Raw genomic sequence first — 288358 nt, 5'->3', positions numbered from 1 at the left:
TGTTTAACCTGAGATGGATACAAAATTACCTAAACCTAAAATTAATCAAACTGCAGTTTTCCTTCCTTTCTTCATTCATTCATTCATTCAATCAGACGCACCTGATTCAACTGCTATAATCTCCCCATCAGTAATCTGTTTTAACCACTTAAACGTTGGCTTTATCCACGTTTGTTAGCTCGCGATAGCTTAGCTTTTGTTAGCTACTTGGTTGAGGTTAGGAAAAGGTTTGTGGTGATGGTGATGTTTAGGAAACGGTGACGGTTAAGGTTCGCAAACTTAATCTAACATTAGATAGCAAAAAACGAATGTGGTTCTTGCTTGAGTCAGGACTGGATCCCGGGTCTCTGGAGGGAAGGTCCGTGTGATTGGTTCATCCACCCCCCAACCACCTCCTTCTCCACCCCATCTGATTGGTTGAGACAGATTGTTAATAGGAATAGATGCTAACAGCTGCTGAGGTGCTTGAAGGTGCAGCAGGGACCCAAAGCTGTGGGGGGCGGGGTTCACACCCATCCATTTAAATAGTGTGATAACGTTTGAAGCCGTTTCTCTTTTTCCTTCTTGTTCCCAGCAGTTTCTCATTACCAAGGAAACAGATGTGTTCAGTCCACAGCTGGCTTGTCCTGGTTAGAAGAATCTGACCACTGCTGGAACCACAGACCTTTGAAGTCTATTAAAAACACCGTGTTGGAACCAGTCTTGCTAGTCCTTCACACTTAAAGACACATGTAGTACCAATAACTTGCAGGAACCTGAATGGACAGAACCGACCGTCCCTGCTGACGCCCCAGGAATTTTCTTCTACTTTTGCTCTTTTTCTCCTCAGACGGTGTCGGTCTTGTTGTTTGTTGTTGTGTTTTCCACAGAGAACATGATGAACATCCCTCACACTCACTGTGCCTGAGTCTGTAACTCCACATGGTCCTACATACTAAAAGACACATGTAGTACCAAAAGCAGGCCACTAGATGTCGCCAAAACCCCGTGTCACACTGATTAGAATTGACCACATTTCTCCAACTTGAACACACACTCCTGTAGTTCTTCTGGCTGTGTGTCTCCACACGGGTTTGGTCTCTGCAGTTTTTTCTGGATCAATACTTTGTCCACATATTGACCAGTTTCTACTCCATATTTGTGAGATACAGGATGAACTATGTTGCTGCCTTTCATGAGGGAAATCCTTTTCTCAGTTTAGTTTGTTATTTTTGTTTTACAAGTTGGCTTTAATTAAATTTCAGGTCACATTTCAAATGTTCTAAAAGTTTGAATGAGTTGGTCATTAATATAAAATTTTTGATTGAGCAGCTCTCCTGCCTGGTGCTACACAAACCATAAAATTAATTAGTATGAAGAGTCAACGCATGTTGGTAAATTCCTTCTGAACATGTAGCAGTTTACATATATATATATATATACATATATATATATATATATATTTACAGTATTTTAAATTCCTGCAAGAATGGCAAAAGCACCACCTGCTGGTCATAATGCTATTCCTCGTGCGCATTGTTCTGCTTGAACAGTTTTTTTTTCATGTCACTCTCTAATCTTGGTAGTAATCCTGCTACCTGAGGAATGGTTGCTTGTTTTTCCTTTACACTTCCTGCAAGTCAGTCTGGATCAAAGTATCTAGTAAATGCCCGTGTTGTGAATTGTAACTTTTCTGTCTTGTTTGCAAGCAGTGAAAGCAAATACATTTCACCAACATCACATACCAAATTCACAGTAAAATGAGTTGGAAATACAATATTTATTTTATAAACTTAAACTTTTAAACTTGTAAATTTACAAAAGCAGCTTACATATAAAATGTATACAAGGCAAACTTGTTGACATATTTTACAGTCACACCTGAGCAGCTTCAGTGCATTCAGTCTTGTCACAGACGTTCCCCCTAAACTGACAAACAGTCACATCAGGATAACTGATACAGACAAGATCTGTACTTGTTCCTGTTCAAAGTCAAACACACTGACACCTAAGAGCAGTTTAGAGTCTAAAGACATAAAGACCATACGGCACAAAGTAAATATCAGTTTATAAGTAAAAACAAAAGTTGTTCACCACAACTGTACAATATATGGACACACACACACACACACACACACACACACACACACACAGAGAGAGAGAGAGGCACTACCATGCAAGGTGCTAGCCGTCCATCAGCAGCAGTTCAGTGTGCTGACACTTAGACACTGTACATAAAAAAACAATAAAGCCACAAAAGGCTGAGAGGACATATAAAACAATAACAGCTTAAAAGCCACAACAGCATCACTTGAAAAAACACCGACAGTCAGGACACACTGGTTAGGAAAAGGTGTAAAATGACTGGGGGATAATAGGATTAGCATTGGATTTCTGGTCCACTTATATGGATCATAACATTTAAAGTCAGGTTTCTCAGTCTGAGTTCTGAGATGATAATTGCTGAGGCTGAGTGTTTTTTGGACCTGGTGCTGCAGGCTGTGAAGAGTTAAAATATTAACCAAATAAATACAGTTTATTGTTATTAAGTTTGATCTTTCAGTTTACATATCATGTTTTCCTCCAACCTCTTCAAATCTGTTTTCACTGCGTTTTTGTTGGTAGATGTCATTAATTGTGTAACATCAACTCACAAAGCAGTTTGGGATGACAAAGTTTCTCCTTGCTGATTGCTGTCTGAGCTAGAAACGCTCTCCAGGTCATCTTCCTGATGGTGCCGACCTGAACATGAGGTAATAACAAGTGTCATAACACTATCAATAACAAAAAATAAGCATGAATCACACATTATATTTCTAAAAATGTCACAAACTTGGAAAAGCCAGCATACCTTGTTTTTCTTCTGGGCAATGGTCTGATACTGTTAGACGTTTTACAGCTGTGTGAATTACAGCTACAAAAGCCACACCAGTAACTACTAATGTTGATACAACTACCACAGCTCCTCTCACACGCTTTACAAAGTCTTCATCTCCTTTCTCCTCTGGAGCCTCTGCTAGGTGGCAGTCTGCAGCTGAATGGAGAAAATAGGCCAGAGTTTGTATGAGATATATAGCATTTCCACAACAAGAGCATTTACACCACTTCTAGAGAAAATTAAAAAGTAAAAAGTGCATTCCATTTGTGATGGAAAATTAAACAAAACTATCCTGATCACACTGAACATGTTTCTGGCAGCAGGGGGCGGCTTTTCTCTATCTGTGCGAGTGAAATATTTGTTTGTTTTTTGTTTTTTTTTGTGCTGCTCAGAGCTTTGTGTTTTTGGCTTTACGGTTGACTGTTTTTTGAGCACTTTGAACAAAAAAATAAAACAATACAGCACTGCCACTTTTCTCTGCTGTCCAACTGGATCAACAGAGAAGTGAGAACATGGAGGAGAATTTATTTGTTTCTAAAGATCAGTGATTTTCAGATTGCAGGTCCTGGGAAAGCTGCATTAATGCATGATGCCTTCCTAGCTGACTGACACATTTTGAAAACCAAAAGTAGCGTAAAGTCCGTAAGGATCACACTCAGAAAACAAAAAGTTTGGGCAGCCCAGCTGATCACCTGAGGCTGCAGGACTTCAAACCAAATTGCAACTTCAACAGAAAACAGAGAGAAGTTTGTGCTGCACTTGGCTTTTATTAAGAATTTCTTTGTTTAGCAGTTAACGTTTAGGTAAAGATAGCTTTAATGTAGCTCATTCTGTTTTACTGTTGTCATGGTAACACACCTCACTAACTTTGTTAATGCATACTTGTGTGCACGGTACTGACCACAGAACTTGAAACGAATAAAATGGTCATTAAAGAGTTTTCTTAGGTCTACTACCAACTGGAATACAGAAGTTAGATCAGTGCAACACAGCCACAGCTCGCTGCAACGCCAACTTCACATAAAAATGATCGTCCTGCTATGTTGATCTGAATAGGAAAGTCCAGTCTCCTCCAAATCAGGTTCTGTGCTAAAGCCAGGTGTGGCTGACGCTCCCTCCAGGGTCTAACATCCCTGCTTTATGCTGCTCACGTGAAAATAGTGAGGAAAGTTCTACAGGGTTCTACTGAGTCAACTTACCAGTGATGTTGAGGAAGAACTCACTGAAACCCCCATCACCTTCAGTGAACACTTCACATCGGTAAATGCCGGAGTCGTTGATTCTGAGTCTGGACAGGTGGAGTCTGACGAGTCCTTTTCCCAGGTCCTCCCTGTCCCATCGAGCTCGTCCTGCAAACTGCTCATCTTGAGACTCTGGGTGTTCAACGCCGCCTTGTAGATGATATAAAGTCTTAGAAGTCCTACGATCGGGCAACCAAAACCAACAATAGACGATCAGGTTGGTGAGGGGTATGATGGGCGTGAAGGTCCACTCCATGGTGATGCTGCTGTTCTCCTCGGCTTGGTAGGAAATCTGGCTCACACTCATAACAAGTGTTTCTGATGGAAAGAGAGAAAAACATGAGGCTCAGACAGACTGAATGTTTTTAAAATCACACAAATAATCCAGTCAACCTGACTGAGGCAACACTGCATGTGTAATTGGTGTGTTTTCCTCTAGTGTTCATTGCCCAAATACCTGTCCAAATGTGCACCACCAGTGTAAAGTCCATATATGAGTATATGATATACTGTATGAGTCCATATATGCATAATGTTGACCTGCTGACCTGACATTATTTTAAGAGCAAACTCAGCTTTTTAAGGTATTCCAAGATTAAACATCAAGAGCAGATGAAAGACATTTTTGGATGTTTCCTAGTATTGCATGCAACTCTGCACAATCAGGTTGTTCTAGATGCATTTGATTTACAGATGTGTTTGTGTGAGAGAGAGAAAGACACTGTGGACAATGAGGTGAGACACTCTCTTGCTTTGACAGAAACTTGTATTTCAGTGTGATGAGCAAAAGGTGTGAGCTCACCGCAGACAGAGGGGGTCAGGACCAGCAGCAGCAGGATGCTGGAGAACATCTTCTCCCTGTGGAAGGACATGAACACGTCTGAGGGACAGTGAAGGCATCACAGGCAGAAGGTCTAGTTGCACCTGTGGACACAGCGAGGTGTCATCAGCGTAGGTGAGTTGTCATATTTGAAGTTTTCCTGGTGGAACCTGCTCTTGTGCAGCAGGTGTGATTATTTCCTATCGACCTCTCTCTCACCATCGCCTCATTATTCACAGAGAAACCAAAGAGGCTCCAAACACCAGACTTGCTGTTATTGGATGATCTTCTCTGATATGGTAATGGCATTACTTGCCACACTGCAACAAGCTAGTCTAGTTTGTCTTAGCGTAATTCAGTGCCTCACTGGAGCCACTGGAGTGTTTTTCTTTGGGGGTGGGAGGGGCCGACAGCTCGCTGCCTGTCTCGTCGCCTCGGCTGTCTTGTTGGGACAGTGGCTCTCATCTCTTTATACATCCAATAGAGAACTTTAAAAAAGTGGCATTGACAACATTATTTTGGTTTGTGATACAAATCAAAAGCCGTGTACCAAATGGTTCTACACATGTACATGTGTTGTTACACCCAAAATAAACAGTATTACTGATCTTCCTCTAACGGGGTATTTCAGTTGGGCGACTGATTGGTGCTAAACAAACTAATTTGAGAGCTGCGTACTTACTAACCCTTACTGTACACCTCTGTCTCTCCCACTGAAATATAAACCCTGACATCATTTTTATTGTTTTATTTGCTGAAAATGATTTGTTGCATCTGTAAATTAACAGGGACAGCAGCAGGTTCAACAGGAGGTAAGCAGGGAGAGGCCGTGGTGCATCGCCATGGTTGAGTTTTCTTTCACCTTAACTAGGGATATCTGAAAAACTACAGCCTTTCTGAGGATTTCTGCCTGTACCAACTGTGTCCCCCATGTTTGAAATCAAAACCCCGCTCCTAGAACAACAATCTGAAAGAAAATGTGGAAGGAAGACCAAAAACCGCAAGGGGCTTTTCATGTGGCCTTCCTGGTTAAATGAAGATGAAATATTGCAAAAGGTGGAAATTAAGAACATGAATATAAATTATTCAAACCAGAAACATATCAATAATGTTATTTAATTTAACACATTTATTACAAAAGCAAATGGACAGCAAAAAACTGTGGAAATTATTACAAAATGAGGTGTGGATATTGAAGTTTTTTTTGGCCTCATTTAATACACCTCTATATGGGGAACATTAGTTGCATGAAGCGCATCAAGACGATACTCCGTTTCTTGCTGTGTTTGCTGCAGCAGAACCTCATCAGTGGTGGCAACGGCATCAGTGATCTTTTGCTTCAGGTCATTGATGTCCCGTATCTTTGTTCCATACACCATATCTTTAACAGAACCCTATAGTTTCATGGAGTCTGCGTATCCAATTTTGTTTCAATAAACCACGATACACATTGTGCCTTTTCTTGAGGTGTAGCCATTTTTTTAGGGCTTTATTTAACAGAACCTATTTCATCAACAGGGTACCTGAAATACACAAATGTGATTAAAAACTTTGATAACCACTGAGTACAGAGAACAAATCTGATTAACATATCTCATCAGCTGCTTTTGTAGTAGATTTTTTAAATTGTAAAGAGACTTTATGGACACCCTGTAGATTAATGTTTTCAGTAAGGCTGGACCAAGTCTGGTAGTCTTTATACTAACAATTATACGTTATCAGTCTACATCTTTTTATATGTATATTCCCCTGCTCAGAGTTCAAACAAAAACAGGGGAGACCAGACAGATTACTATGGTTTTAAATAAATATGTAAATCAAGATAAATCTAACAGAATACCAAACCATCCTGGCAGGGAGGAGGGAGAGAGAGAGAGAGAGAGAGAGAGAGAGAGAGAGAGGTCAGCCCTCTCCTTTCAGGTGTGGCTCATCCACCTGGCCCACCTCTGCCAGTCACAGGGAAAAGGAAAGACACCCAGCACCCAGAGGCCAGCAGAGTTGTGTGATAGTCGTGGGACTTTGCTCCACTCAGACTCCTCACATATCACATGAATGATTTATGATGTTTATGTGAGGTCACAATACAGAGCTCAGAGTCTAACTCACTGCACTCACAGTACCAAACCAATTATTATTATTATCGATTCTCAGTATTCATCATGAGATATTCACACGAGAGTTCATGTGTCAAAAAGTCAAAACATGACATATTATGCACACACACACACACACACACATACATTTATATGGTGTGTAAATATATATATATATGTAAATATACTGTATACATACACATTTAGCCTTTAAACCAAACTCTTACCTGGTGTCCAGTTCTCCACATGCAGCAGGTTTTAGAGATTTCAGGCCTCTGTCCTCACACACCTCAGATGACTCTGACTTTAAGAAACTCGCATATCCAAAAGTGGTTGGACGGTGTGTTGGACGATGGGAAGTAAACTCATCAAAGAGGAATATCCTACACACTGAACTGTTGTAGTACAAAGGACGTCTTTTTAGTTTCCATCCCAGATCAGACTGTCCAATCCAAACACCTTTGCTCCGCCTCATCACTGGGCGTCACGTGACGTTTTCAGGAGAGGAGAGGGAGGGCTCTGTTAGAATGGCTAGTTTATGAATGAAAGGCTATTTAGTAAGGGGTGATAAGAAAATAAAAGATAAGATGAACTCCTTTCAATTTGTTATCAGTGAGGGGGAAAACAGAGGACACAGAGTCATAAACCTGCTGATCTTGAGGACTGCCAACCCTGGCGCTGATTTTGGTTCAGTTTTTGGTTCACCCTCCTTTCTCCATCTGTCAAATAAACTGCTGTGATTCTTGACAGATGTGTATGTTAAGGCAACGATGTCAATGTCCTTGCGTATTGAAATGTTTTTGTGGTTTCCTTTGGTCCTTTTTGTGAGCCCTGATGTCTACTTTTATTGTTCTACTGTGATTCTAGTCACCTCATCCTGAATGTCAAGTAGACACAGGAGAGAGTCTGACCCTGCAGCTGACACTCACCCACCTTACATTGTGTGTGTGTGTGTTTGTGTGTGTGCGTGTGTGTGTGTGTGTGTGTGTGTGTGTGTGTGTGTGTGTGCGTGTGTGTGTGTGTGTGTGTGTGTGAGTGTGTGTGTGTGTGTGTGTGTGTGTGAGTGTGTGTGTGTGTGTGTCTGTCGCCCTACCTACATGATGATATGTATTTATATTGAGGCTATGTGTTCTTGTCTCCACGTACATGTTGTATCTGTATCTGCTGGTAGCAGCACCTCACTGAAGCTTGTGACCTTCCGTTTTACTGACATTTTTTATTTCATTTTTCATTGGAGTTGAAGAGTATAAAGTTCACTCAATCATCATATAATTTTATTGCCATGACTGGAGTACCATGAGTTTAATTATGACTCTGATAGTTTTATCAAGATAAAACATGTCACTCTCTGGCTGCTGATTAAAAAAAAAAAAAAAAAAAACAGCTTCATATCTCTTTCAGCATTTCCATGTGGCCTGGTGCCCTGGGGCCTGATTCTGAGTGGCAGAGACCATGGGTGCAGCGTTAACACCCATCCATTTAAATGGTGTGATAACGTTTGAAGCCGTTTCTCTTTTTCCTTCTTGTTCCCAGCAGTGTCTCATTACCAAGGAAACAGATGTGTTCAGTCCACAGCCGGCTCATCCTGGATAGATAGCTTTATTGAACTGATTGGTGAGAAACTCATTTACCACCAAATCAATGCATACAGACAACAAAATAGTTAACAACAAGAACAGACAGTGCATTCACAGTGCTGAACAAAAGTAACAGCGAAAAAATCCATTTGAGACATGACTAACAGCTGGACGATGCTGTGGATCGAGGCCACATCTAGAAATGTTCCCTGAAGAATCTGATCACTGCTGGAACCACAGACCTTTGAAGTCTGTTAAAAACACCGTGCTGGAACCAGTCTTGCTAGTCCTTCACACTTAAAGACACATGTAGTACCAATAACTTGCAGGAACCTGAACGGACAGAACCGACCGTCCCTGCTGACGCACCAGGAATCTTCTTCTGCTTTTGTTCTTTTTCTCTTCAGACGGTGTCGGTCTTGTTGTTTGTTGTTGTGTTTTCCACAGAGAACACAATGAACATCCCTCACACTCACTGTGTCTGAGTCTGTAACTCCAGCTCATACTGACCACCAACTCCACTACTACACACTTAAAGACACATGTAGTACCAATATTTGGCCACTAGATGTCGCCAAAACGCCGTGTCACTCTGATCAGAATTGACCACATTTCTCCAACTTGAACACACACTCCTGTAGTTGTTCTGGCTGTGTGTCTCCACACGGGTCTGGTCTCTGCAGTTTGTTCTTTTCAAACGCGTGAAAACATTCAGCCGATCAGACTGCAGAGCAATTTGATCAATACTTTCACACATATTGACCAGTTTCTACTCCATTTTTGTGAGATACAGGATGAGCTATGTTGCTGCCTTTCATGAGGGAAATCCTTTTCTCAGTTTAGTTTTGTTATTTTTGTTTTACAAGTTGGCTTTAATTAAATTTCAGGTCACATTTCAAATGTTTTAAAAGTTTGAATGAGTTGGTCATTAATATAATTGATTGAGCAGCTCTCCTGCCTGGTGCTACACAAACCATAAAATTTATTACAATGAAGAGTCAACGCATGTTGGTAAAATCCTTCTGAACATGTAGCAGTCTAAATATATATACAGTATTTTAAATTCCTGCAAGAATGACAACACCACCACCTGCTGGTCATAATGCTATTCCTTGTGCACTTTGTTCTGCATGAGGAGTTTTTTTTTTTTTTTTTTTTGTTCTCTAATCGTAGTAATCCTGCTGATACTTGACGAATGTTTGCTTGTTTTTCCTTTACACTGCCTGTAAGTCGGTCTGGTTCAAAGTGCCTCTGTTGTGAATTGTAACTTTTCCGTCTTGTTTGCAAGCAGTGAAAGCAAATAAATTTCACCAATATCACATGCCAAATTCACAGTAAAATGAGTGGAAAATAAAATCTTTATTTTAGAAACTGTATTTACAAAAGCAGCTTACATATAAAATGTATACAAGGCAAACCTGCTGCCATATTTTACAGTCACACCTGAGCAGCTTCAGGACATTCAGTCTTGTCACAGACGTTTCCCCTCAACTGATAAAGTCACATCTCGTTCAGAATAACTGATACAGATTGTTCCTGTACTTCTTCCTGAACAATGTCAAACAAATTGACACCTAGGAGCAGTTTAGAGTCTCAAGACACAAAGACCATAAGGCACAATGTAACTATCAGTTTATAAGTAAAAACAAAAAGTTGCATATAACAACACACACAGAGGCACTACAATGCAAGGTGCCAGCTGTCCATCAGCAGCAGTTCAGTATCTTAAAAGTCACAACAGCATCCATTGAAAAAACACTGACAGGATGTCGAGTCAGGACACACCCTGACCACAGAGCTGTAACATGACTGGATGATAACAGGATTAGCACTGGATTACTGGTCCACTTATATGGATCATAACATTTAAAGGCAGGTTTCTCAGTCTCAGTTCTGAGATGATAATGGCTGAGGCTGAATGTTCTTGGGACCTGGTGCTGCAGGCTGTGAAGAGTTAAAACATTAACCAAATAAATACAGTTTAGTATTAATAAGACTGATCTTTCAGTTTAAGCATCATGTTTTCCTCTAAACCTCTTCAAATCTGTTTTCACTGCATTTTTGTTTGTGAATGTCATTACTCATTTGGCATTGATTCACACAGAGAGCAGCTCGGGACGACACAGTTTCTTGATTTCTGTCTGAGTTAGGAACGCTCTCCAGGTCATCCCCATGATGGTGCCGATCTGAACATGAAAATAGCAAGTGTCACAACACTAAGCGATGACAACAAAAAAGCATGGTATATATGAAAAAAATTACACATTATATTTGTAAAAATGTCAAAAAATTGGAAAAGCCAGTATACCTTGTTTTTCTTTTGGGTGACAGGCTGATGCTGCTAGAGATTTTAGAGCTACGAGAGGTAGAGCAACAAAAGCCACAACAGCAACTGCTATTACTGGGACTGCTGCAGCTGCTGGCACATGATTTACAAATCCTCCATCTCCCTTCTCCTCTGGAGCCTCTGCTAGGTGGCGGTCTGCAGCTGTATGGAGAAAACAGGCTGGAGTTTTTTTCAGATATATAGCGTGTCCACCACAAGAGCATTTACACCACTTCTAGAGAAAATTAAAAAGTAAAGTAAAAACTGCATTCCATTTATGATGGAAAATTTAACAAAACTATCCTGATCACACAGAGCATGTTTCTGTCAGCAGGGGGAAGCCTTTCCTTTTCTGTGCGAGTGAAATGTTTGTTCGTTTTTTTGTTGTTGTTTTTTTTTCTGCTCAGAGTTTCATGTTTTTGGCTTGACAGTTGACTGCTTTTTTCAGCATGAAGTCAGTCAGGATCAAACTCAGAAAACAAAAGTTTGGGCAGTCCAGCTGATCACCTGAGGCTGCAGGACTTCAAACCAAAGTGCAACTTTAACAGAAAACAGAGAGAAGTTTGTGCTGCACTTGGCTTTTATTAAAAATTTTTTTTTGTCTAGCAGTTAAGGTTTAGGTAAAGATAACTTTAATGTACCTTGACCTCTTTTGCTGTCATGGTAACGCACCTCACTAACTTTGTTAATGTATACTATGATCTACAGAAGTTAGACCAGTGCAACACAGCCACAGCTTGCTGCAACAGCAACTATTCACATAAAAATGACCATCCTGCTATGTTGATCGGAATAGGAAAGTCTAGTCTACTCCAATTCAAGTTCTATGCCACAGACAAAAGGTCGGGACATCCCGGTGGATCAGTGGTTTTGGGGGCACTACTGTTAAAAAAATAAGAAATTAAACAAGTGAGAAGACTTTTTTTTCTGAGTCAACTGAGTCAACTTACCAGTGACATTGAGCAAGCACTCACTGATGGCCTCATCGTCACCATCATTGAATACATGACACTGGTAAACGCCGGAGTCATTGGTACTGAGTCTGGACAGGTGGAACCTGATGAGTCCTTTTCTCAGGTCATCTTTGGCCAAAAACACTCGTCCTGTAAAGTGCTCATCTTGAGACTCTGGGTGTTCAACACCGTCTTGTAGATGACATAAAATCTTGGAAGTCCTGTGATCGGACAACCAAAACAAGCAATAGATGTTCAGTTTGGTGAGGGGTATGATGGGCATGAAGGTCCACTCCAAGGTGATGTTATTGTTCTCCTTGGCCTGGTAGGACGTCTGGCTCACATTCATAACAAGTTTTCCTGTTTGGGAAGAGAGAGGAACAATATTTACCTGCTCTCCAAAGAGCTGAGCTGAACCTGGTTAAGGGAACACTCTGTGGTTGGTGAAGAAAAGTGAGGCTCAGAGAGTCTGTGAATGTTTTTAGAAGCACACAAATAATCCAGTCAACCTGACTGAGGCAACACTGCACGTGTAATTGGTGTGTTTTCCTCTAATGTTAACTGACAAAATATATATACGTGTCCAAATGTGCACCACCAGTGTGGCGTATAAGTGAGTATATGATATATATGAGTCCATATATGCATGATGTTGACCTGCTGACGTGACATGTTTTAAAAGCAAACCCAGCTTTTTAAAAGACATTTTTGGATGTTTCTTAGCATTGCATGCAACTCTGCACAATCAGGTTGTTCTGGAAGCATTTGATATATATACAGATGTGTTTGTGAGAGAGAGAAAGAGACACTGTGGACAATGAGGTGAGACACTCTCTTGCTTTGACTGAAACTTGTGTTTCAGTGTGATGAACAGAAGGTGTGAGCTCACCGCAGACAGAGGGGGTCAGGACCAGCAGCAGCAGGATGCTGGAGATCATCTTCTCCCTGTGGAAGCAGAGGACATGAAGACGTCTGAGGGACAGTGAAGGCATCACAGGCAGAAGTTCAACCTGTGGACACAGCAGGGTGTCATCAGCGTAGATGACACCCCACAGCCATCAGCACCAGCAAACACCCTCATGCTCCAAAGAAGGCAGTCCCCTTCATCAGAGCTGGAGGGAAACCCCGAACACATCCACTAACAGGCCTCCTCCACACAGCCTCTGACTGGCAGCTGCAGGTTGACCTTGGAAAGCAGCTGAGGTTCCCCCTTCACATCACAACAACAACACTCCGCCCAGATATGATCATCAGCTCTGAGGCTTCAAAACACCTGCTCATTCTGGAGCTCACAGTGCCCTGGGTAGAGCGGGTTAAGGAAGCTAAAGAGAGGAAATGCTCTAAGTACCAGGAGCTGGTGTAGGAGTACAGGGAGAGAGGCTGGAGGACTTCCTATAAGCCCATAGAAGTCGGCTGTAGAGGCTTTGCAGGATGTTCATTTTGCAAAGTCCTCAGCCATTTGGGTTTTTCTTTGGGGGTGAGAGGGGCTGACAGCTCACTGGTTCTCTTCTTTTTATACATCCAAAAGAGAACTTAAAAAAAGTGGCATTGACAACATTTTTTTGGTTTGCGATATAAACTGAAAGCCGTGTACCAAATGGTTCTATATAGCTTAGCTCAATATATCACAACAATCGTTCATTTTGTGATAAAAGCATAAAATTTAGTAGATGTGTTGGTGGATATATTTCAAGCAAATCTGGGTATTGGGCCATCACAAAATCGCCCCCTAGTGGCCATAGCAGGCATTTGATTTGTTAAAATGAATACAAATATTAAAATGATTCATTAAAATATTTTAAAAATGTAAATACACATTAAATTAAGAAAAAATACAGTTATTCACACTCAGTATCTCAAACACTTTCTGCCCCCACCACCACAACCACCACTGCAAGCCAGCTAGCCAACGAGCTAGCTAGCATATATATATATAGTCAGGACCGAAAATTGAAAAAGCCCCTTAGAAAACAACACGGTAGGCATTTTTGAGGAAAAGCACTTTATCTGTTGTTTCTGTATGATTATTTAATGCTGAATGCATTTCTGCCATATGCCAAACTGTAAAAGTTACCGTTTAGTCATAATTATTGATTAATTAGCATAGCTATTGATTAGTCACATTTGTATTAGTAATAATATCATTATATCTACAGTAAACAATTGGTGAGGTCGTTTTTACGTAATGCTGGAGAATGAATGGAGGTGAATGGGCCTGAGTCAGTTACTGCTATTTTAAAGGCTGAATTATGCTTCCGCGTTGGAAGAGCGTACGGAGGTTGTGCGACCGCCGCAGAGCCTTGCCGCGCGCCTCCCAAAAATTGTAACTACGCGGACCCTCCGCAGCCCCACAAGAGCTGTGATTGGTCCGCCGAAGTACATCATTTCCGGCATTTCGTTGCAACCGGCGTCACATTCCTGTTGTTGTGCCGTCAGCGCCGTTTTTTTTTTTTTTTTTTTTTTTTTTTTAAACTGTTGTGTCAGGACTCGTCGGTTGTGTTTGAAAACTTTGGAGAGTGCCCGCACCTATACGACTCGTCCACTCGCCACAGAAGAGCAGCGACCATACGTCACAGGGTCTACGATGGTGGGAGGAGAATTGCTCTGTGTGTTTGCAGAGGTATGTTGGACACACACGCGCTGCGTAGGAAATGCGTGCTTCGCACAACCTCCGTCCGCTCTTCCTACGCGGAAGCATAATTCAGCCTTTAGGCTCACAATAACCTCTCACAAAGAAATAGTATGGGTATATCATACATTTCCTGAATCCTCAAAGTCCATTAGGTATTGTGGATGTTGTCTTTTGGGTCCTTGATATCCCTTGATCCCACAGGAATAAAAGAAACTATATAGTTTAGGAGAAAAATGTGGGAAAATGTGTGTAATTTATGGTTTAAGGAGGTCATGTGACCTCTGTGTTTGTCAGAAAGAGACACCCATGGGCTTAAATGAAAGCTGAGAAGGTCCCCTTTACAATGATACCAAACAATCATATTTAGAATATTGATAAATAGGAAACTGATAGCCATTTCTAACTTTGGGCGACTAATCAATAATTATGCTAATTAATCTATAATTATGAGCATTAAATAATCATACAGAAACAACAGATAAAGTGCTTTTCCTCAAAAATGCCTACCATGTTGTTTTCTAAGGGGCTTTTTCAATTTTCGGTCTTGACTAATATGCTTCCTGCGACAAGCAGTGCAGTGGACAGTCCATCAAGGTAGGCCTAAACATTTTATTTCAACTGTAATAATTATGAATAAAATCTGTTAGTTTTTGGATAGGGGAGAGTGGGGTAATTTGTGCCAAGGGGCAAGTAGTGCCACCCCTGTTATCTAGAAAACTATAGAAGAAGTTGGTCATGTGACCACATATTTTTGAAGAGGCATCCATTTCACTCTTCCTGCAAAGAAGGGAGACACATGGCTTGAGAGGTAAGCACATTTCAGTTCAAAAAACATTTTTTTGCCCTCCAAAGTAAAATTTCTATGATCAAGGTTTTTTGATTGCTGTGTTTGAACAATTATAGAAAACTTTGAAAACAGTTCACACAGGTTTTAGTACTTTAGTAAGCTACACCATGAGTCTATACAGTTATCATGATGTTAGCTCAAAACAGCTGGGGGATGCATTTTTTTCAAAATGGTGGGCTTGGGGTAATTTGTGCCAAAGGGCCTTGGGGTAATTTGTGCCAGTGGCACAACTTGTGATTATATACTATATATTACTTTCTTGTATTTTATTGTTATTGTACATTATTTTCTTACCTTTGATCACTAAAACTAGTCAGATTCAGATGAAGATGATTTGCAGGTGCTCATTTTGGAATTTTTATTTTGTTCTGGGTATGTGTTCATGTGGCGCTAGGCCTCGTTATAGAAAAGTGGCCTGTGATCTTGTTAAAATAATAAAGAAATGTTAAATAAATAATTTTGTGTTGAATTTGTTTTGCTTTTATATAGCATTATCATTTGTGAGATTAAAATGATCTGTTTTACTTCAATTATCAATGGCACAATTTACCCCAGTGTATTCTCTCTAATGGCACAATTTACCCCGCACCGGGGGCAAGTTGTGCCACAAAACCATTTTTTTTTCGAAAGCTATATTTCTCAAACAGTTTATATAAGATCCAAAGTGATTGTTCCCAGGGATGCACAACATCCTAAACTATATGTGCATATTTTAGTTGGAGGCATTACTGTAACCCCCTCGCTTTAAAGGCACTTCAAGTAAAAATTGGCACTATTTACCCCACTCTCCCCTATATACATTTTTAACATCATAGGTAAAGGCTAAAGAGAAAAAGAATTATTGTGGGGAACAGTGGAGAGGTAAATTTTCAAGCTAGCAAAACTAGGTAGTTAAGCTAGATAGTTAGCTTGGAACATGTAGCTAGCTTGGAATGTAGCAAGTATGTAGCAAAGCTGTAGCTATGTTGTATAGATAGATAGATAGATAAATAGATAGATAGATAGATAGATTTTTATTGTCATTGCACAATCATATACATATAATAATGCAACGAAATTAGGGCTCAGTCCTTTCGGTGCAGGGGAGAATAGAAAGCATCATGCATTCTGCTAGTTGAATAGCCAAGTCCAGTAATAGATGGCTGCAGCCATGTCTCTGATATCAGAAAAAATGCAACAGTCACAGAAACACTTGTTGGGTGTGCAAGCACAGTTCGTCATCCCGTGTTCGCCATGGACCTGGCGCTGGAAAAAGCTGGGAGTCACACACACAGTGAAGTCACCAGGTGACTTCACTGATCACCTCACCTTGTATCAGAAAGGAGGAGCTAATCAGTGAAATCACCTGGTGGAGATCTTGGTTGGAATGAAAACCTGCAGCCTCTCGGCCCTCCATGGCACATAATTGGACACCCCTGTTCTAGTGTTTAAGTTGGGTGACTGATTGGTGCTAAACAAACTAATTTGAGAGCTGTGTATGAATGAATGAATGAATTAATTAATTTATTTATTTATTTTCGTGTCTGGACATTTAAATGACCCATCCTTCATGGGATTATACAGACACATTAATTACAACAAAACATGGTATTCCGGCATGTAAACCACAGCCCAATAATATGCATAAACAAATATAATCCAAACATAAACATAAACCTCCCACAAATAAATAACACTTCAGTAAATATCCCACAATAGGAAACAACAGAATACCCAAATATACAGTCCTACACGCATGCTGCCCCCCAATGCACAGGTCCAGAATAAGATAAAATAAAATTGAATCTGCATCAGTACTTAGTGTAGATCTCTGTTTCTCTCTCTCTAACTGAAATATAAACCCTGACAGTATTTGTATTTGTTTATTTGTTGAAAATCATTCATTGTGTCTGCAGTCAGCAGGGACAGCAGCTGCCCTAACAGGTGATAAGCAAGGAGAGGATTAGGTGAGGTCATGGTGCATCGCCATGATTGGGTTTTGTTCTACCTTGACTAGGGATATCTGAAAAACTACAGCCTGTTAGATGATTTGTGCCTGTACCAGCACGCAATGAAATCAAAACCCCGCCCCCTGGAACAACAATCTGAAAGGAAACAAAATGTGGAAGGCAGACCAAAACATGTTAGAAAAAAGTCTATCGGCAACACCAGACCTACACTGTATGTTATTCGATGTATACTGAATATATGTATACTGAATTATATATTATATAAAACATTTTCCAAGGCTGGACCAAGTCTGGCAGTGTCTGCCACATGGAAATTATACTAAAATGACACATTATGAGTATACATGTATTTTACATGTACAGTATATGCATATTCTATTTAGTGGACAGGCAGGTATGTGTTTATGCCACAAGATTCCACCAGTTATTTTTTCTATTTCTGTTGAAATAGAGGAAAAAACACCTCGGCAGGCAGGACTTTTCTCCACTCAGACTCCTCACATATCACATGAATCATTTGTGATTTTTATGTTAGATCATTACAGAGGTCAGAGTCCAATTCACTGCACTCACAGTACCAGCTGTGAGTGCATATATATATATATATATATATATATATATATGTATGTATGTATGTATGTATATACGCACACACACACACACACACACACACACACATATATATATATATATATATATATATATATATATATATATATATATAAGCATAGTACATTTTTAAACCAAACTCTTACCTGGTGTCCAGGTATCCAGGTGCAACAGGTTTTAAGGGTTTAGAGATTTCACAGAGAAAATCTGGCCTCACACACTCAGATGACTGACTCAGGAAACTCACACATCCACAAAGTTTTCCGCACACTGTACACTGCACTGCTCGACAAAGGATGCTGTTTTAGTTTCCATCCATAAGACTCAGATTGCCCTACCTTGAAACACCTTCACTCTGCCTCATTGCTGGGGACACAAAGAGGCAGGTTTCCACATGAGGAGAGGAATCGCAGTTTAGATCAGGATCTAGGATAAGGAATGAAGATAAAAGATTAGGTAAACGTCCTTCACAGTGTTGTGTTGTGACTTGCAGTCCTTTCAGTTTGTTATCAGTGAGTAGAAAAACAGAAAACGGAGTCATACAACCACCAACTATTGTCCTGGCGCTGATTTTTGTTCAGCTTTTATTGTTCTACTGTGGTAACAATAACGTCCAATCACGTCATCCTGTCAAGAAGACACAGGAGAGAGAGTCTGACCCTGCAGCAGACGCTCACCCACCTTACATCAAGTGTGTATGTGTGTATGTGTGACATTGTCCATCATGTGCCTGTGTATCTTAAGTCTGTGCCCTCAGTATTTATGTCCCTGCATATATTGTTACTAATGTGGGCGTAAATAAATGATTAAATGTGTGTGTGTGTGTGTGTGTGTGTGTTTCCCTGCCTATATGATGATATGTATTTATATTGAAGCTATGTCTTCTTGTCTCCACATACATGTTGTATCTGGTTGCAGCACTTCACTGAAGCTTCATCAGGCTAACCCTCCTGTGACCTTCAGTTTTACTGACTTGATTTCTCTTTGCACTGGACCATAGAAAGTGCCAGTGTGAGTTTTTTCATGACTCTGATAGTTTCATCAAGATAGAACATGTCTCTCTCTGGATGCTGGTTTAAAAACAGCTTCATATCTTTTGGAGTATTTCCTTGTGGCCTGACGCCCTGATGCCTGGCTCTGAGTGGCAGAGACCATCAGACATGGGTCAGCCTTATGGAAAACATTGTACATGATATATAATTCACCTTATAAGTATATCCATACCTGTGGGAGGGGAAACAGGGAGGACATGCAGACTCCACACAGCAGTTACAGGAGAGGATTCAAAGTGTATACATATCATTTGTAGGCAAGGGACAAGATTTTGGTATCAGAAGTGTTCTTGTTTCTGTTTGCAGTCAAATTGGTTTTTATGAAGGTGAAAAGTCAGTGTGGAGAGTGAAAGAGGTGCAACACAGCGTCTGGACCTAAAACACCTACAAAAGGTATTGATGTTTTTGCACTGTGTGGAGAAACGTTTGATTTGTGTAATAAAAGAAACAGAAGCCTGCAAGAGATCTGGCCGTCACCTCCAGAGGTTAAATCGTCATCAGAGGAGAGCCGATGAGCTCTGAGATCGCCTCACATACAGAACATTTTCATTTTGGTGTACTTAACCTTTAAAAAAATTGAAATCAAAGGAAAGAATAACAGTGGATGAAATGTCTTTATTGTCTGTGTCATCATAACTGTGTGTGAGGACAGGCCTCTAAGCAGAGAGCATGGCCTATAGCTGGTAGGTTTAGAGCTCCCTGCCTTTAGAAGCACATGTAAGGGCCTGTACAGCCTGTTTAAAGCCAAGTTCAAGGAGATAAGAGGAGCATAAGGAAATGCATTTTTTTTCTTTTTTTTTCTGTTTATTTTGATCTGTGATGACTCATTCTGACTGTTCATCATTTATTTTGTATTTTGTCTTGTTTGTACACCACACCACAATTGTGGTGAAGAGATAATAAATATGACTATGACTATGACTATGACTATGACTGAATGAGTACATGAATGTTGTCCCACTATTCTTGGACATACTCGCTTGATTTCTGAAAAACACCTGTGTACTCTGATATGTTTATGAGCTGGGTCGCCAACGTGCCTGGTGGAGATCTGCTCATGTGGTTTTGTTTTATGTCCGGCTCTAGAGCGAAATGACTCAGAATACCTCTGAACTGAATGGGCATGAATGGAGGTCGGCAACAGCAGTGAAGAAATAGTGCAGGTGTCCCAGGTCATAGTCCCAGGCAGAGCTTTTGGAAACACACTGCACTTTGAAACAGAAAGCAGGAGAGTTTGCAGGAACATGAAATAAGAGCAGCCCGCATGAAAGCTGATCTTCCTAGATGCTTATCTTCCCAGTGATATGGGACGATAAGAGCAAAACAAGCAAGTACAGGCCTGCACCTAAGTGGGTACCGGGACTGGCAATGTTAGCGGTAGCCAGCAGTGTTTCAGACACAGATTTCATTGATTTCACAGACTCTCTTCTGCAGAATGTTTGGTATTTGGTATGATTTGATGTTGTCTCCATAAAGCTGCCAAACACCGACCAGGGAGTCCAGAGCTGTGAGGAGGTGGACGGTTTGCTCTCTAGCAGCTATATCCTTTGACTAAACTCAGATTAGCCTGCGAAATGATTTGCATTTCTTCTTTTACACTTTGACTTTAAAGGAAAAGTTCGACTGTTCTCATCAGTTAAGAAATGATTTGTTTTATTTGGCCGTATTGTGAGACGCAACCTAACCTGAAAATACTGTGTCAAGGTAACAAGGTCGGTCAAAGATTTTTTCAGGCGCAATTTATTTGTAAATGTGAATGTTACTTTTTAAAATAAGGATTCAAATGAAATCAGAGTTACTTGTTTGTAGTGACTGATCATGAACAGGCTGATGGAAAAGTGGCTCATGACCTCTGCCAAAAAGAAAGACACCAGAGGAAAAAGATATTCTCTTTTCTACAAATACCACCAAAATATAATATGAGGGTTATAGAAAATAACCAGCAAGTGAGTGTTAATATATTTAAATATAGAGAATATAACATTGAGTTCCCTGAATTTGAGATACAAGAACTTTATTTGCCATTTCCACACACACACACACACACACACACACACACACACACACACACACACACACACACACACACACACACAGGAACTCCTGTGCGGTCATTCAGAGAGTCAAAACACAAGAAAGGCTATAAGAACACATACTTCTATAAAAATAAAGTGCATAAAACCCTATATAAAAAAGGAGGAGATGTAAACATTGCACAGGCCCAGGAGACAATATAATAAATGCACTAAATAAATAAATTCATGAAACAATATAATACAATGGGTTATGTTGCACTATGCCCGTTATTTTGTTTTGGCTCAGAGTCTCATTGCGGCAGGGCAGAAGCTGTTGAAAAAGCGTGTTCACTTAGTATAGAGGTTCAGGTGCATTTTTCTTAAAGTCCATTATTTCTGTTGTCTCTGTTTTTGCTGAGGTTGGTGATGTCATCAGCATACTTTATGATAACGGTGTTGTGCCGGGTGGAGACACAATCTTGTGTGTACAGGGTGAAGAGTTCAGGACTGAGATAGCAGCCCTGTGCTGCCTGATCCTGTGCTGACTGTGAGCTGTACAGATGTAGGAAAGTGTTTTGGTTTGGTTCTTAAAATAAGACATGATCACCTCAGAAGTAACTTGTTTTTAGACAATTTTCACTTGTTTCAAGTGAAAATTCATTCATTCATCATGTCTTATTTTAAGTGTAATGAGATATTTTGACTAGTAATAAGACATTTTTGACTTGAAATAAGACAAATAATCTTGGTAAGATTTTGAGTTTTTGCAGTGGGTGGAGCTGAAGTGGCCTGAAGTGTGTATTTCACTCACAGCTCACTACGATCATGGCGAGAAGAATCATCCAGCATTTTAACGGGCAAAACGAGAAATGAAAAAATAAAGGTAATGAGATGATGTCAGATTCCTCTTCAGTTTTCCGGGAACAGAAACCCAGTTCTCAGTGTGTTCTCGTTCTGAAGGAGTCGAGCACCAAACTGCTGCAAAAACACAACAAAGAAAAAGGAACTGACTTTAAACGCAGATTCGACACCTCACAGGCCAATTTCACATTTACAAAAAGTGGGAAGTGGAGGGATTATATGCTTGTTTTTTAACATACAAATCAGGAGGTTTTTGGTGTAAAAAACATCATTTCAGGTTGTCTTAAATGAAAATCTACACAAACTGAAAGATAATAATAAAGAGCATCAGTGATGTTTCTGCAATGTGAGGGTGAAGATGCACGCGTCTGCTGACGTTAATGAGACTCCTCCGTCATTAAACCTTTCATCATTCTTGGGAGGCGAAGGGTTAACACACACACACACACACACACACACACACACCAGCAGGAACAGGAAGGAAGTAAATCTCAGAGGCCAGCGCTTATCGCCTCCTGAGAGTCGACTTCCTGCTCCGACTCCTCTGACCCGAGGTCATGTGGTGCCGCTTTTTACTTTAATATTATTTTTCCATGCGCACAAGACAAAAAACAAAAAACACAAACAACAACAAAAACATTGATCTGTGGACTGAAAACATTCATTTAGATGCAAGAGCAACAACTAGGGCTGTGCGATACTGACAAAGAATGATATTTTGCTATTTTGGGGGATTTTGCTGATAATGATAATTAATTATATTTTCCATTCGTCAAAGCTGTGTAAAAAAAAATCTCATGAGGCGAATGTTTTTGAACGAATGGAGATTTGAAAGTTGTGCCGACCTCCATGCTGTATGTTTGCTCTGTGCCTGAAATCTCAAAAGCAAAACTTACAACTTGCAAATTATTTGTGTAATCGAGCAAATTATTGTCCTTTCTCTCTCTCTGGTCAGACTTTGTCGTCTCTCTTTGCGATGCCTGAATTTTTTTTTCAGTGGGTGGGTGAGTCCCCATTGGCTACTGAGTCTCTGAGTGACAGGCGATGCAGGCACACACACGTCAACATCAACATATAAACAGCAGCACATTCATCCAGTGCAACTGTAAAATTACACTTCATTACATTTACAAAAAAAAAAACAACAACAACAAAAACATTCAAATTAATGTTGACATATATGATGGCGTATTAGTGCTATTTCCATATAATTTCTGAGACTAGAGTGGAAAAAGTATGAAAAAAAAAAAAACTAAAAAAATTATGAGAAAAAATTCAAAATTTCTTAGTTCATAAATCTGCAAATTTATGAGGAAAAAGACAAATTTTGAGATTAAAGTGGTAAATTTAGGAGAAAAAACCTCAGTTTTATGAGAAAAAAATCAAAAACAACTCACTGATTTGGATGAGGTGCTGACAGTTTTTTTTTTCTCTTGTAAATTTGTGACTTTATAAACTCAGAATGGGAATTAGGGAAAAAATCTGAATTCTATGAACACAAAAACGGAAAAAATAACAAAAGCCAAACAAACAAAAAGCCACAAATGATAAGTGTCTTTCAAGATATTTATGAAACTGATTTGAAGGATTTAAAAATAAATAAATAAATAAATAAAAAAAGCCAGATTTTAACAGAGAGCTAACACAAAACAAGAAAAACTTTTTAGAAGAATTCCTCTCTGGGGAAAAAATTGTGTTGTGGTGAAATGCAATCAAATCTAACCAGTGTGATGCAGCCTTTTGGCGACACCTAGTGGCCATTTATTGGTACTGCACATCATGTTGTACTAATTCTCCCACTCCCCCAGTTGCATGTTTTTTTAGGGCCCGAGCGCTGAACAGCGCGAAGCCCTATTGTTATTGTAGTGTTTTTTTTTTTTCTTTTTATTATTATTACGTCTAAATAACCCTTAATTTGACCCTCTAAACATGCTCCAAAACTCACCAAATTCGGCACGCAGGCCAGGTCTGGCGAAAAATTTGATAAAATGGACAAACAGGCCCCCAAGGTGCAAAAATGAGCTTGGTAGCGCCACCTAGGCACACAAAGGCAGCCGCTGTGGCCCACAGGAATGTGATAGAAAGACCAAACCACTGCCGAAATGTAGGTCTCATCAAGCCCTACAAATCACGAGCTGACACCCCCGACCTAAAACCAACAGGAAGTCCGCAATTTGCGTTTGAATGTCACGTTCTCGCCCAAAATTCCGCTTTGAACAAAATCTATCTCCTCCCAGGCCGTAAATGTCAGCGGCTTGAAAATTTAACAGATGACAGAGGACACAGTGCTGAACAAAAGTTGCTAAACACTCCGTCATTACTCGATTCGTTTGGATTTCATAAGCCCTCAAAGTCGGAGTGGCCAGAGCCAAAACCTCATTTTTTCCCATGGAGTTTGGTGTGCAGAGGCTGACACTTGGCACTAATTAAGCCCTGGAGTCTAAAGTAAAAGTCTGATGGCTTTGAAAACTATGCAGATGGAAAGAGGACAAAAATTCCTACGAAAATATGTAGTTTTGATGTGGATTGGACCAAGTTTGTGGGAGCTGTGAAGACTTTTCAAACATTTTTGACTCTGGTGTGCTCTGCTCTGCACTCTGCCTGGACATGTGACTCACTCTAGCTGCCTCAGGAATGTGCAATACACACCCATTGTAAGAGCTCAGAGGGAGCAGAAAACACTCTCAAACTAAAACTGCCATAACTCAAAAACAGTAAAAGATAGCAAAATCATGTAAATGGGAGATTTATAGATCCGAGTCTTGTGACTCGTTTAAACTTTGAATCAAGTCGGTCACTTAAACGGTGACCGAGCTGTGACCCCTCAAAAAGGGGTGGGTTTTCTGGATTTCTCCATTAGATTGAATGAGGATTTCTCTGTGTGCCTGCATTTTGGTGTGATCATGCCACAGCTGCCACTACTCAAATCAGTCACACACTAGGACATGCTAAGGGCGCCATCTGCTGGAGGGGCGCTGCTAGTGGCCAGAGGGGCACCAGCAGCGAATGTACTACGAGTGGGTTTTTTGTTGGCGTTGTGTGTGTGTGTGTGTGTGTGTGTGTGTGTGTGTGTGTTTGTGTGAGTGAGTGAGTGAGTGAGTGAGTGAGTGTGTGTGCCTGCATTTTGGTGTGATCATGCAGCAGCTGCCAGTACTCCTGTCGCTCACACACTAGGACTTCCGCGGCCTTTCAAAATAAAAGCCCAAAACTCTTTCAAAATAAAAGCACTGAAAAATACCCTTTAATTTTTTGTTTGTTTTTTTTTTTGTTTTTGTTTTTGGCCCTAACACGCTGTCATACCGCAGCCTGCTGACTCCAAATCCCTTTTTTGTTTTGTTTTGTTTTGTTTTTTGCACCGTGTCTTTGAGTTTGGAGCTGCAAGTAAATTCCAGTGTTTGAAGCTCTGGTGGTGCAATAATGAAGGGTTAGGACTTGAAAAGCTTCTGGCTTCTTCCTACCCCTTTTGAACATGAACTATATTGTATTACTTTGGTTGATGATCAGTCAATTTAGCTTTGGTTTGCTCACATTGTTAACATGTCACACTTCTGTTTGTTTATCCCTGACTTTTTTTTAACATGTTCAATAAAGTATAATAAAATTAAATAATAATAATAATAATAATAATAATGACAGTAAACATGTACAGAGTTGTTCTGGCTGCAGACTGTCTGTCAGTGTGTGTGTGTGTGTGTGTGTGTGTGTGTGTGTGTGTGTGTGTGGCAATCATTACATCTCTTCCTCCTGGGTTTCTCATGTTTTTGAGCGAGGGTGCAGCAAATTCAACTGAATCATCTCCTGTCGTAGATCTGAGTTCCTAGAAGCCGCTGGTCAGGAAACCACAACAACACACACACACACACACACAAACAGGAAGAGGGAGGGTTTGATTGGTGCAATGAATAAAGTTCAAAGTGTCTAAGTCATATAAGCAACCAAACTCATACAACCAAGAATGGAGATCACATGCCTTCAGTGTCTGCTCTGTAAGTACAGCCTGTGTGTGTGTGTGTGTGTGTGTGAGAGACTACCATATTTTTATAAATGATCCCTGATGTGCTGCTCATTTTCTCCTGTCTGCTTTAATCTCATCAGTGTTCAAGTAGAAATGATTTAATTCGCTCAAAAACTTGGGAGTGGTTTGTGTGTGTGCATGTGTGTGTGTGTGTGTGTGTGTGTGTGTGTGTGTTTGTGTGTGTGGGTGAGCTGGTGTGGTCATGAACAAATTAGCAAAAAAATAAACGAATTAATTAAAAAAAAATACTGGAACATTAGCAAAAAAATAAAGCCCTGTTTCATGGGATTTCTTTGTGGACATTTTTGAAAGAACTGAAGTGAATCTGCTCAGGTTTGAAAGGGCGTCTGTCTGTCTACCTGTCTGTCTACCTGTCTGTCCATCTGTCTAACCATAGACAGATAGATAGACTGTCTGTCTGGTTTAATCTCAGCATGATTGTCAGTGTTTGAGTATAAAAAATTTAACGCTTTCTATCCAGAGGGAATTCATTCAAAAACTCAGTAGGAAAGTCATGAGCACATTGGAAAGTAAATAAATAAGCATGAGCAACTTAGCAAAAAGAAGAAAAAAAAAAAAGGTATATATTGTGGCCCAGCAGTAACCCTGACCCCCAGTCTCAGGAGGGTTTGGAGGAGCTCTGTTTGTCTCTGTTGGAGCTCCTCACCTCGAGGCAGAGCCGTCACCCCGACAAACAGGAAACACCTCCCGCGCCTTGCAGCTTGCAAAACCTCAAAGTGAAGATCTGTGTCGTCTCTCCTCCTCAGTGCTGCTGGTGTCGCCGAGCTGCCGGGCCGCCCCAGGCGAGGCCACGCCCCGCGCCACGCCCCGCCCCACGCCTCCAGGTCGGTACCAAACCCGTCCTGTTTGTGCAGCTCAGGGCGAGAACTGAGCCGGACGCTGCTGCTTTGTGTCATGTTTTAGCCTCCGGGTGGCGCTCTTTGTCCCAACAGGGCCGTCCCTACGCAGGTGGGCAGGGGCCCGGGTCAGGGGCCTGTTCGGGGGCCCCTGTGTTTTACCATCAAAGTCCAGCAGATGATCAACCTGGACAGTTTCATTTCAGCCTCTTCGCCCACTTTAGCTCACTTTAGTTTCATTTTGTTGTTTTTATTCATTTATTTATTTATTTTGTAAACAATTTTAGGGGGTCATTTTTACTATTTTTTTTTAATATATAATTTCCTGGTAATTTTGGAGACAAATTTTCAAACAATCATGTAATTTGATGCTAATTTGCAGGTCAGTTTGTTTCAAAGGGTCAACCCTTTGAATCGGGGTAAAATTCACTTGATTCACCTTCTTTAATTCACCTGAGTGCTTTTTATTTTTCATTTTTGGCATTTTTTCATACAACATTTTCTTGTAGTCGTTTTTTTTAAGGGGACTTTTTTTTTTTTTTTTACAATTTACTTTTTGTTTTTTTCTGGTACATTTTGTTTATGTGTGCAATTTATATTTTATTGTTTAAATGTAGTTTTTTGTATGATCAGTTACATTCATCTAAAGCATAAATAAATAACTGTCAAACACTCAGCAGATGATTTACTATAGAGACAGATGCTCTTAGACACACACACACACACACACACACACACACACAGCTGCTTTTCTCTGATGGGCAGGAGAAAGCAGAGAAAATTGTAAAAAGTGTCAGTAATCTGTCAACAAGCCGGTTAAACAGCCTGATGCTTCAACACTGTAAAAAACGACGAGTAAAACCGCTGTCGCTGTTTCATACATCAGCGTCTCTAATTTGCCATAATCTTCACGGGTCTGTGGATCGCCAAGGAAACGCAGACAGCAACAGGCTGAAGGAACCTTTAGTTCCTTGAAAAGTTCCCCTGGTGTTACTTTACCCGGTCATTTGGGTGCAAAATCGGCTTAATTTGGTCTTCTTCCCTTCTTCCACCTCCTGCCCAGCCTCCCTGACTGTGACTCCCAGCAGCTCTCAGTTTTTTGAGGGGAAATCGGTTTCCCTGCACTGCGAGGAGGAGGGCGGCTCTGCTGGATGGATGGTGAAGAGGAAAACAACCACAGGAGTGATATCAAAATGTGGAGACAACTGGGGAAATTCATCAGGGTCTCACTGCGATTTCAGTTACATATCTCCAAATGACACTGGAGTTTACTGGTGTGAGTCCAGAGAGGGAGCAACCAGCGACACCGTCAACATCACCATCAGCAGTAAGTCCATCCTGTCATCCAGCCGTTATAAGAAATAAATTAAAATACAGTCTCTCTCATGAAGTTGTTTCTGAATGGATTGGGTTTGTCTCTGTGTTCAGAGGGTTATGTGATCCTGCAGAGTCCTGTCCATCCTGTGATGAAGGGAGCTGCTGTGACTCTGAACTGTACAGCCTTGGATTACACCAACCCCCCAGCTAAGTTCTATAAAGATAACTCCCTCATCAAGAGGGACGAGTCTACAGGACAGCTGACCATAAGCAGTGTTTCCAAGTCTGATGAAGGCCTCTACCGCTGTGAGAATGATGTCTCCAAGTCACCAGTCAGCTGGCTGGCTGTCCAGGGTGAGGACGTGTCCCTGACATGAACTTTCCAAATTAGGGCTGCACCCAACTCACAGTTTCCAGAGTCGACTCACAGTCTGTGTTTCAAGGCGATGATTCAAAGTGAAACTGGTTCCACTGGATGTGAAATCCACATCCAGTGGGTTTCACTTCCACGCTTTAAAAGTGTTGATATTTAATGATTAATTTACACTTTTCTTATTGTATCATGTAACACTGTCTAACGTAACGTAACGGTAATGTAAAGCAAGAAAGTGGTTGAATGTTATCAAATCTGTTGTTTTAAAGTGAAATACGAGCCCATGTCCCTCTGGATTTTCAGTTGTTCACCAATAAGGAAGTGGTGAAATGACGACGGTTTGGGTTCTGTTTGTGGCCCTGCATGTGGTTTACAATCATTTTATTGAACAATCAAAAATCTACATGACACGTGGTTGGGTCTTGACTTCCTGCAGCTACAGAAGTGTTTTTTGTTGTTGTTGTTGTTGTTTTTTGGGGGGTGTTCCGCCCTCTTTAGACTTTAATTTGGGCCGTTCTCTCAACTTGATCTGGTCGTGTGATTCTGTCTGTGTGTGTGTGTGTGTGTGTGTGTGTGTGTGTGTGTGTGCAGCCCTGCAGTCTCATGCTCTTCTATGGGGGCTGGCGGTGCGTTTACCTGTTGTGTGCTAATCTGGGTCAGCTGTTGTTCACTTTCAGTTCATGAGGACGATGCAATTAGAAAACACCCACGGGTTGAGAATACGTCATGAATCTGATGTAGACTTTCCTTAGAATCTTCCTTAAGATGAAATTAAAGAAAAGAACTTAGGAAGATATTGGTGAATGAGACCCAAAGTCTCACTTTACTTATCTTGGTGGGGAGGACTCTGCCTTCAGTTGGCAGCCGGCAGCCTGCCAGAGGCTGCTGTGCCAGGCCAGGCGGCACTCTGCAGGCCAGCCTGAATAACATACACCCGCCACCACTGACCTGACCAGGTTCACTTCTCTCCCTAGGTGAGCCCTCTAAAAGCAGCCCACCCAGCCTCCTGCTCTGCCACCCAGTGGTGTTTTGTGCGTACTGCATCTCAGCTCTCCTGCTGTCGGTAGACTGAGGCCGACCTGGAGGTAAGACACCACACCGACCATCTGGAGAAGCTTTTACCGAGGCTGTCACAGTTTACATGTGATAATTTGCAAAGCCTCTAGTGGCTCAAATGACAGCTGCTCTTAGGTGGGGCAGGTGGATGATGCAGACAACCAAAAATGGGTCCCTTCGTTTTTATTTTCTATGGTTGTCTGCATCATCTAAAGTCTTACATCAAGCAAGACTTCCAGGATTTTAACATTTAATAAATTTGAGGACCGATATCAAACCAGCAGATGCGCTGTTGCGCCTGCGGGATGCTTTGAATTACTCCTCAGAACACCTCGTTTGTAAAGCTGTTTTTAATTCTTTATTCTGATACTTTCTTATTTTTTACATTTATATTTGTATTTATATTTTTGTCCCATGGTGCTTGTTAAGTCTAACTAATTGACATTTTTGTCTTTCACTCGTCTTCCTACCCTGTTTTTGAAGTGATATATAAAGTTATTACTATTATTATTATCATCATTATCTTCATCATTTATGCATTTTTAGATATTAATAGTACATTTTAAAACATGAAAAATACAACTAAACCAAAGGAACCACTTCAAAGGCAAAACCTGAATCACTGACTTACTGAAATGTTATGGGCACAGTGTTGAAATGAATCTACTCAGCACTACCTGCAACTCTTTCACTCCATTTCCCATTCGTAATGTTAGATTCTTCAAAAGCTCAGTTATTGTTCATTTATCGCATGACGGCTGTGGTTTTCTGGTGCCGTTTTCAAAGCAAAACGTTGCAGTTGGGTAAAGGGGGAATTAGTTGGATTCAGAAATGAGGGAAAGGGGGAACAAAACAGTCTGAGAAGTTCTGCTCCAGCCAGCATGAATGTTGTCTCAAACTATCCTGAAGACCCACCTAACAGACGTGGAGACACAGTCCTCAGCACCGGCAGTAGTCGGTCGGTCAAGCAACTCTCATTTTGCGTTGATTTTGGCGGCCCCTGTGGACGAAAGCGGCAGTGTTTTGTTGTGAAAGTGAGTGACAGAAAAGCCTCGTTTTTACTTGTCCAACCTCTTCTAATGCTGTTTACTGTCAGCAGGCCTGGAGGTCAAACACGGACCAAACAGTCAACCACCTTTCTAAAAAAAATTTAACCAAGCACTCTCTAACTCAAGCAGCTAATCGATCAATCCAACATTTTGCTTGGAATTACAGCACCAGTGAGGAAGTCAAGGTTGCTGTCTTTGATTTTGTTGCAGTTGTAAACCAGGCTATCCCTTTCTTCAAGTAGCTACATTTCAAAGTGTCTTTGTACAGAGGGCGGCCATAATCCTTGCTGAGTGTTTTATGTCGGTGGTTCTCAAATGGGGTACTTACTAAAAATAATTCAAAGGGGCTACCCTATTGAAAAAAGTTTGAGAACCACTGTTTTATATCATATCTTAGGACATATTTCACTCCACAGCTATGTCGTGTCAGTGGGTCGGTCGGTCGGTCCAGAGCGCCCTGTCTCCAGATCTGTCAGGTGGATCGTTGTGATCATCTGTGCTGACATTCATCATCACCATCTGCTGTAACTTTTTGATGTTTATGTTCACTTAATTTATCTATCCATGCATGCATTAGCGTCAGACAAATTATCTGATTTTTCCTGTCTCCATGACAACAGCCCCACCAAATCGGACCGGCGAGGGAATGGATGATGAATGTGGCAACGACGACGCCGGTGTCACCGCCGAGCATCACCTCTGTCACCTCTGAGAAGAATCAACCGGAGGACAAAATAAACAAACCAGAGATCAGACCATTCGCACTCTAAATTAAAATCAAGAAATGGTCAACTGAACAGACACATTGATCTCAGTTGCTCTCATTACATTAAACAACCTTTTCCATTTAACTATTTGAAGGTTTTTTTTTTGTTTGTTTGTTTTTTTTTTAAGGTGTTTAGTTGCTCTTTGGTATGATAATGGTGTATTAGAGCCAGTGTAGGGAAAAAATACGGAGCCGGGGGTAATATTCTGAGAAAAGACTAAAATCACAAATTTATGAGAAAAAAAAAACATGAATTATGAGGATAAAGTCACAAACTTAAAAACTGAGATTTTAATGTCATAAATTTAAAAGAAAATTCACAAATTTCCGATAACAAAACCAGTTGTTCTCCTCCTGTGGAATTCAGTGAAAAGGAAATGCTGGTGGTCTGAGTCCAGAATCACAATCTTTTCATCAGCATCTGGAAGAGACATTGCCTTGATTTGGGCCAATTCAGAAGAAAACAGAACTGATTTGGACGAGGTGCTGACTGTTTCTCTCAGCAAACTTTTTTTTTCCTCTTGTAAATTTGTAACTTCATAAACCCAGAATGGGAATTGGGAAAAAAATCAAAATCTAAACAAAAATGGAAAAAAACAAACAAACAAACAAACAAAAAAGGCAAACAAACAAAAAGCCAAAAATGGTAAGTGTCTTTCAAGATATTATGAAACTGATTAGAAGGGAAAAAAAAACAAAAAACAAATGCCAGGCTAACACATACACAGCTAGCACAAAATTAGAAAAACTTCTAGAGAATTTTTTTTTCTGGGAAAAAAAAATTGTGTTGAAATATAATCAAATATACCCAGTGTGATGCAGCCTTTTGGCGACACCCAGTGGCCATTTATTGGTACTGCATGTAACTTTAAGTGCTATACAAGTTCTTAGAGGAGCTGTGGGAGACTGCTGGGGTCTGAAATAAACATCTGAAGGCTTTTTACAGAAACTTTAAGGTCACAAAAAGCACACAAAAGGTTTTCAAAAGCTTTTATTTGTACGACTCAAACAACAATAACATACAGACAAAAGTTTTAAGCATTTTTTGTGAATTCCTCTCAAACATTATTATTTGCAGGAAAAATATAAAAAATATAAATATAAAAGGTTAAAGGAGAGTCATTAAAACTATACAATATAATAATAATAATAATAATATACAATATAATATACACATATTAGCTACATAAAGCCATTTCCCACATAGACTGAGTGAATATTCAGTGAGAGTCCAGACATGTGCACTGTATTTTATAAGGTGACATTCGTGTTGGTAGTTGCCTTTTTATTCACAGCGACATCACAATTGATTTACTTTGCCTACTAGCAAACACAAAAGTGCAACAACAATCTGACCTGAAACACAATAATAAGATGTAATGGTGAAGCACAACATGAAATTACAATCTCGAGTCTCTCTCTCAGATCACTTAAAAAACAGTCTTATATTTGAGCATAAGAGCCGACCCTTCACTCTAATTTCTGTCTAAGCTGTGTAGTAACAGGCAGGAAAAATGATCAATTAAGCTGCCTTGAAACTGAAAAATAAATAAATAAAAAAATAAAACCATTCAAAGTGCAGCACTGTGAGTATCTGCAGGTGTGTAAAACCTTTTAACAGCTTTTTAATGCTACATGTAGCTGAACTAAGACCAGATTTTAAAAGAACATCAATAAGTCAAGCTGTCAAAAGGAGCAACAAACACACAAAAGGCAGTAACAAAACTTCAAAACTGAACGTAACAAAATCATCAATATCTTAAAGCGTCAATCAATTTTCTTCATCATTCCAACCTGATATGAAAAATCAGGCTTTTGGCGTCACCTAGTGAGCATGTACCGGTACTACAGTTGGCTTTAAGTATGGAGTACTCTGTAACAACACCACTTTGTTAAAAAAAAAAAAAAAAAAAAACTTTTGTCTGAATTTTGAAATAATTATCAATTCAAAAATACAGAAAAAAAAAAAAAAAAAAAAAAAAAAAAAAAACAAGGCAGAACTCATTTTCTTAATGAAATGAGTTCTGGCTGACCCAGTCGGCAGAATGAAATGTTAAATAAATTCATGCAAACCAACAAATCTGTTGAAATGAACCAAGAACACACACACCATCGCAGGGCAGCAAGTTAAAATAAGACAGTTAATTGAAATGTTGGACTTGCCTGGTAGGGAACAAGGTGTGTTGAGGATTGGGACCTCTGATACTGATTGCTAGCCTAACTGACCACTGCAGGGCTCCGGTCAGAGAGCACATGAGACATCAGCAGGGTTGCCAAGTCCGCGTTTTTTCCGCCAAATTGGGCTACTTTTTAAGTATTGCCGCGGGTAACAAATTTTGTCCGCGGGTTGGGCTTGGGCAGACATGAATAAAGATTCATATTTTGAATGACCGACGTTTATACCCAAAAATCCTGTCAAACTGACTCTGGGCCAGATCAGCATATAAACTATCCACATATGTCACATGCTCCACAGACAAATAATATGCCAGTGCTGTGTGAGGCCACTCAGCACATGACCAATCACATCATCAGCACCACTCAGCTGAAGTGAGGTATCCCATATTATAGTTTAAGTTCTGATATACTGTAAATTAAACAGGTGAAAGAACTGTTTCGGGAAATTGCCTTTAATGTTTATGGTGTTCTTTTATAGATATTATAGTGCATTTTGCAATTATAGCAATGCTGTTGGACTTTAAAAGCAACATATATGGATTTTTATGGGCATATTTTGAGTTTTGATATTGGGCTGATTTTTTGGGCCCTTTTTATACCCGGTTGGGCGGGTTTTGGGCTGGTTTTGAGTTGCTGTTTGGCTGCTTTTGTCTCGCAGATCTGGCAACCCTAGACATCAGTTGAGTTCTAACTGTTTACTGAAGAACTGCATGGGCACAGTGATGCATTCCAGTTACAGAGCAGTTTCTGAAAAAATATAACAAAAATAAATCATGTCATACTGTAAATTAAATGCAGTAAGTAAACACTTGCGGTAAGTATAAAATACATTCATGTCAGCTGTATAATATTTAGACCTATAAGTACTGCTTCAAAGAAATCACGTAGCATACATGAAGACTGTAACAAACTGAAGCTCACATTCACACAAATCCACTCAGTTAGCTTAAATGCTAAATCGCAATCATGCTAGCGGGTGAAAAACGGACACTTTAAAGAGTTCAAATACACATCAGGAGCTAAACAACAGTATAAGAAGAGGTAAGTGACATGTACATATTAATTTCACATAAATTGAAGCAGAACTTACATCATCAATAGGGAGTTTAAGCAACGGCGGTTTGTGCGGCGGCTACGGCAAACGGAAATGGATCTGCGCTCTGCTGATCGAGACTTCAGCCGTCGTGCCGGCGTTGTCTGCGTTCCAATACCCATACTACCATACTATTTAGTAGGGAAAAAAAGAATTAGTATGTCCCAATACATACTAAACTACATACTTTTTAAGGGCAGCTGCAGTACATACTAAAAGTAAAAAGTATAAGTATGCGATTTGGAACGCAGGGGTTGTCTGCCGTAGCCGCCTGATCCTGATCTACAACGGCGAAAGGATCATTCTCATACCCTGCGTTCCAAATCGCATACTTATACTTTTTACTTTTAGTATGTACTGCAGCTGCCCTTAAAAAGTATGTAGTTTAGTATGTATTGGGACATACTAATTCTTTTTTTCCCTACTAAATAGTATGGTAGTATGGGTATTGGAACGCAGCGATATAGTCGCTACAACGCATGATATTTACGTCAGTTAAATAGTTTTCCTCGTATTTCTGAAATTAAATGTGTTCTTGCACGGCATGCAGGTCACGCACTGAACTATCCCTTCACACTCCGATCAGATGTGTGCTTAATTGTCAATAATTAATTATTATTAGTAATATATTATTATTATTATTATTAATTAAATCTTTAAATGATTGTCCGAAATGCACACATCTTTCCGTTTTGCTCTCTACCTGCACTTGGCATAATGACAATACATTTGAATAGCAAAAAAACTTGAAAGCACACACTATGAGTGTAACACTTTTAATTAATAAAACTGCACAGCGTTGACGCTGAGGAAAACGCTGCCGCGGCAGTTTGCTTAATGACTACTGTGGATTTGACAGCTACGGCAAGACCATCAGGAGAGATCCATTTCCGGTTGCAGTAGCCGCCGCACAATCCGCCTTTGCTTAAATTCCCTAATGACTGCTACACCACTGTAAACATACTGAGAAAAGAGGAAGGAACTGCATAGACGTTATCAAAATAAGAGCGTCTACTTCAAAATAAAAGCTTAAATGCACTAAGACTACAACTTGAAGGATTCTTAACAAGGTGCATGAGTTTCTAACGCCTCAATCTCTGTAGAAATATTACATTTCAAGACACACGTCTTACTTGAAAGGCAGCAGAAGCAGAAAGTGAAAAGTGCTGGATCAATACAGTTCACTATAGCTCCAAGCTTAAAGGATAATTCTGGTATTTTTCAAGCTCGGCCCTATTTTTTCTACCTTCTGGGGTCCAAATGACTGATAGGGACAACATTTTTTAAAACTGCTCCAGAATTGAATGAGATCTCTTCAACCAGCAGCTGCAAAATGGGCTGCAGTGGAATCACATCGGGCAAATTTGTCTGTCATATCATGTCCACTGCAAGTGCTTGTTTTTGTGCCACAAACAGGATCAGATTGTGATTGTAAGGGTCTGATAACAACATGGAAAAAATCCCTACATAGACAGGCGTTTTTCTTTATGTCTAAGAACATTACCTACACTTTTAGAACAGCATTTTCTTTTCGGTCAGATTGCTTTGGTGGAGGATTTCCTCTCCTCTGTGGCTGGTGGTTGTGATCCCGGTCAAAATGGCAAATGAAGATGAACAGGAGTGTTTGGATCCATGTGTAATGAATGAATGAATGAATGAAGAATGGCACACTGGCATGTGAACAAACACAAATATTACACTGCAATTTGTCAAAAAGAAAGAAAAGTAAATATACCTTATGCTTCTGAGCAACAGAGTACACAAATGAATATCACCACCATCAGAAGAGCTATAAGAGAACCGATCACAGCTCCAATCACAACTCCGATGTTGACGGCCGCTCCATCTTCTCCCTCCTTTGGCTCTTCAGGCAGGTGTTTTGCAGCTGTGAGGAGAAAACATACCAGAGTTTGTGCAGAACATTCAGTTTGTCCACTCAACAAGAACATTTACATCGGTTCTAGAGAAAATGGGAAATTTAAAAATGGGACAAATTATTCATTTTCCCTGCCATTTAAACAAAAGGGCTCCTATCTGACACTCGACACAAAGCAGCACCAAGTGTGACTCCAGTGTCTTCTCTAGTTTCCAAATGGATCAGTTGTCATTTCCCCGTCCAGCGCCCCCTTGTGGAAACAGCAAAGTCTCTTGTGTCCATCTGAGCTCCATGGGCCTGTTGCTCTTAAAATGAGCTGAGCTCAGCTGCAGTGTTGCTGTATTGCTGTCCTGAGGCTGAAAGTGACTGAGCAACAAACAGCAGCTCTGAAGTCAGTGCTGCAGTTTTCTCTGCTATTTGAAGCTCATTATCGAGATAATAATGGTGGTCTACATAGTAGGGCTGCACGATTATGGCCAAAATGATAATCACGATTATTTTGATCAATATTGTAATCACGATTATTAATCACGATTATTCACCATGTTAGGGAAAAGCATGTGTATTTTTATTGCACTACTTTTAAACAAACAAACAATATATGAACAGTTTTCAATGCAAAATGAAACTTTAAATAAGAATAAATGCTTAATAATAAATAAATAAATAAAATTGTTTGACTAGTGTAATCGCTCCGTTCCGTGCTTGAATACAGCACACTTCCCCACTCTGGCACGGTTGGTGGGGGTGTGGTGTGCTCCAGCACGATACGGGCGTTCATGCATGAGCACATGCACGGTCACGCACGCAGCGCGCGAACGTGGATACGATGTAAATCATGCAACTTTCCTCCTGCCTCTGCAAAATCCTTTAATGCGCGCAGCGATTACCGGTGAATGGCCGCGTTGCGCAATCAATAATCAACCATGTTGTCTGTGTCGCTGTCCATGGTGCTGCTGCAACCGCATATAAACAAAACTTGATTTATGATGAAAGTATATATAGCAGTCTGTGTGCGCCACGGTGCCGGCCGCAGCACCTGCCGGCATTAGGTGGGCCGGCCGGTGTGCGCGGCAGCCAGCTGACATGCCGCTCCGGCTGTCAGTTGGACCTTTCTGAAGGAGGAAGTTACCTCCGAAACTGTCAAGGTAAATAAACATCCCGTGTCTGATTAAAAGAAACAAAAACGTCTTTTAGTTAAAGGAAGACATAATGAATGTATTTGAACTATATTGATTCATGATGACGTCGAACATGCCTGTTGTCGTATTTGAACGTGATGATGTGTATACCAGGGGCAATCGCGCTTGGGCACGTTTGGGCTTCAGGTAATGTGAGTGCAGGCCAGCCGGGGACTGGGGAGGGGGGCATTTTTGCTTTAGTACGATACGCAGCAAATGGCCCTATGTAAGCAGGCCCTGAGGAGCCTTTCTGACGGGGAACTTGTTGCAGGAACTGCCATAACCTACTTTCTTCTCCCGACATGACTCGCTCTCATCAGTCCACCGAGTAACTTGAGGCTGCCGCTGCAGAGTGCGCTCGCTTGTTATTTAGGCAGCTTAATGAAGCCCTAACCATGCGTTCGCCCCCTGGTGGTTGGCTGACTACTGGCTGAGAAAGTGCTTGATTAGATATGCAGCAGAGCCCGCATTTTTAATGTAAATATCGCCGACGATCAGGCTCATTTAATCGTGGCAGCCAAAATCGTGATCACGATTAAAATTCGATTAATTGTGCAGCCCTACTACATAGGGAGCGCCAGTACGCATCCACTCTGCTTGTTCCACACACAGGGATGCTGCTTCACCTCAGGAGAGTCAATGGAGTCTGTAACATGCAATAAACCAATCAGAGGGCCATCTCCCATCCCCTTTAAAAGGTGTGGCTGACGCTCCCTCCAGGGTTTAACACCCCTGCTTGATGCTGCTCATGTGAAAATAGTGAGGAAAGTTCTACTGGGTTCTACTGAGTCCACTTACCAGTGACGTTGAGCAAGCACTCACTGAAACCCCCATCATCATCATTATCTTCAGTGAACACTTCACACCGGTAAATACCAGAGTCGTTGATCCTGAGTCTGGACAGGTGGAGTCTGACGAGTCCTTTTCCCAGGTCCTCCCTGTCCCATCGAGCTCGTCCCACAAACTGCTGGTCTTGAGACTCTGGGTGTTCAACGCCGCCTTGTAGATGATATAAAGTCTTAGCAGTCCTGTGATCGGACAACCAAAATGAACAATAGACGTTCAGGTTGGTGAGGATAATGATGGGCATGAAGATCCACTCCATCATGATGCTGCTGTTCTCCACGGCCTGGTAGAAAGTCTGGCTCACATTCACAACAATTCGTCCTGTGAAGGAGAGAGGGAAAAAAGCAGTTATTATAGTTTTGTGTTTTTCATTTGTTTTTTATTTTTTATTTCATTTTAATTTTTTGTTTTCAATTCAGTTTATTTTCAGTTTAGTTCCCAGAGTAGGTTTGCTCATTTCAGTTTAGTTTTAGAAAATTTTAGTTTTAGTTTAGTTTTTCATTCATTTATTTTCCACCGCTTATCCGGGACCAGTTCAAGGTGGCAGCAAGCTGAAGAGGTCAGCCCAGAAGGTTCTTTCCCTCACCACATCCACCAGCTCTTCCTAGGGGATCCCAAGGCGTCTGACCCAGGGGTCTCTTCCCAGGTGGTCATGTCTGGAACATTTTCTCCACTGGGAGGCGGCCAGGAGGCATCCTGACTAGATGCCAGAACCACCTCAGCTGGCTCCTTTCAATGTGCAGGAGCAACGGCTCTACTGTAAGCTCCTCCCTGATGTCTGAGTTCCTCACACTATCCCTAAGGGTGTGCCCGACCACCCTGCGGAGGAAACCCTGCTTGTATGTGTGATGAGCTTGGTCGTTTGGTCACTACCCACAGCTCGTGACCACAGGTGAGGGTTGGAACAAAAATCGACCAGTAACACAGGGCCTTGCCTTTTGGCTCAGCTCCTTCTTCACCACAACGGTCCAGAACAGCGACCGCAGAACTGCTGCCGCCCCGATCCACCTGTCAATCTCCCGCTCCACTCTACCCTCACTCATGAACAACAACCTGAGATACTTGAACTCCTTCACTTGAGGCAGTAACTCACTCCCCACTCAAAGAGGGCAAACCACCTTTTTCCAACAGAGAACCACATCTTTGGACTTAGAGGTGCTGACCTTCATCCCAGCCACTTCACACTTGGCCTCAAACCGCCTCAGTGACTGCTGAAGGTCACAGCCTGATGAGGCCAGCAGGACCACATCATCCACAAAGAGCAGGGATGCAATCCTGTGGTCACCAAACTGGAGACCCTTCCCACAGGATCTGTGCCTTGAAATCTTGGGGTGCCTTAGAACTTCTGTTATTCTGCTGAGATTTGACTGCAGTATTACTACAGTAAAGTACTGCTGTAAAAATCTACTGCAGTAAAAGTAAAAAGTGTATCATTTGAAATGTACTATGAGTAAAAGTGTCTGAGTTCCTTCTTCAAAACAGTTCAATGGCAAGAAAAAGTTTGTGAACCCTTTGAAATGTCCTAGTTTTCTGCATGAACTGGTCATAGAATGTGATCTGATCTGCATCTAAGTCACAAGTATAGACAAACACAATGTGCTTAACCTAATATCACACAAACAATTATAACAATTCATGTCTTTAATGAACACAGCCATTAAACATTCACAGTGCTGCTGGAAAATTTAAGTCAACCCTGGATTTAATAACTGGTCAAACGTTGCTTGGCAGCCGATGCAAATCAAGACTGTTTAGGCCCCAGTCTGCACACACACACCATTTTACAACAGGCCACAAGAACACATGTGGACTGCAGGCTTTGGGGCCCAAACTGCATGGGATTAGCAGAAGGTGGGCGTGTCTGCAAAGGGGAGAGAACCCATTTTCATTCACACATCTGGAGGTCCGAGGTCAAGGGACCCTGCAGACAGTAGCAGCAACATAGATATCTATAATAAAGGCTAGATGTCTCGTGGGCGCTGTCGGCCAATGGAGTCGCACGTCCGCACATGGCGGCCATCTTGCCACAGTCAGCTCGCTCACCTATAACATTGTAGTAGTGGTGCATGTACTTTGTAACAACCATAACTTGCTCAATTTTCTACCGATTTTCAAACGGTTTGGTTTGTCATAAACGTCAGAGATGTAGCTATAATACTGCACTTAATTAATAATTTTGTTACACTTCCGGTCAAACATCCAGAATTGTAGCCACATTAATAACGTTTGTAAGAAACCAAACCGTTTGTAAATCCGTCAAGATTTCAGCGAGATAAGAGTATTTACGTTTGTGCAGATCACTCACCTTCCCTCAGGTACCACAGATTCTGCCAGAGAGCTGGCCTGTGGTAAGATGGCCGCCCGGTGATGACGTTACAGACTCCGCCGTAAGACATCTAGCTTTTATTATAGATATCTATGAGCAGCAAGGCCTCAACCACTGGGAACAATATTCTTTTTCTTCTTTTTTAATTATTAGCCACAGATGTAAGAGAGAGAAAGACAGCATGTGAGGATGTGTGTAATGATCTAAAGAACTTTATCTGAAGACAGATTTAAACTCAGTGTCTCTCCCTCAGCTCCAGTCTGTCCAGTCTGACCAGCTCAGCTCAGCTGCTCTGCCATAAATTCTCCCTTTTAACAAACTTTATAATGTTCAGTTTATGTTGACATTCTGCAGAATGTGTCACTTTAATTCTGTGTTTATTACTGAGGTTGTAGCACTAACTATGAGCTCAATGCCAAACATAGAAGTGAATGAACACCTCTGTTACCGTGACAACAAGACAAGCTGAGCATTATAGGCAGCAGGAGAGGAAACTTTATGGCACAACAGCTGGACTGGATTAGATTAGATTATACAGGTGGAGCTGATAAAGTGACACTGAGTGTGTATTTCAGTGTTATGAACAGAAGGTGTGAGCTCACCGCAGACAGAGGAGGTCAGGACCAGCAGCAGCAGGAGGCTGGAGATCATCTTCTCCCTGTGGAAGCAGAGGACATGAAGACGTTTTCTTGTGATTTGAGCCAGACTGTCAGAGTGTGGAGAACCAAACCACAGCCACTGAGCAGCAGAGACACAACAAAAGGTTTTAAGACGTGAGAACTCACACTGTCCTTTTAAAAAAAAAAAAAAAAACATCTTTTTAAAAACATTTGAATGTCCTCTGGGTGATGTGATGACATCACTTGTGCTTTACTTTGTTATTTAGTGAGTTAGCAGGTGAGTTAGTAAGTAAAGGTTTTCCTTTGTATGAAAGGGATGGATTTACTTGTCATAACAACATTAACACCACATGCTCAACATCTGTGCTTACTGAGTTTGTATAAATAACAGAGTTTATCTCTAAACTCTACTCAAACTGATTTCTATGGCCACAGGTTCCACTGTGATCACTGGCCCAGTTCTGATGCTCTAGGTCGCCCCCTGGAGGCCTGTAGCAGCCAATAATGTAATAACTGAATTTCAAAATATAACACTGTTGAGATTCCGGTTGCAGCCTCCGTGTGTGTGTGTGTGTGTGTATGTGTGTGTGTGTGTGTGTGTGTGTGTGTGTGTTGCCAGAGTCTCACCTCTTGCTGGAGTGAATCTTTCCAGTCCCAGAAACAGAGAAGATGCAGGACTTTCTGTCAGCCACCACTGCAGCTCCTCCCAGACTCCTCCAGGCTGCAAACTGGAGGTCAGAGGGTGGGCGGGTGTCACAATCATAGTTCATTCATAATACTCCAAATAGACAGTTTCTCTTATAGTTTTATTTTGTGCCTCCTGCAGCCCGACACTGCCCAGCGGGCTGCAGCGCCGCCTCTGGTGAGAGCGTCAGGACGAGGGTGAGACAGGCTCCTGCAGCGTCACTTCATGTCAACAACAAACAACAAACACGAGGTTTCTGTTTTGGTGGCTCTTCAACGTGTGTAGTCTGGGTTTCACCTGCTGACATCAGATTACTGACCGTCTGTTTGGTCTGTGAAGTCTCGTCATGCCTCTCTGACCCCAGCTGGCATTTCAACATTTATTCAACACTGAATCAACATCATAACTCATGGGTGAATCAATGTTGAATTTGGTGTAGATTTTGCAAAGCGAATCAATGTTGATATTGTGATGTTGTTTCAACATGAGTGAACTAATTCCGTTCCCGCTGCCGGGGGGTGCGCGTCTGAATCACTAAAAATGAGTAAGGAGAAACTCTGAACGTGCTGCCACCTTTGCAACCGCGTGGTAACCCACCAGCCCTGTGCTGTTTGTAGGTTGTGGAGTGCTGTCGCTTTTCCCCAGGTGGGGAGTTGAACCCTGGGCAAAAGCGATGGCAGGCAGAGAGCCTATCCGCTGGACTAATGCTGCTTGTGTGGGCTGAACCAGAAATGAGGCTCTGTAGAGTGTGTGAGCACACAGCAGGAGTGACAGTGACTCTTGGGAGAAAATCGCCTAAAAGTACTGGTCAAACAAATGCTTTTTTTCTCAAAGACAGTAAGTCCGAGCGGAAAATAAAAGGTATCATGAGAAAGGTAAGGCTTTGGGCTTTCAAACTGTGTCTTATTTGCCAACTCCCCAAAATACCCGAGATTCATCGAGTTAAAAAAGTGTGTGTTTGTCCTTCTCTCCCCAGCTTGTGGGTTCCAGGCAGGGGTGGACTGGCCATCGGGCACACCGGGCATTTGCCCGGTGGGCCGATGTGCTAAGTGGGCCGACAGTCCCCCGACACTTTTTTTTTTTTTTTTTTTTTTTTTTAATTATTATTGAAATAGCTGACCGTAAGATCAGTAGATCAGCGGCCCGATTGACACTGGGCTGGCCCAATCACATTGCTAAACAACCCCTTTTGCGTAGTTTGGTCCCGCCTGCATAATGATTTCGCCAAATAAAGTCATTGCAAGAGTTTGTTTACTCAGCACCGGGCCGGCCCCTGAGACACGCTGCTCTGCGGCCCATTGGTTATTTTTCTTCACTGACACGGGGCTGGCCCAATCATATCACGAGTCTGTGGCTCGGACCGGTGAGCCGGTGTGCAGTGCAACGCGGGTCGAATGTTATCTCATAGGATCTACTGAGATGGAGAGGAAACGCAAATGTGGCGCAGAGAAACTGCGAGAAAAAAAGCGGCTGTCAATTTTCAAACCGATCGGACTTTTTCGTAATTTATCAACATGAATGAAGAACAAGCCCAAACAATGCCAGATGAATACAATTCCCGATGGTAGAGCGGATAGTGCCCCCGTCTGCCATGCAGGAGATCTTCGGTTCAATTTCCCACCCGGACAAAAGGTGGATTTTACTTTATTAGCCTACCTCACTTTGTTGTTAACCATGACAGTGAAGTGATTCTTATCATTCTGCCTGTCACTGGCTAGATGACACACACAGCAGCATTTAGGGTTTCTGAAATTTTCATTTCTGTACTCTTTTTGTGAATTTGTAACCCAGGTGCTAAATTATTATTATCATTATTATTTTTGTTATTATTATTTTGCCTTGTTTTGTTTTGGGTTTTTTTTGTTGTTGTTGTTGTTGTTGTTTTGTTGTTGTTTGGGTTTTTTTTTGCCTTTTTTAATGCCTTGTTCTAACTTTATGGGGAGATATATATACCAATCGAATCAGATTCAGAATTAAAGGATTTGTGTGGTATAGGCTACTTTGTTTGTCGCCATGACCTTCCTATGTGCAGTCTGGGCTCATTTTCCATTCATGTTGATAGGCACCTGCACTTACTGATCTGAAGTAGATGCCCAAAAGGTGTTGGCCAGTTGTGGCCTGTTCAATAGAATAAAAAAGTTCAATTCCTATTCATCTATTGTATTTTATTGTTCCACTATAGTACTATAGTCCAGTATGATTGGGGCAGCCAAGTAATTTGACATATTTGAACAATTTTTAAAAAAGTAACGTAATAGTTACTTTTCCTGGTAATTAATTACTTTTTAGTAGAAGTAACTAGTAACTATAATTAATTACTTTTTCAAAGTAACGTGCCCAACACTGCTGATGACAGCTAACTAATTGCATGGCATTATGGTTTTAAAGAGTTGCACAGTTGGTATACACATTTAAGAGAGCAAAGACCGGAAAGGTGTGCGTTATCGAATGTGGTGGGCCGGTCTGGTCCAAAATGCCCGGGCCGATTTTTTGTCCCAGTCCGCCCCTGGTTCCAGGTATTATGGGAGTCAATGGGGGAGAGAGCTGGCACTCCTGCCTCGTCAAGTGTCACCGTGTAAAAAAGTATACATTGCTTTGCTTTTCTAGTTACATTTTTCAAAGCAGAACTATTTTTCCTACTACTTTCCTAGTGATTCAGACGCGCACCCCCCGGCAGCGGGAACAGAATTTTCTATATTAATTCACTGTTGTGCCTTTAACATTAGTTCACTCATGTTGAAACAACATCACAATATCAACGTTGATTCGCTTTGCAAAATCAAAACTAAATTCAACACTGATTCACCCATGAGTTATGATGTTGATTCAGTGTTGAATAAATGTTAAAATGCCAGCTGGGTTAGTTCACTCATGTTGAGACGTGAGACATTGAAACAACATCACAATATCAACATTGATTCGCTTTGCAAAATCAACACCAAATTCAACATTGATTCACCCATGAGTTATGATGTTGATTCAGTGTTGAATAAATGTTGAAATGCCAGCTGGGGTGTGGCCTATTTTTAAGTGGATCTCCTCCCTTGGGCTCCTGCACTGTATCAGTAATATTCCAATATTCTTGCCAAATTTTGTGTATTTGATCCTTTATAAGATTTATGACTTCTGCCTTATGTCTATTGTCTGTATCATTTTCTATACTTCCTGCTTATGAAGTCTCATGTGATCTCGAGATTACCTCTTTGTATTTGAATACACCACATGCAGGACACAAACTCATCTGTGTCTATTTTTAATGTATAAAATGTATATTTTTGATTTTTTTTAATTGAAGAACATTATGAACAAAATACAAAAAATGCTAGGAAAATAAAAATAACGATCATAATGATAATTTCAAAATGGAACATGGAAGAGGACAATAGGTTGAATCAACATACAGATCTTGTTTAAATTTCAACGTTGATTTATTGATAGGTTGTCAACGTTTCTGCAATTGTTAGCCTTATATATTATTTCAACATTGTTTTAATGTTGAGACAACTACGGAAGCGTAGAGCTGCCAGACCAAGAAAATAAAAACCGAGAGGCTCAGTATCACGTAATTACGTAAAAAGTTTATTGTTATAACAATATATTTTCACGTTATAACGTGAAATTATCACGTTATTTCATTATATGATTTTTTTCACGTTATAACGTGAAAATATCACGTTATTTCATGATATGCTTTCACGTTATAACATGAAAGTATCACGTTATTTCGTGATACGACTTTTTCACGTTATAACGTGATAGGTATCACGTTATTTCGTGATACGAATTTTTCACGTTATAACGTGATAGGTATCACGTTATTTCAAGATAGGAAATTTTCACGTTATAACGTGAAAGTATCACATTATTTCGTGAAACGTGTTTTTGTTTACTGTCTGCTGGCCATCTGTAAATCATGGCTGCTTTACATGATGCCATTAGATCATATTTCATGCTTGGCTTGAGACATGGGGAGATTTTACAGTTATTGGGCTCCGTGGATGACATTCATATAAGCATGCGTACCCTGAGAAGAATTTTGAAAACAATGGGATTATACCGGAGGAAAAACGAGTCGGACCCTCTTGAGGTAGCGTCATTCCTCATTGATCAGCTGGAGGGACACGGCCGGCTGCATGGATACAAGCTCCATCACCTCAACTGCATCCAAGCTGGATATGTTGTCACCCAAAGTACAGTGAGGCATTTGTTAAAGTTTCTCACTGTACTTGCCTCGCCGGCCGTGTCCCTCCAGCTGATCAATGGGGAATGACGCTACCTCAAGAGGGTCCGACTCGTTTTTCCTCCGGTATAATGCCATTGTTTTCAAAATTCTTCTCAGGGTACGCATGCTTATATGAATGTCATCCACGGAGCCCAATAACTGTAAAATCTCCCCATGTCTCAAGCCAAGCATGAAATATGATCTAATGGCATCATGTAAAGCAGCCATGATTTACAGATGGCCAGCAGACAGTAAACAAAAACACGTTTCACGAAATAATGTGATACTTTCACGTTATAACGTGAAAATTTCCCATCTTGAAATAACGTGATACCTATCACGTTATAACGTGAAAAAGTCGTATCACGAAATAACGTGATACTTTCATGTTATAACGTGAAAGCATATCATGAAATAACGTGATATTTTCACGTTATAACATGAAAAAAATCATATAATGAAATAACGTGATAATTTCACGTTATAACGTGAAAATATATTGTTATAACAATAAACTTTTTACGTAATTGCGTGATACTGAGCCTCTCGGTTTTTATTTTCTTGGTCTGGCAGCTCTACGCTTCCGTAGTTGAATGCCAGCTGGGACTGTTTCAACTCAAACGCAACAAAAATTAAAGTAAAACCCAAAGTAAACGCATTCTCACCTCGCTGAAGACATTTCCCTCGGCTCTCCTGCGGGCTGAGTTCAGAATAAGGTTCATTTTTCCGCACCTGCAACTTCCCGGGTCTACACTTTAGTGAGCTGCGACACACTGTTTTTGTTTTTGTTTTTTTCTGTTTTTTTTTTTTTTTTTTTTTTTTTTTTTTTTGCATTTCCGGCCGTTTTCGTTTCACAATAAAAGGCAGCACGCCCACAAAGTTTCGAGTTGTTCGTGCGCATGTGTGCCCACAAAACTACACGCGCAGCCTTCCGCATCAGCTGACTGACAGCAACGACTTCAAAATAAACCGAACTCACACAGAGGAGCAGAGAGTGTAACACCAGAGAGGAAGATGAGACACGAAGCAGCAGAGACAGAAACGTCAGTCTGATTTTCAAATAAATAAATGAATAAATAACAAAAAATAACAAACGAAACACCGAGTTTCAGACAAATAAAGACGAGTAAAGCTTAATTTCTGTTTGTTCTGTCTGACAACTGTCATTCTGTTCTGCACAGAAAAGCTGATGGGCTCATTTATTTATTTATTTCCGTCATTATTTATTTATGTCCTCGCCTCCAGGGGGCGACGGTGAGCACTAAAGCTGAACAGTCAAAGGAAAAGTAGAGCAGAACTTAACCAGGAAATCAGCTGTGTGTGTGTGTGTGTGTGTGTATTGTGAAGTGCAGAGGACACACACGTCTGTGGCCTTCACATGAATAAAGTTGGTGGGAATCTTCTGTCATCGTCTCCACCCAACTGACTGCATGCTGGTCCTCAGTATCAACAGAGAGGAGTGACAGTGATGATGATGATGATGATGATGATCCAGTCAGCAGGAAATCCTGGTGGTTTGAGCCCACAGTCACAATCTTCTCCTCAGCGTCTGGACTCTGAAGAGATGTTGCCGTGACTTGGGCCGATTCAGAAGAAAACAACTCACTGATTTGGACGAGGTGCTGACTGTTTCTTTCAACTTCATTTTCTCTCCTAAATTTTATAATCTGAGAATTTGATCTGCTGGTATTTATATCATAATCAAATATAACCAGTGTGGTGGTCTTTTGGCGGCACCTAGTGGCCATTCATTGGTACTGCATGTGACTTAAGCGCTCTATAAGTTCTGACAGGAGCTGTGGGAGACTGCAGGGGTCAGAAATAAACATCTGAAGGATTTTTACAGAAACTTTAAAGTCACACAAAAGCACACACAAGGTTTTGAAAAGCTTTTATTTTCCCAAAACATAACATTATTATTTGCAAGAAAAGGATAATAATATTTGGCAGTGTTGTTAAAGGAGAGTCATTGGAAATATATATGAAATGTACAATATAATAAAATACATTTGTTTGTGAAAATTCAAAATGCAAAGGGCCTGAAAAATTTATTTATATGTTGTTATGTACTACGGAAGCCGTGACAGAACATACATTAAAATACGAGTTAACCAAATGAAACTTATCACAAGATGAGCTTCGTTATCTTGAGATGACAGCATTTGTGCTTGTAATTATTTTTTAATACCACTGTCTTGAGATCACAAATTATTTCATTATCTAAAGACATGAAAAATATATTCAGTACATTCGGTTTTTTCAGAGTAGAGTTTAGAGATAATTTCAGCAGAGTTGAATGAACTCTGTTATTTATATAAACTCAGTCAGCACAAATGTTCCACGCATGTGGTGTTAATATTATGGCAAAAAAATCTATCCCTTTCATAGAGAGGAAAACCTTTACTAACTCGTCTGTTCAAATAAGAAGCCGTCATGATGAGGCACAGCATGAAATTATAATTTCCAAACAGTATTACCTTTGATAATAAAAGCATAAAGTAAAGTTTGCTTTATATACCAAACTTACTTAAGTTTATAACCATGAGGTGGTGCTCTCTCCATTTTACAGTTTTTCTCAGTTGCTAAAACACTAAACTCCATTCTCTGAACCAAATTCTCAGTGGCCTAAACTCATTTTTCCAATCAAACACTCTTTGGGTCAAACCTTAAACACTGCTCAGGTACTTGGACATAATTTGCAAAACTCATCCGCTCTTTTTGGCTAAACCTTAAACACATTCTCAGTCACAAAACACATTTCACACTGTCATACACTCATGTTGCAAAACTGTAAACACTGACAGCTAAATGTGAACACAACTCCAACAGCTGTCACCTTTTACACACAACAACTCAAAACTGAACACACACGTTTCTAATGATGTGATCAGACCAATTGTTCAGGATAAAGGTCAGTTCAGAGTGAACAGAGAGGCAGAGGAGGAAGAGTACGTATGAGAGGTGGTGGACGAGGAAGAGGCCAAGGAAGACCAAAAACTATCATTACTGATGAAATTTGGGCGACTATTGTTCACCATGTCCTTGTTGATGGGATGACAATGAGGGAAGCAGGACAAAGAGTCCAACCCCCAACAAAGACATGATGTTGGAGAATGAATCTCAGTGACTTTGATTGTGCAGTAATGTGCTTTTCATTTAGTTTTATTTTTTGTTATGAAAGTGCTGAATGTAGTCTAGATATTGCTTTGACTACCATATTATTTTGCTAAATGCATTTACAATCAACATTTTCTGCTAACATTCCCTGGATGCTGTGTCCTAAATTATTTGATGTAGCGTCTGATGAATGCTCTGAGGTGACTGTGTGTTTACCTGCTGTGTTTACGACCTGAACACAGTGTTTGGTTTTGAACACAGGAGAACTGGTTTTGAGGCGACAGTTTGATTTTGATAGAAAAGACTGGGGTTTTGTGAATGTAGTTTGAGGTTTTGGATTTGTGTTTAAGGTTTGGAGAAAATGGGTGGAGGTTTCAAGAAATGTGTTTTAGCAATTGGGAAAAACTGTAAAAGGAATTTTCTCTGTGCACTCATTAAAAAAAAATATCCAGTTAAAATTGTATCCAGTTGTAATTAATGACCATTTAAAGTGCAGCACTGTGAGTATATGCAGATGTGTAGAACCTTTTAACAGCTTTTTAATACTACATGGAACTGAACTAATACCAGATTTTAAAAGAACATCGATAAATCAAGCTGTCAAAAGGAGCGACAAACACACAAAACACAACTTAACTGAGCATAACAAAATCATCAATATCTTTACAGCATTGATCAGTTTGCTTCATCATTTTACCCTGACAATGAAAAATCACATTTGAGACTGTAACAAAATAAGAAAACTGACATTTTCTGAGTAAAATCACAGCTGTTGCTGTAGAGGCTGAAGCTGCTGGAACAGCAAATCCAGCAGGTATGAGACAGTCTTTTGGCGCCACCTAGTGACCATGTAACGGTACTACATTTGGCTTTAAGTATGGAGGACTCCAGTAGTAACAACAACTTTGTTCACTGGGTTTTAAACAAAGCAGAACTCTGACATAGAAACAGAGCAGAACTGTCCTTCTTAAGTGACTGCATTCTACAAACTACAGCAGTGGTCTCCAACCACTGGTCCGCGGCCCGGTACTGCAAGACATTCCACACTGGGCCATGCAGCATGGGAAAAAAAAACAGATCATGTGTAATTTGGCGCTCGACTGTAACTTTTTTCCCGTCACGCCCACATGTAGCCTTATCTCGCTGCTGCGCAGCCCAGTTCATCTCGGCCTCAAAATTGAAAAATGAGAGCACCTCTGAAGCAAGCTGCCCATCAGAAGCAGTTAGGGGTTCAATGTCTTGCTCAAGGACACTTCCACACGCTCTCTGGAGGAGTCAGGGATCAAACCAGGAACCCTCTGATTACCAGACAACAGCCCTACCTCCTGAGCCACACCGCCCCCAAAATGCAAGCATTTACTCCTGGCGACTGGGCTGGGCTGACGGTTTACAGAAACAACAAGACCAACAAAAACATAAAGTACCACAACATGTACCAAGAAATGTAAAGTGCCAACATCCCATCAGACATGCCTGATAAATGTGGGTTGGATCACTAATTGTCAAAATACTGATGACATTGTTTGGATATTAGATTCCATTAACATGCAAGTTAGAAAGACACAGTTCACTGAAACACTGGATGTGCCTGATAGGGAACAAGGTGCATACATTTGTGTTTCTGAGGCCTGAAGAAATATTACCTTTCAAGGCACAAGTCTTCCTTCATTGGCTGCAGAGGTAGAGGCTGGTTAAGCCAGTGAGATACCAAAAATACACGCCAGTATCTGTGGTATCATCTTCTGGCTGTCAAATCAGTTTTGTCTTGTCACACTTGACAAGATGACACTGATTTCTGGACCAATTTCAAAAATGTTTTCCTATCAGTCATGTGGACCCCAAAAATAGGATCCAGGTTGAAAAATACCGGAATTACCCTTTAATCTACTGAGAGCAGCTGTAATGTGATGTTGTATGGATGGACAGCCTGATCCATGTTCCTCCCACCTCCTCAGTTCCGATGTCTCTGCTTTGTGGACAAAAAACACCAATCATCTGTGGAGTGCCTGTTCCCTCATGGAGCAGCAGGACTCAAGGAACAGTTTCTTTTCAAGTCACAGGAACATGGTGGAACTCAGCACAGGCAGGTCCCGGTGTGTCTGAATCAAATGACACATAATAACATTATATCACAACATAAGTAATAACACTAAAAACAAGAATGGCACACTGGCATGTGAACAAACACAAACATAACATTACAATTTGTCAAAAAGAAAGAAAAAGTAAATATACCTTGTGCTTCTAAGCGAGTCCACAAACGAATATCACCACCATGAGAAGAACTACGAGAACTACAAGAGAACCGATCACAGCTCCAATCACAACTCCGATGTTGACGGCCGCTCCATCTTCTCCCTCCTTTGGCTCTTCTGGCAGGTGTTTTGCAGCTGTGAGGAGAAAACATACCAGAGTTTGTGCAGAACATTCAGTTTGTCCACTCAACAAGAACATTTACATCGGTTCTAGAGAAAATGGGAAATTTAAAAATGGTACAAATTCTTCATTTTTCCTACAATTTAAACAAAAGTCAGTCCTATCTGACACCCGACACAAAGCAGCACCAAACATGGCTCCAGTGTCTTCTCTACTTTCCGAGCAGCTCAGTTGTCATTTCCCCATCCAGCGCCCCCTTGTGGAAACAGCAAAGTGTCTTGTGTCCATCTGAGCTCCATGGGCGTGTTGCTCTTAAAATGAGCTGAGCTGAGCTCAGCTGCAGTGTTGCTGTCTTGAGGCAGCTGAAAGTGACTGAGCGGTGTTGGGCAGTAGCGACATTACCAGTTAAACTACATTCGTCAGCAGCGTGCTCGTAGCGTCGCTGTTTTCTAAATCAAATACCTCTTAAGTACTGAAACTATTTTACTGGTCAAATAGCGTGGTAGCGTCCGCAGAAGCTACATTTTCAGCAGAGCTTCTGCTGCAGTTTGACATGTAACTGGGAGCAGCGGGTGACGTCACTGCCGCCCACGGACCTGTAGGTGTAGCCAACAGCCACCCTGCGTTCCAAATCACATACTTCTACTTTTTACTTTTAGTACAGGGCAGTGGCGGATACAGAACATGGCTAATGGGTGGGCCTAAAAAAATCTGGATGGGCCTGTTATTTCATTTTGTTTATTTTTTTAGATAGACATGTAGGCTATAATATGATATGATGAAAGAAAAAAAAACTCGGTAAACGAGCCGAGAGGTTGTAAACGAGCATAAAATACACGTTGGAAAAAGGACATTAAAACATTTATTTATTTAGTTAGTTATTTTTTGGTCTTGAATCTGATAGGGTGGGCAAGCTGTCAATCTGGGTGGACCTACGCCCATCCAGGCCCACCCGTAGATCCGCCTCAGGTCCAGGGTTTCCGCTACATGTAATTGATCGTGGCGCAGCGCCACGGCAAAATAAAGGCTGCCACACCTTCGGAATGATGATTTTTTTTTTTCTTCCAGATGTTAAAACAATTTTAAATGGATATATATACACATATATAGGCTATGTAGCCTTTATTTGCGCAAATATACTTATTATACTCAGTTTGAAATGATAATTTAAATATCATGAAATGTAACATTACACTGCAATTAACTTTAGTCTGTTTGATTACTACTGCTGTGCGCTCGCAGAGGGAGAGAAAAGGGCAAGAGAAAGGTACCTGGGCAAGATTAAATTTAATCCATTTTATTTGGTCAAGCCTGTGAAAACGACCCTAATGTTATCGTTAATGTTAACATTGTAGGGCCCATAATTTCTGCAATCACGAAATTTGCCAAATAAAAGGCAATCTATTTTTTAACGCGGAATATCATCGAATTTGACATAATTTGAATGAAATGCTGTTTTGTGTGGAATATGGACGTATGTCTGGGGAAAATCACATGGAGGGAAGCAAATCTGGGAGGCACAACCGCTCCAGTGGTTTCACCTGCACCACCAAGAAAAACATTACAACACCTGCACCGGCACCGTGTGAGTCCAAAAGGCAGAGAAACTTTCCAGCTACAGCAGCGCACTGACATAGATGTAACAAAGCGAAGAGTTGCCACTCCGCACTATTTTCACTGGCTAACAGCAGCACACTGGCTTAGCTTGTCTATTCAGAGAAGAGGTATCACTTTGGCTTATTTTTCAATCTGTTATCACAGGCATACTACTGCTCATTCATTGGTAGCTGAATTGTTAGGTCTGTTTGATAAGCAATTTACATTTAACAGTGAAATCACCTGGTGGAGGTCTTGGTTGGAATGAAAACCTGCAGCCTCTCGGCCCTCCATGGCACATGATTGGTGACCCCTGCACTACATACATCATCCTTGACCTCTGATCCTCTTGCTCACTTACTCCACCGTCCGTAGCGCCACATCTGAATGTTGTTGTCAAAATGGCGGTGCTGTTTCATATTGCGCTGTCCTCTGTCTGATTTCTGATCTGCTGTCTTCCTGTCACTGCTGCTCTACCTGAGCCAGGTGAGTGTCGTGTGTGTGTGTGTGTGTGTGTCGTGATATCTTCCGTATGTGGGCGTGGCCTGTGCACACAGCTCAGTCAGTGCCATGTAAAGTCCGCTGTGCAAAGGATTGTGGGTCAGAATGGCCAGAGCAGCATGCTGACATGCAGACTGTGAAATCTGACTGGATGTAGTAGAACATCCTGGTACTCGTGGCATACTGCATCTGACATACTGTGTATTGGGGCATACTAAATCTTTTTTTGCATACTAAATAGTATGGTAGTATGGGTACTGGAACGCAGCGCCGCTCTTCTGTTTGACGTCGCGCACCTGTCCTACCTGTCTGCTGCAGCAGGACACAAGCACGTGTGTTGTGTATACAAGCAGCTGCTGTAAGAAAGATCAGGATGCCTGGCCTCTGTATCCACTAATAAGGAAAAAACTTTGGAACACAGAGGCAGAAACTACATGCAAACACAGGTGCGCACACACAGACACACACACAGTGTGTGTGTGTGTATGTAGTTAAAGCTACATTTTGTCATTGTATTGTAGCTCAGCTTGCTACATTTCTCTGGTCTGGAGCTTCAGTGCAGTGAAGCTTCATTTAATGCAGAGTAACTGGTAGCTTAGCTCACTACATTTTCTAAGCAGCTTGCCCAGCAGCCTGCTTCACCTCAGGAAGCGTTGATGGACTCCTGCTGTTGTTGCAGATGAGCTGCTCCAGGCTCCTGGTTCTAAAGGCTTGTCCTGAGTCTCTTCATTAATCCTGGCTGTGCTTTGGGCGTAACATGCAGTGAACCAATCAGAGCGCGGTCTCCCATCCCCTTTAAAAGCCAGGTGTGGCTGACGCTCCCTCCAGGGTTTAATACCCCTGCTTGATGCTGCTCACATGAAAATAGTGCGGAAAGTTCTACTGGGTTCTACTGAGGCAACTTACCAGTGACGTTGAGCAAGCACTCACTGAAACCCCCATCATCATCATTATCTTCAGTGAACACTTCACATCGGTAAATGCCGGAGTCGTTGATCCTGAGTCTGGACAGGTGGAGTCTGACATGTCCCTTTCCCAGGTCCTCCCTGTCCCATCGAGCTCGTCCTGCAAACTGCTCGTCTTGAGACTCTGGGTGTTCAACGCCACCTTGTAGATGATATAAAGTCTTAGAAGTCCTATCATCAGACCACCAAAACATACAATAGATGTTCAGGTTGGTGAGGGTAATGATGGGCGTGAAGATCCACTCCATCATGATGTTACTGTTCTCCACAGCCTGGTAGACAGTCTGGCTCACATTCACAACAATTCGTCCTGTGAAGGAGAGAGGGAAAAAAAACAGTTACTAAAATTTTGTGTTTTTGCTCATTTCAGTTTAGTTTTAGAAAATTTTAGTTTTAGTTTAGTTTCTCATTCATTCAGTAACCCTTTTCATGCATGAATTATGAAAGCCTGAATCCAGACTTTTTTTCTCATGTGTTTTTACTCTTCTTAGGTCATGAATATTTCTCCATACTTCTTCCAGGATGCAGGACTGGTATTACCATGTCATTCTACTAGTATTAATATGTTATCAGCAACAAGAACTGACAGTCTCTGCATGAACTTCATTGGGGGGAGCAGCAGAGAGCACTCTAACAGCTGATATGCAATTCCACCATAGAAACCATTTAGGAGAAATGACTTTTAAACTGTCTTTTAAGCTGTCCACTGTAGTGACCGCTATGCACCAAAGGGTTAATTTCCCACCACTTATCCTGGACCAGGTCATGGTGGCAGCAGGCTGAGGAGGTCAGCCCAGAAGGTTATTTCCCTTACCACATCCACCACCTCCTCCTGGGGGATCCCAAGGTGTTCCCAGGCCAGCCGGGAGACTTAGGGCCCTATCTTGCGCCAGACTCCCTAAACCCGCTATTTGCGGATTTAGGATTTAGGAAGAGGCGTTCCCCCGTAAAAGTTGCTATCTTGTGCACCTCCCGCTATCCGCAAAACACCTGCGCTACCCGCTATATTATGCATAGGTGTGTTTTGGGCGTTACGCCAGTTAAACCAATCAGTGTGCCAGGTGCCATTGCCTTTAAGGGCAGGATGCGCTATCCTAAATCCTAAATCCTAAACCCGCGATGGAGAGAGGGAGGTAGATTTTCTCAGGGCTTCTACTGAGGCTAAAGCAAGTTGGCTTTATATACATATGATATATTATATTATAGGCGAGTTAATTCGGGAGGTGGAGCCACATGTGTCCAAGTGGACGCGTCACAAGGTTGTACTGATTGAGTAAAATCCCCGGGTCACACCACACACACACAAGAGGCAGAGGTGGAACTATGTGTAAACTAATTTATTGACAAGGTAGATTGGGCAAATAAAATATTAAAAATAAAAATATAGCACAGCTGCTGGCTTATGATAAAACAATAAAACGTGCTGGCGTACGTGTCCAATTAAAACAGTCTTTCCTCTAAACAGTCTATATGAGTAATATACTCAGTCCATTCCGGCGGCGTCCCGGTATCAGTCCGACCGTGTGCGTGGCGAGGCTCCGTCGGGGTGCGCATTGAAGCCGCCTGGGCGCGCTCTCCTAACAGCCCAAACTTTAGGGATAGCGGGTGGTCAGGACCACCCGCTCCCTAAAGTGTGTGCACAAGATAGCAACTTTAGGGATAGCGCATGAAACACGCCCACGGACACACCTCCAGGCGCAAATGACGGAGTCGGCATAACGGATAGCGGGTAGCGTGGGCGCAAGATACCCTGTAGGGATAGCGGAAGTTCCTAAATCCGCAATTTGCGGGTAGCGGGTAGTGGCAGCGGATAGTGGGTGGCACAAGATAGAGCCCATAATCCCCCCAGTGTTTCCTGGGTCTGCCCGGGGGTCTCTTTCCAGGTGGTCGTGCCTGGAACAGGCTCTCCACAGGAAGGCATCCTGAATAGCTGCCCCAACCACCTCAGCTGGCTCCTCTCAATGCTGAAGAGCAGCAGCTCTACTCTGCTCCTCCCTGATGTCTGAGTTCCTCACACTATCCCTAAGGGTGCGCCTGTTCACCCTGCGGAGGAAACCCATGTCCACCGCTTGTATCTGCGATTTCAGATACAACTTAACAACTTCCACTTCACACTCGGCCTCAAACCGCCTCAGTGACTGCTGAAGGTCACAGCCTGATGAGGCCAGCAGGACCACATCATCCACAAAGAGCAGGGATGCAATCCTGTGGTCACCAAACTGGACACCCTTCCCACAGGATCTGTGTCTTGAAATCTTGGTGTGCCTTAGAACTTCTGTTATTCTGCTGAGATTTGACTGCAGTAGTACTACAGTAAAGTACTGCTGTAAAAATCTACTGCAGTAAAAGTAAAAAGTGTATCATTTGAAATGTACTGGGAGTAAAAGTGTCTGAGTTCCTTCTTCAAAACAGTTCAATGGCAAGAAAAAGTTTGTGAACCCTTTGAAATGTTCTAGTTTGCATGAACTGGTCATAGAATGTGATCTGATCTGCATCTAAGTCACAAGTATAGACAAACACAATGTGTTTAACCTAATATCACACAAACAATTATAACAATTCATGTCTTTAATGAACACAGCCATTAAACATTCACAGTGCTGCTGGAAAATTTAAGTCAACCCTGGATATAATAAGTGGTCAAAGCTCATTTGGCAGCCAGTGCAAAACTCCAAGACTGTTTAGGCCCCAGTCTGCACACACACACCATTTTACAACAGGCCACAAGAACACATGTGGACTGCAGGCTTTGGGGCCCAAACTGCATGGGATTAGCAGAAGGTGAGCGTGTCTGCAAAGGGGAGAGCCATGGCTGCCCAGAGAACCCATTTTCATTCACACAGCTGGAGGTCAGAGGTCAAGGGACCCTGCTGACAGTAGCAGCAACATAGATATCTATAATAAAGGCTAGATGTCTCGTCCACGCTGCCGGCCAATGGAGTCGCACGTCCGCACATGGCGGCCATCTTGCCACAGTCAGCTTGCTCACCTATAACATTGTGTGGTAGTGGTGCATGTACTTTTTAATAACCATAACTTGCTCAATTTTCTACCGATTTTCAAACGGTTTGGTTTGTCATAAACGTCAGAGGTGTAGCTATAATACTGCACACTTCCGGTCAAACATCCAGAATTGTAGCCACATTAATAACGTTTGTAAGAAACCAAACCGTTTGTAAATCCGTCAAGATTTCAGCGAGATAAGAGTATTTATGTTTGTGCAGATCACTCACCTTCCCTCAGGTACCACAGATTCTGCCAGAGAGCTTGCCTGTGGTAAGATGGCCGCCCGGTGATGACGTTACAGACTCGGCCGTAAGACATCTAGCCTTTATTATAGATACACTATATTGCCAAAAGTATTCGCTCGGCTGCCTTCACACACATATGAACATGAGTGGCATCCCATTCTTAAACCATAGGATTTAATATGATGTGGGCCCATCCTTTGCAGCTAGAACAGCTTCAACTCTTCTAGGAAGGCTTTCCACAAGGTTTAGGAGTGTGTTTATGGGAATTTTTGACCATTCTTCCAGAAGTGCATTTGTGAGGTCAAACACTGATGTTGGTCGAGAAGGCCTGGCTCGCAGTCTCCGCTCTAATTCATCCCAAAGGTGTTCTCTCGGGTTGAGGTCAGGACTCTGTGCAGGCCAGTCAAGTTCATCCACACCAAACTCGCTCATCCATGTCTTTATGGACCTTGCTTTGTGCACTGGTGCACAGTCATGTTGGAAGAGGAAGGGCCATCTCCAAACTGTTCCCACAAAGTTGGGAGCATGAAATTGTCCAAAATGTCTTTGTATGCTGAAGTATTAAGAGTTCCTTTCACTGGAACTAAGGGGCCGAGCCCAACGTCCGAAAAACAACCCCACACCATAATCCCCCCTCCACCAAACTTTACACTTGGCACAATGCAGTCAGACAAGTACCGTTCTCTTGGCAACCTCCAAACCCAGACTCGTCCATCAGATTGCCAGATGGAGAAGCGTGACTCGTCACTGCAGAGAACGCGTCTCCACTGCTCTAGAGTCCAGTGGCGGTGTGCTTTACACCGCTGCATCCGATGCTTTGCATTGTGCTTGGTGATGTAAGGCTTGGATGCAGCTGCTCGGCCATGGAAACCCATTCCATGAAGCTCTCTACGCACTGCTCTTGAGCTAATCTGAAGGTCACATGAAGTGTAAAGGTCTCAAGCAATTGACTCTGCAGAAAGTTGGCGTCCTCTGCGCACTATGCGTCTCAGCATCCGCTGACCCCGCTCTGTGATTTTATGTGGCCTACCACTCCGTGGCTGAGTTGCTGTCGTTCCCAATCGCTTCTACTTTGTTATAGTACCACTAACAGTTGATTGTGGAATATTTAGTAGCGAGGAAGTTTCACAACTGGACTTACTGCACAGGTGGCATCCTATTACATTACTATTACAGCACCATGCTGGAATTCACTGAGCTCCTGAGAGCGACCCATTCTTTCACAAATGTTTGTAGAAGTAGTCTGCATGCCTAGGTGCTTGATTTTATACACCTGTGGCCATGGAAGTGATTGGAACACCTGAATTCAATGATTTGGATAGATGAGCGAATACTTTTGGCAATACAGTGTATCTATGAGCAGCAAGGCCTCAACCACTGGGAACAATATTCTTTTTCTTTTTCTTTAATTATTAGCCACAGATGTAAGAGAGAGAAAGACAGCATGTGAGGATGTGTGTAATGATCTAAAGAACTTTATCTGAAGACAGATTTAAACTCAGTGTCCCTCCCTCAGCTCCAGTCTGTCCAGTCTGACCAGTTCAGCTCAGCAGCTCTGCCATCAATTCTACCTTTTAACAAACTTTATAATGTTCAATTTGTGTTGACATTCTGCAGAATGTGTCACTTTAATTCTGTGTTTATTACTGAGGTTGTAGCACTAACTATGAGCTCGATGCCAAACATAGAAGTGAATGAACACCTCTGTTACCGTGACAACAAGACAAGCTGAGCATTATAGGCAGCAGGAGAGGAAACTTTATGGTACAACAGCTGGACTGGATTAGATTCGATTATACAGGTGGAGCTGATAAAGTCACACTGAGTGTGTATTTCAGTGTGATGAACAGAAGGTGTGAGCTCACCGCAGACAGAGGAGGTCAGGACCAGCAGCAGCAGGAGGCTGGAGATCATCTTCTCCCTGTGGAAGCAGAGGACATGAAGACGTTTTCTTGTCATTTGAGCCAGACTGTCAGAGTGTGGAGAACCAAACCACAGCCACTGAGCAGCAGAGACACAAGAAAAGGGTTTCAGACGTGAGAACTCACACTGTCCTTTTTGAAAAAAAAAAAAACAAAAAAAAAACATCTTTTTAAAAACATTTGAATGTCTTCTGGGTGATGTGATGACATCACTTGTGCTTTACTTTGTTACTTACTTAGTTAGCAGGCGAGTTAGTAAGTAAAGGTTTTCCTTTGTATGAAAGGGATGGATTTACTTGTCATAACAACATTAACACCACATGCTCAACATCTGTGCTTACTGAGTTTGTATAAATAACAGAGTTTATCTCTAAACTCTACTCAAACTGATTTCTATGGCCACAGGTTCCACTGTGATCACTGGCCCAGTTCTTTTGCTCTAGGTCGCCCCCTGGAGGCCTGTAGCAGGCAATAATGTAGGAACCGAATTTCAAAATATAACACTGTTGAGATTCCGGTTGCAGCCTCCGTGTGTGTGTGTGTGTGTGTGTGTGTGTGTGTGTGTGTGTGTGTGTGTGTGTGTGTGTGTGTGTGTGTGTGTGTGTGTGTGTGTGTGTGTGTGTGTGTGTGTGTGTGTGTGTGTGTGTGTGTGTGTGTGTGTGTGTGTGTGTGTGTGTGTGTGTGCCCAGCGCGCTGCAGCGCCGCCTCTGGTGAGAGCGACAGGACGAGGGTGAGACAGGCTCCTGCAGCTTCACTTCATGTCAACAACAAACAACAAACACGAGGTTTCTGTTTTGGTGGCTCTTCAACGTGTGTAGTCTGGGTTTCACCTGCTGACATCAGATTACTGACCGTCTGTTTGGTCTGTGAAGTTTCGTCATGCCTCTCTGACTGTTTCAACTCAAACGCAACAAAAATTAAAGTAAAACCCAAAGTAAACGCATTCTCACCTCGCTGAAGACATTTCCCTCGGCTCTCCTGCGGGCTGAGTTCAGAATAAGGTTCATTTTTCTGCACCTGCAACTTCCCGGGTTTACACTTTAGTGAGCTGCGACACACTTTTTTTTTTTTTTTTTTTTTTTTGCATTTCCGGACCGTTTTCGTTTCACAATAAAAGCCACAAAACACACGCGCAGCCTTCCGCATCAGCTGACTGACAGCAACGACTTCAAAATAAACCGAACTCACACAGAGGAGCAGGGAGTGTAACACCTGAGGGTTGTACTACGAAGCAGGTTTAGTGGGTTAGCGAGGTATGTTGAGTCTAAAGCCAGGCTTTCCTGTATCACGAAGGTGGCTCTCTTTTAACCCGGCTAGATCACCATGGTAACTTATGCTTAACTCATAACCTGGTCGGGACCAGGTTATGAGCTAAGTTTAACCCCGTCCGGCTATAAAATTACGGAGACAAAGAGGATTTAGGGATCGCGCGGATCCGCTGGCATTTCCTGACGATATTCTCCATGAGCAGTATAGATTTTCATCTGAGGGAATACGCTAAATTTGCATTTGCACAATGCAGGTATACTATTAGTGGTGCACAGACTTCACGTTTGTTATAAATATTCCGTTGTATCATAGACTTTGTTATAGTAGCCTACTTTTTTTTTTTTTTTTTTTTTTTTTTTTTTTTTTTTTTTTAAAGGAAACCCTTTATATTATAACGGTGACTGTCACGGCATCCGAAGGTGATGATTGGACGGGAGCAGCCCGTGGTGATTCAAACGCACTCCAAACGCCACTTATTCCCATTTAGAAAAAAAGATTTAACAAAAAAGGAGCAAACAAACATCAACAGAAATGGCTCCATAATTCTAGTTAAACTTCAAATGTAACGAACAGTTATCTGAAACTACTGACGAGTAGCTCTAAGGAGAGTCAATAGAGGTCAAAATTGTCATGTAACCATGGTAACCACCGCCTGCTCCGTCCGACACTCACCCACACACACCTTCAGTCACCTGACTTAACCTCAGGCTTTACAACACTCCCATAAAGCTAGTGAAGTTACATATTTCTAAACTAAAATTCATAATAGCCTACTGAATGGATATATAGAATATAATGAGTCAGTGTTGACATAGCGTACGCATTCACTCGGTCAGCAATTTTCTGCCTGCACTCCTCTCTCGCCTTATTTGCGGCCACAGTGTTGTTCTTAGCGTTAATTTTATTTTTTAAATTTCCATAGCTTTCCATGAGGACAAGCTGCTCCTCTTGTGTGAAATATGCAGCCCGTGAACGGTCCATTTTTCGCGGAAGTAGAATCATATGACGCCAAAACGCCTTTTCTGTGAATGCGCACAGAGCACGAAGCTGACAGCCGGACTGAACAAACCTTGATGAGAACCGCCGTCGTGATACCACTTAACTTTGACTGGAGCTTTAGGTTTTGTTGAGCCTGATAGTGAACACAAAGCCTGGCTATGTTGAGCCTCCTTCGTAGTACAGCCCTCAGAGAGGAAGATGAGACACGAAGCAGCAGAGACAGAAACGTCAGTCTGATTTTCAAATAAATAAATAAATAAATGAATAAATAACAAAAAATAACAAACGAAACACCGAGTTTCAGACAAATAAAGACGAGTAAAGCTTAATTTCTGTTTGTTCTGTCTGACAACTGTGATTCTGTTCTGCACAGAAAAGCTGATGGGCTCATTTATTTATTTATTTCCGTCATTATTTATTTATGTCCTCGCCTCCAGGGGGCGACGGTGAGCACTAAAGCTGAACAGTCAAAGGAAAAGTAGAGCAGAACTTAACCAGGAAATCAGCTGTGTGTGTGTGTGTGTGTGTGTGTGTGTGTGTATTGTGAAGTGCAGAGGACACACACGTCTGTGGCCTTCACATGAATAAAGTTGGTGGGAATCTTCTGCTATATAAGTTCTTAGAGGAGCTGTGGGAGACTGCTGGGGTCTGAAATAAACATCTGAAGGCTTTTAACAGAAACTTTAAAGTCACAAAAACCACACAAAAGGTTTTCAAAAGCTTTTATTTTTACGAATCAAACAACAATTACATACAGACAAAAGTTCTAAGCATTTTTTGCCTTTTTATTCACAGCGACATCACAATTGATTTACTTTGCCTACTAGCAAACACAAAAGTGCAACAACAATCTGACCTGAAACACAATAATAAGATGTAATGGTGAAGCACAACATGAAATTACAATCTCGAGTCTCTCTCTCAGCTCACTTAAAAAACAGTCTTATATTTGAGCATAAGAGCCTTCACTCTAATTTCTGTCCAAGCTGTGTAGTAACAGGCAGGAAAAATGATCAATTAAGCTGCCTTGAAACTGAAAAATAAATAAATAAAAAAATAAAACCATTCAAAGTGCAGCACTGTGAGTATCTGCAGGTGTGTAAAACCTTTTAACGGCTTTTTAATGCTACATGTAACTGAACTAAGACCAGATTTTAAAAGAACATCAATAAGTCAAGCTGTCAAAAGGAGCAACAAACACACAAAAGGCAGTAACAAAACTTCAAAACTGAACGTAACAAAATCATCAATATCTTAAAGCGTCAATCAATTTTCTTCATCATTCCAAACTGATATGAAAAATCAGGCTTTTGGCGTCACCTAGTGAGCATGTACCGGTACTACAGTTGGCTTTACGTATGGAGGACTCAAGCTGTAACAACAAAACTTTTCTCTGAATTTTGAAATAATTATCCATTCAAATATTCAGAAAAAAACAAGGCAGAACTCATTTTCTTAAAAATTACAATTCCATAGTATACAGTATGTACATATTGAAAACACAACCTTTGCAGTACCAACGTATATAAGTACCAATAAGCATGACAGATATTAATAGTACCTTCTGTTTCAAGCATAAAGAAGAAACATCTGGCTGAGCCAGTTAGCAGAATGAAATGCTGCCATCTGACATTTCTGCAAACTAACAAATACGTTGAAATGTCAACGTCTCTGAATCAAGAACACACTGCATATCATTATTGAAACTTATGGCGCCAACATCACATGACTGTTAATGTTTGGCATGTGCTAACATTACCTTATATTGATTTGTTGGTAGCTAATGTTTGTTAATATTATCCAGCTAATGTTAGCTAACTAACACACCTCTCACTTGACACAGGAGCTTAACCTCGTTCTGTTGATCGAACCATCCGCCCCCCCCCCACCTGCATCCCAACGCAGCGTTTGTTGCTCGCTTCACACCACGGCACAAAACTTCAAAACGTGACATTTCAACGTATTCTTGGTTTGCTTAAATATAAAATGGTAAATGGTGTATTTCTATAAAGCTTTTCTAGTCCACCAACCACTCAAAGTGCTTTACAGTGTAAACAAGAAGACTGACAAACATTAAGTGCCACAACATGTACCAAGAAATGTGACGTGCCAACATCCCATCAGACATGCCTGATAAATGTGGGTTAGATCATTAATCGTCAATATACTGATGACATTGTTTGGTAATTGGATTCCATTTCGTGCAAGTTAAAATAAGACAGTTAATTGAAATGTTGGACTTACCTGATACGGAACAAAGTGCATGAGTTTCTAAGGTCTCAATCTCTGAAGAAATATTACATTTCAAGACACAAGTCCTCCTTGAAAGGCAGCAGAAGCAGAAGGTGATTAACCCAGTGGGATACAAAGTGCTGGATCAATATAGTTCACTATAGCTCCAAGCTTGAAGGATAATTCTGGTATTGTTGCTCTGCCCCATTTTTTCTACTTTTTGAGGTCCAAATGACTGACATTTTTTAAAACTGCTCCAGAATTGAACGAGATGCCTTCAACCAGCATCTGTAACCACATCAGGCAGGCCCGGACTGTACATCGGGAGAACCGGGAGATTTCCCGAAGCGCCGGCCTGTCACTGGCCTGGTGGCCTGCGCGTGTTTTTTTTTTTTTTTGTTTTGGTTTTTTTTTTAGACAGGTCGCCGGCCAGGCCAATCAGCTTTTTTTTTTTTTTTTTGCCGTCCAAGGCGAAATTACTGGCTTGTATGGCAAGCCGTTTGAGCATATATTCAGATATCCCACTAGTTAACTTTTTTTGCACTCACTAGTGACACTAGTGAGGCCAAAAATATTTACTAGTATTCACTAGTGTCACTAGTGAATGCCCCCCCCCCTCGGTCTGGCCTGACACCTGACTGACATGTGGCCTGCAAAAGTGTCCCAGTCCGGCCCTGACATCAGGCAAATTTGTCTGTCAAATCATGTCCACTGAAAGTGCTTGTTTTGGTGCCACAGACAGGTTCAGATTGTTATTGTAAGGGTCTGACAACAACATGGAAAAGATCCCTACAGAGACAGACATTTTTCGTTAGGTCTAAGAACATTACCTCCACTATTAGAACAGCATTTTCCTTTAGGTCAAATTGCTTTGGTGGAGGATTTCCTCTCCTCTGTGGCTGGTGATTGTGATCCTGGTCAAAATGGCAAATGAAGATGAACAGGAGTGTTTGGATCCATGTGACGCACAACTAGCCACAGCTTGTCTGTCTCTATCCAACACAGTTAGTCAATTGGCTCAGGAGGTAGAGCGGCCGTCCGGTAACTGGAGGGTTCCTGGTTCGATCCCCGGCTCCTCCAGAGTGTGTCGAAGTGTCCTTGAGCAAGATACTGAACCCCTCACTGCTCCTGATGGACAGCTGGCGCCTTGCATGGCAGCCTCTGCCATCAGTGTGTGAATGTGTGTGTGAATGGGTGAATGTCAGGCAAAACATGGTAAAACGCTTTGAGTGGTCAGTAGACTAGAAAAAAGCGCTATAGAAATGCAGTCCATTTACTAATTAAAGTCGAAGTGTGATGCAACATTCTGCTGGAACAATCCAGAAATGCACAAACATGAACCACATTTCTTTTTAAATCTTTTAGATAACACTAAGCTAGGCTTCCTGTACCACAAAGCAACAAACTCCTCCCAGCCGGTCCAACTCTCACCTTTCCACTGTCGTCTTCCTGCAGCGTCTCAGCTCACGTGAGATTTCAGAGTGAGCCTTCTGTTCAGGTGGTGCACACGTCTGTCCCTGCAGGGATCTTTTCCATGATGTTGTCAGACTCTTATCATAACAATCTGAACCTGTCAGTGGCAGAAACAGGAGCTTTTACTGGACATGATTTCACAGATGAACTTGCCCCTGTGATTTCATTGCAGCCCGTTTTGCAGTTGCTGAGTGAAGCCATCTTGCTTGATACTGGACGAATTTAAAAATGTTTTTGTTCCTATCAGTCACATGGACCCCAAAAATAGAATCCAGGTTGAAACATTCCAGAATTATCCTTTAATCTCCTGAGAGCAGCTGTAATGTGATGTTGTATGGATGGACAGTCTGATCCATGTTCCTCCCACCTCCTCAGTTCCGATCTCTCTGCTTTGTGGACAAAAACCACGAATCATCTGTGGAGTGCCTGTTCCCTCATGGAGCGGCAGGGCTGAAGGAACTATTTCTTTTCAAGTCACAGGAACATGGTGGAACTCAACATGGGCAGGTCCTGGTGTATCTGGACCAAATGACGCATAATAACATAAAATCACAACATAACAAGTAATAACAGTAATAACAAGAATGGCACACTGGCATGTAAACAAACACAAATATTACACTGCAATTTGTCATGAAGAAAGAAAAAGTAAATATACCTTGTGCTTTTGAGCGACAGAGTCCACAAACTAATATCACCACCATCAGAGCTACAAGAGAACCGATCACAGCTCCAATCACAACTCCCATGTTGACGGCCGCTCCATCTTCTCCCTCCTTTGGCTCTTCTGGCAGGTGTTTTGCAGCTGTGAGGAGAAAACATACCAGAGTTTGTGCTGAACATTCAGTTTGTCCACTCAACAAGAACATTTACATCGGTTCTAGAGAAAATGGGAAATTTAAAAATGGTACAAATTATTCATTTTTTCCAACAAATTCAATATAAAGGAGTCCTATCTGACACCCGACACAAAGCAGCACCAAACATGACTCCAGTTGTCTTTTCTAGTTTCCAACCAGCTCAGTTGTCATTTCCCCGTCCAGCGCCCCTTTGTGGAAACAGCAAAGTGTCAGAGGGCCATATCCCATCCCCTTCAAAAGGTGTGGCTGACGCTCCCTCCAGGGTCTAACACCTCTTCTTGATGCTGCTCAAGTGAAAATAGTGAGGAAAGTTCTACTGGGTTCTACTGAGTCAACTTACCAGTGACGTTGAGCAAGCACTCACTGAAACCCCCATTATAATCATCATCAGTGAACACTTGACACTGGTAAATCCCGGAGTCGTTGATCCTGAGTCTGGACAGGTGGAGTCTGACGTGTCCCTTTCCCAGGTCCTCCCTGTCCCATCGAGCTCGTCCCAAAAACTGCTCGTCTTGAGACTCTGGGTGTTCAACGCCGCCTTGTAGATGATATAAAGTCTTAGCAGTCCTATCATCGGACAACCAAAACATACAATAGACGTTCAAGTTTGTGAGGGGTATGATGGGCGGGAAGGTCCATTCCATCATGATGTTACTGTTCTCCACAGCATGGTAGAAAGTCTGGTTCACACTCACAACAATTCTTCCTGAGAAGGAGAGAGGAAAAAAAGCAGTCATTATATTTTTGAGTTTCTTATTTGTTTTTTATTTCATTTTAATTTTTTTGTTTTCAATTCAGTTTATTTTCAGTTTAGTTCCCAGAGTAGGTTTGCTCATTTCAGTTTAGTTTTAGAAAATGTTAGTTTTAGTTCTAGTTTTTCATTCATTCATTAATTCATTTTCCACCGCTTATCCGGGACCAGTTCAAGGTGGCAGCAGGCTGAAGAGGTCAGCCCAGAAGGTTCTTTCCCTCACCACATCCACCAGCTCTTCCTGGGGGATCCCAAGGCGTCTGACCCAGGGGTCTCTTCCCAGGTGGTCATGTCTGGAACATTTTCTCCACTGGGAGGCGGCCAGGAGGCATCCTGACTAGATGCCAGAACCACCTCAGCTGGCTCCTTTCAATGTGCAGGAGCAACGGCTCTACTCTAAGCTCCTCCCTGATGTCTGAGTTCCTCACACTATCCCTAAGGGTGTGCCCGACCACCCTGTGGAGGAAACCCAGTTTGTATGTGTGATGAGCTTGGTCGTTTGGTCACTACCCACAGCTCGTGACCACAGGTGAGGGTTGGAACAAAAATCGACCAGTAACAGAAAGCCTCGCCTTTTGGCTCAGCTCCTTCTTCACCACAACGGTCCAGAACAACGGTCCAGAACAGCGACCACAGAACTGCTGCCGCCCCGATCCACCTGTTGATCTCCCGCTCCACTCTACCCTCCCTCATGAACAACAACCTGAGATACCTGAACTCCTTCACTTGAGGCAGTAACTCACTCCCCACTCGAAGAGGGCAAACCACCTTTTTCCAACAGAGAACCACATCTTTGGACTTAGAGGTGCTGACCTTCATCCCAGCCACTTCACACTCGGCTGCAAACCGCCTCAGTGACTGCTGAAGGTCACAGCCTGATGAGGCCAGCAGGACCACATCATCCATAAAGAGCAGGGACGTAATCCTGTGGTCACCAAACTGGACACCCTTCCCACAGGATCTGTGTCTTGAAATCTTGGGGTGCCTTAGAACTTCTGTTATTCTGCTGAGATTTGACTGCAGTAGTACTACAGTAAAGTACTGCTGTAAAAATCTACTGCAGTAAAAGTAAAAAGTGTATCATTTGAAATGTACTAGGAGTAAAAGTGTCTGAGTTCCTTCTTCAAAACAGTCAATGGCAAGAAAAAGTTTGTGAACCCTTTGAAATTTCCTAGTTTTCTGCATGAACTGGTCATAGAATGTGATCTGATCTGCATCTAAGTCACAAGTATAGACAAACACAATCTGCTTAACCTAATATCACACAAAAAATTATAACAGTTCATGTCTTTAATGAACACAGCCATTAAACATTCACAGTGCTGCTGGAAAAAATAAGTCAACCCTGGATTTAATAACTGGCCGAAGCTCATTTGGCAGCCGGTGCAAATCTCCAAGACTGTTTAGGCCCCAGTCTGCACACACACACCATTTTACAACAGGCCACAAGAACACATGTGGACTGCAGGCTTTGGGGCCCAAACTGCATGGGATTAGCAGAAGGTGGGCGTGTCTGCAAAGGGGAGAGAACCCATTTTCATTCACACAGCTGGAGGTCAGAGGTCACGGGACCCTGCTGACAGTAGCAGCAAGGCCTCAACCACTGGGAACAATATTATTTTTCTTTTTTTTTAATTATTAGCCACAGATGTAAGAGAGAGAAAGACGGCATGTGAGGATGTGTGTAATGATGTAAAGAACTTTATCTGAAGACAGATTTAAACTCAGTGTCCCTCCCTCAGCTCCAGTCTGTCCAGTCTGTCCAGCTCAGCTCAGCAGCTCTGCCATAAACTCTACCTTTTCACAAAGTTTATAATGTTCAGTTTGTGTTGACATTGTGCAGAATGTGTCGCTTTAATTCTGTGTTTATTACTGAGGTTGTAGCACTAACTATGAGCTCAATGCCAAACAAAGAAGTGAATGAACACCTCTGTTACCGTGACAACAAGACAAGCTGAGCATTATAGGCAGCAGGAAAGGAAACTTTATGGCAGCTGGACTGGATTAGATTAGATTATACAGGTGGAGCTGATGAAGTGACACTGAGTGTGTATTTCAGTGTTATGAACAGAAGGTGTGAGCTCACCGGAGACAGAGGAGGGCATGACCAGCAGCAGCAGGAGGCTGGAGATCATCTTCTCCCTGTGGAAGCAGAGGACATGAAGATGTTTTCTTGTCATTTGAGCCAGACTGTCAGAGTGTGGAGAACCAAACCACAGCCACTGAGCAGCAGAAGAAAGCAGCACAAGAAAAGGGTTTCAGACGTGAGAACTCACACTGTCCTTTTTATTTAAAAAAAAAAAAAAGGGAAAAAAAATCTTTTTAAAAACATTTGAATGTTTGAATGATGTCATCACATCACCCATTCTGGGTGATGTGATGACATCACTTGTGCTTTACTTTGTTATTTACTTAGTTAGCAGGAGCGTTAGTAAGTAAAGGTTTTCCTCTGTATGAGAGGGATGGATTTACTTGTCATAACATCATTAACACCACATGCTCAACATTTGTGCTTATTGAGTTGATATAAATAACAGAGTTCAGTCATGTGAACTGGAGTTCCACCTCGTCCCTCCACCAGGATGCTTTTGACTGAGGAACCCCCTCTGTAAAGACAACTCTACTCAAATTATCTCTAAACTCTACTCAAACTGATTTCTATGGCCACAGGTTCCACTGTGATCACTGGCCCAGTTCTGATGCTCTAGGTCGCCCCCTGGAGGCCTGTAGCAGCCAATAATGTAATAACTGAACTAAAGAATATAACACTGTTGAGATTCTGGTTGCAGCCTCCGTGTGTAGGCTACGTGTGTGTGTGTGTGTGTGTGTGTGTGTGTGTGTGTGTGCGTGTTGCCTCGCATCACTGATGTCAAAGTGACTGCCAGCGTCTCACCTCTTGCTGGAGTGAACCACTGAAACTCCTCCCTCACTCCTCCACTGCTCCTCTGATGTTTCTCTGCTGACCTCCTGCAGACTCCTGCAGGCGGCAGGACGACACCTCCAGCGTGCAGCCTGGAGGTCAGAGGGTGGGCGGGTGTCACAATCATAGTTCATTCATAATACTCCAAATAGACAGTTTCTCTTATAGCAGGGCTATTCAACTTCAATAGCAAGGGGGCCAAATATGAAAATCAATCGGGCTAAAGCTACGTGTGTGTGTACACCTATGTTTGTCTGCTAAAGTTAGGGCCCATTTGGAGGACAAAGAGTAAATAAGAGAGGGAGAGAGAGAGAGAACAAGTTTCTGCCTCTGCATTCCAAACTTTTTTCAGTGGATGCGGAGTTCAGGCATCCTGATCTTTCTGACAGCTGCTTGTTCACGCGACACAACAGAAGCTTTTCAACATCGGCATCACGTGTCATCTTTGTGCTCGTGTCCCGCTGCAGCCGACAAATCCGCATCAGCGGCAGGACAGGTACGTGACGTCACACGGAAGAAGAGCGTCTGTCGGCTACACCTGCAGTTGACGGTCAGTGAGCGGCGGTGACGTCACCCGCTGCTCCCGGTTAGATTTCAAACCGCAACAGAAGCTCCGCTGCGTTTAAGGTTCAGAAATAGCCGACCCGGAAAAATGTAGCTTCTGTGGACGCTACCGCGCCATTTGATCAGTAAAATAGTTTCAACAGTTTCATTTTCCAACTGAATAGGCCTGTCTTATAGTTTCAGTTCGTGCCACAGGCCGACACTGTCTGTCTGTCTCCTGCTTCTGCACCCTGACACTGTGCCATCTTTTACAGTATGTCACTGTTATTGTAAAATTATAAGGTGGCAAATTCTCTGAACACTTATGACTTCAAACATATACCTTAAATAAAACAGCTAAGTTTTTAAAACGGCAGCAGATTTTTTTTTTTTTTTTAACTAAGTCTATGTGCTAACAGGAAATAAGCGACTGTGAGCTGAACTCTGCTGTCTCTCCTCTCTTTCCTGTTTTTCTTTTCATATTTGGAGACTGAATTTCTTTTTCGGCGGCATGATCGCTCCCTCCTCACCGCGCCGCACGGAGGAAAGGGGGTGATGATGGTTTAACAGTTTAATATTGATTGTTTTTACCTATTTTTCCTTAGAACTGTCCCGCCCACCCACCGTCTGTTTAGTCTGTGGAGTCTCGTCATGGCCGCGTCTCACTGCCGCCTCCGCCTCTCTGACTGTTGCAGCTCAAACGCAACAAAAATGAAAATTAAACCCAAACTGAGCGCATTCTCACCCTGTTGAAGACATTTCCCTCGGCTCCTCTGCAGGCTGAGATCAGAATAAGTTTCATGTTGCGTAAGCTGAGCCAACTTCCTGTTTTTAAAAACTGTTGCGACACAGTTTTTTTTAATGTTGTTGTGTGTGTGTGTGTGTGTGTGTGTGTGTGTGTGTGTGTGTGTGTGTGTGTGTTTTTCTACATTTCCGGGGCGTTTTCGTTCTATAAAAAAGCAGAACTCTCACAAATCCTCAGCAGCCGTCCGTTCTGTTCAATGATTAAAAAAAAAAAAAAAAAACTTGTACTGATTAGCAACAAAACAACGAAATACATTTTTGGCGTCTTGTTTTTTTTTTTCTCTTTTAATAAAAAAGAAAGTGCTGTGGCATTTCTTTTTCAAAGTGATGTCGTTTCGAGTTCGCGTGTGCGCGTGTGCGCCCCCAAAACACACGAGCAGCCTCCCGCATCAGCTGACTGACAGCTGGATTCGTCAGCCACGACTTCAAAATAAAACGAACCCACACAGAGGAGTGAAGAGTGGAACACGAGAGAGGAAGATGAAACACGAAGCAGCAGAGACAGAAACGTCAGTCTGATTTTCAAAAGAGGAAACAAAAAAACTAAAATAACAAACGAAACACCGAGTCTCAGACAAATAAAGACCAGTAAAGTTTTGTTTTTGTTTGTTCTGTCTGACAACTGTCATTCTGTTCTGCACAGAAAAGCTGATGGACTTATTTATTCATTTATTTATTTCCTTCATTATTTATTTCTGTCCTCGCCTCCAGGGGGCGACGGTGAGCACTAAAGCTGGGCTCAACAGTCAAACGAAAAGTAGAGCAGAACTTAACCAGGAAATCAGCTGTGTGTGTGTGTGTGTGTGTGTGTGTGTGTGTGTGTGTGTGTGTGTGTGTGTGTGTGTGTGTGTGTGTGTGTGTGTGTTGTGAAGTGCAGAGGACACACTCGTCTGTGGCCTTCACATGAATAAAGTTGGTGGGAATCTTCTGTCATCGTCTCCGCCCAACTGACTGCATGCTGGTCCTCCATATCAACAGAGAGGAGTGACAGTGATGACGATGATGATGATGTCAGAAGGAAATCCTGGTGGTTTGAGCCCAGAGTCACAATCTCCTCCTCAGCATCTGGGCTCTGAAGAGACGTTGCTGTGACTTGGGCCGATTCAGAAGAAAACAACTCACTGATTTGAACGAGGTGCTGACTATTTCTCTCAGCAAAGTTGTTTTTTTTATTATTTATTTTTTAATTTTTTAATTTTTTTTTATTTTTTATAAATTTTTTACTTTATAAACTCAGAATGGGAATTGGGGAAAAAAATCCAAATTCTGTGTACATAAAAATGGAAGAAAAAAAAAACAAAAGGCAAACAAAAAAACCACAACTTCTAAGTGTCTTTCAAGATATTTATGAAACTGAGTAGAAAAAAAAAAAAAAAAAAAAAAAACATTAAAAATGCCAGGCTAACACAACACACGGTAAAATTTGAAAAACTTCTAGAGATTTTTTTTTCTGGGGAAAAAAATTGTGTGGAAATATGATCAAATATAACCAGTGTGATGCAGCCCTTTGGCGACATCTAGTGGTCATTTCTTGGTACTGCATGTAACTTTAAGTGCAATATAAGTTCTTACAGGAGACACACGTCTGTGGCCTTCACATGAATAAAGTTGGTGGGAATCTTCTTACTTACTTCGGTTTACTCGTTTTGTTGAGTAATTGTTTGACAATTGAGATTTAAGTGGATGCCTTTGTTTTGTTGTTATTATTATTGTTATTATTATTATTTATTTATTTATTTATTTTAATTTATTTATTTATTTACTTATTTTGGATTCAGAGTTGATTTGTTTTTCTGGCCACTAATCTTGTATTTGATTTGGCTGTATCACGGTTTTGAGTGACGGCCTAAATGTGAGTTTGTGTTAAGCAGGTAAGCTTAGTGTAGCCAAGGTAGGCACTTTTTATTTACACTTGCCACTGTTTTCTAAAAGTTTGAACAGTGAACTAGGTAGGTTAGTGTTTCTGTTGTGTTAGAGCAGGCTAGTGTTGTGTTTTTGTGTGTATCCATTGCCCTGTATTTCATTTTTGTGTTTTTTATTTACCCCAACTCACTACAAATAAACAGCTGTACATGCCTACACAACCATCTTTGTTGCTTCCCTTATATCCCTAGACATTTCCCATCTTTAGGGTTGTAACAAAAGTGCATGTTAACCATATAAACCTTCTGAAACACTGACCGTGTGCAGGAGCCTGAGGAAACACCAGAACACTGCTCACTGTCTGATCAGGCAGAGTTGGCGGCACAGGTGATGATGTCACTGTGCCGCCACAGCAGAGTTACTTTCTTTCTGGTTTTACACATGAAATCACACAAAACACTCTAAAGTGAGGACTGATCCACAGTTTACTGACCTGGATCAGGCATCAACTTACAGCAATAACTTACAGATGTGAAGTAGCTCCTAAGTGATTGACGGAGCATTAAAATGAGGCTCAAGGGAACAAGAATGTCTCATTTTGTTTAAGGCCTGTCGCGTCACCTCCTCTCTCCTCCAGCCTCTTCCTCGCCTCCTCAGCTCATATCTCCTGTGGGTGGGGCTAGGACATGAGGAGAGGAGGCGAGCATGTACAACTGAGAAATGAGACAGGCCTCATGTCCAGCACCATGACCAGCACCCTGGACAGCACCATGGACACATGATGGACAGCACCATGACTAGCACCATGGCTAGCACTGTGGACAGGACCATGGACAGCACCATGGACAGAACTGTGGACAGCACCATGACTAGCACCATGGATAGCACCATGGATAGCACCATGCCCAGGACCATAGACAACACTGTGGACAGGACCATGGACAGATCCATGAACAGCACCATGGACAGCACCATGGACACATGATGGACAGCACCATGACTAGCACCATGGATAGCACCATGGCCAGGGCCATATACAACACTGTGGACAGCACCATGGACAGCACCATGTCCAGCACCATGACCAGCACCATGGACAGCACCATGTCCAGCACCATGACCAGCACCATGGACAGCACCATGTCCAGCACTATGACCAGCACCATGTCCAGCACTATGACCAGCACCATGGAAAATGTGACAGTATAGCCCACATTCTCTCTCTCTCTCTCTCTCTCTCTCTCTCTCTCTCTCTCTCTCTCTCTCTCTCTCACTCTCTCGCTCTCTCTCTCTGGTGAGCTTTAGAATCAAATGATGACAATAAAGATAATGATAATCAGTTACCTGCCATCTAGTGACAAGTCTAAAGTTCAGCTAACACTAAAAAAGATATTGAATTTACTTGATAATTTATCCCCTAATTTCCTTATCACCCATCAGTGTTTTAGAGAGTTCTGGGGAGTTTTAGGCTCCCATGATGGACTAAATTCACTTCCAGAGGCTCTCAACCTGAGCTGGTAAAATTTTAAGATACTGTCAGCATGAATTATTGACCTGCACATTAATGACCTGGAGGAGTTTGTTTTCCTGTTGAACTTGGAGTTATCATGTGGTAAGGAACTTGAGTGGGAGTCGTCACCGACGATGCGATGTTGCCGTGTACTAAATGATGAACTGTGAATGCTGAGTAGATTTCTCCGACGTGCGTGAGCTTAGGAGGCTTTGCTGCAGACGGAGAGGTTTTTTCCTGTCTGTCTCTCTGTGAAACGAGCTGGTCTGTCTCCATCCTCGGGGAGCCATCAGTCGCGCTTATCGCGGGCACGGAGGCTGCGGAGAGCTGGGAGGAGCGGCAAGTTCTCGCTGCGCTGAGGAGGCTCAAGTCTCGGCTGGGGTGTGGCGACCTGCTGCTCAGACTGCCGCAGACGGATCTGTGTGGTGGTGGTAAGATCTGCTCTCCTTCTGCTTAATGAACGATGCTTTATTGAATGCTGCATAAAGTGTTCCTCATATTACGAGCCTGTGGTGAAAGGGTTACAGTATGTTTGTATTTAATTATTTATCTAAACAATAAGTTACATAACGACCAAAACGAAACCAACTTTTCACAGCTGTCTAACGGTCTTCCAATAAAAAGTGACATAAACGTGTTTATTTCACAGCAAGGAGCATTGCTACGCCTGGGGGACATGAGGGATTTTTTTTACTTCATTATTTTTCAGCACTGTATACGTGCAAGTTTGAAATAGTTCACGCAAGCCACGCTTAGATTCACATTCGGAGTACAGAATAAGAATAGAATAGATCTTTATTGTTATTGTGCATTGTACAATGAAATTGAACTGCAACCCTTAACACAGTGCAAGAGACGCATACGACATTAAAAGTAAATACAGCACACACATACATACAGCATTCAAATTATTGCACACTCCCCGATTTGCATTGTATGCATCAAGTCCAGCATTATTTTGTATTCAGTGTATTTATTGTTTTTGGATAAAAAACTGTTTTTTAACCTGTTTGTTCTGGTTTTCATTGCCCAAGTGGTGACCTGGGTGGGACTGGTCCCTGAGGATGTTTTGTGCAAACCAACATGATGTCAGTTTGGGAGAGAAACACACTTTTATTTTGAAGGGACAGGTGGATGACACAGTGTCTCGATGATGTCACTATTGAAGATGCTCTGTTTTCCAGGAAGTAGAGGCCATGCGAGGTCACTTCATGGAGACTTTCAGTTTCAATTCAAGAACCTGCATCAAGGGCAGCATGTTTATAACATATGAACTGTGTAGAGCAATAAGAGTGTGATGAAATAACAAAGATTTTCATTGACAGCAGTTTCTCGGTTGAGGTGGACTGAGCTTGGTCTGAAACTCTGTTTTCACTTTGAGTCTTCATGTGGGTTTGTGTTGATTACCCTGCTCAGTGTTTGCTGCTGCTTAATTTCTGACTACTTGAATACATGATGTTGATTTGATTTTTGTTAATTCTCCTGCCATTTCAAAAATTATTTTTCATCCTCCATGTGTTCTTGCCGATTAATTCAGTTTTAAAAATTTTGGTTCGTTTTAATTTCCATTGGTTTCATTGGTTCAGTTCCTATGGGTTGCATTTCCTGTTAGCTTAGCATAAAGACTTGAAGTCTATGGGTGTTGTTAGCCTGGCTCTGTCAAAGTGAAAAAATAAACCTTCCAGCAGCTCTGAAGCTGTCTGATTTACACAATGGATCATGTGGACTGTAAACAAAAACATGACTAATAAGACAATATGCTTTAATATTTTGGGCTATGATGCGATAACAGAGTTGTCTTGAACCCCTGAGGCATTTCTAAGCTCTGTTTTGTGAACTGAGTGGCAGTCATCATTCTTCACCACATCATAACGAGGTGGGAGGACCTGCATTTTGAAACTGCATCGTCTTCCTTTAATGTTTTGTCTAAGTTTAAACTGTAAACTGTGTCCTCAAGCCACAGATCAATAAAGTTTGATTTGAACTGACTCTCAGTTGACTGATCTGTGTCAGCAGTTTTCTTCAGCCTCGGCGTCTGTTTTGGTTCTCAGAAGAAAATGAAGTGGAGTGTGTGCAGCTGCTTTGGTCTGTTCTTCATCCTCAGACTCCCAGTTTCTACAGGTAAACTGGACCTCTCAGTCCTCCACTCTGATTGGCCAACTCCACTTCAAAGCACACCTGTGGCTACACTTCAGTCAATTCAAATATCAGTATAACTATTGAAAATCACCATATCAGCAATCCTGTGTGGCTGCTCAGACACATGGATGGAAAAAAAAAACATTCAATTGCAATTAGAGTGAGATTTCTTCATTTGTCATGCCTTATTGCTAAAGGTTTTTTTCATGAAATTGATCTTGAAGTTTGAATTTCCCTAAATTCAACGATTAAAAGGCTTTATTGTCATTTCCAGAAAAAAACAAGTTTTCAGTCCAATGAAAATCTTAGCTCAAACCAGCACGGTCTTGTTTCTGTCGTTTGTTGTCCTGTTTATTTCTTGGTTTGTGTATTTTTTGTCCCTGTAGGGCAGTCTCATGTGATTGGCTCACCTCAGCCAATAGTAGCATTAGCTGGTGATGATGTCGTTCTGCCGTGTCGCCTTGAACCAGCCGTCAGTGACTTTTCCGGGACAGTGGAGTGGACCAAAGAGGGCCTGAGCCCTCCGTTTGTCCATGTTCACAAAAGCGGTGGCCAGGTGGTCCAGAGCCAAAATCCTCTGTATAAGTACAGGACCGTCCTGTTTGTGGACGAGCTGAAGAACGGAAATGTCTCGCTGAAACTCTTCAGAGCGACAGTCTCTGATGAGGGGACATACTTATGCTTCATTCCTTCGATTCGGAAAGGGGATTTCATCCAGCTCACTGTTGGTGAGTTGGTCAGTGTTTGCTTTGAAAGATTTGAAGTGCAATAACAGCATCACTGTTTGAGACACTGGACTGAACAGGCCCTGTGCTGTTAAGTAGCTTTTATAACCCCCATTACATTCAAGTCACCATCTGAAATCCCTCCTCATCAGGTGCTGCCTCCTCTCCTGTCATCACCGTGAGCGAAAGCATCAGTGGAGTGACTTTAGAGTGTGAAAGTAAAGGCTGGTACCCAAAGCCTGAGCTGTTGTGGCTGGACGCTGAGGGAGAGCTCCTCTCTGCTGGAGCTCCAGAGACAGTCAGAGGTCCTGATGGCCTCTATACTGTCAGCAGCAGAGTGACTGTGGAGAGGAACCGCAGTGACACCTTCACCTGCAGGGTTCAGCAGCTCAGCATCAACCAGAGCAGGGACGCACACATCAATGTCCCAGGTGAGAAAAATGAGTTTTACATTTTTGACATGGGCATGTTATTAACTGGAAACAGATGGGATTTTTTACATAAAATCCATCTTGCTCTGTGTTTTATCATTTCAGATGATTTCTTCATGTGCACATCTGCAGCTGTTGGTATCTGCTCTGCTGTTTGTATCACCACTGGCTTTGCTGTTGGCCTGTGTGTCCTTTTTGCTTGTACTATATGCAGACAAAGAATATGTGGTAAGTCTCAAATAAAGTTTTCAAGTGTCGACTTTGATACAGTATGAGGGAGGTCATTACAAAACACCAGTAAAACATACACATGCCAGTAATTCTTCAATTAAAATGAAAAAAAAAAAAAAACTGATAGCATGAAGCTTTGATGTATTTTACAAGATAAGATTAATTTTTCTCTAAGCCAATACTCGTTTTGTCAGAAAATGAGTTAATTACATGTCTGTTTTGAAATGCAATGACTCTTTTGCTGTTCTTTAAGGCAAGTAAATGAGTTATCTGCATCTTTTCACCTGGGTCCAAGCAAAGACAGTGGTGCAGCCCTCTTATGATTATAATTCTCACTTCTCCACTCAAAATATTTGATCTCCAACACCACAAGAGCCACAGTGACCGAGCTTTACAAAGTTGCAGGTCATAAATCTCACCTGCTCCTCAGGCAGACGTCAATCTTAAAACACAAAAAAAGGGGGTGGAGGGGTAAATATTTTACATGAAATAGTCCATTGTGGTTGTGATATTTTCCAATTATGTCCATAATGTTTTCATTTCACTGTAAAAGTCATATTTCAGCTTCAACCTCACACTTCTGCTGTGCTCTTACAACTTTGTCTTTGGTCAGCACTTTCAGCTTCAACACCGTTTCCTGCTCCAGAGACCACGACGCCGAAGACAAAAGAAAAGTGCCTCCAATCGACAAGTGAAAGTTCAGAGAGTGACGCTGAGGTGGAAAGATATAAATGCATAGTGAATAAATACATAGAGTTACTAAATAAGACAAAAATTGTTTTACAGGGGAACAAAGGAGTACTTGAGAGGCAGCTAAAGGAGACCAGAGAGAGATGGTTATATTCAGCCAGAAAACAGAGGGAGACTGAACTCACTCAGGCAATGGATAATATTGACACATTGCAAAAGGAAATTGACAGTGATCTTGAGTAAGGTCATCATTATACCACAGACTTGAATAGTATTCCATTTTTAAATAAAATATGGAAAATTAGAGTGATGACCTCGACAGACCTGCCTGCAGCATTTACATTTGTTTTCGTGCCAGTGTGGTACTCTGTAACCTGTATAATCAGATATCAGCTTTAAATTCACTCACCTGCTTATCTTCGAGTCAAAGCAAGACCACAGTGTAGTCCTGGTCTGATACAAACAATGTAAGATTGTCCTCCAGGCTCAGTGCTGTTAATATGGATCTCAACAAAAAGGGCTTCCTGTTAGACTGAATCCCACTGGATGTGCAGCTCATATGGAGATTAATGTGAACTATTATTTACACCTAGTTCTTTGTGGAATTTTAAGGCAGAGCTTCTTGGTTTGGGTCATGCATCTGTTTGGGAGAGTTCACTTACTTCACCTATTAAAAATAATGAGGTAAAAAAAAAAAATACAGCATCATGTTGATCAGAGAATCAGATTCAGTTTTTACATCCAGCAAAGAAAATGAGGATCTCCATCAGGCGATCTTTTGGGTTATAAAAGATTAATGCATGAATTAATGTATACAGAGAAGAGAGGGAGAATGAACTCACTAAGGCACTGGATAATATTGACACATTGATAGAGGAAATTGACAGAGAGCTTGGCTACGGTCATCATTATACCACAGACTTGAACAGTATTCCATTTTTAAATACAATAAATACAATACAATACTTACTTCACCTATTAAAAATAAAGAGGTAAAAAATATATAGCATCACGATGATCAGAGAATCAGATTCAGTTTTTACATCCAGCAGTGAAAATGAGGATCTCCATGAGGCGATCTTTTGGGTTATAAAAGATTAATGCATGAATTAATGTATAAATAAGAATACCATTTCTATTCCATGTGACAGCCATTAAACTTAGCCGTACTTACAGTTTTTATTGGATGATATTTGTGTTCATATTTCTTCTTCTTGTTCTTTTAATAGAGTTCTTTGCTCAGTTATTTCTGTTAACACTGTGATATTGTAGTAATTGTTCCTTGGTGAATGTATAAACACAGTATTTGGATCATTGCAAGTTAATACAATGCCTGAATGTACCTTCATCGTGTCTGTCCTCATTTATTTTCTTCAGACATGTTAATGTGGGGCAGCCTGATAACTGCATGATGCTTCAAACAGAGTCCACTGATGGAGTTCTTGTGGAGGGATGTATTTTACATTGGTGGGAATCAGTAGCCTGTCACTTCCTTATTATACTGTATTACACTATGTTCAATATTGGCAGGTTCCTCAGTGATCACAGCTGCAGAAACAGCAGTATTTTAGCTGCCTTGCACATTGTTCCACCATGTTGTCTCTGACTTTGCATTTAAAGGTTTTAATGGATCCCAGAGTCTCGCAACTATAAGTGGAAATCTTCTGTCATCATTTCAGCCTCACTCCCTGCATGTTGGTTTATGATTCTGTCTTCAGTATAAACTCAGAGGTGGAATGACAGGGGAGAAAAAACAGTTAAATATTCAAGTCAAATGTGATGATCATTTGATTTCATGTTGAGAATGAACGGCGCTCTGTTCTACGACGGCGTGTCAAACCTGTGAAAACTAGTTTGTTTTCCTCTTGTGGGATTCAGTCAGAAGGGAATCCTGCTGGTTTGAGCCCAGAATCACAATCTTCTCCTCAGCATCTGGACTCTGAAGAACCATCGCCGTGACTTGGGCCGATTCAGAAGAAAACAACTCACTGATTTGGACGAGGTGCTGACTGTTTCTTTCAACTACATTTTCTTCTCCTAAATTTGGGACTTTACAATCTCAGAATTTGATCTGCTGGTATATATTTGGCATTTATATCATAATCAAATATAACCAGTGTGGTGCAGCCTTTTGGGGACATCTAGTGGCCATTCTTTGGTAATGCATGTAACTTTCAGTGCTCTGTAAGACTGCTGGGGTCTGAAATAAACATCTGAAGGCTTTTTACAGAAACTTTAAAGTCACACAAAAAGAAAAAAAAAAAAAAATATATATATATATATATATATATATATATATATATATATATATATATATATATATATATATATATATATATATATATATATTATTTGCAGGAAAAAGATAATAATATTTGGCAGTGTGATTAGAGGAGAGCCACTGGAAATATATATAAAAATATACAATATTATAATAAAATATACTTCTCTTTGTGAAATTTCAAAATGCAAAGGACATGAAAAATACACACATGTATACAGTTAATCATCTTGTGATGTCTAGATGAGGAGATAAATGAAACCGTTATCACAAGACAACGAGCTTCATTATCTCGAGATGATGGTGTTTAGAAAATAATTGCATGTTTGGCCTCCTAGGGCTTCTGTACTGAACAAAACGCAGGAACTTTTTATACAGTAAAACATGTACATGAAGCTGAGAACGCCTGTGCTTGCAATTATTTTTAAAATGCTGCTATCTCAAGATCACAAATTAATTATTTCATTATCTAAAGACATGAAAAATACATTCAGTTGTTCAAATTTCCTTTATTAGGATAAACCCCATGTTTTAATGATATGTTTTAACAGAAACAGACTGCATAGGTAACAATCAGTATTCAATGTAAACAATATTAAGAAGGGGTGGTGGTGAATGCTTCAGGGGCTCGGTCTTTGAAATGTTTGAAACAGATGAACTCAGGTGCTCTTCAAGGGAAAAATGTCCAGAAACCAGTTAAGAGGAAACCGACTGTCTTGCTGAAATGTGTGCTGCAGTCATGAAGGGAGGTCCTGAGGTACTCTTGAGTGTGAATATTAAAATCCTTTATTCGAGCTAGGAGACCCAGCTCAATAAAGTGCATGTTAACCATATAAACCTTCTGAAACACTGTCTGTGTGCAGGAGCCTGAGGAAACACCAGGACACTGCTCACTGGCTGATCAGACACAGTTGGCGGCACAGGTGATGATGTCACTGTGCCGCCACAGCAGAGTTACTTTCTGGTTTTACACATGAAATCACACAAAACACTCTAAAGTGAGGGCTGATCCACAGTTTACTGACCTGGATCAGGCATCAACTTAAAGCAACTTACAGATGTGAAGTAGCTCCTAAGTGATTGATGGAGCATTAAAATGAGGCTCAAGGGAACAAGAATGTCTCATTTTGTTAAAGGCCTGTCTCGTCACCTCCTCTCTCCTCCAGCCTCTTCCTCGCCTCCTCAGCTCGTATCTCCTGTGGGTGGGGCTAGGACACGAGGAGAGGAGGCGAGCATGTACAACTGAGAAATGAGACAGGCCTCATGTCCAGCACCATGACCAGCACCATGGACACATGATGGAAAGCACCATGATTAGCACCATGGACAGCACCATGGACAGAACTGTGGACAGGACCATGGACAGCACCATGGACAGAACTGTGGACAGGACCATGACCAGCACCATGGACAGCACCATGGACACATGATGGACAGCACCATGTCCAGCACCATGACCAGCACCATGGACAGCACCATGGACACATGATGGAAAGCACCATGATTAGCACCATGGACAGCTCTGTGGACAGGACCATGGACAGCACCATGGACACATGATGGACAGCACCATGATTAGCACCATGGACAGCACCTTGGATAGCACTGTGGACAGCACCATGGACAGCACCTTGGATAGCACTGTGGACAGCACCATGGACAGCACCTTGGACAGCACCGTGGGCAGTACATTTTAGAATAGGCACCACAAAATCCCCACAGCTGAAAATGTGACATCTCTCTCTCTCTCTCTCTCTCTCTCTCTCTCTCTCTCTCTCAAATTCAAATTCAAATTCAAATTTGCTTTATTGGCATGCATGTTTGGAAAAAAACACGGTTGCCAAACCATCAATCAATAAAATAAACAACAGCAAAATAAATACATTTCAGAGGTTCAAAATTCACAAATTCTTTACAGTGTACAAACATATTGAAAAGGAAATGAACATATGGGCTACAGATGATTTTTTTTTTTTTTAAATCAACAATATTACTAATATTGCTAATGATGATTCATACATATTGATACATATGAAATGTGTCTATATCTTGTTATTATGGAAACATTATATAGTCAAGGAATTCTAATTAGCATTCATGTTCTCTAATTTCATGGCAGAATCTTACATATTGTGCAGCGAGCTGTGTGAATGGTGGATTTTCTCCCAGACTCCCTCTCTCTCTCATTCACTCTCTCTCTCTCTCTCTCTCCCTCCGTCTCTCTCTCTCTCTCTCTCTCTCTCTCTCTCTCTCTCTCTCTCTTGCTCTCTCCCTCTGTCTCTCTCTCTCTCTCTCTCTCTCTCTTGCTCTCTCTCTCTGGTCAGCTTTAGAATCAAATGATGACTTAAATTAAAGATAATCAGTTACCTGCCATCTAGTGACAAGTCTAAAGTTCAGCTAACACTAAAAAAGATATTGAATTTACTTGATAATTTATCCCCTAATTTTCCTTATCACCCATCAGTGTTTTAGAGAGTTCTGGGGAGTTTTAGGCTCCTATGATGGACTAAATTCCCTTTCAGAGGCTCTCAACCTGAACTGGTAAAATTTTAAGATACTGTCAGCATGAATTATTGACCTGCACATTAATGACCTGGAGGAGTTTGTTTTCCTGTTGAACTTGGAGTAATCATGTGGTAAGGAACTTGTGTTGGAGTCGATGCGGTGTTGCCGTGTATTCTGGGTAAATGATGAACTGTGAATGCTGAGCAAATGTCTCCGACGTGCGTGAGCTTAGGAGGCTTTGCTGCAGACGCAGTGGCTTTATTTTCTCTGTGAAACGAGAGCCGTCAGTCGCGCTTTTCGCGGACACGGAGGCTGCGGAGAGCTGGAAGGAGCGTCATGTTTTCCCGGCGCTGAGGAAGCTCCTGTCTCGGCTGGGGTGTGGTGACCTGCTGCTCAGACTGCCGCAGACGGATCCACTCTCCTTCTGCTTAATGAACGAAGGGTTACAGTAAGTATGTATATATGTATGTATGTATTAATTTATTTATCTAAACATTAAGTTACATAACGACCAAAACGAAACCAACTTTTCACAGCGAGGAGCATTGCTACGCCTGGAGGACAGGAGGGATTTGTTGTTGTTGTTGTTGTTGTTGTTGTTGTTTTACTTAATTATTTTTCAGCACTGTATACGTGTAAGTTTGAAATAGTTCACGCAAGCCACGCTTTGATTCACATTCGGAGAATAGAATAAGAAGAGAATAGATCTTTATTGTTATTGTGCATTGTACGATGAAATTGAAATGCAACCCTTAACACAGTGCAAGAGACGCATATGACATTAAAAGTAAATAAATGAATACATACAGCACACACATACATACAGCCAGCATTCAAATTATTGCACACTCCCCAATATCATCAGTGCATTTATTGTTTTTGGATAAAAAAGTGTTTTTTTTTTAACCTGTTTGTTCTGGTTTTCATAGTCCAAGTGGTGTCCTGGGTGGGATTGGTCCCTGAGGATGTTTTGTGCAAACCAACAGGATGTCAGTTTGGGAGAGAAACACACTTTTATTTTGAACGGACAGGTGGATGACACAGCGTCTCGATGACGTCACTGTTTAAGATGCTCTGTCTTCCAGGAAGTTGAGGCCATGTGAGGTCACTTCATGGAGACTTTCAGTTTCAATTCAAGAAGTCAAATTCAAAATGAGAAAAGTGAAAACACTTTAATGAAAAATTAAGGAGTAAACCACCTGCCCAGTTCTAACAGAGTGTTGGCCTGTAAGAACAGCGACTTTAAAGCATTTGAGAGGAAAACTACCTGCATCAAGGGCAGCATGTTTATAACATATGAACTGTGTAGAGCAATAAGAGTGTGATGAAATAACAAAGCTTTTCATTGACAGCAGTTTCTCGGTTGAGGTGGACTGAGCTTGGTCTGAAACTCTGTTTTCACTTTGAGTCTTCATGTTGGTTTATGTTGTTTACCCTGCTCAGTGTTTGCTGCTGCTTAATTTCTGACTACTTGAATACATGATGTTAATTTGATATTTTTTCATTCTCCTACCATTTCAAAAATTATTTTTCATCCTCCACGTGTTCTTGCCGATGAATTCAGCTTTAAAAATTTTGGTTTGTTTTAATTTTCATTGGTTTCATTGCTTCAGTTCCTATGGGTTGCATTTCCTGTTAGCTTGGCTCTGTCAAAGTGAAAAAATAAACTTTCCAGCAGCTCTGAAGCTGTCTGATTTACACAATGGATCATGTGGACTGTAAACAAAAACATGACTAATAAGGCAATATGCTTTAATATTTTGGGCTATGATGTGATAATAGAGCGTTAGGGTTAGGCATTTCTAAGCTCTGTTTTGAGAACTGAGTGGCAGTCATCATTCTTCACCACATCATAACGAGGTGGGAGGACCTGCATTTTGAAACTGCATCATCTTCCTTTAATGTTTTGTCTGAGTTCAAACTGTAAACTGTGTCCTCAAGCCACAGATCAATAAAGTTTGATTTGAACTGACTCTCAGTTGACTGATCTGTGTCAGCAGTTTTCTTCAGCCTCAGCGTCTGTTTTGGTTCCCAGAGGAAAATGAAGTGGAGTGTGTGCAGCTGCTTTGGATCCTGTCTGTTCTTCATCCTCAGACTCCCAGTTTCTACAGGTAAACTGGACCTCTCAGTCCTCCACTCTGATTGGCCAAGTCGACTTCAAAGCACACCTGTGGCTACACTTCAGTCAATTCACATATCAATATAACTATTGAAAATCACCATATCAGTAATCCTGTGTGGCTGCTCAGACACATGGATGGAAAAAAAACATTCAATTGCAGTTAGAATGAGATTTCTTCATTTGTCATGCCTTATTGCTAAAGGTTTTTTTTTTCATGAAATTGATCTTGAAGTTTGAATTTCCCTAAATTCAACGATTAAAAGGCTTTATTGTCATTTCCAGAAAAAAAACAAGTTTTCAGTCCAGTGAAAATCTTAGTTCAAACCAGCACGGTCTTGTTTCCGATCAAAAGGAAAAGATTGTTTCTGTTGTTTGTTGTCCTGTTTATTTCTTGGTTTGTGTATTTTTTCCCTGTAGGACAGTCTCATGTGATTGGCTCACCTCAGCCAATAGTAGCATTAGCTGGTGATGATGTCGTTCTGCTGTGTCGCCTTGAACCAGCCGTCAGTGACTTTTCCGGGGCAGTGGAGTGGACCAAAGAGGGCCTGAGCCCTCCGTTTGTCCATGTTCACAAAAGTGGTTGCCAGGTGGTCCAGAGCCAAAATCCTCTGTATAAGTACAGGACCGTCCTGTTTGTGGACGAGCTGAAGAACGGAAACGTCTCGCTGAAACTCTTCAGAGCGACAGTCTCTGATGAGGGGACATACTTATGCTTCATTCCCTCGATTCGGAAAGGGGATTTCATCCAGCTCACTGTTGGTGAGTCGGTCAGTGTTTGCTTTGAAAAATTTGAAGTGCAATAACAGCATCACTGTTTGAGACACTGGACTGAACAGGCCCTGTGCTGTTAAGTAGCTTTTATAACCCCCATTACATTCAAGTCACCATCTGAAATCCCTCCTCGTCTCCCTCCTCATCAGGTGCTGCCTCCTCTCCTGTCATCAACATGACCAAAAGCAGCAGTGGAGTGGTTTTAGAGTGTGAAAGTAAAGGCTGGTACCCAGAGCCTGAGCTGTTGTGGCTGGACGCTGAGGGAAAGCTCCTCTCTGCTGGAGCTCCAGAGACATTCAGAGGTCCTGATGGCCTCTATACTGTCAGCAGCAGAGTGACTGTGGAGAGGAACCGCAGCGACACCTTCACCTGCAGGGTTCAGCAGCTCAGCATCAACCAGAGCAGGGACGCACTCATCCACGTCCCAGGTGAGAAAAATGAGTTTTACATTTTGAACATGGGCATGTTATTAACTGGAAACAGAGGGGGTCTTTTACAGAAAATCCATCTTGCTCTGTGTTTTATCATTTCAGATGATTTCTTCATGTGCACATCTGCAGCTGTTGGTATCTGCTCTGCTGTTTGTATCACCACTGGCTTTGCCGTTGGCCTGTGTGTCCTTTTTGCTTTTATGTGCAGACGAAGAATATGTGGTAAGTCACAAATAAAGTTTTCAAGTGTCAACTTTGATACAGTATGAGGGAGGTCATTACAAAACACCAGTAAAACATACACATGCCAGTAATTCTTCAATTAAAATGAAAAAAAAAAAAAAAAACTGATAGCATGAAGCTTTGATGTATTTTACAAGATAAGATTAATTTTTCTCTAAGCCAATACTCGTTTTGTCAGAAAATGAGTTCATTACATGTCTGTTTTGAAATGAAATGACTCTTTTGCTGTAATACTTTCCTTTAAGGTAAGTAAATGAGTTATATGCATCTTTTCACCTGGGTCCAGGCACAGACAGTGGTGCAGCCCTCTAATGATTATAATTCTTACTTCTCCACTAAAAGTATTTGATCTCCAAAACCGCAGGAGCCACAGTGACCGAGCTTTGCAACCTTGCAGGTCTTAAATCTCACCTGCTCCTCAGGCAGACGTCAATCTTAAAACAGAAAAAAGGGGGTGGAGGGGTAAACATTTTACATGAAATAGCCCAGTGTGGTTGTGATATTTTCCAATTACATCCATAATTTTTTCATTTCACTGTAAAAGTCATATATTTCAGCTTCAACATCACACTTCTGCTGTGCTCTCACAACTTTGTCTTTGGTCAGCACATTAAAGGAGGTTTGACTTTCAGCTCCAACACTGTTTCCTGCTTTTATTTTCACACAGTGAAAGAACCAGAACCAGAACCAGAACCAGAGCCAGAACCAGAACCAGAACCTCCGGTGCAGCATGTGAGCCTGCTAGGCCGTCTCTACACAGCCGTCACTGGAACATTTTTTTGATGTTTCTTGCTAACTTTTACCAAATTATCTTTATCCCAAAGTTGTAAGAGACTTAAGAGACTGGAATCATGCCAGAAACGAGACAGAAGACTAAAGATATGCCCCCCTCCATGGCTAACTCCGAGTCTACGGCCAGCTAACCAACCTAGCTTGTGCTCCCCCCCACCTCAAGATTCAAGATGGCACCGCTCTAGTGGCAGCTTGTTGCAGCAGCTCCCGTTCACTTGAACGTTTATTTCCATTTTTTTCTAGTTTAATCTTAACTTTTATTTCTATTTAATTATTTATTGGTTTATTTAACTGATCAGTGCACTATGGAGACCAAAGTCGCCGTGTTTGTTCTGGTCTTTCTTTTGTTTTTTTCACTTTTTTCGTCCGTGTCTGGAGACCGCGTACAGGACCCCATTGTTTACAGTAGGGATCAGCTGTTGGCCCTCCGTGGCACCGCGGTGCTGCCCCACGAGAGGCCCGACGTTCCCCAGGAGTTGAAGAGGAGGAGACGGGGGAGCCGTGCCGGAGCTGCTCGCCGCGCTAGAAGGAGGAGATACAGACCCGTCCTCCGTCCATCATCATGGGGAATGTGAGATCTCTTCCCAATAAGATGGACGAGCTAGCGGCGCTGACTCGGCACCAGAGGGACTACCGGGAGTGCAGCATCATGATGTTTACGGAAACATGGCTGACTGCGCTGACCCCAGACACGGCCGCGGACCTGGACGGACTGAAAATAAGGACGAGCTGAAGGCTGTGCAGAGGGAGTTGAGAAGGAAGATCAGAGAGGGGAAGAACACCTACAGGAGGAAGATGGAGGATCAGCTGCAGCAGAGAGATGTCTGTGGAGTCTGGAAAGGCCTGAAAACCATCTCTGGCCACAAGAAACCTGACTCCCAAGCTACTGGGGACCAAAAGTGGGCTGATGATCTGAACTTATTCTTCAATAGATTTGATCAGTCATCTGCCCTTCCCCCAGCCCAGTCCTCCATGCTGCAGCCCCCCCTCTCTGCACCCAGTGTTAACTGCCCAAATTCCTTCCCCTCCCCCTCTACAACACTCAGCTCTCAGCCACCCCCCACTTCTCACCTCATCAACCCAACCCCCCCACTCACACCCTCCAGCACACAGCCCCCCTGCTCCAACCTGTCTCTCACAACGACCCAGGTGAGAAACCAGCTCCGGAGGATCAAGGCAAGAAAGGCTGCAGGTCCAGACGGCATCAGCTCCAGACTCCTCAAGTCCTGCGCAGATCAGCTGTGCGGGATTGTTGAGCACATGTTCAACCTGAGCCTGAAGCTGAGGAGAGTGCCACAGCTGTGGAAAACATCCTGCGTGGTACCTGTGCCCAAGACTCCGCACCCCAAGGATCTCAACAGCTACAGGCCGGTGGCGCTAACATCCCACCTGATGAAGACCCTGGAGCGGCTGGTCCTTGTTCATCTCCGCCCCCTGGTGGGACCATCACTGGATCCACTTCAGTTTGCCTACCAGCCTGGCATTGGGGTGGATGACGCTGTGATCTTCCTCCAACACCGAGCTCTCTCTCACCTGGAGAAACCTGGGAGCACTGTGAGAATCATGTTTTTTGACTTCTCCAGTGCTTTTAATACCATACAGCCTGTACTTCTGAGAGACAAGCTGGAGCACACCGGGGTGGACCACCACCTCACACACTTGATTCTGGACTATCTCACCAACCGTCCACAGTATGTGAGGACCCGGGACTGTGTGTCCGACACCGTAGTCTGCAGCACGGGGGCCCCGCAGGGAACGGTCCTGGCTCCGTTCCTCTTCACCCTCTATACTGCAGACTTCTCATACAACACACCCACCTGTCACCTGCAGAAGTTCTCTGATGACTCTGCAATCGTCGGCCTCCTCACAGAGGGGGGCGACAGAGAGTACAGAGAACTGACGCAGGACTTTGTGGACTGGTGCCAGCGGAACTGCCTCCAGATCAACGCGGGGAAAACCAAAGAACTGGTGGTGGATTTCCGCAGACGTGCACTCTGCCCCCCGGCACCGGTGAACATCAAGGGAACGGATATTGAGATGGTGACATCTTATAAATACCTGGGTGTTCACCTGAACAATAAACTGGACTGGACACACAACACAAATGCACTTTATAAGAAAGGCCAGAGCAGAGTCTATCTGCTCAGGAGACTGAGGTCTTTTGGAGTGCAGGGGGCACTCCTGAAGACCTTTTATGACACCGTGGTGGCATCAGCCATCTTTTATGGAGTGGTCTGCTGGGGGAGCAGCATCTCGACGGCTGACAGGAAGAGACTTGATAAACTGATCAGGAAGGCCAGCTCTGTCCTGGGATGCCCCCTCGACTCAGTGGAGGTGGTAGGTGAGAGGAGGATGATGGCTAAGCTGTCATCCATGAGTGTGAACGACTCCCATCCCCTGCAGGACACTTTAACTACACTGGAGAGCTCCTTCAGCAACAGACTGCTTCACCCAAAGTGTGTGAAGGAACGCTATCGCAGGTCCTTCCTTCCTGCAGCCGTCAGACTCTATAACAACCAGTGCTCCCAGTAGACCACACACTCTCCAGGGGCCTCATGTATAAAGACTTGCGTGGATTTCCTACTAGAAAATGGCGTACGCTCAAATCCAGAAAACGGCGTACGCCCAAAAAAAATCCAGATGTATAAATCTGTGCGTACACATGAATCCAAGCACATTTCCTTTGAACATCCCGATCAACGTGGAATTGAGCGCACATGTTGGCGTACCTGATCCCTCCCTTTCCACGCCCCCATTCAAATATGCAAATCATATTTAAATGAGCCCGGCACCTGAGATTGCCCTCTCTGCATGATCAGAAAACTACAACCCTTAACATGAATAAGACGGAAAAAGATAAATTTCACGGAATGTAAATTAGAGACGTTCCTCACTGAGGTGTAGGCGCGCAAAGATGTCCTGTTTGGCACGCTGTCCAACATGAAACGCAAGAGGAGTGAGCGGGAGAGTGTGTGTGGGGCTGTCGGTGCTGTGGGGTCGGAAAGGCGCACACACGCTGAATTAAATGCATTGGTGAATACGTGAATTCTGTGTCCTTGCCTCTTTTAAATGGTTGAAATCAAATGTTGTCGGGCCGAATGGCCTCCCGGGTAAGATTTGAATTAATTAATTGCTTGTTAATTTTATACACCACTTACACGGATCTAGTTGTAAATGAATGCAGAAGTGCGCCGGGGAAAAGGTGAGGATGATTAAGACATTTCACACTTTACGCATGGGTTTATTAATATTATTTTTTTTTAGCATTCTGCTTAATTTGATAATCACAATAGAGATAAACAGGGGACGACATGCAGCAAAGGAGCTGAGGCCGGATTCGAACCCCGGTCGCTGCGATCGGGACTGAGCCTTGGTGCACGGTACGCGCTCTTGGCCGGTGAGCCACCGGGGCGCCCGACGCACGGATCTATTGACATGAGGACTTTACACACAGAGACAATCAGAAAGCTCTGAAGCTGTAGTTTAACCAGCAAAAAACAGCAAGTCACTAACTTGAACCACAGACTGGTACTGATGCTGTGAAGACAGGATCATATTTGGGGGCGCACATGCTCAATGCGCATGAGGGGGCTTAATATTAGGACAATTAAACGAATATATGATTTACTCACCAAGAAGCCACCTATCGCGCACAGTGCCAGTTTGTAGTCTGCTCCCTCAGAATGTATGAATCGTGCGTTGAACCAGGCCACGGTAACAGTATTGTCATCACTTTGCCATGCGGGTGTATTAATTGTTCGTCAGCTTTAATTGTTCATGTGTCTGGGACGAATTGTTTTCACATTACCAACAGTTTCCCAGCATCACCTCTAAGTGTCGCCAAAGGAACAATAGCTGTAGAAACGTGCGTACGCCAGCTATGAAGTTGGCGTGAGGCACTGCACATTTCCACGCTCATTTCACTCTTTATACATCTGAACCTTGCCGTGGAAAAGGGCGTACGCCACGTTTTTGTGCGTACGCACGCTTTATACATGAGGCCCCAGGACTGCACTGACTGCACTAGAATGCACACTCTCAGCACCTTAACTACCCCCCACCCCTCCACCCCCCCACCTCCCCTCCCACGTACACACATACACACTCACACACACTGCACTACTGCACACACGTAAAGACGGGAGGGAAGGGGTGATCCCATAAGGCTGGATCAGGTGTGACAGTTCCTGAGACCCAGGACCGGGAGTCAGGTTCTGCCACTTGGTCTCATGGGTTCACACTAACCCTGAACCTCCGGTGGAGTGTGTTGTCCCCCAGGTTTCGGGTTTTTTTTCTTCTGTGGTTTAAATTGTTAACGTAGTATTTTTTTACATTCCTTGTTTACAGTGTTTACATTGCTTTTTGGTACTGTTATCTGTATATACTGTTTATTGTGTAAATTGTGCTTTGTATCTTGCTATCCACTTTGCTGCTGTGATGCGTGAAATTTCCCCACCGTGGGACTAATAAAGGAATATCTTATCTTATCTTATCTTATCTTACCTACACTGGTGAGAGATGCTGCTGCTGACTTTCAAGCCGCCATCAACAAACTGAGGAACAAAAACCTCGAGTCGCTTGCAAACTTTCAGAAAGAATGTGGTACGGCTATTTCAGCTCTGCAGCAGACGGTTGACGTGCACAGGAAAAAGATTCAAGATGTGGAGGAGTCCCTAACCGACACTTGTGACCAACTTGTGGGGATGGTTAAGACGGTGACTTGGCTAATGAAGGAAAATGAGGTCATCAAGAAACAACTTGACTACTTGGGCAATTACACATGAAGAAAGAATATCCGCATTATTGGTCTGCCTGAATCAGTGGAGATGCCTAAACCGGCTGATTTTGTGTGTAACCTCCTCCTTGAAGTTTTTGGCCCCAGAGCCTTTGAATTGCCTATCATCATTGACCGCGTCCATCGGACCACCACCCCCAAACCTCCTGCTGAGGTCAGGCCTAGGCCACTTCTGGTTCGGATGCACAGCTACAGAGTACGTGAATGGGGTATAAAAAATATAAAAATATAAAAAGTTTGCCATTTTCCTGTTTTCCATTCAGTCAGGATGCTGCTAACAGACGTTGCAGTATGTATATACATACAGTTATGAAGTGTTGTAGGGTAGGTTGCCTTCACCCCATGTGGGGGGGTGAAGTGCATTTACTCAAGTTTGGTTGTTCTTTTTTGTGTTTGACTGTCCTTTTTTTGTTTCCATTTTTGTCTTCTTTTTTTTTTTTTTTTAACTTTTTTCTTTTCCTTTTCTTACGGTGTGTTCCTTGTAGTTGCGTGTCTGTCCATCTCTCCCCTCCCCGTCCTGCCCCACAGGTCTGGTTGCTGCCACTTCCTCACCCCAGTGAAACTTAATTATACCTATAAACGCTCTCTCTAGAAAATTACATACAAATCTGGTCAGCTGGAATGTAAACGGTCTAAACAATCCTGTGAAAAGAAAGCGTGTACTTGACCATCTTCAACACCTGGGAACAGGCATTGCCTTTTTGGAAAAGAGACTCATCTTCGTACATTAGACCACTTCAGAATCAGAAAGGGGTGGGTGGGGCACATGTTCCACTCTAACTTGAATTCTAATCCATCAAGATGTTCCTTTTTCTGTATCAAGCTCCATTTTGGACCCTAATGGTCGCTATGTGATGGTCTTTGGCACCCTGTGTAATACAGTCCTTGCACTGGTTAACATCTATGCTCCCAACTGGGATGATTTTTAATAACCTCTTTAGATCTATACCACATTTAGACACATACCATCTTGTTCTTGGTGATTTTAACCTAGTTCTAGATCCTGCCTGTGACCGCTCCTCCAACAAGCCATATCCTGCCTACAAATCTTCTAAGGTGGTTAAATCATTCTTGGAGACCTATAATTATGTGGACCCCTGGCGTTTCAAATTCCCTAACTCCAGATGCTATTCTTTCTTTTCTTCTGTTCACAATTCATTTTCATGGATTGATCATTTCTTTATTGACGCTTTTTTACTTGGCTTTTTACTGCAGCTGGAGATTATCAAGGTATCGTTGTTTCAGACCACTCACCACTCAAACTTGAGCTTGCTTTACAGGAAAGACCCCCAAATAGGTTTTGGCACCTTAATCCTCTTCTCTCATATGGATATTAATGTGAACTATTCTTTACACCTAGTTCTTTGTGGAATTTTAAGGCAGAGCTTCTTTGTTTGGATCATGCATCTGATAGAGTGCTTTGCTTGGTTATTTCTGTTAACACTGTGATATTGTAGTAATTGTTCCTTGGTGAATGTATAAACACAGTATTTGGATCATTGCAAGTTAATACAATGCCTGAATGTACCTTCATCGTGTCTGTCCTCATTTATTTTCTTCAGACATGTTAATGTGCTGCGACCCGATAACTGCATCATGCAGTTATCGGGGAATTGGTGGGAATCAGTAGCCTGTCACTTCCTTATCTGGTCTTTAAGTCGTGACGTAACACCTTTTCAAAATACTATTTCCGGGTCCAATCCTCGTTATTTCAATATGCCGCAGTGCTGTGTTCCTGGTTGTTCTAACAGATCTGAGTCTAAAAAATGATACCATTGTCATTCTACCGCTTTCCTAGCGACAAGAAAGAGAACATATATAAATATTAAGTTTTTCATCTTCATTTACGTCAAAAGTTATAGCAGTCCTGGGGTCCGTTTCACGAAGCAGGTCCAACTCCGAGTCTTACCCCGAACTCTGAGTTGATCTACTCTGAGATAGGAAACTCTGAGTTTTCGGTTCCAGAACAGCTGATCTGAGTTAGTTTGATCAACTCGGAGTAGTTTCACCTGGAGTTAAGTGTGTGCAACACAGCTATAAAAAGAAAAGACAGCGTCAATGGAGCCCCGATTTGACGAGTCACCATGGCAACGGGGAAGCGTCAGGCTGCGTTTTTCACCCCAGTTGAATTGGAAATCTTAATGCATTCATACAGCGAGTTTGAACATGTTTAAAAAAAAAAAAAAAAAAAAAAAAGTGCAACACCGCTGCAGTGGCAAAGGAGAAGGAGACGGCGTGGGAGAACATTGCTGCTCCGGTCAATGCGTAAGTTTAAATGTAGTCCGTTGCAATCACAATAATATTACAGGGGAAAACTGCTGGATGGTAGCCTATTAATTTATTTCATTTAGGTGCAATCCTGCGGGGGAGAAGCGCACCTGGCGGCAGTTTAAGATGAAATATAAAAACATTGTTCAAACAGGTAAGACTCCGGCATAATCTCATGCGCGGTCTTATAACCATCTCCCGACGGATATTTAATTCTCTGCGCAGTAACACTGCACCTTCATCCACGGGATCACTGTTGAAAGGACATGCCATGTTCGTGAAAAAAGTCTCCACCTAACTACTAATGGACTTCTATTAAAGGCCCACTGACTGTTTTTTTAATTGTTTCTTAAATAACAGACGGCAGAACAAATATGCCACACCAAAACTCGCCTGCTGACTGAATGAATGAGGAAGTTAAATCCCGTGTGTGGCTGAAAGAGGGCGGACACAGAGAGAAACTCCAGGTTTCATGAGAAAAACCTGGTCCCGACCAGGTTAGTTTCATGGAGTCTGTTACTGCGGTAACTGACCGAGAGCTTAAGTTACCTCCCTCTGTGAAACAGGCTGGAGTTACCCCTCTTTCTCTCAGTTTCCCTCATTTCAGGGTTAACAGACTCAGAGTTTTCACTAAACCTGCTTTGTGAAACGGACCCCTGTACGGTTTTTTTGGCAAATCATCTTAAGATGTCAACTAGCTAGCTAGCTTACTGCTAACTTCTAACTCACCTCAACCTCGTAAACTCTCTTTTTTTGTTGGAATTGAAGGAGTTTTAGCCTTTTTTCATTGTCGCAGGTACCTCACTGAAGAAAGAAGTGACTGTAAACAAGTTCACCGGTTAAGCCATTGGCGTTTGTTTTGAGTATGTCAGAGCGTTTGGACCCGGAAATAGTATTTTGAAAGGGTGTTACGTCACACTTAAAGACCGAATTATACTGTATTACACTATGTTCAATACTGGCAGGTTCCTCAGTGATCACAGTTGCAGAAACAGCAGTATTTTAGCTGCCTTGCACATTGTTCCACCATGTTGTCTCTGACTATGCATTTAAAGGTTTTAATGGATCCCTGAGTCTCGCAACTATAAGTGGAAATCTTCAAACTCAGAGGAAGAATGACAGGAAAAAAAACAGTTAAATATTCAAGTCAAATGTGATGATCATGTGATTTCATGTTGAGAATGAATGGCACTCTGTTCTACAACGGCGTGTCAAACGTGTGAAAACTAGTTTGTTTTCCTCTTGTGGGATTTAGTCAGAATGAAATCCTGCTGGTTTGAGCCCAGAATCACAATCTTCTCCTCAGCATCTGGACTCTGAAGAACCATCGCCGTGACTTGGGCCGATTCAGAAGTAAACAACTCAATGGTTTGGACGAGGTGCTGACTGTTTCTTTCAACTACATTTTTTTTCTCCTAAATCTGAGACTTTACAATCTCAGAATTTGATGTGCTGGTATATATTTGGCATTTATATCATAATCAAATATAACCAGTGTGGTGGAGCCTTTTGGGGACATCTAGTGGCCATTCATTGGTACTGCATGTAAGTTTAAGCACTCTGTAAGACTGCTGGGGTCTTAAATAAACATCTGAAGGCTTTTTCCAGAAACTTTAAAGTCACACAAAAGGTTTTCACCAAAAAAAAAAAAACAACACTATTATTTGCAGGAAAAAGATAATAATATTTGGCAGTGTGATTAGAGGAGAGCCACTGGAAATATATATAAAAATATACAATATAATAATAAAAGATACTTCTCTTTGTGAAATTTCAAAATGCAAAGGACATGAAAAATACACACATGTATACAGTTAATCATCTTGTGATGTCTAGATGACGAGATAAATGAAGCCATTATCACAAGACAACGAGCTTCATTATCTCGAAATGATGGTGTTTAGAAAATAATTGCATGTATGGCCTCCTAGGGCTTCCGTACTGAACAAAACGCAGGAACTTTTTATACAGTAAAACATGTACATGAAGCTGAGAACGCCTGTGCTTGCAATTATTTTTAAAATGCTGCTATCTCAAGACCACAAGTTAATTATTTCATTATCTAAAGACATGAAAAATACATTCAGTTGTTCAAATTTCCTTTATTAGGACAAACCCCTTGAGGTGCATCACCTCGTTTTCGTCGGGGTCCCAACATAAATACATACAATATCACAATCACTACATATAGACAAATACAAAGTAAAACTAAACATACATACATCAAACATAAACCACAGACAACATACAGTAAGCCATGAGAACCTTCAAAGGGAATCAGAGCTTTGAATTGGATCCACAATACCGTCTGGTATAAATTGTTTGTGTCTTCATGCAGAGTCTGTTGTTCGCTTTACGTCTTTAATTCATGATCTTTTTCACACATTTTCATGGACTCTTATGCCTAATAAACACCTTTAGTTAATTGAGTCTACTTTTGAGACACAGTACACAACTGGTCAACACTGCTATTCACGTTCAGCATCTTCCAGAATATTACAAACTGCCCCTTTACATATGCCAAACTTGACTTTAAAGCCTCTTTAGTAACAACAGGCACTGGAATGTATGACCTAGAAAATGTCTGTTGCATGTTTTAATGATATGTTTCAACAGAAACATACTGCGTAGGTAACAATCAGTATTCAATGTAAACAATATTAAGAAGGGGTGGTGGTGAATGCTTCAGGGGCTCGGTCTTTGAAATGTTTGAAACAGATCAACTCATGTGCTCTTCAAGGGAAAAATGTCCAGAAACCTGACTGTCTTGCTGAAATGTGTGCTGCAGTCATGAAGGGAGGTCCTGAGGCACTCTGGAGTGTGAATTTTAAAATCCTTTATTCGAGCTGGGAGACCCAGCTCAATAAAGTGCATGTTAACCGTATAAACCTTCTGAAACATTAACAGTGTGCCTGAGGAAACACCAGAACACTGCTCACTGGCTGATCAGACACAGTTGGCGGCACAGGTGATGATGTCACTGTGCCGCCACAGCAGAGTTTCTTTCTGGTTTTACACATGAAATCACACAAAACACTCTAAAGTGAGGGCTGATCCACAGTTTACTGACCTGGATCAGGCATCAACTTAAAGCAACTTACAGATGTGAAGTAGCTCCTAAGTGATTGATGGAGCATTAAAATGAGGCTCAAGGGAACAAGAATGTCTCATTTTGTTAAAGGCCTGTCGCGTCACCTCCTCTCTCCTCCAGCCTCTTCCTCGCCTCCTCAGCTCGTATCTCCTGTGGGTGGGGCTAGGACACGAGGAGAGGAGGCGAGCATGTACAACTGAGAAATGAGACAGGCCTCATGTCCAGCACCATGACCAGCACCATGGACACATGATGGAAAGCACCATGATTAGCACCATGGACAGCTCTGTGGACAGGACCATGGACAGCACCATGGACAGAACTGTGGACAGGACCATGACCAGCACCATGGACAGCACCATGGACACATGATGGACAGCACCATGTCCAGCACCATGACCAGCACCATGGACAGCACCATGGACACATGATGGACAGCACCATGACCAGCACCATGGACAGCACCATGGACAGCACCTTGGACAGCACCGTGGGCAGTACATTTTAGAATAGGCACCACAAAATCCCCACAGCTGAAAATGTGACATCTCTCTCTCTCTCTCTCTCTCTCTCTCTCTCTCAAATTCAAATTCAAATTCAAATTTGCTTTATTGGCATGCATGTTTGGAAAAAAACACGGTTGCCAAACCATCAATCAATAAAATAAACAACAGCAAAATAAATACATTTCAGAGGTTCAAAATTCATAAATTCTTTACAGTGTACAAACATATTGAAAAGGAAATGAACATATGGGCTACAGATGATTTTTTTTTTTTTTAAATCAACAATATTACTAATATTGCTAATGATGATTCATACATATTGATACATATGAAATGTGTCTATATCTTGTTATTATGGAAACATTATATAGTCAAGGAATTCTAATTAGCATTCATGTTCTCTAATTTCATGGCAGAATCTTACATATTGTGCAGCGAGCTGTGTGAATGGTGGATTTTCTCCCAGACTCCCTCTCTCTCTCATTCACTCTCTCTCTCTCTCTCTCTCCCTCCGTCTCTCTCTCTCTCTCTCTCTCTCTCTCTCTCTTGCTCTCTCCCTCTGTCTCTCTCTCTCTCTCTCTCTCTCTCTCTTGCTCTCTCTCTCTGGTCAGCTTTAGAATCAAATGATGACTTAAATTAAAGTTAATCAGTTACCTGCCATCTAGTGACAAGTCTAAAGTTCAGCTAACACTAAAAAAGATATTGAATTTACTTGATAATTTATCCCCTAATTTTCCTTATCACCCATCAGTGTTTTAGAGAGTTCTGGGGAGTTTTAGGCTCCCATGATGGACTAAATTCCCTTTCAGAGGCTCTCAACCTGAACTGGTAAAATTTTAAGATACTGTCAGCATGAATTATTGACCTGCACATTAATGACCTGGAGGAGTTTGTTTTCCTGTTGAACTTGGAGTAATCATGTGGTAAGGAACTTGTGTTGGAGTCGATGCGGTGTTGCCGTGTATTCTGGGTAAATGATGAACTGTGAATGCTGAGCAAATGTCTCCGACGTGCGTGAGCTTAGGAGGGTTTGCTGCAGACGGAGTGGCTTTATTTTCTCTGTGAAACGAGAGCCGTCAGTCGCGCTTTTCGCGGACACGGAGGCTGCGGAGAGCTGGAAGGAGCGTCATGTTTTCCCGGCGCTGAGGAAGCTCCTGTCTCGGCTGGGGTGTGGTGACCTGCTGCTCAGACTGCCGCAGACGGATCCACTCTCCTTCTGCTTAATGAACGAAGGGTTACAGTAAGTATGTATATATGTATGTATGTATTAATTTATTTATCTAAACATTAAGTTACATAACGACCAAAACGAAACCAACTTTTCACAGCGAGGAGCATTGCTACGCCTGGAGGACAGGAGGGATTTGTTGTTGTTGTTGTTGTTGTTGTTGTTGTTGTTGTTGTTGTTTTACTTAATTATTTTTCAGCACTGTATACGTGTAAGTTTGAAATAGTTCACGCAAGCCACGCTTTGATTCACATTCGGAGAATAGAATAAGAAGAGAATAGATCTTTATTGTTATTGTGCATTGTACGATGAAATTGAAATGCAACCCTTAACACAGTGCAAGAGACGCATATGACATTAAAAGTAAATAAATGAATACATACAGCACACACATACATACAGCCAGCATTCAAATTATTGCACACTCCCCAATATCATCAGTGCATTTATTGTTTTTGGATAAAAAAGTGTTTGTTTTTTTTTAACCTGTTTGTTCTGGTTTTCATAGTCCAAGTGGTGACCTGGGTGGGATTGGTCCCTGAGGATGTTTTGTGCAAACCAACATGATGTCAGTTTGGGAGAGAAACACATTATTTTGAAGGGACAGGTGGATGACACAGCGTCTCGATGACGTCACTGTTTAAGATGCTCTGTCTTCCAGGAAGTTGAGGCCATGTGAGGTCACTTCATGGAGACTTTCAGTTTCAATTCAAGAAGTCAAATTCAAAATGAGAAAAGTGAAAACACTTTAATGAAAAATTAAGGAGTAAACCACCTGCCCAGTTCTAACAGAGTGTTGGCCTGTAAGAACAGCGACTTTAAAGCATTTGAGAGGAAAACTACCTGCATCAAGGGCAACATGTTTATAACATATGAACTGTGTAGAGCCATAAGAGTGTGATGAAATAACAAAGCTTTTCATTGACAGCAGTTTCTCGGTTGAGGTGGACTGAGCTTGGTCTGAAACTCTGTTTTCACTTTGAGTCTTCATGTGGGTTTATGTTGTTTACCCTGCTCAGTGTTTGCTGCTGCTTAGTTTCTGACTACTTGAATACATAATGTTAATTTGATATTTTTTCATTCTCCTACCATTTCAAAAATTATTTTTCATCCTCCATGTGTTCTTGCCGATGAATTCAGCTTTAAAAATTTTGGTTTGTTTTAATTTTCATTGGTTTCATTGGTTCAGTTCCTATGGGTTGCATTTCCTGTTAGCTTAGCATAAAGACTTGAAGTCTATGGGAGTAGTTAGCCTGGCTCTGTCAAAGTGAAAAAATAAACTTTCCAGCAGCTCTGAAGCTGTCTGATTTACACAATGGATCATGTGGACTGTAAACAAAAACATGACTAATAAGACAATATGCTTTAATATTTTGGGCTATGATGTGATAACAGAGTTGTCTTGAACCCCTGAGGCATTTCTAAGTTCTGTTTTGAGAACTGAGTGGCAGTCATCATTCTTCACCACATCATAACGAGGTGGGAGGACCTCCATTCTGAAACTGCATCGTCTTCTTTTAATGTTTTGTCTGAGTTTAAACTGTAAACTGTGTCCTCAAGCCACAAATCAATAAAGTTTGATTTGAATTGACTCTCAGTTGACTGATCTGTGTCAGCAGCCTGTTTTCTTCAGCCTCAGCGTTTGTTTTGGTTCCCAGAGGAAAATGAAGTGGAGTGTGTGCAGCTGCTTTGGTCTGTTCTTCATCCTCAGACTCCCAGTTTCTACAGGTAAACTGGACCATTCAGTCCTCCACTCTGATTGGCCAAGTCAACTTCAAAGCACACCTGTGGCTACACTTCAGTCAATTCACATATCAGTATAACTATTGAAAATCACCATATCAGTAATCCTGTGTGGCTGCTCAGACACATGGATGGAAAAAAACATTCAATTGCAATTAGAGTGAGATTTCTTCATTTGTCATGCCTTATTGCTGAAGGTTTTTTTCATGAAATTGATCTTGAAGTTTGAATTTCCCTAAATTCAATGATTCAAAGGCTTTATTGTCATTTCCAGAAAAGTTTTCAGTCCAGTGAAAATCTTAGTGCAAACCAGCACGGTCTTGTTTCCGATCAAAAGGAAAAGATTGTTTCTGTTGTTTGTTGTCCTGTTTATTTCTTGGTTTGTGTATTTTTTCCCTGTAGGACAGTCTCATGTGATTGGCTCACCTCAGCCAATAGTAGCATTAGCTGGTGATGATGTCGTTCTGCCGTGTCGCCTTGAACCAGCCATCAGTGACTTTTCCGGGACAGTGGAGTGGACCAAAGAGGGCCTGAACCCTCCGTTCGTCCATGTTCATGAAAGCAGTGGCCAGGTGGTCCAGAGCCAAAATCCTCTGTATAAGTACAGGACCGTCCTGTTTGTGGATGAGCTGAAGAACGGAAACGTCTCGCTGAAACTCTTTGGAGTGACAGTCTCTGATGAGGGGACATACTTATGCTTCATTCCCTCGATTCGGAAAGGGGATTTCATCCAGCTCACTGTTGGTGAGTCGGTCAGTGTTTGCTTTGAAAGATTTGAAGTGCAATAACAGCATCACTGTTTGAGACCCTGGACTGAGCAAGCCCTGTGCTGTTAAGTAGCTTTTATGACCCCCATTACATTCAAGTCACCATCTGAAATCCCTCCTCGTCTCCCTCCTCATCAGGTGCTGCCTCCTCTCCTGTCATCAATGTGACCAAAAGCATCAGTGGAGTGACTTTAGAGTGTGAAAGTAAAGGCTGGTACCCAGAGCCTGAGCTGTTGTGGCTGGACGCTGAGGGAGAGCTCCTCTCTGCTGGAGCTCCAGAGACAGTCAGAGGTCCTCATGGCCTCTATACTGTCAGCAGCAGAGTGACTGTGGAGAGGAACCGCAGCGACACCTTCACCTGCAGGGTTCAGCAGCTCAGCATCAACCAGAGCAGGGACGCACTCATCCACGTCCCAGGTGAGAAAAATGAGTTTTACATTTTGAACATGGGCATGTTATTAACTGGAAACAGAGGGGGTCTTTTACAGAAAATCCATCTTGCTCTGTGTTTTATCATTTCAGATGATTTCTTCATGTGCACATCTGCAGCTGTTGGTATCTGCTCTGCTGTTTGTATCACCACTGGCTTTGCCGTTGGCCTGTGTGTCCTTTTTGCTTTTATGTGCAGACGAAGAATATGTGGTAAGTCACAAAAAAAGTTTTCAAGTGTCGACTTTGATACAGTATGAGGGAGGTCATTACAAAACACCAGTAAAACATACACATGCCAGTCAGGAAGCTTTTATGTATTTTAGGTAAGATAAATTTTACTCTCAAGCCAACAGTTGTTTTGTCAGAAAATGAGTTCATTACATGTCTGTTTTGAAATGAAATGACTCTTTTGCTGTATTACTTTCCTTTAAGGCAAGTAAATGAGTTATCTGCATCTTTTCACCTGGGGTCCAGGCACAGACAGTGGTGCAGCCCTCTTATGATTATAATTCTTACTTCTCCAATAAAAGTATTTGATCTCCAAAACCGCAGGAGCCACAGTGACCGAGCTTTGCAACCTTGCAGGTCCTAAATCTCACCTGCTCCTCAGGCAGACGTCAATCTTAAAACAGAAAAAAGGGGGTGGAGGGTAAATATTTTACATGAAATAGTCCAGTGTGGTTGTGATATTTTCCAATTACATCCATAATGTTTTCATTTCACTGTAAAAGTCATATATTTCAGCTTCAACATCACACTTCTGCTGTGCTCTTACAACTTTGTCTTTGGTTTCTCATCTTTTTCTCCACAAAAGTCAGCACTTTAAATCAGGTTTGACTTTCAGCTTCAACACTGTTTCCTGCTTTTATTTTCACACAGAGACCAAGATGGAGAAGAGAGAAGAAAAGGTCACCCAATTGACAAGTGAATGTTCAGAGAGCAACGCTGAGGTGGAAAGATATGGATGCAAAATCAATGAATACATAAAGTTACTAAATGAGACAAAAATTGTTTTACAAGAGAACAAAGGAGATCTTGAGAGGCAGCAAAAGGAGACCAGAGAGAGATGGTTTCATTCAGCCAGAAAAGAGAGGGAGACTGAACTCACTAAGGCACTGGGTAAAATTGACACATTGATAGAGGAAATTGACAGAAAGCTTGAGTAAGGTCATCATTATACCACAGACTTGAATAGTATTCCATTTTTAAATTCCATTTTTAAATAAAATATGGAAAATTAGAGTGATGACCTCGACAGACCTGCCTGCAGCATTTACATTTGTTTTCGTGCCAGTGTGGTACTCTGTAACCTGTATAATCAGATATCAGCTTTAAATTCACTCACCTGCTTATCTTCGAGTCAAAGCAAGACCACAGTGTAGTCCTGGTCTGATACAAACAATGTAAGATTGTCCTCCAGGCTCAATGCTGTTAATATGGATCTCAACAAAAAGGGCTTCCTGTTAGACTGAATCCCACTGGATGTGCAGCTCATATGGAGATTAATGTGAACTATTTTTTACGCCTAGTTCTTTGTGGAATTTTAAGGCAGAGCTTCTCGGTTTTGGTCATGCATCTGTTTGGGAGAGTTCACTTACTTCACCTATTAAAAATAATGAGGTAAAAAAAAATACAGCATCATGTTGATCAGAGAATCAGATTCAGTTTTTACATCCAGCAAAGAAAATGAGGATCTCCATCAGGCGATCTTTTGGGTTATAAAAGATTAATGCATGAATTAATGTATACAGAGAAGAGAGGGAGAATGAACTCACTAAGGCACTGGATAATATTGACACATTGATAGAGGAAATTGACAGAGAGCTTGGCTAAGGTCATCATTATACCACAGACTTGAACAGTATTCCATTTTTAAATACAATAAATACAATACAATACTTACTTCACCTATTAAAAATAATGAGGTAAAAAAAAAAATACAGCATCACGTTGATCAGAGAATCAGAATCAGTTTTTACATCCAGCAGTGAAAATGAGGATCTCCATGAGGCGATCTTTTGGGTTATAAAAGATTAATGCATGAATTAATGTATAAATAAGAATACCATTTCTATTCCATGTGACAGCCATTAAACTTAGCCGTACTTACAGTTTTTATTGGATGATATTTGTGTTCATATTTCTTCTTCTTGTTCTTTTAATAGAGTTCTTTGCTCAGTTATTTCTGTTAACACTGTGATATTGTAGTAATTGTTCCTTGGTGAATGTATAAACACAGTATTTGGATCATTGCAAGTTAATACAATGCCTGAATGTACCTTCATCGTGTCTGTCCTCATTTCTTTTCTTCAGACATGTTAATGTGGGGCAGCCTGATAACTGCATGATGCTTCACACAGAGTCCACTGATGGAGTTCTTGTGGAGGGATGTATTTCACATTGGTGGGAATCAGTAGCCTGTCACTTCCTTATTATACTGTATTACACTATGTTCAATATTGGCAGGTTCCTCAGTGATCACAGCTGCAGAAACAGCAGTATTTTAGCTGCCTTGCACATTGTTCCACCATGTTGTCTCTGACTTTGCATTTAAAGGTTTTAATGGATTCCTGAGTCTCACAACTATAAGTGGAAATCTTCTGTCATCATTTCAGCCCCACTCCCTGCATGTTGGTTTATGATTCTGTCTTCAGTATAAACTCAGAGGAAGAATGACGGGGGAGAAAAAACAGTTAAATATTCAAGTCAAATGTGATGATCATTTGATTTCATGTTGAGAATGAACGGCGCTCTGTTCTACGACGGCATGTCAAACCTGGGAAAATTTTTCTTGTCTGACTTTCAACTATATTTTTTTCTTTCCTACATTTGTGACTTTATAATCTCAGAATTTCATCTGCTGGTATTTATTTGGCATTTATTTCATAATCAACTTTAACCAGTATGATGCAGCCTTCTGGTGACACCTAGTGGCCTTTAAATCCTGCTGGTTTGAGCCCAGAATCACAATCTTCTCCTCAGCATCTGGACTCTGAGGAAACATCACCGTGACTTTGGCCGATTCAAAACAAGTCACTGATTTGGACGAGGTGCTGACTGTTTCTTTCAACTACATTTTTTTCTCCTAAATTTGGGACTTTACAATCTCAGAATTTCATCTGCTGGTATTTATTTGGCATTTATATGATAATCAAATATAACCAGTGTGGTGCAGCCTTTTGGTGACATCTAGTGGCCATTTATTGGTACTGCATGTAACTTTACAGTAACTGTGGGAGGCTGCAGGGGCCTGAAATAAACATCAACACAATTTCTAGTCTGAATAAACATCAGACTAGAAAAGCGCTATAGAAATGCAGTCCATTTATCTGAAGGCTTTTTACAGAAACTTTAAAGTCACAAGCAAACAAAAGGTTTTCATAAGCTTTTATTTCTACAACTCAAACAACAACAAAAACAGAAAAAAAGTTTTGAGCATTTTTTTGTTAGTTCCTCTCAAACATTGTTATTTGCATGAAAAATATAAAATAAAAATATAAACTATTTTACAGCGTGGTTAAAGTAGAGTCATTGAAATTAGATAATATAATAATAACGTATATTATTTCTAGGGAAGCCCGAAGAGTTTAGACATTCAATTTTTTTTTTTTTTATTGAACACCATGAGGAAGCAAGCTTTGTCATCTTAACAAGATAAATGAACACATTATCATGAGGAAATGAGCTTTGTTGTCTCGACATTAATTACCATGTTACCATGCTAACATTTGCTTCTAGTAGACACATCGGCTTAGTCAACCTGATGTTTCATCTGAGCCATTTCCCACATAGACTGAGTGAATATTCAGTGAGCGAGTCCAGATGTGCATTGTATCTTATAAGGTGACATTTATGTTGGTAGTTGCCTTTTTATTCACAGCAACATCACAATTGATTTACTTTGCCTACTTGCAAACACAAAAGTGCAACAACAGTCTGACCTGAAACACAATAATAAAATGTAATGATGAGGCACAACATGAAATTATAATCTCCAGTCTCTCTCTCAGCTCGCTTTAAAAAAGTGTAGTAACAAGCAGGAGAAATGATCAATAAAGCTGCCTTGAAACTGAAAAAATAAATAAATAAAACAATTCAAAGTGCAGCACTGTGAGTATCTACAGGTGTGTAAAACCTTTTAACAGCTTTTTAATGCTACATGGAATTGAACTAAGACCAGATTTAAAAAGATCATCAATAAATCAAGCTGTCAAAAGGAGCGACAAACACACAAAAGGCAGTAACAAAACTTCAAAACTGAATGTAACAAAATCAGCAATATCTTTACAGTGTCAATCAATTTGCTTTGTCATCCCCACCTGATATGAAAAATCACATTTGAGGCTGGAACAAAATGAGGAAAGTGACATTTTCTGAGTACAATCACAGCTGTTGCTGTAGAGGCTGAAGCTGCTGGAACAGCAAATCCAGCAGGTATGAGATAGTCTTTTGACACCATCTAGTGACCATGTACCGGTACTACTACTAAACAAAACATTTATCTGAATTTTGAGATAATTATTCATTAATTCAGAAAAAAAAAAAAAAACAAGTTCAGTGTCTTGCTCAAGGACACCAACACTCTCTCTGGAGGAGTCAAGGATCAAACCAGGAACCCTCTGATTACCAGACAACAGCTCTACCTCCTGAGCCACACTGCCCCCAAAATGCAGACATTTACTCCTGGCGACTGGGCTGGGCTGATAGTTTCCAGAAACAACAAGACCAACAAAAACATAAAGTACCACAACATGTACCAAGAAATGTAAAGTGCCAACATCCCATCAGACACGGCTGATAAATGTGGGTTGGATAATTAATCTAATGAATTAATATAATTAATATACTGAAGACATTGATGGTTATTGGATTCCATTTCGTGCAAGTTAAAATAAGACAGTTAATTGAAATGCTGGACTTACCTGATACGGAACAAGGTGCATGAGTTTCTAAGGCCTCAATCTCTGTAGAAACATTACATTTCAAGAAACAAGTCCTCCTTGAAAGGCAGCAGAAGCAGAAGGTGATTAACCCAGTGGGATACAAAGTGCTGGATCAATACAGTTCACTATAGCTCCAAGCTTGAAGGATAATTCTGGTATTTTTCAATCTCAGCCCCATTTTTTCTACTTTTTGGGGTCCAAATGACTGATAGGGACAACATTTTTTAAAACTGCTCCAGAACTGAACGACATCCCTTCAACCAGCAGCTGCAAAATGGGCTGCAGTGGAATCACATCAGGCAAATTTGTCTGTCAAATCATGTCCACTGAAAGTGCTTGTTTTTGTGCCACAAACAGGATCAGATTGTTATTGTAAGGGTCTGACAACAACATGGAAAAGATCCCTACAGAGACAGACATTTTTCGTTAGGTCTAAGAACATTACCTCCACTATTAGAACAGCATTTTCCTTTAGGTCAAATTGCTTTGGTGGAGGATTTCCTCTCCTCTGTGGCTGGTGGTTGTAATCCCGGTCAAAATGGCAACTGAAGACGAACAGGAGTGTTTGGATCCATGTGATGCACAACTAGCCACAACTTGTGTGTCTCTATCCAACGAAGGTAGTCAATTGAAGTCGAAGTGTGACGCAACATTCTGCTGAAAGAATCCAGAAATACACAAACCTAAACCACATTTTTTTTTTTTTTTTTATCTTTTAGATAACACTAAGCTAGGCTTTCTGTACCACAAAAAACAAGCTCTTCCCAGCCGGGTCAACTCTCACTTTTCCACTGTCGTCTGTCGGGATCTTTTCCATGATGTTGTCAGACTCCTCTCATAACAATCTGAACCTGTCAGTGGCAGAAACAGGAGCTCTTACTGGACATGATTTCACAGACAACCTTGCCCCTGTGATTTCATTGCAGCCCGTTTTGCAGTTGCTGGGTGAAGCAATCTTGCTTGACACTGGACAAATTAAAAAAAAATGTTCTTATCAGTCACTTGGACCCCAAAAATAGAAAAATACCAAAATTACACTATAATCTACTGAGAGCAGCTGTAATGTGATGCTGTATGGATGGACGGCCTGATCCATGTTCCTCCCACCTCCTCAGTTCCGATGTCTCTACTTTGTGGACAAAAACCACGGATCAGCTGTGGAGTGTCTGTTCCCTCATGGAGCAGCAGGGCTGAAGGAACTATTTCTTTTCAAGTCACAGGAACACAGTGGAACTCAGCACAGGCAGGTCCCGGTGTGTCTGAATCAAATGACACATAATAACATTATATCACAACATAAGTAATAACACTAATAACAAGCATGGCACACTGGCATGTAAACAAACACAAATATTGCACTACAATTTGTCAAAAAGAAAGAAAAGTAAATATACGTTGTGGTTCTGAGTCCACAAACGAATATCACCACCATGAGAAGAACTACGAGAGCTATAAGAGAACCGATCACAGCTACAATCACAACTCCGATGCTGACGGCCGCTCCATCCTCTCCCTCCTTTGGCTCTTCTGGCAGGTGTTTTGCAGCTGTGAGGAGAAAACATACCAGAGTTTGTGCAGAACATTCAGTTTGTCCAATCATCAAGAACATTTACATCGGTTCTAGAGACAATGGGAAATCTAAAAAGTTACAATTTATCCATTTTTCCTGCTATTTAAACAAAAGGAGCATGTGCTCAAAATGAGCTGTGCTCATTGAACAGTACAGTAAAATTGAACAGTACATTTCCTCCTCTCAGAACTTTGTGTTAATCCTCTGGGTTGTGGTAGCATCTAACCCTGATAATGATGGGTAAGACATCCACCTTGAGTTAAAACCAAAAAAATGTGTTTTGTAAGGTCCCAGTGACTTTGACCTTTGACCTCTCAACTCATTTCTCTCAGCAGCCCCACACATAACCACGGTCACACCCTGGATTTAGATTTTACTCTGGACTTCTCTCCCTAACCCTAATTCCCTAAAAAAGTTTTATTTGGTCTCTGACCACAGATGTCACCTTTGATGGCTCTTTACTACCCACTGCAGTAACTCGGAAATGTATAATGCACTCTCTCATCTTTAGTAAGCATCTAGTAGTAGCTGTAGTAGCTAGTAGCTACATTTTCCAGCTACTTCTCTAGCCTGACCTATTGCCCTCTTCATGTCCCCAACATTAATGACACACTCAGTTGATATAAGGATTTTTTTTTAAGGAAAAGTGGAACATGGATGGAGAAAATCTAAACATGAGGTCCATCTCCTCCATATGAAGTAACTCTTAATAAATCTTAACCGGATCATTACAGACGCAAGAATTGCTTATTTTCCTGATTTAATTAATAGTAATACAGCCCAAGGTTCCTCTTGAGAACTATTAACTCCTCTCTTCCAACCATTTCTGTGTCTTCAGATGCAGACTGTGAAAATTTTTTTTATCTTTTTTTGTTGGCAAGATCGATGGTCAGAGCTTCATCCAAAATCCTTCAAGAGATCATCGCGGACTTGGCACAGCACTGAGACTGCACTTCTAAGAGTAACCAATGCCATTCTCATGCAGGCTCATAAAGGGCAATTCTCTGTTCTCATTTTACTTGATTTAACCACTGCCGTTGATACCATTGACCATGCCATCTTGCTTGAAAGGATGGAACACTGGGTTGGCATTTCTGGTACTAAATTAAACTGCTTTCATTTTTATGTGAAAAACAGCTATTTTAATGTTTGTATTAACAGTTACATGTCCTAATCAATGCCCCTGTGGTGTGGAGTACATCAGGGGTCTGTTCTGGGATCGATCCTCTTGTCACTATACATGCTTCCTCTGGGTTGTCTGGTCAGCCACTTTCAAGACATATCATACTGTTATGCAGATGATACTCAGATCTACTTCTCAGTCAAGCCCAATAAACTGAATCAACTTTCTTCCCTCCATGATTGTTTAGCTGCCACCAAAGATTGGATGTGACTTAATTTCCCCCACTGAGCTCATCCAGTCCTGTTTTCTTCAACAAAAAAAATCGCAAAAATTTGAAATATCTTGTCCTCTAGGGACCTTGAATTTCTAATTCCTACTTTCATTTTGTCCCGTCTAGACTATTGTAATTCCCCACTATATATGCCAAAGTCAAGCCGCTTTAAAACCCCTGCTTTCAACCAAAAAGATGTTCAAGTGAAAATAGTAAGGAAAGTTCTACTGGGTTCTATTAATTTCACTTACCAGTGACATTGAGGAAGCACGCATTGAAACCTCCAGTACCATCACGTTCAGTGAACACTTCACACCTGTAAATGCCAGAGTCGTTGATACTGAGTCTGGACAGGTGGAGTCTGAATAGTCCTTTTCCCAGGTCCTCCCTGTCCCATCGAGCTCGTCCTGCAAACTGCTTGTCTTGAAACTTTGGGTGTTCAACGCCACCTTGTAGATGATATAAAGTCTTAGAAGTCCTATGATCGGACAACCAAAATGAACAATAGACATTCAGGTTGATGAGGGGTATGATGGGTGTGAAGATCCATTCCATCATGATGCTACCGTTCTCCACGGCATGGTAGACAGGCTGGCTCACATTCACAGTAATTTTTCCTGCTGGGGATAAACGAAAGAAGCAGAATTATTTCAGTTTTGTGTTTTTCATTAATTTTTATTAATTTTTATTTTGTTTTTATTTTCTGTTTGCTATACAATTCAAATACAGTACAACTTTATTTGTATAGCACATTTAAAAGAACCACGGGGGTAGCCAAAGTGCTGCACAGTAAAACATATATGCTATTCAGTTTTGTTTCAGTATCAGTTTCCACAGTGGGTTTGCTGGTTTTGGTTTAGGTTTTACTAGTTTCAGTATTTGTTTTGGCTATTTTTTTTTTTTTTTTTAATTATTATGATAAGGGGCGTATTAGAGTTGAGAATAGATGTTACAATAGAAACACAAGTCATGCTTGCTGTGCTCACATATTGGACCAAACTGACAAAGACTAAAAACTGCAGACATTTTCTGTATATTTTTATTTAATTTTAGTTAGTTTTGTAAGAACACAACATCATTTCAGTTTTATCTGAAGACAAATTTTAACTCAGTGTCACTTCCTCAGCTCCAGCTGTCCAGTCTGATGCAGTTCAGCTCAGCAGCTCTGCCATAAATTATCCCTTTTAACAAAGTTGATAATGTTCAGTTTGTGTTGACATTGTGGAGAATGTGTCACTTAAATTCTGTGTTTATTACTGAAGCTGTAGTTTGCAGAGGTCTTGTACTGGAATAACTGTATATTGAGAGATGTTTCTGATTTTTTGTCCTCCCTATTATACACAATGATGGGGGACAGAATATTGGAAACAGTTGTCAGTAAACTGCAGTCCAGTCCAACAGCAGCACTGTTGTAGTCCGTGGTGCTGACTCTGCCTCCGCGGATACTGTCCGTGGTGCTGAACCTGCCTCAGCGGGTACTGTCCGTGGTGCTGAACCTGCCTCAGCGGGTACTGCCCGTGGTGCTGAATCTGCCTCAGCGGGTACTGTCTGTGGTGCTGAATCTGCCTCCGCGGGTACTGTCTATGATACTGAATCTACCTCAAGAGGTACTGTACTGTCCGTGGTGCTGAATCTGCCTCAAGAGGTACTGTCCGTGGTGCTGAATATGCCTCAGCAGGTACTGTCAGGCTTTTGATGCGGGTTTCAGTGAAACGTTCCGTGTTGCCATAGAAACCACACAGACTCGGGCAATAAGATATAGGCAGAGTAATATTTTCAGTGATGAGGTATTTTTCATTTGAGCAAGGCTAGCCCTGCTGTCATGCTCATTTGAGCACATTCTAAACGTCTGATTGACCAGTCAGATTGCTCGGTCGGATCTACTACCTGTTGTATAATTTTTTAAAAATCTCACGTACCCCCTGGAGTTCCTCCACGTACCCCCAGGGGTATGTGTACCCCCATTTGAGAAACTGTGCTGTAGGGTACATGCCCACATCAGCATAAGCACTGACATCTTCTTCTGCTAAATACACAACCATATAGGAAATCAAGTTGATCATATAATGATGTTCCTTACTGTATCGACCTCGGGAGCCGTGACAGCTATGAAAAATTGTGACACTGCCATTTGGTTCCTGTCCGTTCTCATGTTTATTCCATGTTGATCCCCTCCTGCATGTTGCGGCACATCAGCCAGTTCACCATGAACCACAGAAAACACTCGTCGACACGTTTTGCAATTTGCCTTGTACTCGTTGCCACTGGCGCTGTCAGACCACGGGTTCACCCTCGTCGCATTAAAGTCTGTACTCTTGCAAACGTTGTTGCTTTTTGGGACGTGGTGGAGTGTCGGGCGTAGCCGACATCTTCAAAACGCGCGGGTGCCCTGGGGCTCGCAGTGCGCAGTGTCGGTGTGTTAGGCAACCAGTGACAGGAGCGGGCAGGCAGGCAGGCAGACAGTCCACGGGAGGTGGAGGTCTATCCGCTGTACCCTGCGTCAGCTCCTGCCTACGCGGGTCCTGCCACGATTAAATTAGCTGCCTTTAACGTTTCCTGTGTTTTATTTTGTTCATTATTCAGTGTTGATGTGTGTGTGACAGACGTGTATGGAGCATTTATGAAAATATGGGACAAATTGCGCAACATTTCATTGTCAATTTAAAGACGATTACGTATTTTATGGGACGGGTGGCAACCCTATGCATGACCATGAGGAACTTATGCAACAAGAGAGAAAGCCAGTCAGAGTTTGCTGACATTTTTCATGGCGATTTCCCGGGGACGCCAAACATAACCACCGCTTCTCCAGCCGTCTTTATCCACTCTGCGGGTTCAGGGGACGTGCCACTCAAGATGTAGCAAAGGCTGTGTGACACCGGGAAGGCAGCAGCTGCACTTTTCTTTTTTCTCTTATCAAAGTAGTGAGAGCCTGGTCTCGACCGGTCTTGATCAAAAATCCCGAGTCCGCCCAGTCCGAGACCGAGACAAGACCGAGTGAAAATTCCTTAGATTCCGAGACGAGACCGAGACCCTCAAAAAGTGGTGAGACCAAGACCAATCTCGAGTACTACAACACTAGCACTAACTATGAGCTCAATGCCAAACATAGAAGTGAATGAACACCTCTATTACTGTGACAACAAGACAAGCTGAGCATTATAGGCAGCAGGAGAGGAAACTTTATGGCACAACAGCTGGACTGGATTAGATTAGTTTATACAGGTGGAGCTGATAAAGTGACACTGAGTGTGTATTTCAGTGTGATGAACAGAAGGTGTGAGCTCACCACAGACAGAGGAGGTCAGGACCAGCAGCAGCAGGAGGCTGGAGATCATCTTCTCCCTGTGGAAGCAGAGGACATGAACACATTTTCTAGTCATTTGAGCCAGACTGTCAGAGTGTGGAGAACCAAACCACAGCCACTGAGCAGCAGAGACACAACAAAAGGTTTTCAGACGTGAGAACTCACACTGTCCTTCTGCAGATCTTTTTAAAAACATCTGAATGTCTTCTGGGTGATGTGATGACGTCACTTGTGCTTTACTTTGTTATTTAGTGACTTAGCAGGCAGATGTCGAAAAAAAATAACAGCAGTTTGTTTCCATTGCTGTGGTATCCTGCTGTTCTGCTGCTGTTCTGCTGAGAACTGTGTCCCCTCCCCACCTGTGCCCTCATTTCCTGTCAGCAGTGTCCCCATATATAACACGGTGCACATAACGAGCGCCCCCAAGTGTTCAAAATAATAAGTCTGATAATAAGTCTAAAATAAACAATATTACATGCCAGGAGTAAACATGAATAGCTGCCGCACCTCTATAATTACAAACTGGACTCAAATCAGTCAGGAGACCCTGAACCTGCCTCGCATCACTGACGTCACAGGGACTGCGAGCGTCTTTATATATTGATATTTCCAACCACACAGATGACGCAGGAGTTTCTTCATTCAGTCATAATGATGTCTGGTTCAAGTCCCCGCTCCTCGCAGCTCTTTCTCCTCTGTTCATTTGTTCTCTCTCACACCGAACTCATTTCATCCACCATAAAATCTTGATTTCTGTGCGAGACAGAGGCGGATTTAGGCCCGGCCGATATGATCTGTCCATCTGTCTATCTATTATATTTATATGGTCGTGATGTGACATTGCACGGATGATTCTAGTTCTCCATACCCCACATCCTCATGCCCCCTCAGCATTTTTGGCAGCTATTTCAGCTCAAATGCAGCAAAAATGAAAAGGAATCACAATCTGAGCACATATTTACCCTGGTAAGACGTCTCCTTCCTCCCTTCCTGCAGGCTGAGTTGAGAATAAGCTTCGGACCATGTCGTTTGTTTTGATTTTTCTATGTGACGTTTCTCTCTCTCTCTCTTTTTTTTTTTTTTATTAGGGGCCGGGCAGCCTAAGCTGCCAGGTCCCTCTTGTATTCCTGCGTGTTCCTCTTCTTATTCTTCTTTCTTTCTTCCAAGGAAGTCCTACTTCTCATGCGCGAAAAATCACCAAATTTTGCACTAAGGTCCAGTCCCATGCCAGATTAACTCAGATGCAAACACAAGCCAGTAGTCCTGATGGTGGCGCTACAGCAAGCCTCTAAATTTCAAAACTTTGAAAATTTATAATAAATCAACCATATGTGCTACAGCTTTGCAACTTTCATCAAAATGTAGCCCCAATACTGAAGAAACCTTTGTACACTTTACACTTAAACATCAGTTTTTCACTTATGAAGCAAATCAATCATTGTTAAAAACAAATGATCAACATCTCCATGCTGCCGAGATGCAATATGTGTATTTTCAGATTTTTGTCTAGATGACTGATTTTTTTGTTTGTTTGTTTGTTTTGTTTTGTTTTGTTTTGTTTTGTTTTGTTTTGTTTTGTTTTGTTTTGTTTTACAGTGGTTTGAAATCTGCCTTTCCGTGCATAGGCGGATGCTATCGTGTGACTGGCTTTGTCTATTTGTGAAGCCTCACATGGTTTGATACTTTCCACTTAGCTCAGTGAGATAGAGCCTTGTCCTTCATGCAAGAAATTGTGAGTTCAAGCCTCAACTGATGCAAAATGCACATTAGAATGCCACCTTTCTATTCATCAGGCAGGCAGGCAGTTAGATAGATAGATATCTCCCATCTATCTATGACTTGGGCCAATTCAGAAGAAAACAGCTCACTGATTTGGACGAGGTGCTGACTGTTTTTCAACTACATTTTTTCTCTCTTAAATTTGTAATCAAATATAACCAGTGTGATGTAGCCTTTTGGTGGCATCCAGTGGCCATTTGTTGGTACTACATGTAACTTTAAGTGCTGGCACCTGTTGTATTTTACATTAGTGGGAATCAGCAGCCCAGAATCACAATCTCCTCCTCAGCATCTGAACTCTGAAGAGACGTCGCTGTGACTTGGGCCGATTCAGAAGAAAACAACTCACTGATTCGGATGAGATGCTGACTGTTTTTTGTTGTTTTTTTTTCCCACTACATTTTTTCTTTTTTATATAATCTTAGAGTTTTACCTGCTGGGATTTATTTGGGAAAAAAACCCAAATTCAATAAAAAAAAAATTAGAAAAACTCAAAAGGCAAACAAACAAAAAGCCAATATGATAAATATATTCCAAAATATTTATGAAATTGATTGGAAGGAGAAAATATATATAATAAAAATTTCAGACAGAGAGTAACAGAGAGCTAACACAAAACTGGAAAAAAAACTTTTATTAAAAAAAATCTTTTCTAGGGAAAAATTGTGTTGTGTTGAAGTGGCCATTTATTGGTACTACATACAACTTTAAGTGCTATATAAGTTCTTACAGTAGCTCAGGGAGACTGCTGGAGTCTGAAATAAACATCTGAAGGCTTTTTACAGAAACTTTAAAGTCACACAAACGGTTTTCAAAAGCTTTTATTTTTACAACTCAAACAACAACAACAAAAAAAAAAAAACTGCCTGTTTTGAACGTTTTTGTCATTTCCCCTCTCAAGCATTGTTATTGCACCAAAAAGTACAATATAATAATAAATATATAATATAATAATAATTATATAATAATAATTGGCACTGTGGTTCATGGAAAGCAATTGAAATTATACAGCATAATAAGAGAATATTTTTTTTCTATTGCATTCTATTTTATCCATTTATATTATAATAGTATTATTTCTAGGGAAGCCTTAAGAGTCCATACAGTAAATAATTTATTGATTTTTTTTTATCTTGAGATAATTTAACATTTGGTTTGAAATCTTCCTTTCCATGCACAGGCGGCAGCTGTCATGTGACTGGCTTAGTCAGTTTGTGAAGCCTCACTTGAACTGACACTTGCCAATTAGCTCAGTGAGATAGAGCGTCGTCCTTTATGCTGGAAACTGTGAGTTCAAGCCTAAACTGATGCAAAATGCTCATAAGAATGCCACCTTTCTTTTCATCTTCCTGTTCTCCACTTGTTGCTCAGAACAGACAGACAAATAGATAGATGGGAGAATCTTTAAGAGAATATTTTTTCACGTCATGTAGAGCTGATCAAGTTGATGCAAAAACATCAACTTTCAGAGGTGCCGCCTTGGAGTGCTTTTACGTCCCCACCAATGTCAAAATCAAACCTAGGCCCTTGGATGAGGCTATGTGCTAATGCTGCTAATCAACTAGCTAAGAGTACAAATGTGGTTATAAGTATTATGCTTATTGGTGTTGCGAGTGTCAGGGGGTCCCTGGAAAATTTTGACCCCTCCAGGGGGTCCTTGGGCCAAAAAAGTTTGAGAACCCCTGCTGTAGAGGTTATAATCCTGAATAAAGACCCTACTCTGACCCCTGCAGGATGTCAGCCGCACTGACACGTGCATTGGACACTGGGTGTGACCAGAGCCTGTTGTATGTTACATTAGTGGGAATCAGTAGCCTGTAACTTCCCTGGCAACTAGTAAGTCCAACGTGCTGTGGCATACAGATTATTATACTGTATTACACTATATTCAATATTAGCAGGTTCCTCAGTGATCACAGCTGCTGCCGACTCAGAAGAAAACAACTCACTGATTTGGACAAGGTGCTGACTCTTTTCTTCAACTACATTTTTTCCTCTCCTAAATTTGTAATCAAATATAACCAGTGTGATGTAGCCTTTTGGTGGCATTTAGTGGCCATTTATTGGTACTACATGTAACTTTAAGTGCTGGCGCCTGTTGTATTTTACATTAGTGGGAATCAGTAGCCACAATCTCTGAGAAAAAAACCCATGAAAACTATTTTTTCTTCTCCTGTGGGATTCAGTCAGAAGGAAATCCTGGTGCTTTAAGCCGATAATCACAATTTCCTCCTCAGCATCTGAACTCTGAAGAGACGTCGCTGTGACTTGGGCCGATTCAGAAGAAAACAACTCACTGATTTGGACAAGGTACTTACTTTTTTTTTTTTTTTTTTCAAGTACATTTTTTTACAGTCTTAGAGTTTTACCTGCTGGTATTCATTTGGGGAAAAAAATCCAAATTCAATAAAAATTGGAAAAACACAGTTAGTTTGAACCACTTCATATACACACCTTAACAATAGTACTGCACACAGTCCTATGCCTGAATTAATAGCCTACACCTCTTACTAACGCTGTATAACTGCTGGTCGTTGCATTAATATCCTATGACAGAACAGACATAGGATTATTATAAAGAGAAAATTCGTCCCGTTGGATCAGGTTAATTTCATTTGAACAACAGACTTCCTGAGCATTTATATGGGCTACGCAAACTTCAATCCACATGATAAAAATTAATCCACAGACCACCTGTTGTGGAAAAATACAGCACATTCTTGTACCACCTGTGTGAATCTTAAAGTTGGGGTTAAACTAAGGACACAGAAGTTACCAGATGTCAAAGTGAGGACACAGACATGCCGGGAGTTCAACGTGGGGACACAGAGGTGCCGGCGTGATCAGTTACGACCATTAATGTCGTTATGGGATGTCTACGTGCGAACAAGAATTTACACACATGGGATGTACATTAACCTGACAAGAAGGTCAATAGGATGAAAATGTCAGACGACGTGATGTATGTACTACAGATGTCCAAACAACATGCCATGACTCTGTATAAAAGCAGACTGCACCAAACAGCAGTACGCTCTTGGTCCTCGGACATTGCTTGTCGTTGGCTAAGGCGTCCACTTGCAAGTGTTCCCCAATAAAAATCCAGAGTGTACTAGGCTCTTGCTGCGTGTCCTCTGTTCCCAGAAATTCCCACCACACCACCAAAGTAACATTTGACGGTATAATTAAATCAACTTAAAATGACTCTGGCACGGTTGGAGGGGGTGTGCTCCAGTACGGTACGGGTGCTCATGCACGAGCACATGCATGGTCACACACGCAGCGCGCAAACGTGGATACGACGTAAATCATGCCGTCCTCCTGCTTCCACAAAATTGTTTAATGCGTGCAACGCGATTAACTGCGTGTCGTGGCATTGCACAATCAATAATCAACTGATAATAATAATCAACCAGATCGGCAGACGTGATCGGGTGGCCACGCACACCGTGCGGTGCTGGCCGGCACCAAGCAGAGGCGCCCTCGCGTGAACTGGCAGGGCACTAGGGGAGCGAGGGGTACAACCTAACGTTTCAGGCCAAAGGCAAAAAAATGTAGGATTTGTAGGAGTTAGAGAACTAATTTTTTAATACAAGCAACACACACATCTCTGCTACAAATGAACACTTTAACTTTGTTTCTAGAACCTACTATTTCCATGGAATTTCATCCTAAGTGGAAGAAAAGAAATGCTACAATTTACCCCACAGGCGGGGTAAATTGTAACGAAGGGAGTCTTAGTTGTAACACTTATAGAAAGGTTTGGTTTAACACAGTTTAATACAATCTCATCTACATTCTACTGGGGGATACTGATTGTGTAGGCCATCAGTGGCGTAGCAGAGTCTGTGCAACTTTGCGAATTTCGCGGTTAAAAATACACTGGAAATGGCTCCAAAAGCATGAAATATCAACTTTTTACACACTTTTTCTGAGGGGCGCAGGGGGGAGGTTCAAGCTTGCAGCGTAATTTTAACAATGTCAACAATGTCAACAACAATGTCAACATGTTGGAGTATCTGTTTCAATATACACTAGCTACTAGAAAGAATACAGTAGAAATCCCATGATGATAGGGGCTCACATGTTATATCCACACACACATGCTCCACCTTGTGCACGCACACACGCGCACGCACACACACACACACACACACACAGCTACACTACGTAGCTAACATTACTCTTATGTTAGTGACAAATATGCAGTTGTTTTTATTGTGGCTTAGTTGTAACACTGCGTTCCAACCAACCCCACTGTGTAGTCACTGGGCTCAAACCTGACTAGCACTCACTATGAGTTAGATAAATGTTTTGAATCAGTGCTATGTTTTAGGCAACATGATGCTTAATACATTGATGTAAGATTGGATTCGGTAACGCACGCACACAATTCAGTAGTCAAAAAATTAGAAAGGTAAAGAAATTCACTTACTTGGTGGTAAAACACACTTTTACATGTATCTCCTCAAAAATGCAGCCAATTCCCCCCAGAATTCGCGCTGGGCTCTCTTACGATCATGTGACGAACTAACCAGAAGCATTTGCCGGTTGACCTTGTGCAACTACCTAAAAAGTCTGTGTTACAACTGACTCCGCGTTAGTATCTACCCCGCGCTCCACTACTACCCCCATTCAAATGGACCGCGGAATGTTCAATTAATTGCAATCAACTTAATTTAATCGAGTAAATTCTTATCGATAATTAATCAATAATTGGTTAATTGTTTGCAGCCCTATTCAGGACGTGACATTTCACTGTATCCTTGGTTTGCTGAAACTTAAAACAAACAACATTTTTTCCTGGCAACTGGGCTGGGCTGACAGCTTCCAGGAACAAGAAGACATCCATCAGACATGCCTGATAAATGTGGGTTGGATCACTAATTGTCAGTATACTGATGACATTGTTTGGTTATTAGATTCCATTTACATTCAAGTTAGAAAGAAACCGTTCACTGAAATGTTGGACGTGCCTGATAGGGAACCAGGTGCATAGGTTTCTGTTTCTAAGGCCTCAATCTCTGAAGAAATATTAAATTCTAAATATATATAATATATATATATATATATATATATATATATATATATATAAATATTAAAGTCTTCCTTGATTGGCTGCAGAGGTAAAGGGTGGTGAAGCCAGTGTGACACCAAAAATACAGGCCAGTATCTTTTCTATTTATATTTAGTTCAGTATCTATTAAGCTTTTTCTCGTTTTCTTACTTCAGCTCAGATATACGCAAACATGAACTATTTTTTTTTTGTTTTGGTTAGATGGAGGTTGAAAAATACCAGAATTATCCTGTAATCTCCTGAGAGCAGCTGTAATGTGATGTTGTATGGATGGATCCATGTTCCTCCCACCTCGTCAGTTCCAATGTCTCTGCTTTGTGGACAAAAACCACGGATCATCTGTTCCCTCATGGAGCAGCAGGACTGTCACATGCCACAGGGACTCGGTGGAACTCAACACGGGCAGATCCCTGTGTATCTGGATCTAATAAAGTAATAACAGTAATAACAAGAATGGCACACTGGCATGTCAACAGACACAAACATAACATTACAATTTGTCAAAAAGAAAGAAAAAGTAAATATACCTTGTGCTTCTGAGTGACGGAGTCTAAAAGTAAACACCACTGCCACAAGAAGAGCTACAAGAGCTACAAGAGAACCGATCACAGCTCCAATCACAGCTCCGATGTTGACGGCCGCTCCATCTTCTCCCTCCTTTGGCTCTTCTGGCAGGTGTTTTGCAGCTGTGAGGAGAAAACATACCAGAGTTTGTGCAGAACATTCAGTTTGTCCACTCAACAAGAACATTTACATCGGTTCTAGAGAAAATGGTACAAATTACTAATTTTTCCTACAAATTAGGCACGGCGCTGCTGGACTGTGGAGTGGTGGAAACGTGTTCTGTTGAGCGACCAATCAGGCTTCTGTATTTGGCGGTCTGATGGACGAGTCTGGGTTTGGGGATCGCCAGGAGAACGTTCCCTGCCTCCAGGAGAACGTTCCCTGCCTCCAGGAGAACGTTCCCTGCCTGAGCGCATTGTGCCGACTGTGCAGTTTGCTGGAGGAGGGGTCACGCTGTGGGCTGGTGTTTCTGGGCTCGGCCTCGGCCCCTCAGCTCCACTGAAGGGAAATCTGAACGCTTCAGCTCACCGACACATTTTGGACAATTCTCTGCTTCCAGCTCTGTGGGACCAGTTTGGGGAAGGAAGACCCTTTCCTGTCCCAGCATGACTGAGCCCCAGTGCACAGAGCAGCTCCATAAAGGCGTGGCCGGCTGAGTTTGGGGTGGAAGAAGTTGAGCGGCCCGCACAGAGCCCCGACCTCAACCCCATCCAACACCTTTGGGATCAACTAGAACGCAGACTGTGAGCCGGGCCCTCTGGTCCAGCATCAGAGTCTGAGCTCACAAAGGCTCAAAACTCCCACAGACACTCCAACATCTGGCAGAAACTCCCACAGACACACTCCAACATCTGGGGGAAACTCCCTCAGACACAGTCCAACATCTGGCAGAAACTCCCACAGACACACTCCAACATCTGGCAGAAACTCCCACAGACACTCCAACATCTGGCAGAAAGCCTCCCAGAAGAGTGGAAGCTGTTCTGCTGCAAAGGACCAACTCCATATTAATATTATAATATCAGACTGAGAGCTCAGAGAAGCTCCTGCCAGTGGACCGACACTTTAGCCCAAATAGTGTATGTGTATATGTGTGTGTGTGTGTGTGTGTGTTTTAATTTATTGATTGTTTTTTCTATACCTTGGTTTTTACCATTTCGCATATGTGAAGCACTTTGTAACTGGTTTAAACAGTGCCATATAAATAAAGGTTTACTTACTTACTTACCTCTGACCACCAAAATCTAAGTGGACCTTTGTGCCAAGTTTGAAGAAACTCTCTTGAGGCCTTTCTCAGATATCACGTTCACAAGAATGGGACAGAGGGGACAGACCAAGAACATAATGCCTCCGGCCACGGCTGTCAAGTTCTCTCTCAGTGTAACTCAGAAATGGTAAAAACTTCATCTTTTCCAACTTGAGGTGGGACATGACATCCTAAACCCTCTAGACTCTCTTATAACAATCTGAGCTCCTGGTATTAGTGCAGGCAGGGCATATCCAAGTCCACTGTAACTATTTTAACGGTGGAAAAAAGGCTGGTTGCTCCAGACGCCTGGTTCAAAACACAGACGTCTGTGGCACTTCCATGTCTGATCCCCCTCATGCCGTCAGTTAACCAGGTTTGACATCCCTGCTTTCAACCAAAGACGCTGCTCAAGTGAAAATAGTGAGGAAAGTTCTACTGGATTCTTCTGAGTCAACTTACCAGTGACGTTGAGGAAGCACTCATTGAAACCTCCATTACCATCACCTTCAGTGAACACTTCACACCGGTAAATACCAGAGTCGTTGATACTGAGTCTGGACAGGTGGAGTCTGGCGAGTCCTTTTCCCAGGTCCTCCCTGTCCCATCGAGCTCGTCCTGCAAACTGCTCGTCTTGAGACTCTGGGTGTTCAACACCACCTTGTAGATGATATAAAGTCTTAAAAGTCCTGTGATCGGACAACCAAAAAGCACAATAGACATCCAGTTTGGTGAGGGGTATGATGGGCGTGAAGGTCCACTCCATGCTGATGCTGCTGTTTTCCACGGCCTGGTAGAAAGTCTGGTTCACATTCACAGTAAATTTTCCTGTTAGGGAGAGACGAAAGAAGCAGAGTTATTACAGTTTTGTATTTTTCATTAGTTTTTATTTATTTATATTTTGTGTTTATTTCTTGTTTTCTATTCAGTTTCAGTTTCAGTTTGGGCTTGCATGGGACGTCTGCTGACAGTAGCAGCAAGGCCTCAGCTACTGGGAACAATATTATTTTTCTTTTTTTTCTTTTTTTTTTAAATTATTAGCCACAGATGTAAGAGACAGAAAGACAGAATGTGAGGATGTGTTTGAGAAATCTGATACTTCTGAAACTACAGATTTAAACTCAGTGTCTCTCCCTCAGCTCCAGCTGTCCAGTCTGATGCAGTTCAGCTCAGCAGCTCTGCCAGAAACTCTACCTTTTAACAAAGTTTATAATGTTCAGTTTGTGTTGACATTGTGCAGAATGTCACTTTAATTCTTTGTTTATTACTGAGGTTGTAGTTTGCAGAGGTCTTGTACTGGACTACATTATACTGAGAGGTGTTTCTGATTTTTTGTCCTCCCTATTTATATACAATGAGGGGGGACAGAATAGTGGAAACAGCTGTCAGTAAAGTGCAGCACTAACTATGAGCTCAATGCCAAACTCAGAAGTGAATGAACACCTCTGTTACCGTGACAACAAGACAAGCTGAGCATTATAGGCAGCAGGAGAGGAAACTTTATGGCACAACAGCTGGATTAGATTAGATTAGATTATACAGGTGGAGCTGATAAAGTGACACTGAGTGTGTATTTCAGTGTGATGAACAGAAGGTGTGAGCTCACCGCAGACAGAGGAGGTCAGGACCAGCAGCAGCAGGATGCTGGAGATCATCTTCTCCCTGTGGAAGCAGAGAACATGAAGATGTCTGAGGGACAGAAGGCATCACAGGCAGCACAGCCTCGCAGAGCCTCTGCCATTAATAGGGTTGGGTATCGGTTGGGTTTTATTCGATACCGGTGCCTACTCGGTATTTTTTAAATGGTTCCGGTGCTTAAACGGTTCTCGGGCCGGTACTTAAAAAAACAAAAACCCACACACTTCGTCAAAAAACAATACCCTTTTATTTCCAGGGCCAAACTGAACACAATATTAACTTAAATATTTAAACAATATAAATACAAGTAACATATGGTAATAATAAACTTGTGCCATTTGTGCGCAACCACAGGGGAGAGGGGGGTACAGTCGGGCTGCACGGCCTGGTCGGGAATGTCTCGCGGCCCGGTGGTTGGGGACCGCTGATGTAGGTTATCAAACACGGTGCATTGTTTGGCTTTTAAATAAACTCCATGTGTCACCAGATGTTTCATTAAATTCGACGTGTTACCTCCCTTGCATGACGTTGCTTTAAGGCCTCTGTTGCATGTTGCAGAGTCGCAACAGACCTAAGTAACAAGATAGAGAAGGTACATCTGGCTCCTGGTTTATCTGTTCCCTGTTATGCAGAGCCAGCTCCAAGCAGTCAAGCTGTCCTGAACTATATGATACATTGGATAATACAAGAGACACTGAACTATAAGGCCAATTATAACAATTCCCCCTTTTGACATTATTTTATTATGTCAACAAAAACAAAGTGAGAATGTTTATTCTGTATTGTGCTACCTCTGTTGGCGGAAAATCAGCTGAATAGCCCCCCCTAACTGCCAATGACCTCCAGCCTAAAGAAGCAACACAATCAGACAGGAGATTTTTGATGTCCCCTTTTGATATAATTTTATTATATCAATAACAAAAATCACATAATCAAAGTCCTAAGCAGAATATACAATGATGGGGACAGAATATCGGAAAGTCCTAAGCATGTCTTCCTTGTGGTGAGCAACCTATAGGCTATGTCAGCAGATATGTGTAAGTCTTTTTAGCAACTATCAGCAGTGATTGTTCTTGCACAGGTTATGGAAAACAGTAAAGATAACTATGAAACCTAGAAGTAGCACGCCCCTACGTGTATGCGAGTATATATATGGTTATGTATTAACATTAGCGTATATCATGTGTTTACATGGGGTTCAGGGATACAAATTGTAACAATCAGCCTTATAATTAAAAGCCTAGTTACCACAAGTCTTAAGGATCCTACTGTAAATTGATTATCTATTAGTATCAGGTTAGGAAAACTAAATCAGATGGGTACTTTCAAACATAAGAACCAAAGATGGTGCTGTCAAACAAAACAATTTTATTTAACAAAGGAGATCACCATGCACTTAATTGCTTTCTCATTGTCTCTGGCAGAGTCCATAGGTCCATAAAACTGAAATAATCGGGTCAAACTCAAAAATCCTCCCAATTAGGAAAAAATACCCTTCAAAATGCAAAAATGTAACTGAAAACAGCAATGCATTGCAAAAAACAAACAAACAAAAAAGCCACGATCTCACCAGCAGATATTTCCAGGGAGTGGAGGAAAGGATGAAGTCCCAATTTTTATTCACTGTTCAACACAGAGTCCACTCTTGCTTGGAGGGTTTCAGCGCCGTAACCTGTATCTTCCTCTGCTTAAGAGTAATTTTCTTAATTTAACGCAACATAAATTAAATATCCTCCCACTGTTCCCTGGTCTCTCCTCTCTGCTCCCTCTTTTCCTTTGTTCTCCTTTTTCCTCCCCCCCGCCCCAAACATTCCTTCCATTTCAAACCTCCCTCCAAACACACCCACACAGAAAAACCACCAATCACCACTAACATGACCACAAATGACTCCTGAGTCCTACTCCAGTGGGCCAGGCATACACAAGATATGAACATAGGTAGATATAACCCTGTAGGGCCTCAACATTTTAATCTAGCACTTTATCTCCTAACCTTGTGCTGGTGGTGATGCCACAAAATAACGGTCTTCTGGGTCTTCATCGTCCTTGTCCACTTCTGTCTTGTCCTCCCTGGGCTCAGGGAGGGAGACCAGAGGAATCATCTCTCCAGGGTCTTGAATTAATTGATAAGGAGGTGGTGCAGGGAATTTATCATTAATTTGCTGTAATAATACATTTCAGACAGAGATGTCTGATGCATGGTATGAAGCAGCATCCACACAGTGTGACTACTGTTACTACAACGTTCAATGAGATGAATACAGAAACTATTAAAATTTTCCAAATGCACGATCAAGCCAATCAGCTAAAGGATTTGTTATCCCTGGATGCTCTGCCAATTCTTCTGACATGGTGTTTAGGCCAGAGAGAGCTCGAGTTATAGAGCTGTCTGCTGCAGTATTGTTTGGGATGAAGACACAACAGTCCTGAGAGAACATAACTCATGGAGAGAATGCCAAGAGTGTGCAAAGCAGTAATCAGAGCAAAGGGTGGCTATTTTGAAGAAACTAGAATATAAAACATGTTTCCAGTTATTTCACCTTTTTTTTGTTAAGTACATAACTCCACATGTGTTCATTCATAGTTTTGATTCCTTCAGTGAGAATCTACAATGTAAATAGTCATGAAAATAAAGAAAACGCATTGAATGAGAAGGTGTGTCCAAACTTTTGGCCTGTACTGTGTATATATATATATATATATATATATATATATATGCTGTCTAAATATAGATAACTTTTAATGCAGTCTATTACAAAACTTGTTTTACAAAAGACATTGAGTTCTAAGATACATTGGATAATACAAAAGACATTGAACAATACGGCCAATTATAACAGTACCATAGAATGATTACACAACTGCAGCCAAAAAGTGAGAGTAAAAGAACACAGCAAGCAACAGGCTATTTAGCTTAACATATATTAATATTTACCACATGCTGCATACAGTTTCCTCAAACATACAAAACTATTAACAAGTGGGGTTACTCACTTCAGTCACCCACAATACCACTGGAAATGGAGAAAAAAAGGGCTTACAGTCCACACACACTCCTGTCGCAGCTGCCAGCTCTTAGAAAATTGTCCACTCACTCTGCAAACACACACTGCTCTTTCATCTACCTGCTGCTACTACGGCAACTGCAGAGGGACATATGGGTGGGACTTTCTCACACTGACCCTTCACTCTGCTTTGTGCCCAGGTTGTGTAGCAACAGGCAGGAGAAATGATCAATAAAGCTGCCTGCCTAACTTGCCTACAAGTCAAGTTAAAATGTCATGGTTTATTGCTTTTAGTTATTAATGATCACAACATTCAAACTGCAGCAGTGTGAGAATCTCTAAGTGTTAAAAATACTTATTCACAGTTTTTTGAACTGTTATATTATTGCTATAGAACTGCTTCTATATGGCTATATGTACCGTACACTTTGAAAAAGTAGTGCAGTCACATAAGAAAAAGAGATCTGCCCTGATTGTAACATTAGCTTATATTAGTAACAAAGAGCTACAACAGCTACCCAGCATTCCCCCACCTGCATCCCAACACAGTGTTGTTGCTCGCTTTGCACCGCGGCACGAAACTTTACGACTAGGATCTGGGATGCAAATTATCGATTAATTCATTAATCGATAGTTGATTCACCTTATCGATTGATTATCAATTAATTGATAAGCATCAATTTTCCTGAGAAGCTGAATTTCCCTCTGAATTTTCACTCTCTATTCCTTATGATATACAGAAAAAAATGCACATCATATTCCTTAATCAAAGATTTATTGTACCATTTGGGATACAGTTAGGGTTAGTGCTTCCACGTGGGTAGTTATGGTTGTTCTAGAGGGGATATTATACCCTGGCTCGATGTAGTTTATCACCTCTCGAAATCCTTTGACGTCAACAGCGTTTATCGGCAGCATGTCTTTTGTAACCATGCTGCATTTTCGTTGGATAATGCCCTCCGGCTGTGAAGCTGATCCACTCGCTCCCTGCAGCGCAGCTGAATGTGAGGTATTTAGGTGGTAATTAAGCAAAGTTGTGGAGTTGCTGTACTTTAAAGTAAACCACATGTCGTACATTTGTCATCATTTATAAACTTAAAATGGTCCCACACTACACACTACACACTCTGTTTTGACCCCTTCATGTTTGTTTTGTTCTCTGGTATGTCCGGCGACAGCACTCAGTACAGAGACGCCCTCGCGTGGACTGGTGGGGCACTGCTACCCCTGTTCAAATGGACCGCAGAATGTTCAATTAACTGCAATCAAGTTAACTTAATTGAGTAAATTCTTATCGATAATTAATTGATAATTGATTCATTGTTTGCAGCCCTATTCAGGACGTGACATTTCACCATATCCTTGGTTTGCTGAAATGTAAAACAAACAACATTTTTTCCTGGTGACTGGGCCGGGCTGACAGCTTCCAGGAACTAGAGGACCAACAAACATACAGTACCACAACATGTACCAAGAAAATAAAGTGCCGACATCCCATCAGACATGCCTGATAAATGTGGGTTGGATCATTAATCGTCAGTATACTGATGACATTGTTTGGTTATTAGATTCTAGGGATGCAACGGTTCTCGGTATTTTACCCAACCGTTTGGTACATCCTGTTCGGTTCGGTACACTCAGGTGAAATGTGACATTTCGGTATGCGCGACATTAAACTTTAATGTTTAATATGTAGTTAATATGTAGAGCACACATTATGATGATACAAGGGTGATACACGGGGCTGCTTAGGACCCGGGGGATGTGTTCTGCTCAGCGTGTCTCTCCACAACCATGCAAGAACCAATCAGAATTTCCCTGAGGTTCCCAGGAGCCAATCAGCGCTCTGAATGCAGACGCTGGAGAAGTGAGGGGAAGCTACACACAACTTTCTCGGTTGCATGATAATGGCGAGTGAACACGAGACGGATAAAAGTAAATTTGAAGAGGCACCGCCATCGTTTAAATCCGCTGTGTGGGAGCATTTTGGCTTCAGCGTCAAGTATGACGAGCAAGGGAAAAAGACTGTCAGCAAGCAAAGCACGGTGTGCAAGCATTGCTTTGCAACTATCGCCTACTCGACAGGTAACACATCAAACATATCGGCCCACATGCGTCGCCATCACCTGGCTGTAACCCTAAGTGGAGCAGCACGGAGAGCTGGTTTGTCAGCGAAAATGCAACCATCCATTGCTGCAACCTTCCAACAACGATTTTCTAACAATTCGGAAAAACCCAAGGCAATAACAAAAGCAATAGGCGTATTCATAGCGAAAGACATGCAGCCCTACTCGGTGGTTTCAGACAGAGGATTCTGCTACATGCTAAAGGTACTCGAACCTCGTTATGGTATCCCCTCCCACACGCATTTCAGCAGTAAAGTCATTCCTGAACTTTACGATGTGTGTAGGAGTGAAGCTGTAATCGAGTTGAGACAGCCCCCTTCCTTGCTCTTTCTACTGATAGCTGGACATCCAGGGCGACAACAAGCTACCTTACAGTGACTGTACACTTCGTATCAGATTGGGAGCTGTTTATGAGAGCAACACCAGTGCAAACCTGGCACAAGAACTGATGCAAGCAGTCACAGAATGGAAGCGGGAGAGAGAACACATCACTATTCCAGTTACCACAGATAATGCTCCTAACATTGTGAATACCATCCGTGACACAGATGTCTTTGGGCCACAAATTGGGTGTTTTGCACACGTCCTGAACCTTGCAGCCAAGAAGGCTGTGGCTCTCAATGCAGTGTCACGTCTCCTGGGGAAGATCAGAAGAATAGTAGCATTTTTCCATAAAAGCACCACTGCTGCTCAAGTTTTGACCAACAAACACATGCTTAACATACCAGAGCACAAACTGATCCATGATGTTGGAACTCGGTGGAACACAGCACATGACATGCTTGAACGTTATGTGGAGCAGCAACCAGCCATATTCTCTGCCATGGTAGACAAGGCTGTGAAAAAGACAGGCAAAGAAGACACAGCCATGCTCACTGAGAGTGAGTTGAAGCTGGCAGAAGACCTCATCCAGTTGTTTAACCCACTGAAAAAAATGACAACATTGATGAGCAGCGAATCAACTCCCACTTCATCCATGATTCTCCCTCTGAAGACAACGACTCTAAAATCCATGACACCACATGCACATGACAGTCCAACTATCAGGGAAGACAAGCTAACCATCACAAAGGACTTGGAGAAAAGATATACAGGACCCAGATCTTCTAGACTGCCTGCACAGAGCTACAGTCCTTGACCCCAGGTTCAAGTCATTACCTTTTCTTGATGAAGCTGCCAGTGACCAAGTCTACAAGGACCTCATAACAGAAATTGTGGAGCATGAACATCAGGCATTTGATCTTCTTTTAATGTTAATTTGTAATTGATTGTCATTTTTTCTCATCATGTGCATTAAATAATTATTGTTATAATTATTATTAATTTCTAATATGTTCTTGCAGTTTGAAGCAATGCCAGCAGGACCATCCACAGAGGCAGAGCAACCATCACCAGCAGTATCCCCTCATCAAAAGAAGACTTTTCTCCACTGCAGGTGATATTGTGAGTGCAAGTCACAGAGGGCTTGGATTTCCCTTAAGACTGTAGGTTACAATAAGGCTTTTAATGTTGTTTATGTTTACATTTTATACTACCTATTTATAATAGAGATCAGGACAGGGCCTCACCTGAAGTGTGTGAGTCACAACAATGTTGCCAAACTACTCTGGATGGTGCACTTTACCATGTTCATGTTTGATTGTTTATCAAAGTAAGCAAAAAGTGTTCAATTATCTATTTGATACTGCACATTACTATACTACCTCACCAATTATTGACAGTGGGCAAGTTGGACAATTGTCCACACTTTGTGATACATTTTGTTTGTTGTTTATTCTATTGTTCTTTGATGGTGTATTTATAACAGCTAAGTATTCTCTTCAAGTGTGTGGCTGACAATAAGTTGTTTGAGTTGATTGAATAATGTTCATATTTACATTTCACGTTACTTTATACTGCACTTTACTATATTTAATATTGCCTGAGGGCAAGAATAAGTGTTCCTTTTGTATAATAAATGTTGCGATTTGACTTTATCTGTGCCTTTTTTTACATTTAATATTGTGTGAGTAGTAGTGCCTTGTTTATTTAAAATTGAAAGAGCAAATAACCTACTGCGTGCTGGAGCTAAGATAATATATTTAAAAGTCGAAACCGAACCGTCACCGTGGGCCATGAATCGTGATACGAACCGAACCGAGGGCACACTGTACCGTTGCAGCCCTATTAGATTCGATTTACATGCAAGTTATAAAGAAATAGTTAACTGAAAAACTGGATGTGCCTGATAGGTAACAAGTTGCATAAGTTTCTGTTTCTAAAGCACAATCTCTGAAGAAATGTTAAGTTTCAAGGCACAAGTCTTCCTTGATTGGCTGCAGAGGTAAAGGGTGGTTAAGCCAGTGCGATACCAGAAATACAGGACAGTAACTTTTCTATTTATTTCTATTTAGTTCAGTATCTATGAAGCTTTTTCTCAGTTTCTTACTTCAGTTTGGATATGTGCAAACATGAGCTATTTTTTGTTTAATCTCTTAGATAAAACTAAGCTAGGCTTCCTGTACCACAAAACAACAAACTCCTCCCAGCCGGTCCAACTCTCACCTTTCCACTGTCGTCTTCCTGCAGAGACTCAGCTCACATGAGATTTCAGAGTGAGCCTTCTGTTAAGGTGGTGCACACGTCTGTCCCTGCAGCTGTAATGTGATGTTGTATGGATGGACGGCTGATCCATGTTCCTCCCTCCTCCTCAGTTCTGATGTCTCTGCAAAAACCACGAATCATCTGTGGAGTACCTGTTCCCTCATGGAGCAGGACTGTCGCATGCCACAGAGTCATGGCGGTACCCAACAGGGGCAGATCCCTGTGTATCTGGATCTAATAAAGTAATAACAGTAATAACAAGGTTGGCACACTGGCATGTAAACAAACTCAAACATAACATTACAATTTGTCAAAAAGAAAGAAAAAGTAAATATACCTTGTACTCCTGAGTGACGCAGTCTGAAAGCAAACACCACTGCCACAAGAAGAGCTACAAGAACCACAAGAGAACCGATCACAGCTCCAATCACAACTCCGATGTTGACGGCCGCTCCATCTTCTCCCTCCTTTGGCTCTGCTGGCAGGTGTTTTGCAGCTGTGAGGAGAAAACATACCAGAGTTTGTGCAGAACATTCAGTTTGTCCACTCAACAAGAACATTTACATCGGTTCTAGAGAAAATGGGAAATTTTAAAATGGTACAAATTATTCATTTTTCCTACAATTTAAACAAAAGGGGGTCCTATCTGACACCCGACACAAAGCAGCACCACGCGTGACAACAGTGTCTTTTCTAGTTTCCAAATGGATCAGTTGTCATTTCCACATTGTGGAAACAGCAAAGTGTCTTGTGTCCATCTGAGCTCCATGGGCGTGTTGCTCTGAAAATGAGCTGAGCTCAGCTGCAGTGTTGCTGCATTGCTGAAAGTGACTGAGCAACAAACAGCAGCTCTGAGGTCAGTGCTGCAGGTTTCTCTGCTATTTGAAGTTCATTATCAAGACAGTAATGGTGGCCTACATAGGGGGCGCCAACCCTCATCCAATTTGCTTCACCAAGCTTCGGATGGACTGATGTAAAGCACACCGCCGCTGGACTCTGGGGTGGTGGAAACATGTTCTGTGGAGCGACCAGTCAAGCTTCTCTATGTGGCAGTCTGATGGATGAGTCTGGGTTTGGTAAAGCCAGGACAACGTTCCCCGCCTCCAGGAGAACGTTCCCTGCCTCCAGGAGAACGTTCCCTGCCTCCAGGAGAACGTTCCCTGCCTCCAGGAGAACGTTCCCTGCCTGAGCGCATTGTGCCGACTGTGCAGTTTGCTGGAGGAGGGGTCACGCTGTGGGCTGGTGTTTCTGGGCTCGGCCTCGGCCCCTCAGCTCCACTGAAGGGAAATCTGAACGCTTCAGCTCACCGACACATTTTGGACAATTCTCTGCTTCCAGCTCTGTGGGACCAGTTTGGGGAAGAAAGGCCCTTTCCTGTCCCAGCAGGACTGAGCCCCAGTGCACAGAGCAGCTCCATAAAGGCGTGGCCGGCTGAGTTTGGGGTGGAAGAGCTTGAGCGGCCCGCACAGAGCCCCGATCTCAACCCCATCCAACACCTTTGGGATCAACTAGAACGGAGACTGGGAGCCGGGCCCTCTGCACTGCAAAAACTCAAAATCTTACCAAGATTATTTGTCTTATTTCAAGTCAAAAATGTCTTATTACTAGTCAAAATATCTCATTGCACTTAAAATAAGACATGATCACCTCAGAAGTAACTGGTTTTTAGACAATTGTCTCTTGTTTCAAGTGAAAATTTGCTTGAAACAAGTGAAAATTTGCTTATTTCATTGGCAAAATTTGTTTCTTGTTTCTAGCTAATTTTCACTTATTTCAAGTGAATTTTCACTTCTTCCACTGGCAAATTTTGCCAATGAAAATGCTCTTCCTGCTCTCAATGAAGGCGGAAGCTTTTTCTCTAGCTCCCTCCTGCCCTTATCTGCCCTGCTCTGCTCTCTGTCTTGTGTTGTCTCTATCAGAGCCTCTCTCTGCATTTCTCTCCGAAAATCTACAACAATGGATCTGATCAGCTGGTCTCTCAATGCAATTGATCAAATTTTCTCTATAAAAAACAAAACAAAAAATACAAGAAAACTGGGCAAAGGAGAGCCCGCATGCCCCGCCGGAACGTTTGCCGCCGGGTACACCATGGACTCCTGGGAGCAGTGCAGGGTGATGTGCCTGTCGATTCTTTCCGTCGAGGATGTTGAAGACGTCTACATGATTGGATTTATGATAACAGGATTTCTGCTGTTTGGTGCTGGTGGATTCCTGATTTATCGCAAAGTTCAGAAGGTGTTGGCAGCGCTTTTGGCTCTGGAGAAGCTGCCAGCCATAGAAGGTTTGGGCCGAGCTAACAACACTCAGACTCATGCGTTGTGCGAATTGATTCGTGAATCAAATTCGCAAGCAGGAAGAAATTCCTGGACTTTTACGCCAGATGGGTAACAACTTGGAGAAGTTGGAAGCTCGACTCTGAGGAAACGTGCCATAATTCAAAATTATTCGGAATCACCGAGAGAACCACAGAGACTTAAGGCTGATGGAAATTGCAGAGTCAGCCTGACCAAAACAATCACCTTATCCACAATTTGGCGCCCCAGCGACCTTGGAAGGCCGCTATCTTCAATTTCTCCTGGATGTTTATGCAGACAGCTGCTCTCTCCCACTCCCTCCCCATCACCCTCCACCCGGGAACTTCTACTCTGTTCAGGACTCACGACGCCGTCTCCCGGGCAACGGCCGGGGGTGTCATCTTATCAGACGGCAGAGACAATGTTAGACTGTTGTAGGGAAGATGGTCCTGGACTTACGCACACACATACACAAGACACACATACACACATTCCTTGAAATTCAACGCCTCGTTGGCCCCCCACCCCCTCTCCCTCCCGTTTTCAGTGCAGCTCGTGGGTGCGGAGCACCATAGTGGTTGCATACGGCCCTCGTCTGTGCTGGACATCTCCCCCTTCCCTAATCCCTCCCCCCTTCCACATGTGCAATGTCTTGAGTCATGTTGTTCATAATGTGCTTATTGTGCTGGGGTATGTTTTTTTGCTAATGTCATGTTGTGCTCCCCTTGGAGCCCAGTTTGACATTTGACCCCCCCCCCCCCCCCCCCCCCCCCCCCCCCCCCCCCCCCCCCCTTCCCTAATGTCCTCCTTTCTCATCTAATGTAAGGGGCGCCGCGCAAGGTGGCTGACCCGAAGTTCTCCTGATCCTGTAACCCTGTATTTGTCATGTCTTTTTTGTGTCTCTTGGACGGGATGTAACTTAAATTGGAATTTCCCCTTGTGGGATTAATAAAGTGTACTTACTTACTTACTTACTTACTTACTTACCAGTGACGTTGAGGAAGCACTCATTGAAACCTCCATTACCATCACCTTCAGTGAACACTTCACACCGGTAAATGCCGGAGTCGTTGATGCTGAGTCTGGACAGGTGGAGTCTGACGAGTCCTTTTCTCAGGTCCTCCCTGTCCCATCGAGCTCGTCCCACAAACTGCTCGTCTTGAGACTTTGGGTGTTCAATACCACCTTGTAGATGATATAAAGTCTTAGATGTCCTGTGATCGGACAACCAAAAAGCACAATAGACATCCAGTTTGGTGAGGGGTATGATGGGCATGAAGGTCCACTCCATCATGATGTTACTGTTCTCCACAGCATGGTAGAAAGTCTGGCTCACATTCACAGTAAATTTTCCTGTTAGGGAGAGACGAAAGAAGCAGAGTTATTACAGTTTTGTATTTTTCATTAGTTTTTATTTATTTATATTTTGTGTTTATTTTCTGTTTTCTGTTCAGTTTCATTTCAGTTTCAGTTTGGGTTTGTATGGGACGTCTGCTGACAGGAGAAGAATGGCCTCAGCTACTGGGAACAATATTATTTAATTTTTTAAAACATTTATTAGCCACAGATGTAAGAAACAGAAAGACAGAATGTGAGGATGTGTTTGATTATATAAAGAAGTCTGATACTTCTGATACTACAGATTTAAACTCAGTGTCTCCCTCAGCTCCAGCTGTCCAGTCTGACCAGTTCAGCTCAGCAGCTCTGCCATAAACTCTCCCTTTTAACAAAGTTCTTAATGTTCAGTTTGTGTTGACATTGTGCAGAATGTCTCTTTAATTCTGTGTTTATTACTGACATTATACTGAGAGGTGTTTCTGACTTTTTGTCCTCCCTATTTTTAAACAATGAGGGGGGACAGAATAGTGGAAACAGCTGTCAGTAAAGTGGAGCACTAACTATGAGCTCAATGCCAAACATAGAAGTGAATGAACACCTCTGTTACCGTGACAACAAGACAAGCTGAGCATTATAGGCAGCAGGAGAGGAAACTTTATGGCACAACAGCTGGACTGGATTAGATTAGATTAGGTTATAAAGGTGGAGCTGATGAAGTGACACTGAGTGTGTATTTCAGTGTGATGAACAGAAGGTGTGAGCTCACCGCAGACAGAGGAGGTCAGGACCAGCAGCAGCAGGAGGCTGGAGATCATCTTCTCCCTGTGGAAGAAGAGGACATGAAGACGTTTTCTTGTCATTTGAGCCAGACTGTCAGAGTGTGGAGAACCAAACCACAGCCACTGAGCAGCAGAGACACAACAAAAGGGTTTCAGACGTGAGAACTCACACTGTCCTAGAGGTGGGACCTCAGGAAAATATGTCTGGCAGATACGGATGATATTTCGGTCAAAGAATACTCAGAGAGGATGATCAGGTTTATGGATTTATTTGGAGGAAATATGGCTGGTCAGTCACATCAGGTGATGGAAAGGATTTAGACCTATATGGGTTTGTGTGCGTCTGTATGTGTAGTCTGAGAAAAGAAAGATACAATGGATAAATTAGGATATATATAGATCTAAACACACACACACAGACACACACAGACACACACACACACACACACACACACACACATCACTTGTGCTTTACTTTATTTAGGCTACTGAGTTAGCAGGCAGATGAGAAAAGATGAACACACCAGTTTGTTTCCATTGCTGTGGTATCCTGATGTTCTGCTGCTGTTCTGCTGAGAACTGTGTGCCCTCCCCACCTGTGCCCTCATTTCCTGTCAGCCGTGCCCCCATAACACGGTGCATATAACGAGAGCCCCCAAGTGTTCAAAATAATAACTAATAAGTCTAAAATATATAATATTACATGCCAATAGTAAACATGAATAGCTGCCGCACCTCTATAATTACAAACTGGACTCAAATCAGTCAGGAGACCCTGAACCTGCCTCGCATCACTGACGTCACAGTGACTGCGAGCGTCTTTATATATTGATATTTCCAACCACACAAACACAGATGACGCAGGAGTTTCTGTCGGACAGCAGTGAAGCTTCACTTCCACTTTCTCTGTGGTCCTGTGATGCTTTTCTCCTGACATCCTGCAGACGGAGGGACATTCAGTCATAATGATGTCTGGTTTAAGTCCCTGTTCCCTCGCAGCTCTTTCTCCTCTGTTCATTTGTTCTCTCTCACACCGAACTCATTCCATCCACGCTAAAATCTTTATTTCAGTGTGAGCCAGAGGCGGGTTTAAGCACAGCCGACATGATCTATCTATCTATCTATCTATCTATCTATCTATCTATCTATCTATTCAATGTTGACGTGACTTTGCACGGAAAATTCTAGTTCTCCATCCTCTCATCTTCATGCCCCCTCAGCCTCTTTGGCTGCCGTTTCAGCTCAAACGCAGCAAAAATGAAAAGGAATCCCAAACTGAGCGCATATTTACCCTGGAAAAATATTTCCTTCGGCTCTCCTACGGGCTGAGTTGAGAAATAGCTTGGGACCATGTCGTTTGTTTTGATCTTTTTGTGACGTTTCTCTCTTTTTTAAATTCTTTTTCTTTTTCTTTTTTACATTTCCGGGTCGTTTTCCTTCCAGAATAAAAAGCAGCACTCACACAGCACTCAAACAGCACTCCTCCCGGTGGGGCATGCCTGGAACACCTCCCCAGGGAGGCGTCCAGGGGGCATCCGAAACAGATGCCTGAGCCACCTCAACTGGTTCCTCTTGATGCGGAGGAGCAGCGGCTCTACTCCGAGCTCCTCCCGAGTGACCGAGCTCCTCACCCTATCTCTAAGGGAGCGCCCGGCCACCCTGCGAAGGAAACTCATTTCAGCCGCTTGTATCCGCGATCGTGTCCTTTCGGTCTTTACCCAAAGCTCATGACCATAGGTGAGGGTAGGAACGTAGATTGACTGGTAAATCGAGAGCTTCGCCTTTCGGCTCAGCTCCTTCTTCACCACGACGGATCCTTCCCGCACTCGACAAAACCTAATGTCAGTGAGAAAGAACTGGTGGGTTGAGTGTTGATGGAGAACAGACGCTGAGACGCACAGTTCGCTGTCCTCCGATGGAAAATTATTTTCATCTTTTGCACGCATGAAAAACACCACATGAATACATTCCTACAGCACAAGAAGGCGATGCTTCAGCTGCTCAGTAATAACACGGGAGGACCGACATGCTCTCAGTGGGGTTAGTATGAGGAGTCATTTATTTGACAGAGTAACTCACCCTGGACTGCATCTGGACTCTGAAGAGACATCGCCGTGACTTGGGCCGATTCACAAGAAAACAACTCACTGATTTAGACGAGGTGCTGACGATTTTTTTAACTTCATTTTTTATAATCTTAGAGTTTAACCTGCTGGTATTTATTTGGGGAAAAAATCTAAATTCAATAACAATGGGAAAAACACAAAAGGCAAACAAACAAAAAGCCAAAATGACAAATATCTTTCAAGATATTTATGAAATCGATTGGAAGGAGAAAATATATATAATAAAAATGTCAGACTGTAACAGAGAGCTAACACAAAAACATTTCTAGAAAAATTATTTTCTCGGGAAAATTGTGTTGAAATAAAATAAAATCTAACCAGTGTGATGCAGCCTTTGGTGACACCTATTGGCCATTCATTGTTACTACATGTAACTTTAAGTGCTAGATTGCTGGAGTCTGAAATAAACATCTGAAGGCTTTTTACAGAAAGTTTACAGTCACACAAACGGTTTTCAAAAGCTTTTATTTTTACAACTCAAACAACAACAACAAAAATAAACAACAGCCTTTTTTGTCATTTCCCCTGTCAAGCATTATTATTTGCACGAAAAAGGTAATATAACAAATAATTGGCACTGTGGTTAATGGAAAGTCATTGAAACTTTACAATCTAATAATAAAATATATTATTTCTAGGGAAGCCTTCAGAGGCCACATAGTCCATTATTTTTAATTTTTAAAATTTTTTTATTTTTTATCTCGAGATAAATTAGCCCTAACTGTGTGTTTTCTAACCCTTTAAAGTTAGAAAACACATTTTTCCCACATGGCACACCGACTCTTCACTCTACTTTGTGTCCAGGTTGTGTCGCAACAAGCAGGAGAAATGATCAGTAAAGCTGCCTTCAAACTGACAACAAATAAATAAATAAATAAAAGTCAAGTTCAAATGTTAAAATGTTAAAATGCTTTTTGTAATTAATGATCACAACATTCAAACTGCAGCAGTGTGAGTACCGCAAGCTTTGTAACAGCTTTTTGAAATGCTACATGGAACATATGGATACAAACTGTACACTTTGAAAACATAGTGCAGTCACATAAGAAAAAGAGGTCTGCCCTGTTTGTAACATTAGCTAACATTAGCGACACAGAGCTACAGCAGCAAGCTACAAACAACACAGCTCTGGCTCGACACAGGAGCTGAACCTTGTTCTGTTGATCGAACCATCCAGAAGCTAGAAGACCAACAAACATACAGTACCACAACATGTACCCAGAAATAAAGTGCCAACATCCCACCAGACATGCCTGATTAATATGGGTCGGATCATTAACTGTCAACACGCTGATGACATTGTTTGGTTATTAGATTCCATTTATATTCAAGTTAGATAGGGAACAAGGTGCATAAGTTTCTGTTTCTAAGGCCTCAATCTCTGAATAAATATTAAATTTCAAGGCACAAGTCTTCCTTGATTGGCTGCAGAGGTAGAGGGTGGATAAGCCAGTGCGATACCAAAAATACAGGCCAGTATCTTTTCTATTTATTTCTATTTAGTTCAGTATCTGTTAAGCTTTTTCTTGTTTTCTTGCTTCAGTTCGGATATGCGCAAACATGAACTATTTTTTGTTTAGTATTTTAGATAAAACTAAGCTAGGCTTCCTGTACCACAACACAACAAACTCCTCCCAGCCGGTCCAACTCTCACTTTTCCACTGTCGTCTTCCTCACGTGAGATTTCAGAGTGAGCCTTCTGTTAAGGTGGTGCTCACGTCTGTACCTGCAGGGAACTTTTCCATGACGTTGTCAGACTCTTCTCAAAACAATCTGAACCTGTCAGTGGCAGAAACAGGAGCTTTTACTGGACATGATTTCACAGACGAACCCTGTGTGATTTCATTGCAGCCGATTTTTCAGTTGCTGGGTGAAGCCATTTTGCTTGACACTGGACAAATTAAAAAAATGTTTGTTCTTATCAGTCACTTGGACCCCAAAATAGGATCCAGGATCCAGTCATCTGTGGAGTGCCTGTTCCCTCATGGAGCAGCAGGACTGAAGGAACTATTTCTTTTCATGTCACAGAGTCAGGCTAGAGCTCAACACCGGCAGATTCCTCTGGATCTGGATCTACTAAAGTAATAACAGCAATAACAAGCATGGCACACTGGCATGTAAGGAGACACAAAGATAACATTACAATTTGTCATAAAGAAATCATAAAGAAAGAAAAAGTAAATATACCTTGTTCTCCTGAGTGACGCAGTCTGAAAGCGAATACCACTGCCACAAGAAGAGCTACAAGAACTACAAGAGAACCGATCACAGCTCCAATCACAACTCCGATGTTGACGGCCGCTCCATCTTCTCCCTCCTTTGGCTCTGCTGGCAGGTGTTTTGCAGCTGTGAGGAGAAAACATACCAGAGTTTGTGCAGAACATTCAGTTTGTCCACTCAACAAGAACATTTACATCGGTTCTAGAGAAAATGGGAATTTTAAAATGTATTCATTTTTCCTACAAATTTAACAGAAGGGGTCCTATCTGACACCCGACTCAAAGCAGCACCAAGCGTGACTCCAGTGTCTTCTCTAGTTTCCAAGCAGGTCAGTTGTCATTTCCCCGTCCAGCGCCCCCTTGTGGAAACAGCAAAGTGTTTCGTGTCCTTCTGAGCTCCATGGGCGTGTTGCTCTTAAAATGAGCTGAGCTCAGCTGCAGTGTTGCTGCGTTGCTGAAAGTGACTGAGCAACAAACAGCAGCTCTGAAGTGCTGCAGTTTTCTCTGCTATTTGAAGCTCATTATCAAGACAGTAATGGTGGCCTACATAGGGGGCGCCAACGCTCATCCAATCTGCTATGCCAAGCGCTGGATGGAGTGATGCAAAGCACGTCGCCGCTGGACTCTGGAGCAGTGGAAACGTGTTCTGCGGAGCGACCAATCAGGCTTCTCTATGTGGCGGTCTGATGGACGAGTCTGGATTTGGGGAACGCCAGGAGAACGTTCCCTGCCTGACCGCATTGTGTTGACTGGTATTAGTGCTTTCAGGGTGTGTCCAAGTCCACTTTTACTATTTTAACGGTGGAAAAAAGGCTGGTTGCTCCAGACGCCTGGTTCAAAACACAGACGTCTGTGGCACTTCCATGTCTGATCCCCCTCATGCCGTCAGTTAACCAGGTTTAACATCCCTGCTTTCAACCAAAGACGCTGCTCAAGTGAAAATAGTGAGGAAAGTTCTACTGGATTCTTCTGAGTCAACTTACCAGTGACATTGAGGAAGCACTCATTGAAACCTCCATTACCATCACCTTCAGTGAACACTTCACACCGGTAAATGCCGGAGTCGTTGATACTGAGTCTGGACAGGTGGAGTCTGACGAGTCCTTTTCTCAGGTCCTCCCTGTCCCATCGAGCTCGTCCTGCAAACTGCTCATCTTGAGACTTTGGGTGTTCAACGCCGCCTTGTAGATGATATAAAATCTTAGATGTCCTGTGATCGGACAACCAAAAAGCACAATAGACATCCAGTTTGCTGAGGGGTATGATGGGTGAGAAGGTCCACTCCATCATGATGTTACTGTTCTCCACGGCCTGGTAGAAAGTCTGGCTCACACTCACAGTAAATTTTCCTGTTAGGGAGAGACAAAAGAAGCAAAGTTATTATAGGTTTGTATTTTTCATTAGTTTTTATTTATTTATATTTTGTGTTTATTTTTTGTTTTCTATTCAGTTTCGTTTCAGTTTCAGTTTGGGTTTGCATGGGACGTCTGCTGACAGGAGCAGAAAGGCCTCAGCTACTGGGAACAATATTACTTTAATTTTTTAAAATTTATTAGCCACAGATGTAAGAGACAGAAAGACAGGATGTGAGGATGTGTTTGATTACATTAAGAAGTCTGAAATTTCTGATTGTTAGCACCCGATTATTTCGTTGAAAGCCCAATTTGGTTGAAAGCCCAATTTTTAGCCCAGAATTTCCCTGGTTGGGATCAATAAAGTATATCTATCTATCTATCTATCTAGAACAAACCGGAGAAAATCTTCAATTTTCAGATGAAATATTTGTTTGGTCACAGGTAAAGACCTAACTAACAAGATAGAGAAGGTACATCTGGCTCCTGTTTTATCTGTTCCCTGTTATGCGGCGCCAGCTCTAAGAGGTCAAGCTGTCCTGAACTATATGATACATTGGATAATACAAAGGACATTGAGTTCTAAGATACACTGGATAATGCAAGAGACATTGAACTACAAGGCCAATTATAACAATTCCCCCTTTTGATATAATTTTATTATGTCAACAAAAACAAGGTGAGAATGTTTATTCTGTATTGTGCTACCTCTGTTGGTGGAAAATCAGCTGAATAGCCCCCCCCTAACTGCCAGTGACCTCCAGCCTAAAGAAGCAACACAATCAGACAGGAGATTTTTGATCCCCCTTTTGATATAATTTTATTTTATCAATAACAAAAATCACATAATCAAAGTCCTAAGCAGAAGCATGTCTTCTTTGTGGTGAGCAACCTATATGTCAGAGGATATGTGTAAGCTGGATGTGTAAGTGTTATTAGCAACTATCGGCAGCGATTCTTCTTGCACAGATTATGGAAAACAGTAAACATTTCTATGAAAGCCTATAAGTAGCACGCCTCTACGTGTATGCGAGTATATATATATATATATGGTTATGTATTAACATTAGCGTATATCATGTGTTTACATGGGGTTCAGGGATACAAATAACAGTCTTCTGGGTCTTCATCGTCCTTGTCCACTTCTGTCTCGTCCTCCCCGGGCTCAGGGAGGGAGACCAGAGGAATTATCTCTCCAGGGTCTTGAATTAATTGATAAGGAGGTGGTGCAGGGAATTTATCATTCATTTGCCGTAATAATACATTTCAGACAGAGATGTCTGATGCATGGTATGAAGCAGCATCCACACAGTGTGACTACTGTTACTGCAACTTCAATGAGATGAATACAGAAACTATCAAAATTTTCCATTTTTTGAAGGCACGATCAAGCCAGTCAGCTAAAGGATTTGTTCTCCCTGGATGCTCTGCCAGACCAGCGATAGCATTCCTTGTCATATTATTCAACCTTTGCACATTAAAAATGGATGTCATTTAATCTGTTGATATTCTTTTTTATTGTGACCCACGTAGAAAATGGATCAGCACAGACAAGAAGGTATCTCTTGCCTTCAGTTTTGGGTTGAGCTCCCACATCAGTAAAGTCAGTCACTATTTCATTACAGGAAGCATCTGGCACAGGAAAACTCCCCAGCCCTTTCAGCTCTGTGCGCTTTCTGACATGAGTACATAAGTACTTCTGTTGTGTGTGAATTATATTTTATTCTGTTTTAACTGAGACTTCGGTGGCTTTTAAACTGCTTTTCATTGTTTTGTTTTGTTTTTTTCACTTACTATTCTTGTTTTTAGTTGTTTCTCCTTTTATTCTTCTGATGAAACACTGGAAATGGAAACACCCATAATTTGTTAGGATTTTGGCATAATGACAATAAAGATTTCTGATTTCTGTTTTCTGCCGCATTGTTGCCTCATGCCACTTTGCCATCTCCTTTTTGGTGTCCTCTGCACTTGACTATAGCAACCTGATCTGGTTCAAGCAGGGCATAATAGAAATTAAGTGGCTCGTTTAAGTGTTTAACAGGAGTGCCAGCTGAGGTCACAAAACCTTTCCTTCTCCAGTGACACATGTCCACCTGTACCACTTGAACTGCATGAAGGCCCAGTCAGTGTAAATAGTGGTAGTTTTCCCTTCCTAATTCACATGTGTAATCATATTGTGGAGTGCAGATGTCTTGTGGGTGTGAGTTTTGCTGTATCTGTTGTGGGATTAACAATGTTTGGCCCAGTGTCTGTAGCCTTCACATGGGAAACACTTATCATCTCTGCTTGGCCCTGAGTTGGACCTGTTTTTGTTTGGTCTGAGCTTCCAACATCGCCCTTGCCTCAGTGTAGGGAGGGGGTGAGGCTGTGGGTGTTTTTGATAAGAATGTTTTGCCTCTAAGCTCGGTACGGTATGTCCGTTATCTGGCACCTGATGTTTTGGTTGTGCAGAGGTCAAGGTCTGAATAGAGAATTTAACTTCTCCCATAAAACACTGAAAATTAGTCAGAAATGTGTGTCTTAAAAAAAAAACAAAAAAAAACATTGCTAACACTAATAAATAATTTTGAGTAATATAGTAATATTCAATGAACACACAATGTAAGTGATGCTAATTATGAATGTAAAAGAGTGTGTTTTTAAGTGTTACAAAATAACAAAATAACCAATAATGAAATGGGATTTTCGGGCTGATGAATGCCAATTTTAATGAGTAGGTTTATGCTTTGTTGCTTTATTTATTTATTTTATGCTATTTATTATTAATTTATTTATTTTGTTTGAATACTTATTCTCGCAGATTTGCACATGTATAAGGTATCACTGCTGGGAAGCCATTACTTCAACTGACTTCAACTGACTTTTTTTATTCACTTCTGTTAAACAATCTCTAGCTTGGGTCAGGACATATTTATCATTTACAGTGGTGTGAAAAAGTGTTTGCCCCCTCCCTGATATCTTATTTTTTTGCATGTTTGTCACACTTAAATGTTTCAGATCATCAAACAAATTTAAATATAAGACAAAGATAACACAAGTAAACACAAAATGCAGTTTTTAAATGAAGGTTTTTATTATTAAGGCGAAAAAAAAATCCAAACCTACATAGCCCTGTGTGAAAACGTGTTTGCCCCCTAAACCTAATAAGTGGTTGGGCCACCGTTAGCAGCAACAACTGCAACCAGGTGTTTGCGATAACTTGTAATGAGTCTCTTACAGTGCTGTGGAGGAATTTTGGCCCACTCATATTTGCAGAATTGTTGTAATTCAGCTACATTGTAGGGTTTTCAAGCATGAACCGCCTTTTGAAGGTCATGCCACAGCATCTCAATAGGATTCAGGTCAGGACTTTGACTAGGCCACTCCAAAGTCTTCATTTTATTTTTCTTCAGCCATTCAGAGGTGGACTTGCTGGTGTCTTTTGGATCATTGTCCTGCTGCGTAACCCAAGTGCACCTGAGTTTGAGGTTATGAACTGATGGCCGGACATTGTCCTTCAGGATTTTCTGGTAGAGAGCAGAATTCATGGTTCCATCAATTATGGCAAGTCGTCCAGGTCCTGAAGCAGCAAAGCAGCCCCAGACCATCACACTACCACCACCATGTTTGACTGTTGGTATGGTGTTATTTTCATGAAATGCTGTGTTAGTTTTATGCCAGATGTAACGGGATGCACACCTTCCAAAAAGTTCAACCTTTGTCTCGTCAGTCTACAGAATATTTTCCCAAAAGTCTTGGGGATCAACAAGATGTTTTTGGCAAATGTGAGATGAGCCTTTGTGTTCTTTTTGGTCAGCAGTGGTTTTCGCCTTGGAACTCTCCCATGGATGCCGTTTTTGCCCAGTCTCATTCTTATTGTTGAATCATGGACACTGACCTTCACTGAGGCAAATGAGGCCTGCAGTTCTTTGGATGTTGTTCTGGCTTCTTTTGTGACCTCTTGGCTGAGTCGTAGCTGCACTCTTGGAGTATTTATGGTCGGCCGGCCACTCCTGGGAAGGTTCACCACTGTTCCAAGTTTTCTCCATTTGTGGATAATGGCTCTCACTGTGGTTCGCTTGAGTCCCAAAGCTTTAGAAATGGCTTTGTAACCTTTTCCAGACTGATAGATCTCAATAACTTTCATTCCCATTTGTTCCTGTATTTCTTTGGATCTCAGCATGATGTTTAGCTTTTGGGGATCTTTTGGTCTACTTCACTTTGTCAGAGAGGTCCTATTTAAGTGATTTCTTGACTGAGAACAGGTATGGCAGTAATCAGGCCCGGGTGTGGCTAGAGAAACTGAACTCAGCTGTGATAAACCACAGTGAAGTTATGTTTTAACAAGGGGGGCAAACACTTTTTCACACAGGGCCATGTAGGTTTGGATTTTTTTTTCGCCTTAATAATAAAAACCTTCATTTAAAAACTGCATTTTGTGTTTACTTGTGTTATCTTTGTCTTATATTTAAATTTGTTTGATGATCTGAAACATTTATGTGTGACAAACCTGCAAAAAAATAAGAAAACAGGGAGGGGGCAAACACTTTTTCACACCACTGTAGCTTTCTTTTCCCCTGTCCATGTAACTATATGATACATTGGATAATAAAAGAGACATTGAGCTATAGGGCCAATTATAACATGATACTACAGATTTAAACTCAGTGTCTCTCCCTCAGCTCCAGCTGTCCAGTCTGACCAGTTCAGCTCAGCAGCTCTGCCATGAATTCCACCTTTTAACAGAGTTTATAATGTTCAATTTGTGTTGACATTGTGCAGAATGTGTCACTTTAATTCTGTGTTTGTTACTGAGGTTGTAGTTTGCAGAGGTCTGCTACTGGACTGCATTATACTGAGAGGGGTTTCTGATTTTTTGTCCTCCCTATTTATATACAATGAGGGGGGACAGAGTGGAAACAGCTGTCAGTAAAGTGCAGCACCAAGTATGAGCTCAATGCCAAACATAGAAGTGAATGAACACCTCTGTTACCATGACAACAAGACAAGCTGAGCATTATAGGCAGCAGGAGAGGAAACTTTATGGCACAACAAATGGATTAGATTAGATTAGATTAGATTATACAGGTGGAGCTGATAAAGTGACACTGAGTGTGTATTTCAGTGTGATGAACAGAAGGTGTGAACTCACCACAGACAGAGGAGGTCAGGACCAGCAGCAGCAGCAGGATGCTGGAGATCATCTTCTCCCTGTGGAAGCAGAGGACATGAAGACGTCTGAGGGACAGTGAAGGCATCACAGGCAGCACAGCCTCGCAGAGCCTCTGCCATTAAAAACCTCCAGCCGTGACTCTGCAAAAGCTCGCCTGGAAAAAAACCTGTTTTCTTGTCATTTGAGCCAGCTGCAGTTACACACACACACACACACACACACACACACACACACACACACACACACAAACCGGAGAACAGGAGGGAGGGAGACAAGAGAGAAAGAGAGCGAGGGGCCACAAAGAGAGACAACACGAACGCACTGGAAAGTAGTTAAGTTAGCTTTCTTTTCCCCTGTCCATGTAACTATATGATACATTGGATAATACAGGAGACACTGAGCTATAAGGCCAATTATAACATGATACTACAGATACTACATACAGCAGCTCCATAAATTCTACCTTTTAGAAAAGTTTATAATGTCCAGACATTGTGCAGAATGTGTCACTTTAATTCTGTGTTTATTACTGAGGTTGTAGTTTGCAGAGGTCTTGTACTGGAACAACTGTATATTAATAGATGTTTCTGATTTTTTGTCCTCCCTATTTATATACAATGAGGGAGGACAGAATAGTGGAAACAGCTGTCAGTAAAGTGCAGCACTAACTATGAGCTCAATGGCAAACATAGAAGTGAATGAACACCTCTGTTACCGTGACAACAAGACAAGCTGAGCATTATAGGCAGCAGGAGAGGAAACATCATGGCACAACAGCTGGACTGGATTAGATTAGATTATACAGGTGGAGCTGATGAAGTGACACTGAGTGTGTATTTCAGTGTTATGAACAGAAGGTGTGAGCTCACCACAGACAGAGGAGGTCAGGACCAGCAGCAGCAGGATGCTGGAGATCATCTTCTCCCTGTGGAAGCAGAGGACATGAAGACGTCTGAGGGACAGTGAAGGCAGACTGTCAGAGTGTGGAGAACCAAACCACAGCCACTGAGCAGCAGAGACACAACAAAAGGGTTTCAGACGTGAGAACTCACACCGTCCTTCTGCAGATCTTTTTAAAAACATCTGAATGTCTTCTGGGTGATGTGATGACATCACTTGCGCTTCACTTTGTTATTTAGTGAGTTAGCAGGCAGATGAGAAAAGATGAACACACCAGTTTGTTTCCATTGCTGTGGTATCCTGCTGGTCTGCTGAGAACTGTGTCCCCTCCCCACCTGTGCCCTCATTTCCTGTCAGCAGTGCCCCCACATATAACACGGTGCACATAACGAGCGCCCCCAAGTGTTCAAAATAATAACTCTACTAATAAGTCTAAAATAAATAATATTACATGCCAGGAGTAAACATGAATAGCTCTCGCACCTCTATAATTACAAACTGGACTCAAATCAGTCAGGAGACCCTGAACCTGCCTCGTATCGCTGACGTCACCGTGACTGCGAGCGTCTTTAGATATTAATATTTCCAACCACACAAACACAAAAAACGCAGCAGTTTCTTCATTCAGTCATAATGATGTCTGGTTCAATCCCCCTTTCCCTCGCAGCTCTTTCTCCTCTGTTCATTTGTTCTCTCTCACACCGAACTCATTTGATCCACCATAAAATAACGATTTCTGTGAGCCAGAGGCGGATCTATCTATCTATCTATCTATCTATCTATCTATCTATTATATTTATTGGTGGTGACGTGACATTGCACGGATGCTTCTAGTTCATCCTTTCATCTTCATGCCCCCTCAGCCTCTTTGGCTGCTGTTTCAGCTCAAACGCAGCAAAAATGAAAATGAATCCCAAACTGAGCGCATATTTACCCTGGTAACACATGTCCGTCCCTCCGTCCTGCAGGCTGAGTGGACAATCAGCTACGGACCACACCTCTTGTATTGAGCGTCTTCTATGTGACGTCTCTCTCTCTCTCTCTCTCTCTCTCTCTCTCTCTTTTATTGATTTAGGCCTATTTCTTAACATTTCCGGGTCATTTTCTTTCCAGAATAAAAAGCAGCACTCCCACAAATCCACAGCAGCCCTGTGCACAAATAAGCAACAGTAGAACAAAATACATCTATAGGATCTTGTGTTTTTCTTTTAATAAAAAAAAAAACTTGTTATAGATAGAAAATTAGTTTCATCTTCCTCTCGAGAAAAACACCACATGAAGACATTCCTACAGCACAAGAAGGTGATGCTTTAGCTGCTCAGTAATAACACAGAGGAGGACCAACATGCACTCAGTGGGGTTAGTATGAGGAGTCATTTATTTGACAGAGTAACCCAGCTGGCATTCAACCAACGTTCAGCATTGAAATATAATTTAAAACATGTCAGTTGTTGTTTCTACATTGAAACAATGTTGAAATAATATATAAAGCTAACAATTGTGGAAACAACCTATCAATAAATCAACGTTGAAATATAAACAAGATCTGTATGTTGATTCAACCTATTGGCCTCTTCCATCCAGCTGGCATTTTAACATTTATTCAACACTGAATCAGCATCATAACTCATGGGTGAATCAGTGTTGAATTTGGTTTTGATTTTGCAAACCGAATCAACGTTGATATTGTGATGTTGTTTCAACATGAGTGAACTAATGTTGAAGGCACAACAGTGAATTAATATAGAAAATTCTGTTCCCGCTGCCAGGGGGTGCGCGTCTGAATCACTAGAAAAGTAGTAGGAAAAATAGTTCTGCTTTGAAAAATGTAAGTAGAAAAGGAAAGCAATGTATACTTTTTACACTGTGACACTTGACGAGGCAGGAGTGCCAGCTCTCTCCCCCATTGACTCCCATAATACCTGGAACCCACCAGCTGAGGAGAGAAGGAAAAACACACACTTTTTTAACTCGCTGAATCTCGGGTATTTTGGGGAGTTGGCAAATAAGACACAGTTTGAAAGCCCAAAGCCTTACCTTTCTCATGATACCTTTTATTTTCTGCTCGGACTTACTGTCTTTGAGAAAAAAAGCATTTGTTTGACCAGTACGGCGATTTTCTCCCAAGAGCCACTGTCACTCATGCTGTGTGCTCACACACTTTATAGAGCCTCATTTCTAGCTCTGCTCACACAAGCTTCAGTAGTCCAGCGGATAGGCTCTCTGCCTGCCATGCAGGAGACCTGGGTTCAACTCCCCACCTGGGGAAAAGCGACAACACTCCACAACCTACAAACAGCATAGGGCTGGTGGGTTACCACGCGACCGCAAAGGTGGAAACAGGAGCTTTTACTGGACATGACTTCACAGACGAACCCTGTGTGATTTCATTGCAGCCCGTTTTGAAGTTGCTGAGAGAAGCCATCTTGCATGACACTGGACCAATTTAAAAAAAAAAAAAAAAAATGTTCCTATCAGTCACTTGGACCCCAAAATAGGATCCAGGTTGAAAAATACTGGAATTATCCTTTAATCTACTGAAGCAGCTGTAATGTGATGTTGTATGGATGGACAGCCTGATCCATGTTCCTCCCACCTCCTCAGTTCTGATGTCTCTGCTTTGTGGACAAAAACCACCAATCATCTGTGGAGTGCCTGTTCCCTCATGGACCAGCAGGACTGAAGGAACAGTTTCTTTTCACAGGGTCAGGCTGGAGCTCAACATCGGCAGATCCGTGTGTATCTGGATCTAATAAAGTAATAACAGTAATAACAAGCATGGCACACTGGCATGTCAACAGACACAAACATAACATTACAATTTGTCATGAAGAGAGAAAGAGTAAATATACCTTGTTATTCTGAGTGACGCAGTCTAAAAGCGAATACCACTGCCACAAGAAGAGCTACAAGAGCTACAAGAGAACCGATCACAGCTCCAATCACAACTCCGATGTTGACGGCCGCTCCATCTTCTCCCTCCTTTGGCTCTTCTGGCAGGTGTTTTGCAGCTGTGAGGAGAAAAAATACCAGAGTTTGTGCAGAACATTCAGTTCGTCCACTCAACAAGAACATTTACATCGGTTCTAGAGAAAATGGGAAATTTAAAAATGGTCCAAATTATTCATTTTTCCTACAATTTAAACAAAAGGGGGTCCTATCTGACACTCGACACAAAGCAGCACCAAGCGTGACAACAGTGTATTTTCTAGTTTCCAAATGGATCAGTTGTCATTTCCACATTGTGGAAACAGCAAAGTGTCTTGTGTCCATCTGAGCTCCATGGGCGTGTTGCTCTTGAAATGAGCTGAGCTCAGCTGCAGTGTTGCTGCGTTCCTGAAAGTGACTGAGCAACAAAAAGCAGCTCTGAAGTCAGAGCTGCAGTTTTCTCTGCTATTTGAAGCTCATTATCAAGACAGTAATGGTGGCCTACATAGGGGGCGCCAACCCTCATCCAATTTGCTTCACCAAGCTTCAGATGGACTGATGTAAAGCACACCGCCGCTGGACTCTGGGGTGGTGGAAACTTGTTCTGTGGAGCGACCAATCAAGCTTCTCTATGTGGCAGTCTGATGGATGATTCTGGGTTTGGCAAACGTCAGGAGAACGTTCCCAGTCTGGGTTCGGGGAACGCCAGGAGAATGTTCCCAGTCTGGGTTCGGGGAACGCCAGGAGAACGTTCCCTGCCTCCAGGAGAACGTTCCCTGCCTGAGCGCATTGTGCCGACTGTGCAGTTTGCTGGAGGAGGGATCACGCTGTGGGCTGGTGTTTCTGGGCTCGGCCTCGGCCCCTCAGCTCCACTGAAGGGAAATCTGAACGCTTCAGCTCACCGACACATTTTGGACGATTCTCTGCTTCCAGCTCTGTGGGACCAGTTTGGGGAAGGAAGGCCCTTTCCTGTCCCAGCATGACTGAGCCCCAGTGCACAGAGCAGCTCCATAAAGGCGTGGCCGGCTGAGTTTGGGGTGGAAGAAGTTGAGCGGCCCGCACAGAGCCCCGACCTCAACCCCATCCAACACCTTTGGGATCAACTAGAACGGAGACTGGGAGCCGGGCCCTCTGGTCCAACATCAGAGTCTGAGCTCACAAAGGCTCAAAACTCCCACAGACACTCCAACATCTGGCAGAAACTCCCACAGACACTCCAACATCTGGCAGAAACTCCCACAGACACTCCAACATCTGGCAGAAACTCCCACAGACACACTCGGGGGGAGGGGGGGGGGGGGGGGGGGGGGGGGGGGGGGTGCTGGAGCCACTCCCAGCGCTCATAGGGCGAAGGCAAGGAAACACCCTGGACAGGTCGCCAGTCCATCGCAGGGCGCCTTCAGTGAGAATCTACAATGTAAATAGTCATGAAAATAAAGAAAAGACATTAAATGAGAAGGTGTGTCCAAACTTTTGACTGGTAGCGTATCTTATAGTGTACCAAAGAGCTGATAGTTGATTTTAGAAAAAAGGAGGCAAAGACACACAACCCTGTCTACATCAATGGAGCTGAGGTGGAGCAAGTGAGCAGTTTCAAGTTCCTGGGAATCAACATAACAGAGAACCTAACATGGGCTTCACATACAGAAGATACAGAAGTATTTGCTGCCGTACCACCAGACTACAGAGCAGCTTCTTCCCTCAGGCTGTGAGACTACTAAAAGCACCATCTACACTCCTCCATGTTTAATAATTTTATTATTATTATTATTTTTATATATAATCAATTAATCAATCAAGAGGGAACCACATTTTAATTTCATTATACAACCTGTTGTATAATGACCAATAAACTTCCTTGTATCCTTGTATCCTTGTATCCTAATTTTAGATGGTGTATTAATCTCTTTACAATCATTATAAGCCATATTCACCTGACAAATCCAGATTAACATCTTATTTCAAGATAAAAACAAAAACAAAAAAAAACTTAATTACTTGAAATGAGTCAAAACATAGCTGTCAAAGCACCTAAATGCAAAATGTTCTCAAATTGCTTAAGTTAAAGATCCATGTTCAAGAAAGTTAACAAAAACACCTTCACTTAGTTCATTTAATTTAGGCCTTATTCCTTTTTCTTTAAATCTTTCTTTATTCTTAAGTGTCACTGTTATATTGGTTTTCATGTGTGCTTTAATATGTATTTGCTCCATACCTTTCAGTTCAAGGTGCATTTCACAATCGGATAAATTGAAGGCACCTGCCTGATGCCATGGGCTGGGCCTATATAAGTGGCTCCTTCCCCCACCCTCACTCTCTCAACTCCCTGGAACAACATCCCAGCGTCCATTGCTGTTATTTTTGTCCTGTTTTTTTGAGAATAAATGTTATTTATAAATGTTATTATGTGCATTTATCTTGGTGTTCTGCTCCTCATTGTGTTGCGACACTGAGCCGGTCATTATGAAATGACATATTTACCATTGCTTGTCAGGTCAATTGCTATCATTGCTTGTCAAATGTATGATGGTGTACTTTTTACAAGAAGTCAAACAAATTTCCTTAGATTTGAGATTTGTTTCATTGTGCTGGTTAGAAAACAGCAGTTTGTTTTTGTTGTTGCATTTGTTTAAAAGCAAACCCCACCCGCATCCCAACGCAGCGTTTGTGGCTCGCTTCACACCACGTCACGAAACTTCAGGATGTGACATTTCAGCGTATCTTTGGTTTGCTGAAATGTAAAACTAAACTATTTTTTCCTGGCAACTGGGCCGGGCTGACGGTTTCCACAAACAAAAAGACCAACAAACATAAAGAACTACAACATGTACCAAGAAATGAAAAGCATGAAAGCAGCATGTAAAGCACATCCCATCAGACATGCCTGATAAATGTGGGTTGGATCATTAACTGTCAATATGCTGATGACATTGTTTGGTTATTAGATTACATTTACATGCAAGTTAGAAAGAAACAGTTCACTGATAGGTTGGATGTGCCTGATAGGGAACAAGGTGCATAAGTTTGTGTTTCTAAGGTCTCAATCTCTGAAGAAATATTACCTTTCAAGGCACAAGTCTTCCTTGATTGGCTGCAGAGGTAGAAGGTGGTTAAGCCAGTGCGATACCAAAAATACAGGCCAGTATCTGTGGTATCATCTTCTGGCTGTCAAATCAGTTTTGTCTTATCACACTTGGCAAGATGACAGTGATTTAGCTTTTTTCTCAGTTTCTTACTTCAGTTTGAATATATGCAAACATGAACTATTTTTTAAATCTTTTAGATAACACTAAGCTAGGCTTCCTGTACCACAAAACACCAAACTCTTCCCAGACGGTCCAACTCTCCGCTTTCCACTGTCGTCTTCCTCATGTGAGATTTCAGAGTGAGCCTTCTGTTAAGGTGGTGCTCACGTTTGTACCTGCACGGAACTTTCCCATGATGTTGTCAGACTCTTATCATAACAATCTGAACCTGTCAGTGGCAGAAACAGGAGCTCTTACTGGACATGACTTCACAGACGAACCCTGCGTGATTTCATTGCAGCCCGTTTTGCAGTTGCTGAGAGAAGCCATCTTGCATGACACTGGACAAATTAAAAAAATGTTTGTTCCTATCAGTCACTTGGACCCCAAAAATAGGATCCAGGTTGAAAAATACCAGAATTACCCTTTAATCTACTGAAAGCAGCTGTAATGTAATATTGTATGGATGGACAGTCTGATCCATGTTCCTCCCACCTCCTCAGTTCTGATGTCTCTGCTTTGTGGACAAAAACCACCAATCATCTGTTGAGTGTCTGTTCCCTCATGGAGTAGCAGGACTGTCACAAGTTACAGGGAAACACTGGAATTCCTGTGTATCTGGATCTAATAAAGTAATAACAGTAATAACAAGAATGGCACACTGGCATGTAAACAAACACAAACATAACATTACAATTTGTCAAAAAGAAAGAAAAACTAAATATACCTTGTGTTTCTGAGCTACAGAGTCCACAAACTAATATCACCACCATCAGAAGAACCACAAGAGAACCGATCACAGCTCCAATCACAGCTCCGATGTTGACGGCCGCTCCATCTTCTCCCTCCTTTGGCTCTTCTGGCAGGTGTTGTGTTGTGAGGAGAAAACATACCAGAGTTTGTGCAGAACATTCAGTTTGTCCACTCAACAAGAACTTTTACATTGTTTCTAAAGAAAATTAAAAAATGTACAAATTAGGAAGCCTACACATACAGGCACTAGCCACTCCAACACTCACTCTGATGTCACATAGCCACTCCATATTTATGTCAACTGCCTGGTTTTCATATGTCTGCAACTTGTTACAGGTTGGTGATTAATAATAAAGAATAACTACCATTTTTGTAATGTAATCCCAAGGAACAAGCAAATGACTCATGTACCACCTATCACATGCCCTACTGTAGACATTGTTGTGTACCTTCTGCCAATGGTCGTGCACTGGCCTCTCTTTCTGCAGCACCAACAGGACTGCTATCAATACCACCACCACCTTTGAATAGCAAACATAGAATTATTGTGTTTTGCATTCACTATAAGAATAATGGAATGATTATATCCCATTTGTTGCACAAAAAAATTAATCTCAAAGGCAGTAAAAAAAATATGGCTTGTAAATCAGTGATTTTAAAACCTCAATCCTTATTTAATTTCAAAACTTTTGAATTTCAAGTCCAGGTCCTACATTTCTACACTGTACGTGTAAAATCTAATCCTCAGTGTTAATTCAACTCTAACTGAGAGTGTACATGGCCTAAAGAACCTCCTACTGAGAAGAACCAGTGTGTTTTAGAAAACTCACTTGCTGAAGCATCACTTTTTTTTGACGGTGTGACAGCGAGGGGGGGGCTGAATAACAAGGGCAACTTGAGGCACTTGGCAGCATCTTCCTCGAGTGCCTTTCTTTTTTTCTCTCTCTCCCTTTCTGCCCCACCTTTCCTCTTTTTTTTCCCCGGATTTGGATTGGGGTCCATGGAAAAATGTATTTATCAACTGCAATGTAATCACTAAACCTTTCCTTCCGCCTCCTCCGCTCCCCCTCCTATGTTTACAGCGTGCTCGGACTGTTGGGGCGGGTGTTAATCAAAACAAACCAATCACGTCTTGATCTTGTCACAGGCTGCTGGCCTCTGATTGGCCTGGCCGGGGACCTGTCCAAAAAAAAAAAAAAATAAAAAAAAGACAGGCAGGCCAGCAGGCCAGTGACAGGCCGGCGCTTCGGGAATTCTCCCGGTTCTCCCGATGTACAGTCCGGGCCTGTCTTCAGGTAATGACTGTGAACATTTTTTCTCTCTCTTTGTTGGCAAAGACGATGGTCTGAGGTCTAATTTCACCTCCTCTGTTTCATCGTCTGCATGTAATTTCAGCACGATGCTGTAATAGTAATGGAACAGGAAGCCACCGCAACAAGTTAGCTGATGAAGTTTCTTCCCTCCTAGATATTCCACCATCAGCTGGAAGTGGGATTATTGCCAAGTGGAAGCATTTAGGAACCACAGCGACTCGGCCACCAGGGGGCAGCACCACCTGGATCACGCTGTGGGCTGGTGTTTGTGGGCTCGGCCTCGGCCCCTCAGCTCCACTGAAGGGAAATCTGAACGCTTCAGCTCACCGACACATTTTGGACAATTCTCTGCTTCCAGCTCTGTGGGACCAGTTTGGGGAAGGAAGGCCCTTTCCTGTCCCAGCATGACTGAGCCCCAGTGCACAGAGCAGCTCCATAAAGGCGTGGCCGGCTGAGTTTGGTGTGGAAGAACTTGAGCGGCCCGCACAGAGCCCCGACCTCAACCCCATCCAACACCTTTGGGATCAACTAGAACGGAGACTGGGAGCCGGGCCCTCTGGTCCAACATCGGAGTCTGAGCTCACAAAGGCTCTTCTGGATGATTTTAATGTATTGATTGTTATTTCTATACATTTTCTATACTGTTGACAGTTCCCCGCACTAAAGTCAGAACTCGTGGCGATCGAGCCTTTGAGTCAGCTGCGCCTGGACTGGAACGCCCTCCCCCAGATCCTGAGAGCCGCAGCATCTGTTGTCACTTTTAAAAAGCACCTCATGTCATGTCCTTGAAATTATTATGTTTTGTTAGGTTTTGTTGTGTCATGTCTTAGAAATTATGTTTTGTTTTGTTAGGTTTTGTTCTTGTGTCTTGTCTCGTGATTTCCTGTTTTATTTTGAAATCCCACTCTCCTCTTGTGTCAGGTCACTTGCCCTTCCCCTTGTGTGTTTCCCTCTAGTCTGATTGTCTGCCACGCCCTGATTGTTTCCACCTGTTCCCCATTACCTTGTGTGTGTATATATAGTCCTTGTTTCCCTTTGTCCTGTGCGAGTTCGTCCTGCTTCGTCTTGTTTGTCCTGCTTTGTCACGCCAAGTCAAGTTTCGTCAAGTCTTGTCAGGTTATGTATTTTGCTTTGTTACTTTGTTTGGTCATAGTTTTGTTCTCAAGTCTTTGATTTTTGTCTTGCCTTTGTTTTCTAGTATTCCTCGTTAAGAGCGATTTTCTGTTGCTACTTTTGTCATAGAGAATTTCAGTTGTTACTTTTCCTTGTTACTACTTTGTCAGTGAATTTGAGTTGTTACTTTTCTTATTAAAAGACTGTTTAGTTTAACCCTTGTTTGAGTCGTGCGATTGGGTTCTATCCTCGCAGTACAAGTTGTGACAGAACGAACTCGCCAGCCAGAACCCAGCCGACTCAGAACAGCTGACAAAATGAACGAGCGGGAAATGACACCAGCTGAAGTAATTATATTTTGTCAGAGGCTGTGGACTGATATGTCCTCCCGACCTGCACCCCAGTCTCATGTGCCACAGCAGCTCCCTGTTGCCTGTCCTGCTGCTCTGTTCCAGAGCCCATTTCAGGGAACCCGACTGGCCTTTGGGGGTCCTCGTAGCCACCAGCTGGCCAGGCGCCGGCTTGCTGGTCAACAGCGTGCTAGTCGCAGCCCAGCCATCAGCCTCGGCAGCCTGGCAAGCTCAGCCCGGAGCCCCAGCAGCCCAGTGAGTCAAGCCACGAGCCCCAGCAGCCCAGTGAGTCAAGCCACGAGCCCCAGCAGCCCAGTGAGTCAAGCCACAAGCCCCAGCAGCCCAGTGAGTCAAGCCACGAGACCAAGCAGTCCAGTGAGTCAAGCCACCAGCCATAGCAGCCCTAGCAACCTAGCTAGCCCAGCTACTACTCCCAGCAGTCCAAGCAGCCTAGCTAGCCCAGCTACCAGTCCCAGCAGCCTAGCTATTAGTCCAAGCCGCCCAGCTACCAGCCATAGCAGCCCTAGCAGCCTAGCTAGCCTAGCTACCAGTCCAAGCAGCCAGGCTACCAGTCCAAGCAGTCTAGCTAGCCCAGCTACCAGCCATAGCAGCCCTAGCAGCCTAGCTAGCTTAGCTACCAGTCCAAGCAGCCAGGCTACCAGCCCTACCAGTCCAAGCAGTCTAGCTAGCCCAGCTACCGGTTCCATCAGTCCAAGCAGCCAAGCAACCAGCCCTACCAGTCCAAGCAGCCTAGCTAGCCCAGCTGCCAGTCATAGTAGTTCTAGCAGTCTAGCTAGACCAGCTACCGGCCCCTGCAGTCTAGCAGGTCCAGCTATTAGACTCTGCGACTTAGCAGGCCCAGCTACTAGCCTTAGCAGCCGAGCAGTGCCTGTCCCAGTTCCCCGAACCAGACTGGCTGCCCCAGTCCCAGTTCCCCGAACCAGACTGGCTGCCCCAGTCCCAGTTCCCACGGCCAGACAGGCTGTCCCGGTTCATGTTACAGTACCTCGAACCCGAGTGGCTGCCCCGGTTCCAATTCCCAGGTCCAGACCGGCTGTCCCAGTCCATGTCACAGTCACAGAACCTCAAGCGGCACCAGTCCCAGTTTCCCGAACTGGACCCATTGCCCCAGTCCATGTCACAGTTTGCCAAGCCCAACCGGCTGTTCCGGACCCGGTCTTGGTTCCTGCCCCAGTACCCCGAACCGGACTGGCTGCCCCTGTCCCAGTGCCCCGAGCCAGACTGGGTGTTCCAGCCACTGCCCTTGTCCCAGTTCCCCGTACCAGACTGGCTGCCCAGGTTCCCGTCACAGTTCCCCGAGCCGGACTCACTGCCCCAGTCCATGTCACAGTCACAGTACCTCGAGCCCGACTGGCTGTCCCGGCCCCAGTCCATGTCACAGTTCCCCGAGCCCGACTGGCTGCCCAGACCCCAGTTCCTGTCCAAGTTCCTGGAGTGGACGTTGCCGTTGCCGCTGCCCGGCGGCCTGGAGTGGACGTTACCGTGGCCGCTGCCCGGCGGTCCTGAGTCCACGTTGCCGTGGCCGCTGCCCGGCGGTCCTGAGTCCACGTTGCCGTGGCCGCTGCCCTGCGGCCCCGAGTCCACGTCGCCGCTGCCCTGCGGCCCCGAGTCCACGTCGCCGCTGCCCTGCGGCCCCTAGTCCACGTCACCGCTGCCGCCGCTGCCTCTGCCCGGTGGTCCCGAGTCCACGTTGCCGTCGCCGCTGTCCGGCGGTCCAGAGTTCACGTCGCCGCTGTCCGGCGGTCCAGAGTTCACGTCGCTGCCACCGCTGCCGCTGTCCGGCGGTCCAGAGTTCACCCTGCTGCTTCCGCTGCCTGGCGGTCCCAAGTCTGCACTGCAGGACGTTATGGTTGCTCTGCAGTGTGGTCCCACCCACACTGCAGCCATCCAGGGTGGGTCCGCCTTGACCGCCAGCACTCTGGCCGTCCGCCAGAGCACCTCCTCGTCCATGGTTCCCTGCGCCCTGGCCGTCCGCCAGAGCACCGCCTCGTCCATGGTTCCCTGCGCCCTGGCCGTCCGCCAGAGCACCGCCTCGTCCATGGTTCCCTGCGCCCTGGCCGTCCGCCAGAGCACCGCTTCGTCCATGGTTCCCAGCGCCCTGGCCGTCCGCCAGAGCACCGCCTCGTCCATGGTTCCCAGTGCCCTGGTCGCCCGCCAGAGCACCGCCTCGTCCATGGTTCCCAGTGCCCTGGTCGCCCGCCAGAGCACCGCCTCGTCCATGGTTCCTTGCGCCCTGGTCGCCCGCCAGAGCACCGCCTCGTCCATGGTTCCTTGCGCCCTGGTCGCCCGCCAGAGCACCGCCTCATCCATGGTTCCTTGCGCCCTGGTCGCCCGCCAGAGCTCCGCCTCGTCCATAGACTTCTGCCCTGGAGATTTATGTTTTGTTTTGACTACTTTGTCAGTGAATTTGAGTTGTTACTTTTCTTATTAAAAGACTGTTTAGTTTAACCCTTGTTTGAGTCGTGTGATTGGGTTCTATCCTCGCAGTACAAGTTGTGACACCTCAAAACTTATTTGTTTGGGCAGGCGTTCCTTTGACCTGACACCCGACTTGCTGTTAATGTGTTATCTTGTTTGTGTGTATGTTTGTTGTTTTTCCTTTTAATCCTGGAAAGCACTCTGTGAGCTTTCTCTGTGAAAAGTGCTATACAAATAAATGTTACTTACTTACTTACATTGGGTTTTACCATTTCGCATATGTGAAGCACATTGTAACTGTATTTTAAAAAGTGCTGTATAAGGAAAGCTTTATTTACTAACTTACTTAACTCTGACCACCAAAATCTAAGTGGACCTTTGTGCCAAGTTTGAAGAAACTCCCTTGAGGCATTTCTGAGATATCATGTTCACAGGAATGGGACAGAGGTGTGTATGTACAAACAGACCAAGAACATAATGCTTTCAGCCACGGCTGTCAAGTTCTTTTTCAGTGTAACTCAGAAAGAGTTGACATATCTTGCAGAAACTTCATGTTTTCCAACTTGAGGTGGGACATGACATCCTAAACCCTCTGGACTCTGGACATGCAAGTGCATTCAAGGCCAACCAAAGACGCTGCTGAAGTGAAAACAGTGACGAACGTTCTACTGGGTTCTATTGATTCCACTTACCAGTGACGCTGAGGAAGCACTCATTGAAACCCCAATGACCTTCACTAAACACTTCACACTGGTAAATGCCGGAGTCGTTGATACTGAGTCTGGACAGGTGGAGTCTGGCGAGTCCTTTTCTCAGGTCCTCCCTGTCCCATCGAGCTCGTCCCACAATCTGCTTGTGTTGAGACTCTGGGTGTTCAACACCGCCTTGTAGAAGATATAAAGTCTTAGATGTCCTGGGGTTGGACAACCAAAAAAAACAATAGAGATCCAGTTTGGTGAGGGGTATGATGGGCGTGAAGGTCCACTCCATCATGATGCTGCTGTTCTCCACGGCCTGGTAGAAAATCTGGCTCACATTCACAGTAAGTTTTCCTATAGGGCAGAGACGAAAGAAGCAGAGTTATTACAGTTTTACATTGTCATTAGTTTTTATTTATTTTTATTTCATTTTTATTGTTTAACTGAAGCGACATTTTTATTGTCGCTTCAGTTTCATTTCTGGTTTTAGTTTAGTTTTTATTGGTATCAGTATTTGTTTTTTGTTTTTTTTTATTATTATAATAAGGGGCATATTTGTCAGGGTCTAAATTTAAGAACTTCAGAATAGATAATACAATAGAAACACAACTCATGTTTGTTGTGCTCACATATTTGACCAAACTGACAAAGACTAAAAACTACAGACGTTTCAGTATATTTTCATTTCAGTTTTGCCCAAGATACCAAGATAAACTTGAAGGGAAGATAACCAACATAAGATTTGGAGTGCCTCAGAAGTACTGTTCCTCTGCTGGTATGTGACTGCAGTAGAAGTAGAAGTACTGTTCCTCTGCTGGTATGTGACTGCAGTAGAAGTAGAAGTACTGTTCCTCTGCTGGTATGTGACTGCAGTAGAAGTAGAAGTACTGTTCCTCTGCTGGTATGTGACTGCAGTAGAAGTAGAAGTAGAACTGTTATACCTGGAGAAGCAGAGCTCCTCTGAACGGCCTCGCTCTCTAGTTTATGTGTGTAAAGTTTGATGAGGCTGTGATTCTCCTAGAGGTCACTAGAGGTCATTTTCTACAGCGACGTCCAGTTTGACAAAATGCTCTGCCTGCAGTGAAATGGCTGCTACTAGGGGTGTAATGATACACATAAATCACGATTCGGTACGTAGCTCGGTTTTGAGGTCTCAATTCGGTACATATTCGATACAGTATGGGAACAAAATGCAAAACATAAAATTGCTTTAAATAAGCAACTTAATGTTTGTTAGGAACTTTATTGTAACATTATACAAAATATAGAAAAAAAAATAGAATACTGCTGCCATGTGCTGGTAATAAGTTTTCCAATAACTATTCTCATTATAAACAAAGTATATATGAAATACGTTTTCCAATAAATAAAGTATTCTCAAATAAACAAAATATATATAAAACATATATTTATAAAAACTCCAATGGCAGTTGTTATAGTTTTGGCCTGATCTGAATTGCTAGGGAGAGGCTGCTTGAATGCCGTAGTCAGCTGCGTTTGCACTAGGGTGTTTTTTGTTTTTGTTTTTTTTTTTGTTTTGTTTTTTTTTTGTTTTCTTGTACCAGAGATATTCACACTCAGATGACGCCATTTCAAATTTCCAATTTTTTTTTTTTTTTTAGAAATTTTCAATACGAATCCATGTATTGTTGCACCCTAGGGGGTGCTATGGGGGCCAACATCATCACACAGGAATCAAATGTGGCTCATTGAATCCACAAGAGTCTCAGCTTTCCAGTCAAAGCCAACTGATGCAGCTCCAAGACTGTTTAGGCCCCAGTCTGCACACACACACCATTTTACAACAGGCCACAAGAACACATGTGGACTGCAGGCTTTGGGGCCCAAACTGCATGGGATTAGCAGAAGGTGGGCGTGTCTGCAAAGGGGAGAGAACCCATTTTCATTCACACAGCTGGAGGTCAGAGGTCAAGGGACCCTGCTGACAGTAACAACCAGCCCTCAACCATTGGGAACAATGTTATTTTCCTTTTTTTAATTATTAGCCACAGATGAAAGGGAAAGAAAGACAAGATGTTAAGATGTGTGTAATGATGTAAAGAACTTCATCTGAAGACAGATTTGAACTCAGTGTCTCTCCCTCAGCTCCAGTCTGTCCAGTCTGACCAGTTCAGCTCAGCAGCTCTGCCATAAATTCTCCCTTTTAACAAAGTTTATAATGTTCAGTTTGTGTTGACATTGTGCAGAATGTGTCACTTTAATTCTGTATTTATTACTGAGGTTGTAGTTTGCAGAGGTCTGCTACTGGACTGCATTATACTGAGAGGGGTTTCTGATTTTTTGTCCTCCCTATTTATATACAATGAGGGGGGACAGAATATTGGAAACAGCTGTCAGTAAAGTGCAGTCCAGTCCAACAGCAGCACTAACTATGAGCTCAATGCCAAACATAGAAGTGAATGAACACCTCTGTTACCATGACAACAAGACAAGCTGAGCATTATAGGCAGCAGGAGAGGAAACTTTATGGCACAACAGCTGGATTAGATTAGATTAGATTATACAGGTGGAGCTGATAAAGTGACACTGAGTGTGTATTTCAGTGTGATGAACAGAAGGTGTGAGCTCACCGCAGACAGAGGAGGTCAGGACCAGCAGCAGCAGGAGGCTGGAGATCATCTTCTCCCTGTGGAAGCAGAGGACATGAAGACGTCTGAGGGACAGTGAAGGCATCACAGGCAGCACAGCCTCACAGAGCCTCTGCCATTAAAAACCTCCAACCGCTCACTGGGAAAAAATCTGTTTTCTTGTCATTTGAGCCAGCTGCAGTTACACACACAAACACACACACACGCACACACACACACACACACACACACACACACACACACACACACACACACACAGGAGAACAGGAGAACAGGAGGGAGGGAGACGAGAGAGAAAGAGAGCGAGGGGCCACAAAGAGAGACAACATGAACACACTGGAAAGGTGTAGTTAAGTTAGCTTTCTTTCCCCCTGTCCATGTCATATGATACATTGGATAATACAGGAAACACTGAGCTATAAGGCCAATTATAACATTTTTTTTTACTTGAACTTTTATTGTTTTTCAGCAATTAGAAAATAGGAAATATCATACATGAATGATATAGCAAAACATATCTATACGAATAACAGCAGAAAATTAAATAGATAATAATAAAAATAATTAAATAAAACAAAATACAGTACAGTAAGATAATAATAATAATAATAATAATTACTATCATTATTCTTCTTATTATTAGGCTAATTATAACATGATACTACAAATTTACTCTCAGTGTCTACTTAATCAAGTCCAACTGTCCAGTCTGATGCAGTTCAGCTCAGCAGCTCTGCCATCAATTCTACCTTTAAAAAAAAGTTTATCATGTTCAAACATTGTGTAGAATGTGTCACTTTAACTCTGTGTTTATTACTGAGGTTGCAGAGATCTGCTACTGCCTGTAGCGGTTTTAGGCATGGGCGAAGCTGCAAACACAAGCCAATAGTCCTGATGGTGGCGCTACAGCAAGCCTCTAAATTTCAAAACTTTGAAAATTTATAATAAATCAACCATATGTGTTACAGCTTTGCAACTTTCATCAAAATGAAGCCCCAATACTGAAGAAACCTTTGTACACTTTACACTTAAACATCAGTTTTTCACTTGTGAAGCAAATCAATCATTCAATCAATCATTTTTGTCTTGATGACTGATTTTTACAGTGGTTTGAAATCTGCCTTTCCACGCATAGGCGGCTTCTGTCATGTGACTGTCTTAGTCAATTTGTGAAGCCTCACATGAAATGACACTTGTCAATTAGCTCAGTGAGTTAGAGTGTTGTCCTTCATGCCAGAAACTGTGAGTTCAAGCCTCAACTGATGCCAAATGCACTAAAGAATGCCACTTTTCTCTTCATCTTCCTGTTCTCCACTCGTTGCTCAGAATTGCCTAAAATTGCCCGGCCCTGACCATTGCTGCGCAGCCGCTAGAATTACAAACTGGACTCAAATCAGTCAGGAGACCCTGAACCTGCCTCGTATCACTGACGTCACAGGGACTGCGAGCGTCTTTAGATATCAATATTTCCAACCACACAAACACAGAAAACGCAGGAGTTTCTTCATTCAGTCATAATAATGTCTGGTTCAAGTCCCCGCTCCTCGCAGCTCTTTCTCCTCTGTTCATTTGTTCTTTCACACCGAACTCATTTTATCCACCATAAAATCACGATTTCTGTGAGCCAGAGGCGGATCTATCTATCTATCTATCTATCTATCTATCTATCTATCTATCTATCTATCTACCTATCTATCTATCTATCTATCTATCTATTATATTTATTTAATGGTGTGAAATTGCACGGATGATTCTAGCTCTCCATCCTCTCATCTTCGCAGCAAAACGCAGCAAAAATGAAACTGAATCCCAAACTGAGCGCATATTTACCCTGGGAACACATGTCCGTCCCTCCGTCCTGCAGTCCTGAGTGGACAATCAGCTTCGGACCACACCTCTTGTATTGAGCGTCTTCTATGTGACGTCTCTCTCCTTCCATTCATTTATTGATTTACATTTCCGGGTCATTTTCTTTCCAGAATAAAGAAGTAGCACTACCACAAATCCACAGCAGCCCTCTGTTCTGTTCAGTGAAAAAAAATCTTGTACAAATAAGCAACAATAGAACAAAATACATCTATAGGATCTTGTGTTTTTCTTTTAATAAAAAAAAACTTGTTATAGCATTAGTTTCATCTTCATCTTGAGAAAAACACCACATGAAGACATTTCTACAGCACAAGAAGGCGATGCCTCAGCTGCTCAGTAATAACACAAGGGAGGACCGACATGCTCTCAGTGGGGTTAGTATGAGGAGTCATTTATTTGAAAGAGTAACTCACATTGGACTGCATCTGGACTCTGAAGAGACATCGCCGTGACTTGGGCCGAATCACAAGATAACAACTCACTGATTTAGACGAGGTGCTGACGATTTTTTTAACTTCATTTTTAATAATCTTAGAGTTTGACCTGCTGTTATTTATTTTTGGGGAAAAAATCCAAATTCAATAAAAACTGGAAAAATACAGAAGGCAAACAAACAAAAAGCCAAAATGACAAATATCTTTCAAGATATTTATGAAATTGATTGGAAGGAGAAAATTTATATAATAAAAATGCCAGAGCTAACACAAAAACTTTTCTAGAAAAATTATTTTCTATAGGGAAAAATTATGTTGAAATAAAATCAAATCTAACCAGTGTGATGCAGCCTTTTGGCGACACCCAGTGGTCATTTTTTGGTACTGCATGTAACTTTAGGTGCTCTATAAGTTCTTACAGGAGCTGTGGGAGACTGCTGGGGTCTGAAATAAACATCTGAAGGCTTTTTACAGAAACTTTAAAGTCACACAAAAGGTTTTCAAAAGCTTTTATTTTTACAACTCAAATAATAATTATATAATATAATATTATAATAATTGGCATGTGGTTCATGGAATTTCATTGAAATTACACAACATAATAATATAATATATTATTTCTAGGGAAGCATTAAGAGGCCATACAGTCCATTATTTTTTTCTTTTTTATCTTAAGATAAATTAACATTTGAACTCCAGTTTCCCCTTAAATTTCCCCTTAAGTGGCTTCAAAGTCAGAAAACACATTTTTCCCATTCACTCCAACCCTTCACTCTACTTTGTGTCCAGGTTGTGTAGCAACAGGCAGGAGAAATGATCAATAGAACTGCCTTCAAACTGACAACAAATAAATAAATAAATAAATAAAAGTCAAGTTAAAATGTTAAAATGTTAAAATGCTTTTTGTAATTAATGATCATAACATTCAACCTGCAGCAGTGTGAGTACCTCAAGGTGTTAAAAACACTTTGTAACAGCTTTTTGAAATGCTACATGGGATATGTGCTGCATGTGCTTGGCACTTTTTTGTGCTCTATGTTGCTCTCTGTTGCTTTATGTGATTATGTCTGCATACAGGTGCTGTGTCGTACAACCAATTTCAGTAGTAGGCTACTGACAATAAAGTTGTATCGTATCGTATCGTATCATATCGTATATGGATATACAAACCGTACACTTTGAATACGTAGTGCAGTCACATAAGAAAAAGAGTTCTGCCCTATTTGTAACGTTAGCTAACATTAGCGACACAGAGCTACAGCAGCTAGCTAAAAACAACATGGCTCTGGCTCGACACAATAGCTGAACCTCATTCTGTTGATCAAACCATGTAATGTGCCACCATCCCATCAGACATGTCTGATAAATGTGGGTTGGATCATTAACTGTCAATATGCTGATGACATTGTTTGGTTATTAGATTCCATTTATATTCAAGTTAGAAAGACACAGTTCACTGAAATGTTGGAAGTGCCTGATAGGGAACAAGATGCATAAGTTTGTGTTTCTAAGGTCTCAATCTGTGAAGAAATATTACCTTTCAAGGCACAAGTCTTCCTTGATTGGCTGCAGAGGTGGAGGGTGGATAAGCCAGTGCGATACCAAAAATACAGGCCAGTATCTTTTCTATTTATTTCTATTTAGTTCAGTATCTATTAAGCTTTTTCTTGTTTTTTTTTGCTTCAGTTCGGATATGCGCAAACATGAACTATTGCTTGTTGAGTATTTTAGATAAAACTAAGCTAGGCTTCCTGTACCACAAAACAACAAACTCCTCCCAGCCGGTCCAACTCTCAGCTTTCCACTGTCGTCTTCCTGCAGCGTCTCAGCTCACGTGAGATTTCAGAGTGAGCCTTCTGTTAAGGTGGTGCACACGTCTGTACCTGCAGGGATCTTTTCCATGATGCTGTCAGACTCTTATCATAACAATCTGAACCTGTCAGTGGCAGAAACAGGAGCTTTTACTGGACATGATTTCACAGACAACCTTGCCCCTGTGATTTCATTGAAGCCCGTTTTGCAGTTGCTGGGTGAAGCCATCTTGCTTGACATTGACATTTGACATTTTTTTTTGTTCTTATCAGTCACTTGGACCCCAAAAATAGGATCCAGGTTGAAAAATACCAGAATTACCCTTTAATCTACTGAGAGCAGCTGTAATGTGATGTTATATGGATGGACAGCCTGATCCATGTTCCTCCCACCTCCTCAGTTCCAATGTCTCTGCTTTGTGGACAAAAACCACCAATCATCTGTTGAGTGTCTGTTCCCTCATGGACCAGCAGGACTGTCACAAGTTACAGGGACACGCTGGAATTCCTTTGAATCTGGATCTAATAAAGTAATAACAGTAATAACAAGAATGGCACACTGGCATGTAAACAAACACAAACATAACATTACAATTTGTCATGAAGAAAGAAAAAGTAAATATACCTTGTGCTTTTGAGCAACAGAGTCCACAAATGAATATCACCACCATCAGAAGAACTACAAGAGAACCGATCACAGCTCCAATCACAACTCCGATGTTGACGGCCGCTCCATCTTCTCCCTCCTTTGGCTCTTCTGGCAGGTGTTTTGCAGCTGTGAGGAGAAAACATACCAGAGTTTGTGCAGAACATTCAGTTTGTCCACTCAACAAGAACATTTACATCTGTTCTAGAGAAAAAGGGAAATTTAAAAATAGTACAAATTATTCATTTTTCCAACAAATTAAACAAAAGTCAGTCCTATCTGACACCCGACACAAAGCAGCACCAAACATGGCTCCAGTGTCTTCTCTAGTTTCCAAATGGATCAGTTGTCATTTCCCCGTCCAGCGCCCCCTTGTGGAAACAGCAAAGTGTCTTGTGTCCATCTGAGCTCCATGGGCCTGTTGCTCTGAAAATGAGCTGAGTTCAGCTGCAGTGTTGCTGCGTTGCTGAAAGTGACTGAGCAACAAACAGCAGCTCTGAGGTCAGTGCTGCAGGTTTCTCTGCTGTCTGAAGTTCATTATCAGACAGTGATGGTGGCCTACATAGGGGGCACTGGCGAGCGTCCACTCGGCTTCTTCCACACACAGGGATGCTGCTTCACCTCAGGGGGCACTGAGCACACCTGGCTCTTAAAAAAAATGGAGATGGCACTCTGATTGGTTTACTGTATGTTATGCCCAAAACACACCCATGACTAATGAAGAGACTCAGTACAAGCCTTTTGAGCGCGGCGCCTGGAGCTACCAGCCTTTTTTCCACCATTAAAATAACAAAAGTGGAGTTGGGCACGTCCTGAATGCACTTCATGCTCTATGAACTCCAAATGTTGAAGAGTTTAAACCAGGGGTCACCAATCATGTGCCATGGAGGCCGAGAGGCTGCAGGTTTTCATTCCAACCAAGACCTCCACCAGGTGACTTCACTGATTAGCTCCTCCTTTCTGATACAAGGTGAGGTGATCAGTGAAGTCACCTGGTGGAGGTCTTGGTTGGAATGAAAACCTGCAGCCTCTCGGCCCTCTATGGCACATGATTGGTGACCCCTGGTTTAAAACATTAAACAGAACATTTCCTCCTCTCAGAACTTTGTGTTAATCCTCTGGGTTGTGGTAGCATCTAACCCTGATAATGATGGATAAGACATCCACCTTGAGTTAAAACCACAAAAAAAAATGTGTTTGTGAGGACTTTGACCTTTGACCTCTCAACTCATTTCCCACAGATTTCTTTTAAACATTGCAAAATCTTTCAGTCATGTCAGCGAGTACTATTAACCAGCTTTTAAACCCTTCTCTTCCAACAGTTCCTGTCTCTTCAGGTAACGACTGTGAAATTTTTTTTCTCTCTCTTTGCTGGCAAGGTCGATGGTCTGAGGTCTAATTTCACCTCCTCTGTTTCATCGTCTGCATGTAATTTCAGCACGGTGCTGTAATAGTAATGGAACAGGAAGCCACCGCAACAAGTCAGCTGATGAAGTTTCTTCCCACCCTGATATTCCACCATCAGCTGGAAGTGGGATTATTGCCAAGTGGAAGCATTTAGGAACCACAGTGACTCGGCCACCAGGGGGCAGCACCACTTGGATCACGCTGTGGGCTGGTGTTTGTGGGCTCGGCCTCGGCCCCTCAGCTCCACTGAAGGGAAATCTGAACGCTTCAGCTCACCGGCACATTTTGGACAATTCTCTGCTTCCAGCTCTGTGGGACCAGTTTGGGGAAGGAAGGCCCTTTCCTGTCCCAGCATGACTGAGCCCCAGTGCACAGAGCAGCTCCATAAAGGCGTGGCCGGCTGAGTTTGGGGTGGAAGAAGTTGAGCGGCCCGCACAGAGCCCCGACCTCAACCCCATCCAACACCTCTGGGATCAACTAGAACGCAGACTGGGAGCCGGGCCCTCTGGTCCAACATCAGAGTCTGAGCTCACAAAGGCTCAAAACTCCCACAGACACTCCAACATCTGGCAGAAACTCCCACAGACACTCCAACATCTGGCAGAAACTCCCACAGACACACTCCAACATCTGGCAGAAACCCCCACAGACACTCCAACATCTGGCAGAAACTCCCACAGACACACTCCAACATCTGGCAGAAACTCCCACAGACACACTCCAACATCTGGCAGAAACTCCCACAGACACTCCAACATCTGGCAGAAACTCCCACAGACACTCCAACATCTGGCAGAAACTCCCACAGACACACTCCAACATCTGGCAGAAACTCCCACAGACACTCCAACATCTGGCAGAAAGCCTCCCAGAAGAGTGGAAGCTGTTCTGCTGCAAAAGGACCAACTCCATATTAATGCCTCTGGATTTAGGATGGGACCTTCTGAAGGTGGAATGAGGAGGTCGACCAACACTTTAGTCCAAATGGTGTATGTGTATGTGTGTGTGTGTGTGTGTGTGTGTGTGTGTGTGTTTTAATGTATTAATTGTTTTTTCTATACAGCGGTTATTACCATTTCACATATGTGAAGAACTTTGTAACGCTTTGTAAAGCTTTATTTACTTACTTACTTACCTCTGACCACCAAAATCTAAGTGGACCTTTGTGCCAAATTTGAAGAAACTGCCTTGAGGCCTTTCTCAGATATCACGTTCACGGCAATGGGACAGAGGTGTGTATGTACATACAGACCAAAAAAAATTATGCCTCTGGCTAGGACTGTCACGTTCTTTCTCAGCGTAACTCAGAAAGAGTTGACATATCTTGCAGAAACTTCATGTTTTCCAGCTTGAGGTGGGACATGACATCCTAAACCCTCTGGACTCTGGACATGCAAGTGCATTCAAGGCCAACCAAAGACGCTGCGAAAGACGAAAGAAGCAGAGTTATAACAGTTTTATATTGTCATTAGTTTTTATTCATTTTTATTTCATTTTTATTTTTTGTTTTCTATTCAGTTTCATTTCACTTTCAGTTTCCAGAGTCAGTTTTTTGGTTTTAGCTTAGTTTTTAGTAGTTTCAATATTCATTTTACTTAATTTACTTTACTTAATTTTACAAAAATTATTATAAAAAGGGGCATATTTGTCAGGGTCTAGACTTAAGAACTTCAGAATAGATATTACAATAGAAACACAACTCATGCTTGTTGTGCTCACATATTTGAGCAAACTGACAAAGACTAAAAACTACAGACGTTTCAGTATATTTTCATTACAGTTTTGTCCAAGATACCAAGATAAACTTGAAGGGTAAATCACCAACATAAGACTTGTGGTGCCTCAGGCACTCAGGTGCCTCAGGTCTTCTCCCCTGTGGGGAGAAGACTTTACCTACTGGACGCGCTGGCTTGTCAATAAATCTTCGTTTTACTTATTTATTTCTGATAAAACAAACAGTGAAACAACCTTCCAACATTTAAAACACAATTCCTTCGATAGTGGTGAGCGATCAAAAAACGTCCAAAGCATCCAAAGCGTTCGAAAGTGGTCAGCAAAAATGAGACCTCCCCTGTCACCCTCTCAGTTCATTCATAATGAACGCCCGGTCGAGAACAGCTGATTTTACCACTACTGCTTTATGTTTACATCATGAATGTTTACATCATGAATAAAGATGTGTTATGAAAAATAAAAATATATATATAAATCTTTAGTGTTATTTTGACGTGTTTCCGCGATTTTTCCACCTGCTCTGTTTCGCTGACTGAAAGGGTTGTGTTCAATGGCGTAACATATCAGCATATTATCAACTTTCATGCACTTTATTACACTTTATTGACTTTATTGATGAAAGTCAAATCAGACACGTCGCTGATAAACACTAGGATTATGGGTAATGTAGTGCTTCTCCGTGATATGACATCGCAAATAAAACGTGTTTTCTTAAAATAAAGTTGATATTATACGGGACTTGTGGACTCGGCTGAAGCACATGCCATCGTTACACAACCTCATAGCTCGTGGTAAGTCTGCCTTGGATGGTTACAACGTTATGGCTAATAATCAGATCTTTTTTTCCCGGAATATCGATTACATTTGCACTTCCGGGATCTGTGAAGCACCACCCATAGCGTGACGTCTTTGAAGCCGAGAATCCGTGTCCACCAGGACAGGTATCCTAACTGATTTTCAGTGGGCACTGTTTGCCTGGTGACCACAAGTAATTATAACAGGTTATGTGCGAGGAGCACGCAATGCGTTATTAAGAGGTCGTGCTCATTTCACAGCAACCCATTTCACCCCACGCCTCCCTCCCCAGATTTCCACGGTGACAGTGAGGAAGGCACTTCCGAGCGGAAGCTCCATCAGCGACAGTGGTAGCAGTGTCCATAGCAACAGCCATAGCAACGATAGAAACCTGAAAGAATCTTCATAATAACTAACAAAGTAAACATCATATACATTAACTGAACGAAGATTATGAAAATAAAATACTAATTTCCCGCTAGAAATGTTATCAAAACGCATTTGAATGCATAAGCTATCTTAAAATATTGCATTTTCCACTGAGAATAAAAGGAATGTCCGCCATTTATTTTGCTTTCACAGAAAGACCAGACTGCAGCGCATAGGTCACGTGATCGCAACTTTCTGGCTCCCGATTACATGGGTTTATATAAGAATTATAGAGCAATAGGAAGTTGTACGAACATTGAATGAGAACAGAGAACCCAGAGTTCGCAGTGGTTTGTCCCTTACAGGACACCGTAGTTTGCGTTTTGTTGTAGTTTGTCCCTTACAGGACACCGTAATTGAAGTTTTCTTTTCCGTGCGGGCGCTATATTGTTTTATGTTTATTTCACTGCTTTGAAAGGGCCAGCAAGACATGTGGAGTTGTCGGAGTTTTGTGCAAATAAAAACCATGGGTCCCAGCCACAAATCGAACTTCTCCTGTGTGTGCGCCGTGCTTCTCCTCCCCGCACGACACCCCCCACATCACATTAACACAACGCAGAGTCCCAGGGTGTTTAGGGGGGCGCCCGCGGAAGCGGCACGGCCGACATTTGTCGCTAGAAAAGTTATCAAACAGCCACAAGCTATCTTAAAATAATAGCAAAAGCAGGTTTTAAGAGCAACTCGGTCCGTGACCGACATCAACTTCCTTCCGGTTCGTTGTTAATAGCGTCCTTAGCTACCACCGTAGCAACAACAAAAATGTATTTTTACTACAGTTTCGTAGGGAGATCTGAAAGAATGTACGTCGAAACGACAAAACTACGGATCGTATACACAAACCGAATGAATACTATGAAAATAAAGTGTACATTTGTCGCTAGAAAAGTTATCAAAACAAAGCTAAAGCCACAAGCTATCTTAAAATAATAGCAAAAGCAGGTTTTAAGAGCAACTCGGTCCGTGACCGACATCAACTTCCTTCCGGTTCGTTGTTAATAGCGTCCTTAGCTACCACCGTAGCAACAACAAAAATGTATTTTTACTACAGTTTCGTAGGGAGATCTGAAAGAATGTACGTTGAAACGACAAAACTACGGATCGTATACACAAACCGAATGAATACTATGAAAATAAAGTGTACATTTGTCGCTAGAAAAGTTATCAAAACAAAGCTAAAGCCACAAGCTATCTTAAAATATAGCAATTTCCACCAAAAGTAGAAGGGATGTCCGCCATGTTTTTTGTTCACGCCGGGGAGAAACTGGGCAGTCACGTGACCGAAACCTAAAGTATGCCCGCAGAAAAGACTTGGCAGATAAGACGTACCCATGTCACAATTTCAGAGCCGTTTTAGTGGAATGACTACGTTTTGCCTTGTGGACCAACGTAGCTATTACACAATTTGGAGTGAGACTGGGTTGGTATATATGTATGTAATTTCAGCGTGGTGCTGTAATAGTAATGTAATAGGAAGCCACCACTGCAACAAGTCAGCTGGTGAAGTTTCTTCCCTCCTTGATATTCCACCATCAGCTGGAAGTGGGATTATTGCAAAGTGGAAGCGTTTAGGAACCACAGCGACTCGGCCACCAGGGGGCGGCACCACGTAAAGTTACAGAGCGGGGTCGCCGAGCGCCGAGGCTCATAGTGCGTAAAAGTGGCAACACTTTGCTGACTCAGTAACTGCAGAGCTCCAAACCTCCTCTGGCATCAACGTCAGCACAGAAACTGAGCCGGGAGCTTCATGGCCGAGCGGCCGCACACCAGCCTCACATCACCGAGCACGACGCCGAGCGGTGGACGGAGCGGCGTAAAGCAGACGCCGCTGGACTCTGGAGCGGAGGAAACGTGTTCTGTGGAGCGACCAATCAGGCTTCTCCATGCCGCCACATAGAGCACAGTGTCTGAGCTCACAAATGCTCTTCTGGATGAACAGGCAGAAAGCCTCCCAGAAGAGTGAAGCTGTTCTGCTGCAAAGGACCAACTCCATATTAAAGCCTCTGGATTTAGGATGGGAGGTCAGAGAAGCTCCTGGAGGTGGACCAACACTTTTGTCCATATGGTGTATGTGTATATAACTATATATAACTATAACTATAACATATCTCTCTATATATCTCTATATATATATCTCTCTCTATCTCTCTCTCTCTCTCTCTCTCTCTATATATATATATATATATATATATATATATATGTACAGTACAGGCCAAAAGTTTGGACACACCTCATTCAATGCGTTTTCTTTATTTTCATGACTATTTACATTGTAGATTCTAACTGAAGGAATCAAAACTATGAATGAACACATGTTGAGTTATGTACTTAACAAAAAAAAGGTGAAACAACTGAAAACATGTTTTATATTCTAGTTTCTTCAAAATAGCCACCCTTTGCTCTGATTACTGCTTTGCACGCTCTTGGCATTCTCTCGATGAGCTTCAAGAGGTAGTCACCTGAAATGGTTTTCCAACAGTCTTGAAGGAGTTCCCAGAGGTGTTTAGCACTTGTTGGCCCCTTTGCCTTCACTCTGCGGTCCAGCTCACCCCAAACCATCTGGATTGGGTTCAGGTCCGGTGACTGTGGAGGCCAGGTCATCTGCCGCAGCACTCCATCACTCTCCTTCTTGGTCAAATAGCCCTTACACAGCCTGGAGGTGTGTTTGGGGTCATTGTCCTGTTGAAAAATAAATGATGGTCCAACTAAACGCAAACCGGATGGGATGGCATGTCGCTGCAGGATGCTGTGGTAGCCATGCTGGTTCAGTGTGCCTTCAATTTTGAATAAATCCCCAACAGTGTCACCAGCAAAACACCCCCACACCATCACACCTCCTCCTCCATGCTTCACAGTGGGAACCAGGCATGTGGAATCCATCCATTCACCTTTTCTGCGTCTCACAAAGACACGGCGGTTGGAACCAAAGATCTCAAATTTGGACTCATCAGACCAAAGCACAGATTTCCACTGGTCTAATGTCCATTCCTTGTGTTTCTTGGCCCAAACAAATCTCTTCTGCTTGTTGCCTCTCCTTAGCAGTGGTTTCCTAGCAGCTATTTGTCATGCGAGCCAGTTTCGTTGTAGCACTTGATGGTTTTTTGGGGACTTTTTTGGGGACACATTCAAAGTTTTTGCAATTTTCCACACTGACTGACCTTCATTTCTTAAAGTAATGATGGACTGTCGTTTCTCTTTACTTAGCTGATTGGTTCTTGCCATAATATGAATTCTAACAGTTGTCGGGCTGTCGGCTGTGTAGTAACCTGACTTCTGCACAACACAACTGATGGTCCCAACCCCATAAAGAAGGCAAGCAATTCCACAAATGAACCCTGACAAGGCACACCTGTGAAGTGAAAACCATTTCAAGTGACTACATCAAGAAGCTCATTGAGAGAAGGCCAAGGGCTTGCAGTATTGTCAACAAAGCAAAGGGTGGCTACTTTGAGGAATCTAAAATATAAAACATATTTAGAGTTATTTAACAATTTTGTCTTTGCTACATAATTCCATATATCTTGCTTCACGTATTTAATGTCTTCAGTATGTATCTACAATGTAGAAAGTAGTAAAAATAAAGAAAAAACACTGAATGAGAATGTGTGTCCAAACTGTTGACTGATAGTGTATGTGAAGCACTTTGTAACTGTGTGTTTTAAAAAGCGCTATATAAATAAAGCTTTATTTACTAACTTACTTACCTCTGGCCACCAAAATCTAAGGGGACCTTTGTGCCAAATTTGAAGAAACTCCCTAGAGGCATTTCTGAGCTACCAGGTTCACGAGAATGGGACAGAGGTGTGTATGTACAAACAGACCAAAAACATAATGCTTTCAGCCACGGCTGTCAAGTTCTTTCTCAGTTTAACTCAGAAAGGGCTGACATGTCTTGCAGAAACGTCATGTTTTCCAGCTTGAGGTGGGACATGACATCCTAAACCCTCTGGACTCTGGACTTGCAAGTGCATTCAAGGCCAAACAAAGAAGCTGCTGAAGTGAAAATAGTGAGGAAAGTTCTACTGGGTTCTATTGATTCCACTTACCAGTGACGCTGAGGAAGCACACATTGAAACCTCCATTACCATCACCTTCAGTGAACACTTCACACTGGTAAATGCCGGAGTCGTTGATACTGAGTCTGGACAGGTGGAGTCTGACGAGTCCTTTTCCCAGGTGTTCCCTGTCCCATCGAGCTCGTCCCACAAACTGCTCGTCTTGAGACTCTGGGTGTTCAACACCACCTTGTAGATGATATAAAGTCTTAGAAGTCCTGTGATCGGGCAACCAAAACGAACAATACACTATCAGTTTGGTGAGGGGTATGATGGGCGTGAAGGTCCACTCCATCATGATGTTACTGTTCTCCACGGCCTGGTAGAAAATCTGGCTCACATTCACAGTAAATTGTCCTGTAGGGGAGAGACAAAAGAAGCAGAGTTAATAAAGCTTTTTTTTTTCTTTTTCATTAGTTTTTATTAGTTTTTATTTCATTTTTATTTTTTGCTTTCTATTCAGTTTAATTTCAGTTACAGTTTCCAGAGTCAGTTTACTGGTTTTAGCTTAGATTTTAGTAGTTTCAGTATTAATTAAACTTTTATAAAAATTAATATAAAAAGGGGCATATTTGTCAGGGTCTAGATTTAAGAGGTTCAGAATAGATATTACAATAGAAACACAAATCATGCTTGTGCTCACATACACTCCTGATCAAAATCTTAAGATGAGAAATTGCAAGAATTTACATTTTGCACTGTTGGATCTTAAAAAGGTTCTAAGTAGAGTTTCAAAATGCAAAAAGAAGAAATGGGAGTCAGACAAAAAAAAAATTGAGTAAGCAATTTATTGCAAACAGCCATTAAACTGAAATAGGCTGTTCATCAGCTGATCAAAAGTTTAAGACCACAGCCTTTAAAGAGCATATTGCAGGTTGGAGACCCCAGTGAATCAATGTGTAGGAAAATGATGTGGGAACTGAAGTTTCATTGAAATATGCATATATATATATTCTACAGTGACCTCTGGAGTTGTTTTTGTGGCAGAATTTTACTTCCGCATCTGAAAAAGCTAAACCGGAAGTGACGTAGGAAGAGGGAGTGCGGTCGATTTGAACAATGGGAACATAATGGATCTTAATGCTAGTTGTGACACTGAAGAGGCTGTGAATGTGTATTCTTATGAATATGACGGAGCACAGCTTTATAATTACGAGCCTGTTGGGCGTCAAAGAGACCAGGAACAGACCAGAGTCAGAAGAAATAACGGTCAGAGAGATTCAGCTGCGGTGCGAGGAGAACCAGCGGAGGACTGGGCAGGTGTGTTGGTCAGTGACCAGGGTTAGCTTGGAGATATATACGCATTTATCTATGAACGTTAGCGTTGTCTAACACTGTGTTCACATCACAACACTGTAAAGTTTGCTATCACGTATCAGGCTATAACTAATAATGATCGTCTAATACCAGCAGGAGTATTGATACTTACCCAAAACGGAAACTAATGAGCTTCTATCAGTCGTATTTCGCACTGCATCATATAACTCCACCCTGCGTCGTATAGTGCTTTACCGGTACCGCAGGAGAGAGAGAGATAAACAGCTTCCTGATAAACAATGAACTGATTTTAAAGCCCCCGTCTCGTCGTCTGTCGCTGTCGTGCTGCTGCAGCCGCGTATAAACAAAAGTTGATTTATGATGAAAGGTATATAGGCAGTCTGTGTGCGCCGCGCACCTGTCAGATCTGGCAGACCTGACCCGGTGTGCGCGGTGCCGGCTGGCATCAGGTGGGCCGGCCGGTGTGCGCCACCACCCGGTTTAAAGTAGCAGCCGGCTGACATGCCGCTCCGGCACCGCGCTACCCCGGTCCGCGGCACCCGGTCTGCCGGATCTGACAGGTGCTGCTCCGACTGTCAGTCGGACGCTTTCTGAAGAAGGAGGAAGTTACCTCCGAAACTGTCAAGGTAAATAAACATCCCATGTCTGATTAAGAGAAACAAAAACGTCTTTTAGCTAAAAGGAAGACATGATGAATGTATTTGAACTATATTGATTTATGCTGACATTGGACCATGCCTGTTGTCGTATTTCAACGTGATGACGTGCATTCCCGGGGCGATCGCTTTAGGTAATGTGACTGCCCTGTGTGAGCAGCCCTTTACAGTAAAGAGTGTAGTTGTTCACTGTCTCTGCTCTGCTTCGCTCCATGGAGACACACGGAGCTCAGCTCTGCCCGCGGTCAAACAGAGGAGAGGAGAGAAGCTCAGCTCAATCATAAATGACAGCAAAACGCAATAGGGCCTGTTTATTTATGTTATTTACCTAATTTATGTGAACTTGTTTCATTTAGGCTCAGTGTGAGCGTCTACTGTGTTTTGCTGTCATTTATGGTTGCACTGAGTTTCTCTCCTCGAAAACGGTGGACCTGACGTCCTGACAGGTTGGAGTTTGTGCAGCTAGCACAAACACAATAATTTACCATGATGATGATAAATAAATGCTATGTAAAACTACTGAAAACAGACCAACTCATTAGACCAAGACCGCTCAGACTCAGTACCACCTACTGCTGCGCACTGAGCTGGAGCAGAGCTGAGGAGACCGACTCCCTCTTGTTACGTCATATGACGCGATGTTGAAAAAAAGAGCGTTTTTAGGCGCTTTGCTCAAAACGGCCACTTTTTCCTCTAAATACGTGCCCTAATATCTTGTAAAACATATGAAATCCTGCATTAACCTTTCACATGGTCATTTTCACACAATGTTAAGTATAAATTTTGTAAAAAATTTAACCTGCAATATGCTCTTTAAAAGCCCAAATCTTTGCAAGAATGTGGATTCAGTGTCATTTTCTGTCAAAGGGGAGAGCCATGGCTCTCCCCTTTGCAGTGTCACCTCCGCAGCTCCAGCTGTCCAGTCTGATGCAGCTCAGCTCTGCCATCAATTCTACCTTTTAACAAAGTTTATAAAGTTCAGTTTGTGTTGACATTGTGCAGAATGTGTCACTTTAATTCTGTGTTTATTACTGAGGTTGTAGTTTGCAGAGGTCTGCTACTGGACTGCATTATACTGAGAGGGGTTTCTGATTGTTTGTCCTCCCTATTCATATACAATGAGGGGGACTGTAGAGTCGACTATCCAAAAAGCAAAATATAGTCGCCAAGAGGCTAAGCAGGGGAGAAGACTTTACCTGCCAAACACGCTGGCTTGTCATTAAATCTTCGCTCCAAAAACGTTGTGTTTTAATTATTTATTGCTGATAAGACAAACAGTGAAACAACCTTCCAACGTTTAAAACATAATTCCTTCGATAGTGGTGAGCGATCAAAAAAACGTTCAAAGCATCCAAAAGCGGTCAGCAAAAGTGAGACCTCCCCCCTCACCCTCGCAGTTCATTCATAAGAAACGCCCGGTCAAGAGCAGCTGATTTTACCACTACTGCTGCTGCTGACCTACCACCAACACCACGTGACTCACCTGGTAAGTGACCAAATATGGCATGCATAGAAACTTAAAACAAGATACTACAATAACAATAGCTGGCACCTACAGGGACAGAATAGTGGAAACAGCTGTCAGTAAAGTGCAGCACTAACTATGAGCTCAATGCCAAACATAGAAGTGAATGAACACCTCTGTTACCATGACAACAAGACAAACTGAGCATTATAGGCATCAGGAGAGGAAACTTTATGGCACAACAGCTGGACTGGATTAGATTAGATTATACAGGTGGAGCTGATGAAGTGACACTGAGTGTGTATTTCAGTGTGATGAACAGAAGGTGTGAGCTCACCGCAGACGGAGGAGGTCAGGACCAGCAGCAGCAGGAGGCTGGAGATCATCTTCTCCCTGTGGAAGCAGAGGACATGAAGATGTTTTCTTGTCATTTGAGCCAGACTGTCACAAAAGGGTTTCAGACGTGAGAACTCACACCGTCCTTCTGCAGATCTTTTTAAAAACATCTGAATGTCTTCTGGGTGATGTGATGACGTCACTTGTGCTTTACTTTGTTATTTACTGAGTTAGCAGGCAGATGAGAAAAGATGAACACACCAGTTTGTTTCCATTGCTGTGGTATCCTGCTATTCTGCTGAGAACTGTGTCCCCTGTGCCCTCATTTCCAGTAAGAAGTGACCCATATACAGTATAACACCATACTGATATAACACTATACTAACACTATACTGAATTGAATATTGAACACCCCAAGTGTTCAAAATAATACATGAACAGCTCCCGCACCTCTGTAATTACAAACGACTCATCTATCTATCTATCTATCTATCTATCTATCTATCTGGATAACTACCGGCCTATTGCTCTGGCGAGTGTAATTTCCAAAGTTCTGGAAAAGATCTTACTTGCTCGGTTAAGTCCATATTTAAGTACTGAGCATAACCAGTTTGGGTTTAAAATCAAGCATGGTACTGATCTTTGCATTTATGGGTTGAAAGAAGTCATTGATAGGTATAAAGGTAAAAACTCCTCTGTAATAGTAGGTTTCATTGATGCCTCTAAGGCATTTGACAGAGTAAACTATCAGAAACTATTCCTAAAGCTGAGGGAGAGGGGAGTTCCTAGCTACCTGATTAGGATCCTGGCATACTGGTATGCAAACCAGACTATGCAGATCAGGTGGGGTAGCAGGGCCTCTGCTCCTTTTGGGGTTGGGAATGGTGTCCGCCAAGGGGGGCTACTTTCCCCCGCACTGTTTAATTTCTATATGAATGACCTTTCTGTGCAGCTCAGTGGGTGTAGAACTGGGTGTATGCTTGGTGATACTCTAATCAATCATTTTATGTATGCGGATGACCTGGCAATACTGTCTCCGAGCAGCGCCGGCTTTCAACAGCTGCTAAATATTTGTACTGTATATGGCATAAGCTTTGATGTAAAATATAATGCCAGAAAAAGTGTCATTATGATCTGCAGGACAAGAGAAGATAGAGCTCTTTCCTTCCCCTCTTTTTACCTGTCAGGACAGGTGCTGACTGTCTGTAGCAGAGTTAAATACTTGGGTCATATCTTAAATGATCAAATGAATGATGATGATGACATATACAGACAGCGATGCATGTTGTATGCACCAGCAAACATGTTGAGAAAAAAGTTCTGTTTCTGTTCGAGTGAGGTCAAGATAACCCTGTTTAGAGCCCTCTGCACACCACTCTACACTGCCCCCTGGTGGCTCAGCTTTAAGCAGACCAGTATGCAGAAACTCCAGGTTGCTTACAATGATTGTATGAGGATTCTACTTGGGAGGCCAAGGTGTTGTAGTGCCAGTGAAATGTTTTGTGGTGTAAGGGTCATTAGTTTTCATGCCCTCGGACCACACCGCTTGTATTGAGCCTTTTCTATGTGACGTTTCTCTCTTTTGTATTGATTGATTGATTTTTCGACAAGAACATTTACACTGGTTCTAGAGAAAATTAGAAATTTAAAAATGGTACAAATTATTAATTTTTCCTGCCATTTAATCAAAAGGGGGTCCTATCTGACACCTGACACAAAGCAGCACCAAACACTACTCCAGTGTCTTTTCTTGTTTCCAAGTGACTCATTTGTCATTTCCCCGTCCAGCGCCCCCTTGTGGAAACAGCAAGGTGTCTTGTGTCCCTCTGAGCCTCGTGTTGCTCTTAAAATGAGCTGAGCTCAGCTGCAGTGTTGCTGCGTTGCTGTCTTGAGGCTGAAAGCGACTGAGCAACAAACAGCAGCTCTGAGGTCAGTGCTGCAGTTTTATCTATCTATCTATCTATCTATCTATCTATCTATCTATCTATCTATCTATCTATGTATCTAATTTATACTGTGGTGATGTGACATTGCACGGATGATTCTGGTTCTCCACCCCCACATCTTCATGCCCCCTCAGCCTCTTTAGCTGCTGTTTCAGCTCAAACGCAGCGAAAATGAAAAGGAATCCCAAACACAGCGCATATTTACCCTGGTAACATCTTTCCTTCGGCTCTCCTGCAGGCTGAGTTGAGAAAAAGCTTCGGACCACACTGCTTGAATTGGGCGTCTTCTATGTGACGTCTATGTTTCGCTCTTTTTTATTGATTTATTTATTTATTTACCTTCCGGTCCTTTTCATTCCATAATTGTTAAGTATTGTCCTAAGGTGGCGCCCTTACTCTCGAGATTACTGTAGAGTGATATTTACCCACGTTCAGAATGTGACGCCGGGCGGGAGCCAGAACAAAGTCTGATACAAGCAGGGACGGTTTTTGCTATGGGCAATATGGGCAACCGCCCAGGGCGCAATCTACTTGGGGGCGCACAAGCGCCGTCCAAAAAAAAAAAAAAAGTGCGTCCGCAAAAAAAAAAAAAAAACGTTTCTAGACTAATATCGCTCATTTCCATGTCAAGTTGGTGCAGTGGGCGCTAAGGCGCCCCTACTATCACGTCAACTTGCTGCTGAGAGTCATGTATACAGGTCGTGTGTGTCAGAAGAAAAGGCAAGGGGGAGGGGGCGCGGGGGATCAACTTGCGACTGCAGAGGCTGTGCGCAGGTTGTGAGTCTCAGGAAAAGCAAAGGGGAGGGGGGCGGGGGATAGACTAACCTCTGATATGAAAGATCCCAGGCCAAACAACACAAACTGCTGCTTCCAAATAAATTGTATTTCATTCATAAAATTAATATAGACCCCTTATAGCTACATGTAATTTATTGGGTTATGTGAAAATGACAAACAACAACAACAACAACAACAACAAAAAGTCAATGGAGTATCATGGACAAAAGGCCAAAAAAAACATCAGGTGCCCAGTTCAGAAAGAGAAGGAGAGAAGAAGAGGAGAAACGTTCAAAAGATAAAGGTATGCAAGTCTCTATGCGTGACGTTAATTGTGCATGTAATGAAACAGTAGCCTGTACCCTATTTATTAGCCTCTTGCTAATATGTTGCCACTTAGCCACAGAAGATTTTTTTTTTTTTTTTTTTTTTTGGTTTTTAGTTTTGCTGAACTAGCAACTACTAGAATTTTAGGCATCATGTCATGGAATTAATTTCACCCATAGGCTAGTTTGTGTTTGCAACACAACAAGTGCAAGTGCAGCAAGTGCAGTTAGTCTGTGGATTTGGTAAACAATACGTCCTGACTGTGGAATTTTTAATTTTTTTTGCTATACGTGGGTCTATGGTAACCTAAATAACTTCCTATACACTGACATGACATTTTGTAAGCTATATGTGATATAGTTTTATGAGTAATTTCTAGTGTGTTATTCTTAGTTAATAGGATGTTAACAAATGATAGGCCTGATGTGGTGGGGGGGGTGGGGGATGGTTCGCCCAGGGCGCAAAACTAGCCAGGACCGCCTCTGGATACAAGGATCAAGGAGCTGAGTCTGCACCAGCTAGGCAGACAGCATTATTATTTACTTTAATAAATATGCCAGCAGGCAAAAGAGTACTTATTCTTCTGCACGCGAGAAGGATAGAGAGAATCGTTATTAAGATGATGTCACCTGCGGATTTTATTTTGAACAGGAAGATGTCCAAAGCGGAAGTGTTATTTCCTGTCTTTCTGGTTAATCTGACTACCTGCTGCACGTTTTGAAAAGATGATACAAAAACTAAAACGTCAGTGAGAAAGAAGTGGTGGGTTGAGTGTTGATGGAGGACAGAAGCTGAGACTGACAGTTCTCTGTCCTCTGAAGGAAAATTATTTTGATCTTTTGCAAGCATGAAAATAAATATATAATACAATATAATATAACATAATATAATAATATAAATAGCCTATATAATACAATTAGAAATATCTTGTCTTCTAGAGACCTTGAACTTCTAATTCATACTTTCATTTTGTCCCATCTAGACTACTGTAAGTCCCTCTATACATGCCTAAGTCAAGCCGCTTTATATCCTTTCAGCTGGCTCAGAATGCTGCAGTCAGTATATATATATGTATGTATGTATGTATGCATATCGGTGTATGTATTTCCAGCATTCCTCTGGCACGCTCTCCTATGCAGCTGAGCTGTCAGTCGGCACCACAGAAACATCAGAGAGCTTTCTGCCTGTTTCATTGGTAAAGGCAGATTGGCCGGCTGGTCCTGATGTGGCTGGTCTTGGCAGCCTGTCTCCAGAGGAAGCCAGACACTCTGACATGTCTTGGACAGCGTCTGCCTGTGACTTGTCCACTTCCATGATAGGATCCAGTCCTGATGCCCTCCAGGCTCAATGCTGTTGATATGGATCTCAACAAAAAGGGCTTCCCGTTAGACTGAATCCCACCGGATGTGCAGCTCATATGGAGATTAATGTGAACTATTTTTTATACCTAGTTCTTTCTGGAATTTTAAGGCAGAGCTTCTTGATTTGGGTCATGCATCTGTTGAGTTCACTTACTTCACCTATTAAAAATGGGGTAATCAGGACTGATTCAAGAGGAGAGATGACCACCAACACATTTTTAAACTCTGTTGATAAAGACTTTCTGTGCAGTGAGAAGATACTCCTGCTCTGAAAAAACACACTTCAGCTGCTCAATATGTTGATTTAAGATCCGAGAAGCAAAACACAGAGCGACAAGTTTGTTTTTACATCCAGCAGTGAAAATGAGGATCTCCATCAGATGATCTTTTGGGTTTGAAAAGATGAATGCATGAATGAATGTATAAATAAGAATACCATTTCCATTCCATATGACAGCCACTTAGCCATGTTTGCAGTTTTTATTGGACAATATTTGTGTTCATATTTTTTCTTCTTGTTCTTTTAATAGTGTTTCTTAGTTATTTCTGTTAACACTGTGATATTGTAGTAATTAAACACAGTATTTGGATAATTGCAAGTTAATACAATGCCTGAATGTACCTTCATCGTGTCTGTCCTCATTTCTTTTCTTCAGACATGTTAATGTGGGGCAGCCTGATAACTGCATGATGCTTCAAACAGAGTCCACTGATGGAGTTCTTGTGGAGGGATGTATTTCACCATAGGCGGAGTTTGAAATTTGCGCTGGGGGGGGGCAAACATTTTTTTATTATTATTATTTTATTTATTACAATACCAAACATAATGTAATTCAGATTTATTTCTCAAAATAATCTTATTTTATTGCATTGCTTAAATGTTTATAGATATGTATACAGGAAAAAAAAAAATATTGGATCTATTTTTGACTCAATGTAGTGACACATTTCAGACAATGCCCCCCCTGCCCCCCCGCAAACTCCGCCTATGTATTTCACATCGGTGGGAATCAGGAGCCTGTCACTTCCTTTCTAAACTGTATTACACTATGTTCAATACTGGCAGGATCCTCAGTGATCACAGCTGCAGAAACAGCAGTATTTTAGCTGCCTTGCACATTGTTCCACCATGTTGTCTCTGACTTTGCATTTAAAGGTTTTAATGGATCCCAGAGTCTCACAACTATAAGTGGAAATCTTCTGTCATCATTTCAGCCCCACTCCCTGCATGTTGGTTTATGATTCTGTCTTCAGTGTAAACTCAGAGGAAGAATGACTGGGGAGAAAAAACAGTTACCGTATTTCACCAATTAATCGCCCGGCCGCAAATAGCCGCCGGGTTCTTATAAACGCCTGGGGTCTGCATCCATTTTGCGTATTAAACGCCCACCCGAATAAACGCCGGGGCGATTATTTGCATTATATTGAGGTAACCCAAAATAAGGCTATTCACCTTATTTTTGCAGAAGTAAACAGTTAGCCGCACAATAACTGTGCGGTGCTTCCGTTTTCTGTGAAAATAAGAGCGCTAGCTAACGTTAGAACAAAAGGGTGTACCGACTGTAAATATGTTGGACAGTAGCTGTCATCACGATAATGGCCTGGTGCAAAAATAAATAAAGGCCTGCAGCGAATAGCCGCCTGGTTCTTTTAAACGCCCGGGGTCCAAGTCGATTTTGCGTATTAAACTCCCGGGCGATTAATTGGTGAAATACGGTAAATATTCAAGTCAAATGTGATGATCATTTAATTTCATGTTGAGAATGAACGGCACTCTGTTCTACGATGGCAATCTTCTCCTCAGCATCTGGATTTTGAATAGAAGAGTCATTGCTGACTTGGGCCGATTCAGAAGAAAACAGCTCACTGATTTAGACGAGGTGCTGACTGTTTCTTTCAACTACATTTTTTTCGCTCCTACATTTGTGACTTTATAATCTGAGAATTTCATCTGCTGGTATTTATTTGCCATTTATATCATAATCAACTATAACCAGTGTGATGCAGCCTTTTGGCGACACCCAGTGGCCATTCATTGGTACTGCATGTAACTTTAAGCGTTACATAAGTTCTTACAGTGGGAGACTGCCGGGGTCTGAAATTAATATCTGAAGGTGTTTTACAGAAACTTTACAGTCACACAAAAGGTTTTCAAAAGGTTTGATTTTTACAAAAACAAAACATTATTTACAGGAAAAAAAGATAATATGACAAATAATTGGCACTGTGGTTAATTGAAAGTCATTGATATGGATATACACTACTCACAAAAAGTTAGGGATATTTGGCTTTTGGGTGAAATTTATGGAAAATGTAAAATGTTCACGCTACAGTGATATTATATCATGAAAGTAGGGCATTTAAGTAGAAGCATGCACTGGTGATTTCCTCATCTCAAACAATTTCTTGAAACAAAAGCCAACAACAGTGGTGGGTATACCACAACAAAAAATGTCAGTGTCAATAACTTGTCATGTGCCCTTGAGCATCAATTACAGCTTGACAACGACGTCTCATGCTGTTCACAAGTCGACTTATTGTCTGCTGAGGCATGGCATCCCACTCTTCTTGAAGGGCGGCCCTCAGGACATTGAGGTTCTGGGGTACAGAGCTCCGAGCCTCTACACGGCCACTCAGCTGATCCCATAGGTTTTCTATGGGATTCAGGTCTGAGAAAGTGCAGGCCACTCCATCTGAGGTACCCCAGTCTCCAGCAGCCATTCCCTAATGATACGACCTCAATGAGCTGGAGCATCAAACACATGATGTGAATTTTGCCGTTAAGCTCCTTGTTAGAGAACAGCAACTTGTGCAAAAAGTACTGAAACATTGAACAGTTGGACATGTGCATTCAAAAGTTTACAGAAGGTCACATTAAGTTCACCTGTAAAGGTTAGAATGCATTTTAGGTTCATCCTGAATTTTCACCCGAAAGCCGAATATCCCTAACTTTTTGTGAGTAGTGTATATTAGACAAACTACAACGTATACAAAATAGAGCTGCCCGCACAGTACTCCAGTGCGACTACAGGACAAACATCAGTTCTATGCACAAGCAATTAAACTGGTTAATGGTTAAAGACAGATTCCTATACTCACTGATCATTTTCATCAGAAACATTTCTGTTTCAAAATTACCTTTTATTTTATTTAAGAACCTAAATTTCAGTACTAAAAATCATGGACACATCACCAGGCACGCAGTTATAGGAAATTTTACCTTACCTAGAGTGCAAACAAATGCCGTAAAAAAAAAAAAAAACCTGTTATCTACAGTGGTATGTAAGTATAGAACTCACTGCCAAAAAAGATCAAGCTTACCACAAACATTAATAAATTCAAAGTATTAACATAACAGTATTTATTGCAGCAGGGAAAATTTTAATTTGAGAACAATGAAGTGTTTATGTGCACTGGGAACAAGACAAAAGAGTATGTATATATTTGTTTTAATAAGAATGGTGATAACGGTGATAACGATGATAATATTAATAATAATGGTAATAGTAATAATAACAATAATAATATTTATATAGCTTTGATTGTATTATAAGAAGCATACTTATGGTATTACATATAATTTAACACATCACGATAATATAAAGATAAATACATTCCATATTTTAATTTTTTGAATCTTTATTCAGACACAAGGTCCACATAAGAAATGAAATTGAAAATAAAATGATAAAACAAAGATAAAACAGACGCAAAAGTGAAGAAATACATTATACAGTGCTATACCATTAAGTTACCAAAAAAAAATATATATATATGTCGTATATACACATACGTACATGTATACATACATACACACACACACACATACATATATACATATATATACATACATATACACACACATATACATACATGTACACACATATACACATATACAGGTTACCTATAGATAAGAGATAAAAAAAGCATTTACTTAAGGAAGGCTCAAGCTGACATGCCAGTGCTTACGAAGTCTGGATGTGAACCGATAGCCCATTATGGGGCTGATTAGGGCCAAAATAATGATGTTTTCAGACACATCCAGTCGACACATAAAATTAAACATTAGTTTTCTTAACAGTGTTCTTAACATGTTGGTACATTACAGGACACAAACAGCTGGCTGGCACTGTGCCACCTAGGAACGCCAAGCAGCAGCCTCATGGCATCATTATATGCCACGCGGAGCCTCTGCATACTTTTCACTCTGTAGGAGGACCAGAGGTGAGCTGTATACAAAGGGGTAACATAAGCTTTGAACAGGGCACATTTAACATCTGCAGAGCACATGGAAAATTTTCTCAGCATCATGTTGGCCTGAGCATATATTTTACAGCACTGTCGACGGATGTCACTGTCGTCCATAAGATCATCTGAAAAAATGTGTCCAAGATATTTTAATTCCCTCGTCGTGTCTACAGAGCCCTCTGAAAGGTAAAAGACAGGAAAAATTGTTTTCCTATCCTCCCTAGATCTAACAACCATGATCTTGCTTTTTTTGGTGTTATAATTAATGTCATATTCCTTGCCATATTGTGTGCATATCCTTAACAGTTGTTGTAACCCAGCAGTATACGGAGAGAGTATAACCAGGTCGTCTGCATACATAAGATGGTTGACAACATAGTCTCCCACAATACATCCTGTTTTACATTCATTTAGTTGCTTTGAAAGGTCGTCCATATATACATTGAAAAGAAAGGGAGATAAAATCCCTCCTTGTCGGACCCCATTGCCCACATGAAAAGGAGCAGAGATGGTATCATTCCATTTGACCTGGAATGTTTGCTGAGCATACCAATAGATAAGAATTCTAACAACATATTTAGGAACACCCCTCGCAAGCAATTTAACAAATAGTTTTTCATGGCTTATTCTATCAAAAGCCTTAGAGGCATCAATAAAACAAAGAAAAACCGAGGAGTTTTGACTCTGATATTTAGCAACTATCTCCTTTAAGGCATAAATGCATAAATCAGTACTATGCTTTCTTTTAAACCCAAACTGATTATCAGTCGTTAAGATGTACATTTCCATCCTGGCTAGGAGGATTCTTTCCAACACCTTTGACAGGGTACTGGCCAAGGCAATAGGTCTATAATTGTCCATGCTGTTTAATTTGCCCGCCTTCTCTTCAAGGACAGGAACAAGCAAAACAGCCAGGATGGAATCAGGGAGCACACCATGCACCATAAGACCAGTAAAGCACATAGCCATCAGTGGAGAAAGCCTATAGCTGGCATACTTAAGATGCTCAGCAGTGATACCATCTGTACCGCATGTTTTATTGTTGTCAAGCTTGTCAATAGCATCTGACACCTCACCTGGCCTTACAACCAAATCTGCAGCTAAATCAACATTATCAACAGTTAAATCATTACTCTTGACACAGTTGAAGAGCTTAATATAGTGTTCACGCCATAGTTGTGCGATGTTATTTGAGCCACAAACACCCTCAATATCATATGGTAGAGCAGTTTTATGATTATTTTGCACTTTAATTGCTTTCCAGAAGTCAACATAGCTGTTATTTTGTAGCTTCCTAGCAAGCAAATCTGCTTTAATAGCGTTCTCATTTTTCTTAATATGACGAAGAGCATACTTATATCTAGCATTAGTTTGTTTCTTATGTTCATACACTTCCCCCTGTCTAGGTCTACCTGCATCACACCAAAGTTTAAAGGCTTCCCTAGCAGCAGCATGATGTTCAGCCACATACTCGTTCCACCCAGGCTTAATTTGTAGCACCTTCTTAGGCCGGCAAAAAGGCCCAGTTGAGGCATGCAGGGCTGTTGTAATATTATCATACATGTTGCACAGGTCATCAGCATGTTGTGTATCAGTACAATTCATATTTAAACAGATTAAAGCATCCTTTGGCAGTTCCAAGCTATTCAGCATGCTATCAGTTAGCGCAGTATATCCATCAATGTCCTCCTCAGATAGATGGGACCAAATTAATTTCCCTGAGTTGTCAGTATTCCCAGTGGAAGCTTGGAGGGGCACAGCCTCAACATTTAACACCATAGCTATCGGTATATGGTCAGAGGTGGCCATCCCATAGCAAATCTCCACATTTTCAAGAGAGGCATGGGCATCTGCTGTACATACACAGTGGTCAAGCCAAGAGGTTGTGTGCCATGCTTCACTTACATAAGTAAAACTATTTTCAGGTAAAAATAATTTGCTAGATATAATAAAATTGTTATCTTTACAAAAGTGTACGAGATGTTTTGCAAAGAGAGAACTGCTATCTGATAGGTCAGCATTAAAATCCCCAATGACATAAGTACAAGATGAGTCATTATCCTCAATGATGGAATGAATAAAACCTAATCTGTTCTGAAATTCATCCACAGACTCATAAGATTCAAAGGGTGTATAAATGTTAACAATGCTAACCTTCTTTCCATTAAGTATTATGTCAAGCCCTATGGCCCAATCAACATTTAATTTTCTCACTCTCACCACTGGGTCATATTTATGGTTCCAAAGGATTGCCACTCCACCAGGTATTCGACCTTTAACTAATTTCGTGCTGAGGTCCGTGGTGGATTCACCAGCACCATGAAAATCTTTGTATAGTGTGTTTAACTTCTCCAGATCCTGTTTGGCAAGCCAGGTCTCTTGGAGGCACAGGATATCACACTCTTCCAACAACTTGTCAACAACCAAACGTCTTGATATATCCGTGGCGGTATGCCCCACGCGTAGACCACGTACATTGTATGATGCAATCCGCATAGTGATCTTTATTCTCCTCTGAAAACAGAGCGCGCTGGCCACTTCAGCAGTTAATGTATGGTAATATTGGATAATTAGAGGAGGTTGCATTTGAAAATATCTGTCATATTATATTTCTATTGAATCTGGGATGCTTTGCTTAGATGGTTATGCAAATTTTGTGTTTCTTGATGATAATGGATTAATCATTGTTTAAGTGTCTATTTGTTTAGATACTTGTTTATATTGAATTTGTTTGTTTGTATAAGTGTTTATATTTAAGTCCATTGTTGTATGTATTTTTATTTGGTGTGGACTCCAGGAGGAGTAGCGGTTGCCTAGGGCGACAGCTAATGGGGATCCAAATAAATAATAAATAAATAAATTGAAATAATACAATATAATAATAAAATATATTATTTTAGGGAAGTCTTCAGAGGCCATACAGTCAATTATTTTTATTCTTTTTTTATTTTTTATCTCGAGATAAAGTAACCCTAACCCTGTGTTTTCTAACCCTTTAGTTAGAAAACACACTTTTCCCACATTGCACACCAACCCATCATTCTGCTTTGTGTCCAGGTTGTGTAGCAACAGGCAGGAGAAATGATCAATAAAGCTGCCTTCAAACTGACAACAAATAAATAAATAAATAAAAGTCAAGTTAAAATGTCATGGTTTAGTGCTTTTTGTAATTAATGATCACAACATTCAAACTGAAACACTGTGAGTACCTCAAGGTTTTTAAAAAAAAAAAAAAAAAAAAAAAACACTCTCTATCTTTTTTAAATGCTATGTGGAATATATGGATATACAAACCGTACATTTTGAAAACATAGTGCAGTCACATAATAAAAAGAGTTCTGCCCTGTTTGTAACATTAGCTAATATTAGCAACACAGAGCTACAACAGCTAGTTAAAAACAAGTTAAAATCTGGCTCGACACAGGAGCTGAACCTTGTTCTGTTGATCGCTGAAGAAATATTACATTTCCAGAAACAAGTCTTCCTTGATTGGCTGCAGAGGTGGAGGGTGCTTAAGCCAGTGCGATACCAAAAATACAGGCCAGTATCTTTACTATTTATTTCTGTTTAGTTCAGTATCTATTAAGCTTTTTCTTGTTTTCTTACTTCAGTAGATATGCGCAAACGTGAACGATTTTTTGTTTAATCTTTTAGATAACAGTAAGCAAGGCTTCCTGTACCACAAAACAACAAACTCCTCCCAGCCGGTCCAACTCTCAGCTTTCCACTGTCGTCTTCCTGCAGTGACTCAGCTCATGTGAGATTTCAGAGTGAGCCTTCTGTTAAGGTGGTGCTCACGTCTGTACCTGCAGGGATCTTTTCCATGATGCTGTCAGACTCTTATCATAACAATCTGAACCTGTCAGTGGCAGAAACAGGAGCTTTTACTGGACATGACTTCACAGACGAACCCTGTGTGATTTCATTGCAGCCGATTTTTCAGTTGCTGGGTGAAGCCATCTTGCTTGATACTAGACGAATTTTTAAAAAAATGTGTTCCTATCAGTCAATCTACTGAGAGCAGCTGTAATGTGATGTTGTATGGATGGACGGCTGATCCATGTTCCTCCCACCTCCTCAGTTCTGATCTCTCTGCTTTGTGGACAAAAACCATGAATCATCTGTGGAGTGCCTGTTCCCTCATGGAGCAGCAGGACTGTCAGATGTCACAGGGACAAGCTGGATCCAATAAAGTAATAACAGTAATAACAAGCATGGCACACTGGCACGAACGTAACATTACAATTTGTCATAAAGAAAGAAAAAGTAAACATACCTTGTGCTTTTGAGCGAGTCCACAAACAAATATCACCACCATCAGAAGAACTACAAGAACTACAAGAGAACCGATCACAGCTCCAATGTTGACGGCCGCTCCATCTTCTCCCTGCTTTGGCTCTTCTGGCAGGTGTTTTGCAGCTGTGAGGAGAAAACATACCAGAGTTTGTGCAGAACATTCAGTTTGTCCACTCAACAAGAACATTTACATTGTTTCTAGAGAAAATGGGAAATTTAAAAATGGTACAAATTATTCATTTTTTCCTGCAAATTAAACAAAAGCGGTTCTATCTGACACCCGACACAAGTGCGACTCATTTCCCCGTCCAGCGCCCCCTTGTGGAAACAGCAAAGTCTCTTGTGTCCATCTGAGCTCCATGGGCCTGTTGCTCTTAAAATGAGCTGAGCTCAGCTGCAGTGTTGCTGCGTTGTTGAAAGTGACTGAGCAGCAAACAGCAGCTCTGAAGTCAAAGCTGGCTTACATAGGGGGCGCTGGTGAGTGTCCGCTCTGCTTGTCCCACACACAGGGACACTGCTTCACCTCAGGGGGCACTGAGCACACCTGGCTCTTAAAGGAATGGGAGATGGCACTCTGATTGGTTTACTGTATGTTACACCCAAAACACACCCATGACAAATGAAGAGACTCAGTACAAGCCTTATGAACGCGATACCTGCAGCAACCAGCCTTTTTTCCACCATTAAAATAGCAAAAGTGGACTTGGACACGTCCTGAATGCACTTCATGCTCTACGAACTGCAAATGTTGAAGAGTGGATTAAAACACTGAACAGTACATTTTCTCCTCTCAGAACTTTGTGTTAATCCTCTGGGTTGTGGTAGCATCTAACCCTGATAATGATGGGTAAGACATCCACCTTGAGTCAAAACCAAAAAATGTGTTTTGTGAGGTCCCAGTGACTTTGACCTTTGACCTCAACTCATTTCCCACAGATTTCTTTTAAACATTGCAAAATCTTTCAGTCATGTCAGCGAGTATTATTGACCAGCTTTTAAACCCTTCTCTTCCAACAGTTCCTGTCTCTTCAGGTAACGACTGTGAAGTTTTTTTATCTCTCTTTGTTGGCAAGGACGATGGTCTGAGGTCTAATTTCACCTCCTCTGTTTCATCGTCTGCATGTAATTTCAGCACGGTGCTGTAATAGTAATGTAACAGGAAGCCACCGCAACAAGTCAGCTGATGAAGTTTCTTCCCACCTAGATATTCCACCATCAGCTGGAAGTGGGATTATTGCAAAGTGGAGGCGTTTAGGAACCACAGCGACTCAGCCACCAGGGGGCAGCACCACCTGGATCACGCTGTGGGCTGGTGTTTCTGGGCTCGGCCTCGGCCCCTCAGCTCCACTGAAGGGAAATCTGAACGCTTCAGCTCACCGACACATTTTGGACAATTCTCTACTTCCAGCTCTGTGGGACCAGTTTGGGGAAGGAAGGCCCTTTCCTGTCCCAGCATGACTGAGCCCCAGTGCACAGAGCAGCTCCATAAAGGCGTTTCTGAGATATCACGTTCACGAGAATGGGACAGAGGTGTGTATGTACATACAGACCAACAACATAATGCTTTCAGCCATGGCTGTCAAGTTCTTTCTCAATTTAACTCAGAAAGGGCTGACATGTCTTGCAGAACTTAACTTCATCTTTTCCAGCTTGAGTGAATGAATGAATGAATGAATGAATGAAAGATTTTATTTTCAAACAAGTATACAACAAAAAAATATAATATATATATATTTGTTTGTTTTCCATATATAAATACAAAAGATTAAAAAAAGACAACAAAAAGAGAAACAGATAAACAATGTAGTGTGTCATGTTTGAAAAAGGAGTAGGAAGAAGTATACACTTTTTATACCTACCCCTTTCTAACTATTCATCATAATTGATGAAATTATATTCTATATAATTCAATACAACTGTACATGTAAATACATATAAATATACAATATAAATACTAAACAAATCCTAATCCCATATAATATGCAATTTCTACTATATATATATACACACACACACACACACACACATACATATACATACATATACACATATACATTTTTTTTTAAATTTACATCCTACACATCCTCCCAATTAACACCCTTCCTCTTCCAGATACCTATTGATAAAAGACTGTTTATACCTCTTTTTAAACTGGTTTATGTTTGTACTGTGTTTAATCTCTAGCTCCAGACTGTTCCACAAGTCCACCCCACAGATTGATATGCTCATACTTTTCATTTTAGTTCTGACACTGAGTTTCTTAAAGTTCTGTTCTCCTCTCAAATTATAGCCACCTTCTCTTTCCCTGAACATTCTTTGTATGTTTTTTGGCAACAGGTTATTTCTGGCTTTGTACATAATTTGTGATGTTTTAAATTTGACCAGGTCCATAAATTTCAAGGTATTTGATTTAATGAATAGTAAGTTTGTGTGTTCTATATATCCTACCTTGTTTATTGTCCTTACTGCTTTTTTTGTAATATGCATATTGGCTGTAGGGTGCATTTGTAGTTATTTCCCCAGACCTCCACACAGTAAGACAGATACGGTAGAAAAAGTGAACAGTACAGAGTGTGTAATGATTTATAATCCAGTATGTGTTTCGTTTTCCCTAGAATTCCAGTGCATTTTGCCAGTTTAGCTCAGACGTGGCTTACATGTGGTTTCCAGTTCATTTTGTGGTCTATGATCACTCCAAGAAATTTACTCTCATAAACTCTTTCTATGTGTGTATTGTTTATCATCAGGTTTATCTGTACATTTGTGTGATGTTTTCCAAACAGCATGATCTTTGTTTTCCCCAGATTCAGTGATAATTTATTTTTGTCGAACCACAGTTTCAATTTATTCATTTCTGTAGTGATCATCCCCAAAATCTGCTGCAAATTGTCCCCAGAGCAAAAAATATTTGCATTGTCTGCAAACAAGACGAATTTCAATAATTTAGATACATTGCATATATCATTTATGTATAGTATAAACAGTTTTGGCCCTAATACCGACCCCTGTGGTACCCCACAAGTAATATCCATATAGTCTGATTTATATTCACCTATTTGCACAAATCGTTTCCTGTTTCTTAAATAACTCCTCATCCAGCTCAGCCTGATCCCCCTAATACCATATTTTTCTAATTCATTGAATAATTTATTTTGATCAATGGTGTCAGAGACCAAGCAGTATAGTCCAGTAATTTTAGGCCAAAATTTGGGTCAACCTAGGACAAATTGCAAGAGAAGCAAACTCAACTGATTTTGGATCCTCAGTTTGTCCTGAGTGAGGGAAAAAAAAAGTCCCAAGAAATCCCATTGGTGGAAAGTTTTGAAAATCACCTATTTATGACCACATATTACCAAAAAATACTGTTTTTAAAACACGGGAAAGGGGTTCAAAATTTTACTTTCAGATATCACTATAAAAATTCACAAGTTGATTACACACACAAAGACAAGAAAAAAGTCTATTACCAGTTCTTTGAATTATTCTGTTTACACATGCATATCACACATTATCTGATTTGATATGCGCTAATAAGGAATATAAGGAATAAATGCCAGAAGAGACATTTAAACAGTGAATTAAAAAGTTACTATATATAAAGTAACCTTGAATTAAAAGGTTACTATATAACAGTAAAGTAAAAGGTTACTATATATATAGTAACCTTTTAATTCACTGTTTAAATATCTGTTCTGGCATTTATTCCTTATATTCCTTATTAGCGCATATCAAATCAGATAATGTGTGATATGCATGTGTAAACAGAATAATTCAGAGAACTTATAATTGGCTTTTTTTCTTGTCTCTGTGTGTGTAATCATCTTGTGAATTTTTATAGTGATATCTGAAAGTAAAATGTTGAACCCCTTTTCCCATGTGTTAAAAACAGTGTTTTTTGGTAATATGTGGCCATAAATAGGTGATTTTCAAAACTTTCCACCAATGGGATTTCTTGGGACTTTTTTTCCCTCACTCAGGACAAACTGAGGATACAAAATCAGTTGAGTTTGTTTCTCTTGCAATTTGTCCTAGGTTTTTTCATAAAATGACTGGACTAGTCAGGCAATGAGGAAACAGGAGTTTTAAACGAAAATGGGGTTTTATTCACCCAAAAGCAAACTTAAATCACAAGCAAATGTTACAAAATAGGCCTATAAAAGAGGTCAAAGAAATATAACTGAACTCAGTATAATAGCAACTAAACCAGATGTGAACTGAACAAACTGACCTAACACAATGACACACAAGGGAACACACAAGGGGTCAACACAATTAACACAAACTATACTAAACACAAGGAAACCTAACTAAACCCTGAAACCCCCCCACGACATCTGCAGCAGTGGTTGCGTCCAATCAGCTGGCTCCAGTATTTAAGGGCTCTTCACCCACAGCCACACCTTTTTCCTCAGCAGCCAGAGACCCTCCAAGCAGCACGGTAACTCAAACAAAAAAGCAGATTAATAGAACAAATGATTGCTAACTAACTATACACTGTAAAAATGTGTGCACGCCATTTAAACAATGTAAAGCTAAAGCAAATAAACAAATTCTAAATCAGACAGTGTGATGTAAATTATTTAATTATGTTTGACTGCAAATGAAATAAACCTGTGCAGATAACAAAGTAATGAAACTAAACTGAACTAATATGGTGAAAAAGTGTGGTGTTGTGGGGCAACGTTACCCTGTGTGGCCGTGGCCATCACACACTTCCCCCCCTTCAAGGACCCTCGCTGGAACAGCGAGAGAGATAGTCAGCTGTCAGGTTGTCCCTGCCTGGGATGTGCTGAATGCTGAAGCGGAATGGCTGCAGGGCCAGGTACCACCGGGTGATTCTTCCGTTGGTGTCCTTCATCCTTTCCATCCATTGAAGCGCTTTGTGGTCCGTCTCCAGGGTAAACTCTCTACCCATGAGGTAGTACCGGAAAGAGTCCAGGGCCCACTTGATAGCCAGTGCCTCCTTCTCCACCGTTGAATACCGAACCTCTCTGGGGAACAGCTTCCGGCTGATGTAGGCGACTGGATGGCGATTGTCTTGTGGTCCTTGAAGAAGCACTGCTCCCAGTCCCCTGTCAGAAGCATCAGTTTGCAGAATAAAATGTTCATCAAAATTTGGACTATACAAAACAGGTTTCTTACTCAGTGACTGCTGGATGTCATGGAAAGCCGCCACTGACTCCTCTGTCCACTGTACCTGATTGGGACACCGAGATCCAGTCAGGTCTGTGAGTAGGGCTGCCCTGGCAGAGAACCGTGGAATGAAGCAGTGATAGAAGCCCGCCATGCCCAGGAAGGATTTGAGCTGCTTCCTTGTTTGTGGTAGGGGACATGACTCGATGGCCTGGATCTTGTTGACCTGTGGCTGTATCACCCCATTCCCGATGACGTGGCCAAGGTACTCCGTCTCTGCGGCTGCAAAGACACACTTTGATGGATTCACGGTCAGCCCGGCAGAGTGGAGACGATCCAACACAGTGCGGAGATGTTCCAGGTGCTCCTCCCAGGTGGCGCTGTAAATGACAATGTCATCCAGATATGCTGCGGCAAAACCAAAGAGACCCCGAAGTACCTCATCCATGAGCTCTGGAAGGTCGCCGGAGCACCGTGCAGCCCAAATGGTAGGACCCTGAACTGGAAGAGCCCCCATGGTGTCCTGAAGGTTGTCAGCTCCTTTGACTGCTCAGTGAGTGGAACCTGCCAGTAACCCTTGCACAAATCTAGTGTGGTCAAGTATTTTGCCTTTCCCAACTGTTCAAGCAGGTCATCAAATCTTGGTGTTGGGTAGGAATCAAAACGAGAAATTGAGTTCAGGTACCTGAAGTCAATGCAGAACCTGATGCTGCCATCCTTCTTTGGCACCAGGACCACTGGGTTACACCATTTGGTTCTCGACGTCTCAATGATCCCCAGGGACAGCATCAGTTCCACCTCCTTTTTCAGTGAGACCAGCAGTCGCTCCAGAATCCTGTAACTGAGCCGTCTCACAGAAGCACCTTCTCTCACAATAATGTCATGTTCAACAATATTTGTTCTCCCAGGATTCTCTGAAAATACTTCAGAATTGCAGATTGATCTCACCTGAAGCTGTTTGTCCTCAGAGAGATGGCTGAGGTCAAGATCCTGCTGGAGTACCAGCAGGAGGTAAGTACTGCTCTTCCACTTCCTCTTCCTCAAGCACCTCTCTGATGAGCATCACTTCTGCCTTCCTCTCAGGTCGCTGCACCCACTCCTTCAGGAGATTTATATGCAGAACTCTACTGGAGCGTGGTTGCCCTGGGGTTGACACCTGGTATGTGGTAGGCCCAAATTTCTTCACAATCTCAAATGGTCCTTGCCACTGTGCCAACAGCTTGTTGTTATCACTGGGGAGGAGCACCAGCACTTTTTGTCCGGGGTTGAAGGATCTCTGCCGGGCTGCCTGATCGTACCAGGCCTTCTGCTGTTGCTGTGCCTCCGCCATGTGTACTTGGGCAGGCTCACTCATTCTCTCCAATCGGTCTCTCATCTGGACAACATAAGATACAATGTTAACAGACTGCCCCCTCTCCCTGTCTCCCTCCCAGATCTCTCTCAGCAGTGAGAGAGGCCCTCGTACTTCATACCCATACAAAAGTTCAAAGGGAGAGAAAACAGTGGAGGCTTGGGGTACTTCCCTATATGCAAAGAGGAGATATGGCAGCCACTGATCCCAGTCTGTACCACTGTTGTTCACAAACTTCTGAAGCATCTGCTTCAGGGTCTGATTAAAGTGTTCCGTCAGTCCATCAGTTTGGGGATGATAGGGTGTGGTCCTCAAGCTCCTAATGCCAAGCAACTGGTACACCTGTTTCAGCAGAGTGGACATAAAGTTAGTTCCTTGATCTGTCAATATTTCACGAAGGAAGCCTACTCTGCCAAAGAACTGTACCAAACAGAAAACAACTGATTTTGCTTTTATGGATTTCAGCGGAAAGACCTCTGGGTACTTTGTGGCATAATCTGTTATAACAAGCATATAACGGTTCCCCGCCTTGCTTCTCTCAACAGGCCCAACAATGTCCATCCCAAGCCGTTCAAATGGGGTGCCAATGATGGGTAGTGATTGGAGTGGAGCTCTGGAGGGTATTCTGGCAGATGTCATTTGGCACTGAGGGCAACTTCGACAGAACTGAGCAACATCTCTGCGCAGACCAGGCCAGTGGAAATGCTGTCTAATGCGAGCTGTGGTTTTATGCTTGCCCAGGTGGCCAGCCCAGGGAACTGAGTGCCCCAAGGTGAGTATGGTGTCTCTAGCTGCTTGGGGAACCACTAGCTGCAACACTGACCCCTGTTGACGATACAGCATGCCATTTTGCAGAATGTACTCCTCTCCATTGAAGTCCAGCTCAGCTCCTGGCTCCTTCCCCTTCGCCCTCTGGAAAAGAGAAGCTAAAGACGGATCAGTTTTCTGCATATCAGAGATATTGGCAGGCATTTGAAAACCTAAAGGTAACTCTGGCTCAGCATTGGTTGGTGGTCTCACAATTCTATGTTGGAATTTTTCCTGCTTCCTCTGTCTGCGGGTTTTCCGAGACTTCCCGGGTGTAGTCTCCAACTCAGCATTATAGAAGGGCAGGGCACCGAGGGTCTCACTGGGTTGTTTGGCCTGCGCTCTGGTTACAGCAACATTACATTTGCGGCCTTGTTCTGGCTCCGACAAATCAAACAGCACTGGGAGGTCACGCCCCAGTATGGCTGGGTAAGGCAAATTATCAGCAACCCCAACATTCAAGAGGTAAGTTTGCCCCTCCACTTTTATGTACATGTCAGCTGTTGAATAACTCTTCTCATCTCCATGTACACAGCAGATTGTGATGGTGTCTCTGATATTGACAACGTTGGGTGGTATAAACTTCCTGTGCACAAGAGTCTGATCACTCCCAGTATCAATTAGAGCCTTGAGACTAATTCCATTAACTTCAATGTGTGCAGTTCTAATTGGCTGGTCATTCTTAAGCTCTGGCTCAGCATGAGGGCGTGGTACAAAGCACATCTGTGTTATCTTAGCTGAATTTTTAGGGCACATAGGTTTTGTATGGCCTTCTACTCCACAGAGATAGCAAATAGGCTTTTTGCCAGAGGGTTTTGATGGCATACTGGCTGGCTGGCTTTCCCACATGGGTGGCTTACCCCCACCGGCCGCTGGTCTCTGATGGGGCTGTTGAGCTGGTTTACGGCTGTCCTTGGTGGTTTTCCACGAGTTGTAGCTCCAGGGTTGTCCCCTCTTCCGAGCAGCCACAAAGACGTCAGCCAGCTTAGCAGCCTCCATTGCTGAACCTGGATCATGCTCTCGGATCCACACCTGAAGCTCAGGGGAAAGCATTCTCAAATATTGCTCCAATATGATCATTTCCCCAATTTCATGGGTGGTTTTACCTTTTGGCTGGATCCACTTCCCATAAAGCTCCTTGAGCCTTGCATACAACTCCTTGGGGCTTTCATCAGGATTGACCTCTAGGGAGCGGAATCTCTGCCTGTAGATCTCAGTGTTAATGTCATACTTGGAAAGAATGGCAGCTTTTACCTGGTCATAGTCAAGAGAGTCATCAGTGTCCATATGCACATAAGCACTTCTAGCCTTGCCAGTCAGCAATGGTATTAAATGAAAAACCCAGTCTGATTTCTGCCACTGGCATGCTACAGCAATGTGTTCAAAGGTAATAAGAAAATGTTCAATGTCATCATTATCAGTTAATTTTTCCAATTTGGGCTCATGTGAGCGAAACCGACCTGCTGAGGCCATGGCTGGACTTGCAGTAATGGTGATGGGCTCAGCTTGGGCCTGAGGCTGGTGCATAGCCGGTAGACCCTCCAAGTCTGACGGTTCAGAATCTGCCAGCAGAGGATCTGGTTGTGGAGAGGTTCGGGCCTGTACCTCTAACTGCAACAGCTGAAACTGGTGTTGAAGTGCTTTAAACCGTTGTTCCTGTCTCGCAGTTTCCTCCTCCCTCTTTGCCTCCCTGGCCTCCTGCTGCCCCATATGACTCTGGAGAATGGCAACCAGCTGTGACAGGGTTGGCTCCTTACCTTCACCCTCAGTGCTTTTTACCCCTCCAAGAGCTCCATCGCCTTGCTCCTCAACACTGGCTTGCGCCTCCTGGGCTGTCTGCAGGCTTGCAGGCCCTCCTGGCTTCCTTACACTTTTTCCTCCACGCTGCATTTTTTTTTTCCTCGTTGGGGGAGCAGCAAAGAAAGAAAAAACACAGAAAAATCCAAAAAATTAAGAAAAAAAAATCCTGTCCTCTACTGAAGGATCCCACCACTGCCACCAATTGTCAGAGACCAAGCAGTAAGGAAACAGGAGTTTTAAACGAAAATGGGGTTTTATTCACCCAAAAGCAAACTTAAATCACAAGCAAATGTTACAAAATAGGCCTATAAAAGAGGTCAAAGAAATATAACTGAACTCAGTATAAGAGCAACTAAACCAGATGTGAACTTAACAAACTGACCTAACACAATGACACACAAGGGAACACACAAGGGGTCACACAAACTATACTAAACACAAGGAAACCTAACTAAACCCTGAACCGCCCCCCCCCCCCCCCCCCAACTAACTATACACTGTAAAAATGTGTGCACGCCATTTAAACAATGTAAAGCTAAAGCAAATAAACAAATTCTAAATCAGACAGTGTGATGTAAATTATTTAAGTATGTTTGACTGCAAATGAAATAAACCTGTGCAGATAACAAAGTAATGAAACTAAACTGAACTAATATGGTGAAAAAGTGTGGTGTTGTGGGGCAATGTTACCCTGTGTGGCTGTGGCCATCACAATGGTATCGAAAGCTTTTTTTTTTTTTTTTAAGTCAAAAAAACCTCCAATTGCTATTTTTTTGTTGTCAACACAATTTGTGATTTCTTCTGTTAATTCCATGAGTGCCAGTGAGGTTGATCTGTCCGTTCTGAATCCGTATTGACTGTCTGTGAGTAGGTTGAGGTGGGACATGACATCCTAAACCCTCTGGACTCTCTTATAACAATCTGAGCTCCCAGTATAAGTGCAGTCAGGGCGTGTCCAAGTCCACATTTACGGAAAAAGGCTGGTTGTTCCAGACGTCTGGTTCAAAAGGGAACGGGTTTGCTCGTGCACAAAGTTTAAACACAGACGTCGGTGGCACTTCCATGTCTGATCCCCCTCATGCCGTCAGTTAACCAGGTTTAACATCCCTGCTTTCAACCAAAGAAGCTGCTCATGTGAAAACAGTGAGGAAAGTTCTACTGGGTTCTACTGAGGATACTTACCAGTGACGTTGAGGAAGCACTCATCAAAACCTCCATCACCATCATCTTCAGTGAACACTTCACACCGGTAAATGCCGGAGTCGTTGATACTGAGTCTGGACAGGTGGAGTCTGACGAGTCCTTTTCCCAGGTCCTCCCTGTCCCATCGAGCTCGTCCTGCAAACTGCTCATCTTGAGACTTTGGGTGTTCAACACCACCTTGTAGATGATATAAAGTCTTAAAAGTCCTGTGATCGGACAACCAAAAAGCACAATAGACATCCAAGTTGATGAGGGGTATTATGGGTGAGAAGGTCCACTCCATGCTGATGTTACTGTTCTCCACGGCATGGTAGAAAGTCTGGTTCACATTCACAGTAAATTTTCCTGTTGGGGAGAAACGAAAGAGCCAGAGTTATTATAGGTTTGTATTTTTCATTAGTTTTTATTTATTTAGATTTTGTGTTTATTTTTTGTTTTCTATTCAGTTTCAGTTTCCACAGTGGGCTTGCATGGGACGTCTGCTGACAGGAACAGACAGGCCTCAGCTACTGGGAACAATATTATTTTTCTTTTTTTTTTCTGATACTTCTGAAACTACAGATGTACCCAGATGGGCCCTATCTTGCGCCACCCACTACCCGTTGCCACTACCTGCTACCCGTGAATTACGCATTTAGCAGCTTCCCCTATTCCTAAACTGTATCTTGCGCCCACGCTACCCACTATACATTATGCCGACTCCGTTATTTGCGCCTGGAGGTGTGCATGTGGGTGTGTTTGATGCGCTTTCCCTACAATTGCCGTGGCGCAAGTACTCCGCCGTTCCTCCTACCGGCGGAAGGGAGGAGAGAAGGCGTGGAGTGGGTTTGACACAGCCGATTCACTTTAAACCAATCACATGAGCCCCTGTCCTCACCTTTAAAATGCACTGCACGAAGGCGTAATGTAGTGCTGTAGTACTCGAGATCGGTCTTGGTCTCGAGACCGGTCTCGAGACCAGTTTTTGAGGATCTCGGTCTCGTCCCGGAATCGAAGGCATTTTCACTCGGTCTTGTCTCGGTCTCGGACTGGGCGGACTCGGAATTTTTGATCAAGACCGCTCTAGACCAGTCTCTCACTACTTTGATAAGAGAAAAAAGAAAAGTGCAGCTGCTGCCTTCCCGGTGTCACACAGCCTTTGCGACACCTTGAGTGGCACGTCCCCTGAACCCGCAGAGTGGATAAAGACGGCTGGAGAAGCGGTGGTTATGTTTGGCGTCCCCGGGAAATCGCCATGAGAAATGTCAGCAAACTCTGGCTGGCTTTCTCTCTTGTTGCGTAAGTCAGTGGCAACGAGTACAAGGCAAATTGCAAAACGTCTCGGCGAGTGTGTTCTATGGCTCATGGTGGACTGGCTGATGTGCGGCAACATGCAGGAGGGGATAGACATAGAATAAAAATGAGAACAGACAGGAACCAAACGGCAGTGTCAGTTTTTCATAGCACTCGCTAAGGCAGATTCAGCACCACGGACGTAATAGTACCCGCTGAGGCAGCGTCAGGACCACGGACAGTACCAGTAAGATTTTCCAAGGAGATATGCAGGCAATAACTTTGTTCTTGTTATTAATGTGTTAATGTTATCAGTTATTAATTAACGTATTAATCATTATTCATTTGTTTAGTCTTTATGAGTAGCCTTGGCCATTGATTTAATTAATTTGTCAGTTTGTTTGCATCTGTACATTGAAATGAACATTTAATAAATCAACACATCTGTGAAAACTGTCGTCTTTAATTCAGAGGTAAATTGATAACAGCCTAAAAAGGTGATTATATAACTCTGTTCAGCCTTAATGTGGCTGCTTACTGTCGTTACTTTTGCTGCTCAGCCACATTAATCGGAGCTGACGTTAAACTGGAGTGACACACCCCCAGCTGAAATAAAACATCTGCCGGTGAGTTTATGAAAAGATAGGTGTTTGCTGTGGTGCCGACACTGGAAAGCAGTAGCCTGTATTTAAATATAACTGTTCATTATAAGTTCGTTGTAGATAAAGATCAGCTGTGCTGGTGAGTCTTTGTCACGGCACCTGTTAGATTAAAAATGACTGAGAAGTCGGCAGAAGTATAACTATCAGTGCATGAAAAAATGATTTTTTCCAGCGGATATTCTAGTTACAACATGATTAAGCTAGCAGAGCAGTTTTGTGTTGCTATTAGGGCTGGGCGATATATCGATATAAAAATTATATCGATATATTTTTAAATGTGATATGGAATCAGACTATATCGCATATATCGATATAGTTCAAATTTGCGCTGTGATCCTTGCTCTGCTGTGCTGCTGACCTGGAGCTATCTGCCCTGCTCCATGCGCCCCCACCCCTCCTCTGTCGTGCACAGAGGAGGGGTGGGGCAGGAACAAACACTCCGCACTCTCGGAGTAATTTCATGGGGCCGGGGCCGAACTACCCCGAAGGAGAGAGTTCCTGAACTTTTACAGGGGCTAAAAATGGCCCTGCCTCGGGGTAGGGACTCTGAGCGGCCCCGAAAACTCCTGGGTGGGGCTTGGGGTTTACTTGGTGCTGATTGGATTTGATGTGGTGTCAACAGAAAGCAAACAGCCGGGCACTAGGCGTCCCTAGCAACACGGCCAACACTACCAAGCTAACGCTAACGTGCCAGCTAACGTTAGCTAACGCTAACAACACACTTTTTAGCTGGCATTTTTAGGTGCGCTAATGTTAGCTTTAGCAGACGTTAGCTAACAACAGGCTTTTTTAACAACAGGCATTTTGATGCCCCGGTCATGGTCGCTCAGCCGCCCGGTAACTTTACAGGAACCTTCCTCCTCCTCGGCCCTCTCAGTGGAGACTCGGCAGGTGAGAGGGCCAAGCCAGAGGACGTTCCTGTAGCAGCTCCTGCCCCCCAAATACTACCAGGAACACTGCAGAAGCCCCAGCCACAAGCCATCCACAACCCGAAAAAGCTCCAGCCCCGTCATGTCATATTTGGCTTTGACTTAACTGAACATTTGCTCTCACTTTGCAGAAAAAATATCGGGATATATATCGTATATCGATATTCAGCCAAAATATATCGGGATATGACTTTTGGTCCATATCGCCCAGCCCTAGTTGCTATGTGTGGTATTTATTCAGTTTTGGGAAATCACGATGTCTAGAAAACATGATAAGCCCAAGCTGGCTGGCTGACAAAGACTAGTTAATGTCAGATCTCATGTATTTCCGCTGAAACGGAGAGAATACTAGCAAAAAACTTCTCTATTTTGAGAGCGAAATTACCACAGTATGAAAACATGTTGATTATACCTTTTATTTTTTTGGTAATAGTTGTATAATCACATTATTACACTCGAGGGTGTGCTTGACCATCATTATTGTAACTTCACACCCTGTCGTGTAATAATGCTTAAATATATGTTAAAAAATAGCATCCATGCAAGGTTCCTTAAAAATCATTATTCAGCCTAATAAATATTCATTAAAATATAAATGGAAGTTCATAAACGGAATATTATAGTCAGTATTCAGCATTCAATTTCATCATCCTGAAATGAGTCAAACTATAGCTGTCAAAGCACCAAAATACAAAATGTTCTCAAATTGCTTAAGTTAAAGACCCATGTTCAAGAAACCTTGCTGATTTTTTTTTCATTTAGTTCATTTAATTTAGGTCTTATTCCTTTTTCTTTTAATCTTTCTTTATGAAATAGCATATTTATCATTGCTGGTCAGGTCAATGATGGCGTACTTTTTACAAGAAGTCAAACAACAGATTTCCTTAGATTTGAGATTTGTTTCATTGTGCTGGTTAGAAAACAACAGCATTTTGTTTTAGTTGCTGTTGCATTTGTTTAAAAGCAAACTAAGTTTAAAAGAGATACCTGTCATTTTGTTCTATTGTGTTTTTTTATTATATATGGTCTTGGTCTCGTCTCGGTCTCGACATCCAAATGTCTTGGTCTCGTCTTGGTCTCGGTAATGTCTTGGTCTCGGTTGGTGTGGTCTTGACAACAACACTAGCGTAATGAAGGTTTACACAATTGACAAGGAAGTCTGCTGCTGCAGGCGAAGCGGGGCCGGTGTAGTGGAAGTTTGGCTGACATCACCAAAACCTCACAGGCAGGTTTCCAGAATGTCAGGCACAGTAACAATGACATAAATACCCACAAAAACCACCATTTAATGCTACTATCTCAATCAGCACATAAATTTATCTCCATATCGACTGTCCCGTCACAACTGATGTCAGATCAAAGGACATTGGCACCGTTTGTGCTGATTGTGAGGTTTTGGTGACTGTCACTGCGCCAAGCTGATTCTGTCAGCACCTCCCCCTGCTGCGCTGCCACTCCCATCTCAGCGCACCTCCATCTGCCAGACTACCAAACTGTGCGCACCTCGGGTTGCGCTGGTCCAAACTAGCTCTGCGAAGGGTTCACCTCACTGCGCCAGGAAAATAGAGCCCTGAGTGTGTATTTCAGTGTGATGAACAGAAGGTGTGAGCTCACCGCAGACAGAGGAGGTCAGGACCAGCAGCAGCAGGATGCTGGAAATCATCTTCTCCCTGTGGAAGTAGAGGACATGAAGACGTCTGAGGGACAGTGAAGGCATCACAGGCAGCACAGCCTCACAGAGCCTCTGCCATTAAAAATAGGGTTGGGTACGATACACCGATACGACCGGATAACCGATTTTACGGGCGAGAGATACGGCTGTATCGGTAGCAGACTCCTCAATCGATACAAAATCCGCCATGAATCCTTAGATGAATCGATTGTAGAGTTGTGGATCGGATATCGCGAGACTATGAATCGGTTGCCTGAGGCTTTACAGTTTTCATCTCTAAACAACGCGAGAGCTCACGAAAGGACTCTCCCGCATGCTCCGTAACGTTAAGGGGCTTTCACATAGCGCGTGCTCGGCGCAGACCTCATTGTGTATGTGATCGCGGGATGCGAGGGCGCACTGGTCTGCGCCGAGAAGGGCGCAGCGCGGAGCTGGTTGGCGCCCTGTGAGATCAAATCTGGGTGGCACAACCCCTCCAGTGGTTTCACCTGCACCTGCACCACCAAGAAAAAAATTTACAACAACTGCACCGGCACCGTACGAGTCCAAAAGGCAGAGAAACTTTCCAGCTACAGCAGCGCACTGACATAGATTGTATAACAGAGCGAAGAGGTGCCACTCGGCTCGCCACTCACTGGCTAACAGCAGCACACTGGCTTAGCTTGTCTATTCAGAGAAGAGGTATCACTTTGGCTTATTTTTCATATTCAATCTGTGTTATCACAGGAATGCTCCTGCTCATTCATTGTTGAATTGTTAGGTCTGTTTGATGAGTAATTTACATTTTTAAAACAAATAATAATTTAACATATTGTTAAATTATTTAACATATTGTTAAATTATTGGAATCAAACTTGCTGGTAAACATCTACTCCTTCAAGATAATTTATTATGTTCTACAACTCATAAACATACACTAACACTAATTAGCAAGAGTTTGAGAAGCATATTTCCTCTGTGCTACAAAAGTAAAAAGTGCTCTCTTGTTGTCATGGGTCTGGACAGAACCGCCACTGGTTCCGTGCCCGGACCGCAGTCCATCATTTGGTGATGCCCAGTCTACATCAACAAATGTTAACTATCGTATTGTTTTTAGGGTCGTATCGAATTGTATTGTTCTTAAACCGTATTGAATTGTATCGTTCTTAAACCGTATCGAATCGTACCGAATCGTTCTCTATTAAAAATATATTCAATTTTTCAATTTTATTTATTTGTATAGCCCAGAATCACAAATACAAATTTGTCTCAAAGGGCTTTACAGAAAAATACAACATCCTCTGTCCTTAGACCCTCACATCGGATGAGGAACAACTCCCTAAAAAACCCCTTTAACAGGGAGAAAAATAGGAAGAAACCTCAGGGGAGCAACAGAGGAGGGATCCCTCCCCAGGACGGACAGATGTGCAACAGATGTTGTAAACACAGATAACAAACAATAAAATGTATGAGGATTGATAGGTGGCGGATGAGGGATGATGACGCCAAGGCAAGCTGGATGCACCAGAGCAGCCAGGGACCCGGGCCACACAGCCACCTACACCACGACGACCTGGATCAGAAGTAGACAGAGCACGCACTCGGACAAACACACATCAACCATTCACACACACTCACACAGAGACAAAGGTGGCACATTAATTATCTGGAGAAGACTAATTGATAATTAGCTCCGTGAGAGCAATAATCTCATAATCTCGTCGGCAGGTGAGTGCTTGGGTTACTTCACTGAGACAGAGAACCAGCCCACCGTACCACTAACTGTCAGCCATAAGTTAGGCCGAAGAGATGAGTTTTTAATCTAGATTTGAAAGAATCAACAGATTCAGATTGCCTGACATCAGCAGGGAGGTTATTCCATAGCAGCGGGGCACGATAGGAAAAGGCCCGGCCACCTGCTGACTTCTTCTTAATCCTAGGTAAGCAAAGCAGCCCCGCATTTTGAGAGCGGAGAGCCCGCAATGGAATGTAGGGTTTAAGGAGATGTGAAAGATAAGATGGGGCAAACCCATTTAAGATTTTGTAGGTTAACAGAAGCACCTTAAAGTCAGATCTAATATGCACAGGAAGCCAATGAAGGGAGGCCAGAATTGGAGTAATATGATCAAATTTTCTAGTTCTAGTTAAGACCCTAGCTGCAGCATTTTGAACCATCTGGAGACTTTTGGTGCTGGCCTGTGGGAGACCTGAAAACAGAACATTGCAGTAATCAAGTCTGGCTGAAACAAATGCATGAATTAAGGTCTCTGCGTCAGCCATGGACAGGGAAGACCGAATTTGTGCTATATTACGTAAATGAAAATAGGCAGTCTTGGTGATATCCTTAATGTGCCTGTCAAAGGATAAGCAGGGATCAAAAGTAACACCGAGATTTTTGGCTGCCACACTTTGTGAAATCACACAGTTGTCAAGTAGAACTGTTAACTGTTCAAAACAGTGTCTATGTCTGGGAGGGCCGACTACTAACATCTCAGTTTTATCTGAGTTTAATAGCAGGAAATTTAGTGACATCCAATTCTTTACTGCAGCCAGACAGACCTCTAATCTATTGATCTCTGTGGGATCATCAGCCTTTATGGGCAAATATAGCTGAGTATCATCAGCATAACAATGGAAATTAATACCATGGCTACGTATAATTTGTCCAAGTGGCGAGATGTACAGGGAAAAGAGAAGAGGACCCAGGACTGAGCCCTGAGGTACCCCGCATTTAACATTGGAGAATTTGGATCTAGTATTATTGTACATGACACACTGTGTTCTTTCAGATAAGTATGAGTTAAGCCATGCACGAGCCAGGCCTGTGACACCAAAATTCTCAGTTAGTATCTCTAATAAAATGGAGTGATCAACAGTATCAAAGGCTGCACTGAGGTCCAGTAATAAAAGCACAGAGGTAGAGTCCGCATCAGTAGCCAACAGAAGATCGTTGGCAACTCTAGTAAGTGCTGTCTCAGTGGAGTGACAGGCCCTGAAAGCTGATTGGAAAGGCTCATACAGCTGATTCACTGCCAAATGGGTGGAGAGTTGTTGAAAGACAACTCTCTCGAGCACTTTAGACATGAACGGGAGATTGGAAACTGGGCGATAGCTATTTAAAGAACTAGAATCAAGATGTGGTTTCTTTAAAAGCGGTCTGACCACAGCTGTCTTAAAGCTGCTGAGCACAATGCCAGTACTAAGAGATAAGAGATATATCGTTTCTGAATCTAATCGTAACCCGTGTATCTAGATACGTATCGAATCGGCCTCATGCCAGAGATTCCCAACCCTAATTAAAAACCTCCAGCCATGACGCTGCAAAACCTTACCAGGTTCTGCTGTTGTTCTGCTGAACCCTTGTGCCCTCCCCACCTGCGCCCTCATTTCATGTCAGCCGTGCCCCATATAACACGATGCACATAACGAGCGTCCCCAAATGTTCAAAATAATAATTCTAATAATAAGCCTACAATACATAATATTACATGCCAACAGTAAACATGAACTAGACTTTATAAAGTTTCTGAAGAAACTTTGATGTGCTTGCCTTGCGAGAGCCTGGACATGCGCTAAATCAGCAGCCCTGTGCTGTTTGTGGGCTGTGTAGTGTTGTGGCTCTTGCCCAGGCGGGGAGTTGAACCCTGGTCTCCTGCATGGCAGGCAGAGACACTATCCACTGTGCCACTGGGGCTTGTGTGGGCGGAGCCAGAAATGAGGCTCTATGAAGCACACAGCATGAGTGACAGTGCTGCTTCTGTGAAAAATCACCTAAACGTAGTGGTCAAACTACTGCTTTGTTCTCAATGACAGTAAGTCCGAGCAGAAAATAAAAGGTATCATGAGAAAGGCAAGGCTTTGGGCTTTCAAACTGTGTCAAAATTATTTTCCAACTCCCAAAAATGCCCACCTTAGAGCGAGTTGGAAAAGTGTGTCCTTCTGCTTCTCTCCTGAGACTTTGCATTCCAGATATAATGGGAGTCTATGGGGGAGAGAGCTGGCACTCCTGCCTCGTTAAGGGTCACAGTTTAAAAAATTGAAGATACTTTGCTTTTGTATTTGCATTTTTCAAAGCACAACTATTTTTCCTACTACTTTCCAAAAAATTATGCATGTGGAGTGAAAATTGTGGCCAGGAGAGCAAGTTTAAGACAAAAGTTTTAGGCGAATTTTCAGGGCTGCTCCACTCTAGCCCTCAGGAATGCCACTCTAGCTCACGCAATACACACTCATTCAAAAGTCAGAGGCGGCTCAAAAATAACTCCAAACTTAAACTGTGTTTTATGGCAAACTAAAGCAGACATGAAAAATTGAAGATGACACACATAAAGTTGAAGGTCTGCTGAGTCATTTAAGCTTTGAATGGAGTCTGTGGGCCAAAGAATGAAGGAGCTGTGAGGCTTTGAAAATGCATGAGTGTCTGCCGATTTCCCATTCTTTTTCTATGAGGGCAAAATCGTGATTTAAATCATGAGTTATGAGAAATCGCAAGGTCTGATCGGTTTGAAAATTGACACACCGATTCTTCTCCACAAGACGCACATTTTTTGTATTTGGTGCGTGGACGCAGGTTCAAAGCTCTGGGCTCTGGAGCCTTCCAAAGTTTTGGCCATTCATTTCGGATGGCCGAAATTTTCAGGAAAATTGGAATTTTGAGAATTCCGTGGGTCGGATTCCTTATAAAAGTAATAGCACACCTCTCCCAATGGGGCCGCACATTTTCCCAATTCATTGTGGGGGCCTAAAACCAAAGCTGTAGGAGGAGTAGCGCGCCGAACTTTTGTCCAGAATAAAAATAATAAAAATAAGAAATATGCAAGATAATAAGATGTGTTGCCTTTTCAAGGCAAGCACATAATAACTGCCGCACCTCTATAATTACAAACTGGACTCAAATCAGTCAGGAGACCCTGAACCTGCCTCGTATCACTGACGTCACAGTGACTGCGAGCGTCTTTGGATATTAATATTTACATCCACACAAACACAGAAAACGCAGCAGTTTCTTCATTCAGTCATAATGATGTCTGGTTCAAGTCCCCTTTCCCTCGCAGCTCTTTCTCCTCTGTTCATTTGTTCTCTCTCACACCGAACTCATTTCATCCACCATAAAATCACGATTTCTGTGTGAGACAGAGGCGGATCTATCTATCTATCTATCTATCTATCTATCTATCTATCTATCTATCTATCTATCTATCTATGTGACATTGCACGGATGATTCTAGTTCTCCATCCTCTCATCTTCATGCCCCCTCAGCCTCTTTGGCTGCTGTTTCAGCTCAAACGCAGCGAAAACGAAAATGAATCCCAAACTGAGCGCATATTTACCCTGGGAACACATGTCCGTCCCTCCGTCCTGCAGGCTGAGTTGAGAATAATCTTCGTGCCATACCGCTTTCATTGAGCGTCTTCTATGTGACACAGAAAACGCAGCAGTTTCTTCATTCAGTCATAATAATGTCTGGTTCAAGTCCCCTTTCCCTCGCAGCTCTTTCTCCTCTGTTCATTTGTTCTCTCTCACACCGAACTCATTTCATCCTCCATAAAATCACAATTTCTGTGTGAGACAGAGGCGGATCTATCTATCTATCTATCTATCTATCTATCTATCTATCTATCTATGTGACATTGCACGGATGATTCTAGTTCTCCATCCTCTCATCTGCATGCCCCCTCAGCCTCTTTGGCTGCTGTTTCAGCTCAAACGCAGCGAAAACGAAAATGAATCCCAAACTGAGCGATTTATTCATTTATTTACATTTCCGAGTCATTTTCTTTCCATAACAAAAACCCACACTCCCACAAATCCGCAGCAGCCCTCTGTTCTGTTAAGTGAAAAAAAATCACAAATAATACAACAAAATACATCTATAGGATCTTGAGTTGTTCTTTTAATAAAAAACCTTGTGATAGATAGATAGAAAATTATTTACATCTTTTGCAAGCATGAAAAACACCACATGAATACACCCCTACAGCACAAGAAGGCGATGCCTCAGCTGCTCAGTAGTAACACGGGAGGACCGACATGCACCCAGTGGGGTTAGTATGAGGAGTCATTTATTTGACAGAGTAACTCACACTGGACTGCATCTGGACTCTGAAGAGACATCGCCGTGACTTGGGCCGATTCACAAGAAAACAACTCACTGATTTGGACGAGGTGCTGACGATTTTTTTAACTTCATTTTTCATCATCTTAGAGTTTAACCTGCTGGTATTTATGTGGGGGGAAAAATCCAAATTCAATAAAAATGGGAAAAACACAAAAGGCAAACAAACAAAATGCCAAAATGACAAATATCTTTCAAGATATTTATGAAATCGATTGGAAGGAGAAAATATGAGTCAATATCAGTATAGAGTGCCATTGAGACTTCCCAATGTCACACAAAAAAAGATCAGATTTTCCACTGAACTCCATATCCATTGTATAAAGTAGACCTTAAGCTGTTAGAAATGCATGTTGGTCAAGCTCCTGCAGCTTTTATAAATTGACTGCAAGCATAGAAAGTACAAGCAAATTGCAAAATGTGTCCACCCTGTCATGGGACAATTTCTAAATAGAGTAAATATGTTCTAATCATATATTGATTACAAAATGTACATTGTCAGAAAGGTATTTGGTCCCTCGTTCAGGAATATATTTTAGTTTCTGGAAAACATCTCTCAAAAATACAGAAATGATGGAAAAATATGTTTGTATATGTAAAATCTGTGAAAGTTGTACTTTCTTTTCTGAATAAACTCTATAAATAAAGGTATCTGGTCAAACTTTGAAATAATACTGTTTGGCCCTAATCTCTTCAGAGCAAAATCACACAAAAGGTTTTGATAACTTGTGAAAATAATTATTTATTCACATAAAACATGAACATGACGGGGTGGACCTTGGCATGACGGGGTGGACCTTGGCATGACAGGGTGGACAATAGTGAAGTGCCTCATATATATTTAAAGGAAACAATGTTATGGTTTTGTCAACAAATGTTTTTTGTCAAAACATGACTTTTTTCACCTACTGTATTTTGAATTGTGCACAGGTAGGCTACATCTGGAAATGACACTCAACAACAGCAAAAATAAATAAATAAAACCTTCAACTAGACGAAAAAACAAGATTAATATAAACAAAACGAAAACCATTGGTCCCTAAATGTAGGCCTACCACAAAAAGTATAAACACAGGTATCCTTTCAAATGGTTTCTTTCTCTGCATATGTTTTGTCCTCCACTTGACTTCTGAAACACTGAAAAACTTATAAAACTGTTATAAAACTAGCCTTGATGACGGGGTGGACAATGACAAGGAGGACGTTTCTGGCTGAAGTTTGCATTTAATGAGCACATGTTGGGCCATTAGCTAGCAACATGTATCAGTTAGGAAGGTGACTGTGTATACTTTAACAAACATATTTTGAATTTCTGAAAAGCATTTATGTAGATTCATATTTTGCAATGACAGGGTGGACACATTAAGATTGAACACATTCAAGTTCAATCATAAAATGATGAAAATGTCAAAATATAAATGTTGATATGTCCTCTCTATTCTTCACTCCATTTGTAAAAGACAAAGCAGTGGTAGTGATGTCACTGATTACAGCAGGGGGTTTCTTTTAGTTGCAGTAACCACCTAATGACGGGGTGGACAGCAAATCCAGGGACACATGCAAAACGTTTATTATTATTATGACATTAGACCATAAATGATCCAATTGACTCATTTTATTCAAGTACTTGATGAGAGCAACAAGAGCATGTAAAAGGTTTGTACACTGTATATCATTTATCTACTTATTTCACTCAGTGAAGTTAGTAGAGAGGAGTTTGGGACATGGCAAAATCGCATGCATCTAATCATAGAACATTTTTTTTAAATATGAAAAACACCCTTTTAAAGATGTATCTCTGTACCAATGTGTGTTTAAATGTTTGGCCATTTATAATAAACCCTCAGAGTTTTGTTATTTTGCAAATTTTTCATGAAAAGTGAGTGATTTCTGCCAGGGACACCAAATGCTACCCTATATTGATATTGACTCATATATATAATAAAAATGTCAGACTATAACAGAGAGCTAACACAAAAACTTTTCTAGAAAAATTCTTTTCTCGGGAAAATTGTGTTGAAATAAAATCAAATCTAACCAGTGTGATGCAGCCTTTTAGCGACACCTAGTGGACCCTAACAGTATGTAACTTTAAGTGCTCTATAAGTTCTTACAGTAGCTGTGGGAGACTGCTGGAGTCTGAAATAAACATCTGAAGGCTTTTTACAGAAACTTTACAGTCACACAAAAGGCATTGAAAAGCTTTTATTTCTACAACTTAAACAACAACAACAAAAATAAAAAAACAGCCTTTTTGTCATTTCCCCTGTCAAGCATTATTATTTGCATAAAAAGGTATAATATAATATTAATAATTATATAATATATAGGCTATTATATTAACTGGCACTGTGGTTCATGGAAAGTAATTGAAATTACACAACATAATAATAGAATATATTATTTCTAGGGAAGCATTAAGTACAGTCCATTATTATTATTATTATTCTTTCTTTTTTATCTTGAGATAAATTAACATTTGAACTCCAGTTTGCCCTTAAATTTCCCCTTAAGTGGCTTCAAAGTCAGAAAACACATTTTTCCCCACATTGCACTCTGACCCTTCACTCTGCTTTGGTCCAGGTTGGCAGGAGGCAGGAGAAATAACCAAAAAAGCTGCCTTCAAACTGACAACAAATAAATAAATAAAAGGCAAGTTAAAATGTCATGATGCTGTGCTTTTTGTAATGACCACAGCATTCAAAAAAATAATAAAATAAAAAACACTTAAAAACATAAAAAACACTTTCTTTAAGTATTTAGAAAGCTTTTTGAAATGCAGCCTTTGCAACACATTGAGTGACACATCCCCTGAACACGCAGAGTGGATAAAGAAAAAAATGCCAGCAAACTGTGGCTGGCTTTCTCTGTTATTGCATAAGTTCTTCATGGCCATGCGTAGGGTTGCCACCCGTCCCGTAAAATACAGAATCATCCCTTATTTTCATAAATGCCCCATGCACGTCTGTCACACACATCAACAATGAATAATGAACAAAATAAAACACAGGAAATGTTAAAGGCAGCTAATTTAATCGTGGCAGGACCCGCGTAGCGAGGAGCTGACGCGAGGTACAGCGGATAGACCTCCACCTCCCGTGGCTGTGTCTCTGTCTGTGTGACTGTCTGCCTGCCTGCCCGCTCCTGTCACCGGTTGCCTAGTTACACACAGCAACGCTGCGCACTGCACACACCAGGGCACCCGTGGGTTTTAAAGATGTCGGCTACACCCGACACTCCACCACGTCCCACAATGCAAAAACGTTTGCAAAAGTACAGACGTGAATGGGAAGAGGCGAACCCGCGGCTCGACAGTGTCAGTTGCAGCGAGGACAAGGCAAAACGTGTCGGGAGTGTTTTCTGTGGCTCATGGTGGACTGGCTGACGTGCCGCAACATGCAGGAGAGGATCAACACAGAATAAACACAGGAACCAGAGTCACAGTGTTTCATAGCTGTCACAGCTCCAGAGGTCGATACGGTAAATGACATCATCATATGATCAGCTTGATTTCCTATATGGGTGTGTATTTACCAGGAGATGTCAGTGCTTATGCTGATGATACCCTACAGTATTCTAGTAGACTGCTTTAGGCTACATGTCTGATTTGTTTATTACTTTTCAAGGCTTTTAAGTTTTTAAAGTCGAATAAATAAACATAAACATAAATAAACAACATCATTTATCAGCTGTGGCCTTTGCCTATGTGAAGAACAACTCAGTCAGAACTCTGATTCATTGCATTAATAAATAAATAAATACATACATACATACATACATACATACATACATACAATCATATATAAGTAAATAATTAGTGGCCGAGGTGGGCATCCTTTATTTTCATTTCTCAAAGGTGGCAACCCTAGCCCTGCATCTACATGTGTCTTTTATAAGACCCATGCAAAAACTAAAAGAAAGTGAGTCATATTTCAGATGAAGGTGTATTCATCTCTTTACACTCATTATAAGCCATATTCACCTGACAAATCCAGATTAACATCTTATTTCAAGATATAAACAAAAACAAAGCCTTAATTGCTTGAAATGAGTCAAAATCATGCTGTCAAAGCCACAAAATGCAAAATGTTCTCAAATTGCTTAAGTTAAGGACCCATGTTCAAGAAAGTTAACAAAAATATTTTGCTGAAATGGTATGTCAAGTTTTTTCACTCAGTTCCTTTAATTTAGGCCTTATTCCTTTTTCTTTTAATCTTTCTTAATGAAATGACATATTTATCATTGCTTGTCAGGTCAATGGAGTTTTAAAAAGTATGTGTCACAGACTCTTATCAGTTGTTTTTTTACCATTTGATCCTGCATGGAGGATCAAGTGAAAAGTGAAGTGAAAACAGCTGACTGATTATGAGACACAGCCCTGAACACGCGATTGGCGCACAGGACGGTGAAAACAGGTTAATTGGGGATCACAGACAGGTGTGGGGAGCAGTAGCGGTTTTAGGCACGGGCAAAGCGGGCAGCCGCCCGGGGTGGCATATTTTCATGTCACGTGGGGGGCGGCATGAGAGCAAAAAAAAAAAAAAAATCATCCTCGCTGCAAAGCAGTTTTCTATTGCTGTATTCATCTGAATATAAGACAATATTTTTTCCATTGAAAATGCCCTGAAAAAACGCCCTCGTCTAATATTGGGGTCTAAGGGTAATTTCATCAGCTATTTTCAATTTAGTTTTAGTCTTAGTCTAGTGTCAAATGCCCTTTTTACTTGTAGTCATATTTAGTCAACTTGAATTATTTTTTGTTTAGTCACATTTTAGTCGACGAAAAGTCTTGGCATTTTAGTCTAGTTTTAGTCGACGAAAAGTCTTGGCATTTTAGTCTAGTTTTAGTCAAAGAAAATCCAAAGTATTTTAGTCTAGTTTTAGTCAATATTCTTTTTTAGTCTTTGACCTGCATCATGTTGGCTTTTTTTTTTTTAATTTAACAATATTTTAAATTATTATTTTAAAAATCTAAATTACTTATCAAACAGACCTAACAATTCAGCTACCAATGAATGAGCAGTAGTATGCATGTGATAACATAGATTGAAAAATAAGCCGAAGTGATACCTCTTCTCTGAATAGACAAGCTAAGCCAGTGTGCAGCTGTTAGCCAGTGACTTCAGACTTCAGACAGCGCCACACACACGCACTCCGGCATGAGCACACAGCAGCGCAGGAGGAGAAAAACTAGCGCGCATCCAATTAATGCACTTTCTGGATTGTAATTTAAAAGTCTATGACGAAAAATATGACTGATATCGATGTACAGTCCAGGCCAGCGTTGCGTTCATGTGCAACTCCAAAAAGGAGGACAAATAAGCGTCCGGCTTGAGGCTGCGCCGGACGCCGGACAAGGCATTTAAATTCCGGACTGTCCGGCCTAAATCCGGACGTATGGCCACCCTACCGGCCCGCCTGATGCTGACCGGTGGCTTTTTTTATGCAAACAAGATTTTGTTCATATAAAAAGTATTTTTCCAAAAAAGGTATTTGTGCAGGTGTTGGCGCCCCTGCTCTGGGAGGGGCGCGTCTAGCTGCCAGAGGGGCACCGGTAGCGGCCGTTATCGCTTGGAAGTTCTCGTCGTGCGCGCGCGCGGGGGGGGGCTAGAACGGTAGGGCGCAAGGCAGTAATTTCGCCCAGGGCGGCAACATGGGCAGAACCGCCACTGGTGGGGAGACGGGGAAACGCCGAGACAAGGGAGACGGCGAGGGCACCGAGCAGAGGACACACACTAACGGGAACAAACGGCTGGACCGCATCGGTGAGGGAAAGCTGTGTGGCGACGGCGTGTGGGCCGAGCGAGCGAGCGAACAGCAAGGACGACATCCGACGAGCGGCGGAGGAAGAGCCGGAAAAGGATTGGTTCAACGCTCACGTAACTATATGAAAAGGAAAGCGAACCAATCTTATTGATATCGTACGAAAAATAATGCACACATTTCCGTGCATTTTCCTACGAATTTCCAGCAGCACGAGCGATCAGCGCGCCTGCGCGAGCCCTGAACCGAGAGCCTTAAGAAAAATGGCGGACATTCCTTTTATTCTCAGTGGAAAATGCAATATTTTAAGAGAGCTTATGCATTCAAATGCGTTTTTGCGTTGCTGCACTGTAAGCCTTTAAAAGTGTCTCAGGTGGCCATATTAAGTCAATGGGAAAATCTGAAATATGAAACACTGAGTATTTTAAGGGGAAAATAAGCTTTGAAATGGTCCAAATTGAAAAGTATGACTGTGTTTAAGACTAACATCAATATTATAAATAAATTTGGCCATTAAATCCCCCCTTAAAGAAGTTTGACTGATTTTATCAAGCTTGGCCCTAAAAGAGGTCTGCAGATGTACACCTGAGACAGCCTTGGCTTGGAGCACGATGAAAATCAAACTTTGTCACAGAACAACAATGAAGACATCGTTTGAAAGGTCTTGACCTATGGAGTAACATATCTCAGTGTGAGACCAGTGGGCAGTTCCTGCTCCCCACAAGTGCCCTTTGAACCTTGCACCTGAGACACTTTTAAAGGCTTACAGTGCAGCAACAAAATATGGTAGAGACATGGGGTCAACATTTTTGGAAAGCTCTTGACCTCTACTATCATGCCCGATGGCAAACCAATAGGGGGCGCCACTGACTAGTGTCAAAACATGGAAAAAACATGATTTCACTATCTTAAGAAAAAAATAAATAAACAGGCGTTCTTCCCACACCCAAAAACTATAATGAAGATTGAAAAATTAGTGATCACAACATCACATAATAGACATAACATGTTAGAACTACAAAAGCTATGGCGCAGGACACCTCTGTGTGTTGCAACTCCGCGCAGATTGTAGTTCTGGTAAGCCTCTTCCGGGTTAGGGTATAAGTTGTGAATTTAGGTTTAAAAACCATACATACGGTAGTTTTTCAACAGCAAAAGCATAACCTTAACATGTAGCCTATGTTTATACCACGAGTAAAGATGTGTTATGAAAAATAAAAATATATATATAAATCGTTAGTGCTATTTTGACGTGTTTCCGCGGTTTTTCCACCCGCTCTGTTTCGCTGACTGAAAGGGTTGTGTTCAATGGCGTAACATATCAGCATATTATCAACTTTCATGCACTTTATTACACTTTATTGACTTTATTGATGAAAGTAAAATCAGACACGTCGCTGATAAACACTAGGATTATGGGTAATGTAGTGCTTCTCCGTGATATGACATCGCAAATAAAACGTGTTTTCTTAAAATAAAGTTGATATTATACGGGACTTGTGGACTCGGCTGAAGCACATGCCATCGTTACACATCCTCATCGCTCGTGGTAAGTCTGCCTTGGATGGTTACAACGTTATGGCTAATAATCAGACCTTATTCCGGAATATCGATTAAATTTGCACTTCCGGGATCTATGAACCACCACCCACAGCATGACGTCACGGATTAGGAGGTCATGCTCATTTCACGGATTTCTGTGAGAGCAGGTTAACCCCACGCCTCCCTCCCCAGATTTCCATGGTGACAGTGAGGACAATACTTCCGAGCGGAAGCTACATCAGCGACAGTGGTAGCAGCGTCCATAGCAACAGCCATAGCAACGATAGAAACCTGAAAGAATCTTCGTAATAACTAACAAAGTAAACATTATATACACTAACTGTACGAAGATTTTGGAAATAAAATGCACATTTCCCGCTAGAAATGTTATCAAAATGCATTTGAATGCATAAGCTCTCTTAAAATATTGCATTTTCCACTGAGAATAAAAGGAATGTCCGCCATTTTTCTTAAGGCTCTCGCTTCGGGGCTCGCGCAGGCGCGCTGATCGCTCGTGCTGCTGGAAATTCGTAGGAAAATGCACGGAAATTTGTGCATTATTTTTCGTAGGAATTCCTACGAACGTTTCATGAGAACAGCCTGGTGTGTGTGTGCTGCCATTTTGACTGAGAACCGTGATCTGAGGTCGGTTAATTTCTGTTTCCAGCAGCGGCCGCCCGAGGGAGGGACCCCGCACGCTGAGCTGCCGGAGCGGAGCCGAGACCTGACGGACCCAGGAGCCCTCTGCCTTCCCTGCCCCCCAACACTCGAGTAGCACACTTTTGTCTGGATGTAGTGGACTGGCATTGCCCCCGCGAACGTTGGAGATTGAACTGTGGACTCTTTCTTTGCATGACATTTATTGGGCTGCTGCATTTGCAAGTATCCTAGAATTTTAGCCTTTTGGTAAACTCTATTTTATGTTTTATTCTGGCCTTGTTTTAGTTATTTTAACCTTTAATTTTAGCAGTTTTATTAAATTATTTAAACTCAATCCGGTATCTGGTCCTTAACAGTGGAAACTATATTGCTGGTATGGAGGAAAGAACCTCACACTATTGTGTGTGACATTTGATGGCATATTTTTTACAAGAAGTCAAACAAATTTCCTTAGATTTGAGACTTGTGTCATTGTGCTGGTTAGAAAACAACAGCAGAGTTTCTTTTTGTTGCTGTTGCATTTGTTTAAAAGCAAATTTAGTTAAAAAGAGATACCTGTCATTTTGTTCTATTTTCTTATGATTGTTCTTTGATATGTACGGTCTTGGTCTCGTCTCGGTCACAACCTCCAAATGTCTTGGTAATGTCTTGGTCTCCATTGGTGCAGGCATGACTACAACACTATTAGCGACACAGAGCTACAACAGGAACCCCCATGAGAGCAGAGACAATGAGAGCAGCTGGAATGTGATGTTGTATGGATGGACAGCCTGATCCATGTTCCTCCCACCTCCTCAGTTCCAATGTCTCTGCTTTGTGGACAAAAACCACCAATCATCTGTGGAGTGCCTGTTCCCTCATGGAGCAGTAGGACTGTCACAAATCACACGGAAACACTGGAATTCCTCTGAATCTGGATCCAATAAAGTAATAACAGTAATAACAAGAATGGCACACTGTCATGTAAACAAACTCAAACATAACATTACAATTTGTCATGAAGAGAGAAAATGTAAATATACCTTGTGCTTTTGAGTGATGCAGTCTAAAAGCGAATACCACTGCCACGAGAAGAGCTACAAGAACTACAAGAGAACCGATCACAGCTCCAATCACAACTCCGATGTTGACGGCCGCTCCATCTTCTCCCTCCTTTGGCTCTTCTGGCAGGTGTTTTGCAGCTGTGAGGAGAAAACATACCAGAGTTTGTGCAGAACATTCAGTTTGTCCACTCAACAAGAACATTTACATCGGTTCTAGAGAAAATTTAAAAATGTACAAATTATTCATTTTTCCAACAAATTAAACAAAAGGGGGTCCTATCTGACACCCGACACAAAGCAGCACCAAACATGACTCCAGTGTCTTTTCTAGTTTCCAACCAGCTCAGTTGCCATTTCCCCGTCCAGCGCCCCCTTGTGGAAACAGCAAAGTGTTTTGTGTCCATCTGAGCTCCATGGGCCTGTTGCTCTTGAAATGAGCTGAGCTCAGCTGCAGTGTTGCTGCGTTGCTGAAAGTGACTGAGCAACAAACAGCAGCTCTGAGGTCAGTGCTGCAGGTCTCTCTGCTGTCTGAAGTTCATTATCAAGACAGTGATGGTGGCCTACATAGGGGGCGCTGGCGAGTGTCCACTCGGCTTCTTCCACACACAGGGACGCTGCTTCACCTCAGGGGGCACTGAGCACACCTGGCTCTTAAAGGAATGGGAGATGGCACTCTGATTGGTTTACTGTATGTTACACCCAAAACACACCCATGACTAATGAAGAGACTCAGTACAAGCCTTTTGAACGCGGCGCCTGGAGCTACCAGCCTTTTTTCCACCATTAAAATTACAAAAGTGGACTTGGACACGTCCTGAATGCACTTCATGCTCTACGAACTCCAAATGTTGAAGAGTTTAAAACACTGAACAGAACATTTCCTCCTCTCAGAACTTTGTGTTAATCCTCTGGGTTGTGGTAGCATCTAACCCTGATAATGATGGATAACACATCCACCTTGAGTTAAAACCACAAAAAATGTGTTTTGTGAAGTCCCAGTGACTTTGACCTTTGACCTCTCAACTCATTTCCCACAGATTTCTTTTAAAAATGGCAACATCTGTGAGTCTTGTGCAGCATGTCAGCAGCCCCACACATAACCACAGTCACACCCAGGATTTAGATTTTACTCTGGGCTTCTCTCCCTAACCCTAATTCCTGATTTAATTAAAAGTAACACAGCCCAAGGTTCCAGCCATTTCTGTAACTCAGAAAGAGTTGACATATCTTCCAGAAACTAACTTCATGTTTTCCAGCTTGAGGTGGGACATGACATCCTAAACCCTCTGGACTCTGGACGCGCAAGTGCATTCAAGGCCAACCAAAGACGCTGCTCAAGTGAAAATAGTGAGGAACGTTCTACTGGGTTCTACTGAGTCAACTTACCTGTGACGTTGAGGAAGCACTCATTGAAACCTCCATCATCATCATTATCTTCAGTGAACACTTCACACCAGTAAATGCCGGAGTCGTTGATGCTGAGTCTGGACAGGTGGAGTCTGACGAGTCCTTTTCCCAGGTCCTCCCTGTCCCATCGAGCTCGTCCCACAAACTGCTTGTCTTGAGACTCTGGGCGCTCAACGCCGCCTTGTAGATGATATAAAGTCTTAGCAAACCTACGATTGGACAACCAAAAAGCACAATAGACATCCAGTTTGGTGAGGGGTATGATGGGCGTGAAGGTCCACTCGATGCTGATGCTGCTGTTCTCCACGGCCTGGTAGTCAGTCTGGCTCACATTCACAGTAAATTTTCCTGTAGGGGAGAGACGAAAGAGGCAGAGTTATTACAGTTTTGTATTTTTCATTAGTTTTTATTCATTTTTATTTTGTTTTTATTTTTTGTTTTCTATTCAGTTTCATTTCAGTTTCAGTTTCCAGAGGCGGTTTGCTGGTTTTAGCTTCGGTTTTAGTAGTTTCCAGTGCCAAAACCACCATTTCATCACTGCACTGCACATTTCACAATTTTACAAGATAATGAACAAATAACATCAACAGTAACATTATAACTTCCATCAGATGTGTCTTTGCCTGATAACAAAAAACAAACAAACAAACGGATAACAAAATCAGGCTTCTAAACTTGGTGGAGTGGGTTAACTCAAACTTCAATGGTGCTTTTTCTCATGCACATGTTGGACAATATGTGCAGGTTTTTGCATGTGCCTTGCAAACATATGCATTGCACTTCAGGCAGATTATGCTTGGAAGTGTACGTGTGTGTGTGTGTGTGTGTGTGTGTGTGTGTGTGTGTGTGTGTGTGTGAGAACTGACAACAGGTCATGCACCTGTAGGAGAGAGCCTCTAAAGGGAAAAGGTTCCCGAACCCAGCCCTTGTGTGTGTTTGTGTGCGTGTGTGTGTGTGTGTGTGTGTGTGTGTGCGTGTGTATGTGTGTGTGCGTGTGTGTGTGTGTGTGTCTGTGACCGTAGCTGACAAATGAGGATGTACTTGAGCTCAGTTTTTTACACTAATTGTAGATTCCCCCATTCATTTCTAATGGCCGGTCATTTTTGACCGGGAACAACAAGAACGTCCAAAAGTTGAATAAAAAGCACAAAGCTGTATGCAAATAAATAAAATTTATTTTGTCTGTTGAAATCCTCTTTGTGGATGTGAATCTTAGGTCAGTCTGATCACATTAACTATATTTTTTTAGAGATAAAACTTTTAAAACGGTCACATTCAACCGGTACACAACATGAGGGTTAAGAAGTTCAGAAAAGATATTACAATAGAAACACAACTCATGCTTGTTGTGCTCACATATTTGAACAAACTGACAAAGACTAAAAACTACAGACAGCTCTGAATATTTCACACGCACATCATTTATCAAATCTTAACCTGATATGAGTAAAACTCTAAAATACAATATTGCCTACCAAGATACCAAGATAAACTTTAAGGGTAAATCACCAACATAAGACTTGGGGTGCCTCAGAAGTACTGTTCCTCTCCTGGTATGTGACTGCAGTAGAAGTAGAAGTACTGTTCCTCTGCTGGTATGTGACTGCAGTAGAAGTAGAAGTACTGTTCCTCTGCTGGTACGTGACTGCAGTAGAAGTAGAAGTACTGTTCCTCTGCTGGTACGTGACTGTAGTAGAAGTAGATGTACTGTTCCTCTGCAGGTATTTGACTGTAGTAGAAGTAGAAGTACTGTTCCTCTGCTGGTACGTGACTGCAGTAGAAGTAGAAGTACTGTTCCTCTGCTGGTACGTGACTGCAGTAGAAGTAGAAGTACTGTTCCTCTGCAGGTATGTGACTGCAGTAGAAGTAGAAGTACTGTTCCTCTGCTGGTATGTGACTGCAGTAGAAGTAGAAGTACTGTTCCTCTGCTGGTATGTGACTGCAGTAGAAGTAGAAGTACTGTTCCTCTGCTGGTATGTGACTGCAGTAGAAGTAGAAGTACTGTTTCTCTGCTGGTATCTGACTGCAGTAGAAGTAGAAGTACTGTTCCTCTGCTGGTATCTGACTGCAGTAGAAGTAGAAGTAGAACTGTTATACCTGGAGAAGCAGAGCTCCTCTGAACGGCCTCGCTCTCTAGTTTGTGTCTGTAAAGTTTGATGAGGCTGTGATTCTCCTAGAGGTCACTAGAGGTCATTTTCTACAGCGACGTCCAGTTTGACAAAAGTCAGGTCAGAGGTCAAGGGACCCTGCTGACAGTAACAGCCAGGCCTCAACCATTGGGAACAATGTTATTTTCCTTTTCTAAAAAAATTATTAGTCACAGATGTAAGGGACTAGAATACAGGATGTGAAGACAGATTTAAACTCAGTGTCTCTCCCTCAGCTCCAGTCTGTCCAGTCTGACCAGTTCAGCTCAGCAGCTCTGCCATAGATTCTACCTTTTAACAAAGTTTATAATGTTCAGTTTGTGTTGACATTGTGCAGAATGTGTCACTTTAATTTAATTCTGTGTTTATTACTGAGGTTGTAGTTTGCAGAGGTCTGCTACTGGACTGCATTATACTGAGAGGGGTTTCTGACTTTTTGTCCTCCCTATTTATATACAATGAGGGGGGACAGAATAGTGGAAACAGCTGTCAGTAAAGTGCAGCACTAACTATGAGCTCAATGCCAAACATAGAAGTGAATGAACACCTCTGTTACCGTGACAACAAGACAAGCTGAGCATTATAGGCAGCAGGAGAGGAAACTTTATGGCACAACAGCTGGATTAGACTGGATTAGATTAGATTATACAGGTGGAGCTGATAAAGTGACACTTTCCCGTTCATAAAGTCGCCTTCTCTGTGTTACAAAGTGGGCTCTTTTTGACCATATTTCGGGGGACACTACAGCTGGAGTTAACGTTAACGTTTCACCCTGTGTGTGCCTGTGTGTGTGCGTGTGTGTGTGTGTGTGTGTGCATGTGCATGTGTACACGCGCGCCTATACCCACTAGAATAAACTAGACTACACCACTGGACTGATTAGTATCCCAAACTTGAGTTAAAGTGACTGTCTTGACTGGGACTTGGACAATATTGCATTGTACCCAATTTTTAAAGATTTATTTAGCAATAGCTATTGCATTCTTTTAAAAAGTGTCTTTCTAGAAATAATAATTTTTTAAAAAAAACTATTTATTTAAACACACCTGTGGAGGTGGAAGAAAATGTTAGAGGTGATTGAATTGATCTTAATAAATTAATCCCCCAAATCCGGGGAAAATTAGAGGAATGGCGGTGCCGGCCCTGGAGGTGGAGCTGATGAAGTGACACTGAGTGTGTATTTCAGTGTGATGAACAGAAGGTGTGAGCTCACCGCAGACAGAGGAGGTCAGGACCAGCAGCAGCAGGATGCTGGAGATCATCTTCTCCCTGTGGAAGCAGAGGACATGAAGATGTTTTCTTGTGATTTGAGCCAGACTGTCAGAGTGTGGAGAACCAAACCACAGCCACTGAGCAGCAGAGACACAACAAAAGGGTTTCAGACGTGAGAACTCACACTGTCCTTCTGCAGATCTTTTTAAAAACATCTGAATGTCTTCTGGGTGTTGTGATGACGTCATTTGTGCTTTACTTTGTTATTTAGTGAGTTAGCAGGCAGATGAGAAAAGATGAACACACCAGTTTGTTTCCATTGCTGTGGTATCCTGCTGTTCTGCTGCTGGTCTGCTGAGAACTGTGTCCCCTCCCCACCTGTGTCCTAATTTCCTGTCAGAAGTGCCCCCATACAGTATAACACTATACTGATATAACACTATACTAACACTATACTGAATTGAATATTGAACACACGAAGTTTTCAAAATAATAATTCAAATAAGTCTAAAATAAATCATATTTCACACCAACAGTAAACATGAATAGCTCCCCGCACTTCTATAATTACAAACTGGACTCATCTATCTATCTATCTATCTATCTATCTATTTAAAGGTGATGTGACATGGCACGGATGATTCTGGTTCTCCACCCCCACATCTTCATGCCCCCTCAGCCTCTTTGGCCGCTGTTTCAGCTCAAACGCAGCAAAAATGAAAATGAATCCCAAACACAGCGCATATTCACCCTGTTAAAACATTTCCTTCGGCTCTCCTGCAGAATGAGCTTCGGACCACACCGCTTGTATAGGGCGTCTTCTACGTGACGTTTCGCTCCTTTGTTCTATTTTATTTATTTAATTATTTACCTTTCGGTCATTTCCATTCCATAATTGTTAAGTATTGTCCTAAGGTGGCGCCCTTACTCTAGAGATTACTGTAGAGTGACGTTTACCCACGTTCAGAATGTGACGACGGACGGGAGCCAGAACACAGTCTGATACAAGATGTAAACATGAGAGGAGGTGAGTCTGCACCAGCTAGGCAGACAGCATTATTATTTACTTTAATAAATATGCCAGCAGGCTAAAGAGTACAACAGAGTCACTCCACTTATTCTTCTGCACGCGAGAAGGATAGAGAGAAACGTTATTAAGATGATGTCACCTGCCGATTTTATTTTGAACGGGAAGATGTCCAAAGCGAAAGTCTTCTTTCCTGTCTTGCTGGTTAATATGACTAAAAAAATAAATAAAATGCCAGTAAGAAAGAAGTAGTGGGTTGAGTGTTGATGGAGAACAGAAGCTGAGACGGACAGTTCTCTGTCCTCACAGAAGGAAAATTATTTTCATCTTTTCCAAGCATGAAAAACACCACATGAACACATTCCTACAGCACAAGAAGGCGAAGCCTCAGCTGCTCAGTAATAACACAGGGGAGGAGCGACATGCACTCAGTGGTGTTAGTGTTAGGAGTCATTTATTTGACTGAATGCATTTCTATTGGACTCACTTTCAGCACGAGCTGGTTCCCTCCCCTTCCTGTCTAGTTGCATTAAGAATAATAAAACACTAAACAGGTCTTCATCAAACCCATAAAACAAATAGAACCAAACAATGAAATACGCATTTTCTTTATTTTGTTGAGCTCCGCCCCCCTCATCATTCTCACCAACACTGTGTCTGCTGTGGAGACCTTCAGGTGTCTGGGATCCACTATAGGCTATCACCCGGGACCTAAAGTGGACACCTGACATGCGACAGCTCCGGAAGCTCAAACTGCCTGAGGAGCTGCTGATCCAGTTCTCCTCTGCAATAATACAGTCCGTTCTCTGTACGTCCTATAGGCGGAGGTCTGCTTTCTGGAAAGGTCTGGAAAGCAGGACACAGGTGGGAAACATCACTGCAGACCCATCACACCCTGGACACAACCTGTTCCACCTTCTCCCCTCTGGGAGGCGCTACAGAAAACTGTATGCCAAGACCACGAGACACAGGATCAGTTTCTACCCACAGGCTGAACAATCCCTGTGCAATAACCTGTACCATCCACTGTGCATACTTATTTATTTTAACTACACTGGCAGCCTCAACAGTCTCTTAACACATCATAATTGTCAATACATTTTTAGCACTCTGTATATACTGTATTCTTTTTACAGCACCCCATCCATGTATATATCTGTGTTTATATATCCATATCCTATATTTATCGCCCTGGCCCTGGTGCTCTCGAAATAGGAAATTATCCATCCATCCAGCCATCTATCTATCTATCTATCCATCTATTATATTTATTTAATGGTGATGTGACATTGCACGAATGAAACCGCACCAAAAATGAAAATAAATCCCAAAGCGCATATTTACCCCGGTAAAACACTTCGTTCCGTTCTTCTGAGTGGAGAATAAGTTCCGGACCGTGTCGTTTGTTTTGAGCTTTTTCTATGTGATTTTTTTTTTTTTTTTTTTTTTTTTTTTTACATTTCCAGGTCAATTTTTCCGTAACAAAAAAAAATCACAACACACAACAAAATACGTCTACCCATGTCCACCCTTTGTATTTATCCATACATATATCGATATCCTGCATTTCTTCCAGCATCTTTGCGCTCCATTGCACTATTGCTGCTGCTTCACTTCTTTAGTTGATAGGCTAGTTGGTGGTTGTCTGTACGTAGCGGTAATATGCTTGTTGATACTGTGCTGTGTATGTCTAACTGTGTGTAAGTGCATGAGAGCGGCGGAAGTGTGTGTGCATACACACTTGGCGAATAAAACTGATTCTGATTCTAGAAACAACTCGTCCTTACAAATTAAATTACATGACATTACATGACAAAACAATACATTAAATCACATTACATCACAATATGAGAAATTAGGCTACATCACATCACAACTGGATACTTTATATACTTTATATTGGATTACTTTATATAATAATAAATTACATTACTTTACTTTCCATCAGCAGTGGCACTTTTAGGATCAGTACTAGTATTGTAGTTCAGTATCCGTGTTTGCCGTCAGTCTGTGATTAGTTTTAAATTCTGGCCACTAGATGGCAGCAGATAACAGTTTGAAACGGCCTGGGAAACTGTCCATATACAGTGTTACATCATATGACGTCACACTATGATAAATCACATCACATTACAATATGATAGATAGATAGATAGATAGATATGCTTTATTCCAGACTCAAGGTTCATACAAAAATAAATAAATAAATAAATAAAATAAAATCAAACGACACAGTGCAAAAAACAGTGCATGATAAATTACATTACAATACATCACAACATGGAATTATATCGGCTGCGCAGCGATGGTCTAGACAGCATGGAGATGCTGGTAATTAGTTTTTAACAATGACTGAATTGCTTCATAAGTGAAAAACTGATGTTTAAGTGTAAAGTGTACAAAGGTTTCTTCAGCATTGGGGCTACATTTTGATGAAAGTTGCAATGCTGTAGCACATATGGTTGATTTATTATGAATTTTCTAAGTTTTGAAATTTAGAGGCTTGCTGTAGCGCCACCATCAGGACTATTGGCTTGTGTTTGCAGCTGAGATAATCCAGCATGGGACTGGACCTTTGTGCAAAGTTTGGTGAGTTTTGGCACAGGGGAATGTTGCACAAGCTGAGGCTTGAACTCACAGTCTTGGACAGCGAGGCCTGGCCTCTATCTCACTGAGCTAAAACTTCACCTGCAGCTTCACAAACTGACTGAGCCAATCACTGACCTGCAGGACAGCAGCCAGCCATGCATGGAAAGGCAGATTTTAAACAGCTGTCAAAAATTCAGTTATTAAGACAAAAATCTGAAAATACACATATTGCATCTAGACAGCATGGAGATGTTGATCATTTGTTTTTAACAATGATTGATTTGCTCCAGAAGTGAAAAACTGATGTTTAAAAATGCCATTTTTACATTGACTCCAATTGTTCACATGAGAGCAAAATTCAAAATGCTGTCAAAAATTCAGTTTTTGAGATACAATTCTGAAATTTACCGCACATCATCTACCATGACTCCAAAATTTTGTCCATTTTTTTCATGAACATTGAAGATTTATTTACCAAGAACTTGCAGGTGCATCTGAGGTAATCTGGCATGCGACTGGACCTTTGTGCAAAATTTAGTGATTTTTCACACATGGGAAGTAGGACTTCCTCAGAAGAAGAAAGAAGAAGAACGTGCAGGAAAACATATAATAACATCTGAAGGCTTTTTACAGAAACTTTAAAGTCACACAAAAGGCTTTCAAAAGCTTTTATTTTTACGACTCAAACAACAATAGTTTTGATCTTTTTTTGCCATTTCCCCTCTCAAACTTTATTATTTGCTTGAAAAAGATAATACAACAATTAATTTGCACTGTGGTTAATGAAAAGTCATTGAAATTATACCATCTCCGCTTTGAGTCCAGGTTGTATAGGAACTGGCAGGAGAAATTATTAATAAAGCTGCCTGTAGTGGCCGTTTAATGCGAAAATCCAAGCTTTTACTGTTGGCCACTTAATATGCAAGCTGTTGATGTTTTGACTCGTGTTCAGTCTATTATCTATTTTCTTGTGACACCCAATGTACTCACAAGTCCATACGAGGTCCACAGGAGCCAGGGAAAAAGTTCCAAAGAATGAATTTTAATCCACACAAGCCTGATCCAATATCGACATGGTGAACTTTCTCCACAGTTACAAACAAAAAAAACATTTTTCACTGGCAAAAGGAAAATAAATACGACCATACAGCATCTGTCACTAAAAACTTTTTAGACTGTGACGACGGTCAAAAACTTGTTGCAGTCCATGCTTGCCTATACCTCAGCAACCCGCCGCACCCGTGGCAAAACTGCCGTAAAGCAAAACCAACTGTCGCAAAGCAACAAGAAAACATAATTCACTGCACCCAGCATCAAAACACAAAAAATCCCAATGTCACCATAAACTCCCCACATGTCATCATTCAACTGCTGCATGAATACAAATATAAATGTAAATATAGTCAGAACATGTTGCTCAAACCACACATTTCAAAAAACACTCCATCAAATATTATTATGTGTTAGTGGCTCTTACACTGCCTTCAAACTTACAAAAAATAAATAAATAAATAAATAAATAAATAAAAGTCAAATTAAAATGTCACAGTGTAGTGTTTTTGTAATTTATGATCACAACATTCAAACTGCAGCAGTGTGAGAACCTCAAGCTTTCTAACAGCTTTTTGAAATGCTACATGGAACATATGGATATACAAACCGTACACTTTGAATACGTAGTGCAGTCACATAAGAAAAAGAGGTCTGCCCTGTTTGTAACATTAGCTAACATTAGCGACACAGAGCTACAGCAGCTAGCTACAAACAACACGGCTCTGGCTCTGGCTCGACCCACCCCTCCCCCATTCAAGTTAGAAAGAAACAGTTCACTGATATGTTGGATGTGCCTGATAGGGAACAAGGTGCATCAGGTTCAGTTTGTAAGGCCTCAATCTCTGAAAAAAATATTTCAGTTTAATAAGTTTCAAGGCACAAGTCTTCCTTGATTGGCTGCAGAGGTAGAGGGTGGTTAAGGCAGTGTGATACCAAAACTACAGTCCAGTGTGTTTTCTATTCATTTCTATTTTTTTGTTTAAGATAAAACTAAGCTAGGCTTCCTGTACCACAAAACAACAAACTCCTCCCAGCCGGTCCAACTCTCAGCTTTCCACTGTCGTCTTCCTGCAGCGTCTCAGCTCACGTGAGATTTCAGAGTGAGCCTTCTCTTAAGGTGATGCGCACGTCTGTACCTGCAGCTGTAATGTGATGTTGTATGGATGGACAGTCTGATCCATGTTCCTCCCACCTCCCCAGTTCCGATGTCTCTGCTTTGTGGACAAAAACCACCGATCACCTGTGGAGCGCCTGTTCCCTCATGGAGCAGGAGGACTGTCAGGGACACAGCGGAACCCAACGTTGGCAGATCCGTGTGTATCTGGATCTAATAAAGTAATAACAGTAATAACAAGAATGGCACACTGGCATGTAAACAAACACAAACATAACATTACAATTTGTCAAAAAGAAAGAAAAAGTAAATATACCTTGTTCTTCTCAGTGATGCAGTCTGAAAGCGAACACCACTGCCACAAGAAGAGCTACAAGAACTACAAGAGAACCGATCACAGCTCCAATCACAACTCCGATGTTGACGGCCGCTCCATCTTCTCCCTCCTTTGGCTCTTCTGGCAGGTGTTTTGCAGCTGTGAGGAGAAAACATACCAGAAGGAAAACATACTATGGGAGACAGCACTCTGATTGGTTTACTGCTTGTTACACCAAAAACACACACATGACAAATGAAGAACCCTTTTGGACGCGGCGCCTGCAGCAACCAGCCCTTAGTCCAAATGGTGTATGTGTATGTGTGTGTGTGTGTGTGTGTGTGTGTGTGTGTGTGTGTGTGTGTGTTTTAATGTATTGATTGTTTTTTCTATACATTGGTTTTTACCATTCCACTGCAGCTCTCCTAGCTTTTGTACTGCTTTTAAGTGTTTTTAAACCGATTGACACGGGGCAAATTTTAAACAACTACAACGACCTCTTAAACCATGACCAAAGTGATAAAAGGCTGGGTTACGTGTCCGATCTGATCCGTTTACATTCCAAACAAACAAACAAACACCTGGGCTACGGATGCTATACCATGCTTCTCACGTTCATCTATCCAAGTTTGTTAAACGGGATCAAGAAACACGGCAAAACTACATCTAAACTGCAGCGACGAGACCTTTTATGTATCACGCTTTTTCTGCTTCTGAGTGGAGACATTAACCTGAACCCCGGCCCGCATGATACAGAAGTGGGAAATGGATCAGTGTTAACCAACGCGGTGCCATCCAGGCGCACCACTACTCTCTCTCAGGTACATAACTTTTACAGTGACTTCCCACGCCATGTCTATGCTCAGCAAACTAACCTTGATGCTGGTCCTGTCTGCCACTCGACCGCTGTGGAGATCCCAGGGCGACCTGCCCAGGCTACTGGGCTCTGTCCAGGAGGGTTGACAGCCGGTGCGTTTCCAGCTTCAAGGGGCTCCGTGGGCGCGAGTGGTGGCGGCGTTCCGTGGCTGCGGAGATCACCAACCGGCTCGGACCCAGCAAACGCTTTGCGCAACATCACTCTCACTCAGGTATGCACTTCTCACAGAGACACGCAAATCCTGGTGAATGTTCAACAACCTAATCCTGATGCTGGTTACATCTGCCCTGCTGCCGAGGATACGCGCAGGAGTCCTTGTGAGAAAGCCCCACTCAGACACTCTTATGTCCCTCTGCTGTTGCCGTAGTTGCAGCAGGTAGATGCATGAGCAGTGTGTGCTCGTTAAGCTAGCAGAGCGAGTGGACAATATTCTTAGAGCTGGCAGCTGCAACAGGAGTGTGTGTGGACTGTAAACCTTCTCTCTCTTCCTTTCCTGTGGTACTGTGCGTGATTGAAGTGAGTAACCCTTCTTGTTAATAGTTTGTGAGTTGGAGGAAATGCTATGCAGCATATAATAATAATAATAATAATATATATTGAGCTAAACGCTAATTTTTTCAGTTAAATAGCTTGTTGCCTACTTTGTTTTTCTACTCTCACTTTGGCTGCAGTTATGTTATCATTGCATGATAGCCTACATATTGATGTTTCTTGTACGGTTAACTTATAATATGTAACATGTACACCCCCCTTTGTTATCAGTATTGTGTAAACTCACCTGTAACAGACCTATGGTGTATTTTAGTGATTATTATTTTTCATGTAAATGAAGACAGCAGGGTGAATTTGTTTATTTGTTTATTCTAGGACCACACTTACCACTTACCAATATAACCGCTGTTAACCTGCCTACGTTGCTTGGACATCAGTAAAGAGGCCATATCGTACATCTGTGTCCTTGTGCTTCTCTTACCGGAACACCTCCATATCATTTCACCTTACTCAATAGAACCTCTGAGAAGTTCACACTTCGTTATATGGTCCTTCGAGCCGGATGAGTAAACCCGAAGATATGGAACCAGATGATACAGAGGAGCCTCAACCATCTGTACGTCCTCGTAACCCCAGGGACAGACATCCTCCACACTACTTGGCTGATTATGAAGTTGACATTTCATCCAGTCAAATCCCGCACTCAGCTCAGTCCCAGCTCCTACATTCCCAGAAAAGCTCCAAATCAGCAACTAGTTCCAGGAGTGGTTCATCTAGATCTCACAAATCTAGAACATCATCAAGACACTCTGCATCACAAAGTCTCTCAAGCGTGCACTCAGCTATACTGGAAGAAAGTATAAAACGTTTGGAGCTTGAGCAGCTACAACGTAAGCTGATAGAGGAGGAGCAGTTAGATACAGAATGTGAACGGCTTGACAGTCAAGCTAGAGAAGCACAGCGGGTACAGGAAGAAGCTCAGCGGGCACGTGAGGCCCTAACTAAGCAGTTAGACCGCCGACGGCAACTTCAGAAGGTGGAACATGAGCTAGAGGTAGCTAAGCTTGTTACTTCACTCGTAAAGGAGCAAAGTCTGACTGGCGGGTCCAAACCAACCTCAGGAGCTGCTACTCCCCAGCGACCAACAATTGCTCCGCCTCCCAATCTGCTTCCTGTAACCACTTCTCTGCAGCCTATGACTGGAGTTACTGTGCCACCATCAGTTTCTCCAATCCCCCCCCCGCATGTCAACGCCAACCCTACAACTGCATCAGCCCAACCTAAAGCATTGGTCCCAGTGCCTGATTCAGGACTGTCAAGCACCTTACTACCCCCTGCTAAAACTACATCACTGCCATACACAGCGCCAACAGCTGTGATTCCTCAGTTGGTAACAGCGGATCCGAAATCCCCACAAGCTACTACTGCCGTCTCTCTCAACCCTCCAGCAATGGCTCAGTCACTAACAGTAGCATCCACTAACCTGCAGTCAGTAGCTCCAACCCTGCTAACTGGCAGTATACTCCCTCCAGGTGATACACACCCATCAGTGGCTTCGCACCCTTCACAGGTTTCAGCCTACCAGCCATATCCTAACCTAGGGGCACCACTATACTCATCTATGGCACCCTTATATAGCCTAACTCCAGCAATGAGCCACTATGCCTCATCTATTGGTCCTCAAGTTCCTACAAGCTCCATTTTACCCCAGCCGCTATTTACTTCGAGACCTTTTCATGGCCATACTCAGCAACCAGTGTATACTATGGCTGCATCACACAGCGTTCCAGCACCCACAGGACATCATCAGCCAGCAACTGCACCACCTAGTATGGAGCTACTCGTTGCCTCGTCCTATGGGATTCCTAAACCAACACTGCCTTGTTTTGAAAGTGGTCGCGAGAGTGATTTTGCCCTCCTTAAGATTGGTCTGGACAATTTGCTGAGTCACCATACTCACCTTTCAGAGCAATACAAATACCAAGTGCTTCTTGGACACTTGAAGCTCCCCAGTGCCTTACAGTTGGCTAAAGCCTTCATGCATGACCCAAACCCTTACACTACTTCCTTGCAAGCCCTGCAGGAGAAGTATGGTCAACCTCGCCAGCTGGTGCAGTGTGAGCTTGGTGCCATCCTCAACTCACCGCCTCTCAAATTTGGTGACGCTGAAGCATTTGACACCTTCGCCCTAGCGGTGCACTCTCTAGTGGGTATGCTCAGAACCCTGGAGGGCTATCATGGCTACGAGCTCCGCTGTGGATCCCATGTAGACCGGTTGCTTAGCAAGATGCCACCTGCCTACAGAGATGGATTCGTTGAGTACTGTCTGCAACGTGGTATCCTTAGAAGCGGCACTGACCAGACCTACACCTTGCCGGACTTGGCAGAATGGCTACACATGAAATCTCAGGCTAAACGCATATCAAGCCGTGCAGCTACACTCTACCAGGGTGAAATACCACAACCTGTCAGGAAGGATAAACACCCACAAATGAAGACAAAGGAAAGGACTTCAACCTTCCTCTACAACACTAGTGAAAACACTCGACCCCCAGAGTACACTAGCCCGCCAAAGCCCAACAACAAATCGAAAGCCTTTTGTCCATTCTGCAATAAAACAGATCACTTCTTGAACTCATGTGCAGAATTCAAGAAACTGTCAACTCAACAGGTGTTGAAGTGGATCCAGGAAGGGCAGCGTTGTTGGAGATGTGGGCGGACCCATAAGCAAGACGCATGCACCCTTAAGCGTCCCTGCAAGGTATGCAAGGAGCAACACCTCACCATACTACACGACACTGCTCAGCAGAACCAGAAAAGTGTCCTTATGGTCAGTGCTCCTGCTACAAAGGTGTACCTAGACAGGCCAAACCGCTCAACTAAGGTGATGCTCAAGGTGGTGAAAGTGTGCCTCCACAATGGTGACAGAACACTCGAGACGTATGCGGTACTTGATGATGGCTCAGAGAGGAGTATCATTCTACCTCAAGCCGTCAAACACCTGAACCTTCAGCAGAAACCTGAGGCTCTTAGCCTCCGAACTGTGCACCAAGATGTTGTGTCGCTGCAAGGAGCCTCTGTTAACCTGGAAGTGTCAGCTCTGAACAGGCCAGCAAAGAGATACCAAATTGACGGAGCGTTTACTGCAGAGAACTTAGGTCTTACCGATCACACCTACCCAGTGGCGTCTCTTCAGCAACAGTATGACCATCTCCGCAGACTACCCATACCAGAGGTTCACCATGCACAGCCACTTCTATTGATAGGTTCTGATGTGCCACACCTCATCATTCCGGTTCAGCCAGTGTGCACCGGCCCACCAGGGAGTCCTGTTGCTGTACTCACCCGACTTGGTTGGGCTCTTCAAGGCCCCACAAGTGATGCTAATGCCTTGCCATCAGAATATCGATGCATGAACCTCTCAGCAGTCTCTCCTACTGCAGAACTGCTACAGCACGTCAAGCGCCTGTGGCAATTGGATACTCTTCCCAACATCAATAGTAAACTAGCCACACGCTCCAAAGAAGACCAGTACGCAGTTGCACTCCTTGAGAAGTCAACAATCCGAGTTGATGTTGATGGCATACAAAGATATGCAACTCCCCTGCTTAGCAAACCAGATGCAGTACCGCTGCATGCCCCAAAGGAGTCAGTACTGCCTAGCCTCCGGAACACGGAGAGGAAAGTCGCCAAAGATCCACAGCGTGCCGAGCGGTACTGCAATGAGATGAAAAAGCTAGAACAGGCTGGCTATGTAGCACCAGTGATGTCTCCAGATGCAAACCAATCTACTGAGTCCTGGTATATAACCCACCACATGGTAACTCACAACAATAAGGACAGGATTGTTTTCAACTGCTCTTTTCGGTACAACAATCAATCACTTAATGAACTCCTTCTTCCTGGACCGACCCTTGGGCCATCTCTCCTCGGCGTTTTGCTTCGGTTTCGCCAGCATGCGGTCGCAGTGAGCGGTGACATAAAAGGCATGTTCCATCAGATTCGCCTTCTGCCAGCTGACAGACCCATGCTACGCTTTCTCTGGAGGAATATGCAGAGGAGTGAGGAGCCCACTGAGTATGAATGGCAGGTGTTGCCTTTTGGTACTACGTGTAGCCCCTGCTGTGCTGTCTTTGCGCTACAGCATCATGTCCAAGAGAGTCGAGAAACCAACCTTCAGTTGGTGGGGTCTGTGGAGCGGTCGTTTTATGTCGACAACTGCCTCCAGAGCATGCCTTCCCCAGAAGAGGCCAGGAACCTGATAGATGGACTACGAGATCTACTTTCCAAAGGAGGCTTTGACCTTCGCCAATGGGCCTCTAATGTTCCTGCGGTCCTTGAACACCTGCCACCTGAGGCGAGATCCACCAACAGCGAGCTGTGGTTCTCCCAACCTGATGTGGACCTCCAGGAGCTTACCTTAGGTCTACGCTGGAACTGCTTGAAGGACACTCTTGGCTATCGACAACGTCAGCTGGAGAGCTATGAACCAACAATGCGGGCTGTATACAAGATACTGGCTTGCCAGTTTGACCCTCTGGGACTCCTGATCCCATTTACAACCAGAGCCAAAATACTGGTTCAAGACCTTTGGAAGGAAAACATTGGCTGGGATGATGTTATCCATCCACCTGAACTACTGGAGCAGTGGCACTCGTGGGAGAACGAGTTACAGCACATCCAGCAGGTGGAGTTTCCAAGGTGCTATGTCCCTGAAGAACCTGACCCTGTGAACACAACCTTTGACCTCCACATATTCTGCAACTCCTCAGAGCGTGCATATGGATCTGTGGCTTACCTACGGATGGAGGACAAGAACAACAAAGTGTCCATCTCCTTTGTTCTTGCCCGCTCTCGGGTAGCCCCAAAGAAGAGACTGTCAATGCCACGTCTTGAACTTAGCGCCGCCCTTACAGGTGCGCAGTTGGCCAGCACCCTCAAAGCAGAGCTCACCTTGCCTATCCAAAGGGTCACATTGTGGTCGGACTCCACAACTGTTTTACACTGGATTAGGTCCGAATCATGCCGCTACAAGATCTTTGTCGGCACCAGGGTGGCTGAGATTCAGAACCTTACTGATGTGGACAGCTGGAGATATGTAGATAGCAAGCAAAATCCAGCAGATGACTTAACCAGAGGTATGGCAGCAAGGGAGTTGACACTCACTTCCCGCTGGTACCAGGGCCCTGACTTCCTTCGTCAACCAGAAGGGCAATGGCCAGTAATGCTTGCAGTAACCTCAGAACCTGATGACCCAGAGCTGAGGAAATCCGCCTTCTGTGGACAGGTAATCAGCCTAAGCCTGAATCCGGAGCTCCCGGATATCAGCAAGTTCACAACTTGGAAGGAGCTTTTACGGGCAACATCTGAGTCCCTTCATGGGGCGGCCTCTCAGTCAGCCAGCACAGCGATGGATGCTGCAGACTTCATAATAGCTGAAAACCTACTGCTGAAACGCGCCCAGTTCCAGTCATTCCCTGGAGAACTAAGAGTCCTACAGGCCAATAAACAGTTACCTGCAGATAGTCGCCTAGCTTCCTTAGCACCAGAATATGACGAAAACACAGGACTCATCCGAGTCGGAGGAAGGTTGCGTAGGGCAGAGCTACTTGATATTGATGCAATACATCCAATTGTTCTGGATCCGCACCATGCACTCACCAAACTTCTCATCCAGGATTATGATGCAACATTACTTCATCCTGGTCCAGAGAGAGTCCTGGCAGAAATACGTCGGCGTTACTGGATACTCCGAGGCAGAGAGGCCATCAAGAAGCATCAGCATACCTGCTTGGACTGCCAGCGGTGGCGAGCCAACCCAAGTGCCCCAAAAATGGCCGACTTACCTGCCGCACGCCTGCGCCTCTACCAACCACCCTTTTACTCTACAGGGGTGGATTGTTTTGGTCCATTCAGCGTGAAGATTGGTCGCCGAAATGAAAAACGTTGGGGTATTGTGTATAAATGCCTCACCACCCAAAGTGTTCACCTGGACCTCCTAGAAAGCCTAGATACAGATGCCTTCCTGATGTCGCTGAGGCGGTTCGTGGCTCGACGAGGGAAGCCATTTGAGATTCTCTGTGACAATGGCACCAATTTCACAGGAGGTAACCGTGAACTTCATCAAGCCTTCGAATCTATGAGCGACCAGCTGAAGAAAGATTTGGCTGAGCAACAGATCTCATTCCACTACAGTCCTCCCAGTGCACCACATTTTGGTGGGGCCTGGGAAAGGGAGGTAAAGTCCGTGAAGACTGCACTCAGAGTTATACTGAGAGACCAGAGTGTCACAGAGACGGTTCTTCGCACTGTGCTCACAGAAGTGGAGGGAATTTTAAATTCCAAACCTTTAGGTTATCTTTCTTCAGACGTGTCAGACTTGGAACCAGTAACCCCAAATGTTCTACTGATGGGCCGTAAAGACTCTTCCCTTCCACAAGCTATATACGACTCATCCAACCTTTTAGGTAAACGCAGATGGAAACACAGCCAAATTTTGGCTGACCAGTTCTGGACTAGTTTCATTCGCCACTACCTCCCAGGTCTCCAGGAGAGACAGAAGTGGAGAAAGGATGGGAAAGAACTCAAGGCAGACCAAGTAGTACTCATTGTTGATCCGCAGCTTCCGAGAGCTCTCTGGCCTGTTGGCAGAATCACCCAAGTGTATCCTGGAGCTGATGGACACATAAGGACCGCTTCTGTCAAGGTCAAGGACAAGACCTATGTTCGTCCGGTGGTTCGCCTCGTTTCACTCCCCCAGTTCTGTGATGACGAGAAGGACTCCAGCTGAAAAGACTTTCTCCCTGCTTCAAATGTCTAGGTAGACATTTGGGGGCGGCTGTGTGAGAAAGCCCCACTCAGACACTCTTATGTCCCTCTGCTGTTGCCGTAGTTGCAGCAGGTAGATGCATGAGCAGTGTGTGCTCGTTAAGCTAGCAGAGCGAGTGGACAATATTCTTAGAGCTGGCAGCTGCAACAGGAGTGTGGACTGTAAACCTTCTCTCTCTTCCTTTCCTGTGGTACTGTGCGTGATTGAAGTGAGTAACCCTTCTTGTTAATAGTTTGTGAGTTGGAGGAAATGCTATGCAGCATATAATAATAATAATAATAATATATATTGAGCTAAACGCTAATTTTTTCAGTTAAATAGCTTGTTGCCTACTTTGTTTTTCTACTCTCACTTTGGCTGCAGTTATGTTATCATTGCATGATAGCCTACATATTGATGTTTCTTGTACGGTTAACTTATAATATGTAACATGTACACCCCCCTTTGTTATCAGTATTGTGTAAACTCACCTGTAACAGACCTATGGTGTATTTTAGTGATTATTATTTTTCATGTAAATGAAGACAGCAGGGTGAATTTGTTTATTTGTTTATTCTAGGACCACACTTACCACTTACCAATATAACCGCTGTTAACCTGCCTACGTTGCTTGGACATCAGTAAAGAGGCCATATCGTACATCTGTGTCCTTGTGCTTCTCTTACCGGAACACCTCCATATCATTTCACCTTACTCAATAGAACCTCTGAGAAGTTCACACTTCGTTATAGTCCTCCTGCTGCAGAGTCTAATCGAGGCAACTCCACCGCTGTAGGCCTGCCGACGCGCAACCAGATTGGAGACGGACAGGTTGCTGCGCGCGGGAGTTCCAGAGGGGACACCCGGCGGGTGCGACGGAACAGAGCATGCGAGGAAAGGAGACGGCTGGCTGGACGCGGTGCTGCGTTTACGGCCCCAAGGAAACTAGAGATCAACTCAGCAATTATGAAACAACAGCACACTAAACTGTTCCAAACTGTGAACCATGCACAAGTGCTATGGGACCCTAAAACAAAGCCAAAGGGAATATTCGGTGGTCATTTAAATATTCGGAGCTTCGTCTCTAAGATCGAACAACTTGAACATTTATTAACAGACTCCAATCTCGATTACCTTTGTCTGAGCGAAAGCTGGGTTACTCCTAATATTCCAACAACTCTATGCAAATTCCCAGGTTATAATGTATACAGACGTGATAGAAGCAAAGGAAAAGGGGGCGGGGTCCTAATTTATGTTAAAGAAAGCATTCAAAGCAAACAAACTGATACAGTGGACAGCACACTGGAGTGTCTAGGGGTTACTATTATAGATAGATAGATAGATAGATAGATAGATATACTTTATTGATCCCAACCAGGGAAATTCTGGCCCCCTGAGATGTCTTTTGATGTATTTGTGCTTTATCGACCACCCGCTGTTACAAACTGTTTCTTTGACTCACTATCTGTATTACTGAAAAAACATGTTAGTAAAGAAACCCTCATTATGGGAGATTTTAATCTAAACTGGTTAGACAAAACGAAGAGAAAGAAACTTAAAGACATCACAAACTCCTTTCAGATGGAACAAATGGTGACTAAACCTACGAGAATCACTAAGACTTCCCAAACCCTACTAGACCTGATTTTCACCAATAAAGCGGACAGGATAACAAAGACATACAATTTAATCACTGGACTCTCCGATCACAACTTGACACTTATCGCTAGAAAGCTGACAAAGACACGCTACAGAGTTCAAAACGAGAAGGGAAAGTCCAAGATCATTTTTATCCCTAGGAGGAATCTAGATCTATTTGAGAATGAGATTAAGGAAAGAGACTGAAATGACACTGTGGTAAATAAATCATGCGAATATGCATGCGCAGATCTAATATCTGAGATAAGGAATATTCTAAGTAAGTATAGCAAAACGATGACAAAGAGGCCCAACGCTAAACGCCGCCTGCCTTGGTTCAATAGTGAACTATGGGATCTAATGAAAAAACGAGACGCAGCTCTGAAAAAGTCCCTAAAATCTGGAATAGACATTGAGCGCCTATCATACAAAGGCCTGAGAAAGAAAGCCACATCAGAACTTAGAAAATCCAAAGCAACTTTTTTCCTAGATATGATTAAACAAGCAAAAGGAAACAGAAAAATGTTATGGAAAAACATAAACTAACAGGAAAGGAAAACCCCAAGTGTGGCAGCATACAGCTAAAATCAAATGGTGTTGTAATAGAAAATAGCCTAGAAGTAGCATCACTTTTTAATAATTATTTCATAAATTCGGTTACTGAACTGGCCCGGAATTTTACAATTCCCACTGCTCACCCCCAAGACTCAGTGAATGACCAAACAGCTTTAACCCTGACGCCCGTATATGAAGCAAAGGTTAACAAAATCCTATCTACCTTGTCAAGTAGCAAGGCAAAGGATATATATGGCCTAGATACAGCGCTACTAAAGAAACAAAAAGACCCCCTAACTCCACCAATGGCCCAAATAGTAAACAAATCTATTAATGAGAGTATTTTCCCTAATGTCCTGAAACTTGCCACTATAACCCCTGTACATAAATCAGGAGATAAAAAGGAGATAGGCAACTATAGACCTATAAGCATATTGCCCGCCTTCTCTAAGGTAGTGGAAAAGGTTGTAGCTGAACAACTGATTGCCCATCTTGAGTCAAAGGACTTATTACATCCTATGCAGTTCGGGTTTAGGAAAAAACACTCTCCCGAAACAGCTTGCTGCTACTTTCTAGAAGTCATCAAAACAAAACTTGACAAAGGAGGGGTGGCTGGAGCAGTTTTCCTCGACCTACGTAAGGCCTTTGATACAGTACAACACAACATTTTACTAAATAAACTGGCAAACTACAACCTCTCTACAACCACACTTAATTGGATGAAGTCCTACCTGAATGGCCGCCAACAATGTGTGCGAATAGGAGACCAAATATCGCCCTTAAAAGCATGCTCAATGGGAGTTCCGCAAGGTTCGATACTAGGACCACTGTTTTTCAGCCTTTATATAAATGACCTCCCCTTAGTCTGTAGAAACACTGATATAATTATGTATGCCGACGATACAGTAATTTTCACACACAGAAAGAACGAAAGGGAAGTTGCAGAGACCCTATCTAAGGAAATGGATAATGTCGCTCAATGGCTACATAACTCTTGTCTCATCCTTAATGTGAGCAAAACTGTAAGCATGTATTTCACAAACCATTATGAGTTGAGAGATTGCCCAAATATTTATGTAAATGGGCAAACTATTAAGAATGTACATGAAATTAAACATTTAGGAGTCACACTTGATCCGACCTTAAGCTTTAAGAAGCACGCGAAAAAACTAGCTAACTCGCTGAAGTTCAACATGGCTAACTACCGACACATAAGAAGTTCTCTGACACTTGAAGCATCAAATACGTACCTGAATGTAATGATACTCTCTCACCTTTCTTACTGCATGTCAAGTTGGTCGCAAGCAGGCAAAACAACACAACGATCTCTTGAATCACTATACAAAAACGCCCTCAAAACCCATGATAAGAAATCCCGACACTATCATCACTGTCATATCTTTGATAAGTATAATATGCTGACTTTTGAAAATTTGATCATGTACTCAAATGTTCGCCTATTGTTTAAGATCATCCATAATGATGCTCCTCCCCCTCTGAGACAGTTTGTGACTCTGAACTCTGAAATAATGACCCGAGCCACTAGATCAACTACTCAGGGGGCGTGCAGGATCCCACAACGTAAGACTGCTTTTGGTAAATCGTCTTTCATCTTCACTGCCATAAAACAGTGGAATAGCCTCCCAACCAAACTCACAACCACAACAAATCTACACACTTTTTCCCGCTTAACAAAGCAGTGGCTACTGTCACACCAGAGCTGCTCGCACCTGTAGTCGCACCTGCGGCTGTGCGTGCGTGTGTGTGTGTGTGTGTGTGTGTGTGTGCGTGAGTGTGTGTGTGTGAGAGTGTGTGTGTGTGTGGGGGGGGCATTTTGGGTTTTAAGGGTCTGAGCTTTGTATTAGCTTTGTAAGTAACTATGGCCGATGGTTTATTAGTTTACAATATTTTAATGATTGTATATTTGTTTGTTCAGGGACTAAGGGTGGAAATTAGCTTTAGGGCTATAGCCTTGTACAGTGCATCTCTCCCTTTCGGGTTAATGTCCCCTGTACCTTGTCCCTGTTTTCAAAAAAATAAATAAATCAAATCAAAATATGTGAAGCACTTTGTAAATGTGTGTTTTAAACAGTGCCATACAAATAAAGCTTTATTTACTTACTAACCTCTGACCACCAAAATCTAAGTGGACCTTTGTGCCAAGTTTGAAGAAACTCCCTTGAGGCATTTCTGAGATATCACATTCACGGCAATGGGACAGAGGCGTGTATGTACAAACAGACCAAAAACATAATGCTTTCAGCCACAGCTGTCATGTTCTCTCTCAGTTTAACTCAGAAAGGGCTGACATATCTTGCAGAAACTTCATGTTTTCTAGCTTGAGGTGGGACATGACATCCTAAACCCTCTGGACTCTGGACGCACAAGTTCATTCAAGGCCAACCAAAGACGCTGCTGAAGTGAAAATAGTGAGGAACGTTCAACTGGGCTCTATTGATTCCACTTACCAGTGACGCTGAGGAAGCACTCACTGAAACCCCAATGACCTTCACTAAACACTTCACACTGGTAAATGCCGGAGTCGTTGATACTGAGCCTGGACAGGTGGAGTCTGGCGAGTCCTTTTCCCAGGTCCTCCCTGTCCCATCGAGCTCGTCCCACAAACTGCTCGTCTTGAGACTCTGGGTGTTCAACACCGCCGTGTAGATGACATAAAGCCTTAGAAGTCCTACGATCGGGCAACCAAAACCTACAATAGACGATCAGTTTGGTGAGGGGTATGATGGGCGTGAAGGTCCACTCCATGCTGATGCTGCTGTTCTCCACGGCATGGTAGTCAGTCTGGCTCACATTCACAGTAAATTTTCCTGTAGGGGAGAGATGAAAGAAGCAGAGTTATTACAGTTTTGTATTTTTCATTAGTTTTTATTCATTTTTATTTTGTTTTTATTTTTTGTTTTCTATTCAGTTTCATTTCAGTTTCAGTTTCCAGAGGCGGTTTGCTGGTTTTAGCTTCGTTTTTAGTAGTTTCCAGTGCCAAAACCACCATTTCATCATTGGGGGGGTACAGATATTTTGGGAATGCCTTAATATTCCAGCAATACTTTTTTGGGTTCTTGTTCTATCTGTTATTTATGGCCTGTATGCCTCATTTATCTGAGCTTTGCATCTTGAATTCAATTTCTAAAAAACACAATTTCTTGATTATTTTGACTATAAGAACTAATCAGATGAAACATAGTATACTGTTTATCACAGACTGCTTTGTATGAAGGTTCCCAAGGAAATTTATTTTGAAACCATTTAGACTTTTTATACAGTAACAAAAAGTAACACCTGTTGTGTTCCCGGTCAAAAGTGACCGGGAAGATTCAATGAAATTATCCCAACACTGCACTGCACATTTCACAATTTTACAAGATAATGAACAAATAACATCAACAGTAACATTATAATTTCCATCAGATGTGTCTTTGCCTGATAACAAAAAACAAACAAACAAACAAACAAACAAACAAACGGATAACAAAATCAGGCTTCTAAACTTGGTGGAGTGGGTTAACTCAAACTTCAATGGTGCTTTTTCTCATGCACATGTTGGACAATATGTGCAGGTTTTTGCATGTGCCTTGCAAACATATGCATTGCACTTCAGACAGATTATGCTTGGAAGTGTACACGTGTGTGTGTGTGTGTGTGTGTGTGTGAGAACTGACAACAGGTCATGCACCTGTAGGAGAGAGCCTCTAAAGGGAAAAGGTTCCCAAACCCAGTCCTTGTGTGTGCGTGTGTGTGTGTGCGTGTGTGTGTGTGTGTGTGTGTGTGTGTGTGTGTGTGTGTGTGACCATAGCTGACAAATGAGGATGTACTTGAGCTCAGTTTTTACACTAATTGTAGTTTCCCCCATTCATTTCTAATGGCCGGTCATTTTTGACCGGGAACAACAAGAACGTCCAAAAGTTGAATAAAAAGCACAAAGCTGTATGCAAATGAATAAAATTTATTTTGTCTGTTGAAATCCTCTTTGTGGACAAAGTCATGGAATCTTAGGTCAGTCTGATCACATTAACTATATTTTTTTAGAGATAAAACATTTAAAACGGTCACATTCAACCGGTACACAACATGAGGGTTAAGAAGTTCAGAAAAGATATTACAATAGAAACACAACTCATGCTTGTTGTGCTCACATATTTGACCAAACTGACAAAGACTAAAAACTACAGACAGCTCTGAATATTTCACACGCACATCATTTATCAAATCTTAACCTGATATGAGTAAAACTCTAAAATACAATATTGCCTACCAAGATACCAAGATAAACTTTAAGGGTAAATCACCAACATAAGACTTGTTGCCTCAGAAGTACTGTTCCTCTCCTGGTATGTGACTGCAGTAGAAGTAGAAGTACTGTTCCTCTGCTGGTATGTGACTGCAGTAGAAGTAGAAGTACTGTTCCTCTGCTGGTATGTGACTGCAGTAGAAGTAGAAGTACTGTTCCTCTGCTGGTATTTGACTGCAGTAGAAGTAGAACTGTTATACCTGGAGCAGCAGAGCTCCTCTGAACGGCCTCGCTCTCTAGTTTGTGTCTGTAAAGTTTGATGAGGCTGTGATTCTCCTAGAGGTCACTAGAGGTCATTTTCTACAGCGACGTCCAGTTTGACAAAAGTCTCTGCCTGCAGTGAAATGGCTGCTACTAGGGGTGTAATGATACACAAAAATCACGATTCGGTACGTAGCTCCGTTTTGAGGTCTCAATTCGGTACATATTCGATACAGTGTGGGAACAAAATGCAAAACATAAAATTGATTTAAATAAGCAATTTAATGTTTGTTAGGAACTTTATTGTAACATTATACAAAATATAGAAAAAAAATAGAATACCGCTGCCATGTGCTGGTAATAAGTTTTCCAATAACTATTCTCATTAGAAACAAAGTACACTATATTACCAAAAGTATTCGCTCACCCATTCAAATGATCAGAATCAGGTGTCCTAATCACTTGGCCTGGCCACAGGTGTATAAAATCAAGCACTCAGGCATGCAGACTGTGAAACAAGACATTTGTGAAAGAATGGGCCGCTCTCAGGAGCTCAGTGAATTCCAGCGTGGAACTGTCATAGGATGCCACCTGTGCAACAAATCCAGTCGTGAAATTTCCTCGCTCCTAAATATTCCACAGTCAACTGTCAGCTCTATTCTAACAAAATGGAAGCGTTTGGGAACAACAGCAACTCAGCCACCAAGTGGTAGGCCACGTAAAGTGACGGAGAGGGGTCAGCGGATGCTGAAGCGCATAGTGCAAAGAGGTCGCCGACTTTCTGCACAGTCAATTGCTACAGAGCTACAAACTTCATGTGACCTTCAGATTAGCCCAAGTACAGTACGCAGAGAGCTTCATGGAATGGGTTTCCATGGCCGAGCAGCTGCAGCCAAGCCACACATCACCAAGTGCAATGCAAAGCGTCGGATGCAATGGTGAAAAGCACGCCGCCACTGGCCTCTAGAGCAGTGGAGACGCGTTCTCTGGAGTGATGAATCACGCTTTTCCATCTGGCAATCTGATAGACGAGTCTGGGTTTGGAGGTTGCCAGGAGAACGGTACATTTCAGACTGCATTGTGCCGACTGTGAAATTTGGTGGAGGAGGAATTATGGTGTGGGGTTGTTTTTCAGGAGCTGGGCTTGGCCCCTTAGTTCCAGTGAAAGGAACTTTGAATGCTTCAGGATACCAAAACATTTTGGACAATTCCATGCTCCCAACCTTGTGGGAACAGTTTGGAGCGGGCCCCTTCCTCTTCCAACATGACTGTGCACCAGTGCACAAAGCAAGGTCCATAAAGACATGGATGACAGAGTCTGGTGTGGATGAACTTGACTGGCCTGCACAGAGTCCTGACCTGAACCCGACAGAACACCTTTGGGATGAATTAGAGCGGAGACTGAGAGCCAGGCCTTCTCGACCAACATCAGTGTGTGACCTCACCAATGCGCTTTTGGAAGAATGGTCAAAAATTCCTATAAACACTCTCCTCAACCTTGTGGACAGTCTTCCCAGAAGAGTTGAAGCTGTAATAGCTGCAAAAGGTGGACCGACATCATATTGAACTCTATGGGTTAGGAATGGGATGGCACTTCAGTTCATAGTATGAGTAAAGGCAGGTGAGCGAATACTTTTGGTAATATAGTGTATATATGAAATACGTTTTCCAATAAATAAAATATTCTCAAATAAACAAAATATATATAAAACATATATTTATAAAAACTCCAATGGCAGTTGTTATAGTTTTGGCCTGATCTGAATTGCTAGGGAGAGGCTGCTTGAATGCCATAGTCAGCTGCGTTTGCACTAGGGTGTTTTTTTTTTTTTTTTTTTTTTTTTCTTGTACCAGAGATATTCACACTCAGATGATGCCATTTCAAATTTCCAATTTTTTTTTTTTTTTTTTTTTAGAAATTTTCAATACGAATCCATGTATTGTTGCACCCTAGGGGGTGCTATGGGGGCCAACATCATCACACAGGACTCAAATGTGGCTCATTGAATCCACAAGAGTCTCAGCTTTCCAGTCAAAGCAACTGATGCAGCTCCAAGACTGTTTAGGCCCCAGTCTGCACACACACACCATTTTACAACAGGCCACAAGAACACATGTGGACTGCAGGCTTTGGGGCCCAAACTGCATGGGATTAGCAGAAGGTGGGCGTGTCTGCAAAGGGGAGAGAACCCATTTACATTCACACAGCTGGAGGTCAGAGGTCAAGGGACCCTGCTGACAGTAACAGCCAGGCCTCAACCATTGGGAACAATGTTATTTTCCTTTTCTAAAAAAATTATTAGTCACAGATGTAAGGGACAGGAATACAGGATGTTAAGATGTGTGTAATGATGTAAAGAACTTTATCTGAAGACAGATTTAAACTCAGTGTCTCTCCCTCAGCTCCAGTCTGTCCAGTCTGACCAGTTCAGCTCAGCAGCTCTGCCATCAATTCTACCTTTTAACAAAGTTTATAATGTTCAGTTTGTGTTGACATTGTGCAGAATGTGTCACTTTAATTCTGTGTTTATTACTGAGGTTGTAGTTTGCAGAGGTCTGCTGCTGGACTGCATTATACTGAGAGGTGTTTCTGATTTTTTTGTCCTCCCTATTTATATACAATGAATGTGGACAGAATAGTGGAAACAGCTGTCAGTAAAGTGCAGTCCAGTCCAACAGCAGCACTAACTATGAGCTCAATGCCAAACATAGAAGTGAATGAACACCTCTGTTACCATGACAACAAGACAAGCTGAGCATTATAGGCAGCAGGAGAGGAAACTTTATGGCACAACAGCTGGATTAGATTAGATTAGATTATACAGGTGGAGCTGATAAAGTGACACTGAGTGTGTATTTCAGTGTGATGAACAGAAGGTGTGAGCTCACCGCAGACAGAGGAGGTCAGGACCAGCAGCAGCAGGAGGCTGGAGATCATCTTCTCCCTGTGGAAGCAGAGAACATGAAGACGTCTGAGGGACAGTGAAGGCATCACAGGCAGCACAGCCTTGCAGAGCCTCTGCCATTAAAAACCTCCAGCCGTGACTCTGCAAAAGCTCGCCTGGAAAAAAAATCTGTTTTCTTGTGATTTGAGCCAGCTGCAGTTACACACACAAACACACACACACACACACACACACACACACACACACACACACACACACACAGGAGAACAGGAGAACAGGAGGGAGGGAGACGAGAGAGAAAGAGAGCGAGGGGCCACAAAGAGAGACAACATGAACACACTGGAAAGGTGTAGTTAAGTTAGCTTTCTTTCCCCCTGTCCATGTCATATGATACATTGGATAATACAGGAAACACTGAGCTATAAGGCCAATTATAACATTTTTTTTTACTTGAACTTTTATTGTTTTTCAGCAATTAGAAAATAGGAAATATCATACATGAATGATATAGCAAAACATATCTATACAAAATAACAGCAGAAAATTAAATAGATAATAATAAAAATAATTAAATAAAACAAAATACAGTAAAGTAAGATAATAATAATAATAATAATAATTACTATCATTATTCTTCTTATTATTAGGCTAATTATAACATGATACTACAAATTTACTCTCAGTGTCTACTTAATCAAGTCCAACTGTCCAGTCTGATGCAGTTCAGCTCAGCAGCTCTGCCATAAATTCTACCTTTTAAAAAAAGTTTATCATGTTCAAACATTGTGTAGAATGTGTCACTTTAATTCTGTGTTTATTACTGAGGCTGCAGAGATCTGCTACTGCCTGTAGCGGTTTTAGGCATGGGCCAAGCTGCAAACACAAGCCAATAGTCCTGATGGTGGCGCTACAGCAAGCCTCTAAATTTCAAAACTTTGAAAATTTATAATAAATCAACCATATGTGTTACAGCTTTGCAACTTTCATCAAAATGAAGCCCCAATACTGAAGAAACCTTTGTACACTTTACACCTAAACATCAGTTTTTCACTTATGAAGCAAATCAATCATTCAATCAATCAGTTTTGTCTTGATGACTGATTTTTACAGTGGTTTGAAATCTGCCTTTCCGCGCACAGGCGGCTTCTGTCATGTGACTGGCTTAGTCAATTTGTGAAGCCTCACATGAAATGACACTTGTCAATTAGCTCAGTGAGTTAGAGTGTTGTCCTTCATGCCAGAAACTGTGAGTTCAAGCCTCAACTGATGCAAAATGCACATTAGAATGCCACTTTTCTCTTCATCTTCCTGTTCTCCACTTGTTGCTTAGAATTGCCTAAAATTGCCCGGCCACGACCATTGCTGCGCAGCCGCTAGAATTACAAACTGGACTCAAATCAGTCAGGAGACCCTGAACCTGCCTCGTATCACTGACGTCACAGGGACTGCGAGCGTCTTTAGATATCAATATTTCCAACCACACAAACACAGAAAACGCAGGAGTTTCTTCATTCAGTCATAATAATGTCTGGTTCAAGTCCCCGCTCCTCGCAGCTCTTTCTCCTCTGTTCATTTGTTCTTTCACACCGAACTCATTTTATCCACCATAAAATCACGATTTCTGTGAGCCAGAGGCGGATCTATCTATCTATCTATCTATCTATCTATCTATTATATTTATTCAATGGTGACGTGACATTGCACGGATGATTCTAGTAGTCCATCCTCTCATCTTCCTGCCCCCTCAGCCTCTTTGGCTGCTGTTTCAGCTCAAACGCAGCAAAAATGAAAATGAATCCCAAACTGAGCGCATATTTACCCTGGTAACACATGTCCGTCCCTCCGTCCTGCAGGCTGAGTTGACAATCAGCTTCGGACCACACCGCTTGTATTGAGCGTCTTCATGTGACGTTTCTCTCTCTCTCTCTCTCTCTCTCTCTCTCTCTCTCTCTCTCTCTCTCTCTCTCTCTCTCTCTCTCTCTCTCTCTCCCTCTCTCTCTCTCTCTCTCTCTCTTTCTTTTTTTTTTTTTTTTTTTTTTTTTTTTTTTTATTGAGTTTTATTGGGTCATTTTCTTTCCAGAATAAAAAGCAGCACTCCCACTAATCCACAGCAGCCCTCTGTTCTGTTCAGTGGGAAAAAAAATCTTGCACAAATAAGCAACAATACACCAAAATACATCTATAGGATCTTGTGTTTTTCTTTTAATAATAAAAAAAACTTGTTATAGATAGAAAGTAAATTATTTTCATTTTCATCTTGAGAAAAACACCACATGAAGACATTCCTACAGCACAAGAAGGCGATGCCTCAGCTGCTCAGTAATAACACAGGGGAGGACCGACATGCACTCAGTGGGGTTAGTATGAGGAGTCATTTATTTGACAGAGTAACTCACACTGGACTGCATCTGGACTCTGAAGAGACATCGCCGTGACTTGGGCCGATTCACAAGAAAACAACTCAACTCATTGATTTAGACGAGGTGCTGACGATTTTTTCAATTTCGTTTTTTATAATCTTAAGAGTGACCTGCTGGTATTTATTTGGGGGAAAAATAAATCAAATTCAATAAAAATTGGAAAAACACAAAAGGCAAACAATCAAAAAGCCAAAATGACAAATATCTTTCAAGATATTTATGAAATCGATTGGAAGGAGAAAATTTATATAATAAAAATGCCAGACTGTAACAGAGAGATAACACAAAAACTTTTCTAGAAAAATTCTTTTCTAGGGAAAAATTATGTTGAAATAAAATCAAATCTAACCAGTGTGATGCAGCCTTGGCGACACCCAGTGGTCATTTTTTGGTACTGCATGTAACTTTAACTGCTCTAGAAGTTCTTACAGGAGCTGAGGGAGACTGCTGGGGTCTGAAATAAACATCTGAAGGCTTTTTACAGAAACTTTAAAGTCACACAAAAGGTTTTCAAAAGCTTTTATTTTTACAACTCAAAAAATAATTATATAATATAATATATATATATATATTATAATAATTGGCATGTGGTTCATGGAATTTCATTGAAATTACACAACATAATAATAGAATATATTATTTCTAGGGAAGCATTAAGAGGCCATACAGTCCATTATTTTTTTCTTTTTTATCTTAAGATAAATTAACATTTGAACTCCAGTTTCCCCTTAAATTTCCCCTTAAGTGGCTTCAAAGTCAGAAAACACATTTTTTCCCGCATTGCACTCCAACCCTTTACTCTACTTTGGTCCAGGTTGTGTAACAACAGGCAGGAGGAATAACCAATAAAGCTGCCTTCAAACTGACAACAAATAAATAAAGAAAAGGCAAGTTAAAATGTCATGATGTGCTTTTTGTAATGACCACAGCATTAAAAAAAAAAAAAAAAAACACTTAAAAATATAAAAACACTTTAAGTATTTAGAAAGCTTTTTGAAATGCAGCCTTTGCGACACATTGAGTGACACATCCCCTGAACACGCAGAGTGGATAAAGAAAAAATGCCAGCAAACTGTGGCTGGCTTTCTCTGTTATTGCATAAGTTCTTCATGGCCATGTGTAGGGTTGCCACCCGTCCCATAAAATACAGAATCATCCCTTATTTTCATAAATATCCCATACACGTCTGTCACACACACATCAACACTGAATAATGAACAAAATAAAACACAGCAAATGTTAAGGGCAGCTAATTTAATCGTGGCAGGACCCGGGTAGTGAGGAGCTGAGGCTCTCTCTCTGTGTGACTGTCTGCCTGCCTGCCCACTCCTGTCACCAGTTGCCTAGTTACACACAGCGACGCTGCGCACTGCACGCCCCAGGGCACCTGAGGGTTTTAAAGATGTCGGCTACACCCGACACTCCACCACGTCCAACAAAGCAAAAATGTTTGCAAAAGTACAGAGGTGAATGGCAAGAGGCGAACCCGCAGCTCGACAGCGTCAGTTGCAGCGAGGACAAGGCAAAACGTGTCGGGAGTGTTTTCTGTGGCTCATGGTGGACTGGCTGACGTGCAGCAACACGCAGGAGAGGATCAACACAGAATAAACACAGGAACCAGAGTCACAGTGTTTCATAGCTGTCACAGCTCCAGAGGTCCATACGGTAAATGACATCATTATATGATTTCCTATATGGTTGTGTATTTACCAGAAGACGTCAGTGCTTATGCTGATGATACCCTACAGTATTCTAGTAGACTGCTTTAGGCTACATGTCTGATTTGTTTATTACTTTTCAAGGCTTTTAAGTTTTTAAAGTCGAATAAATAAACATAAACATAAATAAACAATATTATTAATCAACTGTGGCCTTTGCCTATTTGAAGAACAACTCAATCAGAACTCTGATTCATTATGTAATAAATAAATAAATACATACATACATACATTCAATCATACATAAATAAATAATTTCTTTGCCGTGGCCATGAGGCCAAGAAGCCGCGGTGGGCATCCTTTATTTTCATTTCTCAAAGGTGGCAACCCTAACCCTGCATCTAAGTTGTTTTTTTCTTTTTCTGTGTGACTGTGGTCACTTTTTTGCATCTTTGGAAATCTACATGTGTCTTTTATAAGACCCATGCAAAAACTAAAAGAAAGTGTATCTTATTTCAGATGAAGGTGTGTTCATCTCTTTACACTCATTATAAGCCATATTCACCTGACAAATCCAGATTAACATCTTATTTCAAGATATAAACAAAAACAAAGCCTTAATTGCTTGAAATGAGTCAAAATCATGCTGTCAAAGCTCCAAAATGCAAAATGTTCTCAAATTGCTTAAGTTAAGGACCCATGTTCAAGAAAGTTAACAAAAATATTTTGCTGAAATGGTATGTCAAGTTTTTTTACTCAGTTCCTTTAATTTAGGCCTTATTCCTTTTTCTTTTAATCTTTCTTAATGAAATGACATATTTATCATTGCTTGTCAGGTCAATGGAGTTTTAAAAAGTATGTGTCACAGACTCTTATCAGTTGTTTTTTTACCATTTGATCCTGCATGGAGGATCAAGTGAAAAGTGAAGTGAAAACAGCTGACTGATTATGAGACACACCCCTGAACACGCGATTGGCGCACAGGACGGTGAAAACAGGTTAATTGGGGATCACAGACAGGTGTGGGGAGCAGTAGCGGTTTTAGGCACGGGCGAAGCGGGCAGCCGCCCGGGGCGGCATATTTTCATGTCACGTGGGGGGCGGCATGAGAGCAAAAAAAAAAAAAAAAAAATCATCCTCGCTGCAAAGCAGTTTTCTATTGCTGTATTCATCTGAATATAAGACAATATTTTTTTCCATTGAAAATGCCCTGAAAAAACGCCCTCGTCTAATATTGGGGTCTAAGCAAATACACATGTATTGTGCTTGCATATAAACCAGTAGGTAGGCTCGCCTGATGCCGCAATTACCGGCGAATGGCCGCATTGCGCAGTCAATAATCAACCATGTTGTCTGTGTCACTGTCCGTTGTGCTGCTGCAGCCGCGTATGAACAAAAGTTGATTTATAATGAGAGGATGGCAGTATGTGTGTGCTGCTCACCTGTCAGATCCGGCAGACCTGACCGGGTGGGCGCAGCACCTGTAGGGCCGGTGCCGCGACCGGCCCGCCTGATGCTGACCGGTGGCTTTTTTTTATATATATACACAAACAAGATTTTGTCCATATAAAAAGTATTTTTCCAAAAAAGGCATTTGTGCAGGTGTTGGCGCCCCTGCTCTGGGAGGGGCGCGTCTAGCCGCCAGAGGGGCACCGGTAGCGGCCGTTATCGCTTGGAAGTTCTCGTCGTGCGCGCGCGCGCGCGCGCGCGCGCGGGGGGCTAGAACGGTAGGGCGCAAGACAGTAATTTCGCCCAGGGCGGCAACATGGGCAGAACCGCCACTGGTGGGGAGACGGGGAAACGCCGAGACAAGGGAGACGGCGAGGGCACCGAGCAGAGGACACACACTAACGGGAACAAACGGCTGGACCGCATCGGTGAGGGAAAGCTGTGTGGCGACGGCGTGTGGGCCGAGCGAGCGAGCGAACAGCAAGGACGACATCCGACGAGCGGCGGAGGAAAAGCCGGAAAAGGATTGGTTCAACGCTCACGTAACTATATGAAAAGGAAAGCGAACCAATCTTATTGACCAGTGTCATGAAACGGTTCGTATGATATCGTACGAAAAATAATGCACAAATTTCCTTGCATTTTCCTACGAATTTCCAGCAGCACGAGCGATCAGCGCGCCTGTGCGAGCCCCGAAGCGAGAGCCTTAAGAAAAATGGCGGACATTCCTTCTATTCTCACTGGAAAATGCAATATTTTAAGAGAGCTTATGCATTCAAATGCGTTTTTGCGTTGCTGCACTGTAAGCCTTTAAAAGTGTCTCAGGTGGCCATATTAAGTCAATGGGAAAATATGAAATATGAAACATTGAGTATTTTAAGGGGAAAATAAGCTTTGAAATGGTCCAAATTGAAAAGTATGACTGTGTTTAAGACTAACATCAATATTATAGAAATAAATTTGGCCATTAAATACCCCCTTAAAGAAGTTTGACTGATTTTATCAAGCTTGGCCCTAAAAGAGGTCTGCAGATGTACACCTGAGACAGCCTTGGCTTGGAGCACGATGAAAATCAAACTTTGTCACAGAACAACAATGAAGACATCGTTTGAAAGGTCTTGACCTATGGAGTAACATATCTCAGTGTGAGACCAGTGGGCAGTTCCTGCTCCTCAGGAATGCCCTTTGAACCTTGCACCTGAGACACTTTTAAAGGCTTACAGTGCAGCAACAAAAAATGGCACAGACATGGGGTCAACATTTTTGGAAAGCTCTTGACCTCTACTATCATGCCTGATGGCAAACCAATAGGGGGCGCCACTGACTAGTGTCAAAACATGGAAAAAACATGATTTCACTGTCTTAAGAAAAAAATAAATAAAATCTGACCAAACAGGCGTTCTTCCCACACCCAAAAACTATAAAAAAGATTGAAGAATTAGTGATCACAACATCACATAATAGACATAACATATTAGAACTACAAAATCTATAAGTATAATATTTATATTTATATATACCTAAACGGTCCCACAATTCCATCTCTGCTGTAATCCGGAAGCCAAGCAACGACATTTCGTTGCCAAAATCTCACTGCTGTGTTTTTTTGTGCAATGACAATAAAAGAAGTCTAAGTCTAAAATCTATGGCACAGGACAGCTCTGTGTGTTGCAACTCTGCACGAATTGTAGTTCTGGTACCCCTCTTCCAGGTTAGGATAAACATTGTGAATTTAGGTTTAAAAACCATACATACGGTAGTTTTTCCAACAGCAAAACTATAACCTTAACATGTAGCCTATGTTTATATCACGAGTAAAGATGTGTTATGAAAAATAAAAATATATATATAAATCTTTAGTGCTATTTTGACGTGTTTCCGCGGTTTTTCCACCCGCTCTGTTTCGCTGACTGCAAGGGTTGTGTTCAATGGCGTAACATATCAGCATATTATCAACTTTCATGCACTTTATTACACTTTATTGACTTTATTGATGAAAGTTAAATCAGACACGTCGCTGATAAACACTAGGATTATGGGTAATGTAGTGCTTCTCCGTGATATGACATCGCAAATAAAACGTGTTTTCTTAAAATAAAGTTGATATTATACGGGACTTGTGGACTCGGATGAAGCACATGCCATCGTTACACAGCCTCATAGCTCGTGGTAAGTCTGCCTTGGATGGTTACAACGTTATGGCTAATAATCAGACCTTTTTCCGGAATATCGATTAAATTTGCACTTCCGGGATCTGTGAAGCACCACCCACGGCGTGACGTCACGGAATCTCGCTGACTTTCAGTGGATACTGTTTGTGTGGTGACCACACGGAATTAAAACCATAGAAATCGATTAAAACAGGTTACATGCGAGGAGCACGCAATACGTTATTAGGAGGTCATGCTCATTTCACGGATTTCTGTGAGAGCAGGTTAACCCCACGCCTCCCTCCCCAGATTTCCACGGCGAGCGGAAGCTACATCAGCGACAGTGGTAGCAGCGTCCATAGCAACAGCCATAGCATCGATAGAAACCTGAAAGAATCTTCATAATAACTAACAAAGTAAACATTATATACACTAACTGAACGAAGATTTTGGAAATAAAATGCACATTTCCCGCTAGAAATGTTATCAAAACGCATTTGAATGCATAAGCTCTCTTAAAATATTGCATTTTCCACTGAGAATAAAAGGAATGTCCGCCATTTTTCTTAAGGCTCTCGCTTCGGGGCTCGCACAGGCGCGCTGATCGCTCGTGCTGCTGGAAATTCGTAGGAAAATGCACGGAAATTTGTGCATTATTTTTCGTAGGAATACCTACGAACGTTTCATGAGAACAGCCTGGTGTGTGTGTGCTGCCATTTTGACTGAGAACCGTGATCTGAGGTCGGTTAATTTCTGTTTCCAGCAGCGGCCGCCCGAGGGAGGGACCCCGCACGCTGAGCTGCCGGACCGGAGCCGAGACCTGACGGACCCAGGAGCCCTCTGCCTTCCCTGCCCCCCAACACTCGAGTAGCGCACTTTTGTCTGGATGTAGTGGACTGGCATTGCCCCCGCGAACGTTGGAGATTGAACTGTGGACTCTTTCTTTGCATGACATTTATTGGGCTGCTGCATTTGCAAGTATCCTAGAATTTTAGCCTTTTGGTAAACTCTATTTTATGTTTTATTCTGGCCTTGTTTTAGTTATTTTAACCTGTAATTTTAGCAGTTTTATTAAATTACTTAAACTCAATCCGGTATCTGGTCCTTAACAGTGGAAACTATATTGCTGGTATAGAGGAAAGAACCTCACACTATTGTGTGTGACATTTGATGGCATATTTTTTACAAGAAGTCAAACAAATTTCCTTAGATTTGAGACTTGTGTCATTGTGCTGGTTAGAAAACAACAGCAGAGTTTCTTTTTGTTGCTGTTGCATTTGTTTAAAAGCAAATTTAGTTAAAAAGAGATACCTGTCATTTTGTTCTATTTTCTTATGATTGTTCTTTGATATGTATGGTCTTGGTCTCGTCTCGGTCACAACCTCCAAATGTCTTGGTAATGTCTTGGTCTCGATTGGTGCAGGCATGACTACAACACTATTAGCGACACAGAGCTACAACAGGAACCCCCATGAGAGCAGAGACAATGAGAGCAGCTGGAATGTGATGTTGTATGGATGGACGGCCTGATCCATGTTCCTCCCACCTCCTCAGTTCCGATGTCTCTGCTTTGTGGACAAAAACCACGGATCAGCTGTGGAGTGCCTGTTCCCTCATGGAGCAGCAGGGCTGAAGGAACTATTTCTTTTCACACCACAGGGTCAGGCTGGGGCTCAACGCTGGCAGATTCCTCTGTATCTGGATCTAATAAAGTAATAACAGTAATAACAAGAATGGCACACTGGCATGTAAACAAACACAAACATCATTCATTCATTCATTCATCTTCTAAACCACTTATCCTCACTAGGGTCGCGGGGGCGCTGGAGCCAATCCCAGCGCTCATAGGGCGAAGGCAAACACAAACATAACATTGCAATTTGTCAAAAAGAAAGAAAAAGTAAATATACCTTGTGTTTCTGAGCTACAGAGTCCGCAAACGAATACCACCACCATGAGAAGAGCTACAAGAGAACCGATCACAGCTCCAATCACAACTCTGATGTTGACGGCCGCTCCATCTTCTCCCTCCTTTGGCTCTTCTGGCAGGTGTTTTGCAGCTGTGAGGAGAAAACATACCAGAGTTTGTGCAGAACATTCAGTTTGTCCACTCAACAAGAACATTTACATCGGTTCTAGAGAAAATGGGAAATTTAAAAATGGTACAAATTATTCATTTTTCCAACAAATTCAATATAAAGGAGTCCTATCTGACACCCGACACAAAGCAGCACCAAGCGTGACAACAGTTGTCTTTTCTAGTTTCCAAGTGGCTCAGTTGTCATTTCCCCGTCCAGCGCCCCTTTGTGGAAACAGCAAAGTGTCTTGTGTCCATCTGAGCTCCATGGGCCTGTTGCTCTTAAAATGAGCTGAGCTCAGCTGCAGTGTTGCTGCGTTGCTGAAAGTGACTGAGCAACAAACAGCAGCTCTGAAGTCAAAGCTGCAGGTCTCTCTGCTATTTGAAACTCATTATCCAGACAGTGACGGTGGCCTCCATAGGGGGCGCCGGCGAGCGTCCGCTCTGCTTGTCCCACAAACAAGGACGCTGCTTCACCTCAGGGGGCACTGAGCACACCTGGCTCTTAAAGGAATGGGAGACAGCACTCTGATTGGTTTACTGCATGTTACACCAAAAACACACCCATGACTAATGAAGAGACTCAGTACAAGCCTTTTGAACGCGGCGCCTGGAGCTACCAGCCTTTTTTCCACCATTAAAATAGCAAAAGTGGACTTGGACACATCCTGAATGCACTTCATGTTCTACAAACTCCAAATGTTGAAGAGTTTAAAACATTGAACAGAACATTTCCTCCTCTAAGAACTTTGTGTTAATCCTCTGGGTTGTGGTAGCATCTAACCCTGATAATGATGGGTAAGACATCCACCTTGAGTTGAAACCACAAAAAATGTGTTTTGTGAAGTCCCAGTGACTTTGACCTTTGACCTCTCAACTCATTTCCCACAGATTTCTTTTAAAAATGGCAACATCTGTGAGTCTTGTGCAGCATGTCAGCAGCACCACACATGACCACAGTCACACCTTGGATTTAGATTTTACTCTGGGCTTCTCTCTAACCCTAATTCCTGATTTAATTAAAAGTAACACAGCCCAAGGTTCCAGCCATTTCTGCAACTCAGAAAGAGTTGACATATCTTGCAGAAACTAACTTCATGTTTTCCAACTTGAGGTGGGACATGACATCCTAAACCCTCTGGACTCTGGACGTGCAAGTGCATTCAAGGCCGACCAAAGACGCTGCTGAAATGAAAACAGTGAGGAACGTTCTACTGGGTTCTATTGATTCCACTTACCAGTGACGTTGAGGAGGCACTCACTGAAACCCCAATCACCATCAGTGACGACTTCACACCGGTAAATGCCGGAGTCACTGATACTGAGTCTGGACAGGTGGAGTCTGACAAGTCCTATTCTCAGGTCCTCCCTGTCCCATCGAGCTCGTCCCACAAACTGCTCATCTTGAGACTCTGGGTGTTCAACACCGCCGTGTAGATGACATAAAGCCTTAGAAGTCCTACGATCGGGCAACCAAAACCTACAATAGACGATCAGTTTGGTGAGGGGTATGATGGGCATGAAGGTCCACTCCATGCTGATGCTGCTGTTCTCCACGGCATGGTAGTCAGTCTGGCTCACATTCACAGTAAATTTTCCTGTAGGGGAGAGACGAAAGAAGCAGAGTTAATAAAGTTTTTTTTTCATTAGTTTTTATTCATTTTTATTTTGTTTTTATTTTTTGTTTTCTATTCAGTTTCATTTCAGTTTCAGTTTCCAGAGGCGGTTTGCTGGTTTTAGCTTTGTTTTTAGTAGTTTCCAGTGCCAAAACCACCATTTCATCATTGGGGGGGTACAGATATTTTGGGAATGCCTGAATATTCAATTGCTAATATATTCCAGCAATATTTTTTTTTTTTTTTTTTTGGGGGGGGGGTTCTTGTTCTATCTGTTATTTATGGCCTGTATGCCTCATTTATCTGAGCTTTGCATCTTGAATTCAATTTCTAAAAAACACAATTTCTTGATTATTTTGACTATAAGAACTAATCAGATGAAACATAGTATACTGTTTATCACAGACTGCTTTGTATGAAGGTTCCCAAGGAAATTTATTTTGAAACCATTTAGACTTTTTATACAGTAACAAAAAGTAACACCTGTTGTGTTCCCGGTCAAAAGTGACCGGGAAGATTCAATGAAATTATCCCAACTCTGCACTGCACATTTCACAATTTTACAAGATAATGAACAAATAACATCAACAGTAACATTATAATTTCCATCAGATTTGTCTTTGACTGATAACAAAAAACAAACAAACAAACAAACAAACAAACAAACGGATAACAAAATCAGGCTTCTAAACTTGGTGGAGTGGGTTAACTCAAACTCAAACTGTGCAGGTTTTTGCATGCGCCTTGCAAACATATGCATTGCACTTCAGGCAGATTATGCTTGGAAGTGTACGTGTGTGTGTGTGTGTGTGTGTGAGTGTGTGTGTGTGTGTGTGTGTGTGTGTGTGTGTGTGTGTGTGAGAACTGACAACAGGTCATGCACCTGTAGGAGAGAGCCTCTAAAGGGAAAAGGTTCCTGAACCCAGTCCTTGTGTGTGTGCGTGTGTGTGCGTGTGTGTGTGTGTGTGTGTGTGTGTGAGTGTGTGTGTGTGTGTGTCTGTGACCGTAGCTGACAAATGAGGATGTACTTGAGCTCAGTTTTTTACACTAATTGTAGTTTCCCCCATTCATTTCTAATGGCCGGTCATTTTTGACCGGGAACAACAAGAACGTCCAAAAGTTGAATAAAAAGCACAAAGTTGTATGCAAATAAATAAAATTTATTTTGTCTGTTGAAATCCTCTTTGTGGACAAAGTCATGGAATCTTAGGTCAGTCTGATCACATTAACTATATTTTTTTAGAGATAAAACTTTTAAAACGGTCACATTCAACCGGTACACAACATGAGGGTTAAGAAGTTCAGAATAGATATTACAATAGAAACACAACTCATGCTTGTTGTGCTCACATATTTGACCAAACTGACAAAGACTAAAAACTACAGATGTTTCTGAATATTTCACACGCACATCAATTATCAAATCTTAACCTGATATGAGTAAAACTCTAAAATACAATATTGCCTACCAAGATACCAAGATAAACTTTAAGGGTAAATCACCAACATAAGACTTGGGGTGCCTCAGAAGTACTATTCCTCTCCTGGTATCTGACTGCAGTAGAAGTAGAAGTACTGTTCCTCTGCAGGTATTTGTCTGCAGTAGAAGTAGAAGTACTGTTCCTCTGCTGGTATGTGACTGCAGTAGAAGTAGAAGTACTGTTCCTCTGCAGGTATTTGTCTGCAGTAGAAGTAGAAGTACTGTTCCTCTGCTGGTATCTGACTGCAGTAGAAGTAGAAGTAGAACTGTTATACCTGGAGAAGCAGAGCTCCTCTGAACGGCCTCGCTCTCTAGTTTGTGTCTGTAAAGTTTGCTGAGGCTGTGATTCTCCTAGAGGTCACTAGAGGTCATTTTCTCCAGCGACGTCCAGTTTGACAAAAGTCTCTGGCTGCAGTGAAATGGCTGCTATGGGGGCCAACATCATCACACAGGAATCAAATGTGGCTCATTGAATCCACAAGAGTCTCAGCTTTCCAGTCAAAGCCAACTGATGCAGCTCCAAGACTGTTTAGGCCCCAGTCTGCACACACACACCATTTTACAACAGGCCACAAGAACACATGTGGACTGCAGGCTTTGGGGCCCAAACTGCATGGGATTAGCAGAAGGTGGGCGTGTCTGCAAAGGGGAGAGAACCCATTTTCATTCACACAGCTGGAGGTCAGAGGTCAACAGTAACAGCCAGGCCTCAACCATTGGGAACAATGTTATTTTCCTTTTCTAAAAAAAATTATTAGTCACAGATGTAAGGGACAGGAATATAGGATGTGAGGATGTGTGTAATGATGTAAAGAACTTCATCTGAAGACAGATTTAAACTCAGTGTCTCTCCCTCAGTCTCCAGTCTGTCCAGTCTGACCAGTTCAGCTCAGCAGCTCTGCCATAAACTCCACCTTTTAACAAAGTTTATCATGTTCAGTTTGTGTTGACATTGTGCAGAATGTGTCACTTTAATTCTGTGTTTATTACTGAGGTTGTAGTTTGCAGAGGTCTGCTACTGGATTACATTATACTGAGAGGGGTTTCTGACTTTTTGTCCTTCCTATATGTTCAGAAGGTCAGCAACTCATGGTTAGTTTCCTGAAGGCATCCCATTCATAGATCACATGCACAGTCCCTGTCTGTTACTCTGCGCACTAAGAGCATGCGAAAACGCATGGATCGCACATGAACAGACACCGTCAGGACGCTCTGAACCAATCAGACACCAGATTGGCTGTGTGAACTGTCTGCCGCGAGCCGATGAAAAAGTTTTCATTCACCGCAGCAGCTTCTGGATTTAATTCATTCATCTCTATCGTTCGGACTGTCTTTTCACTTACCGCTGCAGTTTTCTGGACTTTTCTTGCTTCATTTGTTGAATTACTCCTTCCTGTGCGTCCATGAGAATGTGAGTAATAATTTATTGTTCTGTTATTCTTAATTCGACTGTGTATGTTCTTATTCGGCAATTAACATACCGTTGTAGATTATAGTGCTGTATCGTGTCATGCACGTCGGTTAACTGTTGCCTATTCCTTTATTGTCAGTCTAATAATTATATGATTCCTGATGACATTGTTTATGTTGGCAAGTGATGCACCGCTGTGGCATCAGTTATCATTATTCATGTTATAGTAGCATGGTGAGAGCGCCGATGCGTCCATTAAGGGACCGTCGCGCATTTCTTGATTCGCCCTCTACACATTATACCAGTGTAATATAGATATATATGCACCTCACTGAGCTGAGACATTATTTGCTGATAGTCCCTTACTGTTAGGAGGATTGTGGTCTCTTTATTTGTTCATTTGTGTTTTTTTTTTTGTGACTGCATAGTATTATTATTGCATTGTGTATCTCATGCCTTCTGGTAATGTTTATTTCCATTGCATATAATTAATGGCTGTGTATTTCTGTTTATTCTTATTGTAGAAACCACACACACACACGTATACACATAAGTCAGAGTACTTCAACTTCCAATAATAAATGAGTGGCATCTCAATGAGATTGTGTGTGACTCGGATTCATTAAGCCATCATCATACCTGTTCTTACCGGACAACCTGTGGAGAGTGTAGAGACAATCATAGAATCAGCACCTAAGGATTTATTCATTCAGTCATTAAGAGGTCACAAGTTTGGTACTCAGTAAACCAACGCCTTTTTACATGGTCCTTCGAGCCGGATCTACAGTTTCCACAGTATAACAATGGCATTCGCCGATAATACTCGCCCTCGCCGTGATGTCCGTCGACCTCGCTATCTCGATGACTTTTTGGTGAGCCTTCCAAGACGAGAATTACCTCAGTCACACACACTCCATGACCACTCCACCGTGGGATATAGGGAGCATCATGCTGCACCTAAAGTCATTCCAGACAGAGAGACATCCCAGAACCTCGTTCCAGAAGTGGTCTTGTCAGCACTGCAGGAAATGAGGGAGGACAACAACCAGCTTAGGCGAGAGATGCAAACCCTCATCAGCGTTCTCACGCCACAATCATCAGCTGCTCCTCAACCTCTCACTTCAAGCTTTGCAGCTTCTTCACAAAGGCACCACTTTCAGCCTGAGGACAGTGGCGCCTCCTTCACAAAGGCTCCTGCTCCAGATTATGCATCCACTCCACTACAACATTTCAGACAGCCCCTAAGCCAACCAGAGGATAACCTGCAATACGTGCCATGGCCGGAGCAATCTCCTCCACTGTATCCTTATCAATCTGATGAGCCATTCCCTCCGCCACCGCCACCAGTGTCAGACCCACTTCCTGTCGGTGCAGCAGGTCCTAACTCAGTCCAGTGGATGCCAGCTCAACAGTATCCTCAACCTCCTTTTGTTACTGAGCTAAATGAGCATCTCAGGAGCATGAACATTAATCCTGACCATAACAGCGGTGCACCTTTGGACAAGGTGCTCACACCAGAATATGCAGATCCGTACAGTCCCCACCGCAGACCACCTGCAGGCTCAAAGGAATGGAAAGGTTACAGTCATTCATTTCATCAGGAGACAACATATCGTGGACCGAAGCCTCATATTCCATTCTTTACTGATGACGACCCACGTCAGTTTGCCCGCTTGAAGGTAGCGCTCGACAACATCTTACCTGATGACGCTACTGAACGCTTCAAATACCAAATCCTCGTCGACCATCTCAAACTGGAAGACGCCCTTCTTGTTGCTGACTCCTACAGTAATAGCAGGGACCCCTACAGCAGGACTATGGCCTCTCTGACAGAGCTGTACGGCCAGCCTCACAAATTAGCACTACAGCGCATCACTGAGGTCCTGGCTGAACCTGCAATCAAGAGCGGTGACGGCAGGGGATTCCGCCTGTTCGCCCTGAAGGTGAGGGCCCTAGTTGGGATGCTAGACCAGCTGGGGAAGGAAGGGAGAACAGAGCTGGAGTGTGGGTCACACATCTCACGCCTGCTGTCAAAGCTGCCACACGACCTGAGAGCACAATTCAAGCGCTACATCAATCCCATTCTCACACCCATCCCAACTTTGCTGGATTTTTCTGAGTGGCTTGAGTACGAAGTCCGTATTCAAGATGATACCATACCGACCTCTCACCCACGGTCAACTCAAGAGGGACGATCAGACCACCTGAGAGGCCTCAAGGCTAAGCAGAAGCCAGTATCACGCTCCACCACTGTCCTGCTAGGATGTGACCCCCCAGCAAAGGAATCAGAGCCTCCTACACAAGTACGGTCACAGACCAATCAGCCAGAGAAGCCGAAGAAATATTGCCCCTTCTGTGACAATACTCAACACTACTTCAATCAGTGCTCAGAATTCAAGAAATTCACAAGGGAGCAGAAAGTGGCTTGGATCAAAACAGGTAAGCGATGCTGGAGATGTGGAAGAGATCACCGAGCATCACAGTGCTACCTCAAGGCCAAATGTCAGCAGTGTAATCAGACTCACCTGGAAGTACTGCATGATGTTAATTCATCAGCAGTCGTTAGACCAGAGAAACCAGCCCCAGAACCTGCTCAGCCAGTGACGTACTACCTAGATCCCACAAGGAGAAGTAGCTTTGTGCTGCTGAAGATGGTTAAGGTGTTCCTCTACAAAGGCAAGAGGAAGATTGAGACATATGCTATCCTAGATGACGGGTCTGAGCGCACAATCCTCCTCCACAGTGCTGCTCAAGAGTTAGGACTCCAAGGACAGAGTGAGGGCCTAGCACTCAGAACCATTAGGCAGGATACCAGGACCGTGCCAGGAATGTCGGTCTCCTTCTTTGTGTCCTCTGCCATTCAACCCCAGAAACGCTTCCGGATCCACAGAGCGTTTACAGCAGTAGAGCTCGGTCTCTCCAAACACTCACATCCAATCGAAGCCCTACAGAAGACTTACCGTCACCTCAGAGGTCTGCCCCTCCACTCATTCAGTCAGGCACAACCACTGCTGCTCATTGGTTCAGACTATCCTCATCTTCTCACTCCAGTCGAACCTGTGCATTTGGGGCCTCCAGGTGGACCAGCAGCACTCAAGACACGACTTGGTTGGACACTTCAAGGCCCTGCCAAAGTCCTTATACACCAGTCTTCCACCCCTCAGTGTCTGCTCATCAACACTCAGACTCCATCCGCAGAACTCTTCAGTTATGTGACTAAACTCTGGCAGATGGACATCCTCCCATACCGGAATGAGAAGCTCATCACCCGGTCGAAGCAGGACATGGCAGCAGTCAGGATGCTGGAAGAGAAGACTATTAGAGTGGACGTGGATGGTGTTCAAAGATATGCTACTCCTCTGTTATGGAAAGAAGAAGTCCCCTCTCTCCATTCACCTAAGGAGTCGGTGCTGGGCCACCTGCGTGGGACCGAAAAACGCCTTTCCAAGGACCCTGTAAGAGCAGATACCTACAACCAGGAAATTAAGAAGCTGCTGGATGCTGGTTATGTAACCAAACTCACCCCTGCTGAAGTACAAGCCGCTGTCAACTCCTGGTACATACCACATCACATGGTCAATCATAATGGCAAGGACCGGATTGTGTTTAATTGCTCCTTCAACCATCAAGGTGCCAGCTTGAATGAGCATCTACTTCCAGGGCCCACATTAGGATCCACTTTACTTGGTGTGCTGCTCCGCTTCAGAGAGTATCCCATTGCAGTGAGCAGCGACATAAAGGGGATGTTTCACCAAGTGCGCCTTTTGCCTGATGACAAGCGCTTCCTCCGATTCCTGTGGAGAGACATGGATCGCAGCACATCACCAGATGTTTATGAGTGGCAGGTGCTGCCGTTTGGAACGACATGCAGTCCGTGCTGTGCCACATTTGCTCTCCAAAGACATGTTCTGGATCATAGTAGCCCGAGTGAAGTTACCCGCCACACTGTTGAGAACTGTTTTTATGTAGATAACCTCCTTCAGAGCTTCACTTCTGTATCAGAGGCCAAGCAACTCGTCAACAAGTTGCAGCAGCTCCTCCTATCAGGTGGGTTTGAACTGCGCCAATGGGCTACTAATGTTCCAGACATCATCAGTCACATGCCTCCAGGATCACGAGCAGAGAGCAGTGAACTATGGCTATCATTAGATGGAGTTGATCCACCAGAGCGGACCCTGGGACTGCTGTGGCACTGCACGTCAGACACCATCACTTATCAGCTCCGCCACACTGAGCATCCCACGCCAACTATGCGTAACATCTACCGTGTCCTAGCCAGACAATATGACCCTCTTGGCCTGCTCATTCCCTACACCACTCGCGCTAAAATATTAGTGCAGCGTCTCTGGAGTAAGAGAAGAGATTGGGATGACCCACAGCTGCCAGATGATCTACTCCAGCTGTGGCATGCTTGGGAGAGTGAACTGCATCAGCTCCCTAACATCTCTCTTCCCAGATGTTATGCTCATCCTGACACAGACTTTTCAGCCTGCACTCAGAGCATTCACATCTTTTCCGATGCATCAGAGAGAGCCTATGGAGCTGTGGCCTACCTTCGGACAGTGGACCACAAAGGTGGAATCCAAGTGGCTTTCCTAGCAGCAAGATCCCGAGTTGCCCCAGTCCGTCAGCAATCCATCCCGCGGCTAGAACTCTGCGCTGCCCACATTGGTGCCCAGCTTGCAGCTGTCTTGAAGAAAGAGCTCACCCTCCGCATCACCAGCATCACCTACTGGACGGACTCCACCACAGTCCTGAACTGGTTGCAGTCACAATCCTGCCGCTACAAGGTATTCGTTGGTGCTAGAGTTGCGGACATTCAGGAGCTAACGGATGGTAGTACCTGGCGGTATGTCAGCTCAGGAGACAATCCCGCCGACGACATAACCCGGGGGCTGACTCTGTCCCAGCTCATTGGCCCCAACCGCTGGAGCCACGGACCTCCATTCTTGTGGCAGGATGGATCATCCTGGCCAGCACCACCAGATGTCTCCTCATCTGATGATCCAGTTGAACTGCGAAAGGTCAGCTTCTGTGGACATACCTCTGTGGTCCTGGATCAAAGTCTGCCTGATGCCAGTACCTTCAACAACTACAAGGACCTGCTTGAAGCTTCTGTACGAGCTGGTGACGGGGCGGCCACAGCATCAGACCCAACAGCAGATGACTACAAGCAAGCCGAACTAGCCCTCTTCAGAAAGGTACAGAGAGACTGCTTCCCAGAAGACTTCGACCACCTCGCTTCACAGAAACCACTACCAGCAAGTAGCCGATTACTCACTTTGGCTCCTGAGTATGACCAAGAAGCTCAGTTGATCCGTGTGGGAGGGAGGCTCCGCAGATGCGACTCCCTCTGTCAAGACACTCTGCATCCAGTTGTACTTGACCCACACCATTACATCACTAAACTCCTTATCCAAGACTTTGACAGCCAGCTTGCCCACCCAGGACCTGAGAGAGTCTTTGCGGAGCTACGCAGACGATTCTGGATCCTTCGCGGGAGGGAAGCTGTCCGCAAACACCAGTACAACTGTCCTGAATGCCGGAAATGGCGCAGTAACCCAGTCATCCCCAGAATGGCCGACCTTCCACCCTCCAGCTTGAGGCTCCACCGCCCAGCATTCTATTCTACAGGTGTGGACTGTTTCGGGCCGTACCTGATCAAGATTGGACGGCGCACAGAAAAACGATGGGGTATAGTCTTCAAATGTCTGACAACCCATGCTGTACACCTTGATCTGCTAGCCAGTATGGATACGGACTCATTTCTGATGGGACTTCGCCGCTTCATTGCGAGACGAGGGAAGCCCTTCGAGCTGTTATCTGACCAAGGCACGAACTTCAAAGGTGGCAGTTCGGAACTCAAAGAGGCTTTCAATTCACTTACCCCAGCTCTACAGTCACAGCTCGCCAGTCAGCAAATTCATTTCAGGTACAACCCCCCATACGCACCACACTTTGGAGGTTCTTGGGAGCGTGAGATCCGCACTATCAAGTCCGCTTTGCACACCACCCTGGGATCTCAGACTGTCACAGAAGAGGTCTTGAGAACGATACTGGTTGAGGTGGAAAGCATTGTCAATTCCAAACCTCTGGGTTACACCTCATCAGATGTAGCTGACCCAGACCCAATCACTCCTAATATGCTCTTGATGGGGCGGCCTGACCCATCAACACCACAGGTCATTTACTCAGATACAGAGCTCCTCAGTCGTCGCAGATGGAAGCATTGCCAAGCTCTAGCTGATCAATTCTGGATCCACTACATCAGAAACTATCTGCCTTCCCTCCAGACCCGATCCAAGTGGCAACAAGAGCGAGATGATCTAACTGTTGGCACAATCGTCCTGATCATTGATCAGCAGCTCCCGCGTGCTCTGTGGCCAGTCGGAGTGATTAAAGCAGTCATGCCTGGGGAAGACGGCAGAGTGCGAACTGCACAGATCCAAGTCAAAGACAAGACATACACCCGGCCAGTTGCTCGGCTGATCAGACTCCCAGCACTCCCACAAGATACTTCTGACTGACCTTTAATTGATTCAACTTTGCTCCTCAAAGTTGGGGGCGGCTGTTCAGAAGGTCAGCAACTCATGGTTAGTTTCCTGAAGGCATCCCATTCATAGATCACATGCACAGTCCCTGTCTGTTACTCTGCGCACTAAGAGCATGCGAAAACGCATGGATCGCACATGAACAGACACCGTCAGGACGCTCTGAACCAATCAGACACCAGATTGGCTGTGTGAACTGTCTGCCGCGAGCCGATGAAAAAGTTTTCATTCACCGCAGCAGCTTCTGGATTTAATTCATTCATCTCTATCGTTCGGACTGTCTTTTCACTTACCGCTGCAGTTTTCTGGACTTTTCTTGCTTCATTTGTTGAATTACTCCTTCCTGTGCGTCCATGAGAATGTGAGTAATAATTTATTGTTCTGTTATTCTTAATTCGACTGTGTATGTTCTTATTCGGCAATTAACATACCGTTGTAGATTATAGTGCTGTATCGTGTCATGCACGTCGGTTAACTGTTGCCTATTCCTTTATTGTCAGTCTAATAATTATATGATTCCTGATGACATTGTTTATGTTGGCAAGTGATGCACCGCTGTGGCATCAGTTATCATTATTCATGTTATAGTAGCATGGTGAGAGCGCCGATGCGTCCATTAAGGGACCGTCGCGCATTTCTTGATTCGCCCTCTACACATTATACCAGTGTAATATAGATATATATGCACCTCACTGAGCTGAGACATTATTTGCTGATAGTCCCTTACTGTTAGGAGGATTGTGGTCTCTTTATTTGTTCATTTGTGTTTTTTTTTTTGTGACTGCATAGTATTATTATTGCATTGTGTATCTCATGCCTTCTGGTAATGTTTATTTCCATTGCATATAATTAATGGCTGTGTATTTCTGTTTATTCTTATTGTAGAAACCACACACACACACGTATACACATAAGTCAGAGTACTTCAACTTCCAATAATAAATGAGTGGCATCTCAATGAGATTGTGTGTGACTCGGATTCATTAAGCCATCATCATACCTGTTCTTACCGGACAACCTGTGGAGAGTGTAGAGACAATCATAGAATCAGCACCTAAGGATTTATTCATTCAGTCATTAAGAGGTCACAAGTTTGGTACTCAGTAAACCAACGCCTTTTTACACTATATATATACAATGAAGGGGGACAGAATATTGGAAACAGCTGTCAGTAAAGTGTAGTCCAGTCCAACAGCAGCACGAACTATGAGCTCAATGCCAAACACAGAAGTGAATGAACACCTCTGTTACCGTGACAACAAGACAAGCTGAGCATTATAGGCAGCAGGAGAGGAAACTTTATGGCACAACAGCTGGATTAGATTAGATTATACAGGTGGAGCTGATAAAGTGACACTGAGTGTGTATTTCAGTGTGATGAACAGAAGGTGTGAGCTCACCGCAGACAGAGGAGGGCAGGACCAGCAGCAGCAGGATGCTGGAGCTCATCTTCTCCCTTGTTGTCAATTGAACCAGACTGTCAGAGTGTGGAGAACCAAACCACAGCCACTGAGCAGCAGAGACACAACAAAAGGGTTTAATACATGAGAACTCACACTGTCCTTCTGTAGATCTTTTTAGAGGCCCCATGGCATGAAAAATGCATTTTTCATTGTTTTTCGTGATAGGGAACATAAACACTGTCCCATGCATTACATCTGTGATAACTGGAGAAGTGCACATGGCCCGTTTTTTGAAACTCTCCCTGTAAAACGAGCGGATTGCACTTCCGTTATTTCATGATGTCATGAGGTTGGTGACTCCGCCCACAGCCCACCTTCCCTCCCCAGGCAACAAGCTCACAAGCCAGCAAACTTAGCCACTCAGTGTCCGCTCCCCAGGCAAGACTCAGATTCAGATTCCAACAAGCAACAAGCTCACAACATATTTAACAAACATAACTTACCATTCTGAAACATTCTGTAACGAACGGATTTGAGATGGTTCGGTGTCTCCTACCGTCTGTGGCTCGGGATCAGAGTCGGGCTCAAACATGCACGGTCGTATAACATCACGCTCAGCAGTAGCCATGACAATCATACATAAGATTGTAATTAACAACAAGCAGCAGAACAATCAGTTCTGTTTCTGTTCTGCTGCTGTTCTGCTGAGAACTGTGTCCCCCCCTCCCCACCTGTGCCCTCATTTCCTGTCAGCAGTGCCCCCACATATAACCCGGTGCATATAACGAGCGCCCCCAAGTGTTCAAAATAATAAGTCTGATAATAAGTCTAAAATAAATCATATTACATGCAAGGAGTAAACATGAATAGCTGCCGCACCTCTATGATTACAAACTGGACTCAAATCAGTCAGGAGACCCTGAACCTGCCTCGTATCACTGACGTCACAGTGACTGCGAGCGTCTTTAGATATTAATATTTCCAACCACATAAACACAGAAAACGCAGCAGTTTCTTCATTCAGTCATAATGATGTCTGGTTCAAGTCCCCGCTCCTCGCAGCTCTTTCTCCTCTGTTCATTTGTTCTCTCTCACACCGAACTCATTTCATCCTCCATAAAATCACGATTTCTGTGTGAGACAGAGGCGGATCTATCTATCTATCTATCTATCTATCTATCTATCTATCCAGTATATTTATATGGTGGTGACGTGACATTGCACGGATGATTCTAGTTCTCCATCCTCCCACGGGGCTCTGAAGTCTCACGCATTGGGCGTGAGACACACGCATTTCAACCCGTTCACACGCTCACACGCCACACCTTGTATTTCACATGCAAAGAAATTACCAGGATAACGCCCACCAAGTTGCGCCGCTATTTTTTTTATAACAGTGGAACCACAGAACAGGTAAAGGAATCAAGTGAGTTCCGGGTAGAGTTCAGAAGGCCCTGCCAGGCTGCCACGCACCAGCTAATCAAATAAAAATATTATTCCAACGATACATTGACTCGCGCGCTCGCTGAAGTAGCTACTGAAGACGTCGAGGGATACATTGATGCAGTCGCCAAAATCTCACAGAACTCAGTTCAAAACCTGAGAGCCCTGCTACCATCTTCATGCCCCTCAGCATCTTTGGCTGCTGTTTCAGATCAAACGCAGCAAAAAATGAAAAGGAATCCCAAACTCAGCGCATATTTGCCCTGGGGAAATATTTCCTTCGGCTGATGTGAGAATAAGCTCGGGACCATACCGCTTATATTGAGCGTCTTTTGATTTTTTTTTTTTTTTTTTTTCTATTTCCGGGTCGTTTTCTTTCCACAATAAAAAGCAGCGATCCCACAAATCCACAGCAGCCCTCTGTTCTGTTCAGTGGGGAAAAACTCTTGCACAAATAAGCAACAATACAACAAAATACAAAATCTATCCATATCCACCCCATGTATATCCATGTATATGTATCCATATCCTATATTTCTTCCAGCATCTTTGCTTCACTTTTTGCATTAGTGGGTAGTTGGTGGTTGGTGTTTGTTTCCTTTGTGTTCTCTGCACATAGCGGTAATATGCTTGTTTATACTGTGCTTGTATGTCTAACTGTGTGTAAGGACATGAGAGCGGCGGAAGTGTGTGTGCATACACACTTGGCGAATAAAACCGATTCTGATTCTAGAAAAAACTCGTCCTTACAAATTAAATTACATGACATTACATGACAAAACAATAAACTACATGGCATGAAATCACATTACATCACAATATGAGAAATTACGTCACGTCACAATTGGATAAAATACATGGCATTACATTACAGTACAATAAATTACATGGCATTACTATATATAATGATAAATTACATTACTTTTCTTCAGCTGTAATGAAACGTCTCTCTCTCTCTCTCTCTCTCTCTCACACACACACACACACACACACACACACACACACACACACACACACACACACACACAGCAGGTACCTTTAGGATCAGTACTAGTATTGTAGTACAGTATTAGTGCTTGCTGTCAGTCTGTGATTAGTTTTAACTTCTGGCCACTAGATGGCAGCACATAACAGTTTGAAACGTCCTGTGAAACTGTCCATATAAACTTTATTGTGACTCCAAGAAACCACCGAGGAAAAAAACAGTGTTACATCACATTACGTCACACTATGATAAATCACATCACATTACAATATGATAGATTACATTACAATACATCACAACATGGAGTTATAGTGGCTGCACAGCAATGGTCGGGGCCGGGCAATTTTAGGCAATTCTGATCAACAAGTGGAGAATAAGAACAAGAAAAGAAAAGAAAGGTGGCATTCACAAACTGACTAAGACAGTCACATGACAGCAGCTGCCTATGTATGGAAAGGCAGATTTCAAACCACTGTAAATAAATAAATAAATAAGTCATCAAGACAAAAATCTAAAAAATACACATATTGCATTTAGACAGCATAGAGATGTTGGTAATTTGTTTTTAACAATGATTGATTTGCTCCATAAGTGAAAAACTGATATTTAAGAGTAAAGTGTACAAATGTTTCTTCAGTATTGGGGCTACAGTTTGATGAAAGTTGTAAAGCTGTAGCACATATGGTTGATTTTTTATGAATTTTCAAATTTTTGAAATTTAGAGGTTTGCTGTAGCGCCACCATCAGGACTATTAGCTTGTGTTTGCAGCTGAGATAATCCGGCATGGGACTGGACCTTTGTGCAAAGTTTGGTGAGTTTTGGCACATGGGAATGTTGCACAAGCTGAGGCTTGAACTTACAGTCTTGGACACCGAGGCCTGGCCTCTATCTCACTGAGCTAAAGCTTCACATGCAGCTTCACAAACTGACTGAGCCAATCACTGACCTGCAGGACAGCAGGCAGCCATGCATGGAAAGGCAGATTTTAAACAGCTGTCAGAAATTCAGTTATTAAGACAAAAATCTGAAAATACACATATTGCATCTAGACAGCATGGAGATGTTGATCATTTGTTTTTAACAATGATTGATTTGCTCCATAAGTGAAAAACTGATGTTTAAAATGCCATTTTTGCATTGACTGCAATTGTTCACATGAGAGCAAAATTCAAAATGCTGTCAAAAATTCAGTTTTTGAGATACAATTCTGAAATTTACCACACGTCATCTACCATGACTCCAAATTTTTGTCCATTTTTTTCATGAACATTGAAGATTTATTTACCAAGAACGTGCAAGTGCATCTGAGGTAATCTGTCATGGGACTGGACCTTTGTGCAAAATTTAGTGATTTTTCACACATGGGAAGTAGGACTTACTCAGAAGAAGAAAGAAGAAGAACGTGCAGGAAAACATATAATAGCATCCGAAGGCTTTTTACAGAAACTTTAAAGTCACACAAAAGGCTTTCAAAAGCTTTTATTTTTACGACTCAAACAACAACAGTTTTGATCTTTTTTTGCCATTTCCCCTCTCAAACTTTATTATTTGCTTGAAAAAGATAATACAACAATTAATTTGCACTGTGGTTAATGAAAAGTCATTGAAATTATACCATCTCCGCTTTGTGTCCAGGTTGTATAGGAACTGGCAGGAGAAATTATTAATAAAGCTGCCTTCAAACTTACAAAAAATAAATAAATAAAAGTCAAATTAAAATGTCACAGTGTAGTGGTTTTTGTAATTAATGATCACAACATTCAAACTGCAGCAGTGTGAGAACCTCAAGCTTTCTAACAGCTTTTTGAAATGCTACATGGAACATATGGATATACAAACCGTACACTTTGAAAACGTAGTGCAGTCACTTAAGAAAAAGAGGTCTGCCCTGTTTGTAACGTTAGCTAATATTAGCAACACAGAGCTACAACAGCTAGTTAAAAACAACACAGCTCTGGCTCTGGCTCGACCCACCCCTCCCCCATTCAAGTTAGAAGGAAACAGTTCACTGATATGTTGGATGTGCCTCACAGGGAACAAGGTGCATCAGGTTCAGTTTGTAAGGCCTCAATCTCTGAAAATTTTTTTAAGTTTAATAAGTTTCAAGGCACAAGTCTTCCTTGATTGGCTGCAGAGGTAGAGGGTGGTTAAGCCAGTGTGATACCAAAACTACAGGCCAGTGTGTTTTCTATTCATTTCTATTTTTTTGTTTAAGATAAAACTAAGCTAGGCTTCCTGTACCACAAAACAACAAACTCCTCCCAGCCAGTCCAACTCTCAGCTTTCCACTGTCGTCTTCCTGCAGCGACTCAGCTCACGTGAGATTTCAGAGTGAGCCTTCTGTTCAGGTGGTGCACACGTCTGTCCCTGCAGCTGTAATGTGATGTTGTATGGATGGACAGCCTGATCCATGTTCCTCCCACCTCCTCAGTTCCGATGTCTCTGCTTTGTGGACAAAAACCACGAATCATCTGTGGAGTGCCTGTTCCCTCATGGAGCAGTAGGACTGCCACAAATCATAGGGAAACACTGGGATTCCTGTGTATCTGGATCTAATAAAGTAATAACAGTAATAACAAGCATGGCACACTGGCATGTCAACAAACACAAACATAACATTACAATTTGTCAAAAAGAAAGAAAAAGTAAATATACCTTGTTCTCCTGAGTGACGGAGTCTAAAAGCAAACACCACTGCCACGAGAAGAGCTACAAGAACTACAAGAGAACCGATCACAGCTCCAATCACAACTCCGATGTTGACGGCGGCTCCATCTTCTCCCTCCTTTGGCTCTTCTGGCAGGTGTTTTGCAGCTGTGAGGAGAAAACATACCACATTCAGTTTGTCCACTCAACAAGAACATTTACATCGGCTCTAGAGAAAATTTAAAAATGGTACAAATTACTCATTTTTCCTGCAAATTAAACATAAAGGGGTCCTATCTGACACCCGACACAAAGCAGAACCAAGCGTCACTCAAATGTCAGCAAAGTCTCCATCTGAGCTCCATGGGCCTGTTGCTTCTAAAATGAGCTCAGCTCGGCTGCAGTGTTGCTGCGTTGCTGAAAGTGACTGAGCAACAAACAGCAGCTCTGAGGTCAGTGCTGCAGGTTTCTCTGCTGTTTGAAGCTCATTATCAAGACAGTAATGATGGCCTACATAGGGGGCGCCAGCACGTCCACTCTGCTTGTTCCACACAGTGCCGGTCCTGCCTATGTTAGCACCCTTGGCGAAATTACTCCCTTGCGCCCCTCCATGCTGTGGGTTACAGTGATTTTACAACGTCAGAGGGGCGTTCTTAACTAAGGCACGATGGAGTTGTAAAATCACTGTAACTCACGGCTTCATGGGGCTTATTGCTTTTATAAAACGGTTACCCTACATATAGCCCATAAAATAAACACACAAGAAAAAATGAGAACTCTTCATTCTTCCACCAAGCAAGATGGAGTGGACAGAACGGTTGCCAAGCAACACAGACACTAAGAACACTAAGCAGCAGCTGATCTTTATCTACAACCAACTTATATTAACAGTTATATTCAAATATGGGCTACTGTTTTCCAGTGTCGGCAAACATCTATATTTTTATAAACTCACCGGCAGATGTTTCATTTCAGCTGGGGGTGTGTCACTCCAATTTAACGTCAGCTCCGATTAATGTGGCTAAGCAGCAAAAGTAACGACAGTAAGCAGTCACATTAAGGCTGAACAGAGTTATATAAAAGCTAACCTAACCTAAAGCTAACGTTAGCGTCCCTAAAAATGCCGGCTAAAAGTGTGTTGTTAGCGTTAGCTAGCACGTTAGCATTAGCTTGGTAGTGTTGGCCGTGTTGCTAGGGATGCCTGCTTTCTGTTGACATCACGTCACGCTGTGAGTAAACCCAGGAGTTTTTTCGGGGCCGCTCAGAGTCCCTACCCCGAGGCAGGGCCGTTTTTTAGCCCCTGTAAAGGTTCCTGAACTCTCTCCTTCGGGGAGGTTCCGGCGGTGAAGACACGCGACAACGGCCACGGCCCCGTAAAATTACCCCGAAGTTCCGGCGGTGGAAACGGGCCTATAATCACCTTTTCAAGCTGTTATCAATTTACCTCTGAAATAAAGACGACAGTTTTCACAGATCTGTTGATTTATTAAATGTTCATTTCAATGTACAGACGCAAACAAATTGACAAATTAATTAAATCTTTGGCCCAGGAAACTCATAAAGACTGAACAAATTAATAACTCTTACTAAGCTAATTAATAACTGATAACAAACAAGAACAGAGTTATTGCCGCACATCTCCGTTGAAAATCTTACAGGTACTGTCCGTGGTGCTGAATCTGCCTCAGCAGGTACTGTCCGTGGTGCTGAATCTGCCTCAGCAGGTGCTGTCCGTGGTGCTGAATCTGCCTCAGCAGATGCTGTCCGTGGTGCTGAATCTGCCTCAGCAGATACTGTCCGTGGTGCTGAATCTGCCTCAGCAGGTGCTGTCCGTGGTGCTGAATCTGCCTCAGCAGGTGCTGTCCGTGGTGCTGACTCCGCTGAAGCACTTTATTATAGAAATTAAAGCTCCATAAAAGTCACGGAGGGTCTTGTTTAGCTCTTCTTTCCTTACAGGTGAGAAATCAGCTGTTTTCCCGGTGTTTGTCAGGTAGTCTTGTAGACATTTGATGGCCCAAGACGTTGACCGGGCCGTACCGGCTTCATTTCCTGACCTCTCCAGCTGATCCAGCTCTTCACTCGTCACTCTCGTGTATCTCCTTTTTCTCTTCTGTCTTGTCTTCCTCCTTCAGTCATTTATCCAAACTTAGGTCGCAAAATAAATCAAAATTGTCAACAAAACAGTCCATTATGCAGGTGAACAAAGTTGACAGCGGCTTTTGATGCGGGTTTCCGTGAAACGTTTCATGTTGCCATAGAAACCACACAGACTCGGACAATAAGATGTAGGCGGAGTAATATTTTCAGTGATTGATTCAGTATTTTTTTATTTGCGCACGGCTAGTCGTGCTGTCATGCTCATTTGAGCACATTCAAAACCTCTGATTGAGCAGTCAGATTGCTCGGTCGGATCTACGTGTAAAAATCTCAAGTACCCCCTGGAGTTCCTCCAAGTACCCCCAGGGGTACGCGTACCCCCATTTGAGAAACACTGCTTTAGCAGACACCAAGCACCTCCTCCAACCACTCATCCAGGCTCAGGCCACCCAGCAAATCAAAATTCACTACAAAGTCTGACATTTTGTTTACAAAAGTCTTGAAACAAATGTAACCTAACGAGGAAGAGGAGCGCAGAGTAGTTGGTTGCTAGGCAACGCTATGTCCGTTTACACTGGCGCAGGGATATGCTGTGCTGCGGTCTGCCAGTGGGTTACACTGATTTTACAACGGCATGGAACGCGGCTCAGCCAATCACATTTAAGGATGGGAAGCACCCGTCTTATAAACAACGGATAAAACGCACACACAGCATAAAAAGGCCCAATTTATTTTGGTTATAGCTTATTCAGAATAATAAATCTATCATAGGCTATTAAGTGCAGCAGAAATGGTCCCAGTTATTTGTGTTACTGTGGCTTGGCTTGCTGACATGACTGAAGGGATGAAGGAGGAGGAGGAGGACTGGCGTTGCTTTGGGAGCGGGGCCGGACGGCTGAGCTCACCGGTAAACTAGCACTCGCACTCGTAACATTTAAATCAAGTGGTGGAATGGCCGCATGAGTTTCCTCCTGCTCAACACGGAGTCGTTTGGTGAAAAGGCCAAGTAAACTGCTCTGTTTCGCAATAATAAACTCCGTCTCCGTCTCTCTTTTTTCTCTTACCTGTACATATTTCTTTCTTCCTGAGTCGGGGAGGGACCGTTTGCGTGCGAACTAACTCATTCATTTGATTGGGTCACATGCTGATGACGCAGCCTGGGGGCGGGCACTCACGTATGATAGAAAGCTGCTGATTGACTGAGAAGCTAACTTCACATGAGCTCTGCTAAGGCTGGAAATAGGATGAACATTTTAATCCCGAAAACATTTTCTTCTGATTGGGTGGGCCTGGCTCAAAATGGGTGGGCCCAGGCTCACCCGGGCCAATTGCTGGCGCCGCCTATGCGATAGAACAACCCGTACCGGCACTCCTCTGGCCGCTAGCGGCACCCCTCCAGCAGATGGCGCCCTTAGCATTTGCCTATACAGTTGTCCCTCGCTGTAATGCGGTTCACCTTTCGCGGCCTCGCAGTTTCGCAGATTTTTTTTTAGTGCAATTTTGCACGCTTTTTTTTTTTTTTTTTTTTCTTTACAGCGCATTGTGTTCTGCGTCCTGATTGGCTAAGGGAAAGCCCGCACATTGTTTTCTGCGTCCTGATTGGCTAAGGGACTGTAGACCGTTGTCAATCCATCTCCTCCGTGCCGTGTCTCCTGTACAGTACAGAATGCGTTCATTCTATAATACTGGACTTATTTTTCTACGAAGGTTTGAACTTTGAGAGTTTAAACAAGAGAGAAAAGTGAGAAAATGTTAATGCCTGTCTGAGAAAAGTGTATAAAGTGTGTAGTGAGGGGTTTTACAGCCTTAAAATATCTAGAATAATTGTAAAAAATAAAGCTGACTACTTCGCGGATTTCGCCTATTGCGGTAACTCCCGCGATAAACGAGGGACCACTGTACTGCCTATGCCACGGGCCGGCCCTGGTTCCACACCAGAGTCTGTAACATGCAGTAAACCAATCAGAGGGCCGTCTCCCATCCCCTTTAAAAGCCAGGTGTGGCTGACGCTCCCTCCAGGGTCTAACACCCCTGCTTGATGCTGCTCATGTGAAAATAGTGAGGAAAGTTCTACTGGGTTCTACTGAGTCAACTTACCAGTGACATTGAGCAAGCACTCACTGAAACCCCCATCATAATCATCATCTTCAGTGAACACTTCACACCGGTAAATACCGGAGTCACTGATACTGAGTCTGGACAGGTGGAGTCTGACGAGTCCTTTTCTCAGGTCCTCCCTGTCCCATCGAGCTCGTCCCAAAAACTGCTTGTTTTGAGACTCTGGGTGTTCAACACCACCTTGTAGATGATATAAAGTCTTAGAAGTCCTGTGATCGGACAACCAAAACGAACAATAGACGTTCAGGTTGGTGAGGGGTATGATGGGCGTGAAGATCCACTCCATCATGATGCTGCTGTTTTCCACAGCCTGGTAGAAAGTCTGGTTCACATTCACAACAATTCTTCCTGTTGGGGAGAGAGGGAAAAAAAGCAGTTATTATAGTTTTTTATTATATGTGTTTTTGTTTTTGTTTTTTGTTTTTTGTTTTTTTTTTTCATTTGTTTTGGCTGTCCTGGAGAACCCATTTTCATTCACACATCTGGAGGTCGGAGGTCAAGAGACATCTTCTGACAGTAGCAACCAGGCCTCAGCCACCAATGGGATTCCTTGGGACTTTTTCCCCTCACTCAGGACAAACTGAGGATACAAAATCAGTTGAGTTTCCTTCTCTTGCAATTTGTCCTAGTTTTTTTTTCATAAAATGACTGGACTAATAGCAATTGTAGGGAAAGGGCATAAACACGCTCACGGGCACACCTCCAGATGCAAATAACGGAGTCGGCATATTGTATAGTGGGTAGTGTGGCTGCAAGATACCGTTTAGGGATAGTGGAAGCTGCAAAATGCGTAATTCATGGGTAGCAGGTAGTGGCAATGGATAGGGCAGTGTGAAAGATAGAGCCCTGAGTGTGTATTTCAGTGTGATGAACAGAAGGTGTGAGCTCACCACAGACAGAGGAGGTCAGGACCAGCAGCAGCAGGAGGCTGGAGATCATCTTCTCCCTGTGGAAGCAGAGGACATGAAGACATCTGAGGGACAGTGAAGGCAGACTGTCAGAGTGTGGAGAACCAAACCACAGCCACTGAGCAGCAGAGACACAAGAAAAGGGTTTCAGACGTGAGAACTCACATTGTTCTTCTGCAGATCTTTTTAAAGGCCCCATGACATGAAAAATGCAATTTTTCAGTCCCATGTCCCATGCATTAAACCTGTGATAAATGGAGACGTGCACACAGCCCGTTTTTTGAAACTCTCCCTATAAAACAAGCAGATTGCACTTCTGTTATTTCATGATGTCATGAGGACGGTGACTCTGCCCACAGCCCGCCTCCACTCCACAAGCAACCAGCTAAGAGGCCAGCCAACTTAGCCAGTCAGCCTTCCCTCCCCAAGCAACAAGTTCACAAGCCAGCAAACTTAGCCAGTCAGCGTCCGCTCCCCAGGCAACAAGCTCACAACATATTTACCACATTTTTAACATAAATAACTTACCATTCTGAAACATCCTGTAATGAACGGATTTGAGGTAGTTTGGTGTCTCCTGCCGCCTGTGCTTCAGGATCGGAGTCGGGCTCAAACACGTACGGTCGTATAACATCAGGCTGGGCGGTAGTCATGACAATCATACCTAATATAGATCTGTATAAGATGATAATTCCTGTTTAGCGGTGAGCACCACTGAGCACCTTTGAGCAATGTAGGTTTCAGTCACTTGCTTATGATTGGCCCAACCATATGTCACTCAGAAAACAGTCAGCCAATCAGTGGAGGGGTGCTGATTCTCTCTTGTGATTGGCTAAAGGAACCGTGCTGCCAGAGCTCCGGGAGAAAGGCGAGAGAGAGGAGCTGTGAAACTATATTTATCAGACCACAGGTTCAAAACCACAAATACATCCTGCAGGGAGATCAGCAGTTCAAATAAAAGCCTGGAGAAGCGACAGCATGGGGCCTCTGAGTGTCTTCTGGGTGATGTGATGACATCACTTGTGCTTCACTTTGTTATTTACTGAGTTAGCATTCAGCTGAGACAAGATGAACACACCAGTTTGTTTCCATTGTTGTGGTATCCTGCTGTTCTGCTGAGAACTAATGGCACTTTTCCACTAGTACCTACTTGGCTCGACTCGGCTCGACTCTACTCGGTTTGAAAGCTTTTCCATTAGGTGGTAGTTCCTGCTAGCAGGTCCCATTTTAGGACCCACTCAGCCGGGGTTCCAAGCGAGCTGAGTCGAGCTGAGTCGAGCTGAAAATGTGACGTAAACGCCGTGCAGGCCACTGATTGGACAGGGAGTGACGAGAGCGACTCCTGCATGAAAACAAAACCCGACATTTAAAAAAAAAAAAAAAAAAAAAAAAAACAGCAACAGCGGCCGTGCGCATTGATCATCACTGAAGTTGGCGAAGTCAGAAAATGGCAAGCAAACCGGTCCCGTGGCCAAATAAAGACGTGGAGTCTTTTCTGAGCTCGGTGGCCCAAAGAATCCAGAGGGAGCTGGACGGTGCGCCGCCTTGCTATGACGACTCCACCCACGGCGAGGTGGGACTCAAATGTAATGGAAAACCACCTAAACCGTGACGAAGAGAAAAGAGTCGAGCCGAGTAGATACTAATGGAAAAGGGCCACATGTGCCCTCCCCACCTGTGCCCTCATTTCCTGTCAGTAGTGCCCCCACATATAACACGGTGCATATAACAAGCGCCCCCAAGTGTTCAACATAATAATTCTAATAATAAGTGAATAGCTCCCGCAGCTCTATAATTACAAACTGGACTCAAATCAGTCAGGAGACCCTGAACCTGCCTCACATCTCACAGTGACTGCCAGCGTCTTTATATATTACAGTTATTTTTTATTTTTATTTTTATTTTTTTTTTGATTGCTTACACACTGAGAACATCTGCTTAAACCACTGTGACAAAACTGTAACTCACTGGAACTGTGCCTTAAACACAGTGTGGCCACACCTTAGACACAGGTGCTGCTTTGAACTGGGTTTGCTATTCTGCAACACACTTCCTCCTGAACACCAGACACTATGTCATACAGAAGACTAGGGTTGGGTATCGGTTGGGTTTTATCCGATACCGGTGCCTACTCGGTATTTTTTAAACGGTTCCGGTGCTTAAACGGTTCTCGAACCGGTACTTAAAAAAACAAAAGCGCACACACTTTGTCAAAAAACAATACCCTTTTATTTCCAGGGCCAAACTGAACACAATATTAACTTAAATATTTAAACAATATAAATACAAGTAACATATGGTACTAATAAACTCGTGCCATTTGTGCAACCGCGGGGAAGGGTGGGGGGGGGGGTACAGTCGGGCTGCACGGCCCGGTCGGGAATGTCTTGCGGCCCGGTACCGGTCCGCGGCCCAGTGGTTGGGGACCACTGACGTAGATTATCAAACAAGGTGCATTGTTCCGCTTTTAATTAAATTCGACGTGTTACCTCCCTTGCATGACGTCGCTTTAAGGCACCTGTTGCATGTCGCAGAGTCTGCATCCTCCTTAGACATGAAATGGAGCCAAACCTTGGAGCGTTTTGCCTTCAGCATCTTTATTGATCCTCTCACTATCAGTTCTGATCAACAAGTGTGCTGATCAGCGGCGCTGACGTCACGTTCAGCAACCGCAAGTTGACGCCGGAACATCAAGGGGCGGCACCGAAATGAGGCACCGACATTTTCGTTCTTATTCGGTCTCGTTACTACTGTTTACGTCGGAACCCGTGCCCTACTGGCACCGCGTTTCGGTACCCAACCCTACAGGAGACACCTCGCTCAGAAATGAAATCATGTGCGTACCTTTGGGAAAACACTTACGTTCAAAATATAAAACACATCAGGTAATTAGAGAGACACACCTTAAAGCACTTTCTTTTGTTTGTTTTGTGTTCAGTATGTTATTGTGTTGCTGCTGATGTGAAAGCGTGTTCATATGATGGAGATGTGTATCCTTTTGTCATCACAGTTACATTTTGATAAAGAATTTTGAAGTTTTGATAACTGAGTTTCAGTTTGCCTTAAATGTGAATGGTTTATTTCCAGGTGTTGTGTCTTATTTGCTTGTGTGGTAATAGAAAACCGCTTCGCAGCGCATCTATCTGTTATATTTATTTAATGGTGATGCATAAATCGGGATAATAACCGCAGCGAACATGGAAATGAATCCCAAACTCAGTGC

General features: G+C 42.5%; 8 protein-coding genes across 12 annotated transcripts; 2 read left to right on the top strand and 6 right to left on the bottom strand.

Annotated features, from left to right (window-relative positions):
- Positions 1–2163: 2163 nt before the first annotated feature.
- LOC115376982 (uncharacterized) lies at positions 2164–47076 on the bottom strand. Its single transcript, XM_030076834.1, has 11 exons — positions 46958–47076; positions 42013–42113; positions 41368–41423; positions 38392–38760; positions 10897–11076; positions 10643–10774; positions 4901–4978; positions 4057–4416; positions 2952–3013; positions 2634–2721; positions 2164–2207 (listed from the first exon to the last, which is right to left on the bottom strand). Exons 1-11 carry the CDS (start codon positions 47012–47014, stop codon positions 2164–2166), a joined length of 1527 nt encoding a protein of 508 aa, XP_029932694.1. The 5' UTR covers positions 47015–47076.
- Positions 47077–51274: 4198 nt separating this feature from the next.
- On the bottom strand, positions 51275–71883 carry LOC115376677 (butyrophilin subfamily 2 member A2-like). 3 transcript variants are annotated; one of them, XM_030076420.1, is made up of 6 exons: positions 71813–71883; positions 70498–70616; positions 69691–69746; positions 67194–67559; positions 66652–66798; positions 51275–51508 (listed from the first exon to the last, which is right to left on the bottom strand). In XM_030076420.1, the coding sequence occupies exons 1-6, from the start codon at positions 71867–71869 to the stop codon at positions 51459–51461; spliced, it is 795 nt and encodes a 264-aa protein (XP_029932280.1). In that variant the 5' UTR covers positions 71870–71883; the 3' UTR covers positions 51275–51458. The 3 variants fall into 3 exon arrangements, with proteins under 3 accessions (XP_029932280.1, XP_029932281.1, XP_029932279.1); XM_030076421.1 differs by lacking the exons at positions 66652–66798; positions 67194–67559; positions 69691–69746 and adding exons at positions 51645–51799; positions 54789–55157; positions 59964–60019 and having other exon boundaries at positions 51435–51508; XM_030076419.1 differs by lacking the exon at positions 51275–51508 and adding an exon at positions 65876–66512.
- Positions 71884–74742: 2859 nt separating this feature from the next.
- On the top strand, positions 74743–79465 carry LOC115376981 (butyrophilin subfamily 3 member A2-like). The gene is made up of 5 exons (XM_030076833.1): positions 74743–74937; positions 75531–75675; positions 77770–78111; positions 78261–78657; positions 79384–79465. Exons 1-5 carry the CDS (start codon positions 74743–74745, stop codon positions 79463–79465), a joined length of 1161 nt encoding a protein of 386 aa, XP_029932693.1.
- A 3832-nt stretch (positions 79466–83297) lies between these two features.
- On the top strand, positions 83298–104828 carry LOC115376980 (butyrophilin subfamily 2 member A2-like). Its single transcript, XM_030076831.1, has 7 exons — positions 83298–83427; positions 86247–86357; positions 86786–87127; positions 102639–102980; positions 103142–103420; positions 103526–103645; positions 104758–104828. Exons 1-7 carry the CDS (start codon positions 83298–83300, stop codon positions 104826–104828), a joined length of 1395 nt encoding a protein of 464 aa, XP_029932691.1.
- A 4764-nt stretch (positions 104829–109592) lies between these two features.
- On the bottom strand, positions 109593–115020 carry LOC115376979 (uncharacterized). The gene is made up of 5 exons (XM_030076830.1): positions 115009–115020; positions 114632–114767; positions 111594–111959; positions 109823–109923; positions 109593–109637 (listed from the first exon to the last, which is right to left on the bottom strand). Exons 1-5 carry the CDS (start codon positions 115018–115020, stop codon positions 109593–109595), a joined length of 660 nt encoding a protein of 219 aa, XP_029932690.1.
- LOC115376716 (uncharacterized) lies at positions 114632–138446 on the bottom strand. Its single transcript, XM_030076481.1, has 6 exons — positions 138370–138446; positions 124922–124977; positions 123778–124143; positions 122033–122191; positions 121797–121929; positions 114632–114687 (listed from the first exon to the last, which is right to left on the bottom strand). The coding sequence occupies exons 2-5, from the start codon at positions 124968–124970 to the stop codon at positions 121853–121855; spliced, it is 651 nt and encodes a 216-aa protein (XP_029932341.1). The 5' UTR covers positions 124971–124977; positions 138370–138446; the 3' UTR covers positions 114632–114687; positions 121797–121852.
- Positions 138447–139708: 1262 nt separating this feature from the next.
- Positions 139709–254592, bottom strand: LOC115376730 (butyrophilin subfamily 2 member A2-like). The gene is made up of 6 exons (XM_030076505.1): positions 254542–254592; positions 148797–148852; positions 147907–147965; positions 142407–142772; positions 141392–141550; positions 139709–141280 (listed from the first exon to the last, which is right to left on the bottom strand). Exons 3-6 carry the CDS (start codon positions 147956–147958, stop codon positions 141240–141242), a joined length of 618 nt encoding a protein of 205 aa, XP_029932365.1. The 5' UTR covers positions 147959–147965; positions 148797–148852; positions 254542–254592; the 3' UTR covers positions 139709–141239.
- On the bottom strand, positions 155491–285213 carry LOC115376687 (myelin protein P0-like). Of its 3 annotated transcripts, none has more exons than XM_030076443.1 (4): positions 285118–285213; positions 284207–284575; positions 280022–280180; positions 155491–155624 (listed from the first exon to the last, which is right to left on the bottom strand). In XM_030076443.1, the coding sequence occupies exons 1-4, from the start codon at positions 285164–285166 to the stop codon at positions 155563–155565; spliced, it is 639 nt and encodes a 212-aa protein (XP_029932303.1). In that variant the 5' UTR covers positions 285167–285213; the 3' UTR covers positions 155491–155562. The 3 variants fall into 3 exon arrangements, with proteins under 3 accessions (XP_029932303.1, XP_029932302.1, XP_029932301.1); XM_030076442.1 differs by lacking the exon at positions 155491–155624 and adding an exon at positions 278896–279918; XM_030076441.1 differs by lacking the exon at positions 155491–155624 and adding an exon at positions 278896–279872.
- Positions 285214–288358: the final 3145 nt, after the last annotated feature.

This window comes from Myripristis murdjan, chromosome 18 (assembly GCF_902150065.1).
Source record: "Myripristis murdjan chromosome 18, fMyrMur1.1, whole genome shotgun sequence".
In the NCBI taxonomy this organism is placed as follows: Eukaryota; Metazoa; Chordata; class Actinopteri; order Holocentriformes; family Holocentridae; genus Myripristis; species Myripristis murdjan.
The sequence above is the reverse complement of the archived record's forward strand: the minus strand, read 5'-3'. Positions and strand labels throughout refer to the sequence as shown.

Coding starts and splice junctions, on each gene's coding strand:
- LOC115376982 (XM_030076834.1), bottom strand. CDS start 47,014: ATGAACCTTATTCTGAACTCAGCCCGCAGGAGAGCCGAGGGAAATGTC. Junction 38,761..41,367: donor CCTGACCTCCTCTGTCTGCG/GTGAGCTCACAC, acceptor TCTCCTTCACAG/GACGAATTGTTGTGAATGTG. Junction 10,775..10,896: donor TCACCCAAAAGAAAAACAAG/GTATACTGGCTT, acceptor TTTCATGTTCAG/ATCGGCACCATCATGGGGAT.
- LOC115376677 (XM_030076420.1), bottom strand. CDS start 71,869: ATGAAACTTATTCTGATCTCAGCCTGCAGAGGAGCCGAGGGAAATGTC. Junction 70,617..71,812: donor AGGGAAATGTCTTCAACAGG/GTGAGAATGCGC, acceptor TCTGACCTCCAG/GCTGCACGCTGGAGGTGTCG. Junction 67,560..69,690: donor CATGCCCTCCTCTGTCTCCG/GTGAGCTCACAC, acceptor TCTCCTTCTCAG/GAAGAATTGTTGTGAGTGTG.
- LOC115376981 (XM_030076833.1), top strand. CDS start 74,743: ATGGATAGCACCATGGCCAGGGCCATATACAACACTGTGGACAGCACC. Junction 74,938..75,530: donor GCACCATGGAAAATGTGACA/GTATAGCCCACA, acceptor ATCCTCGGGGAG/CCATCAGTCGCGCTTATCGC. Junction 75,676..77,769: donor GACGGATCTGTGTGGTGGTG/GTAAGATCTGCT, acceptor TTGTCCCTGTAG/GGCAGTCTCATGTGATTGGC.
- LOC115376980 (XM_030076831.1), top strand. CDS start 83,298: ATGATGGACAGCACCATGATTAGCACCATGGACAGCACCTTGGATAGC. Junction 83,428..86,246: donor CTTGGACAGCACCGTGGGCA/GTACATTTTAGA, acceptor CTGTGTCAGCAG/TTTTCTTCAGCCTCAGCGTC. Junction 103,646..104,757: donor GTGCAGACGAAGAATATGTG/GTAAGTCACAAA, acceptor CTGTATAATCAG/ATATCAGCTTTAAATTCACT.
- LOC115376979 (XM_030076830.1), bottom strand. Junction 111,960..114,631: donor CCTGACCTCCTCTGTCTGTG/GTGAGCTCACAC, acceptor TATCCCCAGCAG/GAAAAATTACTGTGAATGTG. Junction 109,638..109,822: donor TCGGTTCTCTTATAGCTCTC/GTAGTTCTTCTC, acceptor CATTTGATTCAG/ACACACCGGGACCTGCCTGT.
- LOC115376716 (XM_030076481.1), bottom strand. CDS start 124,970: ATGATCTCCAGCATCCTGCTGCTGCTGGTCCTGACCTCCTCTGTCTGC. Junction 124,144..124,921: donor CCTGACCTCCTCTGTCTGCG/GTGAGCTCACAC, acceptor TCTCCCTAACAG/GAAAATTTACTGTGAATGTG. Junction 121,930..122,032: donor CCGTCACTCAGAAGCACAAG/GTATATTTACTT, acceptor TTACTTTATTAG/ATCCAGATACACAGGGATCT.
- LOC115376730 (XM_030076505.1), bottom strand. CDS start 147,958: ATGATCTCCAGCATCCTGCTGCTGCTGCTGGTCCTGACCTCCTCTGTC. Junction 141,551..142,406: donor GTGCTTCCTCAATGTCACTG/GTAAGTTGACTC, acceptor TTCTCCTCACAG/CTGCAAAACACCTGCCAGCA. Junction 141,281..141,391: donor GCGTCACTCAGGAGAACAAG/GTATATTTACTT, acceptor TTATTACTTTAG/TAGATCCAGATCCAGAGGAA.
- LOC115376687 (XM_030076441.1), bottom strand. CDS start 285,166: ATGATCTCCAGCCTCCTGCTGCTGCTGGTCCTGACCTCCTCTGTCTGT. Junction 284,576..285,117: donor CCTGACCTCCTCTGTCTGTG/GTGAGCTCACAC, acceptor TCTCCCCAACAG/GAAGAATTGTTGTGAATGTG. Junction 280,181..284,206: donor GTGCTTGCTCAATGTCACTG/GTAAGTTGACTC, acceptor TTCTCCTCACAG/CTGCAAAACACCTGCCAGAA.